The sequence below is a fragment of the Pygocentrus nattereri genome, chromosome 16 (genome assembly GCF_015220715.1).
Source record: "Pygocentrus nattereri isolate fPygNat1 chromosome 16, fPygNat1.pri, whole genome shotgun sequence".
NCBI lineage: Eukaryota > Metazoa > Chordata > Actinopteri > Characiformes > Serrasalmidae > Pygocentrus > Pygocentrus nattereri.
Genome location: NC_051226.1, coordinates 27,068,204 through 27,356,561, shown reverse-complemented (window position 1 = coordinate 27,356,561; position 288,358 = coordinate 27,068,204). Strand labels below are relative to the sequence as shown.

The window sequence follows — 288,358 nt, the reverse complement described above, 5'->3', positions numbered from 1 at the left end:
CAAAGGCCTAACAGCAATTTGCCAATCCCAAGGTCAGGCTACATAAAGAACCATATTGAAATAATATTTCATAAGAGGCTTAGTTATGTATGACACATAAGTGCAGTTTGATGTAATACTAACTTCACTTGTGTTTTGGAGAACACAGGAATGCTTTCTCTAGGTATTTTCTGAGTATCATTTGAAGAGAGAAATATTTAAACTGCAGCAGAAGGAAGAGAGTGACTAAGTAGATGCGACTGCAGTGGGAGATTCATTCCACTATGAAAAAAACAGACTGCCTAAGCAGAGGTCCCTCTGGCCATGCTGTCTTCAATGGATCAGGCAGCCGGATGTCCTGAAGAAAAAGGTTGCATTCTCAGGGAGGAGAGATCTGCGCAACATATATGGAATTTCAGAAAATTGTGTAACTTGCGTAAGGAGAAACGCTGTTAGGACTGAGAAAGAAATATTTTTGTTGGCTTGTTTAAACAAAAATTGGTAATAAGCATTACAATTGTGTACAACTGCTTGGGTACTCTGGTTTGTAACTGTGTGACAGTGAGATTGATTAGGAGTCACTTCATAAAATGTGTCATATTATCACACATGCAGTGACACAATAATCATGGCATAAATTATCATAAGCACCTCTTAACATTTTTTGAAGTACTCATTCTTTTACCTTGCTATCCTTACACATTCAGGCCTTCCAAAACCAGGCCTTTCTCAAAAAGCCTTCTTTAACTCATCACCATCATGTTGCCTGCCTGTAGGTTACAGCAAAGTAAAGATAATGCAATGATTATTTTAGGATTTGTCATAAGTCTGCAAAAAAGTAGTGCATGCCCCCTTTTTATTCCTTCTCCTGCCAACCTGGAAGTAAATTGGCAAACTGCTAGTGAGGGGGTGTGTGGGGATATGTACTGCTCCATGGTGCTTGACTGGATAACGTGCCATGACAGTGCCTTAGATAAACTTTGATGTTCTGCATTATTTAATGAGTGGCCCTCTGTCTCACATGGCTGCTCTGCTCCGTGATCCAGCTAGGCCTCGCTGACCAGAAAGACCGAGGAAGCATCCCCTGGGAGTAAAAAAAATAGTGTCATAGAAAGAATGTTGCTTGGGTGTAGAGATCTCTCATGTGGACATGCTGAGTTTTCACATGTCCACAAATACAGATGCAATAAGGACACAATTGCACAGTGCATCACATTTGCAGGGCATCACCACAAATAGTCACATAAGTTGTTTTAAACAGGGTCAGAATAAAGGGGTGACCAGTGGTGGCAAGTGCCAGTGGCCACCATTCCAGCTATTGAAGTGGAACATCATCATTGGTGCAGTTGTCCTACTCCGTGTGAATTAATACCTTGTGTAAATTGTGGAAAAAGAATAGTAGAGGCCTGAGAATTGATCCCTGGGGAACACCACCGTCATATTTGCAAATGCACAGTCAAATAAGCTGTGTTCAAAGTTTCTACACCAGGAAATGCAAGTTAAAGCACCTAACAATTCTCTACTTTAATATAACACTTTTTTGTCATTGTCTATGAAAAGAGTTCTGTTTTCTTAAGGATTTTAATCTCAATGTTGAAATGTCAATAACAGAATCAATGTTGTATGATTCATTGTATACATTGAAGTGCCAAAAGTCATGGGATAGGAACTAGTATCGCACAGGATGTCTGGAAGGATGTTGAGCCATGCCATCTGGATAGCCACCCACAGTTCCATGGTATTTGAAGGTGCGAATGTACGTTCAAATACCTCATCCCGTTAATGCTCCATCAGGCTCATCCCTACCATCAGTCTGAAACATATCGGACCGCGCCACATGTTGCCAATCCTCAAGGGTCCAGTCAGCAACCTCACAAGCTTAGGTGAGGTGCTGTGTTCAATGTCATGGTGTTAACAGAGGCACTCTCATGGGTCTTCTGCTCCCATATCCCATGGAGCTAAAGAATGCTGCACTGACCTGTGGGATATGCATGTGGGGCCTCCTGCATTGAATGTGGATATGATGTCTGCCAGAGTTGCTTGTCTGTTCACACGGGCAATCAGAAAAAGACACTGACAGTCATGATCATTAAGCACCTATGGGCAGTCGCTGCACTGTTCACTGTGGGTGGAAATGCCTTCTCTGGCGTATTCCCAGCACACACGTGACACTCTGGATCGAGGAGTGTTAAATGCCAGCATAACTTTGGACATGGAATGTCCCATTCATCTGGCATCCACTATCAGGCCTCAGAGTCTAATAAGTCACGTCACCTTGCCATGAGCAAGCTGGCCAGTGTTCAACCTCACTCATAAGATAACACCTCACAACTTATACAGGTGCCTGCGCTCCCAAGCCATCCCCTGAGGTAACACCACTTCATAATCAATTTACATACTGCTGTCCCATGATTTTGACATGTCAGTGTGTTTCATTAGTTCATTTTGCCATCCCAGTAAGATCACTTACCTAGTCAGTCTAATACACTGTAAGTTCTGCTACTCCCTGCTTTATAAGAAAACATCAGGGAACATATAAAGAACACAAAAGAGCCATTGCTCATACAAATGCATACATACAGTTAGGCCCAGAAATATTTGGACAATGACACAATCTTCATTATTTGGGCTCTGCATACCACCACATTGGATTTGAAATGAAACAACTGAGATGCAATTAAAGTGTAGACTTTTAGGTTTAATTCAAGAGGTTGCACAAAAATATCCTATGATGTTTAGGAATTGCAACCATTTTTCTACAAAGCCTCCTCATTTCAGGGGCTCAAAGGTAATTGAACATAAATTACCATAAATAAAGTGTTCATTTTTAATACTTTGTTGAGAATCCTTTGCAGGCAATGACTGGCTGAAGTCTGGAACTCATGGACATCACCAAACGCTGGGTTTCCTTCTTTGTGATGCTTTGCCAGGCCTTTACTGCAGCTGTTTTCAGTTGTTGCTTGTTTGTGGGTCTTTCTGTATTAAGTTTTGTCTTAAGCAAGTGAAATACATGGTCGAACGGGTTAAGATCTGGTGATTGACTCAGCCATTGCAAAATATTCCACTTCTTTGCCTTAAAAAACTCCTGGGTTGCTTTTGCAGGAAGTTTTGGGTCATTGTCCATCTGCACTGTGAAGCGACGTCCAATCAACCTTGCTGCATTTGGTTGAATCTGAGCAGAAAGTACATCCCTGTACACGTCAGAATTCATCTGGCTGCTTCTGTCTTCTGTCACATCATCAGTAAACACTAGTGACCCAGTGCCATTGGAAGCCGTGCATGCCCATGCCATCACACTGCCTCCACCATGTTTTACAGACGATGTGGTGTGCTTTAGATCATGAGCCGTTCCAAGCCTTCTCCATACTATCTTCTTCCCATCATTCTGGTACAGGTTGATCTTAGTTTCATCTGTCCAAAGAATGCTATTTCAGAGCTTCCAGTTCCAGGCTTCTTTATATGTTTTTTGGCAGAGTCTAATCTGGTCTTTCTATTTTTGAGGCTGATTAGTGGTTTGCACCTTGTGGTGAACCCTCTGTATTTGCTCTTGTGAAGTCTTCTCTTTTTAGTAGACTTAGATACTGATACACCTACTGCCTGGAGAGTTTTCTTAGCTTGGCTGGATGTTGTGAAAGCTTTTTAATTCACTATGGAAAGGATTCTGCAATCATCCACCACTGTTGTCTTCCGTGGACGTCCATGTCTTTTTAAGTTCCCGAGCACACCAGTGCGCTCTTTTTCCCCCAGAATGTACCAAACGGTTGATTTGGCCACTCCTAACATTTCTGCTGTCTCTCTGATGGATTTCTCCTTTTTTTCAGCCTAATGATGGTCTGCTTCACTTCCATTGAGAGCTCCTTTGACCACATGTTGTAGATTCACAGCAACAGCTTCCAAATGCAAATGCCACACCTGGAATCAACTCCAGACCTTTTACTTGTCTAATTGATTATGGATTAGCGAGGGAATTGCCCCTGCAGCCCATGAAATAGCTTTTGAGATAATTGTCCAATTACCTTTGGACCCTGAAAAAGAGGAAGCTACATATTAAAGAGCCGCAATTCCTAAACCCTTCCTCCAAATGGGATGTGAATACCCTCAATTTAAAGCAGAGAGTCTGCACTTTAAGCACACAGCTGTATCTTTAATATGTTTTGGTAAACAGCTAAAATACCAAAACATGTGTCACTGTCCAAATATTTCTGGGCACAAATCTGCCTTCATCAGTATCAACTAATTCTGCATGTCAGCTACAATCAGGACCTGTGCAGACTTGTTCATTCATTCATTTGACATCACATATGCTTTTTTCCTGAATAATAGTCTTCCGTCTGTTGAGCCAATAGTTTTGAGTGGAATTGATATTGCACATTTCAGGAGGTCATGGCTATCCTTTCCTGCTGATGACATCATGTGCAGAGAGTGCCCTTTTTGAGAGGCCTGCATTGAGAGGTGTCAACAAGGGCTATTTTTAATACAAAAAAGGGGCAAAAGAGGGAAGAAAGGAGTGGGAGGAAGAATCTGAATCCAAACGACGTAGATAAGAGTAGACATGCACTTTTCCCAGTCTTGCTGCATTACTCTTTAAATTTCTTTATGGAAATTGCATATATTGCATATATTGCCATGTGGCTGTGACTGATAGATGACACATCACAGTGAGCTAACCAGATCAAAACAAAGCAAATAGCACACATCTCCTTCTCTTTGGCCAGCTGTGTTGCTTGTGGCTAAATACATACCTGTGGGCCTGCAATGAGTGCATGCCAGCTGAAGTTCCAAGAAGGTGAAGATGTAGCAACTGCGAAATCAACACAAAACCTTCAGAGCAGGAGTGTTGCACTAGTGGAATATTCCAGCATTTTAAAATTGTGTGAGGAAAAGTTTAGTAATTCTATAAAAAAAACTTGAGTAATTGTTCTCGTCTGTGTTCAGTTCACACAGATTCTAAGGGCACATCCTTTTTTGAACGAAAGAAAGAAAAAACATTGATGAAAATACTTCTAATCAGTAGTTTAGAAGAAATGTCATGTCATATGTTAGTGCAGTCTTGAGGACAGACAATAATAATTTGGGAAAATGAGCATTGGGAAAGTATGTTTTTTTTGGGTGGTGGGGTTGTTAGTTGCAGGGAGACTTGCTCTGCCTCTCTTCTTAAAGATGCAAACACCCACTCCATAGCAAGGTGGAAGCCAATGATGTGGCAGAATTTTTGGTGTGGCCAATTGGATTTTGGAGCCTCGTTAAAATAATGCATAGCTGGAGCTCAAAGTAGTGGGCGATGGTGTGTTTGTCAACATAAATAACCCGCCTGTTGTGTTGTTAGCCCAGAGATGTAAGTTAGCATGGCTGAAAAATCCTCCCAAAGCCTACAATTGAGTAGGTATTATCTCCTGCAAGGGAACAAAAATCCATTAGCCACTGATAGCAATTCACTAGCTAGTTTGTTTTGTTACTGATTGTACTCCAGCATGGCCTATAGAGGAATTTAGGGGGGCAGGTTTTACGAGGAGTCTACCCTCATTAGTGGTGGATTTCACTGCAACCTGAAATACTGTGATGGTGTGTTGAGCTGCTACTGAGCAATGAGGAGTGATAACCACCTGCTGTGAGAACTAGGGATGCATTGATACTAATACTGATATTGGGTTTCAGACTGTGCTCATACTGACGTAAGCCAAGTGTAGCTGCCACACTACTGAGTAAACCCAGTGAAGGAGGCTCTGCTCACACAGAGAAGAATTACTGAGCCCATGGCAGTTGGACACAAAGTTATCAATAACTTTAAACATTCCCCCTTGGCACATTCCCGCCAGACTTACACTGTGATTTAAGCCCATTTTTAAACACAAGCACAAACACAATCACAGCTGCTTTCCGAATCTGGGTGGAGACACACAAGTCAATTAAACAGAGAAAAAAAGCAGACATTTGCTCCCAAAGTCTGTCTATGCCAACTTTACTCTGACTGAAATAGCAAAGTATAAACATTAATATGCTGCTTCTTTTGTGAAATATTTTGTAGAGAGACCGTATATCACAACATGGCTTTTTTTTGAATGAAGCAGATTTATTTGAAACTATCCTTAGCCAGAGGTGTCCATGAGGCTGCGTTTCACATGCCTGCACATGATGCTCTGTTCAAATGTACAGTGAGAGTCACTTGTCTTTAGAGGGCATTCAGCTAAAGCTCAATCAGTCAAATAAAATACCCTCAACAAGACGTAAAACTAACAATCTCACTGGATGTGTTAGCTTCACATGTGATTCCTGCTGTCACTGAGCTCCGGAGACTGTTGAAAGAGAGAGACAAGGAGCAAAACTATCACTTGTACTTTGCTTACAACTGTGCAGAGTTGCTTTTCTGCCCATTATTCTCTGTGCCAAGAAAAAATGGAATACACAACTGGAGCTTTCTTGCCATCAACAAAATTGTGTACAATCGTGTGCAATCAGTGTAACCTCACGGTAAAGACTTTGATCAACCTTGGCTCTTAAGCTGATTTGGAAGGCTAGATTTGAGGGAAAACGCTGTAATGCTTTCTGAATGTTCAGCCTCTTATGCCCGTGCACCCCCTTCCACCCCCAGTGGCAGGGCCCCTGAAAGCTTTCACCTATAACCCAGAACATGAGGTCCCCCGGACTAGTAATGGGACCACCCAACCTCTGATTGCCCTCTGTGAGGACTGTCTGTACAAAGGAGTGTAACCACATTCTATTTAAAGCTAGCTTTGGTCTCCATCCCTTTTTCCCTCTCTCTTTCTGTCTGTCTGTCTGTCTCCCTCTACCTTCTCTGTCCCTCCACCTTTATTGCTTTTGCTTTATCTCCAAGAACCCTCTGTCCAAGACACTCTCAAGCACAGGCGACTAGTCACGCATGCGTGATATGGTTTTTCATAGATGAGATCACTGTGGTCAGTTTAGTAGGGCAGCTCAACCTTCAGGCAAAGACAACGGAAAGTGCTGTGTTTAAAATGAACCGGCCAAACAGATGGAAAATAGGGAAGATTTGAGAACATCTAGCCAGGGCTGCAGATCGAGTCCAGATAGGGTTTATTCTGGAGCTTTGTGGTGGAATTACAGGAAGGAAAATCAATGTTGTGAAAATCCAGGGCATGCTATATTATAGTAGGTTCATAGTGCATAAACCCCTACTACAAAGACAAAATGCATCCTTGGAAAAAACATTGGTCTGTAGAGATATGGGAAAAAGTGATTTGGTCAGGTGAGACATCATTCACCATGTTTGCCAAAAAGTGCATACACCAAGAGGTTGTAACAGGCCTTAATACTTAACCCCTAGAGTGAGGGGGCTCTCTGGATCTGTTATACTGTGGGGGAGGTCACTGAATGGTTTGGATCCACTCATCTCCTCAGACGATCACTCCAAATCAATGCAAATTTATTCTAACTGATCACCTTTATCCTAAGATGAAGCAATTCTGTCTTGATGAGCCTGGTTCCAGGTTGACAATGCTCCTATGCACAGGGGTCACTGAACAGTTTGATGAGGATGAAAATGCTATAAATCATATGCTATGGCCTGCACTGTCATGAGATCTTAACTTCATGGAACATCTATAGGAGAGTTTAGACCAACATGTTAGACAAAGCTCTCAAACACCTCCTTGAAAACACCAATTGAGGGAATATGATGTAGAAGAATGGTCTTCCACCCTTGTAGCTGTTTGTGGTGGCCAAACATCTTACTAAGACATTTTAAGTTGTTTTTTTTTTCCATTTTATAAACCATTTATATGTGTTATAATGTTGGCTGTGTTATCCCACATGGGGCACCCATGTGAGATAACGCAGCCAACATCCTAACACCATGTGAGAGCTGAGCCTTAATTAAAGTTACAAATCTGTGGTTCAAGTCATTTTAAAGGATTGATATTTGAAACTGATCTATAAATCTTGACATGCACAATTTGGGTTTGCTGCCCTCTTCCGTATTTATTGTGGCCAGTTTCAGACCACAGGACCGCTGTTGAGCATAAGTTATTTGGATGGTTGAGCCAGAGAGCTAGTCAGCCCCATTTGCTTACTACAGGCATTGCGTGATGTCCCGCAAATTATGCAAGGGCCCCACTTCCCCTCAGGTCAAGGATGAGAAGATGAAGTGAAACTACCCATCTAGTTATAAAAAAAGACAAGACACCATGAGAGTGAACTGCGAGAACAGCATCAGGTGAACTTGTGTTCTCTCCTCTCTGAGTTTAATGTCAGCAAGTAACAAAAAAAATAAGAGTGAAATATAACTACTTATTACTTTTGGCATGGCATCAACAGGCGATGGTGTTTACAAGCTGCAGCCCTGAAAAGATAACAATGTTGCATGTGAACATCATTTTGAAACATGCCAGTGATTATCTAGTCTGTGGACTAACTCTGGTCTGATGCAAAATGGACAACAATGGATTGACATTGAGTATTTATTAGGCATACTGGCCAATAAGGATGCAGTCAAGCCATAGTATAAATAGAATTATACATATGAGGCTCATTTGAATGGGCCTGATGCAGCTGATAAAATTGATAATAGTTACTGTCAGTGGTGAAAAGTAACTTAAGTGTACTTAAGTAGTTTTTCGTGTATCTGTACTGAAGTGTTTCCATTTCGGGCGACTTTTTTACTTTTGCTCCACTACATTTCAAAGTCAAATATTTTACTTTTTACTAAACTACATTTTGCAAAGTCTGTTGTTCCTTTTGGTTTAGGTCTGCATAAAAATGTAACACATCAAAACGAAAGAAGGGTGAACCAAGAACACCAATCAGGGCACAGCACACACTTTGTTTTGAGCTTCTTTTGACCTGTTGGACATACTGACCCAGTGCAAGCCCACGGTTCAGTGTCAGTGCAGCAGCGTAAAAATTTTTGGGACTTTCAATTCAACATAAATGATGGAAGAAGCTCCTGACGCTAACCTAACTTTGTGTAAATAGACCACAATATAGAAATATGTACACATATGCAGTGTGACTGACGTGTGTCAAACACTACAAACACTTTCATTTTATAGTAAATTTGTTTTTGCTAGCTTATGCTTATGAACAGAGACCTACAGATGCAGTTTAGTAAGGGAAAACTCATTTGTGAACCTTGAAGTTTTATTAAACTTGTAACTAAGTTGCAAATGAATCTTAAATGAAACTTTGCTTGTTTGCAGAAAGCTATTTGAGAGCCACCCGGTTCTACCTAATGGAAATTGTTCGCCTTCAGTGTTTTGTGCTTATGATTATTTTAATAGACGTCAACGTCACTAATTAATGACATTCTGTTAAAAGACTGGTTTACCAAGAGAGACACTGGAGGATTTTCAATTAAAATGAGTTCATGAAGCCAGTCTTGTGACAAAAATGGTAATAAGACATTAGAGCCATAATCAATGTTTTAGTACTTTTATTTTAAATACATAAGCACATTTCAAGGTAAATACTTTTGTACTTTTACTCAAGTGGAGGTCTAAAGGGAGGAACTTCTGCTTTTACTGGAGTAATATTTGACCTTGGGTATTTTTACTTTAACTCTTGTAGATGGTTTGTGTACTTCGTCCACTACAGAGTATTATCTATCATTTAAAATATTTTATGTACCTCAGTCTGTTCTGTATAGGTCTACTTATTCCTAGACTGTCAGATGGAGCTTTTCTAAAGGAGGGAGATTGTAATGGGAGCACTGGGGTGTCAGGTGTGGCTGCGTGGCATTTGCAAATGTTTTACATAGCTCACTTTGCAGAATTATGCTTAGGGCCCCAGGGAGGTCAGGCCCGGCTCTGAGTGGATCATTTTCAACACAGCAGCACACTGACATGGTTGTGGCATTAAGGTGTGTATGGTTCAGTTATGATTGTAGCTATGATTTTCATGCATCACTATCACTGGTGGAGAGTGGTCCTCCGACCATTAATATCTAGCCAAGAATAAATGTGTTATAGTGTTTCAAGGACTTTTATGAAATATATAATAATAGTTTAACACTGATCTATAAATAAGGCCCAGTACTCACGTTACCGACGAAGAATACAGCTTAACCTTACAGTACCTTCACCAGCCAGCAGCAAGGACCTATGAATTATGGAATGCCGTGGCATGTGCATCTGAGTTCTCTCTGGTCAAGGTGTTGGTTGTTTGTCATAAAATGAATGTGTGCTGAACCAGAGAAGATGTAAATTTTCTTTATAAATTCTTTTCTATATGCACATGCAGTATATTCGTACCATGATAGTGCTGTAGGAAGACTGAGACCTGAAGTTGAAGACCTCTTTGCAGTTTCATTCACTGTAGTACAGATTACTGGGCAGCTGATCTAGTTACTTCAATGTATCACATGACACTGCAGATCTATGCATTGCCCCCCCCACACTGAGCCTGGCGACCCACTACAGGAGACAGAAAGACTCTGTCCTCATGTCTATGCCTTTGTATGTGTACAGTGAGTTTACTGTGGGTACCCCTGAACAGTCGCTCAGGGGTGACAGGATCAGACATAGTTACATAATTAATTGTGTGCAGCTAATTAATGAGAATGTGTGTACCATGCAGATTAGATTAATTATAACCAGCACTGTTGTTACTGGAAATATTGATTTATGCCTTCACATGAATGCAATTAACTGTTCCACCTCTCTCTTACCCTCGTTTCCCGTTTCTCTTTTCTTGCTACATCTAGCAAAACCTTCTTCTGCACTTTTGAAATTTATGAAGACGCATTGCTTTTTTTCTTGAATTCACTAAAAAAGACAATGTAATTCTCCCTTTAAACTAAGTGTAGATGGTCAGCCAAGATGTGTGTTTTCTTACCGTTGCAGTGGAGCTATAAGGCTAATGTAGTTAGCTAATGTAAGTCAAAGAAGCTTATGTATGCTGATCAGCATTATGTACTTTGTTTTTTTATTTGTTTATTTTGTTTATGTATTTATTTTATTTTTCATTAATGTTGTGCTAAAACTCGAACTGGCCATTGTTTATCCAAAATATGCAAAAATTTCAACAGTATAGTATAGACTCGCGTAGTAGACCTTCCAAATATGACATGGATGCTTGAACTATTCAAAATGTAAATTTCCCCAGGTGCTCGGTCTTTTAAAGCAACCTATTCGTTTAAACTAGACGACTAGCATGCTTTCTTTGCTGCAAGTTCATTAAGACTCGGGCTTAAGCTCTGAGCTGCTGAGTGTTTCTGTTGGTTGAACTGCATGTGAAACACAACTAGTGTGTTTGGTGACATGATTGGTGTGAAAATGTGAATAGAGTTGTGTAGAATTGAGGTGTAACCCCTGTTCCATAGATTATTGTTGGGTTAGGAGAGTCAGAGCACATTGTGTTGCAGTGCAGGCTGGGGACTGTAGTGCAGCACATTGTGAAACAGGCTAATGATAATAGAAAAATCAAATACGTTTGCGGACCAGATAGGATTGCCTGGTGGGACTGATCTGGCCCATGGGCCATGGGTTTGACACATGGGCTCTGTGACATGGAAGCACAGTTTGGAGGTTTGCACAGCTGCTCTGTGACAACCTATAAAATGGACAGACAAAACTCAGGTTTCAAGATGTGCTGTTTCTAGCTAAGTGACAACTTTTGTCCATTTCTATAGAGCAGGCACGTCAAACTGGGGACCTTCTGGGCCAAAGTGCTGCGGAGATTAGCGTTTATCTTATATAATGCTCTGAATTCAGCTCACGAAGGCCTTGCTAATTAGCTGACGAGCTGAATCAGGTGTGTTGAATGAGGCAGTGTGCCAAAGTCAGTGTTTGGGCCTACAAGGACTAGAGCCTGACACATTACCACGTAACTATTCAAACAAATCTGACTATTCCTTTGACAAGTAGTTTGCCTTATTATACCTTCTTCATTGCCGTCAAGGTCTTTCTTCACCTGTTTGGAGAACATTGGGGAGACGCTGTCTTAGCCCTTTGCGCCTGACTATGCACAGTAAAATGTGGAGGGGGAGGGTGTCTCTATCTAATTATCCCTCAGCCTAATTCCTGGAGAAAGTTCCCTCCCACGCACTTATTGGTTTCCCTAATGAAGACTTAATGCAGTCTCTCACCCCCAGTCTGTTTCCACCTTTGCTAATATTTGGTCTGATCCATGGCACCGGTCTCTCCCTGCTGAAGCGCACGTTAGCGACTCAGCTTAAATGAGCGAAATTTGTTGATTTGAACATGGCTTTCAGAGCAGCTGGGTCCATTGGAGAGTGGGCAAGAGAACAGGGGCCAAGTTGCATTCTAATACTTGATTAACACAGCCCGTTCTTAATGAACGCTAATAAAGACATTAAATTGCCTCGACAAATAAACACAGATTCTATTAGGAGGCCAAGTACAAAGGTAATGAAATGGCTGTTTTGGAGGGAAAAAAATGTTATGCATATGGAAAAAATCTATTGTGTAACATAGCAGGGTAATCTTTATCCTGCAAACCTTAATGAAGTATAAATGCTGTACACTAACTGGTCTTTTTGGGTTGTAACCAGACACAGACCTCTGAAGTTGTGCGTCTGTAGTCAGCATCATACCCATATTAGCAACTCTGGGAAGACTGGTTTCTCAAAAATCAACACTGTTCAATACAAAAAGGTTTAAAACCCTGATACATTTTGTCCTGCGTACACTTTTCACTGTGAATGTTGCTGAATCCTCTGAATTACAAGGTCATTAAGGAGTCAAACTATGAACATCTATGCTACATCCATGCTAACAGCGAGCTAACACTCTAGTGCACTGAAATGATGGTGCATGCTCCTCTCAATGCAAACCAGGCAGTCCGTATCTTGGTTAATGCTTTCAGAAGCATTCTCCCTAGCAATCACAAGGCTGACGTCTCTTGCCCACTCACACGACAGCTTCACAACTTTTGTATGAGTGGCACAGTAGTCTAGGAGTGTTGGACAGAGAGCTGCCAATCAAACTGCTCATTAGCCACAGCCACACTGTTCTCAGATAGGTCTGATCGGTGTTTTATAAGCCGTGTTTAATTGTATTTATAGATTAGATTTTTCCAGTAACATTCAGATGAAAAATGTCACTTATCAATGTCAAAATTTGGGTCAATGACATTAAATAATTTACATTTCTTGTTGAAAAAAACAGTGCAGACCAGTATGCATTCCATTCCATCTAAGCTGGGCTGTGCTGGTTTATGCTGGTCTAGTGCTGATCTGGTGTGGTTTAGCTGATCACCCAGCAACGTCACACCGGCTGACTTGCATTCCAGCATTCAAAACACAAAATAAACTGGTTTTGCTTTTGATCACCCTAAAAACTCCCATTGATCTGACCAGCATGCGAGCATCCAAAAGACATCATATGCTGGTTTTGCTGCCTCCAATATCGTCATACTTTGTTGACATAATGAGATACTATAATGAGACATTATGAAAACTGGTTAACTCATTATATTGACATGTCGGAATTTTGTCTAAACGACACAAGATTTCTACAAAATATGTACATTTTAAGATGCTAAGTCAAAATTTTAACATACTGGTAGGATCAGAGATGGAGGAAAATGAAATAACAGCAATTTGTTCTCTTCTATCTGGCAAGAATAGCAAGTTTACCCATAAGGGTCAAATGCTACTATTACTGATTTTTTACTATTAGCTTATTTTTTTTATTGCTGTCAGCAGGGGCCTTTTTATTTAAGTATGTAAAATCACCAAAACCTTCCATCAACTTGTTTTTTTCCTTAACAAAACTATTAAAATTTAAGAAAGCAACAGTGGCCCAATACCCCCCAGTGCTTTAAACAATATGTGCTTGTCACCTTGTTGGAAATCCCTACCATGTATCTCCACCTTGCCGGTGTATAGTTAAATACTGTGGCCCATCTGATGTCATGCACAATCAATGCCTTCGATCAACGCTCCACACCGTGTCTGACCACACCCTGTCTGACCACAGAGCTATTTTTGCAGTGGTGGACCACTTTCAACCAATTATTGACTTTGACATATGTAAAAACCACACCGTACCAGCATCGTACATACTACTAGGCCAGTGTCACTGCTGTACTGAGAATGACCCACCAACCAACAGCAGTCCTGGGGTCAGAAACTGAACAGTAATAGAAGAGGCAGAAGACGCTTACTCGTTCTGCTTGACAACAGATGCACTACGTATTTGTGTTTATAATGTAGGTGGAGCTTTTAAAGGTGGCCAGTGTGTGGAAGCACAAAGTAGGTGTTCCACTTAAATTAGATAGTAAGTGTATATGTGGTCATTTTGGAACATGTCGGACTCTTAATGTTACGAATATTGGAATATGGATGCTCAGACAGAGCAAGCTTTGCCCAGTCTACCAGTTCTTTTGTTTTTTTGTCTTCATTTGCAATATTTTACAGGTTCAGTCCTCTATTTGTTTGACGAAATCAACCTTTCAGTGCTCTGATCTGCACTTCAGCCACAACAGCCCAGCCCTCTCCTAGCAGCAGTCTTCCCCGCTGAGTAATGAGTGCATCCCTCACTATATGCTATATGCTATGTCCTCAGGGTGCACTTACTAAATTACCCTGAATGCCCACCATTTGGCTGATCCATGACACATGCACATCTCAGAGTGGATAAGGAGGTCATTTTTAACTTATAGTCATGACTCACCATTCACTCACAGCACTGCTGAGCTCTTGTTTCACCCTGCACTGACTTTGTGCTCCACTCCTTTATCTGATGGTGAAGGAACAATCCCTCATTAAAAACAGTCGTCCTGGCCTCTGTAGCTCAGTGAATGGGGTTGTTCTGTTAGAATCACTCCCATTGTGAATCCATTGTAGCACTGTTGGGTAAAAATGCTTAGATTTCATTATCCGCTTGTTAATTTGGAACATTTTATAGAAAAAAATGTTTGGTCTGACTTGTAGAGTCTTATGTTGTTTTTGCGTTTTTGCTTGTGTGTTTGCGTGTTTGTAGCTCCACCTTGCTGGTGAACAGCTAGAGACTGTAGTCCATCTGTTGATCCACAGTTTGTGTTATTCATCCACTAGCCATTCACCAGTTTCATCCTCTAGCCATTCATCATCGTTTTTTGACTACAGAGCTTGTACAGGGTAACTAATAACTAATAACTAATAAGTTACAATCAGGCAATACGGCTTTTGCTAAACTCACTGGAGAAAAAAGTAAAACATTTAAAAAATGTGCCATAACTTCTGCACAGGCCACATTTTATGTTTTAAGTTGGTATGCAAAGTTTGATCCCTGTAGAGGACGTGTTAACTTATTTTCAGTTAGAAAATCAAGGAAGCATGTCATTTGACTTTTGAGTGGCTAAAGAGTACATGGCACCGTTAATTGTAGCAGGATTCTTTTCAATTCATTTCAGTTTTTTTATCTATAATTAGTTTCAGTCATGTTTTAATCATTTCTTTTATCTAAGTTTTAGTCAGTGAAGCTTGGTCAGAAGGCTTTGTTTGTTTAATTAAGGGGAATTAAAGGGAATTCCATACGTTTTCAAAAATGTACGCATTATCCAATCATTATGATGTGAAGAAAGTCATTCAGAGAGGTTACCAACTTTTTGCAGTGATTTACAATGGTTGGGACCAATTTTGTCTGGAAGAAAGGTCACTGTAGGCCAGCAGTGCCCAGTCCTGGTCCTGGAGATCTACTACCTTGGAAAGTCCAGATCCAACACACCTGGCTGTAATATTAGATGCCCTGGAAGACCTTTGTTACTTGGATTAGGTGTGCTAGATTTGGACTGGAGCTAATCTCTGAAGGGTGGTAGGTCTCCAAGAGCAAGATTGAGCACCCCTGCTCTAAGCCTTCTGGAAACTGTAGATATGTCAATAACTGTGAGCACAAGTCGTAGCCTGACCAGTGCTTTTTTCACCAGAGAGAAAACAGCGTCAGCTGTATGTCAGAGCTCTTAAAGAATCATAGTGAAACTGCTACAAGGTAAATTATGTGTTAATGTGTCTGTTACAAGCTTCAAATGTCTGTGTTTAATCTAGAATGGCCAAAAACTGTTCCAGTGAATCGCCCTTAGCTTAGCTCTAACATACTACTAGACTTCCATAAGAACGCTAGCAGAAATTAGCATGGTCAGAGGGGTGTTTTTGACCAGGTTTTAACATTTATGGCCTGTATTGAGGACCTAGCTCTAATAGTCGTGGTTCCCATTTGCTAATAAAGTGGACAATGAGTGTTTCTTGCAAAGACAAAAGGTCTGTGGATTTTATGAGTATGACCTTAAACAACCCTTCTGGAAAAATGAAATGTGAATGAAGCTCTTGAAAGGGGGCGTTCATAATTTACAGCAAACACTGAGAGCTAAATAATAATGCAGAAGTAAACAGCCTCTATCCCATGAGAAATGTACGCCCATGTGAAGAATCCAGCTCAGACCATCTTTTCTACCATTTATGACAGCAGGAAAGAAACCAAAATGTGCCATTGTTTTCTGAAAAATATAAAGAAATGTTTTGCTGAAAATGTTTGAGTAAACTAATACATAATTGCTGGAAACAGAGGCTTATAAGTGTGTGGTAGGTTCCACAAAGCTCTGATAGAAATAGAGCTTGATGGATACATAACCTTGTAATATAAATAAAATAAACTGTTCAGTTCTGAGTCAGGCTTACAAAAGCAACTTTCACTTTGAACCACCCAAAGAGCAATAAAACATATGTAACAAACAAATAATGCTAGTGCAATAAAAGTCCATCACACCTAGATGAATTAGTTGGACATTGTATTCAAATACCACAGGCCTTAACAGAATAATAGACTTAAAAGGCTTTCCACAACATTTTGGAGTGTGTATGTAGAAATTTGTGTCCATTCAGTCAAAAGAGCATCTGTGAGGTCAGACACTGATGTTGGATGAGAAGATCTGGTTCACAATCGATGTTCCAATTCATCCCAAAGGTATTCAGTAGGGATTAAGTTATGGCTCTGTGCAGCCTATTGGATTTCCTTCACACCAAACGTGTCAAATCATGTCTTTATGAACCTCGCTTTGTGTACAGGGTGCTGTGTACAGGTCATGCTGGAACAGGAAAGGGCCTTCCTCAAACTGTTGCCACAAAACATACAATTGTTTAAAATATAGCCTTAACATTAGTCTTTACTGGAACTAAGAGGCTAAGTCTAAAGCCTGAAAAACAACCCCAGACCATTATCCTTCCTCAACCAAACTTTACTGCTGGCTGCTAGGTAGTGTTCTACTGGCAAACTGTTGTTGTTCCTAGATGCTTCCATTTCACAATACTAGTACTTGCAGTTGATTTGGGCAGATCTAGCAGAGCAGAAATTTCGAGGAGCGTCTGGCTGCAGACCAGTCTGATGCACTTTCAGCCTGATGTGCACCACCAGCCTATTGATGATGTCAGTGCACGCTCTGCCTCGACAGAGGCAACTGTTTTTGTCAGTTTTATGAGGGAAAACTGTGAACCATGTACTGCTGGGCAACAAGAGCTACACTGAACATATATTAATGTTGCCATACTGATAAGGTAATTTAATAAGGTAATTAAATATGGAAACTTTCAAAATAAATCCTACCACAACGATAATACATGAATGTCGGGTTTTTCACAGAAAAAAACAAAAAGGCTGCTGCAGAAACCCATGAAAGCCATGCTGAAGACGACTAGAACCAGTTATCAAAAAACTGCAATATTGACTAAAATAGAACTTATTAAGGATTCTAGGAGGTTGGGACAACGTTGTCATAACTTTCTGAGGAATTACATTTCCACATTGTGACAATGTAGAGAGCACCAAACAGACAGTGTTGTGGGCACCAAAACAGTATGTTGTCACAATGTAACTGTGTTTTAGAAATAAAACCTAATGGTTTTGATTCCTAACGGGAATTGATGGCTAGATGGTTGCCGTTGGAAGCCATTAGGAGATTATTAAAATGATCGAACCATCAGAATCCTTTACACGGTCATATCAACCCATCAGGAAAACACAGAATACCATTAGAAACTTCTGAAAAACCACCAGAACACTATTATTTTTTTGAGCAGCGAGGCACGTTCAATGTAATTCTCCAGCTGTGTTGTGGCCGAAAAATGGATTAAGTGACGACATCTCTAAGCAGAAACCGCCAGAAAGTTAACGGACCGTCGGGCTGCTCCTGCCATTGTGGCAGAGAGTGCATGTGCCCATGACATCTCTGGGGCTGAGAGTGCATATTTCTGAGAGTGCATGTCTGCAGCCAGACTCTATTGAGGAAATTTCACAAGCTGACTTGTGAAATGGTTGGCATCCCATGACAGTACCATATTTTGAAGTCACTGAGCGCAATACGACTCATTCTACTGCCATTGTTTCTGTATGGAGATGGCATGGCTTTGTGAACTCAATAATTAGGAGGGGTGTCAACATAGTCTGATCCATAGAGTCTAACTTGTTTTCTGTTAATATTTCTGCAGATTTACACCTGTTTTCTTTCAATTCTGTGACTCTGTGCTTCCTTTCACTTGTCCTAGAAAGACTTGTTCCACTCCAGAAAGGTGTCTTTGTACAAGATCACCTGAAATGCAGAGCAAAGCATAACTTAATCACTCTTGTTTTCTCTTATAATAATTATTTTTTGCACCAATACTAGCGACTAGAGCGCTGGCGTGTGCATGCACAGGTAAGCAGCTTCTGAGCATGAATGTGACTGTGTGGCAGGGAGAAAGACAGAGGTATAGGAATAAACAAAGAGCGGAAGCGTGACTAACAGGAGGCTGCTGATAAACACATTAAACCAGATGAGGCTGAGACAGAAAGGGATAGAGCTCGAGAGAGAGACACTGTATGAACATGCTCGCTTATGCTGGGGTTCAGTGGAAAAAGCATGGTGTTGTCATGGAAACGGCTGGGGAAGAGGCCAATCGCCGTTCAGGGACTAAATAGGCTCTAAAGAAGTCGAACTTGTCCTCCGACCTCACCTGTGTTACTTAATGAGATCCTGCCTGTGTGTGTGTGTGTGTGTGTATGCGTGTGTGTGTGTGCATGTGTGTGTGTATGTGTGTGTGTGTGTGTGTGTATACAGTACTGTGCGAAAGTAAGAGACCATTCTTCCTTTATTTAAAACTCCTGTTTTTTCACTTATTTTCCTTTGACTTTCCTCTATGTAAGTGAATTATCTTACATCCAGTGTCCTCAGAAATATCTCCTGAAAGAATGACTAGCTTGTACACAATGGTCATTTTGAATGGAAATTAAATCAATGAAGACTTCTTCACAGGTCTGTGTGTGTGTGTGTGTGTGTGTGTGTGTGTGTGTGTGTGTGTGTGTGTGTGCGCGTGTGTGCGCGTGTGTGTGTGTGTGCGCCTTCCTGCCGCCCCCCGCCCCCCCACCCCCCATTGAAATCAGTTCCCTCAGGAATCATGTAGGTCTTTCACACTGAGCGGTGTGTTTAGTGTATAGCCTGAGAGGATGTGTGTTTAATGCCGCCAGATGTCATCTCTCTCGGGAATCCGCATCATGGTCATTCAAGCCGTGTAATCCCGGCTGGAATTTAGTTTGGAAACAAACAATGTCACATCCGTGGAGGTCGGATCGCAGCGCAGTCTGCATGTTTAATCACAACAGAGGACAAAATAAAGCTGAAGTACATGAACAGATGAGCATTACAGAAAACATTCATACCAGTGGTCTAGCCCAAATTTCAAATGGGGAGGCACTGGTTACAGATTGGAGCGGCCAACTAGTAAGCATTAAAGGGGAACTTTAAATTTCAATTTTCTACAATTTCCACATGATCAAATGGTTGAGATATAAACAAAGTCATTCAGAGTGGCATGGCGTGAAATGATTGTAGAGAAACGAACCAACTCAGATTTCTGGACAGTGGTGGTGATAGGAACCAGATGTCAAAATATCTACAAAACAAATATAGCCATTTTATTTACTATGCAAAACCCCTTACACATGTCATGTTATACATAAAGTATATTATGGTAAAATATGAAAAGATGCATTTTCTTAGTGTACTATTTGCCTCATAATGCCCTGCACATACATCTCCACCCTGAATGGAATTTAAAAATACACATTAAAACCAAAACCTTATCTTAGCACTACTGTAAAACATTGTCTCTGACATCAGGCATTGTTTCAATAAGGATTTCATGTATTGCAGTCTATGAGGTAGCTTTAAGAGGCAGATGCCTGTTTCTTATCACAGCCACTATGAACTGTGCTGGCTCAGTCAATTTCTCTAGAATGGAGTATTTCACTCTGACTGTCTTTGCTCACATCTCTTGAAGACATTTTGCTGAGTCAGTGGAATGCTCTTTAAGGACATTGCTACAGTGAGGATGACAACTGCCTACTAGTCAACCTCATTATAGCTAAATCTGAAATTGCCCACCTAATTAATATATTCAGAGGAGAAAAAAAACATTTTTGCATATTAAGCACAACACATGATATATGATATATAACATATGCTTACTCCATATTTACCTGGCTGACATTAGTTACTGTGACAACTAACAGCATGGCAATGTCAAGTAAAGGCTAATTAAAAGTCCTAGGTTACTAGGACTAGACATCTGGGATGAATAGATAAGGACAGCAAAATGTTCCTATCACTTTTTCACTGTACTAAACTCTCTTTACCCTGGTCAAGTACTTAGTAACTAAATAATCTATGTGAAATAGTACAGCTCAGCTAAGTTCTTACCATCAGGAGAAACAGTAGAACAAGCTAATGCTGTGTTTACAAGCTGGCACTGAATAAAAGTGTGCCTTTTTTCTGCAACTGATAGAGATATGCAGCCATGTAAACACTGCCATGGTGAAAGCATCTGCTGATGATTTGTGACGATCCTTTTGAGTCTTTATTGATTGAGATGGAAAAAAAGTCATAAGGATGCAAGCACTCTGTGCTTTTGCCCATGACAGCTGTATATTTAGTGATATTTTCAGTTGCATCGCAGAACTTTTTTTTTATCAGTCATCCAAGGTGTGTACAAAAAAGTCACGTTTCACATTTTGAAGAAAAAAAAAACCAAACACGGTTTTCGCACATTTCACAGGTTAACAATGTGGTAGCGCTTATAAAAAATCTATGTTTGCATCTGAAAAAAATTACATGTGAAGGCATGTTCACCTGTGAAGAAAGATGTGATTATTTGTAAACATGTGGTTTTTGCATGCTTAATATGAAAAATATATCCTTTGTTGTAGAGGTGCCATAAAGGGACATTATCCACAACCTGCAGCAATGAGGCACAGCTGTTTAAAACTTAACAAAGAGATCTGTACATTTCCCATGTGGAATTTTTCTACTGTTTTTCTTTCTTTCATTTTATACACTCCTCCTATGTTTTTCAGGTTTCAAAACAAAACCATTGTGGAAACATTTTACTTTACCACCCACACCACTCTGTTTCAAAGGGGGCTGTCATGGGCTGGAGGTTAGAGATCCAGCCTTGTGACCAGAAGATCTCTGGTTTGATCCCCTGAGCTGATAGTACAAGACAGAGGTGCCCTTGAGCAAGGCACCTAACCTCCAACTGCTCTCCAGGTGCCGTGCCTAGGGCTGCACACCGGGCAAGTGTGCTCAATGCCCCCTAGGCTGTGTGCTCCCTAGTTTGGATGTGGTGTTTCACTGCATGCATGGGTAAAATGCGGTGAAATTTGCCCGTTGTGGGACTAATAAGGGTCACTTAAAACTGTTGCGATGTGTTCAAAAGTGACAGAAAGGAGCAGCTACTGCTTGCATGGTAGAGTGATATGAAATCACAATGTACTCACAACTGTATTCCACATAAGGAGTCCACAAAAAATATCAGTTCAGAATGTACATCACTGTGTAGTTAATCTTAAACCAACTATAAGAAAACCGTCAAAAAGTGGCAGATTAGAATATCTTACCTCAACTATGTAGCTATAGTATTTATAAAAATACAAAGATACAAAAATACTTTACACAAAAAACGTTTAAAGGCATTATATTGATTAAAAATATCAGTCAACTGGCAGAATGCCCACTAGAGGGTGTTCAGAAGGAGGTTATAGTTTGGATTTAAAGCAAAGCAGGTAGACACAGAGAGCAGACAAGGATCTATGAAACACAACAGAGAGAATGAAGCAAAACACATGACAGGGAACAAATTGAAAGATTAAGTGGGCAAAACTTGGGAAACAAAGAGATACAAGAGGAACACAAAGAGTATAAGCATACAATCAAGAACAATGGACAGTAAGGAACATAAGTAAACAAAGGGAAATAAGCATACAGAAGACTGATGAGACACAGCTGGGGACGATAATTGCGAGGCAGGGTTAGAGAGTGCACACAGGTTACGCTGATGACAAAGGGTAGTTAGTTTAACAAGGAGACAAGAATGCGTAGAAGACAGAAAGGGGTGGAAGCTGGTCAGAGAAATCATGACAGTCAGAAATGTGGAGGAATCAGTCGTTTTATTCAGTAATTCATGTAGTGTGAAGTTATATAAAGCTGCACTAAAATAAAGGTGGTATTAATTGTAATATAGCACTGATACTTCTTGTATATGTAAAGGCCTTCATGTGCAGTATGTACATATGTGTCATGTTCCTCAAACCATTCCTTAACAATGTGTGCAGGGTGTCAAGGAACATCATCCTGCTGAAAGAGTCCACTGCCATTGAGGAATTGCATTGTCATGAAGGGGTGTACCTGGTCTACAATGATGTTTAAGTAGGTGCCACTTATCAAATTCCCAGGTAAATGGTGCAAACATACCCAGCTGTCCACATAATGTTAAAGGAAATTTGCATCATTGGACCAGTTGCCCTTCTTTCATTTCAGTTCTGATCCTCCCATGCTCATTTTAGGTGCTTTCGATGGCGGACAGCAGTATGCTTGGGCACTCAGACCAGTCTGTGGCCACATAAACAGTAGGGTGCGATGTACTGGGTGTTGTTGGGAGCATTTCTTTCAGATAACCTTTGTTGCTCTTGCACACTGATGAGTCCTGGGTGCCCAACAACCTGTTGCCAGTTCATGGTTTGTCCCTAGTTGGACCATGGTAGACACCACTGCTGACCAGGAGCACCCCACAAACCTTGCCAATTTGGAGATGCTCTAAGCCAATTGCCTGGCAATAACAATCTAGTCCTTGTCAAAGTTTTTGTACTTGCCTGTTTCTCCTGCATCCAACACATCGACTACAAGAACCAACTGTTTGCTTACTGATACATATTTATATATAACAGACTGTGACATGCAAGCTGTGGTTTGAGGCCGTTTTTGATGTGAGATCACTTTTTGTTGTATTTAGTTTCTGAGTGTCTGATGTAAAATGCATGCTGACATCAGCGCAAAGGTCAGAATCTCACCTTTTAGTGAGAACTTAAACTGGCTCTGGTTATCTGCACACCCACCACTATTCTGGTATGAAACTAACAAGTGTTTATCAAGCTAAATGCCTCTCTATGCAACAATAAGACATGGTCCTAGTTGTTGAACCAAAAAACATTTACGCTATCCTGTTTAAAGAAGTCATTCCAATACTCAACAAACTGTTTTTGTAATTGGCACATCAAGCATTCTGTGACTGGTAAATTTGTATGTCAGTACAAGAGGATTTGGAATTGGTTGCACCTTGTGTAGAATCTGCACACTAATAAAGTATATAGATAAGTAGCCACATCTTCTCAGTTAATATATTTCTGAACCTGAATATTCTCAGACTTATTGGCACAGACGCCTCATGTAATCTCTCACCTTATATCCAGGCTCAAGTAGTTAGGTGTAAAATTGGTCAGTGTTGCATGAAGAAGAGGAATAATTCCATCTGAACCTCTAGTTCCTCTTTCTTAAAAAGCTACCCTGAGCTGTGACCCAACTGTCTTGCTGTGAACACTGATTGCCTAATGCTCGTTTTAGAGTGCTGAAGTCTGTTTTTTTCCTGGCTTCTACAAGAATGATAATAATGTGTTATTCACTGATGAACTACTTGCAAATGAGAATGAACTAAACTGAGACAGACTGATCACCTGTCTGATTTGAAGATGTGCTGCACAGAAAATAAACAGAGCATAGTTGTTATGCACTTTGGACAGAGTTTGTGTCTTATTACATCCTAGAGTTCATTATTCAGTAACCACATGGAGTACAAAGCAAACTGGCTGGTTATAGATGTGTGTAATAAAAGCTTGGACCTGCTGGCCATCAAAGGATGGGGTTTTAAGGATGATTTTTGTAAGCAGTGCTGTCCTGTTCATCTTCCTTTATTATTATTTTGGCATTTTAGGCTGGACTATTAAAGAAGAATTCATTTCAGTGCTTATATTACACTTTTTGGTTAGCATAACATTAACTGTAGATACAAAATTCAATTAAATATGAACTGATGGGCTCTCATAAAGCAGTTTTTATGAAATTTTTTAAGAGGATAGAGTATACGTCATCATCACCATGTAAATGCAATAAGCCAAAGTTTGGCTGTTTCCTATAAAGAAATGTCTGCACTTCATATTTTGTTTTAGTGTCCAGGTACATACACAGATACAGTGGGTGGGGTGGTGGAGCTTGAGCCCCTGCCCTTTTGCCCTCCATCAGTGCCCTCCAGGCCTGCGTTTATAATAATTGTGTTTCATATGGCCTCACTGTTGTTTAAGATCCATTTCAGCAAGGCGAGGCTCAGCCTCAGGTCAAGAATAAGGCTTGAGCGTGGGACAGCTTGGGTTCCTAACTCAATCGTTCTGGAGTACTCCTTATGGTGCAGTACCACTGCCTGTGGACATTTCACACTCAACACTCCAAACTGTCATGGAGGCACATATCACCACCCACTGATAAAGCACCAATAACAATAGAGGGTATATCGGTTTCAGTATCTGGTGGGACCTGGCAACCTGTTACCTGCTATAGAGAATGCTAAACTACCAGAAGATCTGTGGACACTTCAAAAAGAACAACAGGCATGATGACCAGCATTAACAGTAACTGATGTCTGAAGGTAAAAAAACAAAAACTTGATTTTATAATATTCAGGGATGATCCTAATAATTAGGTAAATGATAAGTAAGAATAACATAAAAAGAAAGCACTGCATGCTGAATCTCCAGAATAAGAACTGCTGCAGTGTTGCTAATGTTACAGTGATAGATAGATAGATAGATAGATAGATAGATAGATAGATAGATAGATAGATAGATAGATAGATAGATAGATAGATAGATAGATAGATAGATAGATAGACTTGACAATTATCAAGGCTATATATACAAAACTACATTCCTACAGAACTTACAAGCACTTACATACTTACTGTCAAGGATAAAAGCTCAAAAAAGCCCATAGGCCAGGGATTGGCAACATGTGGCTCTGGAGCTGCATGTGGCTCTTTTACTGATCCGTTGCAGCTCCCCAGCTAACTTCAGTCTCGTAAAAATTCAACCACTGAGCAACGTTTTACAATAAACTTTTCTACTTTTGTGGAAAAGTATCCTGTCATGTGAGAAAAGCATCTATACCTGAACTAAAGCCTAAAGCAAGTCAGTTTTTTCATTCAAAAACTATGCCAGGACATCAGCACATACAGAGACATTTTTACAGCCAAGATGGTAAAATGGACATAAAATATTATGGTTCCAAAACTGGTTTGATTTTTGTTGAGAGGCCAAAATGGCTATTCTTTACATTTGGGTTGCTGACCCCTGCCATAGACTTATTTCTATTGTGGTCCTCTGAAAGATGTCAAGATGATAAATTGTAGTAGTCAGGCAAATAATAATTTTAGTACATCTTGTTTAAGGATATCTGAGTTCTATTATTAATGAATTGAGAAGAACTGCTGTACAAGACATTGCCTCCCCAAATAAGTTGATTATCTGAAACACAACCTAAATCATTTACTGTTGATTTGGTAGAAACTGGGCCTTGAACTACCTTCACTGTAAAACGTCCTAAAGAATCAAACAGCATGGCCTTCATTTCATGAAACAAATTTTTTCAACCTCAGTTTTATCTTTTTGAGATATCATACACACCATCCTCAGTGTAAAGAAAAAGGTCACATGAGCGAGCTACTTTAAAATATTTAATATACAACAAAAACAATAATGGCCCAAGAATACTTCCCTGAGGGATTCCACATGTGATCTCCTTGGAAAATGCTCCATTTATATCTACTCTTTGAGATTGTTCTGTGAGACAAGATTTAACCCACTTGGCTGTCTCTCTGAAACCTATGGCTTTTAATTTAACCCTTTAAAGTCCTATGCCTATTAAATACTAAGACTTATTGTTAAGTAATTACAGGGACTTTAATGCAAACTGGCTAAACTGTTCTTATGTTATAAAACTGTGTAATAAAACATTGGGCCTGCCTGTGGGGGGGTCATTTAAGGGGTTAAATAGCAAAATGCAGTGATCTACAGTGTCTAATATCTTTTTGAGATCCATTATGAACATTTCACAGAAATGCCCTACATGGACAGGGCCTGTCAACAGTTTTATTACACACTTCTATAACCTAAGAATAGCTCGACCAGTTTGCACTGAAGTCCCTGTAGTTAGTCTTAGCATGTAAACAGCCTGGGATTTTAAGGGGTTAATGAGATTAAACGGTAACACACAGCGCAATCACTTTAGTAGCGTGTCTAAGAAACCTGGCAGGAGTATACTCTAAAACCGTGGCTTTACTGGATCTAAGTTTACTTAATATCTTGCAGACTTTGTCCTCTTTGGCCTTATTGACAGAAAAGTCACCAGACTGGATACCAGATTGAAGATAACAAGTTTGCACATGCTGCTCATTATAATTACCTGAATGTCTAGGAAGTTGTTCAACTACCTCAGTAGCAGCTCTTGTAAAAGAAATATTTAAATATTTAGCCACTTCCTTCTTATCAGAAGTAATTTTATCACAAATATCTAAGCTAACCTTTGTAGAGTTAGCTGTTCAATGCTTCCTACCCATTCCTGTGACTGTCATCCATAGCTTCTGAGAATCTTCTGATAATGTTCCATTACATTTAGGTTTTTTTTTGGCTTCCTTAATCATCCATTTTCACATTATTCCACAATTTGTAACCTGTCATGGGCTGGAAGTTAGGGAACAAGCCTTGTGACCGGAAGGTCACTGGTTCAATCCTCTGAGCCAACAGGCTATGACTGAGGTGCCCTTGAGCAAGGTACCTAACCCCCAACTGCTCTCTGGGTGCTGCGGATAGGGCTGCTCACTGCCCCCTATTGTGCGTCTTCACAAGTATGTATCTCGGTGTTTCACTGAACGGATGGGTTAGAATGTGGAGGTGAAATTTCTCCACTGTGGGACTAATAAGGGTCTCTTAATTTCTTAATTTGTGCATGACTGGAATCGTCCCTATTATTCTTAAACTTTAACAAAGCAGAATTCCTCACCATAATTCACTGTAAAATATCCTCCCTCATCCCTGGTTCTGTTTTCTGTTTAATTTGAATGGTTATCAATGGTGTTAATTTACCATCAATGTTAACATCTGCACACTTCATCACATCTGACCATTTGACTCTACTATGGCTATCACTGATGGCAGAAATACTGACCTCATTCTGATGGTATTATGGCACTTAAATACTTCAGTTTTTTGGCTAACGTGAATTAGAAAACAGTCACTGAGGCTATCACACTCCTCAGCCTCCCTGGTAAGGTCTATGCAGGGGTACTGGAGAAGCGAGTCCGGCTTATAGTCGAACCTCGGATTCAGGAGGAGCAGTGCGGGTTCCGCCCTGGTCGTGAAACACTGGACCAGCTCTTCACCCTCTCCAGGATTCTGGAGGGTGCATTGGAGTTTGCCCAACCAGTCCACATGTGCTTTGTGGATTTGGAGAAGGCATTTGACTGTGCTACCTGGGGTATCCTGTGGGAGGTGCTTCAGGAGTACAGGGTACATGGCTCTTTGCTACGAGCCATTCAGGCCCTGTACAAACAAAGCAGCAGTTTGGTTCGCATGGCTGGCAGTAAGTCAGACTCGTTCCCAGTGAGAGTTGGACTTTGTCAGGGCTGCCCTTTATCACCGATTCTATTCATAATTTTTATGGATAGAATTTCTAGGCGCAATCAGGGGATGGAGGGTGTCCGGTTTGGTGACCTCAAGGTCACATCGCTGCTTTTTGCAGATGATGTGTTCCTGTTGGGGACATCAGGCTGTGAACTTCAGCTTTCGCTGGATCGGTTTGCAGCCGAGTGTGAAGTGGCCAGGATGAGAATCAGTACCTCCAAATCCGAGACCATGGTTCTCAGGCGGAAAAGGGTGGAGAGCTCTCTCTGGGTCGGGGATAAGCTCTTACCTCAAGTGGAGGAGTTTAAGTATCTCGGGGTCTTGTTCACGAGGCAGATTGGTGCTGGGTCAGCAGTGATACGGGCTCTTTACTGGGCTGTTGTGGTGAAGAAAGAGCTGAGCCATAAGGCAAGGCTCTCGATTTCCTCCGTAGGGTGTCTGGACACTCCCTTAGAGATAGGGTGAGAAGTTCGGTCATCCAGGAGGCACTCAGAGTAGAGCTGCTGCTTCTCCACATCGAGAGGAGTCAGAAGGAGAGGAGGTGGTTCGGGCATCTGGTTAGGATGCCTTCTGGACGCCTCCTTCGTTAGGTGTCACAGGCAAGTCCACTCAGGAGGAAACCCCGGGAAAGACCCAGGACACGCTGGCGTGATTATATTGCCCAGCTGGCCTGGGACCGCCTCGGAATCCCTCCCGGAGAGCTAGTGGAAGTGGCTGGGGAAAGGGAGGTCTGGGCCTCATTGCTTAGGATGCTGCCCCCATGACCCGAACCCCGGAAAAGCGGAAGATAATGGATGGATGGATCGATGGATGGATCACTGAGGCTACACTGAATTATACCACCTTCCCAAATAATCCTCTATGACAATATGACATCAATGACAACTGAGATGTGCATGTTGTCCAAGCAAGTTCTGTTATTAACTGACTTAAACCTAATAGATGACAGGAAGTGCTGTAAGGCATATAAATACCTATAAATAAATAGCTTTTTTTGAGCATATCTGTGATCAAATCCCCAATGATCACTGTTCAAATGATGATCTCTACATTTGGCATGTCTCCTCAAGTGGTTCCTAAAAGTTTTTTGCTCAGGCGCACGATAACAAACCCTGATTAAAATAGGTTTAGATTTAGGAAGCAAAAGGTCCAACCAAACAGCCTCAATCTGATCTTTATTTACATCACTTCTAACATTAAAAGTCAGGTCCCATCTAATATGAACACATATACTGTACCTTGTCCATTCTCTAAGTTGTACTGACTCCGCACACCCCGTCTTCAGGCTTTTTATTTTATTATTCTGTTTTAAAACATTAATTTATAAAAAGATACAAATATCTAATTTTCCACTTGGAAAAACTTATTTAGGGTACACAATTGAACCTTAAAACCACTGTTGCACCTTTGAGGGTACACTTACATTGTTTGTACCTTGATGAACAAATCATGTACCTGCATATGGTACCTTTATTTCTAACAGTTTATGTGAAGTCAACATCATGCCTGATACTCTAAATGTTGATGATAATAGCTGTGGAGAGTTTTGTTAGGGGGAATGAAATGCTGGTTATATGTTGAGAGGAACCAATAAATCTAGCATTCCATACAGTCTGCAGTACTGAGTAGCTCATGCTTCACAGTTTTCTTGCCAGTAAGTATAAAATAGCTATTTTAGACTAAAATAGTCTAAAAGGAGATGCTAAGCCTGATGCTCACTGATGACAAAAAATGGTCTGAATCGAAATTTGAGGTTGAAACATTTTGTGTGTATCCTCAAACACACACACACACACACACACACACACACACACTTTCTAAGTCACTAATCCTCCTGGATCATGGGATTGCTGGAGCCTATACTCAATTGGGTCGGCTGCACAGGTCCTCAGCCTACCACCAGGTAGACACACAGACATACACAGTCACTCACGCACACCTAGGGCCAATTTGGTATCTCCAATTGGCCTGAATGCATGTCTTTGGACTGAGGAAGTAAACCGGAGCACCCAGAGGAAATCCCATACAGACACAGGGAAAACTGGCAAACTCCACACAGAGGGGATGCTGGTTGCCCTGCCGGGGAATCAAACCCAGGCCCTTCTTGCTGTGAGGCAACAGCGCTACAGCCAAATGACAGGATAATTGCCAAATACGATGACATACCTGAACCCCCAGCATGCTTCACCATCATCAACCACTGGATTCTATTGTACATTATAAGGCCAAAGGTATGTGAGCATACCTGCTACATACCATATCTGACTATCATATCTATATGAGCATGTTGGACAGCACATATCATTTCAGTGGATTATGGTACAGTTATGTTCCTTGACTAAAGGTACTGAGATGTACCCCTGAGGGTACCACCACAGAGAAGACCACTTGACACAATGGGTCCACAAGGATGCAGAGCTGCTAAGAAGCTGTAACTGAGAACAGACAAAAATAGAGAAAATTCACTGAATGTGTTTGAGATTAGTTGGATTGTAAAAAATAGAAAATTCAACCAACTTCTAAGATTGAACGTTGGAGTTCCTTGGTAAGATCTTCCTGCAGGTTTACTTGAAAAACAGAAAGCAAGTCTCCTCACAATACAGAAGCTGTAATAAAGGCAAAGAGTAGACACACTAAATACTGACAATTTTGAAGTATATGTAGTTGTTGAAGCCTCTGTGTAATATTTTCAGTGTTTTTCCTGATGCTGAATAATGAATAACTTGTACTTGATTGCCATTTAAAAGTCTCTGACTTTTCCATAGTACTGTATGTTACATTATTGCTGTCAGTGGCATTTTTCAAAGTGCTTTCGTTCACACACAACCTCAGTCAGAACTTCCTCAAATGCAGTATGTGCCAGAGGCGACTGTGGTGGGGAAATTCTTGCCCGTGCTGTCACCTCACCTCATGGTTCTCATAACTGCAGTGTCAGCAGAGACAAACACATTCAGCTTTTTCACGATTATCTCTTAGAATCGTGCTACACAATGAATCGGAGAACCTCTCATCGCTTTGATCTGTCATTGGGAACTAACACTCACAGATGCCATGAAATGCGACAAAAATCACACAATCAGGTGCCTCTGCCAGGTTCTATAGCTTGGGGGGTTAGTTTTATCACTTTCACTTATCAGCTTAATATATGTATCCTTTAGCTACCATTGTGGAAGTTGTGGAAAGAAACTATGAGTATGAGTCATCGCAATGCTAATGTATTATTGACAACTGCACAGTGAAGCAAACGAGACTAAAGGCTACTACACATTCTCACAAGGTCTATGAGATACTCTCATTATACTCATAGAAACTGCTGAATAGTCAAGATAAGTCAGATAAGTCAGGGCGAAAACTGCGTTTCTGTTGGGGTGGACTCCGGTGACCTTCATTTCCTCTGCTTTTCTAGCTGCTTGTACGATAAATTGACCTTTGCCTTTTTGCTCTTCCAGCTGTCAAGTCTCATTGAACGTCAGCCAGCCCTCAGATTTTGTTTGTGAGTTACATTCTACTTTATACATACACTATATGGCCAAAAGTATATGGACAACTTTAATCTTTTTGCAGATGCTTGGCCATGGAAACCCATTCTTTGAAGCAGCCGATGCACACTTCTTGTAATGATGTTGTTTCCAGAGGCAGACTGGGAGTGATACAACACCCTATGCTCTTCAGCACTTTGTTGTCCCATCCTAAAGGGTGTTTGGTGCTAAAAACACTATACTATGGCACCAACAGGTCTATGGTGCAAAAGGGTCTACAGGACTAACAAGGCCATCACACTAATATGGCTATGGCACTAACAGATGTAGTGTTAAAGGATCTATAGTGCTAAAGCATCTACGGTACTAACAGGTCTATGACACTAAGTGGTCTTTGGCAGTAACTGGTCTGTGGTGGTAAAGGGTCTATTGTACAAATGTCATTAACATAGCTATGGTCTATGGTGTTAACATAGATATAACACTAACAGGTCTATAATGCTAAAGGGTCCATGGCACTAACAAAGCTATGGCACTAACATGGCTATGGTATGGACAAGCATTTTGATATTAATGGTTCTATGGCAGAACTATGGCACTGACCGATCTGTGTCACTAAAGGATCTATGGTGTTAACAGGGATATGATGTTAAAGGGTCTATGGTGCTAACAGAGATATGTTGCTAAAGGGTCTATAGGGATATGACACTATATGTGTCATAGACATGTATAGTATCATATACTCTCAGATCTTTGACAGGTCTATGGCACTCAGAAGGATATGGCACCGACAAGAATATGGTCTGTGCTGCTAAAGGGTCATTTTTGCTGATGGGTCTATGAGACCAAAAGGTCTGTGGTGGTAACAAGGCTATGGTGTTAAAAAATTATGAAAAATGAAACCAAAAAATGCTGTGTGTCAATTAAGTTTGAGACCACTTCAGGGAGTTTGTCGTAATTTAAAAATGCAAAAACAGAACTATGTATAGATTTTTTCCAAGATCATTAAATGCAAATGTGTTTCAAATACATCAGATACAGCATTCAAATGTATCATTAGTATCAGAACCCCCAACCCCCCTCCACTAATCACACTCATAAGACAAGCTGGTGACTGTCTTTTATCCAAGGGCCATATGCAGGTGATGTGAGGACACAGCGGAGGAAGAGGTGGGATCAACATTGGCTATGCAAAGCAAGCTTATGATCATGCTCTGTGCCACACCCCATCATCAGATACAGATCAGTGTTAGGGCTGGCATTTAACTTTAATTGTTTCCCCGCAAACTGGAGTTTAAACAGGTTAGTTAACATTGATATCCAAAAACGCCCCTCTGCTGTCTTCTGGTGGCTCAGATTTCCATGGGTGCATTCTGCTACACTGGTCTCCACCAGGGAGACCAGATCAATAGCTTTAGTGTCCTATCACAATAGAAAGTAAATTCTATTATTGCATTGAATAATTAATTCCAAAGTAGAGAAGGCCTTTTGAAATATCTTTGCAATCACTGTGTATTCCTGCTTAAAAGTATAACCCTTAATATTCACTTGGAAATTCTGACTGGGTTTTATGCCTTGCTCTTCTGCACCCCTGCTCCCCATCTTTCTCATTGCCATTATAACCGAAAGAGGCCTCTCCCTGTTTTCTGTATTTTACAGATGGTATTTGCTGAAGGCCTGTCTAAGACCATGTGTTGGAACATAAACAGACAGGTATTCTGTGAGGTATACAGGTGCTTTAAGGCCATTTAGAGGGAAAGAACTTTAAAATATGTCCTAAAAGATGGAAGTAACCAGTGCAAAACAACAATCTTTTGGAATGTTCAACAGATGAATGAATTTGTTAAAGGTTAGTTATGGATGCACAGATGAAAGCTTTCATTGTTGCTATGAGCTACCATGTAATGGGGAGTAAATTCAGTCTCCTGTTGTTGGTCAGAATAGCCTAGGGTTATGTTTGGCATCAAAATTTCAGGCCCAATAAAAACTCTACTCCAATCCTGAGAGTTTAAGAGGTGTGTTTATTTCTATGGTTTGGTTCTCCTGGTGTGGAAAATGACTCATTGCATTTTAATCCTGGTTCAGTTATCATTCACATTGACATATTGGGCATGAAGCAGAAGTCAAGTCACAAAAGACTGATAAGATTTTGGAATGAATATATGGTGAGATTTTAGCCATGCTGTATTCTGACCTACCTGTGTTTGTAGATTTTATGTATGTTCTTAGATGAACACCAACCTTGGCTCTGGTGGTACAGTTTGTTAGAACAGGTGTGAACACTACCGCTTGAAGTCACCAAAAGAATCAGCAAATAAGCAGACCAATACCCCCTGAGAAGGTTCTTCTGGGTCCTCATCCAAATGAACTCTTGTGTCATTCATTTAAAATATGAACACGCCACATAGACCAAACACGTCTAAACAAATCATACATAGAATAAACCAGAAGTCTTCAAATTGGAACCTTCAGTTCACACAGCAGAGTGACCAGGATTTTCCTTTACATATGATACAGATTTGCCTGTTGTGTGACAGTGTGAGCAGCTAAAAAACATTTGATTTCAATTTTGGACGCTTTCGTATGTGTTACCAAATGTATGTATCCAATCCAGGTGATAATCAGTCAGATCGGAATTCATGCCACTTTTACGTCAATTCAACTCCAAGCAATGTCTACACTTCAATGGTTACGCTTCACATCTTTTATTTTGGAGGAGCAAGACAAGTGTAGGTGGTGTAAACAAATAAGCACAATGCTTTCTAAAGAGAGAAAACTAAAAAGCAGCTATTCAAAACCAACTTTACTTCAAGGATAGTTTTAAAAATAGATAAGCAAAGGAACTTCACACAAATCACTTGCTTTTACCCAGTATACACTCACCAGCCACTTTATTAGGTACACCAATAAAGCAAAAGCAAATTATTAGCAAAAGGTTGGACCCACTTTTGCCTTCAGAACTGCCTTAATTCTTCGTGGCATTCTTTCAACAAGGTGTTGGAAACATTCCTCAGAGATTTTGGTTGGTTATTTGAGTTACTGTTGCCTTTCTATCATCTGGAACCAGTCTGCCCATTCTCCTCTGACCTCTCACATCAACAAAGCATTTTCGTCCACACAACTGACCACTCACTGGATACTTTCTCTTTTTGGACAGTTCTCTATAAACCCTGGAGATGGCTGTGCGTGAAAATCCCAGTAGATCAGCAGTTTCTGAAATACTCAGACCAGCCCGTCTGGCACCAACAACCATGTCACGTTCAAAGTCACTTAAATCACCTTTCTTCCCCTTTCTGATGCTCGGTCTGCACTTCAGCTTGACCACCTCTACATGCCTAAATGCATTGAGTTGCAGCCATGTGATTGGCTGATTAGCTATTTGTATTAACAAGCAATTGAAAGTAAAGTACTAAAAGTACTAAAAGATTAATTATGGCTCTAATGTCCTATTATCATTATTATAAGAAGACTCACTACATGAACTCATTTTAGGTGAAAATACTCCAGCATATCTCTTGGTAAACCAGTCTTTTAAAAGAATGTCATTAATTAGTGACGCTGACACCTATTAAAATGATCATAAGCACAAAACACTGAAGGCAAACAGGTTCCATAAGGTAGAACTGAGTGGCTCTGAAATCACTTTTACAAACAAGCAAAGTTTCAGTTTAAGATTACTTTGTAACTTAGTTACAAGTTGAATAAAAACTGGCTTTAACCTCAGGATCACAAAGAAGTTTTCCTTTACTGTATTGATCTGTAAGTCTCTATTCATAAACATAAACTAACCCAAACTAATTTACTACAAAATGAAAGTGTTTGTATGAATTCAGAAAAAAAGAAACATGCCAGTCAGAACTGCATATGTGTACAGATTTCTATATTGTGGTCTATTTACCGGTTAAGTTAGTTCCGTCATTGGTGTTCTTGCTTTGCACTTCTTTTGTTTTGACATGTTATGTTTTTATACACACAAAAACCAAAAGGAACGACAGATTTCTCAAAATGTGGTGGAGTAAAAAAGTAAGATATTTGATGAAATGTAGTGGAGTGAAAGTAAAAAGTCGCCCAAAAATGGAAATACTTAAGTAAAGTACAGATACACGAAAAAACTACTTAAGTACAGCAACGAATTACATTTACTTAGTTACTGTCCACCACTGGCAGGAACAGTCTTTGTACCAGGCAAAAGTAGGCAGCCATCCAGAGGCCCCATGAGCCAACCGCCCCATCAGAATACAAATTAGATATGTAGTACAGCTTAATGTTAAGTAGCCTATTCAAAAATATCAATACATTTTAAAATCAGCTGTTCTTTGCGATTGTAGGCATTATTTACAGTAATTGCAATGCAGTCCCCCACCCCCAACCTCATGGTTATAATGGATTATTCCATTTTGGTGATGACTCAGCTGCATGAACACAGACCGGTATGAATCAAACAATTAAGTCATAATCTATATAATGGGGGGGGGGGGGGGGGGGGGGGAGAAAATCAAACTTATCTAAGTGCAGCACAGAAACACCAAAAGTGGTAGGAAACAAAATCTTTCTCAAAGCTAACATTTCAGTTTCAGCCAGAACAGAGTGCTGCACAGCTACTGTACATAATGCTAGTGTTAACGTTAGTACAGATACCTCCACTGTTGGGGTAATTCTCCCAAAATGTAATAGGATTATGTTACTTATTATTTTCTGGGAAAAAAGCAATCCCATCACTCATTGGCCACTTTTCTGCTATGGAGCCAAATGGTTCTCAGGGCTGTACTGGGCCGTTCTGTGCTGGTCCAGACTCATGAGACTGTTTACGGTTTCTTTCTCCACCCGCTGTGCAGCTGAACCAGAACCAGGAATCACCCAAGAAAAATACACAAATGAATGGCTAACTGCTAACAAACTAATAGCCATGCTCACACCCCACCCACCACAAAACACATTTGATTCCATCTACCACTCCAACTCCAGTCTTTCAGTGGGCTCTCATCTTCTCTATCCTCTAAACGGATGTTATTTGAGCTCTACAGAACAGCTTTGATTTCGGCTTTCACTCCACCATCAATCAGTCGACGTTGCTCTTGCTGTTCTAATTTTATATCATCTACACTTGTGATAGCAGAGCACTAGTTAGTTGAATCTAACCATTTGTTAGCGTTCTGTGTCAAACTGAATGACTCTGTGTCAATTTCTTTAGAAAATGTCTCCCATCTTTTGCCTAGGGCCACACAACCACAAAACCACAGAATCTTTCATGGCAGTTTGCATAGCTCATTTTAATGTCATGTGAAACTTTAACATTATTCTTAAATGAATATAGAATATATTTGTTGGCTGGTTCAGTATTCCTTTGCTCATACCCTGTCAATTCAGGGACGTGATTTGTTCAGACTGATGTCAGGTACAGGTAACTTTAAAACGATAATGTGAATGACCGAATCAGATTTAGGCAGTAAATCAGATCTGGGTGTAATCCGACAGAGTGAGACAGATGCTCGCAGTTAAAAGGAACAAAAGAGGCTTTACAGTTGGTATCGCAATCCAGGTTCATAGTCACAAAACAAGCGTGGGTCAAATCCAAGAGATACAGCCAAAGCAAATACACAAAAATAACAATAGGCAAACAATCCAAAAGGCTAAGCAAACCAGCAAAATCCAGAAAACAGGCAAAATGGTCAAAAAACAGTGAGATCACAAAAGGCAAACAATCCTAGGGTTATGCAAAAGGACAGACTCAGAGAAACGGGCAAAAACCAGTCGTCAAATAAACAATGGTACGCTCAGCAGACCGGTAACGATACAATACTTCACAAACCCCCTATACTAAAGCCTGGGCTTTTAAACTAAACTAAGAGGATCACATGACATATGAAACAGGTGAAGAGAATTAGTATTCAGGTGAGTGAGAGTGCTGACTGGAGCGTAAAGGCAAGTCATTCTGGGAGATGGAGTCTGAGTGTGTGTCAGAGCCTGAGGGATGTGTAACACTGGACCACTGTAACAACAGTCTGAGCAACCAGAATTAAAGACCGAGGGAACAAACACACCCTAACAGAACAGCTGCACCAGGGCTTGTTTTACCTGAAACAAACCTGGCAAATGTGAACACACCACCAAAGCAATCAATGAGATTCTACACCACTCCCAATGTGGGACTCATGATGAATGGATACTGGTGCTACTAAGCATGAGACCTGTTAGGTAATAAGAGAAGAAGAATTGTGAAACCCTCCTGGAGTTTCCTAGAATTCCCCTAAGATCTTATTAACAATAAAAGGCTGTTTTTTATGCATTTTAGGGCTAGCATTCACAAAGCGAAGCAGAACGGGACCTCCTTCACACCAGTTTTCTTCTGGTTTGATGACGTGAATGACGTGTAAACTCTCTCTGTCTCTCAGTTTCAAGATGAGCAGAGGCACTGAAGGCGGAGGGCATTAAATGGCCCTGAGCTTCAATGATTTATACAGGGTTCTGGTGGAGGCGGTGAGAAGTGACGAAGCTGCACATCTCACAGTGACTTGATAGAGAAGGTTTGCAATTCTAGGAATAAAGCAAGTGAGGGGAAAAACAAATCTCTATAGAAGGGTAGAGGTGTAGAAGTTGTTTGGCACGTATTGGGAAATGCGCAGTTGCCTTGGGGCGGATTTTGCATGTGTTCGGTGGCTTGTGTGGGCTGATATTTGTGTGCCTGGGCCTTTTATCACAACCATGCCTCATGGTACACAACTTCCATCCCCCACTGGCTCTGCGCTTGACTCATACACTCCATAGACTTTGTATCGTCGCAGAATCCCTGTCTGTCTCCCACGCCCATTCAGATGCGCTCACAACTGGCCGGAACTCGCTGAGCTCCTCAACTTGTACTGCCTCAATTCAGATGAAAAATGTCAACCTGACTGTGCCCTGCATAAGGGAGAAACATACTGGTAGGGTACATCTCAACCTTGATTCTTGAGTCTGCTGTCATACTGCATCAATATCAGTTTGCAACAGCCACCCTGCGTAAACACTTTAAAGCTTTGCAAGGGATTGTCAAACTGATCTGTGGAGTAAAGGCTGTAATGAGGATCAGATTGACCTTAAACTTGACATTAAAGCACACTCTAATCTTCAGCAAAACTTGATTTGAACATATAAATGGCCATAAAGTCTATGAGCAGAAATTGGTACGGACTCGCAATTTTTATAGTTTTTCAAATTTCTGCATAATTAAATCAGAAAGATGTAAACAAAGTCATTCACTGACAGGACATATTCCATTATAGAGAAATGTACTGATCTGAATTGTTCATAGAGGTGGTGATAGAAACCAGATGTCCAAAGCCTTCAATGACTCAAACTTCTCCCTCAAGGAAAATTATCACATGAAATGACAAATATGCTGCCTAATGCCTCAGACATTGTTTTCCAATAGCTTTGACATAGAGTTTTGGCCTAAAACACATTTTTTAACCCCATTCATGGCAGAGAGGGACACGGAGGGCTATCAACCCATTATCAACATTAAGTTGACCAGACTTCTGTCACCATATATGTCATATATGGATGGCTGAAAAAATTATGCACTATTAGTAGATCACATTGTAACCTACATTCAAGCAGATTGTATGACTATACAAATCAACTTACCTCTCACCTCATAGTATGAATTCATACCTGGGTTACCTTGTGTCTTGAAAAAAATTTGTGGTGATATGGATTTCTAGCTACTGGTAGAGTTTTCCACAGCAGTATTCTCTAAAACTACACGAGCAAGAGGAAAAAGTGGTCAGTAGGTCGCAGCAGCCGGCCCACTCTTTGGCCAAAAGGAAGCATATCAATGAGAGACGTCTGCTGTGTTGTCAGGTCTTTCTTAAGACTTCCTGGTGTGTTTTAATTTTAATTTAATTTAATGATTTTAAGTCAGGGACATTTCCAGGGACAGCTCCAGCTGGGGACAGGCCACCAAAAACAGGGACTGTCCTCAGAAAAATATGGGATGACTGGACACCCTAACCAACATTACACACAAAAAGTTCAGAAAGTGGTTATGGATAGTAAATAAAATTTGCACTGTAGACATTGCGATGCCTGATTCCTATCACCATCACTGTAAATCCAACAGTCAGCAACTTTATCTACAATTAACCATTTCACATCAAACCCCTCTGAATGACTTTGTTAACATGTCACTGATTGAATTATGCAGAAATTTTGAAAAATCACTGGAGAAATTGGTGAAATTAGGACTGCCAACCTTACTGCGGTAAGTTACACGAACCCTTTGTTTCAATTTTACCTGCGTGACTTTGTCAGTTTGGCTACAATCATGGTCAGCCATACTGAAAGCCGTCCTCCCACAGCTCACAACAGCATCAGTTTCAATACAGCTTCAAATAACTAGTCTTACATTACAGAAAAACTTCAAGTCCAATGGAAAGAACAAAGCACTACATGCAGTGAAGGTGATGTCTGAAGGTGAGACACAAAGCACCTTGACGTTTTGCTAGCATGTAGTTTGGAAAGCAAGCACAATAACTATTTTAGCTTAGCATAAGGTTTTGTAGCTTCCCGGCTGCACAAGGAGTGCTACGAATTGCTAAGCAAATGAAGGAGAGATCTTCAGTAGCAAGAATAAAATGAAAAACCTCCAGTCATTTCCCCATACCAAAGTCTGCTCTCTTCAGCCTGTCACAGGAGAAGGTGAAGACTGATTCAGGTAGTGTTGAGAATGGTTCACTACTGACAACTGACACTGATTGTTGACTGACTTACCCAGTCTAACTGTTTATGTCTAGATCTCTTATGCTTTAGCTAGCCAGATAACACTTTACTGTAGGGCACTATTTAGAAGGTTACATGACACCTACATAAGCGCTTCATGACAACTGACACAAACATACACAAACATTTATAAACACTTAGAGCAAAAGGCGTCAGCTGGCATAAAGACTGCTTTTGTCAACTTTGATGGCAACTTGACATAACATCTATGTCCAGAGACATAGATTTTGGGTGACATTAGGCTCTTTCATGACATTTTCTGAGGCGAAATGACATTGCATGTTAAGACAATTGACTTTGTAGCTCTTTTTCTTTCTTCTTTTTTTTTGGTATGTCAGTGTGATACAGTGCTGACCATGTGAAACAGCTTGACACAATGAAGCAGATGGTAACACTGAACTAACGTGAGCTCACCCTGATATTACAGAGTGAGACATGGCCCTGGGTCAACAGGGAAGGTGCTTAAACTGAATTTGTTCAACCAATCACAAAGTTCATGCTATGACATCACCACATGCGACCGGCTCCTTATATATACCTGTCCTTATAGTTATACACGGGACTGTTTTTCTCAGGGGCGGCACGGTGGCATGGTGGGTAGCAAGAAGGGCCTGGGTTCGATTCCCCGGCCGGGCGACCAGGGTCCTTTCTGTGTGGAATTTGTGTGTTCTTCTCGTGTCTGCATGGGCTTCCGGGTTCTCTGGTTTCCTCCCACAGTCCAAAGACATGCAGTTAGGCCAATTGGACATGCTACATTGCCTCTAGGTATGTGTGATTGTGTATGTCTGTCTGTCTGCCCTGCGATGGACTGGCGACCTGTCCAGGGTGTATCCTGACTTCTGCCTGATGTCTGCTGGGATAGGCTCCAGCAATCCCCCCCCCCCCTCCCCCCCGCGACCCTGAGGGAGAAGTGGCTTAGAAAGTGTGTGTGTGTGTTTTAGGTCGGAATCTTTTGTCCTGTTCCTGTCTGCAGTCAAAACGTTTTGGCCAGCTACTGCCTGTGCAGTTCCATCAAGGGGAACTGACATCTTATATCTGATGTAATCTATTCACACATACTCTGCTGAACTAGCACAGCATTCATGGCCATCAGGCTCATTGTGAAGTAACTTCACCCAATGTCATTCATTCCCAGCAAACACAAAGCAGGAATCAAACTGCAAAGCTTTATTTTTGGTGTTTTGCTGGGTTCGGCAGCTGTGGCCTTTGGACTGAAAGCTCTACTGTCTCTGTAAGTTACAAGAATTTGTGTGTTGTTCATGTGATCGGCCGCTTTGCAACTCTTAAAAATGACTTTATTCATTTGAACTGTTTTACTATTATCATTTTAAACTGTTCCTATATATAATTTAGTGATCGTCCTATTTTATTTAGGCTATTCATTAATTTTCATCAGCCCACTCCCACCTGTTTATCCACCCGCTCCCGTGCACAACACTGAAAATCACAAGATTCCATGGTGGTGCAACTGTCTACAGTCCACCCTGGCTACCACGTTAAAATCATATATGGCTGGCTTTGATTGCTCATACACATGAGCACAGGAGCTTAATTCAAACCACTAGAATCATCTAGTCTGTGAAAGGGTGAGAGTTTATCTTTCTTTATCATCAATTATACCATCAAACCTCATCATGATCACACAAGCTCGCACACATAGCTGCATGTCTGATGGGGTTAGTCAATGGTATTTGATGCAATAACACTATCGCACTGCCTCCATTCATTGTCTGGCTAAATCAAGCACAATTCTCAACATTTGAAAATGATCAAGAGCAAAACTAGAGAATTCATGCTTAAATATCTGGAATATCTGGAAAAGGTCACATATTCAAGAGGAAGTTGAAAAAGTTGGTCTTGAGAACAGAAAAAGTTTATCATTTATATCATATCATTTATAGTGATATTGACTGACAAGGTTACTTTGAAAGTACAACCCAGTTACACAAATTATTGATGGAAAGTAAATTCTTCTTTTAAAAAAATCTGTAAATCATAGAATATGCTTAATTAGCATGGATGAAAGTCCTGTTCAACCCTGTTAGTTTCCGTTCTGATTCATATTTGTCATTGACAGCAAAGAAATCTTAAAAAATCCTAAAAAATGAGATATTGCTCATGGGGTGGGTTTTTTTAGTGGTTAAAAACATATTATCTGAAATACATTTTTTAAAAAAGGTTAATATATGTAAGGGTTTCAAGTGCTAAATGGCACTACGGTCATGTACTCCATGTAGGGCTGTGGAGCAGTGGAACTGTGTTCTCTGGAGAGATGAAGCACCACTGAATACCTTTGGGATGAGTTGATGAGCTGTGTTTATGATCCAGAACTAAGCATCCCACATCAGCACCTAACCTCGCTAATGCTCTCATGGCTGAAAGGTGTTAAAATGTGAGTTAAAAATGTCATATTTTGTAGCAACAACTTTTACAGTCAGATCAATCAACACTTACCAGTTGATGCGTTTTGCTACAACTAGCAAGTCAAAACCAAGCTGTTCCTCTCAGGATATAATTGAGAGGAAGTCAAGGCCAATGCAAAACCATGATGTTTGATCAAAACTCCTTTCATCATAACAAGCCTGGAGTGGGTTAGCACATTTTTTCAGTGGTTAAATGCATATTATCTTAAATACAATATTAATGGTTAATAGTTTCAAGTGCTAAATGGCACTACAGTCATGGAATTGGCCCCAAATACCAAATTTAAACATTTTTGTGCTTCACTAAAGAAATCATAAAGGTTCATTGGTTTTAAGGTCAAGACATTCTGCAAGCTACATTTAGTGATGAGATAATGGAATATTACATTAACTCGCTCTAAATATAGAGCACATTGTGCCCCTTGTGAGAAAAACCTCACTTACTCTGAATGCTTCTTCGAGCCTGATTTAACCACACGATAACTAGTTCCATTTCAAACTGAGTCATTGTCAGCTGAACCGAAATCAGTCCCATTTCTCAACTTGTGCAGTCTGATACCTTCTTGCTATCGATTCAGATATATGTCCAGCCCAGGTGGTCAAATCCAGTCGGGAGAAGTTAACAATAACCTGATTGTGTAGGCTTGATATGCAGGGGATAGTAGGTGGCTAGTTTCACTGTGATTACCACACTTGTGTAAGTCAGGTAAGTAACTCTTAAAGGATTATTTATGGTGGAATGAAGAAGGACAACAATGCAGGTGCATAATTTGGAACATTAAACCTTCGTCTCTCCAAGAGAACATTCCTGACTCCCACACACTTAAGCTAATCTCAACCAGATACTAGCCATCCTGTGCAGTGGTGTCCTGTTATTCGTGGCTCATTGCGCCTCTTTTTGATCTTGCAGATGAAATAGCTTTACTGATACGTTAGCACAGCTGCCGTTTCTGTCAAACCAAATCAGCTCATACAATGTGTGTGTGTTTAACCCACAAAGGCCACTTCCTTAATCTGAATCCGACAAAAAGCAATCCTACCCTAAATGGATGAAATGCTTGACCTACCTGAAAATGTATGAGCAGGTAGGCCACAGCAGTTCATTCATTCTTCACAGGTGAATGTATTTATGTTGTCTAAAACTGCAGTAATAAGATTTTTCAGCTCCTTCGTTATAAGACTGACCAACAGTTTCTATTCACAGGCCATCAGGCTGGTGAATACCTCACTACCTCTTCTCCCCTCCCATTCAGAACTGGTTTACCCTTGCAGTCAATAACTGCGCCTTACCTACACTGTACTGCTGCTGTTAGAACAATACTGTTTACATCTATTACTTGCACTGTTACTATGTACATCTGTTAGTTGATGCACTTTATGAACAGTGTCACGATTGGCCCCTCCCAATCCTGTCCATGTGCTCATGTTGTGTTTACTTCCCAGTCCTGTCCATGCGCTTTGTTTTGTTTTTCAGTCCTGCCCTCTTGTTTTGTGACTCCACCCCTGATTGTCTCCACCTGTGTTTCCACCTGTCCCTCGTTTACCCTCATGTATTTAAGCCCTGCGTTTTCCCCTGTCTGGTTGCAGGTCTTTGTTTGAATTGTTGTCTGGATGTGTGTTTGATGTAAGGATTGTGTTCGAAGTGTATGTTTTGTTTGAAGAAGATTTGTTTATTTCTGGCCTGTTTGGAGTTCTGTATTCTTTTTTTTGTCATGTCTGTCCCTTCTGCTCTACGAATTGGCTCTCTGGCCTTGGACTGTTCTGACCCTGATTTTGGATTTGCATTTAATAAATCTCGCTTGTCTCCACACATGCGTCCGCCTCAACGCTCCCAGCCTTTATAAACAGCTGCTCTACAGATTTGTATGTGTATACACGCACGTGTAACTTTAATTTTATTTCAACTTTACACATACTGTACATTTTTACTTTTTACTGTTTTTAGAGTTATTCTTATATTTTCTTATATTCTCTTAAGATTATATATGGTGAATGGAGGAACAGAAAAATGAGAATTTCACTGTACAGTGTAACTGGCTGTTCTGCCGTGCATATGACAATAAAACTCTTGAATCTTGAATCACTATGCTAGTGGTGCACTGTTTTCAGAAAACATTTGCATGTTCAAAAGGAGTGGCTCCATGGCTGCCTGAGATTCTAAGCTTGCCAGGTTGTAGCAGACAGTAAGCAAGATCAGCAAGGTCACACAAAAACAAGCTAGCATCATGCTTCCTTGGTCATGTGTACATAAACTATTTAACAAAGCTTTCTTTTTCCATTTTACCCAAAACCACAATAAACAAGAGAAAATGTAGCTCAGAAAAGATACATTCTCTTCTCCTTGACCTTGGGTAAAATTATTGGTGCTCGAAAATGCCATCTAGATAGTTAGCATGTGTGAAAAACAAATGACATCACCTTAGTTTCATGTATTACAAGGTCATAAATTGAAATATGAGCAAACTGGCTCAACTTCAATCCAACCCTATTTGGAAATTCCAGCTGAATGCAGGCATACAAATGAAGATAAAAAAGTAACACAGCAGTTTTTGGCAACTTAACCATGACGGAAACAGCAAAAAAACAACCATTTGTTATTTGTTTCTGAAGCTGGGTTTGATTCATGGACATTTCTCTGCAAATGCTTGAACACAGGGCAGACAAAACTCTTAATCGAGATAGAAGTTGTTATATTATCCTAGCATATCGTGACCCAGGAGGAGATCATCTCGGCCACAGTTTGTAACAGTTCATTCAATTCTTTGAAAAGAGCTTCAATGTGGCAGATGTGTTGTAGAGACTGCAAAGATCTTGAACACGTTCTTTCGTTTTCTTTCATCACTAAATCAATGGTTCCAGGCCATGGTTTCTGGAGAACCCCTAGTGTTTTCCCTGCTCCCAACACACTTTATCCAACTAAGCAGTTCATTAGCAAGCCCATCCTGAACTGAAGTGCATGAAAGCAGGAAAACACAAAAATGTGCAGGACCAAGCCTGGGAAACCATAATCTAGACAACTGTGATAGCTTTAAAATGATTCCTGATCCTGCTATATGAATTGGATTCATCTGAACAATTTTCTCAGCAAGAATGTGTTTCTCATGCTGCAATTATAGTTCCTTCCCTCTTGCACTGACCTGCAACATTATGTGTGCTGTTGCACCACCGCCGATGAGGCTTTGCCAACGTCGAGATATTAGAGTCAAAATAATTCACTTACGTAAAGGCATAGACTCTGCCCTGCAGACACTAAATCATCCAGCAGTGAGAAAAGACCCATCCATTATCTGAACTGCCGTGTGTATTTATGTTTGGTGCTAATTGTGCTTGGTGGGGACTAAAAAAACCTTGGTCCTCTTTATCTTTGGTCCTCTCCGGCACGTGCTTAAAGCACAGGCCTCAAAAGGAGAAGTACATTTTCACATCACAGATCATGACTAGTCATTTATTTAATTTCCAGTCAGAAAAGTTTTCTTCATTTCTACACTTTAGAAAGAAAGAAAACAGAAGGAAGATGAAAAAAGGCATACATTTGACAGGAAATAAAGATACATTAATACAACTATTAGAACTAAATACAATATCTGATGTGTTAGTGTTTAGAGTATCTGCTCTTTGCTCTTATCCCAGTATTCCTTTCTTTTTGGGAGACTTTTTTAAGGACTTTTTTTCCACATCTCCAAAGCTCAGTCTTAGAAGTTGGTTGCATTTTCTGCTTTTCACAATCCAAGTGATACCAGTTCAGTTCATAAAACGTTGGTCCATATGTCAGCTTTTGAGTTTCCGGTGCAATTTTTCTATTTTTTTGTGTATTTTCTTTTCTCAGTAGAGGCTTCTTGACAGCTACACATCCTTTCAGAGCCATAGCGTTGAGCTGTCATGTCACAGTGGAACAGTGCACAAAAACGCCAAACGCCTTTGGATTTTTTCATAGTACTCGATAGATAGATAGATAGATAGATAGATAGATAGATAGATAGATAGATAGATAGATAGATAGATAGATAGATAGATAGATAGATAAACAGACAGACAGACAGACAGATTGATATGTGCTTTCCCAGGTTGTATAATCTTTGCAGAATACAGTACAATGGGGTCATACATGAGCCCAGGGTTGCCATGCCCATTGCCGTTGATTACATAAAGCACCCCACTGGGCTGTGGAGCAGTGGAACTGTGTTGTCTGGAGAGATGAAGCACCACTAAATACCTTTGGGATGAGTTGTGCTTGTGCTCCAGCCAACATCAGTACCTAACCTCACTAATGCTCTCATGGCTGAATGCTGTTAAAATTTCAGTTAAAAATTTCCCATATTTTGTAGCAACAACTTTTACAGTCAGATCAATCAACACTTACCAGATGATGCATTTTGCTACAGCTAGCAAGTCAAAACCAAGCTGTTTCTCTCAGGATATGACTGAGACAGTCAATGCCCATGTAAAACCATGATGTTTAATCAAAACTCCTTTCATCATAATTGGCATTTAATTACATTTAAAGAAAATAGCTCTGGCTTTTAGGCCTAACAGTGTAACAGTGGGACTGACAGGCTGCATAAGGATGCAGTACAGGAAACTGTGGCTCACTGCTAAAATAAACAAGGACCTAGTTGCAAGAAAGAAGCCTGTGAGAGTCATGTATGTCATGCATTCCTCATATGTTCACTGAAGAGCAATATGAACTGAAAGCATGAACATAGTGTCACCCCTCATTTGGAGTCTTCAAATGTCTCAGGTATCACAAGATAGCATGATGAAAACTAAATAGTGCACAGATGTTACGTCCTTGTTCCCAGGGTGCTTATTGCTTACCTTATATCCCAGACTGTGCCAAAGATAAATGTATTACCAGACTCGACTACCATCAGATTTCCCTAAGTCTTTGAGTGCTGTTGAACTGGGTACATGAATGAATCACAGAAGTCTTACTGTTGTCGGTTTGATGATTACATAAGTAATTACATAGTTAGTTGTGTAATGATTCATGTTTTTCTTCAATTTACAAATGTGTTTTGATACATTCACTTTGTACTTTGGACATTTTTGCATTTGTTTTAGTCTAAAAATAATGGGGGGAGAACAACTTAAACGTTAAATGTAGAAAGAGTTATTTCAAGGCATATATGCATTGAAAGTGTATTAAAGATATATATTTAAAATATATATTTTCACCCTAGATCTAGTTGACTAGTCAATAAATGATTGCTCAAATTTGCTTCTTTAGTTCGCCACTGGAGCTGCAAGGCTAATGGAGCTAGCAAGTACTGGAAGCTTATGCTCCACCAGTTAGCACTGTGCAAACTGCATGCCTCATTGAGATAAAACTGAGTTGTTAAGTAATCTCAGACTTTCTTAAGTGAGCTATACTGTTATGTATAAAAACAGACAAGCTATCATTTTAAAGGGGTACACATTCCATATCTCCCACCATTTCCCGCAGGCTCTGGTAGTTTTTACGCAAAGCTCTGTTCCATGCTGGCTGTTTTGCCAGCCTAGAGAACAGTGTGATTCCTTCAGGCCGGCCCGTAGAGACCGCTCAGACTCTTTCTTGCTGTGATCCTCTGGCTTAATTAGCCATGCACATGCCCACTCCACACTCGCTGCACGATAATGAGCTTGTTGGCATGGGAGGGTGTATCCACCTCGTCCCCTCACTCCCTAACTCTCCAGACCCCATCTTCTCAACAGACAACAGCTCCTCTTCTAGCCGTGGGTGACAATGCAGTCCATATCTTTCCCCTTTGAAAATGCAAACTTGATTGAGTGAATCAGTCTATACATGATTACGATTGTTGAGTATTTTGGAGGTGTGGAGTATGCAGAGCTGGGTAGATTCTCAGATGTTCCTTTTAGTCATTTTAACAAATGGAGGTGCCTTCCTAGAAAACTGTAGCATCACTGCTCTTTAGAAAACAGCTATGTGGTTCTGCCCAAGGTTCTGCACAATGCTAGCCCAATGTGGGCATCTGTTAACTAATGAAACAGAGTTGGTAGTTAGCATTCTCTTTCAAGCGTGTTGAGCTGTTCAATGACATTATTTTAGCAGCAGTTTGAAAAGATGTGGCAAAATTCACACATCATGTGCTTCAGCTTCCCAGCATGGTAGCATTGTATAAAGGGCAGTTGTACCAGGCATTTGTGTGAATTAATGATTATCCCTCACTTTATTTACAGGGCCTCATAATTTTGTCCAATCAAATTATGGCTGCACTAAATATGTATATTGTATGTATATATTGTTCTTGCTGTGTACTGGAAAGCTGAGGATAATGCAAAGAGATGACCATGTCTTCCAACGAATATTTCAGGTATTTCACAATACATGATGCATATCATGATACTTTTACACAGACACAATGTTCTAGCAGCGACATATTTACAAACAGATCACACACATCTTCTAAGCCGCTTCTCCTTCTGGGTTGTTGGGCTGGGGGGGCTGAAGCCTATCCCAGCTGTCATCCAGCGGAAGGCAGGATACACCGTGGACAGGTTGCCAGTCAATCACAGGGCAGACAGACAGACATACACATTCACTCACACCCAGGGGCAATTTAGCATGTCCAATTGACCTGACCACAAGTCTTTAGACTGTGGGAGGAAACCGGAGTACCTGGAGGAAACCCACGCAGACACGGGGAGAACATGCAAACTCCACACAGAGAGGACCCTGCTCACCTGGCCAGGGAAACAAACCCAGGCCCTTCATGCTGTGAGGCAACAGCGCTACCCACTGTGCCACCCATAAACAGATCAGTACATTCATTTGTATTCAACATTTCACATATTGTACTGCACTAAATTAAACAGTTAACGTTATGCTCTCATTTTTAAACAATATGCAGTTGGTAAAGGTTATTTAAGTACTGACAATATTCACAATCACAAATTTTCACAATAATGCTAAAATATTGTCAAATTGTCTACTATAGTTGTAATTTTTTTTACTGTTCGTGTTAAAATAATGGACTATTACAAGGCATTTATAATGTAGGGAAAACTTTGATTTAATATAGTAATGGCAAAATGCTGTGTGGCCTGCTGTGACGCAATGAAGATGTTGAGTTGTGCCATGTGTACCTCCATTAAAAACAATGGTTCCAAATTTTTGGATGCTGTGCGACGTGATGCGACATGTCGATGAGTGATGTGTCTTTGGTGATACCATTTGACGCAGTCAGATTTGAATCTTCTAAGAAGTTTGAATAACACTATTCACTTCCAAAGGAATAAAAATGTGTTAGAATGAATGCTGTATGACAACTGTACAAGCAATTGATCCCAAAATACACAAGGATTCTATTTATCCCTCAAAAGCGTCAAGTAATGCTGAGATTGATAACTGGTTCACCACATTGGTTTATCAGTCTACTCAGGCTTTAGCATAAACTTAAGTGTTCGTAAAGAACCCATTAACTGAGGTCCTCTTTAGTTCATCTAAAGAGCATGCACTGATTCTAAAATAGAGAATAAACAAGAATTGATGTTTTTTTCTTTGAAAAAATAATGTGAAGAATAATGAAGATTTTTTTAATTATTATTATTTGGTGGGTAAGTATTCTAAAAATACTCTCCTAAAATGTAAAAGTAACTGTATTTTGAATTTTCAAAATGTCACCTGGACTGAATAAAGATTCTTCATTTCTGTATTCTTAATACGTTTTCATAATAATTGCATGCAGTCAAATCCCACCCAGTTCTCTACCATTTGGCCTTGGTCTACTGATTGATTCATGAGCTCAGAGAAATTTACCTATAGCCACACATATATATTCGGTTATTTGCAAACACTGATAGTGTAAACATGCTGGTGTATACTGTTCTATAAAGCTGAAATTCATACTGTAGCAAATGAATTGGCAAGGCCACATAGATCTAAAATCACAGTAAAGCATGTGTGTGTACGTATAGCTCTTTGTGCAGGCCAAATATCTCCAGGCTGGTGGGAAACTTGTTAATGTTGTAGGGAGATTTGTTTATATGATTGAAAGAGTAAAGGCAAAAAGGTTTCATTTTGCTTCCTGATGTTTAGGGTTGTGTTTGCAAACAGTAATGGAGAAACTCCACAAAGATAGGAATATTAACTTGTGTGTGGGTGGGTGTTTAGGTAGGAGAGAGAGAGAGAGAGAGAGAGAGAGAGAGAGAGAATTCATTTTATTAGTATGATATATGGTGTTAGGTGCCTTATTTGCAATTGTTTGCTTGTTTTAAAGGAGAATTTTACTGATTAAAACAAAAAAAATCAGATTAATTCAAATGTTAAGATTAAAAATGAAAAAAATCTGTATTCTTTATAGTGGTGGTAATAGGAACCAAGGATTGTGATGTTTACAACACATATATAGCTGTCCAATTTACTGTCATAAACGAGTTAATCTGCATGTGTCTTAGTTTTGGGCCAAAACGTATTTTTAAAACTATGGTGTTTTCACAGTGTGAAGCATATTTTTTAAACATTTCATGTAATAGCTTTCTGAGAGAGGCTTCAGATGTCTGGTTCCCATCACTGCCACTGTGAAAAATTCTGACTTGGCAAGTTTCTCTAAAAGGGAGCATATCACGTCAAACCGCTCAAATGACTTTATTTACATCTTAATGATTTAACTATGAAGAATTTTTGAAAAAGGGGTGGAATGTCCCTTTAATCACCATAGCTTAAAGCCCACTGAAGATGTACAACAAATCTGCATAGACTAATGTGGCGTTACATTTTCCTTGAATCAGGATGTTTATATGCTTTATTTCGTCTCGCTTAAGTCATGAAATTAACACAACTCCGAAAGCAGCAGCGGCATCAAAAACAAGAAAAGTTATTCATTCATTTGAAATCGTTAAAGAAGCGCTTAAAACATTCAAAATGACCGTAACTGTGCCTAATTCAAGCATCCACACCACCTAATGAAACAGATATGACTCTCAGCGCGCGGGTATAAACCTGCCAGGCTCGGTCTGCGCATGTCTGCCCTTTTTTGGTAAATTAGTCAACGTCTTTCGTGTTAGCAGTTCAAAGTCTCTTGCATTGCTTCTATTTTTAATTCATTTTGTTGAGCATATGAACGTTATTCAGCGGACAATACGCTCGGCTACACCACGCTAGAAGTCATTCGAGCTGCCTGATTTAACTAAAAAAGAATTTGGGGGAAGAGTTTTTGGTTTTTTTTTTATCTCCTGTCTGTCGGTGTGAACGTGCCCTTCGCCCCTTGCTTTATCTCCGGACTGTAACGTTAGTGCGCCATTTAAGCCGCAGGCTAGCTGCTTTTTTCCAGAATACACGTCCTTTTAACAACTTTTTAGTGCCCGAAAAACGAAATTGGGATGTTTTAGTCCTTTGCTACCCGCGTTTTGCTGTCTTGAACGCTCTCTTGTGAACCAGAGGAGGGGGAAAGTTGGGCTCCCTGTCAGCGGCAGCTTTTAGCTTTCGTTTAGACCGCTAACACGGCTGTCTAGCTAAGTTAGCTTCTCTGACTTTACTCTGACTGCCCGTCGATACCGACAGTAAGCGGAAAAACGAAAGTCGTGAGCTGAAATGTGGATTCATTTGTCTGTTTATATGTAAGCTGTACCATAGTTGGTGCGAAGTGACACGCCAGAAAGATGACAAGTGTCTGACACGGGGTATGTCCGTCCTGTCTGACAAGCCAGTAGCTGCTGTCATCCGAGCGCGTTTGGACGCCGTGCTTTCACTGCTTAACGGACACGGAGCTGAACAGTTTGTTAACAAGTAATAAGGCTGGAGTTTTCTCTGTGCTTCGCTCAGTTAGCTGGAGCTCTGTAGTTTTAGAGGGCGTTCACCAGGGTCCAATGGCAGACGCTAACACTAGTTAACTAACTAGAGTTAACTAACTAGCTAGCTGCAGTCGAGCTTAGCTTGCGTCGTAATTACCACACGCAGGTCGTTGCGTGCAGCTGCCCGTCCGTCCAGCTATCAAAGCCGCTTATGTAACGTTGGCGATTCCGCATTCGACACCACTGCGAGCCGGCGGTTAGTCTGGATAGTGCAACAGCTCTGCCACTGGGGTCTGTTTTCCGTTTAAGTGGACCAAAGCGGCCGAATTAGCGGCTCTGTAAGTGCTTTTCTTATTGACACGTCACTTTGAAACAGTCTCGGTTTAGGGTTAATACAGCACTCGGGCTAAAATCTCCCGGTTGTTCGGGAATAACGTTACGCCATCCGAGCCTTTCGCAGCGCTGCTAGCCAAGTGACAAACATGCGAGGGAAGTAGAGGCAGAAGAAACTGGTCGGCTTTCAGGTGGAGGAGAAAAAAACCTTGGATTAAAATCCTGGAAATGAACTTGTGTACTTCGTAATTGTCAAACAGGTAAGCAGAGCTTCGTTCCTAGTCTCCCTCGTTGGGTGTATAAAAGGCAGCTATTGACATTCGGACGCGGGTTCATATATCCTGACTATAACTGCGCTTTATAGTTAGCTTTTAATAGCTTTAAATGCTCAGTGTCTGTAATGGCACCCATACCAGTATTGTGGCTAGCTATGTGAATAACGTTATAAGGGTAGGCTATTGCTGGATCCCATGCCCTTTGGTCTTCTGCTTCAGTCTGCATTTAATATACTACACTCCCTCAATACAGTGACCTGTACCTTATATGGTTAACCTATAGAAACGGCGGGTGACACTGACTTTGTAGGGGGGTAATTTCTCTTGCCCCCAAACGTTATCATAAATTAAGTTGTGCTGACTTCATAGCTTTGGTTTGGATGCAGTGGCCATTCGCGACCAACAGGTTGCACTACTGTGGAGGGCTAGTTGGAGGACTGTCTGGGTTTTTTTATTGTAAGATTTTTCCTTCCTTCAGCCTTTTCTGCACATCAACAGACGCTACAGTCCGTCCCCGGTTCGTGCGGATGAATGGACTGCAGTTAATGAGCCTTATGGGGCAGGACAGCATTTATCACGAGTTTATATGACGAAGGACATGGGGAGCAAAGTTGAAAAGTGAGGTAGATATAATTTTTTAAGCTAAGTCTAGCTGTGAGGAGTCATTTTATCTCTATGTTGTTATATTTGTGTAACATTCAGTCTGGCAAATGTGAATTTCAGATCTATCTGTCTATCAAAGAAATATTTTATATCCTCTCACTAAAATATTTATATTTATTTACAAGGTAGGAAATAAATCTGTAAGAGTGTTTTGTTTGGTTTTACTAGGAGACTTTTTTTTGCTCATTCTCAATATTTTACAGCTTCAGGAGATGGATCGTGGGCTGAAACACAGCAATAATCCAGACGAAAATCTGACTTTAGGGGAGCGTACCATGAGAGGCCAGTTGACAGACTTAACTGCCACCATGTTGACCACCTCAGCCTCTGGCAACATCTCAAACAGACTGAACGGCAGTAATGTTCAGAGGGAGCTCTCTATAGCAGGACCAGTCTCAATGGGACACAGCACTCAGGAGCCAGATGCTAAAGTGTATGGTAAAAACTTCACGATGCAGCACCAGCAAAAGCAGAAGGAACCACCAGAACTTAACCTTGGGGATAACTTTGCTCTCTTGGATGAGAGCATTGCGGACTTAAATCGCACCTCTACCTCAGCGAACTCCAGCGTTCAGGCCCCTGAGCCGTTCTCTTTTAAAATGGAGGAGTTTTCCCCTCTGGATAAGATCGGCTATGACTTTGGGCCCTATGGCCAGCCAGAAAAGGATGTGGATGGAAAGGAGAAACTGTTGGAAGAAAACACTCTGGACATCCTACAGGGTCTGGACCTGCCCAGCTCACCTCCGGAACTTAATGATTTCTATACGACAGAGGACACTGCCTTTCTTTCCTCCCTGGCAGTGGAGGACGCCTTGCTTGGAGACAGCAGCAACATGTTGAAGGATATTAAGCCCGTTGTCACTGGCAACAGCGGAACCTGTAAAAATGTGAACAGCAATGGGAAAGAACATCCACAGCAGATGCTGGAACCTGGTGTCAACATGCCAGTCATAAAGACGGAGAAGGACACTGACTTCATTCAGCTTTGCACGCCTGGGGTCATTAAACAAGAGAATGAGAGAAGGAGCTACTGCCAGATGTCTGGAATGCCAGGGCCCCATGGAGGGCCACTAATGCTGGGAGGTGTTGGTGGCATGGACAGGCAGTCGTACCACTATGGAGCCAGCACCTCCTCAGCCACGAGCTTACCTGACCAGAAGCCTGTTTTAGGCTTATATCCCCTACTGCCGACTGTTGATGGCTGGATTCGGGGCAATGGATATGGGGATGCAGGAATGCAGAGGCCCACCGAGGCGATGCCCCGGGCTTGTCCGCCCACCTACACTTACAGCAGGTAGGATGTGCAATCACTTTCTATTAATTTGAATTTGCACGCCTTGCTAAGAGGCTGCAGAGGCTTACACGTTTAAATCAAAGGGTTCAGAATAAACAGCTTTGGAAAATTTGCTTAGGCAAGAAAGTTAATGCAGTTTCTGTTTCTTGTCTAAACATTTTATAAAGCGTTTTGGATTAAAATTCCGCTCATGGCAATTAACATACATTTTTAGTGTTAGCAGATTCCCTGATGACATGATATAAACATTTATATGTTTTTTAGTGGTAATCTTTGACCCACAATGACTGTAGTCTCAGGTTTTATGTGATATTACCTCGCCAAAATTACCCAAAAGACTGTAATTTATTAAATTTGTTATAGCTGTTAAATTACAATAAGTTTTGTTCTCTTTACATTAAGCTTTGATCAGTGAATTGTCAGTTCAACTTAAACTCAAGCAGTGTTGTTGGAGCCAGTCCACACAGCTGTCACACGAGGAGTCTTCAAACAATGGATATTTGTCCCTATTTGCAGTCTTCATTTGTCAGTTTCTGTTAGTGTGTAGGGTGGGCGGTTTCTTGGCCTGGGAGGCCACGTGTGCAGCTCTGCTTCACTGCTGTGCCTGCCCAGCTCTTAAGCACAGACACATGAACCCCATGCATTTCTCCTCACGCCAGAATGGATCACACCATGAACTCATATACCCTTTTCTGAGGTGTTACAAAGATCACCAAGGCTTTTATTTTTTCAGAAATTTCCAAGGAACAGTACTGATCTCGGGTTAGCTCTGACTGGTCACATGCTATTAAATAGTTACATGTAGACTTATAGTAGCTGAGCTGAATGGTAAAATTTTGTTTCTACCACAATAGGGTATTGCAAACCTTTGCTGCAGCTAGCACAGGGTGCATAATACTGTTGTGTGTGTTCTGCGAAGCCAGAGAGGATGAAATGAGTTAATGTCACGAATACTTTGAGAATGGGACAATAAACTAGCATGCCTGCTTCTCTAATATTGTCCTGTCTCATGAGGTTGGGACCTCAGGCAAAAAAGAATAATGCTACAGCTTGGATTTAATTACAACAGAACAGACGCTGAATCAACAGCGCCATTTTTGCGTGGACAAGATGGGATATGTTAGAAACGCCATGTCATGAAGTTTATTATTATGGTCTCCTAGTTTTAGATCAAGCTAATAAAAAAAAAAAAAAGAAAATATTGTATTACAAATCATCTAAACATATAATGGGGTAGCCTGTTCATTGTTACTGTAAGGTTTGTATATTTTTATTTTTTCAGTCTTTTGCTAGAAAGCAAGTGTTTTGCACAGAAAGAGCTGACCGACCTTCCTTTGCTATTCCATCAAAGGAATAGCAGTGTTGAATGTTAACAGTGTTGCAGGGTAGTAGGAAAGCCAAGTCAGAGTTATGTGGGTCAGCATACTTTTCTGACTAAATCAACTTGGACTTGTCTTTGGACCGTTGCTGTGCTGCGTAAATCGAATAAGTTGTGGTTAAAGCCAATTGACTGTAGCTTTCCTTACATGTTATTGTAACATGTTCCTGATCCAGTATCACATTTTCACTGTTGACCTTGCTAATTTTATTTGGCAAAGTCAGAGCTTTTTGGCAAGACTGCGTGCCTGTGAGTGCATTTTCCTCCTGATCCCACATCGCTGATTTTCGACATGAGATGAGAAAAACTTTTTTTTTTTGATTGATTTGATTGATTAAATAGGTAAACATGCTCAGTAATTGAGGTGTATACTATTTCCTGTAATTACCATTCGGAAGTGGTTTATTTGAGTAACATGTGGACTTTGACAGATCAGAATCATATTTTATATGAGGATATATATGAGCATATTTGAAGAGAGCTAGGTTCTTCGTGGATGTCTTTATATGCTTGCTGTTCTCTCTTTATGCACAGTTGACATGTAGGGCTGGTTATTGTTAAAATGTTTTGGTATCTAAACCTTTTCCTGAACGATAATTATTTTGATAACTTTTTTAAAAAGTACAAACTAGAGGTGGGTGTGGCCTAAAGAAGAAGAAGTGTCAGTGTGTCTGTGGGTCTGTGAGGTATTGTAACTGGGTGTATTTACAGAGATTAATAAAGAAGTGCTAGTATTAATGCCATGCATGTTGAATGTAGACAGTCACTCTGCAGGCTAGATTTTGGAACAAGCCTGCTTACTGGCTCACAGGTGCTGATAAGACCTAGATTTTTAACCTCTTATTCTCCAGGGTATATTTTGGTTGTTCCATCTGAATTTATGTCTGATTGGTCGTCGTGGGCCAGTTGAACGGCCCCCAAGGTCACCCGATCTGACCCCCTTAGACTTTTATCTTAGGGGTCATCTGATGACGGCAATTGTCTATGCAGTGAAGATACGAGATGTTCAGCGCCTGAAACTACGGGTACTGGAAGCCTGTGCAAGCATTTCTTCTGCAGTGTTGCTATCAGTGTGTGAAGAGTGGGAGGAGAGGGTTGCGCTGACAATCCAACACAATGGGCAGCACTTTGAACACATTTTATAAGGGGTCAGAAACTTGTAAATAACTCATGAAAGAATGAAGCTACGTTAAAACCAAGCACATTGGTTTTCTTGTGAAATTCTCAGTAAGTTTGATGTCACATGACCCTCTTCCCATTGAAAAAAAATAAAGTTGGATCCAAAATGCCCATCATGGTCACCACCCATCTTGAAAAGTTTTCCCCCTCACATAAATGTGCCTAATGTGCCACAAACAGGAATTTAATATCACCAACCATTCCCATTTTATTTGGGTGTATCCATATAAATGGCCCACCCTGTACACATATTGCTATATGCTTACAATTTACTGCTGAAAGCCAAAAATCTTAGACACTTTTTGTATTATTTTATAAAAATAATTTTTACAGAGCAGATCACTGAAGAGACGCCATCTGTTTATAGTTTATAGCCTGGATTTGCGGAAAAATGGGTCGACTTTCAGTTCACAAAAAATTGTGAGTTCAGGTTCTATAAGGGTTTAAAATTACATCACTCATCTGTTTGACTGGAAAGAAGACCGTTGCAGCTTTCATATAAAATTTGAAAGTTATATGACAAAGTGTGTTTTGGAACCACTGGTGGTCTCAATGAGTTTAAGAGGTTAAATAAGGTATTTTTGATGCTGTGGAGTAGGAGTAGGTGGTAGGACAAAAATATATCATGATACTTCAAGATATTTTCATGATACATGATATACATCACAATATTTGGTTTTCCTGAAGTTTGATATACAATATGAATATACAAAAATGAACAAAAGGCTATAAAAAACAGTGATCACTATTCAGTAGTTAACATATTTTAAGCAATTAAACTGAACAAATGATGCACTCTTTATGTGGTGAATAACTTTGTCATTTGAAACTTTGATGTTAGAAACACTTGAATAGTTTTTGAGATATTTAGATTATCTGTAAGTTTGCAGCTGTAGTAAAATTTGCTAGACTTAGCTGCCCCTGATTGAGTCCTGTGATTAATTTACACATTTGCACTGTTACTTGTAATGAGGAAATTTAATTCAAATCTGTGTCCATCAAGCGGATAGACGCAATTGAATTTCAGGAGTCAGACATAGTGGACAGCTCTTCATAAGCAGAGTTGATCTGATTAGCTGACCGGTCTCAGTGTTACAGTTCTTCAGAATGATGTAGGGCAGTTTTCTAAACATAGGTTAAACCCAGCCTTATGCTGTAGGGGTCAATCCATAAGGGAATCCCTTTGTTTCTCATATGCTGATTGAGCTTGTTAGTGTCCTATGTTTAGCCATGCTTACACAGATAACTTTGCCCAATGCTGATGGTTATAAACTGAGACTCAAACACAGATGGTGCAGTGCTTCAATAGGTTATACCACACTCTGCAGCATATCAAGTTAACAACCCCTCCTTTAGAATAGTTGTGTTTGTTTCAACTTGTTCTTCCATCTGCGAATCAAAGTAATGGAATTTCCTGCAACAGGACCGAATTCTAGGAGCTCTAAGATGCAAGAATATTTTTTTTTTTAACCCACGTCATTTCGGGTTTATATGTCAGTATGCTGTTTTTTTTCTTTAATGTACTGTTGGATGTAGGACAGGAATGCATAATGTTATCCTTGACTAGCTCTAATTTATATGTTGATTCCTCACATTAGGCTTCTGCAGTAGGCCTGTACTGAGATCAGGAGTCAGTTTCTCAGTAGACTTCAGCATTGATAACTACTGGATTTGTCCATTGTATCCACTTCGCTCTTTGCATGTGCAGCCAGTGCAGAACAGATTATGGTAAGGATGAGGTTTTCATAGACCTAAAAGACACTTGATCTTCCTTCTGTTTTGTTTTGCAAGATTTGCAAATTGCAGGATTGTATAGATAGCAGAATATTCAGTCCTGAAAACAAGTATCAGGCGAAAACAAGTATAGGACACCGTTGTGCCCTAGTATCGATTTTAGTCACCATGAGTTCCGCTAGTGACGTATAGAACCTATGCATTCTGCTTGGAATTAGTTGGAGTGCAGTTACTGCTCTCACATGTGGGTTTAACCTACTTGGTGGTACAGTTACTTGAGGTTGAAGTATAAACCCTTGGTGGTTTTTCTCCAATGAGAAATGCGAAGTTATCATCGAAATTTTATAAATGGTAGCATGTAGCCTCTGGGTTACTTTAACTGCTAAAACCACATCTGTCATGACACCTCAGACTTCTCTTAAGAGCATCTAGTAATACAAATTACTTCTGAATGTATTATATGTTCCTATGCCCTTGAAATTGGACAGTAGTTAGCCTGTAATTAGTTTTCTGTTTTACTGTTTGTGATTACTAAAGACTGATAACTTTAGGATAACACAGGCAGGCCTGCTTTCTATAGTGGTAACATTTAAAATTGAGAGTTTTAGATCAACTGAGGAAAAATAAGTTTGCGACGGGAAGTAATATGAATTTTGAGTTTCAAGATTAGGATTATAGAGACTTCAAATATATTGGATATAGATGTATGCAAAATTATCCTTAAATGTAAATTTTACTTCCACTGTAAGTGTTGTGAATGCTTTTATAACGCTTGTTACATGGCGTTAACAATACATTGCAGAAATTGGCAATATATGTTGATAACATAGGACATTGTATGCCCATCAAGTAATTAAAAGAGAAACTAAGCATGGCTGTCTACAATGTGACAGGACTTTTTTAGACTTTTTTCAATTATAATTTAATTAGTAATTGGTCAACTGAAAAGTCAGCTTGGAGCCCTGTTACTGTCATATGTACTGTGTGAACGAATGTTCCTTTTTTTCCAGGGCACTGCTTTTTAACTGAAATAAGTGCATCACGTAATGCTAAATTGCAGCGTTTGTTTCTGTTAAGACCCATGTGTAGAACTGCAGTCAATTAGCACTACTAAACACTAGCCTGCTGTTTAATGTTTAGGATCAGTCAGTGTGATTTTAGCCTCAGTGTTGTATGATAATGTGTCAGTGATCCAAATAAGGTCTAAATCAGGGTATTGTAGTAACAGAATTACAGACACTGTTTGAAGTTCTTAAAGACGGTTTTAGAGTGTATCCTGTTTCAATGACTGGTTTTTAACGGTTTAAGATGATCATTCAGAGTGTTATTTAAATGCATTGTGGTGCGCTGTGTGTATATGTAGTGTTTGAACAGGGTTTAGTTTCAGCTTAAAGAAAAACCCAAAATAAATAGAGAATGCGGGTTTCATAACATTCAATTTTAGTCCATTGTGGTCTGGTTTTAACATGTTTATCTACAGTGCCCTGCTGTCTTATTTCACCTCTGTTTACCCAGATCTGGTCACGCATAATTTACTGTGGATCTTGGTTTCGATGTTCTGCGGTTGCTGCAGTTTTCCTCATTTAAAGAACAGATGTGTCGACCTGATTATATTTGTTTTGTACTGTGCCTTTAGTTGACTTGTTTCATGTTACTATTGAACTGCTTTTGGCACTCAGTACTCCAAAGTTGTTCCCTTCGATTTTCAGTTTTTAAGCTACTTTCACTTTTTCAGTGCTATACAAATTTTGACTCATCGGATTACATGGACTGAATGGCAGAATCTCAACCGCAGTGCACAAATTGTATATTTACAGGCATGCCTCTGTTTAAAGAAGGTTAAAGTGCAACAGATGAGCCCTCTGTAACTCCTCCATCTTCCTTCAGCCTTTTCCTGGCATACTGCGGTTCTGGTCTCTGCCAGCCTCAGCCAAGCACCAAATTTATGCAAACAAGCATAACTGTTTCTTCAACCCTGCTTTGCAAGTATTTTTCTGTATTTCAGTGAGACACGTAAGTTGCTTATTGCAACAGACTGTCTGATTACAGGATGGTTTGGCTTTGAACTCTCAAAGCAATCTTCCAATCAGATGTAGGTAAGGAACTTTTTGTACCCTTCGTTTCCTTCCTATAGCCTGCCCTGAAAAAATCTTCTCAGAAGTCAGTGGGTGACCCCTTTTTTCTAAAAGAGCATTTGTGTAGGGATTGCTATCACGATCGACTGTTGTTGAGTAATTAAGTTATCGACAGATATTTTTTATACTTAGACTGAGTTTCAGATAGGAGAATTAAAAGGGCACATTATAATCAATATAATCATCAGAACAAATTCGAATCAGTGTTTTTCTTTTTGTAATCAATTTTAATATAATTATCATGACAGCCGTAGTATAAAGAAAGGCATAGTCACCCAATGCAGAGCGTTCTTTAAAATGGTGGAATGTAACCCACCCTGGAGATGCTGGCAGGCATCAAATAGTTTAGCCTAATTATGATTGTCTCTCTATAAGGAGCTGTGCCAACCAGATTTCTGCTTGGACATGTTTGTGATGTTCAAGTTTTTGGTCCGTTTTTTGGTGGAGGAGGAGCGATACTGTAAATGGGATCAGAGCCAGTTGGGCTAAAAGTTGCAGTTTTACCCCCAGGCTGTTGCTTTTCTGCCTTTTTATGGTTCCCTTTGGTCACAGATTTTTCAGTGGCTTTTGGTATGGGAGCATTATTTCCTTTGAAATTTGGCATATGCATCCCAAGGAAATCTTATCTGCACGTTAGCATATTTGTGTCGCAGTCAAAATGTTTATTTTTTCAGCTGAACACACAGTGAACTTGCAGATGTGTTGCATATACAGTGGATCTTGTTGAAAGCACAGTCTTAGACCATGCTTTTACAGATGGCCTCCGGTTTCAAAGAAGAGGTGAAATCTGGAGATATAAGGCAGGGAGTGGAACCCCACTGAAAATACACTGTTAGACATTTTAAGCAACAGATTTCATTATCAGTTTCAACATAGACCAGTGTTTTCTGGTACATCTCTCTCCATCACCATATTGTCATCATTTTACTCAACTTTTAAGATAAGTTTGATGTAGTATTTAAACACTGTTACAGAAATGTGTTTACATTGGCATAGTTGAATAAGGAGAGTTCAGTACATGAAACTGACATACCACCTCAACCAGTGTTGTCCCCTCCCTCAAATGCAAATCCCACATATGCAAAAGAGGGCAGTAAAATGTGCCTAAAGATGTTAAATTATTGTCGTCTCATTCATTTTATGCCATGCCCCCAAAATTTACACATGTCTGTTCATGTTCTTGGCCAGCAGGTGCTGTGAAGAAAAAATAGCTAACAAAGCAACAGCAATGAAAATGGCAGACTATGCATAGAAATGGACAGTTCCAGTCTAAGGCGTTCCAGTTCTGTGGCACACTTCATACCTCTTCCAAGGCATCAAACTGTCAGCAGGCATGGTTGATGTTCCTGTTCGGCAGCTTCTCAATCAAGTGTTGCATTCCATCTTAAATGCTACAGCTTGTACAATGCAACTGCTGCACCATTTAAGGTGGAACAAAAAATTTACAACACAAGCTTTAACAGGATCCTGGACAACTTTAATATAGTCATTAGTTTGCTCTGTCCATTTAACTCCCAACAGTTTCTTGAACCTTGCACGACATCAAGCAGGCTTTGACAGTGAAGAGAGGGGCAGCTCCAACTTTATTACAACCCCAACCGCAACCAGTAAGTAGCTAGCCATGCAGTGTGAAGGGTACAGAAATCTTGGGAAGGGTATGAAAATCCCGCCTGGAATGCCAGATTACATCATTCATATCAGTGGTTCACTTTCCAGCTGTTTATCATTTACATCAGCAGTATTTTCTCCATCAAATGTCGTGCACTGATACCTTTCAGATGATATGACAAGGTGGCTGTAAATTTTTTTGTTTTGCTGTATGTAGTACAAATGAGGAGCATTCACCTTTTTTGGCTGTGGCCTAGCTTTTGAAATGCTGTCATGTCAGTGAATCCTTTGGGAAGAGCTTTTGTGGAGGGGATGCAGCTGTAACTCGTTGGTTTGAAGATTGGAAGGATGGAAGAGTTAAAGTGGCAGTAGGGTGCACAGTTTTTCCTGTGTCAGCAACAGTGGTGACAATATTTAGCATTTGATACTTCTTTTTTCATACATTTCTTTTTTACACTGTATAAATTTTTGAAAGTGCATAACATTTTGTACCCAGGGTGAAGGTTTTGTTTTGTAATGATTAACATAATCTGCGCAAAAGCCTATTTTATAACTTTTCTGCCAGCCTGGCATGACAATGCAATTTGAGTGCCCATTAGCAGATGACCAAACCTACCAGTCCAGATTGTATACAGTAACCCTACTGGCACTAAAACATAGCCCAGATTATCACATAATTCATTGTTTACTTTGAGGGTCCTGCATGTTTGAATTGGTGAGAAATGTTCCTCACTCACACTTGCATATTATGTACTCTCTTTCTCTCTTTGTTTTGTCTCTCTGACCATTTGCTGTTCTTTTTCGTTCATGATTACTGTCAGGACTACTGACCATCCCTCCCTTTGCAACACAGCATTAAAAGAAATTAACTCTTGCTGTGACACACTGCTGGAGATTTTCCTCTAATGTCTACCATCTTCTATGTAAAACCTTTTCCTCGCCTGGGAAAGGAGCTTTTCATCCACTAATTACATTCCACTCAGCTTTGTTTTTCTCCCTGCCAAATGGCTTTTTTTTTCCAGACCAAAATTAGTTCTCCACTGTTTGCAGCAGAAGTAGGAAGTAGGTACTAAATTGCTTGTGCTGTGGGAAAGCAGTCTTTAAATTAAGTCTAAAAAGAAAAGGTGAAAATGGTTCCATCAAAACTGCTTGTTAGTAAGAATGGTCTGTAGGAACACTGACATTTCTTACTGATGTATGACTGTATGTTGGTTATTATCTTGGAAGTCAAAAGAAATTACTGCATCCGTAAATCAAAATGGAATACTTTTGTACTTTTGATATGAACAAATTGTTTTAAACTATATTGAGATTTAATCTACAAATGTGCAATACTCTGTACAACAGGACAAATTACAGATTTTTTTTTAAGACAGGTCTCCATAGCATAGGTTGCTAAGGAGAGCCACTGAGGTCTTGTGAGCACTTGTGATTACCACTTAGGACTTCCTCTCAGAAAGTCACTACTTTTCGTGATATCTGCTTAGTCTATATGATATGCTCTATACTGTTACATTAGCAGAAGATCCACCATGTCTTACAAAGCATTAAACATTAACCAGCCTATGATGTGTCTGCGTCATGTGCTAAATTACCCAACTCTGTGATCTGTGTTCAGAACATAACAGATGAGCTTAATATCCGTTGGTCATAAATGAAATGATGTTAAAGGATGCAGTGAATTGCTGAAATCCTATTCTGGATGCATCCAGTGTTTTTGGCATTGTACATGACAGTTATTTTCTATGCTTATTTGTTAATGTTTGAGAGTTCCTACCTCTGAATAGCCAGAATCATTGGAGGGTAATCTGAGAGAAATGAAATGTATTGTGTTTACTTAGTGGTCTACATGTCTTTTTTTTCCGTTTATTAGAGGTTGTATGGTGTTGCTTCCCTGAGGATCAATGCTGTGTTGTCCTACTACTGTAATTAAGAAAGAGCAAGAATTTCCATACTAGCTTTGAAAATATGGCAGATCAGTACATGTGCTTTTGCAAATACAGATTTGTATGTACAGTACTGTGCAAATGCTTTAGAAAATTATATGTAAACATCAAATTAACTGAGCAGTGTTTATTTGCTTAGGAATACTAATATTACAATAAATTCAAAATAACATTAATACAGTAAGTTAACCATTTCCAAACCTCTCCTTTTGTTAGCCCAGTATTGTTTGTAGTTGCCATCTAAGACCTGGTTTGACTAATCAGCCCTCTATTAAATTAAATCACTTGTGCTGGTTGTAGATTTGAATAAATTAATGAAATAGCTTAGGGCATCGAGAAAAAATCTGGAACCAACCCTGTGTTTTTCAAACAAGCTTACAAGATACACTATACAGCCAAAATTAGGTGGACACCCCTCCTGTTTTCTGAGGTCAGGTGTTTCAGCCACATCCATTGCTAACAGGTGTACAAAATCGAGCGTATAGCCATGTAATCTACATAGACAAACATTGGCACTACAGCTTTCATACTGAAAAGCCTAGAAACTTCAAATGTGGCACTGTCATAGAATGCCAACTTTCCCACAGGTCAGTTTGTGAAATTTTCTCCCCTGCCAGGTTTGCCGCGGTCAGTAACGGTAAGTGCTGTTATTGTGAAAAGTATGGAGTCTAGGAGCAATAACAGTTAATCCACAAAGTGCTAGACTATGCAAACTCACAGAGTGGGGTTGGCAAGCGTGGAAGCTCATAGTGCATAAAAATCGCCTATCCTCTGTTGCACCACTCACTACAGAGTTCCAGACTGTCGCTGGAAACAACGTTAGCACAAGAGCTGTGTGTTGGGAGCGTCATTAAATGGATTTCACTGGTCAAACAGCTGCACACAAGCCTAAAATCACTATGCACAGTGCCATGTGTTGGCTGGAGTGGTATAAAACACACCACCACTGGACTCTGGAGGAGTGGAAATGTGTACTGGAGTGATGAATCAAACTTCAGTATATGGCAGTCTGATAGACGAATCTAGATTAGATGGATACTAGGAGAACACTGGCTACCGGAATGCATAGTAACAGTGGTATGGTGGAGAAGGGATAATGGCGTGGGGTTGTTTTTCAGGGTTTTGGCTAGGCCCATTAGTTCCAGTGAAGCTTAAAGTTAGTTCTGCAGCATACTTTATATTAATGCCCATGCTTTGGGAAGAGGATGTCCAGCATGCTCATTAGGTGTGATGTTCAGGTGTCCACATAGTTTTGACTGTAGAGTGAATAAACTGAGATGTTCATGCAGTACTTTATGTAATTTAGGGCTGTGTGGTATAAAAATAAAACAGTTGGTTATAGTAGCAAAAATTACAAAATTCACTCCTGTGCAAAGTGCAAAATAAAAAAAATACTGATGGCTATTTACAGCAGAACTGCAGGCATATAAAAAAACAGAAAGCATGTCCTGAACAGTTATTTTTCAGTAGGCACAAAAATGACAAAACCAGTGAACATATTTTTAATATCTTAAAAGTTCCAAATGGTGATACAGTCTTGTTGTTCGAAACTGCTGTATTACTGTGTGACACCACTATAATAAATATAAATAATTTATTTTTGAGGTGTGTTTTGTAATTGACTGTATAGCAGAGCACACATGGGAGCAGGAGAGAGCACACCATGCAATAATATTAGACACAGCTCCTAATGCTACAATAGCAATACAGTAATTACATCATTTGTGCAGTGTGCATGTAAGGTAATTTGATCTGTTCTGTTATCACAGTGATGCATTTATGGAAAGAGATCATCAAGATAATGAAAGTATTATAGTTTTTATATTTTTTATATTGAAAGTGCATGATGCTCATCAGTGACTGCAGTCCAAGTGCTAGACATTAAAAATTTCTGGTACCTCCAGCTTTTTCGTGTTGTTGTCAGCTAAGAAGTTTGCATCCTGTCCCTGGGAGCTGAGTTTGATTTGCACTGATGTCACAAGCATGGGTAGCCAGGATGTCCATGCTGGAAAGCATTGCTCAATCTGTTGCTCCCTGTTGATTCAGAATGATGCTATCCAATCAGTTAGGTATACAACTGTCCTACAATATGTCGAAGGCAGAGGACTCCAAAGCAATCATGTTATATTGACTGTTTAAAAGAATGATCGTTTGCAGTATAAAAAAGATTCTTGTTTGTTATAAAACCTGTAGAGAACTTGATTAACTTACAGATTTATATATGATTTATGGAAAAAAGGTAGTTATTTCTGTTTTATATTAACTAGACTGATCTAAGCGAGATACACCTGAAATAATTTCAATTGCCAAGCACTTTTCAGTTGTCATTCAAAATGTTTATAACACAGTATTATATCATGTATGGGGAAAAATACCTGAGTGTATGTACATGAAGTCTTTGGCTCTGGGATGTTCTGTTTTTTCTGACTCCTGACAGCAAATACTACAAGCATAGATATTATAATGGAGCCTCTGTCATTTTGGGCACTTCCCGCACATAGCAGATCACCTGTTCTTTCATTTCGCACAGCCTGCACGTACACTTCGTCTTCCCCGTCATGCCTTTGAACGTGGCTGGTGGGTGGATGTAAAGCAAGTACTGTATATGTGAAGGATGGTGCAGGTTGCAGCTCTGCCATTTTCAGCTGACCTCTTTTCTACTTCCTGTTCTAACTTCTCACCTGACCCTTCTATGACACACAGAACTTTTTTTTAAGATATGGGGGGTAATGCACAGAAGGTGTGGGTGTTGTTATTGTTCAGTGCCTTGTGTTAAACTCATTAATAATGTGCATGCCTAAGTTACCATTGTACCTCCTGCAAGTAGTGTTGATTAAAAAGGCCTAGTTAGCACTGCTAGACCATTCAGTCCTTTTAACCACAACTTTGATAAACCATAGCTTTAATTGTGTGGACGGTACCCTGACTGGCCACTTCAGTAGGTCCCCATGTCTTGCATCTGCTCTCATTGTTCACTTAATCATGTTCACTCACCATGTGCGTTCTTTCTTCACCATCGATGTCCATCGATGAAAAATGTAATTGTGACTGCATTAATAAGTCTACCGAGACCTCCTCTTTGAATTGGTCCTTGTAGGTATATTTTTTTATTGTGTTGTTTTTTTGATTTCTCAATTTCTGAACTGTTTAAGACTGTTCAGTACTATTAAATGTACTAAACAAACAACTTTCAATGCTGAAATAATTACCCTGGTTGCTAGTTAATAGAATGTTGTGGTGGTGGGAGTAGATTACAATCTATCTTAATGCTGTTTTTGTTAAATGATAGATTACCTGAGAGTATTTGCATGTCACACTCTGCGTAGATGTGTAAAAAATTTTCTGAAGCTTATTGTTTTCCCTATTTTACCACATTTTGTCCTAGTATCTTAAGACCCATAGATTTTATTAAAAGAATAGAAGAACATTAGCAACATGTATGTTGCCTCAACCTCATTTGTTGTCTTTATAAGCTCATGTTGATTACAGGTGTGTAACTGCTTCCAGTCTCTCTGCCTTTAACAGGCAGGGCAGCTAAGGACATAGGCTTCCTGCAATTTTCTGCACTTCCTGAGGGCACGCCAGGTGGCTATGTGGCAGCTCGCCTGCTCTTCACATGTGCTCTTTTTACTAATGAAAATGCTCTCACATAGGTGAATCCAACATTTACTGTTTTTTTTTTTTGGCTAGCTTATAACCAGATGTTAAAGCTGTTATTTTATCAAACGTTTCCAAAAAGACTTGTGTTTGTCATGTGCAACATTTTAAAACCACCGGACGTCTATATAAGACCAATTTTAACAAGGTCCCATACTGCATCTTCTTAACAGCATGTCCACGTGAGGGAACATTTACTACTGTCGCAAATTCTGGCCAGATGTGGGACATTGCATAGGAAGTGGGGGTGTGTATTTGTTACTAACCTGCCACTCCTCATTGGGCGTGCTTTATTTAACTATGGCAGATATCCAAGAATTTGAAAATTGCATCCTTTTCCGTTGAGGCATGTAAGTATAGCAAGGGAGTCTTCAGTCTCCATGGTTTTCAAAACTACACAGACATATTTTGACTTTTTTTTGCATGTTATGTTTACATTTTTGCCAGAAAGTCTGCGTAATTTTTCTTTTTGTAGTGTTAATTTTGTGTTTACAGGGGAAGACTGTCCTAAACTACTTTAATCTGTTGCCACATACAATAAACAGTGTGTTTTCGTCAGCTTTTCTACAGCTATAATGTGTTAAATAAAGGGTAATCACATAAAAGAAAGAGGGAAATGGCACAATGTTCGCCGGTTCCCTCACCATTTGTCTGCTTTAGCGCTGAGGACATGTCAGATAGTAATTGAATTGGGTTCGCTCTGAACAAGCCATGAAATCTTTTATTGGTGCCCTGTGGCAGAGAAAAGGAACACCATTTACTTTTAGTCAAGTTACTTCTTTGCAAGCTGCAATGACTCAGCATGTCAGAAATGGCTTGTAAATGTCACTTATTGACATACATTGTGGACATCTGTGATGGCATACTGCTTTGATCATGCCAGGCCCCTCTCTCATCTCCTTGTTGCATTCACATGAAGCTTTGAGGTACCGGTAGGGACTACTGTTTAGATGCCTCAGTCACTCTTGGTCATGCCTTACTGTTCATCCACTATCAGTTTTCTAAAATGTAGGCTCAGGCTATTTTCCTGAGAGGGCTGCGCTGGTTGCAATGCTATACTCCAGTGCCACAGCGTTTGTCTTGCAGTGTGTTCCCCCTTCTGTTTTGTATTTAATGACAGGCCAACATCCATAATTAGCTCTGAACTTTGTAACATATGTACACTATTTCATAATTTGCAACAATGATGTAGATCACAGATCTATGATGCTTCAATTAGGTAGTAATATGGACCTTTTGACATTTTTGCACTAGTTTATTAATAGTTCTCTTTTCTTTTGAACATGTTATAAATCAGCTGTCATTCCAAAAATGTCAGATCTATTTAATTGGTTTTAATACACAAATTTTCCAAAGAACAATCTTTCATTGAACAATTTATGGAACTAAATTTATGCTGTTTTTATGATATATATATATATATTTTTTTTTTACATAAAATATTATTTTAACACATTCAGTTAATATTTAAATAAAACCAAAATACCAGGGTTTATATGGATCATGGAAATCCTGGAAAAGTCATGGAAAATAATGCTGTAAAAATTAAGGAATTTCCTGGACAAATTTCCACCATGTGGTTCATCATTTCATGACATTTGCAGCACTAAAGAGACTAGATCACAAAAAGCACTTAGATGCAAAAAAGACTGATGCATCTGCATGTGGACCAGCTGTACTGACATGTTGTTAATATGAATCTTAGCTAGGATGTGTGTGTTGTTTGAGATGTTTTGACATACAAACAGTGCAGAAGATGAGTTAGCAGGCCAAATGTGAGAGGAAGAACACACCTCTGCTGTTTCTCACACAGTGCTTCTATACTGTGAGTCAAGCTAGCGACAGAAGCAATAGCGACAGAAGCACTGCTGTAAATGCTAACATGTTCGCTTCAGGTCCACAGCGCTTTGTCTGCATAGTGGCGGCTAAATAAACATCACATGCTGCAGTTACATTAAGAAATGACAAGCTAACTGCTGAGGTACTCTCATTATTTGTTGTTGACTATTATTTGTTGTGCTCTGGGGGCTCAAAGATGTGAACTGACTCTTGTTACATCCCTCTTATAAATACTGTAAAAATGCCTTATAAAGTCACTGACATTGCAGATTTGGACAGGACTAAAATGACTCAGTAACACATACATTACCTCCCTAAATGTATTAACTCTCCACAACATTTAAAACTAATCCCTCCCGAACAACACTAAACCAGTTCACTGGCTAAAATATATATATCTTTGTTATTGGTAATTAATTTTGAGCTAAATGTAATGAAATTGAGAATGATGTCCACCTAATCATGATGTGTGTGCATAACGTGTCTGTGTTATGTGATGTCATTACGTTATGACAAGACACTAAACCACTCTTGATAAATGAAACCAATGGACGTGTTTGCAGTGGGATGACTGAGGAGTCAAATGAATTAACGCGCACGCTCTGTAATTCTGGAACATGAATGTGTAGAGCAGAGTGACGGATCTGTTCTCTGTTGGTGCCGAGATCCGTACATTGGTCAGATTTCAATTTCACTGGCATTCAGTCCAGTTAAACTGTATTTTGACTTACTTGCTAATATGTAATTATTAAAGTAATATTTAGAAATGCATGTCTTTTTCCTCTGAACAGTTGTCTGCTAAATCACTGCTAGGCGGTTACTGATAGAATTCAGTATCATGGGATGTCACAGCATCATGCTGTCAGGTGCTAATAAACTTTAATGTTAATTTAAACATTAATTATGTATGATACCATGAGTGAAGTGGACAAAATTAAATGTTCCTTATCTATCAAAAATGGCTAAATTTATCACAAAAGCAGGAAATGGTATGTTAGCATCATGGTATACCAGTATAGTTCAGTCACCCAGCACTATGCTAAATATTTGCCGTAGATATTTTATTTTATGCCATGGAAAAGTCACGAGAAGTCATGGAATTCCATTGTTGAAAAGGTGTACAAACCCATAACCAGTGTTTGATTGTGCCAAGTGGGGCTGTGTGATACTGACGTAAAATGCAAAGTCAGATTAATCTGTTGGATATCGCGATGACGACATGAGAAGCAGTGGGTCTGGCGGGTTGTGACACAAGTACAGACCTTCTTTGTGAACACAGATATAACTTAGCTCTCCATTAAGCAATTAGCAAAATGTAAAATTACAAAAGCACCATTGCCCCATGAATACTATTGTGCAAAATAAAAAGAAAATACGCTCTCACAGCTGCTTATATCAGAACTGCACATTTTTTGGTCCTGAAAGGCTGAGAGACGGTCAGCATTACCTTGACAGCTTTTTTATAAAGGCTGTAAAAACAAATGAATGTATTTATTTTTTACAAGAATGAATAAATATTTTTTATTTATTTCTCTTTATCAAATACATGGTGACAGTAGTATTATTATTATTATTATTATTATTATTATTATTATTATTATTATTATTATTGCCTCATTCACACATAAAACACAGTGATAGTTGTGAGAGAAATGCTAATGTTTGGAGCTCTAATGTTTTACAGGCTTGTAGTTTAGGATGTCACAGTTGTCAACCACATGGGAGCAGGATTCAGTCCCAGCCCAGAGAAGCACTTATTAGGCTTCTAACAGTTTGTGCCAGCAATATAATGATGTATCTTTCATGCGGCATGCGTGAGGTTTGCTCTGTTCTGTCGTCACTGCTCTTAACAATGGTTTTATTGTGGAAACTTGTGTCACAATAACTATAAAAATACAATTTATCCAGCAGCGCTAATGTTCAATAAAAGTAACATGATATTGAGCCAGGGGCTGATGTCATTTTTTGGGAGGTTCGCTAGGAAGTGTCATGTCCCAGAGACATTGATATTGTGAGAATGATGACCCCCACCTACTCTTTTTCATTGTAGACAAACCATTAGAAAATTACCCCATGGCCACAATCAGAAGGAAATCACCCACAAAACACCGTTTTCTAACTAAATGATGTAAGCAATAACGTTAGTTATAGCAATGGACAACATACCTTGGGCAAAAGTAAAGCTGGCTTATTCGCCAGTGCTGCATTATTTAAGAGAAAGTTCTAAGAAGAAGCTGACGAATACGAAGCCACAGTGAGTAAAAGCTAATTTACCAGAAACTTACTAACTGCTAGACTTCGGTGAATGAATGATTGAATATTATGTTTTTCATAATTCTTCATAACACTTGTATGCATTTATTTAACTATGGTCTACTAGTTGCTAGTTGGGTGGGAGTAGCTCCGCTTCTCACCATCAGAAACAGTGGAGCAAGCTAAGACTGTATACATAAATGGGATGCTGAAGCATATTCGCAACTGGTGAAGTCATGTGTTATGATGCAATTTAATGGTTCTTCACCCTTCTCAGTGAGCCTTAGTTTCCAATGAAACTAAACTTTAGTCCTGCAGCTCTTTGAAGTGTCACTTGAATAAAATATGCCATGTCTCTTGGTAATACGCACCCTGATTTTAAAAGGCAGTCTCCTGAAACTTATCACATATAAATGTCTGTGGTTTCTGGTTATTCAAGGGTTATTCAACATTTACTTTCTGAACTTTTAATTGTGTACCAGAACGTTTCTTATTCTAAGAGGTCCTTACTAGAATTGGAAGCGAGAAGTGTGAAACGCATTGTGTTCAATCATTACCTCACCTTTTATTAGAGTCTACGATATTATTATAATATTGTGTTAATAAAATGTTTAAAGATAAATTTAAAGGCACTGATTGTCATTTTAATAGTAATAATGTTTGTTGGTTTTGGTTATACGTTTTGTGAATTTCTATTTTTTGGAAAATGGCACAGCAGTCTTTTCTGGAAGCTTGGCTTAATGGACATCAGTGTCTTACTTTGGCTTGCCTTTGACTATTCAGGGTGACATTTGAAGCTTGTAACAGACATTCAGCTTGCATATTTTTACTTTGTATGCTTTATATGTTTTTTCCTTCAGTAAATAGTTCGGGCTACTTCTGATTATTACTGAATATGTATGGCTTTAAGGCATTTATTTCATATACACAATTTGTGACTGCAAACAGACATGATTCTGTGGCTGTATTTCTTCCAATAATTCAGCCTGAACATTGTAACACTGCTGTAAATTGAGGTTTGAATCAAGATCCCAAGGCTAAGATTTCAGACTTGCTTTAACATGCAGCTGTTTAATTTGTATGTTTTGTACTCCAGCATACCTTGAATTTGAGATGGAACAATAACAGAGTGTTAGGGTGCATAATTTTAACTTTAATTCAAGAAATGTAACTAAATTGGGTGAACAGAAAATTTGACTTGGTAACCATTAGAATTTTTGAAAAGAAAAAAAATGATAAAAACATGCCTCCATGCAGATCATTCAAGGTAAGATTCAACATTGTGTTCCACACCAGTTTAAAAAAATGCTACTCAGTCATATTTCGGCCAAACGCAAGAGTGCTGTTTCTTTCTTCTCAGTGAACATTCAGTGTTTCATTGGCAGCCTTAGTGGAAAGTGGCGGTAATGAAAAATGGGCTGGGGGGTGGGTTTGCTAATGACCCTTTATTGGTCAAAGAGAATGAACATAAACACAACCGTTAGCATAGGAGGAAGTGGACATGCCATGTCTTTGGATTTGCTGTTAGTTACTCTCCACACACCCCAGCCCCCCAAACCCCAAACTTGGATAATAATAGCGAACTTATAAATGTGATAGTAGTAATACATATCGTTATTACTTTTTTATCTGTCCCTAAGCAGCACTTACATTTGTAAAAATCACATGATTAGGAAAACAAGGCCTGCTTTTAAAATGCAACAGTTTCTCTCCGGCGACTGAAAAGTCCCCCTCAGACTGCCGTAGCTTTGCTTAGAGGAAGGGGTGGGGGGGTAGAATATCTTGCATGTGTGTGTCTGGCTGTCTCTGGGTAGATGAATCGGATAATCCCATGATCTGCATGACCTCCTTTATTCTGCATGCGTGTAGCGGGACGCCATTGGTTGAGGCCAGGAGTTTGTGAGCACAGCCCCAGCCACAATGTGAATATTATATAACCACCTCCGCTCTGTGCAGAGAGTGGGCAGAGCAAAATGGAGTAAGGGAATGACAGAAGGACGGGAAGGGGGGGTGTGGGGGCAGGGCTTGGCAGCTAAAGGGAAGAGCAGCCCTGATGTGCTCTCACAGTAAGAAGACCCATGAGAACACATTTCAGGCAAACACTGAGCTGAATAACCTAAGCTCTGCCTTCAGGGGATGTTGCAGGCCCATTCTTTATCCAAAAGCATCAGCAGATGAGAGGTGACTGCAAATTACAGGGAAGTTTTTGGTTGCATTTTCTTGGTTTGTAGTGTCTGTCCAAACCCCAAGCACTTGTTACAGCTGTGTAGGGTTGAGCAATGAATTGTTCTTAAATTGAAATTGAGTGTAATTTTTAAATCACAAAATAATTTGAAATGTATCCTACGTTATTCAACAGAGAGAAAATGAGTAATCTAATAATACACAGCTTATAAATGGGCTGTCTTTTACACTACATTGTGCGTTCAGGCTTCAAGAATGAAAAAAATGTGTTAGTCTTTGTGAGTAAAAAAAACAGGCCTGCAGTGTAATGTATATCACATTTGATGGACAATTGCAATTTTGGTCAGAAAAAAACACAATTAGGTATTTTCTGCACATTATTCAGCTCTGCAGCTGTGGTTCCCAGTCATTTCTTTCTTTCAACTCAGGAGAGTCTTGTTAATCAGCTGACAAGTTAAACCAGGCCTGTTGTGTTGAAAATCTGATACTTTGGATTTATTGATTTAGATCTAGACCAAAAGAATCCATATACATATAGTGTCCATATACTATATTTAAAAGGGCCCATAATTATACATTTCTCTTGTATTTTATTTTTTGTGTTTTTATGTAGCAAAATATATAAAATTAATTTTTGACCATTTTCTGTCTCTTTATCTCATAGAGATAAAGAAGTGATTTTTGTTACACTATAGAAAAAATGCTGTTTTCTACCTTAAAATTCTGGGTTAACTGAACTTCTTAATTTCTGTTGACTTCCATTTGGAAGTGCAAGACGTTAAAGAAACCTGGCCACTTTTTGAAGCACCATTTTTTAAACAGTGTAATGTGTCTTTTTAAGACTGTACATGACCTCATTTCTGTTCTGACACAGGGTGTCATTGATGTGAAGCACCAAGTATGTTTTTTGCCAGTGGACATTACCATGATGAAGTAGACTTGTGTAGGTTGGGTTAGAACAATGTGAGAAACTAAAACTCTGCCTAAGCCAAATTCTTTCTAACATCAGATGATATTTGTTATATTTAAAAAGTGTTTTAAAATATAAAAACACGGCTGGCTGAGTGGCAAAATGGAGCTAGGCCACAGACTGCGGGAACAAAACTGTCTTTCATGTCATGCTAACAATATAAGTCTGAAAATCTATTCATGTGTCAGTAGCGTTCCAAAGCCTGGGCTGCAGCGGAGGTCAGGCGGGACCTCGGTAAGACTGTTCTATGAACACTCCTCCTTAGCAGCCTATTGGTCATACATTAGCAGCCTGTTGGTCATACATTAGTAGCCTATTGGTCATACAAATGGTACAGTCCTAAAGACGCTACGTGGTGAGGTCACCAGAAAGGTCCCATCTCTTGCAATTGTGGCGAGGAGGGATTGGTGAGAAAACGTTGCATTTTGTTTGTTGCTTTGGTAGCTTATACAGCAACGGGCTTAGTACAATAAAGTACATATGTACAAATACACTTGATTAAAGTATACATGTCCAATTGGCCAGCACCCCCCCCGCGACCCTGACAGAGAAGCGGCTTGGAAAATGAACGTATGGATGGATGAAGTATACATGGGTAAAAGCTTCGTTTAAGGTCATAAAGATGAATTCAAGGGCAAGAACAACTTAGATTTTAAAACAAGCTTAAAACAAGCTTCTTTTTCCACCATTTTCGTGATGCTGTCTTTTTTTTTTTTTTCCTTCATCTTGTTCGTGCACACAGAGCTGTGGGTGACTGAAGGGCTGGGAGGATACAACAGTTGCGTCCTCGAAATCACTCTGAACATAGGCTGTATGCGAAGGGTTCTTCACTTTGGAACATGCTTCTATGATGTAGCAGCTGAGAAATGCAGCCTGCCCCGGCTGTAGCCTAAGCTTTGGAAAGCAGTGACTGTTTTGATCCTGTTTCGACTCGTGTGCACTGAGAAAAGCATACTCTTGGGTTGAATTCGCTTGTTTGGTGTGGACCATCACAAAAACCCATTCCCAGCAGCAAACGTAAGCAGAGGTTCCTTTTTTGAAGGGCCACGTATTGTGCCGAATTTCAACTTCACATGCACACGCATCATGCAGGCATATGGACACCACAGATTACACATGTGATTTCGTTTGTTTCTGTGTGTAAATAAGGACTTATCTTTGTTTCCTTTACAGCAAACATTATGATGTTATGTTAATGTTATGAACTAAAGACTTTGGCTGCTGGTGCAGCACTCAGTATTACGAATTCAAAAAGGGCTTATATTTATTTTCATTGTTCCTAATTTTATTTTTGGCTGTATTTATAACATTTTCTTATTTAGATACATTTTCTCATACTGTACATCTCACCCTCTGTCTCATACTGGAAAAGGGAAAAACCAGAAAAGCATAATAGGTCCACTTTAAACACAGTTTTAACTCTCAAATCTGGAGCAACATACTTGTTATAACCAATTTCACCTCTGACAACCTGATGTTGTAGTATTACAGGAAGGGGCAAGGCTAGCACAAACTTCCTCTGAGACATTTGAAGCTCCACTGCATCTTTTCAGAATGTTGATAATGCAACATGATTATACATCTTAACACACTGGGAGGAGAAAGCTAACTGCCATTTTTGTACTGTCAGCCAGGAGACTCCTGAATTGGCTATTGTATTGCTGAATCATACAGAAACAGAGACTTCCTTCCTGTTGAACATAGAGATGTATGCTTTCTGTGATGTAACCTACAGACTATAATTAGTTACCAGAACAAATCCCAGAGATAAGAGGGGAGGGGTTGTTCTACTCTCCCTGATAAAATCCTCCATACTGAACTTGGAGACATATGCTTTCTATACTGTAACTTACACACTATTGTGTGTCACTAGAATATGTTTGATTTGAATGCCGCAGAGATGTAGGGGGAGTATAATTTTGGCAGGCTTAAAATACTCCACTATGTAAAATCTGCTGACTTTTCAACTTAATGACTGCTGTTTTTAATTACAATAGCCAATGTCCGTTTATGCAGTATGTGTTTATAACCTAGTTCATTAAGTGCTCTAGATTTGTTCTGTGTTACATTATGTTACACAGGACAAATCTAGAGCACTTAACGTTCCCTGTTACATTACGTTTCTTGTTACATTTACGTTGAACTATCACTGAGCCTAATCGGTTGGCCTGTTGTGTTGTTTGCTGTGAAAGAAAATTAAATATAAACCGTTATTTACACATAAAAATAACCAACATTGCGAGTGTAAATGGCAGTGTCCATATGCCTGCGTCACACATGTGCATGCGAAAGGAAGTTGAATCCATCATAACCACCCACCTGGGTCCTCCCCCACCTGGGGGTAAGTCTGCTTTCATAGTTTTAGTGAGAGGACACATGTTTTTGAACAACAGTAAACATGTTCTTTTTATTTAAATGTGCGTGAACATGTCAAATATTTCTTCTGTAGCATTAGTGTACAAGCAGACTCAATGAACCAGCTAACTGATCCATTCTGCAGTTTGGCCATTCGGTTCCTCACTCTGATATCCAAACATATCTTGCACTTTCATGTCTTCATTTCTGCTGCAAAAATTATGATGGTTGGGACATCATAGTGACAAGTCGGACAGGAATGCAGCAGCCAGGTGTGGAATCTTCACATGCAGCAACGCTGCTGCGTGACCTAAACCTAATGACTATTAATATTTTTCATTGAAGAGGAGTTGGGCACAGAGTTCATTGCAATGACTCAGTTGAGCCATCATCATGAATATGAAACAAAATCATTAATGGAGATGGACTTACTGCACAAGCTTTTTAAGATAGTCACGGTATGTGTTTGTGTTTTTATGTGGTTAAAGTATGAAATGGAATAAAATGGACGTATTTTCATACCAGTATATAGATTGATCACTATTGATTATATGTGTGTATGGAGAGGAATTCATGGTAATTTGAAATGGAGTGGAGTCAAAAAACATGAAATATAGTGCACCCATGACATAACTTTTCCATTTGCAGAATATGTGCCTAAATGCTGCAAAAGCAGACCACCTTTATAATAAACAAATTACTAAGCAGATTCTTTGAGAGAGATTATTTTTGAATCAAGTAAATTAATTTAACTGAGTAATATTGAGCTTGATTACATATATTAAAATTATACACTGGTTGTGTGTGCACTGTTCTCCTGGTAGATTGCTAGATGTATTGTGTCTTCACAAAGAGGTATGAGGTTTTTTTTGTTTTCAGTTCCAGGCCAACAAAAATTGGAGGTTAGCTGAGAGGAGCTCACCTCATATAAGAGCCTGTGGCTTCAACTGCTTAGCTGTGATGACTGAGACGTATAATATATGCTTCTCAAACACCCTTGATTCCACAGTTAAGCTCCCACTATTGTGGTCTGGAGGCCTCTGATGAGTCTATACTGATGAGACAAACTAATTATATACAGTCATAGCAGGCAGTTGTTTATGAAAGTGCTTGATGAACAACAGTATTAACATAAAGATGAAGAGGCATCACGGTGGGGGTGGGGGGGTTCACAATCTCCATATAGATACTAGATACTATAAAACATTGATATTCTCACTTTTTTGACTATTTTGTTTTTAGCAGTGGAACCTGCTGTTTCATGCACTTGTCGTGTGTGTGTGTGTGTGTGTGTGTGTGTGTGTGTGTGTGTGTGTGTGTGTGTGTGTGTTGGTGGTGTGAAGTTACCTCCCCAACTAAAATTTTCACTATTAGATTCACTTGCTCATGCATGCTGTGGGTGATGTGTAGGTGAGTTGTACACAGCATGATAGCTTTTTACATGTAGGTGGGAAAATGGAAACTGATTACAAAGGTCACTGAACCACATTGTGTGAGTGTGTGAGTGTGTGTATGTTTATGTAGATCTAGTCATGCATGTTGGTGAGTGAAACAGTGTGTGGTTACTCAGTGCATGAAAGACACTCCAAGCATTCTTTTCAGGCATTTTCCACACCACCTACTGGACAGAGCCGGCGCAAGAATGGCAGAAAATAAACAAATACTGAAATTTAAACTAACTGCCAGCTTATGCCACATTACCTGTGGACTTTTAAATGTTTCTCCCAGTGCAACACCTTATTTTCATAACCACACCATGCCAGTTTAGAAGACATGCATATTTTAATTAAAGTTAATGGGTTGATGCTTGATGCATTGTAGTGCTGGGCAGTGTATCATCTTTGCCAGATAGATAAAAAAAACACACACACACACACCTAAACTTTATCCTTCTGGGTCACGAGGTTTTGCTGGAGCAGCTGTCATTTGGAGGAAGGCAGGATACACCCTGGACAGGTCTCCAGTCCATTGGAGGGGAGACAGACAAATACATCCACACACAATCACACTATACAGTATGAACTAATCATCTCCTAGTCCTTCATTGGTGGGCAGAGGATGCTGCCCACAGGACGCTGTTGACTGGATATGTTTGGTTAATAGACTATTTTTAGTCCAGCAGTGACACTGAGGTGTTAGCAGGTGTTATGAGTGGCCCGCAGGTAGTGCACAAAAGAAATTCGTTTTTTGCGGCTTGCCACAAGTTACATGCTACTACAGCCATGTATTAAATACTTCCACGGTGTTTGTTTACTGATCTAAAAAGTGTTGCAGAAACACTTTGCTACAACTGTCGCTTCAGAAATAAAGCAAGCTTACATTATGTTAATGTGTGCTTTTATATTTTGTGTTAAGTTATACCAGTGCTCTCCCACCCTGGTCCTGGCGAGCTAACTTTTTGTAGAGTTTGGTTCCTGAGTCATGCACTATGTGTCCTAGGCTAACAAAAGTTAAACTAAGGTAGCCTAAGACAAAGATACAGGCCTATTCACTACCCTCCTCAACCCCCAACCCCCAATGCATTGGGCACTGGTATCTTGTATCATGGTAGTAAGGCACCCAAACACTGAGGTTTTGAAAATTTTCCACCAGAACAGTCCCACAAGTGTCTTAACTACACATCCATTCATGCTTTCATTCTTGATCCACATGATCTATTGCTGAAGTATGACGGATTAAACAATTAATGGCATTGCTCAAAGGATCTATTGCTATGCTTGGATCATGCAATACATGAGTGCAGATCTAGCACAAACATGCAGTTGCATGGCTCACAGGGAGTTGAATGGGAAAATGCTGGCGCGGTGTATTGATTTGCAGCTGGCCATGAACAAGTGGAGTCAGAATATGTGGTTATGTAATTGTTTGAGGCTGTAAACTGTTCACTGTCCAATACAGTAGATGTCTTTAGATAAACATTTACTTTTGGCCTAAATGGCATAAGTTAACATGACTTCTCCACTGTGTCACTTTGCTTTCTTTCAGTGATATGAGAGCAATTCAGATTGAAAGCAGCAGCATTTGTTTTAACATTTACTTAGGAAATGCAGTGCTTAATATAATAACTCAAACTTTGTCCTAATATTATATTTACCATGAAAGACATACTGTACATGAATTAGCAACATCCAAATTATTTGTATGTTTCTACTTCCATGCTCACCGTAGTATAATTAGAAAAATGTATGTGTGGCATTGAAAGACATTTGAAAGTCAGAGAGGGAGCAGAGGAAGGTGCAATGATTTGCAGTGCCGTGAGGTTGGACCGAATTCCAGGCGTAGTTACAAAAGCAAACCAGTTTGGTTGCCTGCCAGCATTGAGCTTGACGTCCCCCTTCATAAATAGTGTCATCTTTCCTCTCACCATTCCAGACTGCCTGTGACCTGAATTTAGGTCAGACTTGTTCAGCCCACCTCATCACTTATGTCAAACAGGAATATTGTATTCGAACAAGAGCCAAAATTGAGCTTGAGTGTTAGAATATCCTTAACCTGAAACTATTATATCCTTTTGTTGTGATATTCCAATCAGTCAGTGCGAGGATTACTGCTGTGATGTGGTGAAAGTCTTTATCTTTCTCTGCCCTAAACATCCTGTCAGCTAGCTGATAGATGGCTTAATGTGTGCCTTCAGATGGAGCTAAATATGGGTGTCAATGTAAGGCACTTGGGGTCAACGATGCCGCAAGGTTGACAGTACACATGACTGTGTGTCTGGAACTGTATTTGTCACAAAGCAACATCAAAGTAGTTGTCTGGCACAGATTGAATTACATATTGAGTGCACAATGGGCTGCGTAGCTGTTGATCATGCTATGCATTAAGTACCTTTGTTAGATCATGCTGTCAAGCATGTGTAGTAGTGTAGTAGTAGTAGTAAAGCTGTCTAAAGTTTAGGCGGGCAACCTTTTTGCATCAAATAATACTGGACCAATTAAAAATATGCCAATGTATTATGTAGTTTTTCGTACCCATGGACTCTCACAAAAGCTGTAGGTCTGCTTTAACCAAGAATATCTGTCTGCTGAGTATTAGGCTTCCAATCAAATTTGTGATAAATTTACATTGGGCTAACATTATATTCTAAGCAAATGAGATTCAAAAGGTAAATATTACACAAATTACAGCTTAGTATTAAGATATAAGTATTAAGAGACGTTCAATTGGCCACTGGATGAAATATGAATGGGCCATTGGGACTTAATGTTCTTAATGGGACTTAATGTTCAACTTATCAGCCCAGACTTCTTATGTACGTGTAACCCTTGTTTGAATGGTAGTTATCAAGTTGTTTGAAATGCTTTCAATTGAAAGACGTTCTAATCCTCAGTACACAGGTTGAGTTTTAACAACAGATAAGCTTTAGTTCAATTTGATATTGAAATTCAAATTGTTTGGGGGTTTTTGTTTGCATTGCAGCTCTGATCAAAGGCCGGACACCAGCAGTTCTAGCTCCTCTGGCCCGGCCCGACCTGGCGGCCCAACCCACAAAATCTGCCTGGTGTGTTCAGATGAGGCATCAGGATGCCACTATGGGGTCCTTACCTGCGGCAGCTGCAAGGTCTTCTTCAAAAGAGCTGTGGAGGGTGAGCATGCAGGAATCCCACATAAAACCCACACTGTGTGAAAACTCCTCCTCTGACTAAAGGCTTAAACTCACTGAATTCTGGGGTATGAGGCAATATTTTTGAAAATATAGGTACTTTTTGATCTTAAGGAAATGAATTAACGCGCATTTGTTGGGCTAAGCCACTCAATCCCCTCCACCTGCCTGCATGCACTGAGTTTTGGCTACAAGTCAAGCAAGGCATCAGCTTGTGCATGACATTTTATCGCTTCTCATCTTTCGACAAAATAAAAACAGTTTAATGCCATGGTTTCTGCTTTGCAGAGGTATGGAATGGGTCTTCAGAGGACAGCTGTAAAGACTCTTTTTTTAATATTGCCTCAAATAATTTTTTTTCATTTTCTCCTCTCTGCTTTCATGAGATATCTCTGAAAAAAAAATCAAATTGATCCATTGCGGTTGTGCTTTAGAGCTTCTTCCCCATCAGTCACTTTCTCCCTCACCTGGCAGTATTTACAGATAGATGGCCTTGTTTGTGTTGGCCACTTGCCCAATAAAGAGCAGCCATTGCTTTCTGTCAGAGTGCAGCTCCCTGCGAGGAAGTTAACCTTGAGATGAAGGATTTCTAAACTGCTGGACTGTTGAGTGTAACTGGGCACAGCGGCAACCACTCATAAGCCAGGGGTTGAAGTGATGCCACTCTGGCACTGAGATTTGTCGTAAGATTTGTACTGAAGCTGAATGGAAGCTGCATTATATCAGTCTGCTTCTGAGCAACTTTGGTTTAAGTGGGATTCTGTGAGCTAAGTTGACTTGCCATACCGTTTGCTTGGCTAAATTTGATATCAATTCAGCGAGGTAAAGAAATACATCAGCATTTTTCAGTTTAATCTCATTCTGCTATATTTAGCTTACTGTCAGTTCACTTGGACAGCAGCATCTTTCCATAATCATTTATGTGAAACAGTGTTGCAGAATACTGTCATGAATTCTACAGTCCATGGTGTTTTATTAATTAACTTGCTGAGTTGCTAAAGTGTTCAGAAGTTGGGCTTTATTAAAAAGCTTTCATAAAACATTCTCTTGTGTCTATCACATTCTAAGACCTGCATTGTTAGAGCTTAAATGTTCATATTTCAGCACGTTTGGTTTGAAGTTTCAAGTATTTTTTTTAATAATGGGAAGCACATTTAAATGAGTTTTGAAACTTTAAGTCTAGATAAAAAGGTCTATGCACATCTGTAATTAACATGTTTATTTTCCTCCAATATTTCCCCCAGTTTAGTTGTGGACATTTACCACTCGCTAGTCAAGTCTCCCACTATCACATGATGCTACCAAGCTAGGAGGGATAGGAGTAGCATGCGCTTCCTTCAAGACATATGAAACAAGCCATCACATCTTTTTAGTATCTTCTTGAATGATAGGGGGTGGGGAAGGACCATCGTACCCTCCCAGAACAAGGATAGTTGCGCTGTCTTGGACTAATGGGCAGGAATCGAACTCACAACGTCTGATATCAGGGGCCAATGCTTAGATGGTTGAGCCCAGTCTTGTTTGTTTTTGTAAACATACCCCAAAACGTACCTGTTGCTTCATCTGGTGTTATTTTGTCAATGATGATATGTGAAGAACTGTTAAACATGCAAGCAGACCTGAATTTGCATTGCTGTAAATGAAATGTAAATGAAAGGCTGTCACAAATCAGAAATTGAGCGTCCAGTTTATGAAGTAAAAGCCCAGTGTTAAAGACAAAAATAACAGATATGAATGAAAGAAGTACATGTGAACACAACTGTTGTAACAAATTCATGATGAGGTATGCAGAGTGGAATTGATATGCCACTTCTAGCTCTCTGCTCTCTGTTGTTGATGTGTGCTACATGCCTCAAGCTGTGTTGCACTGAGACATTTATATCTGTTATTTTTGTTTCTCTCTCCCATTTCTACGGTTGTTCTGGCAATGGTGAAGGATGGAGAGCACGACAAAACACAGATGGTAAATAAACTTACCTTTAATAATGTTTCTGCTTCCAGTTATGCCCTGCCCTCAATCATCCCCTTTTGAAATCACCCCAAATTGTATATCTACTGTGCTGCTTCAGTATGCATGTATTTCGAGGTGTGTTCTATTGATGATTCATGTAGTACTTTTGTATTGAGCAGAGGAGTTATCCTCCATCACTGTATCATTGTAATGAACCTGTGAATCAATAGAAGGAAGTGGGTGTAAACATCCAAGGGTTTATTAACCCTACTAATGGTTTCTCGCAAGCTTACATTTATGAGAAACTCTGAAATAATAATCTCCAATGGTATCTGGGGCCTTCTGTCTACCCGTGCAACTGTTGTGGCTTGTATGTTTGAAAACAGCCAAGTTAAAATGTTTTTCAGTTGTGCAAGGGTGAGTCAAACCTGACAGAACAGGTTTAAGCAAGGCAATAGCTTAATTGGTACGTGGAGTTAAAGGAGTGGGGGGGGGGGGGGTGAAGCTGAACAATGGTCTGCAACAGCAAGATAAGACTAAACCGTCTTGTTTTTATTTTGACCTGCTCAGTTGGGTTTAGCTCATCTAGTTTTGCTTCATGTGGATGTTCTAGAAAATCTATTTGTGTCTTTATGATTCTGAGACTGAATATGATAATTATGAATTACAAACATACCTGACATCAAACTTAAGCTCTTTAATTACATAAGAAAGCAGTCCTGCTTTACTCAAATCTGATTTACCCAGTTCTTCACTTAGCCCAAATAGACATGTGCCAGTATTTGGCAATATTGTGATATACCACAAAATTAAACATGCACAGTGTTGTATCATGGACATGTTAAAATATTGCATTTTAGTCAATTAAGTTGGAGTTTCACCAGAAATGTTTAGATACTCAGATCATCTCTTCTTTTGAGTTTTGGGTTTTCAACTCAAGTTTTAACTGCAGATAGTCCTGTTATTTACACATAGTGAGCATCACTATGTGGAAGTTTTTTCTTAATGTTTTTTATTGTTTTAGTTTACATATTGTACATGTATAATGACCAAAACGGTACTGATAGTTAAAAAAATGACACTGTAAATCACAATAAATCTGAAATTGAATACAAACAAAATCAAAATATGGTCAATCAAAATATGTTTGACGTTTGTATTGTTAGTTTTGCACTTCAACTAAGAGGCTAATGAAGCAACTATGGCTGTATGATATGACCTAAAACATGATGTTCGATAAAGCTGTTGGTTAAGAAACAGCTCAAAAAGAAACAGCTGCTTACGTTAGAACTGCAAGCACATTTTTTGTGCATTAAAAGACTGAGAAACAGCATATCAGCTGTAAAGGCTACAAAAAAAATATACATAATTCTTAGAGGCACAAAAGAATGATTAAGTATTTTTGTTTATGTTGTTACTTATTGGGAAAGCAGGATTTAATCCCAGCGCAGGCAACCACTTTCTAACAGTTTGTGCCTATAATGTAATGACATCTATGTCATTGTATGTATGAGGTAATTTAAACAATCTTTTTTTTCCTTTTTTCATTACTTCCATTTCTTCAGTCCCTACTTTCTGTATAGGTTTGCCTACATTATAAATGAGTCACCCTCAATGGGCAAAAGGTTGGTTGGTTGGTTGGTTGGTTGGTTGGTTGGTTGGTTGGTTGGTTGGTTGGTTGGTTGGTTGGTTGGTTGGTTGGTTGGTTGGTTGGTTGGTTGGTTGGTTGGTTGGTTGGTTGGTTGGTTGGTTGGTTGGTTGGTAGGTTGATTGAGAACCATAAAAATATTTTTTTTTTACTAGCAGGTAATAAAAGTTTGCACTCCACAATTTAGCATTTAGCAAAATACATGTACATCTAAACCAAATAATTTCCATCATTAAAGCATATAACTTACACTTAGCTATAAAATATAAAATGTGATCAGTGCTATTTAGTGAGGCTGTAAGCTTTCATTACTTGTTATCTGCATGACCTTGTAGCTTTAGTAGCAAACTAAAGAAGCAAACTTCAGACACCTTGTCCAAAGTACATTTGGGGTAAAAGGGAAATTGTGTAAAATTGCGTTTGAGCACAAAAAAACATTTTCATAGTGCATACTGACTATAATAGTTCAACTTCGGGTGGAAAGTAAAGGTGAAGTGATCATTCCAGACCCTCATGGAGCAAAAGAAGTCACTCAGTCTCACAGCATAATTTCCAAGCTTAGAGGGACTGTAATGCTCCAGAAGGCACAAGAGAGCTACAGATTGTGCATGTGTTCCATTTGTACTGTGTATTCCCCTTGCCAATGGGAGAAACCCTCACAAGCTACATAAAACAGAGAAGACTGTCAGCAATCAGCTGTTTTGGCTCATCATTTTCATTGGCTTTGCACATGCATTTGAATTCAGCGCAGTGCATGTTTTTTATTTGGATTATGTTTTGGATTCATTATGTTGAAGATTCATAGCTCTGGTGACATTATGGGTTCAAAAAACTGCTTTGCAATGTTTTGGACCTGATTTTTTGGTTCACATTGGTCTGTTACCCAGAAGAGCTTCTCTTTTCCTGTGCCACCTCTGTATTTTAACTGCTTTGATGCAGTCATAGATGTTTTTTTTTTTTTTTTTTTCTCTCTAATTTTATTCCCAATTTAAGAATATCTAATTCCACCCACTAGACTCTCCCAATCGTACCACCTGTGCAGAGAAGGTGAAGGCTAACACAAGCTTCCTCTAGTTCCACCGCATCTTTTCAGACTGCTGCTAAAGCAACATCACTGTATTTTGCTGAAGGCACTCGGGGTAAAGCACCAACTGCCAATTCTGTTCAAACTCATGATCTGATGATAGGGCCAACACTTGTGCCACAGATGTGCCACTCAGGAGCTGCAGTCTCAGCTTTAACTTGTTACCAAAACCTATGTGAGGTGAGCTAAGGTGTGTTAGAGCAGGGAAAAGCTAGATCCCGCCAGACGCAATATGCTCTGGAAATGACCTTAGCTAAATTCCATACAAAATATATGTTCCAAACAGAATCTTGTGGTGATGCGTTCACCTGCTGTTCTTTATAGAGAGAAATTACTGTCAGAGGATGCAGCTACAGTCAAGTTTAAGCTGTGTCTATTTGTCATTTACTGCCAACATTTTCACAACTAACTTGTCCTCTGAAACTACCATCTCAAGCCGGTGTTTATTCTAGCACTTCACTTGCCCACCTTATTACCCAACTTATCTGACTGGTACGTCACTTCTCCCTTTCTTTGCCACTATACACCCTTTAACTGCCATGAACTCTCAGAACTTTAATATAAGACACATACTTTGCACATTGTAAGGTGTACAAGTGTGACTGTTCATGTGTGCGTGTGCGTGTGTGTGTGTGTGTGTGTGTGTTTAGGAGTGATGCTAGTGCTTGTTTTGTTTTGCTTTATTTTATTTTAAATGTACGTGTTTGTCTGGTGCTGTGCACTGTGAGCGCCTGTAACCAAAACCAAATTCCTTGTATGTGTAAGCATACCTGGCCAATAAAGCTGGATTCTGATTTCGATTATGATTCAAAATGCATGTCTTTTGTTGTGAGTACAGGAGTTGTCATTGAAAAGGAGTTGCTCCTAGTTGCTAAGAGCTTGGTTAGGCAAGTAAGGTCCGCTCATATTCCCATCAAACTGTTTATAGGGCTGGTCTAATGTTGTCAAACTTTATCTAATCATGTTAATACTGATTGTGTGATCCTTAAGACCACAGACTTGGGGATGAGGTAGGCTCAGAGGGGAGGTGGACTGAGAGATTAGATTTACAGCCAGATGCTGTTGGTCATCAAAGACATTTGGTATTACTTTCAATAAAACAGAAATATAGACAAAAACCCAACCGCATTTCAGACTTTTTTTACTCATAAATATTTGTCAGGGATTTGATTGTGACCTCACCACTGTCTTCCTTAATACTTATTTCTCTGTTATCTTCTTCTCTAGAATTACAATTAACAACCATTTGTCACTGTGTTTGTACACTGTGAAATTAGACCTCTGCATTTAACCCATCCATGCAGTGAAACACCCACATACATGCACACTAGTGTACACACACACTAGGGGGCAGTAAGCACACTTGCCCGGAGCAGTGGGCAGCCCTATCCACTGTATGTATGAATGCTATGGGGAGTAATCTGAGGGTAAAACATAATGTTGAGATTGAGATGTCATTGGGCTGGCAGCTGCGACACCAGTGTCAAGCTGGGTTCAGTCCAAGGTGTGTTTACTGTGTGTGTACAGTGCTCTAATCCTCTTACAGTCGTGTCAGCCTACCAGTAATTACCCCCTTTCTCTCTCAGGCCAACACAACTATCTATGCGCGGGGAGGAATGATTGCATCATCGACAAAATCCGCAGGAAAAACTGCCCAGCCTGCCGCTTCCGCAAGTGTCTCCAAGCTGGCATGAACCTGGAAGGTAACTGATGCTGAGTGATTTCCAATATACATCAGTCAGCCACACAATAGTCCACTGTGTAGCAGACATGCCCTGCATTAGCATGTTTCCCTCACTCACTACATTCAGTCTTTGTCAAATTCAGTCCTGACCCTAGTGCCCACCTGACCTTTTCAAACATGTATATATTTGAGTCCACGGTCATAGCAGTGCTCCTTCTCCTCTCCAGTGGCTTCTCTAGGAGGTGTCCTTGAGCAGGTGATGGAAGTTTTTTGAACCACTGCGGTGCTGCTTTTAAGAAAATGGCAGTATACCATAAAATAATAGCCTTTCCAGCCCCTTTGATGCACTTCGTGGAATCTGAATGGCGTCATCTACTTATGTGCACGGGTATAAAATCATGTATTATCTATTTGCTTGAGGCATGGGGTGGGGGTGGGGAGTAAAATGATGTCTATGTAGCGACGAGTCCAGTAAATATGGGCTTCAATCATTGAGGCTCTTAGTTGCCATAGAAACATTTATGGTGGAAAATTAAAAAAAGTGGGACTAAATGAGAATGAATTTGTTGGTAATCTCACAAGTGCACATGATGGATTTTGAACAGCAGTTAAAAGCAAAATATGCAACCATATTTTTCTGTTACCGTGTTAAACTATGCATTCTGTGAAGTGGCTAAATGTGTTTAAGCAGGGTTTGTGTACATACATGCAAACATACATACATGTGTACAGGCCTATATAAAACACAATACCGTATTTATAACTTGGAAATGTAGGTTTATTTCTTTTTGAAAAACCTTAGGGGAAGTGATAGAAATAAATTGTGAAAGGCAGGATTTAACATTTTTTTGTGAAAAAAAAAAAAAAAAAAATCACAGCTTAATTCACTCGATCATATCAAATTCAGAGAAACTGGCCTCACTTGCACACAATTTCTTGTTTAAACCAACTAATGCTTTTTTTTTTTTTTAAACAAAGATTTTTGCATTGGTCAATGTTTTTATTTCTTTAATTATAATTTATATAATCTATGCAAACTCCAGAGCACAAAGGCTGTGGTTTCGTCATGAATCTGACAGACTTTCTTAGGATTTTCTCAAGAGCAAATTTAAGAAAGAAACTCAGGAAGATATTTGGTAAATGAGGCCCAATGTTTGCGTGTACTTGCTTTTCAACTGGTAAATAATTTGAGAAAAACAGGTTATCGAAAAGTTCAGCAAGGAAGTCTTTTCTTCTCCTGCACCTTTTGCCTAACATGTTTGCAGCTTGTAAAGATCACTTCATATGAGTATAGGATCTTCTCTAATTGATCGATTTCTTCCTGTGTTCCAGCACGCAAAAATAAAAAGCTGATCCGGCTAAAGGGCCAGCAGGCCATGGCCGATGCAGCTCACCCCATGCCCAACGAACGGGCATGTTCACTGGTGCCCAAGTCCATGCCTCAGCTGGTGCCCACCATGCTGTCCCTACTCAAGGCCATCGAGCCTGAGATTGTGTACGCCGGCTATGACAGCACCATCCCGGACACATCCACTCGCCTCATGACCACCCTCAACAGGCTGGGCGGTCGCCAGGTCATCTCTGCCGTCAAGTGGGCCAAGGCCCTACCAGGTAAGAGAGATTGTTTTGTTGTTATTCTAGAAGCAAGTTTCACACAATTCTAATTTAGACAATTCACAATGAACAAACTAGCTGATTTACACAAAATTAATAAAATTACATCAAATTCTGATTCAGGATCGCTAGTATAAATGTTTTTATCTATGCAATGTTCCTTTGTCCTTTTTTATAGATAGCAGTGTGTCACAGAGTATCAGAAACCACATAAAAAGTCTATTAAAAAAAGTATTTGAAAAAAAAAGTATTTGTGATTATGTAATCATTTTAAATATATAACTTTAAATAATAACACAGTTGAAGGAAAGTGTGATTTAAGCTGTCAGTTTACAGTGTTAAATAGAGGGTATGCACTCATGACGTGATAACTAGATTAGCTTTGTCACTTCAGTGTAAAACTGAGGATGCAAATGTACATCAGCTGTATTCAGGGTAAGCGGAACATTATATGATTTAAATTATTTTTTTGCTGGACTAACCATGTTAAAGGGCCATTTCAGGTTAAGAATATGGTTAAAGATATTAGCAGTTAGCATTAAGCTGTTGATACCTGTGATTACTGTATTACCAGATTGCCACTGTAACCTGAGAAGCAAGTTGTAGATTGTTGAAGAAGGTTGATTGCTAGCAGCAGCAGCAGCTTCAGCATGCCAGGCAGTACAGCCACAGTGGAAGCTTGCACATGATTTGCACATGAGTGAGGAAGCTTGCACATGATTTGTTAATTGTTGGAAGCATTTGCTCCGTCCCATTGCTTCTCTTGAGTCGAATGGCAGGCCTGAGAAAAGACTCAGAGTCAGATTATATAAGAGCTGCACGCTCGAGCAAACACTACAACGGTGGACGTTAAGCATGTCACCTTTGAAGTGGAAAGAAGTAAAAGGCATTCTAATACCACATATTATGCATAGCCATTTCTAATGCATTGTATTTTATATACTAGTTATTGAACATCGTTAGAGACTGTTATTTTCATGTTTTTGTGTCCTGTTGGGAGAAGGATGCAACTCAGTGGATCATTTATTAAAACTTAATTCAGTTTCCTGCTGTGCAGTAAGCCTTGCTTATGTGCCCCGCTCACACTGCCGATGACACTCCCGCCTTCTGTACACTCAAACTAGAACTGTTTATCGTAGATATTGTTTCACCTGCCCCACACTATACATATATTCTTAACTTCATTCATACGTACTGTCATGATAGGCTTCTAATAGTAGTCATTGATATTTATGGGTTTAACTGTCATTTTCACTGACAGTCATTGGTTTTCATAGATCAGTCATTTGTTGCTTTGATAGGCCAGTAGTCATTTGTTATGATTGGTTAATCTAAATACTTTTGACCAATGACAGACTGGTTGCTTGAGTTACAATGGGTGTAACAGTAACACTAACATTGCTACTAGTCAGAAACTGGTTTTCATAGATCAATTTCTCATTTGTTACTCTGATAGGCCAGTAGTCTTTGGTTATCACTGATTAATTACTTTTGATCAATGACAAGCTGGTTTCTTTTCTTTTTTTTCTTGTGTTCAGTATTGTATGATAATAGTCAGTTATTCTATACTGCTTCTTGCAATCTGGTGTCGATCACACAATTGTTTTGCTATCTGGTGTCGACCACAGGAGGATGAGTTCCCCTTTTGAGTCTTGGTTCTTTACAAGGTTTTGTCCTCTTGCTCTTAGGAAGTGTTTACTTTCCTCTGTCATCCCTCTGTCATACTTTCTCGCTGGGACTTGGACGTAGATGTTCTGTAAAGCTGCTTTGTGGCAACGCCCATTCTAAATAAATATATAAAGAAAGCTAGAGTTGAATTGACTTAATTGATGAAGTCTATAGTTCTTTTTGTTACCAGTGCCAAGTAATTGTGTTCTCGCACTGCATGTACGCAAGGCGAATTAAATAGTGATGGACAATAATTAATATTCGAGACAGTAAATTATGTTTGAAAAACATGCATTGTGAGTTAATGAGATGCTCAGGTGTGCAGCTATATCAGTTGAAAAGCTGTCAGCATGGAATTGTTACTCCCTGTGGGGGAAAAAAGAAAAATTAAGTTTGACCATAATGTGGTACTGCTTTTAGTCTTTAATAGTCAGCTTGTAATCACATAAAGTATGTGAAATTCAATGTGACTGTTGCAGTTTATCATCTGAGTGTTCTGGCTGTTTGCCACTGTTCTGGCATGTGTTTCAAGCAGTGATTTTCAAACTAAGGGGTGTATAAAGAAGGCTAGATCGAGTGAGATGATGCCTTGAAATCTTGAAATGCTGCATGTTTAAACAGTTAAACCATTCACAAAACTACCAGTGTGTGTGCTCCAAAAAATATACCTGTTACAAGTACATAATAAAAATGTTGGCAGATTCTTTCAAATGGTAATAATTTTACTACTACTCAATGGTATTGAAAAGAAATCTACTTATATTTTACACTTCAGTCCTTAACACTCCTTTTTAATTTCATTATGTAACGTGGTTGTCAGCATCTGTACAACACCACTTAAAAAAACCACCTTTAAAACCTTTGCATTTTATTTAGGCCATGAGTGCATCAGAAGTAGAACAATAGAGCCTAACAAATTTCAGTTCCTTTGCTGACGGATGCCGGAAATGCTATGTTCTTAAAACATAAGTTTTATTCAGAACATTGGTAATTTTTTACCTGCTTTTTAAACATACTTTCACTTATACTGTCACGATTGGTCCCTCCCAGTCCTGTCCATGTGTGTTTGTTTTGGTATCTGTAGTCCTGCCCCTCGTTTCGTGATTCCGCCCCGATTTTCACCTGTCCCTTGTTTTCCCTTTGTTACTTAAGCCCTGTGTTTGCACTTTGTCTTTGCTGGTCTTTGTTTGATGTATTGGTCTATGTTTGCTTTGTTTGAATCTGTGTTGTTGGTTGTATTCTGGTTTATGTCATGTCTGCCCCACGATCTCTCCCTATTGGCTCATTCACCCTGGACGGTTATGACCCTGATTTTGGATTTGCCCTCAATAAAAGTCGCTTACCTCCGCACATGCATCCGCTACCTCGCTCCGCGTTACATAAAGACCAGCCACCACAGGATGCAGCAGGAAAGCGACTTTTATTGAGGGAAAACGAGGGACAGGTGAAAATCAGGGGCGGAGTCACGAAACGAGGGGCAGGACTACAGATACCAAAACAAACGCACATGGACAGGACTGGGAGGGGCCAATCGTGACATATACATTAATGCACAGAACTAACAAGACATTTACTTGGGTATGGATTTAGGCTAATCTAATCCCCAAACCCCCACTGACTGGCAGGTTAAATCCACCTGTCAGGTTCTTTGGCATGAAAAAAAGTGTATGCTGCTGCTCTCTCATCTCAAAAAGCATTTCTCACATAAACAGGTCATGACTTGCAGTGGAGCATGCAGCAGTCTTTTCTTGATAACGGCTGAATCATTCAGCCACATATTTTCATACTTTATAAAATAATAACAAAATTTTAAAATAAATAAGTGAGAGGTTATGAAGTGAATTGTTATCATTTTATGTGCTGCAGGAGTGAACATTAAAGGAGCAGAATGATATTTCCTATGCATTGTAGAGATGTGTAACAAATTAAAAGAATACACAACACTTCTTGGCCACCATAAAGCACCTGAATAGCTTCAGTGCACCTTGACATAGATTCTGCAACTGCACTGAGGGGATGGACTACCATTCTTTATGGTAATATATTCCCATAGTTGATGTTTTGATGACGGTGGTGGAGGTTTCATGTAGGTATTCAACTGGGTTGAGATCTGGTAACTGCAAAGGCCATAGCGTAATGTTTACACCATTTTCAAATTTGTGAAATCATGCTGTCACCCTTCATGCCCTGTGTATCCTGGAAGAGACCACTACTATCAGGGCAGCCCCTCACAGCCCCACTTGTTGAGATAATCATTCAGTGATTCACTTGCTATTTTTGTTTATTTCCTCATCTCTATGGATCATGTTTTTTTGCTGAACTCTCAAATGTTGCTGCTGTTCTGTTTTCCCTTAAAAGGAATATGCACGTTCAACCACAATTTCTTACCCTATTTACTGATGTCTTTTCCATAAATCCAAATGCAGATGTCATTTTAGTCACTATTCCTATGAAAACACTAGCCAGTTGAGCAGTCTTTTTGACTGAAGCTCTTACCATTTGTGCTCTCATTCAAAGTCACTTAGATCTATACCTCTTGCCATCATAATGTCTGAAAGCATCTGCACTGTTATGTTTTTCTGTTCATTTGTTCATGTTTTTCCTTTCTTGGTCACCTGTCTGTGTATCACTAATGCTAACTGGTTACTTTTAGCTGCTATTGCATTTGTATTAATATCTGTTTATGGTTTTCCTGACCAAGGTTTCCGAAACCTGCACCTGGATGACCAGATGACCCTGCTGCAGTGTTCCTGGCTATTCCTCATGTCCTTCAGCCTTGGCTGGAGGTCCTACCAACAGTGCAATGGAGGCATGCTCTGCTTTGCCCCAGACCTCGTCATCAATGAGTGAGTGCAATCATTTATTTATTGATTGATTGATTGATTTATTGATTTATTTATTCATTTGTTCATTTATTCATTCATGGTCTGCGGAAGTCCAAGAGGTTTGGTGTCTGAATCAATAAGTCACAAGCTGAGTGTGTTGTACTTGGGAATGTCTGAAAATGTGATTTCTGGGTTGTCTTGCTGTCTAATGTTGGAATTTTCATTATCTACTGTATTGATAAATCATTTAATATATCTATATAGTTTATTGCAAGATTAGGAATTGTGAAAAAAGAACAATGAACTGCCTTAGATTTTCCTGTTTGTCTCTGAACGAGACTGAATATAAAGCTTCTCTTGTTGGCTGATCAGAATGAGCTAAACTGGCTGTTTTTTAGGGAGAGGATGAAGCTGCCCTACATGGGTGAACAGTGCGAGCAGATGCTAAAGATTGCCACTGAACTGGTGAGACTCCAAGTGTCCTATGAAGAGTATCTCTGCATGAAAGTCCTTCTGCTGCTCAGCACAGGTTTGTGAATTAATCTTTTTTCTTTAGTATGAAGATCGGCTCTCATTTTAAAGGCATGGCATACAGCAGTACATAGCTTAACACAGTTTTACAGCTTTTGTAGGTCCTAAGTGTGCTGTTCTCTTAGCAGCTGACCTGGTGCTGTTACTTTAGGAGGAATCAATATGGTGCACGGCCACTAATTGATGAAAAATAATGATCACTGTCAGTTACGTTGTATTGCAGTTACTACTGAGTGACACTTAACATTAAACTGGTTTCATCATTATTGTCATGTATTACCCTGCATGCACATTGCTGGCAACAATAACTGTAAGGTAGCCTGCACAATATCAGTGAGAGCCAGCACGCTAAGCAGCAAGCACCCTAGCGATTACTGATGGCACGATGCAAGTAATCTGAGCAGAGAGATGAAGCAGAGATCATTTCAGCTTTATGCAAATGACCATAGTGCAATGATAAGTATTGTTAGAGAATCTTTATTACTCTCTAACATTTGTTATGTTTATACAAAAACAGAGAAGTTTGTAGAAACATGGACAGATACTTACAGAATGAAAATATATTTCTTTCAAATTCTTTTCAAACAACATAGTTTTTACAGTCTCTTCCTTGAACATAACAATGGAATTTTAACCATGCTTGTGAACTGATTAGGCTTAACTTAGCCTAACTAAATATAGCTGCAGGCTGTAGTTACATTTTTTTAGATGATTGATTATGGAATATATGTAACATATGCTATCTTGAAACAGATAATGATCTGTTTAGATAGTGATAAGATTTTGTTTAGCCTGCTAGTGATTTCTTGTGAAATTGGAGCATGCATTGGAAAAAAACATTATGTATATGGTTATTCTGTTCTACATTGCCTGTGAGTTTATATCTATTCTGTTCCTTTAAAATTTTACTTTAGTCAAACTTGCTGCCTGCTGATGCATGGTTTGGAATGCCCACCGGTGACCAGTTGATACTGAGCAAAAGAACATCCAGAGCCACATACACTCACCAAGCACTTTATTAAGAACTTTGCACTAATCCTGGGTAGGGCCTCCCATTGCTCTCAAAACAACCTTAATTCTTCTTGGCCTGGATTCCACAAGATGTTAGAAGCATTCCTTTGAGATTCTAGTCCATGCTGACATGATTCCATCATGCAGTTCCTGCAGTTTTTTAGATGCCGTTTCATGCTGGGAATGTCCCATTCTACCACACCCCAAGGTGTTCAGCTCTGGTAAACAGGAATGCCACTGAACTTATTGTTCATGTTCATGAAACGAGTTTGACACTTTTGATTTGTGACAGTGCGTTATCATGCTGGAATTAGAAGATGGGTAAATTGTGAATATGAAGTATGCACATGGTCAGCAACAATACTTAAATAGGCTGTGGCGTTCAAGCAATGATTCATTGGTATTAACAGATCCAGAGTGTGCCAAGAAAACATTCCCCACACCACCTCCACTAGCCTGGACTGTTGTTTTTCCAGTCGTCAGCTGTGTAGTTTTGGTGAGCCTATGCCCACTGCAGCCTTAGCTTTCTGTTCTTGCTTGACAGAGGTGGAACCTGACATGGTATTTTGCTGTTGTAGCCCATCTGCCTCGGCATGTTGTGCGGTCTGAGATCTGCCTCGGCATGTTGTGCGGTCTGAGATCTTTTCTGCTCACCACCACTGTACAGAGTGGTCATGTGATTTATGGTCTTTTGATGGTCTTTCTGTGAACTTGAACCACCCTGACCATTCCCTGTTGACCTCTGTAATCAACAAGGTGTTTCCATCCATAGACCTGCCACTCATGGGATGGGTTTTTTTTTTTTTTTTTTTTTTTAATCATCACACTATTCTGAGTTGAATTTAGAGAGTATGCACAAAAACCCCAGGAGATAAACAGTTACAGAAATACTCAAGCTAGTCTGTCTGGCACCAATGAACAGCCACAGTCCAAATCACTTGGATCATATTTTGTCCTCATGCTGATGGTTGACGTGAACATTAACTGAAGCTGTTGGCCTGTATCTGCATGATCTTTCACACTGCACTGCTGCCACGTGAATGGCTGATTGTGTCATTAGAAAACTGTGTAAATGAGTAGGCGTATACTTGTTCCTAATGTACATCATAGGTTTTTGGTCTAATACATAATGGTGTTCATGAGATAAATCTGACATAAATTATCTTAAGAATATTTGGATGGCTTCTCACAATGGACTGTGTAGTTTCATTTATAACTTGAGATTTATTAATGAATTTCTTATTTGTACAGAAACACACAAGCTCTCCAACAGTCCTAACATTAATCTTTCTTGTCATATCAATTTTATATTGATACATTGAAAGCACTGATTTGCTTCTAAGTCATCCCATTGCAAAGATGGTATTTATAAACTGTGTGTGTGTCATAAATGTAATATAAAGTTCATGTAGCATTCTCAAAGTCTCTGTTTTCTGCTAATACTGGGCAGCAAAGAGTCTCTATTGCTGTGCTGACACTACTTTCCTGGTAACACCATGATTCTAAATGTTCTGGGTCTATTTTGAGGATAGTCAAAGACAAACTACTGTTGGTGATATAGCAGCAATTCAGCACTGCACAACCTGTTTTTATAGAACAAGCATTTCACAACAGTCTGACTGCCCTGGTATGAATCATTTATTTCAACATAAGCAAACCAGGATAAATCTATTGACCAAGATTTTTCTTTTTTAAATTAAAGTACCATAAAATGTCATTAATAGCTGTTTGTTTTGCCGCAGTACTTATGCATATTAACCAGCAGCTCCCTGTATTATGTGTTGTTTCTTCTAAATCTAAGAAGAATAAGAATCCAGAATATTTTGTAGGCAGACACTGCAGTCGTGTTTTGTAGTTAATGTATAACAACCATATCCAAGCCTTGGTAAGCCATTTGCTGCTCAGTATGCTAGCTAGAGATACCATTTGTGGTAAAATGGCCGTCTCTGATTGTCATTTAAAGAATCATTTTATGCCTTTCAAATTGCACAAAAAAGAAGTAAACAGGACGCACTTAGGTGTGCTTTGATTGCTTCTTGCAGAAGTGGAAATTACATGTCTGTTTCCCAAAAAAACAGCCAGCTTTTCTTTCTTTCTGTTATTAACTTCACTGTGAAAGAGAGGGCTCTCTAAGGCTTCTGCTTCTGTTCTGCCTGCAGTACATCATCCTGTGAATTCATTGCCCTTTTGGTTCAAGGAACAGGAGTGCTGAAGTCTGAGGGAATGAAGAATCATTTGGGTTTTATTGACCATCTGAGAGTCAGACTTTACACAAACAAAGTTCCACTGTTTTAGTGACTAACAGAAGATAACAGGACACAATTTCTTGCACTGTACTGGATTCTGCAGCGCTTTGCATAGGCTCTGGGTTTGCCTGGGCTGAAGTCCAGCATCCCAGAACCTCAAATCCAATAACTGGTATAGCATTATATCTCTCCATCCACAGGGACGAGTGCAGGGACATGAAAATGGTTGATACTTCCTCTGGTTTACATACTTTCCTATGATTAACTGAGGTTGGGAAATGGATTTATGTGATTGACTGGGCAAGACAGAATGAGGTTTTCTGTTTTTTTTTCTGAGTGCTGTCATACGACTTATTATTTGTAAATTTCAGTGTGCCGTTTTGTTATGCTGATTGACATTATGACCATAACCCTGATTTGGTCTTTGCAGTACCAAAGGATGGACTCAAGAGCCAGGCAGTGTTTGACGAAATTCGTATGTCCTACATTAAAGAGTTGGGCAAGGCTATTGTCAAACGGGATGAAAACTCCAGCCAGAACTGGCAGAGGTTCTATCAGATCACCAAGCTTTTGGATTCCATGCAAGAGGTGAGGGCTTCCTCAGAGCTTTTTGATCAACAAATGTGCAAAGTAAATCCAATAGAAGAGCACATCCTAACCTAATGGCAATGGTAATGGTAAAAAGCACGCATAAAAACAGATAATTTCAAGAATTTTCTCATTTTCTGTGTTGCGAGATGTTTTTCCTTTGTGTAAACACAGCTTTTACCCTAATTAAATCACAGTATTAGATAGTGAGGCCAGTATTCAACACTGCTGTTGCTATTCTTACTTCACACAACACCTAACAGTGGCCCAGTGTTTTGGATCTATGTTTACGCCTTTGTGACCCAAGGCCCTGTTGACTACTGAAATGCTGCCTTTGTTCACAGATGGTGGAGGGGTTGCTTAACTTCTGTTTCTACACATTCGTGAACAAGTCTCTGAGTGTGGAATTCCCAGAGATGCTGGCCGAAATCATCAGCAACCAGCTTCCAAAAATTAAAGACGGGAGCGTCAAGCCACTTCTGTTTCATCAGAAATGACTGCCTTATACAAAACAGACAACAACAATGCCTTAACGCCACCCTAAATCTCCACCGCTGGCCTAGCGGCCCCGATTACTGCCCTGGGTAGGCCATCAGCTATCGCGGCTCAACTGAGCGAGATTGTGATATACATTCTTTTGTTTGGGGTCATTCCTAGAGAATGGGTAAAGCTTGCTTTAGAGAGCAAGAAAGAGCAGAAAAGAAATATAAAGAATGTCTGTGGCACAATTAAGGACAGAATTAACTAATTTTTCAACCTTTTATTTTCCTAAATTAAAGTATAACACTTTCTGCATAAAAGGTAGACTGGAGCAGGCTAATTTTACAGATTTTAACAGGAAAGGAATATTTTCTATTGATTTTTAAAGGTTTTTTTTTTTTGCATGTACACTGCTGCAATGTTTACAAAGGTATATCAAAAAAGGGAAAATGTGCCTTTTTAGAGAGAAAAAAAAAACTCAGCTATTTCTCTGTCCAGTGGCATACATGCTGTTCTGTTTGTCTTGTGTCTTGTACCTGTCACCGCTTTTTTTGCTGCTCCTCTTTGAAGCGGCCATGTTCATTTTCTAAAGCTGGCAGCTTGGCGGTCCTGAAGAGTAGGGTGTAAAACCCTGTAACCGGCCATGAAAACGTCATGCTTTGTGCCGTTTTAGACCTCGACATTGCACTTGAAAACTGCATTTTGTACAAGTGCACTCTACATTGCACTTGGAAATGCTTTTTTTATCAATGAAAAATGTTTTTTCTTTCATCACAAACTGTGTGCTGTTTATGCTGTTATGCAATTCTCACACCTCTGACACCAAGCACTAAATTACATAGCTAACATGGCCAATATGTCCGCTTCAACTGCAGTCTGTTGTGTAAAATTGGACACACTACCCCTTGTGTGCAGTGCCCTATAAATGAATCATTCTGTGCTCTCTGGTGGCCTCTAAAGTATCTGAAAAGTGTCAAATGAGTTTTAAGAAGTCATTTTAATGGCCTGCAGCCGGCCGCTTTTATCAAGCAGACAGATGATAAGTAAGGTCACTTAGAATTCAGCTTAAGGTTAATTACAGGTTTTGCTTGACCTGCCAGTTAAGCACAGCTTTCTGTAAAAGTAAAATTTCATGTTTTGAAGAATCCTAGGCCCGCTGCCCTTTTACTGCTACCATTCACAGTGATCAAGTCAACTTGAGCTTAAAGGGAAACTCCAAAGACCACCAAAAATGATTGAATCTTAGGGAACACATTTTGAACTACATGCTCTTCCAGGAACAAAAGTCTTACTCTTCAAAAGACAAAGCTGGCCAGCAGTGCTGTTGTAAAAACAGTAAGGCCCAATCCCATTTCTTATTTCTACCTTTACCCCTTGTTTTTGAATGTCACCTTGTCCCTTGGACAAGGGTTACAAGGGTTAGTGGTTGAAATTTTGCCAAACAAAATAGGACAACCCTCAAATAAAAAATAACATCATTACTTCATGAACAGGCTACTAGCACTGCTCTGTAGGCGACCCTGTCAGTCTGCAGTGATAGCAGAAGAGGGTAATGTTCAGCAACCTCGCTGCTGGGCTTTAGTTAAACTTGGGCATCAAAGAGGGGGATGTGACAATTATTTATAGCCCACCCCTAATTCTTTGGTGATATGACTATTCACCAGCTTCTTGTTCTAATTTTTCCGTTGTAAGTCCCATTTTAGTTGGAATGGGAAATTTAGCTATCTTGCTACAGAGACATCAGCATACTACTAGTGATTTTAATGCTTGTTATGAAGAAAAGGACCATAGTGCATTGAAACAACATAAAACTATGATAATACATACAATGGTTATTGTATATTTTTAACAGAAAAAAAATACATTTGTGAATCTTGTTCATTTTTGTTTATTTCTTCTAACACTCTTGTTTGGAGGGCCATGTAGCCCAAACACTTCACCCTACCTCTCTATCTCAACAAACATCAGAACACCCTACCCTTAGGTGTGAGAGTGCAAAATGGAGGGGCAAAGGGTAAAATAGGAATGGGCCTAAGGCTAGTAAGCATATTCTTGCAAAGCATGTAGCAGTTCAGTTTTTTTTGTGACACAATTGCAGCAACTATGAGCAAATGTGACTGGAGTTCTCCTTTAAGTCAGCATATACTTGGTATTGCGTAACCTTAAACTAATTATTCTGTCCTGTTTCACCTCTTGGGAGCAGCAATGCAGCTGTATTCCTGTTTCACTGTGCTTTTGTTTGAATCTTCCTGCTGCAGGCTGTTTTGTGGTGTGTACACATCCCTTTGTTTTTTGTGCTAGAGTCGTTCTTCGGGGCTCGTCTTTTTTGGAAGTCCTTTCTTTATGATTGAAAGGGCGCAGGGTGGTTGGGATGTCTTTTGGGTTTTTTTCTTTTACTCCCATCTTATGCCCTTCTGTGTGCTTCTGAGTGCCAATCTGGTAAAGTACCATTTTATGGTGGTATTGTAAACAGGGACGAAACTTACATTTGCTTTCCTTTCCGCTCAGGCCTGCGTTCGTTTTCCTTGCTGTGTGAAAATCTCCAGTTTTCACAAGCTGCTGTCTTTTTTAACGAAACTGCACCAGCGAAGGCGTTACATCACAACCTAAAGCCCACTCTAACACGCCTATTAATAACAGCCTTGCCATGATTTCAGCGTGCACATTCATTCATAACACGTTAAAGTATTGTAGAATGGTTTTTTCATTGTGTGACAAGCGCATTTCTGTGTGTAAAGAAATATTCCCTGTCTCCAAGAGTACTAACCACCTAAGCCAAAAGAACATCTGCCTTGTGATTCAGGACTAACAAATCTTATATGCGCACTTCTAAAACAGAAAAAAAAATTAATGAATTCTGTCCAACATGGCGCACTTCATTATATGTACATCTAAAATGTTTTAGGTTTAAAATCCTTTTAAAAGTTCACTGAAGTCCATTTGCTTATGTTCATGTTTAGAGTCAATGTTATGACCCATTTCGGCCAAAAACAGTATTAACACGCATGTTTTGTCAGTTTTGTCTGCAGGGCACCCAGAGTCCACCCTTCATTTATTTCATTTCTAGTACAGTCAAAACAGCCTTTAAGTACAAGGTATTTGTTTTTCATAGCAGAAAACATATGTAACAGAAAATTACCCAGATGTTTCAACAACTGAGTATAGTTGAGTATTTGGTGTTCACACAGTTTGCTTTCACTTCTTGCTTAGGGATATTTCTCCACACCTTTCAAGTTCAGTTTTAGAGGCTGGTTCCATTTTCTGCTTCTCACAAGCCAACATATTCAGCTTATTGACAGCTACATATCCTTTCAGACCCTTAGTACTGAGTTGTCCTCTCATAGTCCTCTTCTGAGTAATGAATGGCCAGGAATTAATGGATTTGACTGAAAATGAAATAACCGAAAGGTGGCCTCTGACCTTTGCACAGTACTGTAGATGTAACCGGGTTCATGGTGTTAAACTTTTTTTTAAAGCCGAGCTTAAAAAATATCTCACACATTGCTGAGAAGGTTAAAGTCTTTTGGCTTACTTTCACATACAGTACAGTGTTAGCAGGACTCATGCTCATTAAACATCATCTGTACGAAATGGACATTTGGTGTACTGCAAACAGTGAAGTCCATAACCTGTAGCATCCCAGCACAGAGATAAAATATAGAGTTTATTGTGACAGTTTATTTTCCGCAGCAAATTCCACAGCAGGCCTGTGTTTTATTTTGCTTAGCTGTTTCACAGTAGGCCTTGCTAAAGGGAGACTGAGAGCCATAAAAAGTTTTGAATTCAGGAGAACTCATCCAGTAACAATCATAGAAAATCTAATCCTCCACAATCTTTCACTAATTTGAAATTTGAAGAATATTAGATAAAGTCTGTTTCTGTATTCAAATCCTTTTAGTACAGATAAGAATTTTATTGCATAAGACGCTTGTATAATTTGTTTTGTAAAAAAAAAAATGGATGTATTGCAAATTTACTTTAAGAAGAAGTGTTATAATGTTTGACATGTAAGTAAATGTAAATTCTATAAATCAATAGGAAAGATTTAAGAGAGATCACTGTGTTTTTAAAAAAAAAAAAAACACGACTGGGATTATAAGTAGATAGAGGGGCGAGGGACTGGAGCATATTTTATATCATGCAACAGAGCGACCAAAGCAAAGTAGGTTATTATAAAAATAAAAAAAATAAAAAAAAAGGAAAGAAACTGAAGTGTTTAAAGCAGTTACATTTTACAGTAGCACTTATTATCCAACTCTAGAATGTATTGTTTTATCTACTTTTTTCTATTTCTTTTGTAAAAGTCTAGGCTTTGGTTTCATGTATATTGCTGTGAAAAACAAAAAAAAAGAAAAACAAACAAAAAATAACTGTGTGTGAAAGTAATGTACCAGAGCCTAAGAATTTGCACTACCCTAATACTGGTCTAAAAAAAGTCTATTTTGTACAAAATCCATGCAAATATTATCTTTAAAATTAAGGGCAGATCATACTTCACTTGCGTATGGCTTACATTAAAGTCTGTTCTGTTTGTATTTCAGTTATGTAAATGTAATCCAATGTAAAGAATAATGTCTATTTGTTTAAAAATAGTTTTGTATTACACTTAAGTAGTCAATGTCAATCTTTACACATATTTGATTAAATGTTGAACAAAAGTCATTTTGTGTGAGGAAGGTAGTTTTTTTCTGTTTTGTTTTTCTTTGAACGTTGACGTTTTCTCATGACTACACAGATAGATCTCCACAAAGGTGTAGATGATTACAGCGTATCCTAGCCTGGCCAGTTTTGAAAGGACAAGGTCAAAGGTCAAAAATGACCGACATATGACTCTTAACTTGTAGAGATTATTGCATAAATATTTGTTAGGCAGCATTTACACAGTGAAACCTATTGTTGCTTGAAATCTACATGAAACTAAACTGTATGAGGCAAAGCCAGCCTTAATAAGTGATCTATGTGAAACTGTGGTCATATGAGCAAAAACAAGGGCAAAATCTGAAAAGAACTGTGCAGATGTGATGTGAATAATAATGTTTCTAAATGTAAGTGAGTGCAGGGTAAAATTCAATGTTTGTTTGTTTTTTTTTTATGTAAACAAGTTTCAGTAGAACTAGACTAGAAAGTTTCTCAAGATTCACCCTGAAAACTGTACCATGAAATATTCTTTCATCATAAAGATTTTCAGTTACTGAATTGTATACAAATCCACATCTGTACCTTATTTTAAACACCCTCTATGTGCCTGTAATAGTTAAAGCAAGTCAGTTGCTCACAGTGAGCTCTAGCCAGGCTTAAAGCACAGCCTCCGCATTGGCTTGGTTTTAATGCAGCTAGGCCTCCAACAGTGAGGGAGCTCTATATTCCTTTGAAAATAAATTCAAAAATTATTTGTGCAGATTTTTTAAAAACACTACAGATTTAATGAAGTGAATGTTATAACTTTGTAGCATTACTTACTGTAGCATAGTTGCTGCTTTCGACTAAATTGTTTATGAACGATTGGAGCTGGAAACTAATTATACGTTTTTATTTGTAGCACAGAGAAGCAACTAATTATTAATCTTGTCTTTTTTAAAGCACAAACTAGAGTGTGTTGTGTCCAGCTCTCCCAAGAAACTCACTAAGAATTGCAAGTATGCAAGTACGTTCAGGCATTTTAATGTTTTGAAAGTTACAGTGCCTAAAAGTAGCTCAGGCTTATCAACAATATATTTATAAAAAGGAAATGAAAGTTTGATTTTTCTAATGATGCATTTCCAGGAGAAGATAAAAGCAAGGATGGTGACAAGGTAAGCTACTCATTTTATGAGATGAAATAACGTCATCAGTGTCTGTTACTATGGTTACGCCTATTTCATTTTGCAGGACAAGGACAAGTGAGGCAAGTGTAGAAATTCATAGAGCTATTTAAAATCAGCTTGTGTATTAAGATATTTTGGAAAGCAAAAATTAGTCAAAACAGGTGGTCAGAAAAAGAATTGGGTCAGGACAAAACCTTTTATCCCTAAAATCACAGCTTAGTAGAAGGAGAAAAAAAACATTGAAGGTAAGTAAAGGTAACAAGATTTTTCCAAGTAATTTTGTACAATTTCTGTTAGTCCATTCCCATTTCATTTGAACACAATTTAACATTTAACATGTTTTAAATTCATGCTCCAGATTTTTCATTACCTGTTTTTAACCTATAACTGAAAAGACTACCTGAACAGATTACAACCTGAAAGTAAGGAATTCTCTCTCATACTTTAAGGTTAGCAATTCCAGTAAGACATTTTACTTTATTTATGCTTTTTTTTTTTTTAGGAAATAATACGAAGTATAAAGTCTACTTGTAAAGTATAACACTGTATAAAGTACTCCCACATCAAACAACTTTGTTACCACATACTATGTGGTGAGCACAAGATACTTTCAGGTGTTCACCAGATTACTATTAGAAGTGCAGCTAAAATTATCAAGTGAGTATTAGATAGTATTAGGTGCGCACTGAATACTATTAGGTGTGCACCAATATTATCAGGTGAGCAGTAGATACTGTCAGGTGTGCACTAGATAAATATAGTATCTCTATATTATTGGGTGCTCACGTAATAGTGTCTAGGGCACACCACGTAGTATCTGTTGCTCGCCTGATGGCATTGGGCGCTCACCACATAGTATCAGGTGCTTACCTGATAGTATCTGATGCTCACTTGATAGCATGTGGGGCACACCTAATAGTATCTGGTGTGCACCTGAAGGTATTTGGTGTTTGATATCTTGTGCACACCAAATTTTTACTTAAAAATATACCATGTCCCTTCAGGGGCTCCATACAAACCTGAGGCATATATCAGATCATATTATTACTGTCTTTTTATTCTGGAACTAACAAAACACTGTTCTGTTAAAGGTTTCCAGAGATCGTTAATTACGTGTTTTGTTTGCTTTTGTGAGAAATTCTGCAAACTTGTGCTGCAGTCCTGAAGAGCATGACGGCAGACAGGGTCATGAGACTTCAGGTGGCCAGACTAGAGCATCAACATCTACATCTACATTTACGGCATTTTGCTGACGCTCTTATCCAGAGCGACTTACAATTTGATCATTTTACACAGGTAGGCCAAGGTGGTGTTAGGAGTCTTGCCCAAGGACCCTTATTGGTATAGTGTAGGGTGCTTGCCCTGGTGGGGGATTGAACCCCACATCAATGGGAACTGTGCTTTAGCTTGGTATCTGCTTGAGTTCTATCCGACCCATGGCACCAATTTTTGAATCCAAACCTGATGAAATTCCAGGGTACTAGACTTCAACTGTTTAAGAAGGGAGGAATAATAAAGTAAGGAAGAAAACTAAGGCAGGGATATAAGGAGGTGAAAAAGGATCAAAGGTGGAAAACCCCTATACAAGTATAAATGGTGAAATTTGAACCCTATCTGAGCTCTACAAATGTTGTGGAGATGATGACCAAAGATTGTGTTAACCCAACCACACCTAACAAGAATGTGTTCCGTCAAGTTCATGCCAATAATTCAAGCTCTTGGCTGGACTGAAGGATCAATCGTGTGGCTGAAAGCACAAACTTCTGGGCCACATTTCTCTAACTAGTATGTTTTAGTATCCATTGCACCCAGGATCTTCAGTGAGAGCAAGTCATGGTTATACTCAGTCTCACTCCGTCTTCAGACTGAGCAAATGAGAGCCAACCTTCCAAGAAGCGAACGTTCTGTTCCAACCAAGTTTCAGACGGACAAATCAACACCTCACTTGCACTTGACAAAGATTTGAGCAAACTGGTCATTTGACTCACATTTAGGAGCATGTTAAATGAGACTCGTGCCCCAAATACATGTCTGAGTGCCTGTTCTTGACCAGAACACACCATGCATGTCCAAAGTGGAATGTGTCTTAACTGCTGTCTTACAATCTTCATGACAAACTCCCAAAAAAGGTTGTCTGAGACTTTTTGAGAAATGCCTTGCCACCAGAAGAACAGTGATACCTTAGACATAATATTATACATACTTGAATTATTTGTCAGCACCCTTAATTCAAGCTCCATAACCCCTACTTGTCATCTCTCCGGGGGCTTAGAGGAGGGAAGCCCAGGTTATGCGCATCCCTTCCAACTACCCCCCCCAGGTATTGCTCTCTAGCTTCCTTCACCTTATGTCCTCCAACCTTCTTCATACACCTCACATCTCTAGTGTCACAAAGCCCTTGAATGGGGCTAAATCAAAACAAAAGAAAAAAAATCAGGAAAAACAGCATAAGGTATTTGCCAAATGAGGAAAAGAAGCGTGAGTGCAAGTTTTTAGCCTGGATTATTTAGAAAAGAAGTCAGCTTCTTTTTGGCTCTATGTCCTTTGTGGTATCTCTGCAGGGGCCCAGCAGGGAAGCCCTGATTACTTCTCCTCTCAAGTTGGGCATCACCCCACAGCGCTGCTCAAACCACATGCAATTTACGCTTCCATTACTGTCCACAAACACGAGCTGGAATTTCTGCTCACAGTTTGATCTGATAACCTCCTGACCACACAGCTTTCACCAGTAATCTAGTTTGTGCTTTTTTTTGAACATTTGACCTCCAGACTGCCAGCTTCGGATTCCCGGTGCAGACATGCAAGAAACAAACCCAAAAGGATTTGACCCGGTAATCCTCTGATCATAAAGGGGATTCCAGTGAGTCACAGGGCCTCATAGCAAGCTGATTCCCACAGTGGTGATACAAAAAGAGCATTCCTGCTTTAAATTTGCATTTAAAGAGGAATTCTACCAGTTTTACAAAAAATGTCTACATAATTCAGTGGTTAAGATGTAAACAAACTCATTCAGAGTAGATTAGTGTGAATTGCTCTGTTGTAGAGAAATTTACAGAGTGGTGGTGATAGAAACCAGGCGTCTGAAGAGTTTAAGGTCTCTAAAAGTTCCCTTACAGAGCGTTACTACATGAAATTGTTATGAATACGCTGCCTGATGTCTGAGAAATTATTTTACGAGGTTTGTGAACTTGAGGTTTGTGAGCCGTAAACTTATTATTAATTCGTTTATTTAAATCCATTCATGGTGGAGGGATACATGCAGGGTGTTGTAAGGCAAAATAGTCCCCAAAGAAAAAATATTTTCTCAGATTTGCCACTATTTTCATTTTATTTACTATTTTATTTGTGTAGGTTCACTGGTGATTTTGGATAGTAAACAATATGTTTATATCCTATATAATTATGGAATTGTAGACATGGCAACACCTGAAGAAAATCTGAGTCTGTAACTTTCTCTACAACTAATTTCAGTTTTACAGTAAAGACTTTGAATGACTTTGTTTACATGCCACCAATGGAATTATACATTTTTGAATTGTCTTTTAATATAATGTTTGTCATGTTATGCAGTTATCAATTATCAACTTCATTAGTTTGACAGGCTATACCATTTTCTTTCATTATAACAATTTTAAATTCTGATTATTAGCCTATCCACTGAGCTATAGGCTACTAAATACAACCAAGCTAGCATTAGTGTAACTTTTATCTCTCACTGAGCAAGATGCAGTAAAGCTGGATGTGGAATCTAAAGTCAGTAAGAACAATTGGCTGATGCACTGAGTTCACCCACTCTGAACATGGGAGTCTGGAGACAAAGTCTGTAGGCAACATGGATTCCTCTTATCTCTCTGAATAGAAGTATGTCCCAAATATGGTAAAGCTTTTTGCACCAAAACTGTATTGAATCTTAGTAGTTAGTAGTTTTTAGAAAGACGTGACACAGAAAGTGATGTATGTTTATCGCTTGTATATGCAACAAAAGATATTGTAAACAAAACAATAATTTTATCTGATTTCAGGACACAGACGATATCTTGATAGCCAAGCAGCAACCCTCCTAACCTCCTTCCTGATGTTTGAGTTACACGTTCTGTTCTTTGCAATGATGATTGCCAGTTATACAACTACAACAGCGTCTTCAAAGCAGTAATGCTAGCTGGCTGCCTTTCTTCTGTACTTGATAAATAGCCATCAATCAATCGATCAATGAGTCAGTCCACCCCCAAAAATCCAGTTGTAGTTTCTCTTAAGTTCTTTGACCTTCAAGACGTGCCATCATAAGTGGGTTTTCCTAGTCTTTATAAAATGGAAATGTGTTCTACACTCTCAAACATAAAGATATGAAACTGTCACTGGAGCTGTACCCCCTCTTGTGACTGGGGTGGTACCCTCAAGAGTACATCTTGGTCAGGAAACATAATTACACCATAATAGTCCACTGACTCCATGCACCCCGTCTCATCTCCAGTCTTAGTTTATTGTTCTGTGTTATACTTTAGGTTATGAAAGGGTCTAAGTGAGTGCCTGGTAGCCTTGTGGCAGGCGAAATAAGCCATCAGCTGAAAGGTTGTGGGTTCAAATCCCACGCCTGACTAGGTATACCTGGTTACCCTTAACCACCCTGCTGCCTCAGGTTATGCTGCTGTGTTGGTGGCACTGTGTTGCTCCCAGATTTGACATAGTTTGGCATCAAAATTCAACAAAATACATACATGTTGTTTAAGGTGCCAAATTGGACCTTATAATCACTGTTGTACCTTTGAACATTTACATTCTTTGTACCTTGATGAACAAAAGTACCTGCCCAGAAACTTCACTTCTAACAGTATAGAGACGGCTGTAGGAGTCACATAGCCATGTTTACTATAGATGTAGCAATGGTTAAAATTTTCCAAACTGGCTGGATCAAAAGAACGAGCTGTTCTGTACTCAGCTGCTTTTATTTATTTATTTCCTGATCCTGCAGGAACCTCTGCGTACTGGAGCAGTTCACCACTCAGCCACTCAGGGGTTAAAGACTTTAACTAGGACCAAGAAGACACTGATGGACTTAATTTCCACTTTAATTAGACACCTAGGCTATGAGTATGGCAGCCCACTGTATCAGTCATATAAGCATACTTTTGAGGGGATTAAAACCGCTGCGTTATAGTAGTCTGGTGGATGTTGATTCTGGCTAAAAAAACCACCAGGGATTAAAAACCTTTTAAACCTTTTGCATTGTTGGAGCTCAGTCGTTTTCCTGACACACAGGAACTAACATTAATTTCTAACATTAATTTCACTGTGTCATCACTTGGTTGTCAAGCAAGCTGAGAAAGCAATAAGATGTGTTTAATTCTGCAAAGCAAACAATCACATTATCACTACAAGTGAAACGCAGAAACCCTTTACTGCTCATCAAGGGCAGCTAACAAAGCTTCCTTAAATGGTCTGAAGCACCAGGACTCTAGTTGAGACCCCCTGAGCTAGAGTGCTTAGCTGCTTCCATTAGAGAAATTGTTTTGCAGGTGTTTATTTAGCTTTTTGCTATTTTTGACTGTTTGGTTGCTTAACCTTAAAATGCTTTATGTACTTTGGCGTCACACTTTGTCACTCTCCACACAGAGCTCACTGCAATGAGTGTTAATACCAGCCTTTTATCTAGTACACTGTTGTAGAGCGCTGTGTCATCAGACTCTGGGGGGTAGCCAGAAGGGTGGCCTTGCATCACTGTTAGGGTGGCATTGACCAGCCTTTAGCCCTGACATTCTTTGCTAAAACTGAGTGTAACATATTATTCTGACTGTACTACGTCAGCTAATATTACCTCAATTACAGTTCAGAACTAAAGACTTTATATTATGTATTCCCACTACTGTAATAGGTATTAGTAACCAAAAGGCGTCCCCTCTATGCTAACCCTGACCGCGTGTGTAACCATTGTATGCTAGATCAGACTACCAGACCTCCAACAAGCCTCCAGAAGCACTGGGAGGACTGAGGAAGGAGACAGGGAAGTGGTGGGGTGTCAAAACTTCATAACAGGAAACAAAACATAGAGACAGAAATGTACAGAAAGTTAGACTGAAGCCTAAACGTCAGTTATTTTATTACTTCAAAACTCTTTTGTGTGTTCAGTCAGTACCTTCACTATACAGGTGAAGTATGTGAAGAGCCTGTACGATTGTAGGAGAGAACTCTGGCAAACTGAGCTGGATTATGCTTTATGTTGGAAGGTCAGACCCTCGACTAATGTAAAGTTCTGAGGTCTGGATGTAGGTGTTAACAGAGTGAGTTAACAGAGGTGATCCACAAGTCCTCAGGGCCGGCATCGTCCAGTGAAGAGGCTGGAGGTGGGAACCTTCTTTGGCAATATGGAAGTAGTGTGGTTGAGGTGGTCCAGGGGAGAAGGAGCTGAATTGAACAAAATTGAAATTAAACAACGCAGCGGTGAGACAGTTGATTGGCCTGTGGAAGAGATTGTGAGATCAGCATCGACTAAACATTCTCCTCTTCCAGAATGCAATAAATAATCAAATATCAATTTAAAATATCAAATTTAAAGACCTGTTTGATTTTTTTTTTCTGTTAATACCAACATGAACCCAAACTCATCATGTAAATATGGTACAACCGCATTTCCAAATTGGATGCTGTGCAAAAAAGGATGCAATTATGTGCAAATGATTGAAATCAGATATTCAATTAAAAACAGTAAAAATAGAAAATATCAAATGTTGAAACTGAGAAATTGTATTGTTTTATTAAATATATATGTCCATTTGAAATTTGATATGCAATACACTTAAAAAAACACTTGAGACAGAAGCATGTTTACCACTGTGTTGCATCACGTGTTCTTTTAACAACACTTCAGTTTGGAAACTGAGGAGACAAATTGCTGTAGTCTTGAAAGTAAAATGTTTTCCTGTTCTTGCTTGATAGAGTATTTCAGCTGCTCAACAGTTCCGATTCTCCTTATATTTCAAATTTCATAGTGTGCAAAATGTTTTCAATCAGTGACAGATCTGAACTGCAGGCAGGCCAGTATATCTTTACTATGGAGCCATGCTGTTGTACTATTGTCAGAATGTGACACTCTTGCTGAAATAAGCAAGGCCTTCCCTGAAAAAGATGTATATATAATTTAGCATTAACGGTGCAAGTCACCCATGTGCACTAGTTCACCCCTATACCACCATGCATGCTGGCTTTTGAACTGTGTGCTGATAACAAGCTCGTGGTCCCCCTCCTTTTCAGCCCAGAGGACACAGTGTCCATCACTGCCTAAAGGAATTTCAAACTGTGATTCATCGGACCACAGTACACTTTTCCACTTCGCCTCAGTCCATCTAAAATGAGCTCAGACCCAGAGAAAGCGGCAGTGTTTCTGGATCCTGTTTATATAAGGTTTCTTTTTTGCATGGTAGAGTTTTAACTGGCATTTGTGGAGGCAGCGAAAAAGTTCACAGACAGTGGTTTCCAGAAGTGTTTCTGATCCCCTGCAGAATTGTGACTGTTTTTAATACAGTGTCACATGAGGGCCAGAAGATCTTGGCCAGCCATTAGCGATTTCTGGCCTTGTTCCTTGCGTACGGAGATTTCTCCAGATTCTCTGAAACTTTTAGTGATGTTATGCACTGTAGATGGCGAAATCCCTTTCATTCTTCATTCTTTCATATTTTATGCTGAGAAACATAATTCTTTTACAGAGTGGTGAACCCCTCATCATCTTTACTTCCAAAGATACTTCCTTACCTTGGGATGCTCTTTTTATATCCAGTCATGTTACTGACCTATTGCTAGTTAACCACCTGGTGTTTTTTTTTGTATTACACAACTTGATTAGTCATGCATTCCAACTTCAGGATAAAAGCAGGAAAAAAGACCTGGGAGAACCTGAATGGAATAGAAGGCTTGGGTAAAAATGAAAGATGAATAAATAAAAGGGCCTATAATGATCTTCTACTGATCGGATTGCATTTCCCAGGGCAATATTCAAACTTTCAAATCAGGCGTGCCGCTGGTTCAGAGTAGAAAGAGCCTATTATGGCTTAGGAAGGTTTAATGCTTTAGAAAACGTTCTGCAGAGCAGTGCAGAGCATTCCAGGCTTTTAAGTCACACAGAACGAAAAGACTGACTTACGCAAGTTTGCTTATCAGCTACAACTTAAGCACAGTCAGAAGAAAAAGATGGTAAAATGGTGGGCAGCTGTGAAAGGAGGTGACACAGGTGTTTTCAACTTTTGTGTCAGTGAGCCTGCGTGCATGCAGACACCTAAAAATAACTTAACAAGAGAGGCAGGAACGATACTAAAAGTTTTGGGAGACGTCGTTAGACTTAATGCAGCACAGCTGCGCGTATTGTGTTTATTCGCACATCTGATTAAAAGGCGCTTGCAACTGCAATGTGATGAGGACAGATCCGAACACATTCTGATCACAAATGCGATTACAGACAGACGTGGGTGCAGTTTAATGGCAAGTCTAAACAGAGTCATTGACTCTAATTAAACTGGTGTGGATCGTAGTTTTTGGAGCACAGCTTTTGAGACTCTTTGCTCTCTTGTTCAACTAGCACTAATACGTTAGCTTATTCCAATAAAGAAACAAGTAAATACTACGAGGAGTTTGGACATCCATATACTCAGATAACCACCCCCACCCGCCTATGATGCTTTCCTCTAGGTTCAAAGCATTCGTTATAGAAAATCTTCAGTCTGAAGGACAGAACGAAGTGTTACCTGTAGTAAATGCAGTGTTTAAAAGGATGAGTTAAATAAATTGAAACTGTTGGCTAGCATGTGGATAGAAAGTAAGCTAAATTAGATGATGTCAGATAAACTAGCTAAAGTTTTAGCAAATTACAGATCACATTCCTTTAAAAACTACTAAAACTTCAAAAAGATTAGCTATTCTGCATACTAGCATACCCGATACACAAATTACAGACATTGTTTTGCTTATTTCCTTTAAACACTGTATTTACTGCGAGTAGCACATTGTTTGTGTCCTTCTATCTTAAATAATAAAAGACCCAAGTCGTGTTGACTAATACATTAGATTCACTAAAGACAACGTGCACTCACACCCTATCTTTGGCTTTAGGAAAGGTAACCAAACTGGCCAATTTATGAAACTATATCAAAAAAGAAAAGGCCTTTTTTTTTTCTTCACAATAGATAATGTACAAGCGTTACTACCTACCCCAGCGACTAACACGGTTATTATTATTATTCACTTGCTTTCTAATAAGGACTTGTTGTTCAATATGCTTTCTCAAAAGAGGGCTTGATTTGGGTGGATAGGCTCAAATGACTGTGAATGGTGCTTGTAGATGTTAAAGTGTCCTGGAGAAAATACCACCGAATGCCTCCCATGAAGCCCACATGCGTTAGCAAAAATGTCAGTATTCAAATTTTAGAGACACCCCTTGTTCTGTTCCTAGCAACAGCCCTGATTAATGGTGGCTATCAGCATGTTCTCCGACATCTGAACAGCTCTGAAGCTTCTTAACTGGTATGCAAATTCTTGAGCCAAATAAAAATGATAACCGGCTCAAAAATTCATCATCTCCTGGAATTTCATTGTTGGACTCGAGTAAAGAAAACCTGAACACCGTGATCTCGCTTCATCTTCTGATTTAATATTCTAAAGAACATTAAGGCTCCAAAATTAAATTGTATTTTTTAAAAAATGTAAAAAGGGAAACTGTGATGCCAAAAAACAAAATTAAGTTAGTAAGCTAGAGTACAAAATATAATTTTTTTTACATAAAAATTATACCTTATCAACTCAATTATTTACAATGTTAATAAAATTCAGGAGAACACAAATCTCAACTGAGGAAATGCATCATAAATAAGAGCGGTTTACATATGACCATAGAGATTCACATTGAAAATTATTTTACATTTTACCCTTTTACATACCTGCTGAGAGAAGGAGAGGAAGAGGAACTCTGAAATAACTTCCTTAAATACAAAAGAGTGCAAGTTCAGACAATCGAAAATCAGTCTTTGTTTCCATGATTAACAACTTTCTCATAGTAGTTCTAAACATATCACATGGGAAGGTGTGACGGATGGAAGATGGAGACATTCCCAAAGCCTCAGACTGCATGGAAGCAGTGTGAATTTTCTGTCGTGTCCTAGAACCAGGCTGACAAGGGCAAACAGCAAGTGCTCACATTTAGAATGTTCATGAGGGGAAAATCATCTCCACTGTTTGTGATGAAGCAGCCCCTGGAAAAAGCTCAGGTCCTTGATTGTGGGAGAAGCAGCAACGACTTGGTCCCAATTTTTTACTCGCTCTCCTTTGAGTCAGCTTTAGAGGATGCTTCACACAGTGGCAGTGCATTTTAGGAGGCAAAGTATTCTTACCATCAATCTCACACACACACACACACACACACACACACACACACACACACAAAAACACATCTTTCCTCTGGATTTGGGATTCATGGCCTATAAAACTTTATAAAACTTATGGTTCTTCCTTGTCTTTGCTTCAGTCTTTGCAGTAGCTTGTCATCTTCCAGTCTGCAGCTACATAAATTCCACATAGTTCTCAGGTATTAACCCAGTTCGTCCATCCAAGGTGCCCTCTAGCCAGCCTGGTTCCCTTGATGGATGAACTTCAGCAGGGGAGAAACAAGAAAACACAGTCAGATGCATACACACACACACACACACACACACACACACACACACACACACACACACACACACACAAGAGAGGCAGTATGTACACAGTAGTGTGTAGTGTACCATTTGCATTTATTATAGCATCTATTCTTTTGAGGAGACTTGCTTTCACAGCTACACATGCTTTCAGACTCACAGGGTTGAATTGTTTTCTCTCAGCGGAAAGATGGACAAAAACATTTGTGTGTTGTTTCAGATCTGAAGCAAGACTGGAGCTTGGTTTTCTCCTTTCTCTGAATGGTGAAAGCATTAAGTACTGTTTATGTGATGGTGACAGTTTTGATGGTATACCAACCCTTGCACAGTTTCAATGTTTTCTTTAAGTAGTTAAGTACTTTTGCAAACTCCTGTTTTTAATGTATTGTTGACTTTCTCCTTCCTCATGCGAGTGGATTATTTTATTTAATCTAAATGTAAAATATAAACCCTGTGTGTTTTCATGTTTCTAATAGTCCCATCTACATCGTTGTGTGCCTCTTGGCCATGCTGTCACTGGGGATGATCGTCAGTCCTCAGTTGACCTACATGGTTAAATATAGAGTGAATATACAGCGACGTAGCTGAGGGGAGCTGTGCCGGACTAAAGGATTGCTCATTCCACATAGTGTGAATGGAATGAACACCAGACCACCTCTGGCACTCAGACAGACAACAACAATCTTCTGAGTCAGCAATTAAAGAGCACTTTATTTAGCTAACCTCTATGTCCACGTGAACTCCATCACTGTGAGGGGATAACAAACAATGTAGTGTTGGCCCCACGTGCCTCAAGTTCTGCATTAAAGCTCCTGGAATTCAAGACTATATACATTGCAGTGAACGTAGTGAAGTGTGTTACCACAATGCACTGGAAATTTGAACTGTCCCAATTCATGCACTGTATTCTTATACTGAGCACTTTATATTGTAATAGTCTAGTGTTGTCTCAAATCAAACACTAATGTATAGCACTAAATGGAAATGATATACTGTACATACATCGTCCACTTTACTAAAAGAAGTGCTAGTTATTCACTAACTTTCAAGAAAATGACACAAGGTGCAACCTCCTAGTTAACATGTGACCACAGCAGTATAAACCGTTTTTTCTCATGTACCTTATGTATGGAAGCTTTAGTTATTTCCCTGTCTGTTTTCAGCAGGTGTACATCCACGTGTTGACTGATTGAGATTTCATGTCAAAATGGTGATGTTTTTTCAATATTTTGACTTGGTAAGTCATTTTCTCAAGAAGGAGAAATGCTAAGTTGAAAGAATGAAGTATTACACTTAAAAAAAGTCAAATTATTTATTATTGTGACTAAACAGTGACTTATTGTCCCAAAATAATGATGTACTATGTGATAACTGAACTCACTTTTTAGACACAATAAATCTGGCATACTGCTGTCAGAAACGGGGTGACAAACTAACAGTAAACTCATTTGACCTGGTGAAAAAGGGCAGCAATTTTGCAGAACAAGCCTCTCTGAGCAACAGCAATAGCAGCTACATTAGTGATAATAATGGGCAGTAAATCAGCAAGACAGTATTTGCTATCAGCCTTGGTAAATGGGCATAAAAACTAAAAACAAGTCCCCTTAAGTTCCCTATGTGATCACATTACCAGCAGTAAATGTGGCTAGTGCACTACATAAGTACCCCATTTCAGTTACAGCTTTACTGTCATGTTTGTTTGGTACCCCAAGCTTCTGAACTGCAAGAGCTGCCAAATTGTTTCAAAGTCCCACCCTCTTAATAAGCAAATGGCCTTAAATGCAGCAACAGAGGGCTTTACGAGGACACTAATCTTGCCCACTGCTCTTCCAGCGTCCAACTAAATTAAAGCCGAGAAGTTCGAGACCGCGTCCTACTTCCTCCAGCTGAAGCTGGTGCAAGGACATATGGACGACGTATTGGTGAGTGTTTTTATTAAACATTTATAGGCTATGAGTAAAATGAATCAAGTCTGGAGTCTGGAGTTCAGATGAAAGGTGGACTGACAGGCAGTCTTGCATGGGCACTCACCGTTCTCAAATATAGTGCCTGCGATGAAAGACAACTCTGAGTCATGTTCAGCTTTGCAAGCGTACAGAGCTCGGGCTTTCCGCGGAGGGGGGCTGGGTACATGGAGAAAAAGAGAGATCATGTGCAGTCAGGTCTCAAAGCCGCAGTGCTTGACAAAAGCACACGCTGTCCTCTGGCATGGATGCCTCTAAATAGTTTGTGGAAACTATCATGACTTAATTTTCCACAATAGCAGCTCTGCGACGCACAAGAGCTTATGCAAACCACTGAGTCTGCGAAAAAGTAGATAAAACACTACAAACTACTTAAAGGATACAGAAGCTAGAGCATCACTAATCAAGGCAATATGAGTAAGTAATATTTATGTTTTGTAATCATTTTTTTTCAATTGGTTTAATAATTTCTCATTCTTAGCTGAGAAAAATGGAGATTTTATTTTATACCACATTCTGTTCCTAAGTAAAAAAGGAGATATTTGAGTATCAAGTGAATTTGATGAAAAGATGACATTGTGCACAGCTTTGTTCTGTGGGAAGAAAAAACAGCCCTCACATTCTGTTATTTCTCACTATAGAATGTAAATTAATTCTGTTGATTCTGTTGTAATTAATTCTGTTGATTACCTCTCATTATTCTTCATACAAAATAAGTGTAGGTCCAAATTAGTAAGTTTAGAGAAGATGCTAAACACTTTACAAGTGTTGTAAGTTTATGTAAAGAGGTTTCTTCTAACTGATTTTGGAGCATTTCTATTGGTCTGTCTATCACGAAAACAGCTACTGTGTTCATATGATGTGTGTAAAATCTTTTTTTTAATTTAGTAAAAAAGGTGTAAAAAATGGAGATACATGTTTGTTTGGATAGTAATACATTTTACATGTTTTTGTTATTTCGTGATAATATTTTGTGCTCAATGTCAGCAGTTCAGGTTTTACTGCTGTCAAGTAGCTTAACAGAGGTAAACCTACCCTATCAGCAGGAGACTTAGTCTGAGCTGACTGTTGTTCATTCAACAATCAACCATGTTCGCTCTGTAATACTGCTAAAACTACAGTAGGTCAGTATCTGCTAATATTATCACCTAATTAATATACATCTTATGCTAATTACTTATGTGATAACATAAATGCATGTAAATAATACATCACAATGACAGTAATAACTCCTGCTCTCTAGAGGTTAATACAAACAGGTAGGTCTGGGCAGATGGTGTGAGAGGGGTTAAGCTGCCAATACAAAGCACTAGCTGAAAAAAAACAACAAAACGATAGGGGTCCCAGCTAGAACACACACCTGAGCGGGGAAGATTCACTGGAGGTACAGGAGGCCGGCTGAGGGCTGGATGGGGCAGAGAACATCGGCCAGGAGGGGGAGCGTGGCGAGGTGGGACTGGGAGAAGCTGGGCTGTGATCCATACACACACGCATACACATATACAACACGACACTAAGTGATGAGTGCACCAAAATACAGGTTAATAGAAGCTGCTGAGTCAAAGAGGTTTTACTGAGCTTTGTTAGAACCCTGTATTATGGATGTATACTCACTAGCCACTTAAGTATCAAACATCTACAGGTCCCTACAAAACTCAGAGACCACCCTTCGTTCACTTAATTTCCAGTCAAAACTGTGTGTGGGTTTCATAACATGACCACCTCCTTGTTTTTACAGTCATTGTCCATTTTGTCAGCTCCACTTACTATACACTCTACAATTACAGACTGCAGTCTGTCTGTTTATATAAGGATATTTAAGAAACCTGCAGGGATATTTTTCCACACCTCCAAAGTTCAGTCTTAGAAGTTGGCTACATTTTCTGCTTCTCACCATTTAAGTAATCTCAAGCACATTCAGTGATGTTGGGTTCTAGACTCTGGGCTGGTCAGTCCATTGTTCAGAGAACACGAGCTGATTCTTTCTTTGATTTGCAAAACTTTTCTCATTACCGCTTTCTGACAGCTACACATCCTTTCAGACTCATAGTGTTGAGCTGTCCTCTCATGGTGAAAGAATGGACAGAAACACCTAAGTGTTTTTTTTTTTCAGATCTGAGGCAAGAATGGAGCTTGATTTTCTTCTCTTTCAAAGATGAAAGCTTTAAAAACAGTTTATCTTATTGTGACAGGTCTGGTGGTCCATCAGATTGTGGTTATCATGGTTATGGTTAAGAGTTGCATTTTCTCTGTTTCTTTCATTTGTTCTCCAGTTTTGGAAACTCCTGTTTTTTTTTTACTTATTTCCCTTCCATAGGAGCAGATTATCACCTAAAATATACTTAATGGATGTTTTGACTAGAAATAAAATAAATGAAGGGTGGTCTCTGACCTTTGCAAAGTGCTGCACACTTGTGACCTAGCAGTGACACTGATGTGTGTAAAAACCCAGCATCACTGCTGTGCATGAATCACTCTTACTAACATCACACACACTACCATTCCATTATTACAGCGGTGTATCTGGTCAACATTGGCCTTGTGATCAGAAACTGACCAGTGATGAAGGGGTAGATTAATTAGGAATGACGACAGTCTGTAACTGTACTTGTCGCTGCTGTCAGAACAAAACCTCATATCTCTGAGAAGGAAAAAAAATATATTACTCTCAAAGAAAGTCAATGGAACCAGAGTTTTTTCCAAGTCATTTTTGGCCATTTGTTTTAGTCAATCCTTCATGAAATTTACAAACAAAATAAAGACCCACATGCATTTTTAAATGATGTCAAAAACTGAAAATCAACAAAAAAGGAGATATGAGGTTTTGTTCCGACAACAGCGAGATATATATATAGTGCATAGAAACGCACATGCATTCTCAAAGGAAAGCTGTGAAAATGCTTTAGGACACTAGTTTTAAGGTTAGTAAGTGTGAATAGTGGCAATCCATGCATGTAGGTTTGTTGTTTAAGACATTCCAGTAGTAGAATGTGAAATGTTAAGAAAAGCATTCTCAGCCAGAGAAATGTGTGATGAGAAGGAAGAAAAAACGTGTAGTACAAATAACTTGATTATATATTATTAACTTATCTTAAGCGGGGCTAAAAACTAGTTTATAAACTGGTTTGAGTGACAACCTATTAAAGAGTAAAATGACTTCAATACTAAATCAAATTACCAGTTCAGTGTAACTCCCATTCATTCTGTCTAAAGACACTGGTGTTATGATGTTGAACTGCAGGCACAAAGCTGTGAAAACCTTGACCATACATTTGTTTTGACATGTGGCAATATCTAAAAATAAATAATGGCAAAATGTTATCTGTTTGATAAGCAGTCTAAAAGCTTGATAGACCGTAACAGTCAGGAAATTGAACATTCTACCCTCAGGTGGTCTAACAGGAATGCTACTGTTTGGTTGGTCTAGCACTCAATCTTACCTTGTTGAAATACTGCCACGGCCCTTGGGATTTTGCCTGTAATAGAAAAGAATGGGTTTGTTAAATATTCAGAGTGTGCAGATGTTTATAAATGCAATGCACAGCTGTCTTCTGACAAAATGCAAAGACATTTATCTGGGCAGCTTAAGCCTTTATCTTTATTTTGTCTATGAGTGTGTTAGCTAACCCATTTCCAAATCTCTCCTTGAGGAGGTCCAATTATTTACAGTTCCCATGTAAAACCTGATTAAGCTAATCAATCCTTCATTCAATTAAATCAGGTGCTGCTAATAGAATTGAACAAATCCATGCAATGATTGGAGAACCAGCAAGAAGTCAGCAATCAAACCTGTGGTCTTCTAACCAAGATAGTAATAAAGATATCAAGAAATCATTTGAAATTTTCATGAAATTCTTAAAAAGTAATGTTTGACTGTATTTATGTTCATTTGTAGTCATTCCAATATTTTACAGTGCTTTTACTGGCAAAAATTTTTTTTAGACTATTTTCATTGGTTTTGTGCAGTATAATATATATAATTAATACAAGAATGAAAATAGAATACCGTGTGTTTTCCAGCGTCTCAAAACAAATAACATGACAGATGAATACAGACGACTTAAAGCAACCCTAAATGTGTCATTTAAACTGGTACAAATGATGTGTTAATGAATCACTCAGTGATTCAGTTTATTATTTAACACATCACTTGTAATGGTAAAAAAATGAACATGACTGTGCAAACACATTGTCCCAAGTTTATACATACCACATTATTATTGTTATTGTTGCTTGTAGCATTTAAGTGCACTGGGCCATTGTAGGTTCAAGCCTAATTTCTGATATTCATGTATGATAATATTTCAATGCACGGTTGCTGTTTACTTGTGAATTGAACATGTTGGAAAATAACAAAACATGCAATGAAAAAATTATGACACATTTTATATTCTGTTGTATTTTTTCCAACATTTTAAACTCAGCAATAAATCGAAATTGTGCTCAAAAATTCACAGCCCTATTTGTTTTTTAGCTGTTAGCTCAAACTCTTGGCAATTACAATTCATAGAAAACCTTCCAGAACTATTAACCCCAGTCTTAAAACAAACAGTTCAGAAACTACAGCGGAAGTGGCAACAAACCAAGCAGGAAGTGTTCCACTCTGCCTGGAAGGACAGCCTTATAGAGTATAGAAATGCTCTCACTAAAGCTCAGCATATCTGGCCTCGCTCATCAAGAATAATAAATACAATCCTAGAGTTCTGTTTAGTGTGATTTCCAGAATCACAAACAATCAGGCAGGTACTGAACCATAAATTCCGGCAACTCTCACCAGTGAAGTTTTTAATGGACTTCTTTAATAATAAAATTGAAAATATTAGACAACAAATTCAACTCACAGTATTAAATCCAACTTGGCTGTCATCTGACTTGGCTGATATTAAACAAAACACAGTTGTAGAAGAAAGGCTGGAAACTTTTTACCCACTCCTACAGCTAGAACTAGAGAAGATTATCTCCTCTGCAAATTGCACAACCTGCACACTAGATGCAATTCACTCAAAATTACTCAAAGAAGTATTACCAGTTATTATAAACCCTCTTTTAACTACAATAAACTCGTCCCTGGTCTATGTACCTATGTAAAGCTTTTAAACTAACAGTTATCAAACCCCTGATCAAGAAACCAGATCTTGATGTGAGCATATTGTCTAATTACAGGCCTGTTTCTAACTTACCATTTATATCGATGATCTTAGAAAAAGCTGTGGCCCAACAATTTAGTTCATATCTACATAAGAACCATATATATGAAAAATTCCAATCTGGATTCAGGCCACACCACAGCACTGAGACAGCTCTAGTTAAGATAACTAATGATCTTCTTGCTTCTGATCAAGGCTACGTATCCCTGTTAGCACTACTTGACCTCAGCGCAGCTTTCGATACAATAGACCACAATATTCTCCTAGAAAGGTTAGAAAACATGGATGGAATCACAGGGACAGCCCTATCATGGTTCAAATCTTACCTAACAGAACGTTATCAGTTCGTCAGTGTAAACAATTTATCTTCCAATTATTCAAAAGTGAGATTTGGAATTCTGCAAGGCTCTATTTTAGGACCATTATTATTTACACTATACATGTTACCGTTAGGCACAGTTATAAGTAACCATGACATTAACTGTAATCGTTACACAGACGATCCTCAACTGTACATATCAGCCAAGCCTGATACAAATACAGATTAAAGAAAACAGACGACTGTGTAAAAGATGTGAAATGCTGCATGTTACAGAACTTCCTCCTACTGAACAGTAACAAAACAGAGGTTCTCCTTCTGGGTTCAAAATTGGTAAGACACAAATGATCAGATTTAATTTTAAATCTTGCTGACCTTCCGGTTACACCTGGCTCAGCAGCAAAAAATCTTGGTGTCATAATTGATTCAGATTTATCATTTGATCAACACACAGGCAGCATCACTAGGACAGCTTTTCTACATCTTCACAACATTGCCAAGATAAGAAATGCCTTATCACTGCATGACACAGAGACATTAGAACATGCCTTTATTACTTCTAGGCTAGACTACTGTAATGCACTACTGTCAGGATGTACGAGCAGGAATCTAAGCAAACTTCAACTGGTCCAAAACGCTGCACGCCCCAGCTACCACCACCTACCTTGGACTAGCTGCCCGGAAAACTACACTGAAGTTCTCATAGACTCCTAGCTATTACTACTACTAATACTGCTGCTATTAATATTAGTAGTATAATCATTTGTAGGTAGTTTGATCAGAGGAGGATGGGTCCCCCCTTGTGAGCCTTGGTTCCTCCCAAGGTTTCTTCCTCAGCTCTGAGGAAGTTTTTCCTTGCCACCTTGCTCACCGTTGGTTTTTACACTCATGTTAAAACTTTGTCTTCTCTGGAATTCTGTGAAGCTGCTTTGTGACAACATCCGTTGTAAAAAGCGCTATACAAATAAATTTGATTTGATGATTTGGCCAGGAGCCATAGCATAACTGGGCTTGCTATCTTTGCGTGGCCAGGATGGCTCTCCCTCTCCCCCAGTCACTCAGCATAGTGCCGGCTAAGGCAAGCATCCGTTAGTATAGGGTAGAAGAACAGGGTAAAACAAAAAAGTACATCTATACAATAATATAGAAAGTCTCTGTTTAAAATGAAAACATATTTAACTGGAAACAAATCTATACCATAAAAAATCATCCAAACGGAGTTCCATTTTTGAGCATAGGCAGTCTGCTACACTGAGGCTTTAAAGGCTCTACTGTCACGCAGTAATCAGTTAACACAGTGACACTCCAAAGGTTGTGGACTCAACATAAACAGACAGAAATGACAATCATTGTTAAATCCAGTTGTCTGTTCTGCAGTAGCAAAGAAATAACATGAACAAAGAGCCTTTTCCAGCTCTGTAATTATCTCTATTCACTTACTAAGAAGCTCCAGCGCTACTGTTTGACGCCATAGAAGACTGGAGCGGTTGCTGAATTCTTAGGTGACATCAAGATTCTGTTTAACATGCAAATAGCCTCTGAAATAGATGCTATAGCAGCCATTTCACATATTATTCTTGCATGCTCAAATCAAACACGTGAAGAGATGACTTGCCAATTAATTATGCCACTTAGAGACAATAACATCAACAGGCGGCTACCTCATTTCTGCACAAGATCTAATGAAGTCCTTGTGTATACTATGGTACTCTGTGGAATTTGTACTCATGTAGTCGTCACATCCACCATGGGAGGCGATGATCCTCCGCCGTGAAGTTGTCATGGGAAGGACCCAACCTCATGTGCCGAGCTAAAGGAACATTTAATTCATGGCTCTGCTTGGCCAGCTTAATAATAGAGGTTGCATTATCATTATTACTTAACATTTTAGATTCCTAGCAATTTGATGCGGAGATGAATTCATAAATAGGCGTGCTTGTTCCAGACTTAGCCTGTATTAGTCCGTAATTGTTATTCATTGTATATTACAAGTGAAAAAGAATTTAAACAATGCTTAAATGGTCACTTAATGTTCTCTAAATCAAACCTCTCAGCTGCCCCTTCCACCACGACTTTGACCTAACAAGTTTGTTACTGCTAACCGTTACTCTTTGCCCCCTAGCACTTTCCTTGGCAACAGACTCTCGCTTTTGACTGCATCTGAAAGCTGCCTTGGCTGCAGTACTTGAATTGATCATATGTTTTCTTAGGTGATTAATCAGTTGCATGGCTGAATTACAGCCTGCTGGACCAGAGCAGGCTTTTTGGAGATGGCTGTATCAGACCTGCCAAGGTTAATATGTACAACCTCATTAATCTTGCTTCTCTGGCTGCTCTGTGGCTCATCTCCACTCTGCAAAACTGAGGCTAGCGCTAGGTGCTAAACTGTATTATGCTGCTCAACAGTGAGCGCAGTCTCTGGAACAAAGCTTGAGTCAAGCTACCAATATGGACTCTTCTTAAACTGAGACAAAACCTGCTTTCAAAGCACAAATTCTCAAACACATTTGAGAATTTCTTTGTTGTCTTGCTGTTTCTGTTAGAGGCAACCAGCTAATTCCTAACAAACAGTCAATAAATCAGGTACTAGTGTGCTTAGGAGTCATAAAAACTGATCTTATTTTACATAAGTGCTAACTAACATTTAGGGATGGGAATTGTGGGCCAATGCCACTTTATGATGTTTTTATGTATGCATCAGCGATTTTGTACACATAAACATTCATAAAATGAATGAAAATCTAAATATTTGTCCAATGCAGATACTTTTTAAGCCAATATCTGCCAATATTGACATGATTCTGATATCTGATATTTTGATATGCCAACTAAAATGAAAGCTATGTAAGATTTGGGGAGTTAAAGGCCTCTCTGGTGACAACGTGTAATTGCATGCAGTGTGAAAAGGAACATTTTGTAACATCAGTTGTGCCCCTTCCCCAGATGGATGAATCATATAATTACGAGCGCACTGAAGAGAGAACTCTGCCAAAATGTGGAGAAGGACGTATTCAGGAAGCGATGTTTTTTGTTGTTGTTAATGTTACCTTCTTAATATGAACTATATCTGACTCACATTCACAGAAAAACAACAATCCAACCTGAACACTCATCCAGCCATTTCACATGACCTCATTAACAGCTGTGTGAACCCACATTTGATGGAGAAATGGTAGAGACCAAATCAGTTTTTTCATAGAATTTTTTAACTGTGTAAAAGTACACTGAACACAAAGAAAGTTCAGTTTCTTTTGTTTACTATTGCTTTCAGTTTTCTTTTACCATTTGCCATGAAGAACAACAACACTAGTGAAGGGTAGCAAATTCAGTGCAAATTCTTTGATTCCTTGATTTTTCCTGTCCGACAGTATAACTGTTTATTTGGCCTGCACTTGTCTTGCTCAACCTCCATAACAGAAAATGCATTTCAACAGGCTTTTTGCTGACATTGCTGTAAGGGGTCTCTCACACTAGCACAAAATTATGAGGAAGACTCAGTTTGACTGATGTAAAACTGCATGAGTTCAGATCTGACTGTTCACATTGAGGTTGCATTTCCATATATCAAATATATACTGGTTAACTGGTACCACATATGAACGTTCTGAAACAAAACTGAAACAGTCACATTAGAAAGATAATATGAACAGCAAAAACAAAAAATTGGAGTTGGTCCACTTTGGACCACTTTTCCCTGTAGTGTAAACATATCCTTAGATGTCCTGAACAAAGACATAGTTTATTGTATAAACTGGCTTCATCTACATGAAATCATCTATATAATATCCATATTTTAAAGTACAACTTCTGACTCAAAACATCAGTTGAAATCGGTTCAGTGTTCTTGATACCAATTTTTTTTCTACAAAACAGTTCCATATTTTGGCTTGAGCTTATTATCATTTACATAACCTTGGCCTTTAGTATCCTGTTGAACTTGGTGTAGAAGCTACCTTTATTTGTGAGGCCTGTATAAAGGAAAGGAGAATGGTGTGGATTGAGAGATAGACAGGGAAGGAGGGAACATGCTTCAGTTTGCCCTGGAGCCTGATTAATAGCTCTGTGTATGACGAGAAGGGAAGGAAATGTTTCAGTGATAGTTTTTCAAGAAAATGTCCGAGTCATCCAACACTCTCTTTATGCCCTGCTTTTCATGTGTTTTTTCAGTAATTACAGCTTTTGATCATTACCTGGTGCCCTTTATCTCATTGTACGCTTTTTTAATAATGTGAAATATGAGTGTGCCCAAGCCCATAGTGGAAACAAAAAAAGAAAAAGGACCTAGTATTGCCCCCCGGGGCATGCCAGCAAGCAGGCTGAAAGCATTGTGATTCCAGAATCAACAATAGAAACGCTCACAGGAAATTGAGAATGCATTGGGTGCTATAATTTCCGCTCCACTGATAGTACTTCAAAGCAAAGAGAGGGCCATAACTAATATAAGACACTGAAATAAAATCTCCATTACTGCGTGTTTGATGACACACCCTGTTCCTTTACATGTGGTGTTGGAATGGATATTGTGTAAAATCTGATGACTAAAATCAATAAAAATGACTAAAAATGACAAAAGTGGCCAAAATGTGTTTCAGCATTTTTGTCTTTTACAAAACAAGTAAGAACCCACATTATTCAGATGCATTAAACAGATTTTTTAACTTAGTTTCAGTCTTTCCCAATGCAAAAAAATAAACTGACCTGAAAACTGCTTCTAAGGCCAATGTGTTTGTGCTGTTATTCTCACAAAAATATGCAAAAGAATTAAGGTAATTTTGTTTTTCAAAATGGGATACTGCAAGGTTGTAGCTATATCAGCAAAACATTACAAGCTTGCAAGATCACAACAACCCCACTGTACAAAAACCACCCTGCTACATCCCATGGCCATGTCCTTCTCTTGTACTAATGGCTGAGAATTGAGAGTGCTCACAATAGCGGGCACATATTAGTTAAAAAATCCATTACCAATCCCATCTGTGCCCAACGTAGAGAGAGAGACTCGACTAATAGCAGCAAATAGAGCAGCATTTCTCTCTCATTCCTCTTACAAGGGAAGAGAATTAAGAGAGAAAAGGGTTAAGGAAAATATGACTGAGAGGGCATGTGTGTACTTACAGCGCATTGGGGCGGCTCTGCCTTGCCACAAGAAGCCCATCTTGGTCTCCGTCTGTACTGGTCAGGTTATTGAGCTTGTTCCAGTTGTGAGTGCTATTGCAGTTGAGTGATGTTGCTTGTGATTCTGAACTGGAGTTCAGGACCACGCTGTTCCACTTCTCCACTGCCGCTGTTGGGAAATAAACTATAAGTAAAACCTCTGTTGACTAATGAGTGCAGGTCTGATATGACTAGCCACAGCTAAAATGGGCAAAAGTTCTGGAGGCTTCCGAATATCCAAAGCTGTCTAGATTAAATAGCTTCCAAGTTTTTCAAGAATAAACTGAAATAACTTACAGTAACAAATCCTTCTCATGATGAACAGTAAGAAAACAGTACTGCACCAAACAAATATTTTTATCAAAAAAATGATAAAGCATTGGAGATAATAATCACTAATAAACACTAAAAATGAAGGAAATAGACAAATAAAAGTGTTTATTGGTGTGTGTGTATATATATATATATATATATATATATAAAACCTATCCTGTAGCCCAGCCAATATGACCACTTCAGACCATTTCATCATACAGCATCATAAGGCATGCTAAGGAAAAGCTTCCCATGCATTCTTCACTACTGTCATCTTTGTTGTTGGACCCATCAGCGGAAAGGGACCACCATATGGCAACTGCTAAGCAGATACTATGAACTTTTAGCATCTGCGGCTGGAGGGAAGGTTATGGCAACCTGAAATATATCTATGTTATCACCACAGCCATGGAAACAAAAGTATCTAAGCAAACTGCTTTAACACACCAGTGGAGTTATGTTCTCAGAAAATTGGAAAAATTTCAAAAAAGTTATCAAGTGTCTCAAGCATTTTGAGTTAAACTCACAGAAGAAAGTGCATTCAGTATAATTCAAATTCTAAAGTAACACACACACACACACACACACACACACACACATCATCATCATCATCTAAACTGCTTATCCTTCTGGGTTGCAGGGGTACTGGAGGCTATCTCAGCTGTCATTGGGTGGAAGGCTAATTTAACACACAATATATAGAATAAGAAACATCTAATTAAATTACTTATACATCACGTTTTAGAGACTGCAGCAAACTGCTATTTCTGCCATAACATAACGGCAGTGAGTCAAATTCATGCATGCGCAGAACAGTACTCGTTTTAGAGATGCCGGAGCTGCCCCTGATGCTGTCACTGCTTGAAGATGGACCATTCCCAGCACAGTAGTGACACTGACATGGTAGTAGCATGGTTGTGTGTGTGGTATAACAGTATAGTATAACAGTATAAAAAGTATAACAGGCTCTGTGGCATTTCTGGGCGGATTATACACATCAGTGTAGGTTGAGCCCAACAAAAGAGTTTCAGCCAAAAGCAGCTCTGTGATCAGAAACCAACCACTGATAAAGGGCTAGAGGATGACTAAGCCAAACTGTGCATCAACAGATGGGCTACAGCAGGCCACCAGCAGGGTGGAGCTACAAGGGAAGGGTTGTTGTGCCTGATATCATGACCATAGCATCGCTGCTGTGCTGAAAATATAATGATAAAAATGATCACCTGAAAAAGATCTGGTCCTGTAGTCAGAAACTGACCAATGGAGTATAGAATGGAAAATAACTAGCTACACTCAGTAATTATACACCTAGTGGGCCTATATAAGTTAGGTGGACCTAAGACTAGAATAATAATCTAGATGATTGTTTTTGGGAGCAGTAAGATTTTTATATTATTATCACTCATTACAACATGTCAAAAAAGAATGTCATCTCTAAGACACAAGGACTGTTCATCATCATTGTCATATTGAAACCTTGTTATCAAAATCAAAGCCAGTTGCCCTTTAAACTGTTGCACATTTCATAATGAATGGTACAAAATTCCTTGTCATAAAATGTCAGTTAGAAGTGACAATGTTACAATGAAATCTCAAAGTACTTTACACAGGAATAAAAGTCAAACATTACAGTCTAAACAAAAAACAACAGCACAATTACAGACTACAGGCAGAGAGGAGAAGATCTGTAAGAGATCCTAAGAGTTTGCAGTAAGCCTGCCTCAGCTGAGTGAAATGGATGAGCTAATCAACAACAGATCGGGCAGATATGCCAGAACTAGACCATTCAGAGCTGTACATGTCCTAAGCCAGACCTTATAGTCAATGCAAAACTTAACAGCATGCCAGCGTAGACTGAATAACACCAGAGTAACATGCTCAGTTACAGAGATTTCAGAGGAACCAGCCTGTAGTAGTCTAATCAAGTAGTTATGAAAGCATGAACAAATTTCTCAGCATCTTATAGTAGCTGCATGTGTCTTATTTTGGCTTCTCAAGTAATAAAAGGCAGTCAATATTACAGATATTGGAACATGGTACATTAAAAATGTTTCCACTTTGGAGATGTGAGGCTTTGTTTTGAGAATGAAATGTTTTCTCCCCACCTTTGTCCTTCTCTGAGTGTGTAGGGGTGCGGAAGAGGGTAAGAGGTCTCTCGCTGCAGGATGGAGCCTTGCTCTCTGTGCTCTTTCTCCTGGGCAGGTTGAGCTGGCCAGGCTGTCCAACTCCAGGAGTCGGCGTGTCTTTGAAGATCTAGGGAAAGGGAAATAAAGGCGGAGCTTCCAATGTGGCCGGCAAGACTTAAGTAAATATTTTCACAGTAGCACAGTAGCACGGTTGCTGTGGTGGAAGGGGGGCAATGGAAGCATTCCCTTTTGTACGTGCTCATCTGCGCTCGTAATTAGACAAAGCATTTTGCATTTGACTAGAGATGATATGATGATACATTGTCAATAACATCTAGCAAGCAGAAGACTGTTTTTGATGATTTCATGGACTTGTCATTGAGATCTTTACTTTGTCAGTGTCCTCTTTAAAAGCAATTACAATTCCTGAATGATTTTTCAGGGGCTTTAACAGTGGTTACTTCTGAGATACCAGTAAGTGCAAATACAGTCAGTGGCCCATATCTGAGATCTCTTCAGGTACTGTTGTAAGGCATTCCAGATCAGCTTTCTTACTCTCAGATGTTTGTTAAATATGGGCCAGTGTTACTAAAGTTACTCAAAAAATTTAATCGCCTAAACTGCCAGCTGTTCTCCAACTGAAGTAGGTAGGCTACAACCAAGCTGACAAAGCTCGTGAAGACAGACATAAACTTTAAAAAAACAGATAACTACAGTAGATGTCCACATTTGGACACACTTCCCTGAAGATACAGGACTGTGCAGAAATCAGAGACTTCATTTATTTAATATTCAGTCAAAATAGCCATTAAGTAAAAAGGTTTAATTAAAGACAGGAGATTAGATGTAAGATATAAGGAATAGGATTATCAAAAGAAAAATAGGTGAAAAAAAGATTTTGCAAAACTGGGGTTAAAAAAGTACTAAAAGATACAGAGAAATTGGGAATCTTAACAACTGCGCAATGTCTGGTAGACCATCACAATCGTCTCGATCGGAAAAAACACAGTATTTGTACCTTTCATCTTTTGAGTGATTCAAGCTGCTGGTGCTCTCAGAGAAATGGACTGGCCTGTCTAGAGCCCAGAACTGAGCATCATTTAATGTGTTTATGAGAAACAGAATGCAACTTGAACTGAATTTTGGACGTGTGGAAAAAAGTCTGTGAAAAACTGAAAGTAAGTCTTATTAAATGCTGCAAAATGTGACATATTTAATTGTTGAGGCATCTGTTCAGTTTTCTGTTAAATATGTTTTCTGTTTTAGTAAAAAGACCCTTAACTTGGATGGATGTTAAGAATATGTATGGAATATAAAGCTTGGGAGTCTAATAATGTGCAACAGCAAGAATAAACAACAGAGGTGGCATTTTTAAATGCCACTTCGTTTGGACTTTACAAGCAATGGGTCTATTTTTAACCAGAGAGTGCTGAACCAGGACCAAGTAAATGGTAGTTACTGAAGAATTTCACCTTTTTTCAGAGTGGTTTTAGGTGACAGGCATGATTGTGGAGAAATGTACAGGGTTGTTTACTGTGGTGGTGATGGGAACCATATGTCCCAAGTGTTTAATCCCTCTAAAACCCACATCACTACAAGTTATTACAGGAAAAGTTTATTGCCTGATTCCCGAGACACTGTTTTACTACAGTTGTGAGAGAGGATTTAGGCCTAATGTTTTTTTTTTTTTTTAATCAATTATAAATGTGTGCGAGGCACTTTAAGGAAAAGTAGTATCCTTAGGACATTTTTTCAGATTTAACAGTATTTTACCAATATCAATATTATATAAGAATAATACAATGGCTATGAGTTCAAACCACTCAGAATGCCTTTCTCTGCATTTTAATTCCATAATTCAGTTGTGCAGAAATAATCTGTAATTCCTCTTTAAGGTGTAACCCGTGAAAGGTGATCCTTTTCAGTCAGATCCTTTTCAGCATTCCTCCATTGAGAAAAGACAAGAGTATGAAGGTTTAAAGTATGATAATTATGAGCACTGGAGACATATGACACACCCTAATCCTTTTACAGAAAAAATAATACAGTTTCTAAGCATCAGTTTTCAGCTAGTCTTTTTATCTGGTTTATTTTTGTTTGACTGTTTCTCTTCTTTTCTTTTTCTTCTTAGATGCTGATTTGCCAGTAGGCCAGTGATGCTGGCCCAGTGCCTCTGGGGAATTTTTCTTTGCAACCACAACATAACATCAACCATCTGATGCCGAATGCTGAAGACTTTTTCATTATCTCAAGAGACAAATCACCAGATAGCTGCTCTCGTGGCTTTTCCGTGGTGTCTTGCAGAAGCTCAGCAAGGTCGTGCATCAGCAAAGAAAGGTTTGCAGAATAGTGCTGCATTTCCTGTTGCCATAATGGCTGGCAAAGTGCTGTATTTATATGGCACCTACATTTGATCCTGGATCTGAAAGTCTAGCAAACCAGCAAAGCAAAGTTTTTTTTCTCCTCATACAAACCTTCTGCGAAGAGCGACCACTGGTCTACAGTCCACATTGTATGGAACAAGGCAATATAGTCAGCTTAATGCACTCTGATTCTATTAATAAGACATCAAGCCTCATCGTCCTCACACAGTTATAATCTCTCTCAAGCATTAAAAACCACATCTCTCTCTTTCAGCCCTACTTCTCAAATGCTGTCTCTTTCACTTTGCTTCAGCCACTCATGAAAATGAAGCTTGGCTTATCAGAATGCTCCAATGAGTTCACTACATCTACAACTTGCATGAATATTCAGTGTCAATATATTTGAAGGCTACCTACATAGGGACAGAACACAAATATAAAGGTTGAATATTCATTAAGCAATACATGAGATTTTATGAACATCTTATGCCAGTATGAATGATGTTTTATGAAGTAGATACATTGTACTGAAAAAAGGGGCCATAACTGTATAACACTTGAAAGGGGACATTCATAACAGTACATGATACGCACATAACCATCCCCTCATAACAAGTGACATAATAAAATCTGGTTGGTATGCTATGCCATAGACTGGGCTTCAATCACTTGCTCCGTACACTATACCAATTAGAGTCCTTGGGCAAAACTACCTTTGCCTACCTGTGTAAAATTATCAAACTGTATGTTGCTCTGGATAAGAGGTTCTACCAAATGCCATAAATGTAAATATAAAGATACACTCTGTGGTCATAAGTACGTGGACACCTGACCATCAGACCTATATGAGCTAGTTGGACATTCCATTCACTTCAGCATTGTGTGGCCCTGTATTAGTGTGTATTAGCACTTACAGTTGACTGGGGCAGATCTATCAGGGCAGAAATTTTAATGAACTGATATGTGGCAAAGGTGCCATCCTATGACAGTGTCACATTTAAAGTCACTGAGCTCTGAACCCAATAATTAGGATGGGGTGTCCACATACTTTTGGCCGCATAATGCGTTTATAAAGGCTTATTGCAACAAGCGTCAGTTGTCATAACACATGATGAGGTGAAATGACATCAAAACTGACAAAAGAATAAGTCTTCACAAATGTTCTAGTAGACTTATGTACAGCCTATGTAGGTGTCTTGTCGTCTTACGATTAGTACCTTTCACTAAAGTGACACACATTTGTTCCATGTATAACACAGTAATTAAGCAATTTCCAAGTAATGGAGCTTTCATGGCAGATCTGTTATTAAGTCAAATAAGTATTACCATATAGCTATAGTGTCATCTGCAGTCAGGTGAGGTAAAAATCAATCCCCCCTTTATTCCACAACGACCTTTCCCCAAAGGCTTAGGTTGCTGAGACGGCCCTTGGCCAGTTTGCTGGTTGCCGTGACAACCAAATGCAAGCAGCCTGCCCTTTAAGATGGAGCTGTGGACGCTCCTCTCCCCTCCCCCTGGCTTTGAAGTTACCTGCTACGACTAATGTGAGTCTCTTTAAATAGAGCTGGATGCTAGACATGCACACTGGCTTGTTCTCAACCCCTTCAGGAGAGGCTTTATCCACTCTATTCGCACGCCTGTGTCAATGGAGCGACGTGGCATTCAGCTTGTAAGCACTCGCAGGCTGAGTGTATTTGCAGTTGAACGAGAAGCCTGCAAAGCTCATACTGCTCTTCAAAAATGTATAAGCTTTCCTAACCAAAACAACACGCAGAATTTCATTATTTAAAGTAATAGCTTCATGAAAATCTAATTCAGGCTGTTTTCACACCTATATCTTTTTGATTTGGTTTCAAACTGCAATGGCTAAAGGGCACCAATTTAGGAACATAGGTGCTTGTTGTCTGATCAGTAATATGACAGGTACTTTAACCTTTTTTTAAACTTTCACTCTGTGACATTTCTCCAATCAACCTGCTTAGGTGGTTTCTAGCACTGCATGACATACTACTATCTATAAAAATGGATAGAAATATGGACAAATTCATACTACTGTTTACAGTTGTGAATTATACTTTTGCTCCATTTCTCTCTCTCTCTCTCTCTCTCTCTCTCTCTCTCTCTCTCTCTCTCTCTCTATGTATATATATCAGTATGTGTCAAAAGACTGCCAACATTCTTTTTCCCCCATCTCCTGTTTTGCCAAAGGGTTGGAAACTCACCATGTCATGGTTCTCAATCAAGATCTCCACCACGATATTTTGGAACTTGATGTCCATGATAGCAGCCACTGTCTCCTCCTGCGGCCGAAGCAGGGTGGGGCCAAACACCACGCCCAGGTTGGCCACTGTCATCAGGTTCTGCTGGTGGTGGCTGGCCACACTGCAGGAAAGGCCAGTATTACTTTAGGTTACATAGTGACTCATAGTTGTGCAGTTGCTTCCGATTGCAGCACATCATGCAGGCTAATTTTAGTTGCAGAGTTGTTTCATGGCTTCCTATTTGCTGTATTTTTACCATGATGTGTTTCGCTACAGGGGGAAAACCGAAAGTAGGATGAGCTATACTTCAAAGGAATAGTTTGGCACAAAATCAGTTTTATCCAATTTTCCACTTACCCGAGAAGTACTTAATCGGCCAAGACATGTTTGGAGTCCAAAATTTGTATCTGTGGTTTAGAACTGGAGCTTTGAAGCTAACGTTGCTAATAAGCACTACAACTCAATAATCACCCAAAAATGTGGTTTATGTGGGATACAAACCATGTTGTCTAAATCCTCTGACTGTTTATTTGGTGATTATTATAGTTCACAGCAAGTCATAGTCTAATCTAAACTATATCAAGTCTGCAGGACCTTAATGGAGACCTGGACGCTGTGTGAGAGACATTTTGGGCATATTTTATTACAAAAATAATTTGGGCTACTAAGTTCTGGTGCTTGTTAGCACGGTTAAATTCTAAACTAAAGAAGCAAAATTTGGACAACAAACATGGCATGGTTGATTTAGGGTAAGTGGAAAATTGTATAAATGAGATTTTTCACTGAACCGTTCCTTTAACATCATGAATTGCGGGGTTGTTATTTAGATATAAAAATAAATGTGAGTTTTTTTTTTTATTAAATTTGCAGTTTTCCCTTAATCTGAAAAGGGGTTGTCTTGAACGTTTCAAGTGACTGAAGTTTGCTTCATTAGTTTTGCACTGGAGCTACTAATATAGCTAACAAGTAATGGAAGCTTATTCCTTAGCAATTATCACTGTGCAAAATGCATGCCTAAACCAGGTTGAGCTGCTCAGTAATCAAAAATAGACATGCTTATGTAGACAAAAGCTGTGCAACATTAACATGAGAGTTCAGGTAAATTTTTACTGAATAATTCTTGCAGTTAAAAGTCTTACCACAGACTTCAGAAGTAAACATCAGACAACAAATGTCCTTGCTGAATTATTACATACAGGAAAAGGGATGATTGTGTAAATGTGCGGTGTGGGCCAACATACAGACCTTTTAGGAGTTTAAGTAACATACAAGATTTTTAGCAAATAGCCATTTGAAACATCTGGACCATGTTGAGGATTTAGGCGCTGAGGAACAAGTAAAGTGGCTCAAATAGATAAAATTGCAGGTTTTCTGAATTAACCCAAAAGACAGAAACTAGTTCTTTCATATCGCTGTACAAAATCTGTCAACTCTGTGGCTAATGTCAAACCACAACACCGTATCTGACTCTGAGAAACAGGAGTGGCCTGTGAGTGAACTTATGACTGTTTGCCACCCTCCAAGCCACTGTGTTGTTCTGCTACTTTCAACTACACCAGTAACACAGTAAAAGCCCAGGTTAATGGGAGTGAAGAGTGAAAAAAACTCTAGTAATATAACCGCCAGAGCTGTCCTAGAACTACTGACTTTGGTGGAATCAAAAATGTTGCGTGACTTCAGATTTTTTGGCAAAGAGTCTCTAAAAATTTCCACCTCAAACTGGAAAGTCCCTCACGATGGTTGGTCTGTGCTGGGGCTTGAACAGGAGAGCATTTACACAGAGAAGGTGGCAAAGTGAAAATGGATTACAGCGCCATTCTGCTGCTCTAATCTGCTTTGTGCTTAACTCCAGCAGAATTCTACAGCAGTATTAATGGATTCCTGAAAATATTCAGTTATAGGTTTATTGATAACTACTTTAAACCAAAATAACAGGCAATGAGGGGCTAAGCATTACCGTGATTTCACAAGGGCTAAGCTCTGTTCATCAAATCACGAATACCTGGAATTCTTAGTTTGTTAATAAAGACTATGGCTGCAAAGCAACATAGTTACTTGGTGGAGTAGCCTCTTTCTGTAGGCCACCTAGTGGCCATTCCACTCCACTGGATAGTTTAAAACAAAAAGAAATGGATATTGGACATTTTAAAACAAAAAGAAACGGACATTGATTAGTTTTAAACAGAAAGAAATGGGTATTGGATAGTTTTAAACAGAAAGAAATGGTATTGGGTAGTTTTTAACAGAAAGAAATGGGTATTGGATAGTTTTAAACAGAAAGAAATGGGTATTGGGTAGTTTTAAACAGAAAGAAATGGGTATTAGGTAGTTTTTAACAGAAAGAAATGGGTATTGGGTAGTTTTTAACAGAAAGAAATGGGTATTGGATAGTTTTAAACAGAAAGAAATGGGTATTGGGTAGTTTTAAACAGAAAGAAATGGGTATTGGGTAGTTTTAAACAGAAAGAAATGGGTATTGGATAGTTTTAAACAGAAAGAAATGGGTATTGGGTAGTTTTAAACAGAAAGAAATGGGTATTGGGTAGTTTTAAACAGAAAGAAATGGGTATTGGATAGTTTTAAACAGAAAGAAATGGGTATTGGGTAGTTTTAAACAGAAAGAAATGGGTATTGGGTAGTTTTAAACAGAAAGAAATGGGTATTGGGTAGTTTTTAACAGAAAGAAATGGGTATTGGGTAGTTTTTAACAGAAAGAAATGGGTATTGGATAGTTTTTAACAGAAAGAAATGGGTATTGGGTAGTTTTAAACAGAAAGAAATGGGTATTGGGTAGTTTTTAACAGAAAGAAATGGGTATTGGATAGTTTTAAACAGAAAGAAATGGGTATTGGGTAGTTTTAAACAGAAAGAAATGGGTATTGGGTAGTTTTAAACAGAAAGAAATGGGTATTGGATAGTTTTAAACAGAAAGAAATGTTATTCCTTCGTGTTAAGCTGTTAGCGAGCAATAATGGGAGAAATGGGAGGGGTGAGACACTCTTGCTGTGAAAACACTTTAGTCCTTCTCCACAAAGACAGTCGTGCTGGGATAAAACTTCAGCCTTTTCGATACCAAAATCTCTTGTTTCTGTCTAGCATATTTTTATTCTGTGTTGAGGTTTAAATGCTGAAACTAGTGTGCCAGTCAGTTAGTTGCAGTGGTGGACGAAGTACACAAATCATGTACTTGAGCTAAAGTAGAGATACCCAAGGTAAAATATTACTCCAGTAAAAGTAGAAGTTCCTTCCTTTAGACCTCCACTTGAGTAAACGTACAAAAGTATTTGCCTTCAAATGTACTTAAGTATCAAAAATGAAAGCAATAAAAGATGAATTATGGCCCTAATGTCCTATTACCATTCTTTGTAACAAGACTCTCGCTTCATTAACTCATATTAGGTGAAATACTCCAGTGTCTGGAGTATTAGAGTATTGGAGTATTATCCTCAGTGTCTGGAGTATTAGTCTGTCACTTATGTCATTAAAATGATCATAAGCACAAAACACGGCAAACCATTTCCATTCCACTTCCATTGTTTGCAAAGCAAAGTTTCAATTTAAGGTTTATTTTTAATTTACTAACAAGTTTAAGTTTAATAAAAACTTGCTTTAATCACAGGTTCACAAATGAGTTTTCCTTTACTGTACTGCATCTGTAAGTCTCTGTTCATAAACATAAACTAGCCAAAACAAATTTACTATAAAATGAAAGTGTTTGTATAACTGCAGAAAAAAGACACGTCAGTCACGACTGCATATGTGGACATATTTCAAATTGTGCTCTATTTACACAAAGTTAGGTTAGTTCATCACTTGTTAAATAGACACTCCCAAAACTATCTGGTTTATAGAATACATTTTATCGTTCTTGTTAAGCCTACAGCGACTACAATTACAAGCAAAAAACCTTTTAATTGTGGTTGCCAGTTGATGACAAAATACACTTCATTAAGGGCAGGAACAAATCAGACTGAACATCTGAACTGCTTGTTTTTTTGTGGCATGTGCTGGTGTGTTTAGGTCAAGTTTGTTAAGATTAAGATAAAGTGATCCTTATTAGTCCCACAACAGGGAGCAGTTGGAGGTTAGGTGTCTTGCTCAAGGACAACTCAGTCATGTTCTGTCGGATCTGGGGATCAAACCGGAGACCTTCCGATCATGAGGCTGGTTCCCTAACCTCCAGCCCATGACTGCCCCATTTTTGTTATTGCAATTGTTATTACTGTTGACAGCTTTGAGCCCATTAAAGTGACAATCCTCTTATGATCAGGGCATTGTGGGATTTATAAGGTAATGAAAGGGAAGGGGGTATGTCTTACTTGGCCAGGTGTTTCATCAGCAGCTCCAACATCTGCCTATTCTTCTCAGGGAGACGATGGACAATGCTGTGGATCTCAGCCACACGAGCCTCTGGATTATCTAACTCTGAGAGAGATAAACAGAGAGGAGTCAGTCAGTTTTATGCATTCCGGTATCCTACCATCTGCAAATGTACTGCTTTTTGTTGCAGTAGCTGTAATGTGTGGTATGCGAGTGTTGATGTTGAGGGAAAGCTGGAAGCTCATTCTCACTTAGTCAGAGTGACTGTTCAACCCTATTCATCACCACATCCTGCCAATACACCACCTCCACCAATACACCCATTCACATCACAGCCCAGAAAGACACAGAAACTACTGCTCCCACTAGGGATGTGCACAAGGACTGAGCATTCATTGTGAGGTGTCGGTATTTGAATACTGAAGACAGAGAAAATATACAGGCTTAGGAATCAATTAAACAAAAGTTTAGGACGCGTTGAGGATGCGTTATTAAGGATGTGATTGATTAGTCACTTACCTATTGAAAAGTCACTAACTAGGCTAAATACTCTCGCTGGTGTCAGCTGGGTCTACAAACAGTAAAACATATATCTGTGACAAAACAACACGTTGGTACATAAGAATTCTCGAAGAGAATGAGTTCTCATCAGCCAAAGAACAGCTCTCTGTATTAGACTATGGGGAGCTATCGAGTTAAACTGAATTGTTGGTCACATCCGATAGAATTACAGTGGATTCATTTGCCTCAAACTTATTCATTACTCACTACTTTAATCATCAAGTTAAACCGCAAAGCAGTGGGGAAATATGGCTCCCCTCTTTGACGTGGCTATGGGAATGAGTCACAGAGAAATCTAATTCACACAATTTTTCTCATACCACTAATCAAGACATGGCTGGAATCCATAATTTGCTTCTTTATTTTTAACTGCAGCTTCAAAGCTAATGTAGCTAACTAGAAATAGTAACATAATATTGACACTCAAAATCTTTTCTATTACATTAACCTCGCAGCACCACTGCAAAACAATTAAATATTTAAATTTCGGGTCTGTATCCACTTAGTGGTCTCTGCATTTCTATTGTCTTGGAGCTACAGCAATGAAACTTCAAATGCATTTTTTGGCACAGTATGTGAAATGCAAATAAAAGCAGAAATCAGTGACATATAAATCCACTTTGACTTGTATTTACAGTACAAGGACAAGAAATGAAATTTTTACCTTACCGACTATACACTCATTCTGAAACTGATACCTGCAACATGTTCCTACTAAGTTGGGACAGGAGCAACTTAAGACTGCTCTGTTCCAAAAAAAAAATCTTCTTAAAACCCACTTATCTTCATGAAGATTCTGACAATCACCAATGTTTTCTTATTTAGGATTTGTTCCTAGATAAGAACAGAGTCTGCATGCACTCAAGATCACAAAGTTGCAAATAATTCTGTGGTTTCTGTGGTCACATGTCATGAATCTGATGTCTCAAGAACTAATTCAAGGAAAAAAACTACTGGTGAATATTTCTTAAAAAGCAGTGGCGAGTTTAGGTATTTCAGCCGCTATGTTGCATATCATTAAAAGATTTGGGAAATCCAGTCTGTGAGTGAATCTGTTAGTGTAAAGGGCAAGAATGAAAACGAACTAAATGCCTGTGACCTTCAACCCTTCAGATGGCACTGCATTAAAAAACTGGCAACCTTTTATCATAAATATCATAGCATGGGCTCGAGAATACTTTGACAAACCCTTGTCAATAAACACTGTCACTGCATCCACAAAATGCAAGTTTAAACTAGACAATGCAGAGTGGAAGCCATGTGTAAATAATGTCCAGAAATGCTGTCAACTAGTCTGGACTCATCTGAAATGGACTAATGCTTAGTGGAAATGTGTTTTGTGGTCTGACAAGTCAACCTTTCAGCTTGATTAGAGAAATGGATGTCATGTTTTCTAGGTCAAAGAAGAAAAGGACCACCCATATTATTATCAGTGTGTTGATTATTATCAATGTGGGAAGTTCAAAAGCCAGGGTCTGTCATATTATGGGGGTGTATTAGTGGTCAACTTGCACATCTGTAAAGGCACCACTAAGGTACATACACAATATGGAGCAAGATATACTGCCTTCTAGAAGATGTCTTCTTCAGGAATATCCCTCCTTATTTTAACACTTGGAAGTGAGATTTGAGATGTTTGGAAGTGAGATACTTTGCAAATTACATGCTTAAAAAATCTATAAATGTCCGCAACTTTAGTATTTTTCCCCAAAAAGTAATCAAACAATCCAGTATTAGCATTATATTAGCCTAGTCCCTTCAAACCCCATTTTGGTTACACCATATACATATTCATATACACATACATGTCCCATCCTAGAACTAGACAGTTTTCTGTGTTCCTCTCTCTAACTCCAAGTCTGTTAGCTCAGTCTCCATCACGGTCCACACCCTGAAAAAAAACGTTACTGTTCCCGTGTGTGTGCACACATGCGTGCATTCGTCCACACATATCTCTCCCTGCAGGCCATTTTCTCAGCTCTCTCCTGGCTCACATGCTTTCTCCTTGTCCAAACCCAGGAGACAGTGACTCCTACTGGTCTAAAGCAAAATGGCACCACTCACTGACAGTGACGATAAGCCACAGAGCTGTTCTCTCCCAAAGGTCATTGACCGAGTAATCTATCCAGCGGCCATGATACACTAATAATCCCCAATCCTCTCCCACAGTACAGGAGGAAATGAGGGAGGGCTGAAAGTCCTCCACTGTGGACTGTCAGCACTGCCTCTCTGCTGCACAGCGTCATGAAACTGAAACTTAGTTGCTACATTGATGCATTTAGTTAGTTATTCCATATTTACTCTACAACACTAGCATTTTATCTTACCATATCTAAAAGCATGTCTGCCAACATTTTCTACTATTTATTCGCATTCATTTGCACTGTGCAGAAACCAAGCGCCACTTTTGCTTCAGATCTGAAAATATCCACGGTTTCTGTGCACCCTTCAAATGTGAGAAATCGCTATGGGTCTGAAATGATGTGTAGCTGTAAGGAAGCCATTACTAACAAAACAAAATAGACAAAAAAGCAGAACATTTTCAAATAAAAAAGAAGTTGCTGGTGTTCCAAGAACAGCAATCTGTCCACCTTAGAGTCTAGATCTCAACATCACTGAATGTGAGATTACTTGCATCATGAGAAGCAGAAAATGCAACCAACTTCTAAGACTGAACATTGGAGATGTGGAAAAATGGCCCTGCAGATTTCTTTGAAAAGCTGAAAACTAGTCTCCTGAAAAGAATGGAAGCAAAATGTGGACCCAATGAATACTGAAAAAAATCATATATTAGTTGGTGACGCTGTATTTTTCTGCTTTTACCCTAACACTGAAAAAAAAGTGCTTGCACTTTGTTTTGTCTGTAAATTAAAGATATTTCAGGTGGTCTCTGACTTTTGCCCAGTACAGTCTTTACTTCAATATCACCAATGTGTTTCTTTAAATAAATGGGAAAAAGCCTTTAAAAAGGGGAAAGGCCTTAAAATCACTTCAATAACCAAAAAGAGTAGATTAAAATGCAGAATAGGCATGTTTTTGTGTTGAACTTAAGGTGCTTAAGTCACTATAAACTGGCCAAAAAGTAGGCAACAAAACAGTGTCAGATTGTGCACATACTTAAAATAGTTATTTTACTATAGCACTTAAAAGTAAATGACAGCATAGCACATCTAACCTAAAACAGATTGCTGTCATTAACTTTCATGTACTTGAAGTGTGCACTGCACAGCTGTACTACAAATATCAGATCAGACTCCCTTTTGGCTGATACTCAACGTTGAAATACCAATCAACTTGGTTAGGACATCCCTATTGAGTGTTTATGGAGGGAGAGAAGTGTTGGAACAGAAGAAATGAGGCAAGTGCAGGACTGGCATAGACCTGACACACTCAGACAGCCCACGTGTGAAATGCAGGTTGGATAAGAGCTGTGGGGTAAATATAGAGCAGATATTTGGCAGCAGTGTAATGGGTGGGGCAGTGCTGCAGCAAGTGAAGCTCAAACTGGCCGGACAAGCTCAAGGACAAGAGAGGTGGTCTCTATTACACACACACATGGGATGTAGGATCATTACGTATTTTGTTTACACAGAGAGGTATTTTATACAGGGTCTTGAAGGTATGCCTGTCATGGACTGGTGACCTGTCCAGGGTGTGTCCTGCCTTTCGCCCAATGACAGCTGGGATATGCTCCAGCACCCCCCGCGACCCAGAAGGAGAAGTGGCTTAGAAGATGTGTGTGTGTCTTGAAGGTATTTCAAAAAAGTCTTAATAATTTCCTTAACTGTATTTAAATTTTCAAGGATTTTTAGACAGATATAGCCAAGTAAGCTCTCTTATTGGTTAGGACTTCAGGATCTGGACTGAAGGCCTTACACATTAGATTACCTATCAAGATAATTAAGAAGTGACAGTGAAATCAACCAATCTTGTTTTGATTTCCAGTAGATGGGATAGATATTGTGATGAACAATGTCACGCTAGGCCTTCTGGATGTTCTAGATTCGTCACTGCCTGTGAATACAAGCAGTAGCTTAACCAGGTTTAAGGGAGCAGTTATAAAAGAAAAAGAGCAGCAGCGGTATTCCCAGAGACATTTACTCAAAGAATCATTATAAAACTGCTACATACAGGGTCAAATACATGCTACTGTCTATTACAATATGCAATGTCTTTCACAAGCTTCAAATATCCTAGGAAGTTCTATTTTCATCTGCACCACTGTTTGCTCAGCTAATCTACTATTAGAAATCCACAGCAGAAATGGGGATTCTAATAGAGTTAGGCTTTTTAAAGCTGCACTATATGAGATGTTTTTGTTAAAAAGCATTAATCAGCTTTACTGGGTGTGCACGTGCTGCTGCCAGTCACCTTGTAAAGCCTGAAATAATAACTTAAAAGTTGAAAGTCTCGGAATTTTGGGACTTTTTGACCATGTAACACGTCTATAAGTATTGATGTCACATGCACAAGCTCAAAAGAAGGTTTGCTCAATGTTTAGGTCTCAAATGCAAAATTATCATTATCAGGGATGGGGGACTAGCAAAGTAGCGCGCTACTATTTGTAGTTAGCTATAATTATTTGGAGCTAATAGTTGTAGCCGATAAAGATCTATGAAATGTAGCTAGTAGCTGTAGCGCCTGCAAATTTTTCTGTATAACTACAGAAAAATTTGTAGGAAAACTTTTACTACAACTTCGCTACAGGCTTCAGTGAACCAGTTAACTGGGCTGGTGGCAACTGTGCAGTAATGACTGAGGACAGTTCAAGCAAACGGGCACGCGCTGATCACCCCTTACTATAGTCAGCTTAGCTTAGGGGTCGCAACTGAAATGTTAAGAAGAGCCATTTTGTCTTTTCAACAAACATGAAACCACCTTGAGAGCCACAGCATTTTATGTATTGGCTGTGAGTATATCTCAGCATGTGCTGATAGTTCAGGCTAACAATATAAACACAAACTCAGACTTACTCTTCTCTGCTTTAACCTTTAGCTCAGCTGTAGCCGCTTTTCTCGCATCTCAGGAAACTTCTCCTCAAGTTTCTTGTAAAATGTCTCTCAATGTTTGACTTTTTTACAAGGCTGAAGTCGTTTGTCCTGTTCCATCTTAAATGGTACCTGAGGCTCAGATTGTACAGCTGCGCCATCTAAGGTGGAACGAGAAAATCTGAACGAGAAGCGACTCCAGCTTCAGCAGTTGAGTACTTATAACTGCAAATAGGTCCATCAATCTCCAAATTTTTGATGTTCGTCTTAAATCTCTCTCTTTGCCATTTTGTCTGCGCATCAGTCTTCAGCTTAAAGGTTGGTGAATTAGCAGTTCTGCATTAACTCCAGCGTTTAAGACCATTTATTGTGAAAACTGTGTTAGAACTGTGTGTTATAATGATTTTATGGTAAAGGAGGATTATTATGTTAATTTACCTAAAAACTAGTTCTGCTGTGGAGCTGCAGGAGTGGAGAGATTATTCAGGCCTGATTCTCACCCCAAACAGAGTCAGACACAACAAAATTTAACAATTCTGAATGTCATGTCTGTTCATATCTTGCTGAAATTTATAAATTGAAGAAGTTTTATTTCACATTACAGTTGACAATGCTTCAAAGTAAGTACCTATAAGTAATACTATTAGTATAAGAATCAGAACCTTAGCAACCAAAAAGATATTGTTCTTTCAGTTTAAAAAAATAAAACATTTAGCCTTTTCAAGACAATTTTGAAGATCTTGACCATAGTCCCTTGTAGATTAGACCTGTTCTTCTCCATTTTGCCTGCAAATTTAGGATATAGTCAGCTTTTTTGTCTTGATTGTGCACCAAAACAAGCACACATACACTGACATGTAGTAGCATATATGCACAGGATTTCATACTTCTATCATCTCTTCTGCAGCTTAGTCTTTCTCTGGGTTTTTTCCTCCAAGCAGCGGCACACACAAACACTCCACTCTCGCTCGCATACACATTCCAATCCCCTGACTTTCTCTCTCTCTCTCTCTCTCAGACTTCAGGCGGGCTCCAGGTGGCACCGTGCCCTTTTTTAGCATACCGTGACTGGGAGACCAGAAGGGAGAAGGAGAGGGTAGGAGAGAAAGGGAGGAGCGATGCCTCGTAAAAATAAAAAAAAAAGAGAAAAATGAAGGTTCACAAGAGGACACGATCCTTACTTCACCCCACTGTATGACTTCACGAAACAAACAGTTGCTGAGGAAAACAGACGAGTAGACAGAGGTGTGTGTACAGAGGAATGGAGGAGACGATGGCGAGAACCTCTTGAAATCCTGTCTTATTTTTGTTGACTGTTTCTCTTTTTATTCCGTTGAAAGCGCAGCTTTTAAAATTTCAATCCATATGAAGTTTGTAAGTAGAATAAGCGATTTTTATTATGATCTGAAAACAATGAAAAGTTAAAAAACACATGGAAATTGTCTAAAGTTTTGCCTTGAACATGTCAAGACAGAAAGCAAACCTCACGTAAATAACCAAGTAATTATGTGATTGTATCTGAATAGTCTAACAAAAATGACCGTAACAACTTTCCATTAAATTAGAGGACAAGAAGTTACAGAGTGATAGATTAAAGCTAAACAGTGTGAAAAAAGGAAAGAGAGAACAGTCACTGACAACAGCGGATATACTAGACAGGACGCTGGAGGCTGCAGTGTAAAAATTTGTTTCCCCTTTTCCATCTGACTGACACGCCCTGACTTCCTGCTGCTGACCATTACGGGGTCAGCCTTATGAGCGGTTTAGAAGGCTGTGCTATCAGGGGCTATCAAAGCTGTCAAAATAAATCAGAAGAAATGGAGCCTGTGCATTCTCGGCAGAGACAGAAAGAGGGCGAGACTGGTCGCACCAGTCATCATAACAAGAGGAAGAAAGTAGAAAAAACAGAAGTGAGAAAGAAAGCTCTTGAACTTACTGGCAGCTTTTATGAAGCTCCTCTGGTACTGGTAGGTCATCAGAGGTGCAGGTAGCATCCTGTAAACAAAGCGAAGATGCAATAAGGTTAAAGAGTGAACTGATACAGCAACAGACAAACAGATGAACAAGGAGACCAAGAGTGTCAGGCCTGTAGACAGATACAGTAGATGGAGATCGAAATTAGCGGGTGTTCTCGAGGTCAAAGTGTTAAAGCAGAACTCTTTAACTGAAAATTTAGAACCTTAAACGTTTCTGAAATAAAAAAACGACTTAAAAGACATTCAGTCTTTTAAAATTTAAACCTAAATGTGGCTGCCTGGACATATCTGTATTTTTGACTGGACCTTTGTGATACATGACACAATCATCAAGTGATGTACACTACATGACTAAAAGCATGTCAACACCTGATCATCACACCTATATGAGCTTGCAGGCATTGCATTCCAAACCTCTGGTCCCTCTTTGCAGCCTCCATTCTTCTATGAAGGATATCCTTAAGATTTTGGAGTGTGTCTGTGGAAATCTGCGCCTATTCGGTCAAAGGAGCATTTGGAAAGTCAGGCACTGGTGTTGGATGAGAAGGTCCTCTACACCAGACTTGTCAAACCACATCTGTGTGCAGAGGGCCACTGTATTGTTGGAACAGGAAAAGACCTTCCCCAAATAGCACATAATTGTCTAAAATGTCTTTGTGTACTGTAGCATTAACATTACCCCTTACTGGAACTAAGGGGTCTAGCACAAACCCTGAAAAACAGCCCCAGACCATCATCCCTCCTCCACCAAACTTTGCTACTGGCACTCTGTAGCATTCTCCTGACATCCATCAAACCCAGCTTTGTCCATCAGACTGCCAGATAGTGAAGCATGATTCATCACTCCAGAGAACACACTTCTACTGCTCCACTGCTCCTAGAGGCGCTATGCTTTATACCATTCCAGGCAACACTCCAGGCAACACAAAAAATATTTAAGCCCAAAATTTAAAACGTATGTATTTTAATTACATGTCAATTTTCCATTAAATTTAAATACATAAATTTAATGTAAAAAATGGTATTATAACTTATGTTTCTCCATCATGTTAAATTAGCTCCAATAATTCTATTCAATAATGGAATACATCTTTATATAATATGCTTCACAATGAATCATTCCCATTGTTTATTTAATCTAGCTTTTGTAGCTATTAACATGAGACCTAGCAGGAATGCTAGCTAGCTAATTTGCTGGTGATGTCTACAGTAATACAGGAAAATAAAACATCAATATATGGTCAAAAACGTTAAAAACATAAATTAAGTTAACGCGCATCACTATTTCTTTCTTCGCAGTTGTACTGAATAACAAAGGATGGCAAGAGATTGTAAAAATAAATAGAGCCATTTTATGTCCACCATATTAGCTGAATCAATTTCCTGGTTGATAATAAGTTTCATGTTACTATTGCACGTACGTACCGCCTCCTAATAAGATTCAGTGGAAAAATCTAACACACACACACACACACACACACACACACACACACACACACACACTTTTCACACACACACACACACTTTTCACACACACACACACACACACACACACACACATTTTCAAAGCCAGCCCATCGCAGGGCAGACAGACAGACATACACATTCACACCTAGGGGCAATTTACCATGTCCAGTTGGCCTGACTGCATGTTTGGACTGTGGGAGTAAGCCGGAGTACCTGGAGGAAACCCATGCAGACACGGGGAGAACTCCACACAGAACGCACAGGTCAGGGACTTGAACGAAGGCCCTTCTTGCTGCGAGGCAACAGCGCTACCCACTACGCCACTGTGCTGCCCCATGTCTTACACAATTCAATTAAATCAGTTTTGCTTCTAATGAATAGAAATAAGTAAATATATATATTTTTTAAAAATTTTATTTAAAATATTTGCTTAATGTTTATGATGGCCATAATTATTTTTTGAGTGAATGCTGGGCATTGTGCTTGTAAGGCTTGCCTGTAAGTGATCTTGGGTTTGTATGCAGTTGCGCAGCCATGGAAACCCATTTCATGAAGCTGACCTGTAGTTCATGTGCTGATGCTGCTTCCAGAGGCTGTCTGGAGCACTATAGTGAGCTCTTCAGTAAAACCCATTCTACTGTCAGTGTTTGCCTAGGGTGCTGTTAGCCACGAGTGTGGCTGAACCACAAAACTCAATCATTACTAGGGGTGTCCAAAACTGGCTACAAATTGATATATAGCATTTTGCAATGAAACTCAATAACTCCACCTTATAGACTTTGAATGCAATTAAAGTTCATGTGTTTGGGTTAGAGGTACAGTAGGCTAACAGAGAGGAAGATTAAACACATCCAGCAGCTGCCTTCAAACCAGTCAGCCCTACGTGACACTCGCTGTGTCTCGCATACAGATAGAAAGCTAAGCAGGACACACACACAGGCTGGACTCAGCAGGGGGTGTGTGTGAGCATGACAGAGGGGGTGTGTACCTGAGGTAGTGTTTGATAGCACTGGTGATGGTCTTGATCTCCCACTCGGAGCTATCCAGTTCTACATCGGCAAACGTTTTGGGGTCTGAGGGGGAAGAAGTGATATATTAAGTAACATAGTTTGGATAAATACACACAATTGAGGCTTTGTGTTCACATTAATAATGAAAGGATATAAGAAAAATGTTTTTCGGTAACCTTCTCTGTGCTACTATCATTAGATCTGTATGATTTTACACTGCCCACTTAGGTACAAGTTATTCATTTTTGTGTCAGGCAAAAAAAGAGAAAACATATTTAACAGAAAATTACACATAATCCTCCAACACTAAGTATACCAGTAGATCTATCAGTATTTAACTGATAAACTCTTAACTTTTGGGCACCTCCTGCCACTTTATCTCTTACATCCTCATAATCTTAAAACCAATGAGTTACAGCTCCCAACAAAAGGTGTTTCAAGGTGTCGCTGACATGTTTACCTTTAAACAGACACTAACATGCACACATGAAGCCATCTAAACACACATTAACTGCCTTAAAATCATTTCATTTACTACTGAACTGCTCCTGGTTGGACACTTGAGTGGTGGATCACTCTCAAAAACTGATCATTGATGAATGCGATAGAGGGAGGCTGATAACTGTTCAGCAGCAGATGTGCTAACGTCTGTAACTGTACATGTAGAGTATCTCACAAAAGTGAGTACACCCCTCACATTTCTGCAAATATTTTATTATATCTCTTCATGGGACAACACTATAGAAATGAAACGGATATAACTTAGTGTACAGCTTATATACAGTATAGATTTACTGTCCTCTGAATATAACACACAGTCATTAATGTCTCAATAGCTGGCAACACCTCACAGTGAACATGTCCAAATTATGCTCTGTCAATATTTCGTGTGACCACCATTATTATCTAGCACTGCCTTAACTCTCTTGGGCACGGAATTCACCAGAGCTGCACAAGTTGCTACTGGAATCCTCCAGAGCTGGTGGATGTTAGACACCTTGCACTCCTCCTTTTTCCACCTGAGGATGCCCCACAGGTGCTCAATTGGGTTTAGGTCTGGAGACATACTTGGCGGGTCCATCAGCTTTACCTTCAGCATGGCGGTTGTCATCTTGGAGGTGTGTTCAAGGTTGTTATTGTGTTGCAAAACTGCCATGTGGCACAGGGAGGGGATCATGCTCTGCTTCAGAATGTCACAGTACATGTTGGAATTCATGTTTCACTCAACGAACTCAGCTCCAGACCATGATGCTATCACCACCATGCTTGACTCTAGGCTTGACAGTTGTCTTGGTACTCCTCACCAGGGCGCCACCACACATGCTGGACACCATCTGAGCCAAAAAAGTTAAACAGGACATGGTTCCAGTAATCCATGTTCTTGGACTACTTGTCTTCAGCAAACCATTTCTGGGCTTTCTTGTGCGTCAGCTTCAGAAGAGGCTCTTTCCTGGGATGACGACCATGCAGACAGAGTTGATACAATGTGCGCCATATGGTCTTAGCACTGACGAGCTGACCTCCCTCTTCTTCTGGATATGATGCTGAACACGTGGACTCAACTTGTTCAACCCTAGCGAGGCTGAGTGGAACCTGTCCTGGAAAACCGCTGTATGACCTTGGTCTGGAGCTATAGCTCAGTTTCAGGGCGTTAGCAATCTTCTTATAGCCAAGGCCATGTTTGTGGAGAGCAACAATTCTATTTCTCACATCCTCAGAGAGTTTTTTGCCATGAAGTGCCATGTTGAATATCCAGTGGCCAGTATGAGTGAATTGTTCCCAAAACACCAAATGTAACAGCCCTACTCCCCATTTCACACCTGGAACTTCTGACGAGTCACATGACACCACGGAGGGACAATAACACAATTGGGCACAATTTGGATGTGTTCGCTGTGAGTGTACTCGCTTGTGTTGCCAGCTATTTAGACATTAACGGCTGTGTGTTGAGTTATTTTCAGAGGTCAGTAAATCTAGACTGCTATACAAGCTGTACAGTGACTAAGTTATATCAAAGTTTCATTTCTATAGTGTTGTCCCATGAAAAGATATAATAAAATATTTGCTAAAATGTGAACGGTGTACTCACTTTTGTGAGATACTGTATATAGAGAACCTATAATGAGCTTAGAAAGTTGCCTGTGAGTAAAACTACAAGGCAGAGTGAACCTACTGCAAAGCATTTTCCATGCATGTCATTTTTACCAGTTCTTTTCCAGTGCTAGTCAAATCAGTATCACACAGACTGCATAGCTTTTGTCTCTTCTCACAGCATCATTAAAAGACAGGGATGCATGCAGATACTTTGTTTATTCTGAGTCAACACAGATAGGCGAATGTGTTCACCATGACCAATGCTTATGACTCACAGGTGAATGGGTTCATATCAATCAGTCTTCACTAGTATGAGGCAGTGTTTCTGGGCCTTTTGTAAGACAGCAAACTAAAGAGGGAATTCCAACTATTGTGATAAGCAAAACTCTCTTAAGAGTTACAAAGCATACAAAGCAAAAAAATTGGTCGCAAGTGAAGCCAATGAATCTTATCAAGTGCAGTGAGTTCAAAGTCACTTACGAGACTCTGTGGGCGTTTTCACATAATTCTTTTTCAAATTAACTGAACTTATTTCTGTTCAAGTCAACCTGAAAGGCAACCAGATACAAATGACCTCAGCACTTTTTGTGTTCACTTTCTGTTCTTCTGTAGTGCTGATGGGATCTCAGATTACTTCTTGTCCTCACCACAACTCCTTTAGAACTTAAACTCATCTGAGGTAATTCTGAATTATAGGTAGTGCTGATCAAGTCCATAATACTGTAGCTGTGCACAGTTTTAGGGGCTTAAAAGTAAGTGGATAAACTAACATAATCATGAATAAAATGCTTTGTCCATAGACATCACCAGATGTGGAGTTTCTTCCCTGGTGAAGATCTTAACTAAAGATGTCTTCGGTTCCTGCTTGTTCTTAGGGTGTTTTACCTTCAGTTCTGCCTTCAGTAAGAGAAATGCATGCTCAAATGGCCTGACATTAGGTGACTGACACTGCAGAACATTCCACTTCTTTATATATAAAGTCTTGGGCTGTTTTTGTAGTATGCTACAAAAACAAGGTCACTGTCCACCTGCAGCGTCTAGTTAGTTTTGCAGTTTGGCTGAATCAGACAACATAGCCCTAGACTTCAGGAATCATCTGGCTGCTATTGTCAGCAGTTACATCATCAATAAATACAAGGAGACCAGTTCTATTGGCAGCTATACTTGCCAATGCTAGAATACTACCTCCACCATGCTTCACAGAGGAAGCTGTATGTGTGTCATAAGCTGTTCTTTCCATTCCCGATACTCTTCTCATCATTCTGGTACAAGTGGATTATTTGGGTCATCCATTAATAAGGTGTTGCTCTATACAAGCATTTTTTTTAGATGTTTACTATTCTTTTCTTGATTCTCTTCTCTTGATTGTTGACTTTGACACAGAAATGTGTACCTCTTGGAGGGTGTTGTTGATCTTGCCAACTATCGAAGTGAAGGGAAAATTCTTCTGCTATCCGCCACAGTTCTTTGGCCCTCAATGCCTTTTGGTGTTTCTAAGCTCACCCGTGTGTTCTCTCTTATAAGAATGTACCAAATAGTTGTTAAGGCTTTGAAAAAAAGGTTGTAATTCTACACAGTTTACTTAATTATTAGTTACTATGTATTCCATCTAAAGATCATTTCAGGCAGCAGCTGCTTTTTCATCATAAACAGATGAGAACTCATTGCCAGCCTTAAGTGCATTAGCACTGACAGATAATCACAGAGCTCCAGGGTTAAAATTATCCACATCAGAGTTGTGCCTTAGCCCATAAGATATGCACTGATACTGTACACTGTGTCTCGCATTAGTGATTACACTGAAATCATAAACCTGATCTGATAAGCATGTACTGTGCTATTCTATAAACAAACATTCTTGAAAGCTTGTAAGGAGAATTCAAATAACAGAATGAACCAAAAAGGTCACAGTAACTCAGTATCAAGGTGTATTTTAATGAATCAGGTACGGACTACAGTGCTGTGAAAAAAAAATTGCCCCTCGCCCAATTTTTCTAATTTTGCTAATTTGTCACATTTAAATGTTTCAGGTCATCCCACTAATACTAATATAAAAACAACATGAGTAAACACAAAATGCAGCTTTTAAATGAACATTCCATCTATTGACGATAAAGAATTATTCCAAAAAAGTAATTGCCCCCCTAAACCTAGAAACTGGTTGTTCCACACTTGGCAGTACTAACTGCAATCAAACATTTGCAATAATTTGTAATGAGTCTTTTACATCTCTGTGGAGGAATTTTGCCCCACTTTTCTTTGCAGAATTGTTGTAATTCAGTTACACTTGAAGGTTTTTGAACATGAACTACCTGTTGACACAGCATCTCAATGAGATTGAAGTCAGGACTGACTCATAATTTTGTTTCTTTTGTGCCATTCAATGGGGGACTTTTTTGTTTTTAATTATTGTCCTGCTGGACCCAACTGGGCTTGAGCTTTTGGTCACAAACTGAAAGGCAGATATTCCCCTTCAGGATTTTCTGATAGATAGCAGAATTCATGGTTCCATCAGTTATGACAAGATGTCCAGGTCCTGCAGAAGCAAAGCAGAACCACACCATCACACTATCACCACCATGTTTGACTGTAAGTATAATGTTCTTATGGTGAAATTAAGTGTTAGTTTTATGCCAGATGTAAAGGAACCGATGTCTTCCAAAAAGTTCTACTTTTGACCCATCAGTCCACAGAATATTATCCCAAAAGTCTTGGGGAAGCATCTAGATGTTTTCGGCAAATGCGAGATGAGCTTTTGTGTTCTTTTTGGTCAGCAGCGGTTTGCACCTTTCAACTCTCCCATTGATGCCACTTTTTGTCAAGTGTCTTTCTTATTAAGAAATCATGTACAATGACCTTAACTGAGTCTAGCGCAGTTCTTTAGATGTTCACCTCCTGGATAAGTTGTTCACCAATTGCGAAGGTTCACCACTGTTCCAAGTTTTCTCCATTTGTGGATAATGGCTCTCACTGTAGTTTCGCAGAGCCCCAGATCCATCACAAAGGATTTTAAACATTTTCCAGACTTTGTGTTTCGCCTGTATTTGAATCTCATTAGAACATGGCATCATGTGCTGATTTTTGAGACCTTCAAGCTGTCACGATTAGTCCTGTCAGTCCTGTCCATGTGCTCCAGTTGTGTTTACTTCCCAGTCCTGTCCATGTGCTTCTTTGTTTTGGTTTTCAGTCCTGCCCTCTTGTTTCGTGACTCCACCCTTGATTGTCTCCACCTGTGTTTCCGCCTGTCCCTCGTTTACCCTCATGTTTTTAAGCCCTGTGTTTCCCCCTGTATGGTTGCAGGTCTTTGTTTGGAATGTTTGTTTGATGTGCTGTTTGAATTGTTGGAATTTTTTTGAATTGCTGTTTGCTGGATGTTTTGTTTGAGTTGTACTTTCGCTATTAGTTCTCTGTGTTTAGCCTGTGTTCTGTTAGTCATGTCTGTCTTGCGATCTCTTCGTATTGGCCATTTGAACCTGGACTGTCATGACCATGACCCTGGATTTGCCCTCAATAGAAGTCGCTTATCTCAGTGTATGCGTCCGCTTCCTCGCTCCACATTACACAAGCCTGATTTACATTGCCAGACAGATTCTACTGAAGTGATGCTTAGATTCAGTTGGTCAGGCAATAATCATGCCTGGGTGTGGCTAATAAAACTGAAACCAAAACCTGTGGTTTAATGATCTAAAATATTCAAGTGTGACAAATATGCAAAAAACAGAAGACACTGGGAAGGGGCAAATATTATTTCACAAACTGTATATTAATCCTGATCCCATCCCAAAGTGTGAACATTCATTATTTATAACTCAACAATATTCAGTGTGGGGGAAGCACCAATTCTCTCACACGAAACATGCTGACTTCACACATGAAAGACCATAAACCAACAAGAACGAAGCTGAATGAAGAGTCTAGCAGAATGGAAGGATAAAAATATCTGCAATGTCAAAAAAAAAATAAATAAATAAAATGAAATAAAATATACTGAGCCAGATTCACCGACCTCAGCTGTGACAGCACTATGCCATGCAAAATGTGCTGCCAGTAAATAAGAGCTATTCGTCAATCAATGGCTGGCTGCCAAAATGGACATGATGAAAGAAAACGAAAACAAAGAAACAAAGAAAATCAGAATACTTAGAAACAGAGCCATGACCTATTTTTAGGGAAGAAGTGCTGGCAATAATAGTAAATTGCTTGGAAAAGATGCTTTTTATTCTGTATGAATTATTCTGTATGTATTCTATTCATACATGTTATAATTCAAATTTCACAACTAAATATTACATTTCAACTAGTAAAAACTGTAACTGGCCATAACTTGTAACTTCTTTTGTTAAATCCATCATAATTTGAAAACTAGGATTTAAAGCTCCAACCTCCGCCTCACCATCATCAACCCGCTCTCCTGTTCATTTGTGCCAACTGCAACACCCTCGATTACATCACTGTGCCATCCAGATGTACCAGCATTGAGATAGGATGGGACTGTTTCAGCTCACTCCTACTTTTCATAAAGACTCAGTCAGAGACTGCCTCAGTCAGAGACTGCCTCTACCAGTGCAGTTTCTAAAGCGTTACCATCCAGACTTCAAACAGAGATCCTCTTAGCTTCTATTTGGTATTTAGCTTATTAAACTGTAAATACTGTTTGACCAGAGGAGGACGGGTCTCGCCTTGTGAGTCTTGTTCCTCCCAAGGTTTCTTCCTCCAGACTGAGGGAGTTTTTCCTTGCTCAATGGGGGAAATAACTGTATATTTTCAAACTGCTGTAAAGCTGCTTTGTGACAACATTGTTGTAAAAAGCGCTATATAAATAAACTTGAATTGAACTGAATAAAGCTAAAACTGCTTGCAGCAATAAAAAAAATGTAATAATCTACAACGTCAAACTCTTCTTTACTTATTTGAATTATTCTGGCATCTTTTCGCCAGAGTGGTTCAGGCACAATTTTGGTAAGATTGTGTCATAAAATTAAGAAAACATGCCCCAGACTTCACATGCACACTTAGTCAAACATGCCAGTAATACTCATTTATGAACGAGCAAACATGTTAACACCACACTATTTGCTGTTAACATCATGAATCTGACAGTTCTATTAATCTGGCCAGTTTTCCTTCACTTTTATGCTGCTAAATGCACACATAACTAGCACTGTAATTTGTGCACTGCTGTTGTTTGAAATGTCTGTTTTGATCTAAAATCACGCTTGTCCACAAGAAATTCTTCAAGATCTCGGGTTCTGAGAAACATGACTATTAAAACGGACACTAATTCAGCAGCGTGTGCTGTTTTCTTCTTGGAATATCATGTAGTGCAACTTAAGCTGCACCTAAAACCACATTCTACTACATTACACATGCAACACCAAAGCATGGACTTCTAATAGTGGTCTACTATTTTTGGCCTACTGCTTAGTGTGGTAGTATGTGGTTTGGAACACAGCCTGAGTGATTCAGACAAGTGAATCCCATCAAGAGAGATGGGATTGTTCGTAATACAGGCTCTATATAAATTTGCTTTTTGTTAACGATGTCTTACCCATTGTGAGGCTCAACAGCTTCTGCACTCTGGAGTTGACGCCAACAATTCTGTACAATCCCTGCTCATCGATGCCTGGATAGGAATATTTAGACATAACATCAGACACAAATACCCACCCTCCTGTAGTGATGTCTCACATAGTGGCTAGCTATTGTGCATTACCATGAGCTGGAGGTTAGGGAACCAGCCTTGTGACTGTAAGGTCACTGGTTCGATCCCCAGAGCCGACAGCACATGACTGAGGTGTCCTTGAGCAAGGCACCTAACCCCCAACTGCTCCCCGGGTGCTGTGGATTGGGCTGCCCACCTCCCCGGGCAAGTGTGCTCACTGCCCCTAGTGTGTGTGTGCTCACTAGAGAGTATGTGGTGTTTCACTTCACAGATGGGTTAAATGCGGAGGTGAAATTTCCCTGTTGTGGGACTAATAAGGGTCACTTAATCTTAATTACACACAAATAAAAGCATACCTCTAGTCTCTACAGCGTAGATGAACTTCTTGATCACATTGAAGCCAATCACGTCCAACTGGGCCACTGAACAGAGGTAAGAAAGGATGCAGAGATTACTAACATTTCCCATTAGAAAGTAATTCGTTCTTAATTGCAATGCTGGTCTGTTTTGATCAGATGCTATGCTTGTTTTTATGTATGTGTATGGCGCATTCATGTAAGCTGACTAACAGCAGGTCATAACAGATGGTGAATTAGGATCTGTCCAATGTAGCACTTACTGGCTTCATTCTGGCTGTCTTGATTCAAACTGTACACCTATGATGAAAAAGACATTTGCTTTTAATGATGGATATGTTACCGGAAACATCAGCAAGCAATGGCAAACAACATCTGCGGCTGGGTACAATGCTTATAAATGAGATGCAGTACTACACAGGATTACCTATCCATTTGCATGCATTTTGTACACACTGTACATGTGTAATCCCCCTCCAAATACCTGCTTGAGTGCATAATCAGGATATTTAGTATATTAGCATATGAACAGCAGGTTTGTGGCGCATTAAATGTAGCTGTACCACTACAGTTGACATTCAGTCATATCTGAACACTGACATGCTGCACAAACAATGCAACTGAAACTGAACGAGATTTGTCTGTTGACTAGAAACTGATTTCACTAAAATAGGACTATATTTCACACTTCTTCTTTTATCAGTTTTCTGATGAAATGCAGCAATTATAAACCGTCAGTGATCTGAATTCTGTTTTGACCGCCTCATAGTGTGTGAAACAATTCAGGCAGGTGCTTCTTTTACATAGTGATAGAAAACTAGAAAACAGCAGCACACAGAAAGGATCAAAACCACATGCCCATAAATTCTACTGCTCAACTTGAACATGCACGTATTGTAACTGATCTGGTGGCAAATTTAAAAGAAATAAATAGCCCAAGTCTCTGAAAGTAACAGCAGTGAAACTTCAGGTAATATAGGGTTAAACTGTGTCTTATACTTGCTTTATAATTATACTTGCTCTACCACAAAGCTATGTTGTTCTACAAAGCATTCTGGAAAACAAAACCCTGCGTTATGTTAAACTTGGCGCCTCCACCCGCAAGCATGACTCATCAAAAGTATTGGTGCTATTTTCTCACTGAGGGAAATGCCTCTGGTCATTGAGTGAATGCTCTCCCACTCTACATCCTTTGAAGCCTAAAACAAGAAGACTAAACTCGACTGTAGCCTGGAGTCAACTTTAGCTACCTGAACTGCTGGCACAAGTGAATCTAATGATAGTGCTCTGCCAGAGTTAAAAGACCATATATCTACTCGTTAAATTAAGAGGGGTAGCCCATAATCTTGATCACTCATCTATAATCCCACCAATAATTCTTCATCTTTTCCTGAGAAACCAAAGAATAATGCTACAACCGCAACAGTAAGACAGATTAATCGTGTCTGACTATTTACTTCCTATGGGCATTACTATGAAGTTGGCCCCCCTGTAACAGGCTCCACTATTCTGGGAAGGTTTTCTACTAGATTGTGAAGACTGCCTTGGGAATATGTACTTATTCATTGAAAAGAGCATTTGTGAGGTCAGGCTCTGATGCAGAACAAGCAGGCCTGATTCACAATTCCAGTGCATCCCAAAAGTGTTCAGTGGGATTGGGATCAGAACTCTGTGCAAGCCACTGGAGTTCCTCCACACCAAATTCATTAAACCAAGTCTTTTGGGGGCGGCACGGTGGCGTGGTGGGTAGCGCTGTTGCCTCACAGCGAGGAGGGCCTGGGTTCGATTCCCCGGCTGGGTGATCAGGGTCCTCTCTGTGTGGAGTTTGCATGTTCTCCCCGTGTCTGCGTGGGTTTCCTCCAGGTTCTCCGGTTTCCTCCCACAGTCCAAAGACATGCAGTCAGGCCAATTGGACGTGCTAAATTGCCCCTGTGAGTGACTGTCTGTGTCTGTCTGCCCTGCGATGGACTGGCAACCTGTCCAGGGTGTATCCTGCCTTCCGCCCGAAGACTGCTGGGATAGGCTCCAGCACCCCCCCGCGACCCTAACAGAGAAGCGGCTTAGAAGATGGATGGATGGATGGATGAGTGGATGAATGAAGTCTTTAGGGAGCTCGCTTTGTGTACACAGGCACAGTCAGGATGGAACAGCTATGGGCCTTCTCCAAACTGTTGTCATGAAGTTGGAAGCATATCACTGATTATATAAATGGCTGTAATTCCTTAATGGTAAATGGAGTATTTTTGTAAAACCCTTTGATTAAAGCTGAAAGTCTACTCTTCACTCACATCTTGACTGCTTCATGTTCAAGTCTACTGTGGTGGTTGTAGTACAGAGGCAAGAAAGAAAAAAATTGTGTCACTGATCAAAAATGATGGAGCTGACAGTAAATAAGAGACATCAACATACTGGCTCTCTTCCATCCATAGCTTCCATCCACAGCCTGCGGTCTTCTTCTGATAGGGCCTGCATGGTTATCATCACACCAGGCCTGCAACACAAACAGAGGTATTTCACTGAACTGTATTACTGCAGCAACATCAGCACCTAATACCAACTCTACACCTCCACCATTTAACAATGTGCAAACTACATGCATAAATAATCCAGTGCAGAATATATATGTGTGTGTGTGTGTGTATATACAGTGAGGAAAATTATTTGCAGCAGTAACACACAAATAAATTATTAAAAAAATCATACATTGTGATTTCCGGATTTTTTTTTTAGATTATGTCTCTCACAGTGGACATGCACCTAAGATGAAAATTTCAGACCCATCTCTATATATATATATATATATATATATATATATATACACACACACACACACACACACACACATAGGCACGCACACACACCAATGTTGTGATGTCAGTAGTGGCATGCCCACACTTGGAAACCAATCCATTCACGTGAAAAGTAACCAACTGTAGAGACTCCACTTTTCTTCTACTTTGGGTGTTTTTAAGTCATAAAGCTCAAGTCAAAGACGATGTCTGAGTAATTAGAGTGTCTTTTTCGATTTGTGACTCAAATCTGACTTCAGTACAAGTCATATAACTTGAGTCCACACCTTTGACATTCGGTCCCCACTAAGGCAGCAAAACAGCACACACACACACACACACACCCTTACACACAAACGGCTCGCACACAAATCACTGCGCATATTTCTCCCATCTCTCCCTCGCTTCCTCACCTCCGATAATACCCCATCCACTATGTTAGCATATCATCAATCAGATGTGGCCTCCGTCCTGAAGATTCAATTCCCCCCCGCTGCTACCATTACCATAACTCTGCCTGCATCTGCCACTATCTCTAACCTTCAGATGACATCGATTTATGTGTGACTGCATGTATGAGAATGAGTGCACTCATGATGCTGAGTACATATTTCTGATACCTGTGCATATGTACACACATGACAATGCTCTGTGTTTCTTACAGACAGAGCTGTGCCATATTGATGTGCACAGTAATTCAACACATTGAGAGGAATCTAAACGTAAGTAACTATTTCATACAGCGCAAATGAGAACGCACTTCAAATGATACATTTCTCTTACAAATTAATCTCTCTCTCTCTATTTGTATTAATAAATAAAGAGAACTGCATGGAGACCTAAATATCAGAGGGTTGACTCCGTTCCAGGCCGGTGAAGATGTCAAAATGATGTAACGTCTCATAATGTCATCCCTCTTTCAAATATCAAACACACACACACACACACACACACACATATACCACCATAACCACACACACATACTCAAATACATATTGCCACCCACATTACAGCTGTAATAAGACATGATCTGAACCCAAAACACTAGAATTATTGGCACCCACCATAAAAATGCGCTAAAATGAGCATATTAAACAAACCACATATGAAATGAGTGATATTTTGGGCTTAAACAAATGAGTAAGTGACACATTTTATCTTTACACTGTCTTTTGGAACAAAAAAACACATTCTTTTGTAAAAACGCATGTTTCAAAAATATTGCCATGCCTAATATTAGTATTTGGTGAAGGCTTCCCTGGTGCACATAACAGTACTGGGCTGCTTTGTGTAATGCTTAACAAGCTTGGAAAGCACTTGTTGAGGGATCTCGGACCACTCCTCTATGCACAACAGTTCCAGTTCCTTGATATTACTGGGTCTTTGCTCTTTGGCAAGTTTGTTGAAGGGTTCTAAAACATACTTATATTAATTCGGTGCGAATTAACCCAAGTGCAAGAAATTTCTGACCTGAACCGTGGAATAAAACCTGACAGGACGGCATCGGTTACCATGTAGTGAAAATAATAGCAGTCAGCGGACAACAAACGATAAAATATAAAACAATACAAAATAATATGTTGAGATGTGTTGACCTCTCACCTTTAATGCTCTATAGCTTTATTGTAAGTGGGCAATTGGACAATATTTAATCGTTATTGTGATAAACGCTAGCAGGATAAACAACACGCTTTGCTGAGCAGCTTGTGGATATCGTAATGTAACTGCATGTTTTACTGAAAAAAAGCACATTTTTTTATAATTTTATTTTATAATAATATTTAGTGTAGTGTAGTATGTGAAATAATGACATTTAAATGTGGCACTGCTAGTGCACGGGCTCTGTGTGTCGAAATATTGTCATATGTATTATGTATTGCGAAAATGTCTTCAAGTATCATGATATTATATTTTTGCCATATTGAGTACCCACGCTTTACAGAGAATGTTGCATATTATACTTCTTTTCTTCTTCTTCTGTCGGCTGCTCCCTTTAGGGGTCGCCACAGTGGATCATCTGCCTCCATCTTGCCCTATCCACTGCCTCCTTTACTTTTACACCAACCATCTCCATGTCCACCTTCACTACATCCATAAACCTTCTCAGAGGTCTACCTCTTCTTCTACCCGGCAGCTCCATCTCCAACATTCTTTGCCCAATATATCCACTATTCCTCCTCAACACATGTCCAAACCATCTCAACCTGGCCTCTCTGGCTTTATCTCCAAACTGCTCCACCTTCACTGTCCCTCTGATCTGCTCATTTCTAATCTTGTCCAGCCTTGTCACTCCCAACAAAAATCTCAGCATCTTCATCTCCGCCACCTCCAGCTCAGCCTCTTGTCTTTTAGACAGAGCCACAGTCTCCAAACCATCCATCATAGCAGGACGCACTGCTGTCTTGTAAACCTTCCCTTTCACTCTTGCTGCTATCCTTCTGTCACAAATATTGCATATTATACAATGAACAATTAAAAGTACTTCTGGGGAGACAAACTGAACGTCCCTTTGATTCCTGAATCAATTCACTGTTAATTTCCCGCATCTCCATTTTCTGATGAATGTGGGCTTTGTTGCAAAGTTCTGTCACCAAAACAAGTGTGTGATTCCAGCACACCATGTTATAACTATAGGTACCTCATTACTTGAGGTAATGAAAGAAGAAGGGAAGAATAAAATAAGGAGTAAAACTGAAGAAGGGGAAAATGTAGGGTAAAACCTGATGAAAATGGGAGGCAGGCTATGAAAGCAGAACGTCTGAACCAGAACAAAGTTTGTCAGGTTTGGAGAAATATTTCAAGCTCTAATGCGTGCACACACCCCACTCCCACACCCCACTGCATAATGCATACTGCATGCAGTATTGATGCCTTCATACACACAGCCACGCGAACTGCCAAACATCGCTCCACCCAGCATCCGTTTGTGTGCAGTCTTAGTACTGAGTTATTAATCATTTAAATAAATATAAAATACAAAAATATGATGTTATGTTGCCAAAAAGTGAATTAAACAAACAGCTACCGAACAGCATCACGCAAATGACACCATGCTGACTGATAGTTCCTAGCTTCTACTCATAGTTAGTGAAACTATCATGTTGGTGAAATAATCCTTTAAGCCTTACAAATGATTCATTAACTGCTGAAACTAGTATTAAACTAGTATGCTACAATGTTGCTTTTTCATGATAATCTTATAGATTTGTTCAAAATCAACAGCAGAAGTTTTGATTAATCAAACAGATTATGCCAGTAACTTAAAATTAGCATAAGATATTCATAAATATTCATGTTTCGTTTTATATATATAATGATTCAGTGTTAAATCATGCGATATGTAGGTAGTTTTCAAATAAAGTATCACCCAGTGGGTAGTTATGAGACTGAGGAAAGTCCTCAGAGATTAAAAGGGTTAACGCATCACCTCCGCAATTTAAACTCTTCGCTTCTGCCACCATAAGCAGTGAAATGTGCAGCACAGAGCCGCTCTTTCTGCTCTTCTCCACCCACTGTAGAGCAGCTTCCCACTTAAAGCCGTGTGACAAGCCAAAGCAATTAGCTGCACATTTGGGCTGAGCCTGCCAGTTCTGCTTCAAACTCCTGCCAAGTCTGATCTGCCCTCAGCCATCAGCCGCTCTCCCAAACCATCGGCCTGCAGTTCCACCTGCTGGAGGCTGAGCGGAACTGCCACTCACCGGTCTATGGCCTCCACATCAAAGCAGAACCTCTTCTCTATGGAATCCGTTTTCCTCCTGGTGCAGGATTTAAGGATGAAGCTCTCCTCCTCTCCCTGAAAAATAACAGCTTTGTTAAGGCTTAAAATGTTTTAAATAACTGATATGAATTACTTAGTATGTAGTTACCGGCATATGGCAAAGTTGCATAACAACACCCATGGTCAAATTACATGGTCAAATTGGTCAAAGTTTTGTCGGTCTATGGGGAACAAACTGTTTCTGCAAATTCTTTGGCACAAGTCCAAAAAAACCCTGATTATACCCCTCATAAAATATTTATGCCATAATGTTTGAACAGGCCACATTTTATTATTTATTTTTGCCCCCAATATGTTCAATCTGGTACTTGTGCATTAGAATGAGCAGGAATGTGCTCTCAGTAAAGGATGTGTACTTATTTTCACTTTGAAAATCAACAAACACATGTTATCTGACCAGTCCATAGAGTCCATAGTCCACAGAGTTTAAAGATTTTAACACATCAACTCTACTCTCCTTACCCAGCTGCCAGAAGCTAAATGAGCAGCAAATCAGAGACTTACAATCATGGTAATTATGTACTATATAATAAAGTGATCCAAACTCAAATCCTAATAAAATATCCCCTCTTTTACAGTTACATCCATAAATATTTGGAGGATGACAAAGTTATTGTCATTGTAACTGTCCACCACAGAATACTGTAGTTACATATTAAAAAAAAAAAAAAATCAGCTTTAACTGGAGGCTATTTACATCCAAATAGAGTGAACAGTGTAGCAATTGCCACCATTTTCAAACAGCCCAAAAGTAATTGAACAAACTAGCGTAATCATAAATTGGTCTAGGTCGCAAATCTTTTGATTTGTTAAACTGAAAAACACAGATATCAGCAGATGCAGGGTTTCTTCCCTTATTATCCCCTGCCAGGCCTTTACTGCAGCTGTTTTCAGTTACTGGGGGTGTTGCAACTTCAGTTTTGCCTTCAAAAAATGAAATGCATGCTTGACTAAACTGAGATCAGGTGACTGGCTCGGTCATTCCACTTCTTTGCCTTCAAAAAGTCTTGGGTTACTTTTGCAGTATGCTTTGGGTTACTGTCCATCTGTACTGTGAAACGCTGTCCACTGATTTCAGGCATTTGTTTAAATCTGAGCAGATAATAAATACAGCCCTAAATACTTCAGAATTCATTCTGCTGCTTTTGTAAGCAGTCTCAATCAAAAAATACAAGGTAACCAGTTCCACTGGCTTCAATAGCCTTACATAACACTACATCCACCATGCTTGATAGATGAGGTGGTATGCTTTGGATCATGAGCTATTCCTTACCTTCTTCATACTCTCCTCATCATTCTGGTACAAGCTGATATTTATCTGTCTATAAGATGATGCCCCATAACTTTGCTGTTTTTATAAGGTGTTTTTGACCAACTTTAATCAGGTTTTCCTGTTTTATGGCTTACCAGTGGTTCATATGTTGAAGTAAACCCTGTGTTTTAATTCTGGTGAAGTCTTCTTTAGATTACTGAATCGAACACATACCTCCTGGCCAGTGTTCTTGAACTGGCCAGCTGTTGTGAAGGGATTTTTCTTTACATTTATGGCATTTGGCTGATGCTCTTATCCAAAACGACTTAAAATTTTATCAATTTACACATCTAGGCAAAGGTGGTGTTAGGAGTCTTGCCCAAGGACTCTTATTAGGGTGCTGACCCAGGTGGGGATTGAACCCCAGTCTACAGTGTAGAAGGCAGAGATGTTAGGCACTACACTACACCAACCACAGTCTTTGCCAGGGACAGAATTATTCATGCACCGCAGTGGTACCCGAAGAGTTAAAACATGCTTGAAGTGAAACTTCAAACAGCTGTAGTTCTCTTCAAACCAACATGGCTACCATTCAGTTTATACTTTTCCTTTGCAGTAATCCTAGGATGAGCGCAGCTCCTCAATGAAGCTGATTAAGGATGAAGTGGAGGAAATTAAATAATCACTAGCTGCATTAACCATACATTAATAACACAGCTAAAACATAAATGGAGTGTTTTAATTAGGATATGATTGCTTGGAAAACTGAAGTGGACATTAGAGTGGAAATAAAAATGAGGTGGGCTATTTCAGTACTGGCACTTTACCACTCTCAGCTGCCACGTGCCACCATATCCACGCAGACACACACATAGGCTGAAGTCCATTAGCACATAATGCTGGCAAGCCCCATCGCTGCTGCACTCTGAAAGTGTCTGGACGCTACTCCTCTCCTCTTCACAGCTCACTTCACCTCTCACTCTCCTCCTCTTTAGACCTGGCCTGCTCAAGAGGCACACTCCCAATCCACACTCTTTAGCTCAGTGTGCAAGCAGGAGGGTTGGGTGCCTTTTTTGCCATCTTATCCTGTGTTATTTCTAAATCATTTCAAGTTCAGTTCACTTACATGTTTACTAAATAGGTGAATTCAGTGCTCAGTTTTTAAAGCATCATTCGATAGATGCAAAGCACCTAAATGTTGTGCTGACTAGGAGAGGTTCCGTTTTAACTTGGTAACAGCTCCAGTCACCACAGAGCATGTTCAGTTCTGGCACTGTAAACAGTTTAGATGCTAATGATTAAAATGTAAGGGAGTGACGTCAAGCAACTGGCGCTAAGGAGACAGAAAAGTGAAGTTAAACCAGTTCTGTGGGTGAGGGGCGAAAACTCCCTGCTGCAAAAACAAGTCAATCTCTCCACAAATACTGCAAATAAACTATACAGAGCACTGCAATGCCGCAACTGCAACTGCCCTGTTCAAACAAAAAATTGTACAACAATCACAATAAAAAGGTATTTAAACACAAAAAAGAATGCTAACTTCATTCTTACCTACAAAGACAAACACCCAGTTTTGCATATTTCCAGTGAAATATGTTCCATCAACAATATCGAAAAAAAAAAAACATATATATAAAATTTCAACTGAGGGACTTGTAAAACAGACTATTGTGAAAATGGGTTAACCCTTAGAAGTCTAGACTGATTACTGTACTTTTTAATATATTACTGTTTTTCTACATGTACAGTTTTGCTATGCTATTTAGATTATAGATAATTAGGTAACTGCATATGTAATGACATGTAAATACATGTACATTAATTTCACATTATGACAGCTTGAAGTCTGCACATCTGACTTTAATATCAAGAAATGACAAAAACATGACAAAAAAATCTAATTACATTTTCCTTTCTGAGATTTCTTAGCAAATTAAAGTCACAATAAAATATTTCTTCTTCTGCTTACAAACAAAAATGTGGTAAATGAGAAATTATAGTGTGGGCACAGTTTTTTTTTTTGACTGACTACAGTATACTACAGAGTTTTGTAAATCTATGTGTAAAATTTGATATTTGATGTTAGATTTTTGAGGTTATACTTCTTTTTTAAACACATCACACGGCGAAGCTGGGCTTCTGAAAGCGTGGATCTATAATGAATATTTAAACACACCAACATTAAGAAAAAAAGAATCTGAAGGAACACACAATGGCACTGGCTGCACTACAAAGGTGTGGCTTAAGTCTGTTTCTTGGTGTGCAGTGGTGCAGGAAGGCAGTCAGATTGGGTACTGTGTGAGGCGTTAATAACCCCTCATAGCAGCTCTGGGGAATGGAGAGAGGGCACAGTGCCAGACATCCATGCCAACAACCAACTTTGCATGCCAGGACAAGAGCTGTGCTACCGCCAGCTGGAGAGAACAAGCACAACAGCCTGTGCCAGCATGTTCACTCTCACCTGCACTTACAGCAAGGTCACGGTACAGTATTGGGGAGGAGAGAGAGAGATAGAGAGATGAGGGAGGGAGAGAGGGTGGAGGAAATGAGAGAGGAAGAGGGTGGAGGAGATGAGAGAGCAAGAGAGTGTGGAGATGAGAGATTGAGAGAGGGTGGAGGAGATGAGAGCAAGAGAGAGTGGAGGAGATGAGAGAAAGAGGGTGGAGGAGATGAGAGAGGAAGAGAGCAGAGGAGATGAGAGAGCGAGAGAGGGTGGAAGGGTTGAGAGAAGGAGAGAGGGTGAAGGAGATCAGAGAGTGAGAAAGTGTGGAGTGAGAAAGTGAGAGAGGGTGGAGGAGATGAGAGAGTGAGAGAGGGTGGAGGAGATGAGAGAGGGAGAGAGGGTGGAGGAGATGAGAGAGCAAGAGAGGAACTGGTGAACACCAGTTCTTGAACAGTCTCTGAATAGAATGGTAAAGGAGCATGAAGCCATTTGAGTCCTTAGCAATGAGTGAATGAATCTTGTCTTATTCATTACTGTATCAAAAAATCTATTTCAAACAATGCAGTTGCTTCAGCTGATACTACTATACTGCACAGTGATGAGTATTCACAAGAAATGACATAGTTTATTTATTTGAAACATTATGTGACTGTTACTTATGTTTGAACCAGGAAGATCCTTTATTAAAGCTTCCTCACACCTGCAAAGGCAGTGCAGGGGAGAGAGGGCACACCCAAAAAGCGAATAACCTGGTGCCATTAGCCAGTGATAATGAATTCTACAATATACAACCCCAATTCCAATGAAGTTGGGACGTTGTGTAAAACATAAATAAACAGAATACGATGATTTGCAAATCCTTTTCAACCTATATTCAATTGAATACACTACAAAGACAAGATATTTAATGTTCAAACAGATAAACTTTATTGTTTTTTGCAAATATTCACTCATTTTGAATTTGATGCCTGAAACACGTTCCAAAGAAGTTGGGACAAGGGCAAGAAAAGACTGGGAAAGTTGAGGAATGCTCAAAAAACACCTGTTTGGAACATTCCACAGGTGAACATGTTAATTGGAAATGTTAATTGGTGAATGTCATGATTGGGTATAAAGGGAGCATCCCTGAAAGACTCACGCTCACAAGCAAGGATGGGGCGAGGTTCACCACTTTGTGAACAACTGTGTGAGCAAATAGTCCAACAGCTTAAGAACAATGTTTCTCAACGTGCAATTGCAAGGGATTTATGGATTTCATCATCTACAGTCCATAATATCATCAAAAGATTCAGAGAATCTGGAGAAATCTCTGCAAGTAAGCAGCAAGGCAGAAAACCAACATTGAACACCTGTGACCTTCGATTCCCTCAGGCAGTACTGCATTAAAAACTGACATTCTGTAACAGATATTACCACATGGGCTCAGGGGGTGTGTTAGTGCCCATGGCATGGGTAACTTACACATCTGTGAAGGCACCATTAATGCTGAAAGGTACATACAGGTTTTGGAGCAACGTATGCTGCCATCCAAGCAACGTCTTTTTCAGGGACATCCTGCTTATTTCAGCAAGACAATGCCAAGCCACATTCTGCACATGTTACAACAGCGTGGCTTCATGGTAAAAGGGTGCAGGTACTAGACTGGCCTGCCTGCAGTCCAGACCTGTGTCCCATTGAAAATGTGTGGTGCATTATGAAGCGCAAAATATGACAACGGAGACCCCGGACTGCTGAGCAACTGAAGTTGTACATCAAGCAAGAATGGGAAAGAATTCCACCTACAAAGCTTCAACAATTAGTGTCCTCAGTTCCCAAACGTTTATTGAGTGTTGTTAAAAGGAAAGGTGATGTAACACAGTGGTAAACATGCCCCTGTCCCAACTTCTTTGGAACATGTTGCGGGCATCAAATTCAAAATGAGTGAATATTTGCAAAAAAATCAAGTTTATCCATTTGAACATTAAATATCTTATCTTTGTAGTGTATTCAATTGAATATAGGTTGAAAAGGATTTGCAAATCATCGTATTCTGTTTTTATTTATGTTTTACACAACGTCCCAGCATCATTGGAATTGGGGTTGTAATAGAAAGAAAGAAAGTTTACAGAACTCAGAAGTATTTGGTGTCTCAAACTATTGGTGTAATACCTATTTTTAATAAACATGAAGCTGAGTATGTATATATATATATATATGAATGAATATATCCAAATAATGAATAATAAATAGTAATTAATAAATAGCTGATTTATGTTTACAAAACACTTGCATGCATTTTGTCTTATTTAACTCAGAAGTAACAGTGAGTAAATTCATTTTTCAGAGAAAAGCAAGGTTTCACTTTATTTGTAAAGTCAGTTGACTATCTACAGATGTTCAAATGGTTAAAATCTCTAATGAAACTCAGTTGATTTTCAACAATGTTACAGTTTGGATTCATTTTATAACTAGTGTTAGGGTGAGGACCAAGGTTAGGGTTAGCATTAGATTTTGGGTTGATGTTGAGGTTAGGGACAGGTTTAGGGTTAATGAAAATGAAGGCAAATGTAATAGATAATAGATTTAGTATAGGTTGGATGCATGATAAGCATCAACAAAAAGTTTATAGTGGGCTATCCAAATCAAGTGTTACTGAAAGCAAGGTGTCCCGCAAACATTTGACAGGCAGTGTGTATGGATGGAAGGCAAAGGCGAGAGGGGAAAGAACACACAAGAGAAAGGACAGGAAAGAATACTGAGAAAGTAGAAAGGAAAAGACACAGTTTGACTCACAATTTTGCCTCCGGATTTCTGGTCAAACAGAACCATGGTGAGCCGCTTAGGCTCCCGTTGGTAAGTGCAGTAGTACTTCACCCATGTAGACACAAAAGAACCTGAAAGACATGAATACATGCATATTTACTGACTTAGTAGTAAATTGAAAATTATGCAGCTTCTTGAAAACTAAGCCAACAGTCTGCATTAAAAATTCTAGTCACTAGCAACGAGCTGTTAGCTTCCCTGACTGCAAAGAGTGAAAACAGAGAGTCTTTCACAGCAAGATACAGTCAGTTCACTGAAAAAAGTGAAGTTATCACCATTCTGTCTTTAAAAGCTTTCACATTTTTCTTTGAAGCTGACATAGTACTTTCTGGCAGGTGCAAGTGATCATACACCCATGGCTGCCCATGGCTACGTATGTTCTGTATAAATGTCTTGATAACAGCCTGCCCTGAACATCAAAGGTTTGTGGTTGGTTGTTTTGCATGTCAGTCAAAAAGGCTCCTTCTAGTTAAACTGGATATCTATTGGCAATGTACAGAGGGAGACTCTACTGTACTTTCTGATGATATATGATACATATTGAGATTTTTTTCAGTTCAGCCTCAAGCAATACAAAATCAATTGGCAAATTTCTATTATGTTCCCAGTCAGCTAGGTGGTTTAGGTAACAAGCACTTGGTTACACAATGACTCACGTTTCTCCAAGATGAACAGGTACCCCTCCATAGTGTGAGGACTGATGCTCTTGTGCTCATGCGGATTCTCCTTCATCTTCTTCATCAGGCTCTCCACCTCCGAACGTGTGCTCTCAAATCGGTTCCGCGTCTGGTGAAACACACAGAAACATGCTTTAAGTCTGTTGAAATGAAAGGTCCTGGAATCAACTGCGTCTAAGCTGTACTGCAAGGTGCTCAGAGACATGTTCTAGCTGACGCTCTAGAAATGCTTGCGGTTACTGCCAAGAGAAAGCTTGTGATGCAGCATGCACAGTGAAATCTGATCTCTGCACTACTGTAGCAAAAAATATAGGAAGAGAAAGGATAAAGGAAGAGAAAGAACAGAAAACACAATAGAAAGCAGAGTAGAGCTAGATCTTCTTCTTCTTCTTCTGTCGGCTGCTCCCTTTAGGGGTCGCCACAGTGGATCATCTGCCTCCATCTTGCCCTATCCACCGCCTCCTCTACTTTTACACCAACCATCTCCATGTCTACTCCATGAGTAGAGCTAGATATAGAGGCATATTCATACACTCTCAGAAAAAAAGGTACAACACTGTCACTGGGGCAGTACCCCTCCTGTGACTGTGGTGGTACCCTCAGGGGTACATCTCAGTACCTTTAGTCAGGGAACATAACTGTACCAGAATCCACTGAAATGATATTTTCTAAGTTGGCTCCACACACCCAGTCTCCAGGCTTTTTATTTTATTGTTCTGTTTTAAAATATTAGTTTATAAAAAGACACACGTCTACTTTTCCACTAGGAAAAACTTACTAAAAGTACAAAATTGGACCTTAAAACTATTGTTGCACCTTTGAGGGAACGTTTACACTGTTTGTACCTTGAAGAATGAATCATGTACCTGCATGGTACCTTTATTTTTAACAGTGTATGTATGGTAAAATACTTTGCCTTATATACTAATACTTGTAGACCTTTGCTACTAATTTGTTTGCTTTTAGTTATAGGCTCATGTGTGAATGAACTATTGAACTATGAACTGTCAAATAAAGAAAACTACTGGTCATCTCACTGGACTTCCTGACATTTTCGGGCAGACATTTTAATGAATGAATGAACTTTATTGTCATTGCACATTGTACTCGTACACTTGTACAACGAAATTAAGGTACAAACCTTTTTATATTAGCTGCCCTAATTGCAGTAAAAGCAAAATAACAACAAAAAGCAGGCAAAAACATCCTAAATATTTCTAATATTTCCCATTTTGCTGTGAGAACATTATCTAATATATTTCTAGATGTTCTTAACTTGCTTTAGGTATTTCTTGCAAAATCGTCTTTAATTATGCTTGTTTCAAAAAGTTATCTGCCAATAGAGAAACTTCACTAGATAAATTTACTTAAAATAGAAATTTAATTTTTCATTTAGTTAAAAATTTAACTACCAAAAAATGTAAGATAATTTCTCTTTAAAATATACATTTTTTGCAGTGCTGCTACAACTCAGCTTCACAGAAACCAAAGTCTTCTAGTCTTTTTAGTGCCAACAATCCTGGAATTTAACCTCCTACATATCATGCAGATTCCAACTAAGGAAAAAAGCCTGCTGTCGGGTTATTTATGTTGTCAAAGCTACAGCACTATCAATCACTGTGCCGTCTAAAGCAGTTTGAGTTATGGTTGTCGAATCTAACTTTCATGTTTCTTTAATATCTGAAAGCTGATCATCCCTTTAAATGTACTTTTTGCATTTTTAGCACAGTGTCTTTAGTTTATGTGCAATGTATTCTAAATCAAAGTTTCATATTGCATGTTAAAGCCATAGATCAGCAAAATTAATTTACAAAAGCATGCTGCATTGATCAGGGTATTTTATGTTTTTTCCGTCTGAATCCACATGACCAAATCGTAAGGCAATTTATTCAATAACTGCATGAAATAAATGTACATTTTTCTTTTATTTCTTTTATTTATTTTTTAAAAGCTTTCCATCCAATTAACAGAAAATGTGTTTTATGATCACACACATTGCTATATGCTTACAATTTACTGCTGAAACTCAAACATCTTGGACACTCTTTGTATTATTTTATTAAAATCATTTTTACAGAGTGTATTGGTGAAGAGACACCATCTAGTTTATAGTTTATAGCCAAGATTTGTGGAAAAATGGGTCGACTTTCAGCAGAAAAAAATAGAGAGTTCAGCTTCTTTTATTATAAAGGTTTAAAATGACATCACCCATCTATTTGACTGGAAAGAAGACAGTTACAGCTCTCATACGACACCCACTTTAAATGCAGCTTATGAAATATGAAAGTTAAAACAGCAGTAGCAGTCATATTGCAGTCTAAAGTTTATTTGTGCTTATGCCCATTTTAATAGCTTACAGTGTGTCATACAGTTTCAAAAAGTAAGCAAGTATATTTGACAACTATATGACAATTTGATCTAGGCATGCAGCTAGCACAGTTCACATTGGTGGGGTATAAGTATGTATTAGCTACTTATGGCTGATTAACTACACTTAGGCCAGGGCAAAACTGTATAAAATGAGATTTTTCGGCAAGCTGTCACTCTAAACTCTGATGTATTAACAGAATCAATCTTACATTCTGGATGCTGATGGTGAGATCAGTCTTGAAGTGGTTAAAGTCTTTGGCCAGCTCATACCCATGGTGATAATATGTGAACAGTCCCTGCAGAAAAGCCAACAGCTGCAACCAAAAACAGAGTAATATCAGTCAGTGTGTGAAAGACTTCCCGTTAAGATGAGAACATGCGATGCTGATATTTTTATATTTATTAATATTTCACAGAATAATGTCTGTTAATCACAGTGAAATACATTTTTCACGACGTATTGAATACTGTATTACCGGCTCCACAAACTCAAACATCTTCCTCTCCTGGACCTCCTGTACTTTAAACACGTATTCCAGTGACACCTCGTAGAAATGCTGCCTCACGATATCCACCTGACTGTCTGCCTGGAGAAGGATACAGACATTTTTTCATCCAAAACTCTACAAATGATCATTCAATAGATTCATGCAAACAAAGTCAAGTCAGATGTTGGCTAACAGCAACATTCTAGAGCTTGTAACCTGACTGGACGTGTCTGTTTGTGCCACATTAGGACACCATTTCCATCATTTATTTCTTGTGCTCGTATTGGGATCAAATATTTACCCTGCATTTTCTCGTGCTGCACTTTTCCTCTCTTCTATATCCCTAATTTTAGTACATTCAAATACACAATAATCACAGTCATCTACTCATGCTCATGTTGAATGAAGCACTGAGGTCCACAAGGCCCACACTTGAAAACAGATAAGGCCTTTGTGTCTGTAAAAACACCTCCTGCCATTGGTTTCAGTGAGAATGATGCGTTGACCAACATCAACTATGTTGACCAAGTCCTGATGAAGCGTTTTAGGTTGGTCTGGGCTCAGACAGAAAATTACCAGGTTCCCAGCTCACAAAATTTTGGGCTTGATTAAAGCTCTATATTGATCGTTAGCCACATCAGTAAGTCTGGTCAGGTTATTCCTTCAACTTAGACACATTCACACACATAGAGAGAGAAAAGCACAAATAAAGGCCGAAAGTCTAGTTGTAATGCACAAATAATGAAAGCTGAAACAGCAATGCATTACTTCATGAAGGTGCGACTCCTTCTTCTTCGCTGACAGGCTGAGGTGCTTCTCCAGTACACCACAGTATTTTTCAGTCTCCTTGTCGTACTTCTTCTTCGCCTCCTTTAACACACATAACACATGCAAACCATGAGAAAACAGGCTCAAGTAAATCCAGTCGTACTGTAATATGGGTGGGATATGTTAGTAAATAGTCCAGAGACACTGGCACGACAGACAAGATAAAAGTTTCCTTTTAAAGAGTCATTTTTAACATTTCTACATAATTCAGTCTTTGAGATGCAAACAAAGCCATCCAGAGTGATCTGATGTGAAATGATGCATTATAGAGAAAAGAGTCAGATTTCTTTACAGCGGTGGTGATAGGAACCAGGGGTCAATATTTTTACAACACAAATGTTTCCAAAAAAGGTTGGGATGCTGTGCAAAATCTAAATAAAAGCAGTGATGTGCAAATCACTAACCCTATATTAAACTAAACATTTAAATGTTTCAGTTGTTCACTTTTACTTCACTACATTTTGAAAAGCAAACATACTTTTTCTGCGCACAGCAGAAAACAACACAAACATTGTCCAGTTATCAGCTAAGTGACCACAGTTTTGACCAGCTAACCAGAAGTGCCTGGATATGAGATTTTTTTTAACCAATTGTAAGAAAGTTTTAACACATTTTTAAAAACATTTATTTCCATACGCAACTGACCAATTTATCATTAAGTAACTGATTTAAAAATGTAAAATTTTACATACCAGTTTGGCCCATTAAAAGAGCAAATACTGTTGTTTATATTGCAAATCTAGATGATAAAATAATTCTGGATATCGGCTAGTGTGTTTCATACTAATTGGCTGATAAAAAAAATCATCCATCACTTAATTTGGCTGTAAAGAAACTGGAATCAGAACAGGTGCTAAACATTCCTGATAGCTGCATCACTACAATTCACTTTTAATTTAGTCAGTTGCTTTAAAATTCAGTATCGGTTACTTGAGTCACTTTCCATTAAGGGATCTTTACATTTACTCAAATATGACTCAAGTATCTTCTTCACAGTAACCTTCACTTATGTAATGAAACATACTTCACCCTCCTTGTCATCTTCAGAGGACTAATACAGACTTAGAACAACACTAATTGTTTTCCTTTGGTTGTTTCCTATTCTCTCATTGATCTTTAGAGCATTAGCCTTTTGACTTCAGCCACCTGCAAGTCTCCAGCAAGCAGAGGCCTGTCCACTCTAAGAGCTCTAAACTGACCTGAGGGAGTAAGGGTGTGTTTGAGAAACAGACTGAATAACTGAGAGCAGTGGAGCCAAGGGATTTAACACACGCTAAAGCAATGATGTCATTTCACCCTCCTCACATTTCCAAGAGCGTCTCTGGACAAATATGTACTAATTTCCATTCATAATTCTCTCAGACTTAACATGAGGCTTTAGAACTTTAGAACCGGGTTTGCTGTGTCTACTGAACAGTACGGCAAACCTGTAGGATCGAAGCCAAACTGCCTAATGCCAAAAGCACATTCAAACCTTATGTACCACAGAAAGTATTGCACCAACAGATGGCAGTGTTGTTTAACAAGAAATGAAGAGAGCAGCGATGACCTGCTCTGAGCCTTCAGTGACGTAAACCCAGAATTGATCAATATCATATTAATGACAATTTCTGCTAATTCTGCATGTAGACATAACTGATTACAATAATACTTGGGTGAAAAATCTGACTGGTCTGGTCACCTTGCTTTCAGATGGAAACTGAGCTGAAACCGAAGCTTTGGTTTCTACAGGATTCAGTCAGTTTAAAGGTCTTTATCCAAACACCTATGACACTATATTGGGTAGAACTTCATAGCAACTGATACAGACTACAAAACACTTATAAAGGCTTACTTTAATAGGCTTTGAGGTCAGGTTTACATAACACCTATGGCAAGTGACACTTTCTAGGGTGAAATGGCATCCCAGACTTAAGTACATTAGTATTCTACTTGATGTAAAAACCCTATTCCAAAACACGTGGGATAGCATGTGAAATGCAGATAAAAATAGAAAGCAGTGATTTATAAATCTACTTCAATAAAAACAGACCAAAGACAAGATATGTCACTTCATAGTTTTTCATAAATATATGCTCATTCTGTAACTGATGTCTGCAACAAGTTCCAAACCATGTTGGGACAGGAGCAGAAACACTGTGATAAACATCCATTATTTCCATATGGAATCTGAACGGTTGACTCATCAGAACGCAGGCTGATATGACACTATTAGCATGTTTTGTTTGTATGTGAATATATCATGATTTGTATGGGCTCCCAAGCAGTGCAACCGTCTAAGCATTGGCCCTGGAGATAATAGCTTTAATCCCAAGTGATGCTACCATCATGGACCATCACTGTGAAAAATGTTTGCATTTTACAGCAGTTTTTCATGCAAATGTTACCAAAAACATGCTAAGTAAGTCAGATATGGCTCCAGAGTTTCACAACTGTCTAAGCATTGGCCTTCATCAAGAGATCACAATCAGTACTCCCTTTCTCCCCCTCATCATTCTAGCCAGTGTGGAAGTCTGTTAGCTGATGTAAAACAATTGGTAGTAAGCGTTCTCCTTCAAGCGCCCAATGGTGCTGCTTTAACAGCCATTCAAATAAGATACTGCGTCAGAGGAAGAATTTACTAGCCCTCATTTCCAGATTGGTAGCATCATGTGATCATGTCACTAAGACACTACGAGGTATAAAGTCAGCATAAAGTCATAACATTACATTCCAGCCAACAAAATGTCGTAACAACCGAAAGTCAGTAAAAAAAGCAGTCACCTGAGAGTGGTTGTGTCAACTGGACATCAAAACTTTATGACAAATGGTGTCTACCGAAATTAGTGTGTTTATGAAACTCTGTGTCATAAGGGATTATGAAGGTGCCATGCAGTCTTATGAACAGTGCCCTTCAGTAAAGTGTTAACTAGTTTTCTCCTTATTCCAAATTTAGATCAGCAAAGACATATTTGGTGTCTATAGTTTGCTTCTTTAGTTTTGTATTACAAGGTTAATGTAGCTAATAAGTAGAAATTACAAACAAAAACTTAGACTTGCCAGTATGTTTTCTGACATTGTATAATACTGTTATTTAACCGTTGAAACCCTTTGGTTATGCTGGCAACCTCACTGCATACTTTTTCTTAAAATGACTGCCATAAGTTCAAATGTTTGTAATAAAAACAAAAAGATTTGGTAAAAAGGAGTCAGATTCTTGAGACGTCAGCAGAAAAGATGAGTGCTGAAGACTTCTCTATAAATTTGTGGCTAATTTTCAATGGTCTAAGCAAAGCCAGGCCGCATAGACATGTTAAAATCTAATTTTCATTCTGTTTTGATTTGAGACTTAATTGTACGAGCTTACGTTTCACTTCATCCGTGTCATCGCTTTGGTTGTAGAATGGCTGCAGCAGCAGAACATCCTGCAGACTGCAGTGAGACGAATTTCTAGTTTCAGGCTTCATAACATGCTGCAATTCATAAATGTTATGTTACAAGAGATTTCACTCTTTGTAGAGTTTATAATTAAAGAAAAAGTTTCCATTTTTGTGTTTGTTTCATTTAGGTCATTACAAAGTGTGTTGTACATCGGAGAGTTGTGTAAAGGGTCCCTACATCTTTTTACCCAATTTTTCTCCCCAACTTAATTGTTGTATTCCACCCACTAGTTAGGACTCCCCGAATCACACAATGCTATCAACATTAGGAGGGTGAGAGAGAGCTAGCACAGACCTGCGAAACCAGCCACCGCTTCTTTTCGAACTGCCGCTCACACAACGTCATTGGACAGCTGAACGCGCTTGGAGGAAAGCGCCAACCGCCATATCTGTTACGTTAACAGATGCCTGTGCTGACTAGCATCATGTTGAGTGATGGAGGAGAAGGAGGGCCATCCTACCCACCCAGAGAGAGTGAGGCCAATTGTGCTCTCTTGGACTCCCGGCTACGGATGGCTATAGCATCACAAGGAAGTGAAGTCGCGATCTCCTGATGACAGGGCCAACGCTTAGACTATTGTGCCACTCAGGAGCCTTGGTACATCTAGTTTATATTCTGCAGATTCCATAGATGTGCATACATTACATACTACAGCCAGAAATGGATCCACTGTGAGCTTAAATATAAAGGTGATATAAAAATGCCCAGAAATGATTTGGAGCATATCGAGATTAAACAATAACACAGACATATAGATTGTACACTACATTCCTACAATGAATAATATCAGCATCTGAAGCCTGAACTGCTCATATTTTTGTACTTGATGTGGGTGGAGGCTAGTGCTTGACGATTCAAGGCATGCAGTCTGTACTACGCTAATTAGTGGGGTACAATCATTCATTGTTAGCTGAAAAGCAAAACAGTAAGGACACTAAACATGTCTAGCTGACTGACCACATGTTGGCTAAGGAGAAACTGTTACCTTAATCAAGTTTCAGGCATGAAAAGGCTTGATCTTATATATATATATATATATATATATATATATATATATATATATATATATATATATATATATATATATATATATAAATAAAAAATGGGGGCAGTCGTGGGCTGGAGGTTAGGGAGCTGGCCCTGTGACCGGAAGATCACCAATTCGATCCCCAGCACCGACAGTCCATGACTGAGGTGTCCTTGAGCAAGACACCTAACCCCCAATTGCTCCCCGGGCACCATGGATAGGGCTGCCCACCGCTCCGGGGAAGTGTGCTCACTGCACCCTAGTGTGTGTGTATTCACTAGTGTGTATGTGGTGTTTCACTTCACGGATGGGTTAAATGCTGAGGTGGAATTTCCCCGGTTGTGGGATTAAAAAAGATGCTTGACCTTTAAGCTATACGCAAAAAACAAGATCAAGGGACTTTTTTTTTTTTACTGTTTCTTTACTGTACAGCCGAGAGCAGTTTAAACGAAGAGGAAGATTCTGCCAGCACTGCACTCTTTCTCACCTTGGCGGCTCCGATCTGCTCCTTCCTAAACCGCTCCAGCGGTGTGATCAGAACGTCGTTTGCATTCTCAATCTGGAGAAACAGAAGATACAGCTGCTTTCAGTTTTCATGGACTATCAGGGCAGAGGCTGACGTAGATGAAGGGTTGTATTTTTACTCACCATCCGTGTCCTCTCGTCCTCGAGGTTCTGGAGGACGCCAGCAAACTCCTGCAGTGACTTGGCTGTTGAACAGGAGAAGCAGAAATCAGAAGTGAGATGATCAAAAAGCATGCTAGTTATCTTCTGATGCAGATTTTCACCTGAAGGTTTTTAATTCAAATATCTGTATTATTTTGAAAGAACAGTATCTCAATATCCCAGCTACAAACAGTTTAAACTGTCGTGAGAAGAACAAGAACAACATTAACATTTGTTTAGTCATTCATTCATTTGCTATCAAAGGTAGTATAACAGGTGATCTGTCTGTAATCATTTGGGTTGAATTAATGATTATATATCACTGCTGTTGGAACAAAACCTCGTATCTCCATTTTTGTCATTTTTCAGTTTTTGACATATTTTGAAAATGCCTATGGTGCTATGCATTGTGTGTAAATTTCATGATGAAAGGACCAACAGAAATGACCCAAATGTGCTTGGAAACAAAGTCTGGTTCCATTGACTTACATTACAAGTACAGTATGTTTTTTCCGTCTCCTGTAAAGTTACCATTTTGGAGATACAAGGTTTTGATCCGACAACAGCAATGTGTTTTTGGTCAATGTTATGTAATCAACTACACTCTTATAAAAGACGGTTCTTCAAGGGTTCTTTAGCAAAGACAGTGGTTCTTTGCACTGTCCACTGTTACACTTCACTGAAGATAATGATTCTGAAAAGCAGATCATCAGTGAAGTAATAACTAAGGAACTGTCTAAAAAGTGCACAAGTTTTATTTTCCATATGTTAATTAATTAAAAGAAGGCAAAATCACATCAAATCATTTGTAGTAAAGAGAGTGGTTTCCTTTATGCCTACTACAAATCCTAGTTAAAGGAAGCCTCTCTCTGTCGCATTCTTTATTACATTCTACATACTTTTCTGCATTTTAAATACATGGGAAATATGTTATGCACCTTCTAGATCGTCCCCAACAACCAAAGTGTCTGTGGCCTGCATTTCTGAAACATCATGTTCAGCAAAACCTAACGCTGGAAATCTTTGAAATATATGTGTTTGTGTCCTTTTCTCCTTTCAGGAGCGAGAAAATGTAGGTCTGATCATTTTCGGATGTTTATTTCATGAGAAATCGAAGAGAGAAAGTCAAATATGGAGCTAATCTATAATACAGAACCAACATTTCTGTGGTAGCCACAGCAAAAAGGAATGCTACTTTTATGGCAGAAGGATTTGCCAATACTAAAGCACATTTTATACAATATTCAGGACTTCTTTGCTTTACTTTTTCATTTATTTATTTTCCAGAACTGTTGTTCTCTAAATTTAGACCAGCAAAGACATATTTGGTGTCTATAGTTTGCTTCTTTATTTTTGCACTACAAGGTTAATGTAGCTAATAAGTAGAAAGAAGAAAAACTTAAACAGACTTGTCTGTGTGGTTTCTGGCATTGTATGAGACATGTATGACACTGTTATTTAACCCTTTGGCAATATCGGCAGCCTCATTGCATACTTCTCCTTAGAATGATTGCCATAAGTTTGAATGCTTGTAATAACAGCAACAAAAAGATTTGGGAAATTGGGGCAAGTTTCTTGAGATGTCAGTGGAATAGATGAGTGCTGAATGACTGTGTGGCTAACTTTCAATGGTCTAAGCAGAGCTAGGCCGCATAGACTTAGACAGCACAAACATTTTCATTGGGTTATGTGTTCTGTTACCCATAACAAAAAAGGATGCTACTTTTATGGCAGAAGGATCTAACAATAGTAAAGCACATTTTAAACAAGTTTCTACTTTTTCATTTATTTATTTTCCAGAACTGTTGTATAACAGCAACAGAACAATTGTGTTGTGACTGTGACCAAATTACAGCTACCTGATGTTATTCGTGATAACACAAAGAGCACTTAGGCCTAAAAAAGAGGACATGGTTTGTGGTGTGGTGTATTGCTAATACTTCCTCAAAATAATAGGGAATCATTAGAAAATCTAACAAGTAAAACAATCTTAAACTTCTTCATGTTGCCAAATGGTTGCTTAAGAAGTCTCAGCTTAACTTACATGTGAAAAGAAGTTCTGCAGTAGCAGCTTTATATCACACACTTCGGTTCTGGCTCTCACTTCCATAACATTGTTGTATTTGGTCACATAACATGACGGCAACTTATACTGTAACACACTGTCATCAGCAATTTTGAATTAAACACACAGAGTTGCTCATGTATTGGGTACACATATGTTGTATGTACTCACATTGGCCATTTTATCAGGCACACCTTGGGCAGTCATAGGCTGGAGGTTAGGGAAGCAGCCCTGTGACCAGAAGGTCGCCGGTTTGATCCCCAGAACCCACAGCACCTGACTGAGGTGCCCTTGAGCAAGGCACCTAAGCCCCAACTGCTCCCAGGGCGCTGAAGATAGGGCTGCCCACTGCTCCAGGCAAGTGTGCTCACTACCCACTAGTGTGTATGTAGTGTTTCACTGCATGGATGGGTTAAATACAGAGGTGAATTTTCCCCATTGTGGGACTAATAAGGGTCTTTTAATGTATTATAAACAGTGCTGTTAACTAGTATTTCAGATTTTTTCCATTGTTACATACACTATATTGCCAAAAGTATTCACATGGTTGGATGCAACCTGTGCAACAAGTCCAGTCGTAAAATTTCCTCGCTACTAAATATTCCACAGTCAACTGTCAGTGGTATTATAACAAAGTGAAAGCAACTGGGAATGACAGCAACTTAAAATGACAAATAAAATGAAACATAAAATGACAGAGCAGGGTCATGGTGTCAGGTTCAGGATGCTGAGACGCATAGTGTGCAGAGGTCATGAACTTTCTGCAGAGTCACTTGCTACAGACCTCCAAACCTCATGCGGCCTTCAGATTAGCTCAAGAACAGCATAGAAAGCTTCATGGAATGGGTTTCAGAGCCAGGCTTGAAAGCCCCATTGAATATAAACCTCATTCATATTGAAGCTTACCATTAGAATTGTGTAGTCGCCACAAAGTTCTTATAGTCACGGTACGCCATGACCAAAAGATAATAAAATATGTCAGTCTGGAAAGGGTGACAAAGCCATTTTAAGGTTCTAGTACATACCCAAACCACAATGAGAGCCATTATCTACAAACTGAAAATCCTAGGAATATTAGTGAATCTTCCTATAAGTCTGCCACATCTTGACCAGGGGCACAGAGACTAATCATCCAGGAAGTCACCAAAGATTTAACGAAAACATCCAAACAAATGTACATCTATACAGCTACAGCTATGGTCAGACAACACAGGTCCCCTTATGTAAGCTGTAATAAAACAAGGTTTACACTTAACAGAACTTCATACCAACACTGAAACATGGTGGTGGCAGCGGGGAAAGTGTGCTGATGTTCTGCTTCCTTGGGACCTGGACAACTTGCTATTATTTAAGGAACCATAAATTCTTTTCTGTTTCTTTGAGCTCTTAAGGAAAGTATCTGTTCATCTGTCCATGAGCTGAAGCTGAAACATAATTGGGTTGTGCAGCATGACAATGATCCAAACCACAAAAGCAAATTCATGTTTGAGCAGCTGAAAAGAAACTAAATGAATGTTTTTGAGTGACAGTTCATGCTTGAAAACCTACCAATATATTTGAATAAAGCAGTTCTGCAAAAAAGAGTGGGCTCAAATTTCTCCACAAAATTGTAAAAGACTAATATGTTCATTCATTTATTAATGTTTAAAGAAATAAAGGGTGAATTTAACTACTTTTCCACACATTGGATTTCTTTGCTAATTAAATACAATGAAATAATGTTTTTGAGGGTGGCAGGGTGGCAGGGTGGTGCGGTGGGTGGCACTGTCGCCTCACAGCAAGGGGGTGCCTGGGTTCAATTCCCCGGCCAGGCGACTGGGGTCCTCCCTGTGTGGAGTTTGTATGTTCTCCCCGTGTCTGGATGGGTTTCCTCCAGGTTCTCTGGTTTCCTCCCACAGTCCAAAGACATGCAGTTAGGGCCAATTGGACATGCTACACTGCCCCTAGGTGTGTGTGTGTGTGTGTGTTGTGTGTCTGCCCTGCAATGGACTGGCAACCTGTCCAGGGTGTATCCTGCCATCCGCCCAATGACCGCTGGGATAGGCTTCAGCACCCCCCCGTGACCCTGAGGGAGAAGCAGCTTGGAAAATGTCTGTGGAAATGTTTTTGCCAAGGTTCTCTTAATCTAATTTTACTTTGTATTTTAAGATCTCAAAGCATGTACTGTGAGAAACATGTTCTAACCAAAAAATTAAGTTTTGTAGGTGCACTTTGTACCCCTACCAGCTGACTGTATACCCAGTGCATCTATATAGTAGGTGTTTCAGATAATATGGCCAGTAAATGGAGATGCAAGCCAGGTGGCAACTGCATGTGGCAGCTATAATACATTTGACATTGGGACTTAGTAACCATGCTACAGCCTGCAACAGAGACAATACCCATTCAACAGCCTACAGCTGGTGTAGGTCATTTTCCTCCTTCAGTGCCACTGGTTATGCAGGTTTTTGAGCCAATCCAACCCAGAAACACCTACCTCAGCTCATTAAAACCCTGAGCAGAGCTTTTTTATATATTACTCCCATGTGTATTAGATCAAGGTTAGAACCAAATCCAACAATACTGCACTTCTAATCTATGGTTTAAACTCATAAATAAGAGGTGCCATTTAAAAGCTCATGTAATATGATAAGTTTACAAATGCTTTCAGCTACAGGCTGGTTGCTAGGTAGACACCAATGTGGCCTATCACTGTGAACTTCGCTTTAAATTTAGATTTCACAACCACAGATTGCACCCAATCGAAAAATGCAGCCTTCCAAACAGGGTCTCAAATCATGTCACTGCACACAGTCTCTCAACCTCAGTCAGAGTTTTAGAGAGTTACCATGAGAGCAATCATAAGAGAAAACCACGAAAATCCCCTTGCTTATGGGCACCTAAGCATTTTGATGCACCATCACAAAAGTTAAATCACGCAAATATGTGGGCAACTCCAACTGTGTCATCATTTTGGCAAAATGGAAGGGGTACACTGGTAGGAATCAGAGCTTAGGTTTAAGCATAATTTCCAGTATGCAAGTCTACAGTACAGAGGGGCTGACAGAGGCTCAGCCGAAATGCTTGCCAATACAGATTAATGCACACAAGGCCCTCAAACAGAGCTCAGACTCTTTGGGCTCTGTTATCTATTGCCAGTGAAAAGCCTGCATTTCACTTGGCCATTTTATCAGATTTACAGTTGCATGCAAGGTTTGAGCAGTCCTGGTCAAATGAGATGTTCTGTTGATTTTCTAAGTGAAAAGAAGTTTCAATACACAATGATGGTTCATTCACTGCGGGGGAAAAATATATATCATAAAAAGTGACCTGTGCAAACATTATGGCATGTTTTATCTTGAGTTTTATTTTTTTCCAGTATGTTAAAATGAGCAAACAAATAGAAATTCTGCACTATTGGCAGAAAAATGCCATATTTTGTGTGTTCCCATGGATGTGTTAACTTATTTTCACTTACAAAATAAACAGAACGTACACCAACCAGTGGTGCTACAGACAACAGTAGACGCACTTGGTAGACTTAATATTGTATGCACTGTGGACTTTTTTAGGTTGGACAGCTTGTCTGGTTGAAACAGCACATAATTATATTAAAATAACATAAGTAAAAAGCAAATAACATTTTAGTGACTGTTACAATTGGCAACTCCATCTGCTGCAAAGGACCATCGCTGAGCAGATATTATTTGGCAGGTGGACCATTCTCACCGACACCTCAGTGTCAGCCCTGTGTTGATAATAATCCTGGACAACAGTGGTGCTGTGCTCTGAAACTGACCACTGATGAGGATCTGTAAGATGGCTGACTTAAATATTGCATGGAAAATTATAAAGTCTAAAGTCTCGAACTGTACACCTATACAATGTACCATATGTAGTAGGTGAATGTAATAAATTAAGTGAACACAATGTTTAAATATCTCCTCGAACACAGCTGAGATCAGTCCATTTCAACTGATGACCAGAGTAGTGGGAGGCTGAGAAATAGGCCAGTACAGATACAGTACCAAGTGCAGCTATATTGTAGGTGTATCTGATAAAATGGGGAATAATGAATATAAACTAGGTGTATTTAAAAAAAATAAAAAAGTATGTAGTACTGAACAAAGTCGCCACCAATGACCACCATTCATTTATTTATTTCAGTTTTAAAAAGTATAAAAAAGGGCCTCTTTTCCAATGTCAAAATGTTTCTCAGGACTGTACTGTGCTGTTCCATGCTGGTCTGAATCAATCACTCAATCAACCTTTATTTAACCTTGGAGAACACAATACATACTAAAAAGTAATGTTTAGTTGTCAAGGCTTCTGTGTAATGTTCTGTTACGTTTATTTTTATATATCTCGCACTGAATGGCTGTTTTGACTAGAAATTTGTGGAGGGCAGTCTCTGACTTTGGCACAGTAATGTTGACTAAGAACTAAACAAACTTTTTAAACAGAAATTTGACCCGTGTCTGTGTTGCTTTGTGATATAACAGGAAGGTAACATAACATATAACATATTTCTTTGTCTTTCTGATATAAAACAGTTTGATATAGTATGTAAACTTCAAACTTTCCAAACACAACGTTCACTCCAACTCCATATAGTTGCTTATATGGAAACTAACCAGCAAAAACTTTTTTTTTTCGGAATTTCGGCTGCAGTTTTTCAGCCTGTAGTATTTCTAGCCTGCACTATTTTTTGAAGGAGGCACAATCCAGGGCTAATCAAAAACAGAGGTCATTTTCATACATAAGTCTTAAAGGCACATTAATAAGAACAACCTGTTTAATACTGAGGGACATGAAGAAGATGGTCACGTAAAAACGGTGAAGTAAAAATTATTTAGGTTTAAATGTAAAATTATTTTGGTACACAAACAGCACAACCTTCACAAATGGACCTCGGTGTAGGATATAGGCCCATCCTTGAAGCAAAAGTCAAAGGGGACTTCTAACATGTTTAATGAGCAGTATTGTTGTATCTCACCAATGCACATTTCATCATCTGTCTCAGCATCTCCTATGCACTGGAACTTGAATTCGTTCAGCGATTCAGCAAACTTCCTTTGTGCTGTGGAGAGATCTGCAAAATAGGAGAAGAGAAGTGTTAAAGCAGAGAACCACTCAGCTGTGAATAACACAGAAGCACGCACACTTGTGTTGGTGTTAAACCCACATAAGTTTCAGTTCATGTCCACTTATCACACTTAAACTAAAATGGGGGTCTACTAAACTCTAAAAGTGTTTACCAAAAGAGACTATCCTAACTAACTGCTAGGCAGAAGACAGCTAGAAAAACAGAGTGAGTAATAACACAAAAGCACACCAAAAGTAGCCTGTTATTTGATTTGTGGTGCCAAGGGGGTTATACTTTGGCCTGAAGGCTGACCAATAAAATGCCAATCTGTCAGGTCTCGCATTTTCACAACGCTGCCTTGCTGATTCTGAAAAATCCTCATTCATGCATGATGAATTGGATGCAGTTCTAAAACCATCAACTGATTTCATTGGCAGGGAGTAAATATCATGCCACAATGAGGAAATTGCTTTAGTTTTAAGGAAGAGGATGAGATTTCAGAACTTCTGTTTTAGCTATAGCAAAGCTATAGCAATGCAATTTTCCCCTCACCCCAAATGTGAGGAGCATAGCTAAATTCCCTTCAGATTAGTTTTGCACAAAAAGGGAAGCTTATACTTCACCAATTAGCACTGTCCTAACAATGCCTAAATCATCCGACATGTTCTTCAGGCCATGTCACTTTGTTAAAGGGGAAACCCACCTATTTTTGAAGATTTCTGTATAAATAAATCAAAAGATGCAAACATTCAGAGCGGTCTGTTATGCCATGCTCATTCAGTCAGAACTGGTTGCAGTGGTGGTGAAGGGAACCAGACGTCTGAACAGTTTAATGTCTCTAAAAGCTCCCTCAAACAAAATAGTTAGGAATACACCGCCTGATGTCATTGATTACATTGTTTTATTACAGTTTTGAGGTTTTGGCCCAAAACATATATTAATAAATCCATTCATGGTGGATATGAACAAAACAATTTTTAATAGTTTTCAGATTTACCACAATTTCATGATTATTAACACAGTAAAATCATGAAGGTTCACTGGCTGTTAGTTAGTAAATAAAATGTGTGTCTTAGACATCACAATCCCTGGTTCCACTGCAAATGCCTCTACAATAAACCTTTTCACTTTAATAAGCTTAGAGCATGTTTCTCATATAAATGCAGCTCAAAGTGCTTCACAAAGGGTTAAAAGACAAAAGAGGAAAAAAAGATACATTTACATAAGATCACCTGAACATAAAAACAGGGGGAAAAAATAAAAAGTAAAAAAAATGAATGACCCTTAATGCCTTTGTGTACATCTCAATGATCGAATCAGGCAGAAATGGCAAAAAGTACGTGGCATTCCACTTGAAGTAATCTCTACCAGACTTGCTTATGTGGTTTCTGACATTGTGTGACAGCACTATCTATAAAAATTGACAAAAATACATTGCACACTTATAATAATATTATCCTTCATGAAGCCTGAATTTTAACTTTTATACGTAACAGGTGTCCAAATAACCACATAAGCAAAGCTAGTCGACAACAACTGGAGCTGTCCAACAAAAAATCTAACAAATAATCATAGACTATTTTATATAGTTAATCATAATTAAATGCTTTCGTCTCATTTGCTTCGATTTGACCCTAAAGAAAAATTGTATTCATTTAAAAAGTTATAAGCGTGAACAAGATAAACTCCATTAGAATGTATTTTTTACTTTCCATAATTTAATTGAACATTATTTATCCTGTTTATATGAGCCTGGGTGAACATGAAAACAGAGTGAACTCTAAGTTTAAGCCTAATTATCATCGCCGTCCACCGAGAGCAGTATGGCTGCAAGCTCATGCTCCTGCATGACTGTAAGCCTTACATTCTCATACCACTACGGAAGATCTTGTTTGGAGGGAAACTGGAGCTTTCTACTCTGCTTTTGCTTTTGTTAGTTTGCTGCTTATTGATTCAGCCATAGTTCCTTCCATGTCCATCATCCACTAAATTACTGATATGGTTGGCATCAGCAGTGAATTTTGCTTGTAAATGATACGTGAGACTTGACACACTTAAGTAATAAAGAAAATTCACAATGGCAGTAGTAGGACATAACACTGGTTTTGTCAAGAGAGTCATTAAGGAAACTTGTCATTTAAAAGCTGTATTTGAATAAAACAGCTAAGTCACAATGTGTCAGTGGCGTTATAAAATATTACTGGCATAAATCACTAATCGCATTACTGTGTTATCTTTGACACCATTATTAATTACTCAATGAAGGCTGAGGCATGTTTAATGATTTAGGCATGCACAGTGCTAATTTGCTATCATATGCTTCCATTACTTCTTAGCTACATTAGCACCATAGCTCCAGTGCAAAGCTGAAGAACCACCGAACATGTCTTAGCTGACTGACCACAGAAAACACTTTACAGAAAGCTGACCGGTTGAATATGACACTTGGCTGATCCGCAGTAGCACCCAACCCACGGCTAGAAAGTGGCTTCCGAGAATCAACTGTTTAGCATGGTGTTTAGAGGAAGCGCTCCATCACAGTTAACTACTCCTCCTTATGGAGCTGACCATGCTCCCGGAAGCATGTGCCCTCTGACCGCGACCCAGGACCAGTTCAACCTCCCACAGTTCTAGCCATTAGCATTCAGAGTGCTGAAGTCCATCTGGCCACAGATCAGTGAATCCGGGGGTGGTTTTGTTAATGTTCGTTTCTTGCTGCCCTCTTTCCTCATGCTGCCAGCAGCTGCAGTGTGCTGGCGTCACTGAGGCCTAGTGATTTCCTGAACCCATACAAAACAAGTTCTTTTCCCATGTTTTCCTCCATTTGTCGACATTCATGAACATCTCTACCTCATCAGCCCTTTTGTGCTGATTGATGCAAATGCCCGTTTCAGTATAACGCAAGCCAGCTGTCACAAATCATAAGAAAAGGATGCATGGATATGGGAATTGTGAGCCAATGCCTATTCACAAAGGCAACAATGATACATAAACATTTATAAAATGTAGAAATTTGATTCCAATATAATTGCGCATCCCTGAGTATATGCAATGAAATGGAACAAAATGTTAGTATTTTACTCAAAACTATTGGAAGTGAATACAAAAACAACATGTGCTCTCAGGGGATGTTTGAATTTTGAAGCCAATAAGCCTCAACAAACACAGTTAAGCCATCATGGAAATAATCAATTAGCTCCTCAACTGGCAGCAAGCTGACTTTACTTAACCATATAGTGAAAAGACTGTTTTATTCTGTTAGAAGGTTTTGTCGATATTCAAAAACAACAGGAAAATAAGTTTCTAGTTTACTCAGATGGGCACACTGCACTTGAGACCGCCTTACCTTGAGACCGAGACAGACCATTCACTTACGATCTCAAGACGAAGACGGGACTCAAGTACTACAACACTACAAACTGTTCTATTTTTTCTGCATCGTATTAATTGGCAAGGACAAGAACAACGGTTTGAAGCGAAACAACTTCTTTGGTTTGAGCTTGTTAATGCAGTGTGCGTGACCACCACTCCTCTTATTCTGAGACCCCCGCCTGACAGTGATTGGTCCTACTCACTTCGCTGTTCACTGTGAGACGTCCTCCTGAGGGTGACTGTCACCGCACCATTCGGGCTTCTAGTTGTGCTGAGATACGCTGAGTTCTCTTTAGGTATAATTATAGCACTGTGCTCAACAGAAGTTTATATTTTTATTTAGTTCTTTATTGGAAGTACACTATCAGCTTCATAAAGCCCCTGTTCTCCAGGTTTCCAATGCCCAGCATGTCTCCAAAACTGCATACTGGCAGAAGTACTGCGGCTTGAAATTTGGACTGGATGCCACAGCTCATATGAGCATGAATGCTTCAGCCTTCATTAAAGCCTTACAACAGGCTTTCCAGCATCTCCCTAAAAAAAAAAAAACCCTTAATCCATCTTGAGTTCTTTGGCTTGGGCCGAGGAAAGAGAGCAGCAGCAGGCGTTTGTAGTTTTAATGGATTTCAGTGAACACAGAGACTGATGGACTTTGAGATGTGGTAAATTCTTGCCTTAAGCTGCTGTCATGGACGAGGCAAATTTGGTTGTCTGCTGCTTGAACCTGGAGGTGCAGGAAATGCTGGTGACTGCACAGTGTGTGCCTGAATCTCTATGCAATCTCTATGCAATCCCACTGATTGCTAAGAAACAATGCTAAAGCTGGAAATACACATAACATCCTGCTTTATTTCCAGCATTAGCGCCTTTCAAGGTCATGGATGGAGGTCAGAAACTGCTAGCTATCTTTGGGTTCTAAGTAAGTTGAGGCATCATCAGTTGCCACAACTACTAATACTTTTAAAGCAGGAAGGACACAGAATTGCCAATTTATTCGGTATACCTACCTTGTACCTACACTCAATGGTCATTTCAGTAAATGCAGACCTGTCCAACATGCAGGTACACTTTGTAGGTTTATAATTACCATCAATGGTGGGGTCAGGGTTCTACAGTCCAAGTAAAATGTGTCTAATGGTTTAGTTAAGAACTGCTGTTTCACCGTAAACCTCATGGCTTTTGTCTGTGCTGCTGTCTCACAGCAGTACATGTAAATCCTAGGGGTTAAAAAGTTCATTTTACTGTGCACTCCAAAGCGGTATACGCCATTAAGGCCCCATCAAATGCTGGCATTTAATGTTGGAACAGGATAAAACTGTATTGTTTGTAGGCGTGCTGTAAAGACTACAGCAAAAGGTCTGTTTGAAATTAAAAGTCAGTGGAAAGTAGTCTCACATGCACACTCGCACAACTAGAGAAGGCCATTCTTACTCTTTTCAGTGAGTCAGATCAATAGGCACAGATTACAAAAAGAAGTGATGCTTTCAGCTTTAAAATGATGATTCAGCACAAATGACATTTTTTTAAATTACAAAATTAAGAAGCAATATTATCTATGAAGTCTATAATTTAAAAAATGTATTATAAAAATTCTGTAAATATGAAACTATCAAGACATTAAAAGAAAAGCAAACAGGCCTGCAGACCAAACTTATAAGAACTGGTGGCACTAAGACAGACTTTGACTCAAATCAGGAGCTTATAAATTGTGCACAAAAAATGGGCTTTGTACAACTATAAAGAGCACCTATATGGTGGGTGTACCTAATAAGTTGTCAAGCTGCTCAGTTTCTCGTATTTAAAACTATGAAAGCTGCCAAGACACATCCCAAACAAATACAAGCAAAGTTGTAAAGAGGAAATCTGGGGGAGGAAAAGGCCAATGAGCTGCACAATAAAGAGTTCAAAACAACACAGAAAGAGTAAAGACCATCAGGGCCTCCATGCAACAGTGCCACCATGACGTAACGCAAAACTGTTCAAAAGCCTTTGTTGGTGATCTAGAACAAACACTGCAGCTGCAGCAGCTCCTGTTCAGAGATCATCTAAATGACTCGTCATCTTAAAACAGCATAAACAGGGGAGCATCAAGGCGTTTCTGGATTTTGGATCTTACCTCTGAAACAGATCCTTGCGTATTACTGAAATCCAACACTCTAACCATATAATAATGCACAGGCTTAATTTCTAAAAGACCCTTGATGCAAGTCCCAGGTCTCCAATATTGGGCTTTGGCATTGCTGCGCTTCTCACCAGAGGGATCACTCAGAGAAACATGGGCCAAAATGCAATGCGTGACTCACAATGCGCCAGAATCAAAAGCACATTTTGGGCATGCTCAATTCCCAGAGTGTAAATTCTTTCCAATACAAATCAAACAAATATGAATCAACACGGCAACGAACTGGTCGACGTAAAGGATCATTTTTTTCCCCTCTTCTGTCTTTTTTTGCCACTCATGAACTTGTCAGAGGACACAGAAAGCAGGGTTATATTTTGTGGCTTGCAGAGCCAAAACAATACGTAATCCCATTACAGCACTCATGCTGCTTCCCTAGTGTGTTAATACATAATTACAGATACATAAATTTCCTGGTCGTCGAGAACGAATGATCCATTACTCATAGACTATTCTAGAATGACTCCACAATAACATTCAAAGACATGCACAAGACTGCATATGCCAAAATGCACACATGCTTTAAAGCTGTGTGCCACAGTGGATCAGAATGAGGACATGCTCATATTTATTCAACTAAGGAGTCTGACTACATTTCCCACAAATCCTACTATTAATTTCAACTACAACTACATTTAATTACATGTAATATTTTTCATTGGACCCTATCTAGATTAAGCAGTCAACGATGATGATGATGATGATTTTTCATTGGGTACGTTTAGTAACTAAGGCACTAAAGATATACAAATATCTTGAGGCAATATGTACTGCAGTCGTCTAAACCACTCATCCTTCTGGGTCGCAGGGGGACCTGGAGCCTATCTCAGCAGTCATTGGGTGGAAGGCAGGATACACCCTGGATAGGTCACCAGTCCATCGCAGGGCAGACCAGAGAACCCGCAAGAAACCCACACAGACACAGGGAGAACATTAACACTAAAAACTATTTTCTACTGTAAAGTAGAAACAGCACCAATATGATACCAGGGATCATTATTGGGCCGATATTAGCCAAAAATGCTATAGCACAACTGCTTAGACTCATTTTGATGGACCAATTCGTGGAGCTTGGGAGATGGTGTGTGGTCAGGGAGTGATACTGCGATGAACATGATTAGCCAATGTTTTTCCATGTTGTCTCCAAAGTGCAGAGTTATAATACAGTAACATAATAGTGGATTTCAACAGTTGGGTTACACCGTCTTGTTATTGCAGCCCAGTATCAAATGATTCACGGTCCCATGGTTGGGAACCTCTGCCTCAGACAAGAACGCTACATCACAAAAGTCAGTAGAACCGTGTTCTTAACAGAACACTTGAAAACTTTTCAGTTTGTATCAGTATGTCTGGTATCATAATTGTGTTTATAGCATCTCACACTATTCCAGTCATAGTGCATGTGGTCTCACAACTCCTATATTCAAAAACAAAGATATGAATATATTAATAAGCAATAACACAAAGCCAGAAAATTTGGGAGAGATACCTCCTTTACTGTGATACCCTTGGTTCTTAACAAGGGAAGGAAGGAGGAAGGAGTGTTATTGGAGTAAGACTGCCTCATGGTCTACAATAACCTACATAAATAGGCTGTCAGTCAACCAAACACAGGTGAAAACTGCTGACCAAGAAAAAAGTCAAGGGTAATCAAGTGTTTTTAAGCATGTGTTTCAATACAAGGGGTTTATTCTCAAGTGTCCAGCAACAGTGGCAAGCAAACGCTGTTGTTTTGGCACTTGAGAATCCTGAGAGGCCGGAGGAAGGATAGCAAAGAAGTGACAGGAGCTAAAAATAAGCCGTCAGTATTGGCTGGCCTAGGATTTTCCCTGCTCTTGTGCTCTCTGAATGCAGAATTCCCCGTCATTCTTCCCCTCTACTGTCCCTGCTTCCTGCTCTCCGCCTGCCGACACAATGGTGCCGTCCTAGGCCCCGGAATACACATACTTAGACACACAGGCCAACATGACAGGAAATCAAATAAAGCAGTAAGCCTGCATCATGGGAGATTTCTTCTCACAGTGGGATGTTAAAACTTTAGAGCTGACAGTGATAACATAGTGATAGTGACAACACTGCCAAAGACCAAATTTGATGATAACATTACTAGACATCTTAATGCAAACAAGATAAAGGTGCTTAAAAGGACAGCTGAATCAAAGCATCAACTAACCAAGACCCCAAACTAACCAGCAACATTGGCCTCCTTTCCGTGCTAATTACTTTAGCATTGTTTGTTTGAACTTGCCCTGTAATGCTAAATCCTGGTCGAAGCCTCCGCGCATACCAAGCTCGGCCCTGAGGGACAGTGAGAGAAGGAAGTGCTGCGAGTGCTGATGTGAGAGATGGTGGAAACACTTTAAAGAATGTTATCTCAGCTCTTCTCCTGCGGGCCCTGGTTTTGGATGAAATATTGTGCTGGTGGTGATGACCAGACGCCAGCTGCTGTCTGCAGAAAAATCGTATTAAGGAGTGTAAAAAATAAACAGTCCAACAAAAGTGTGAGACGTCTCCATTCTCTAGGAAAATGTCCAACAAGCCAACCATTTCCAATACATCCAAATCCAATTTAACAATATTCAATTCCAAACAGCTTGATTCAATTTTGGCTCGGTAAAATTCAGACCCAACTCAGATCATGCTGATTACAATGGTGGGTTGATTCTATTGTGTCCTCTTTTTAAAATGAGAGCTTTTTATTCCTCTAAGGCACGTTTTTGGAAAAACCAGGCTGATCTTGGAAAGGGTAACCAGGAATGTTCATGGAGGGCCGGTTACTGCGGGCCCTCATACAGCGCCCTTCACAATTATTGGAACCCCTCGTTAAGATGTGTTAAAAGCCTTAAAATAATATTTCAGAAGACTGAAATTGTAGAAAAATGTAACCTTTAACGCAAGTGAATTAAAAAAAAAAAAAAAAAACATCCCTGACTAGGAATTCATTATTTTTCATAAAACCACCTGTTCCACAACCATTGGCACCCCTAACAATTCCTAGAAAATAAATGTAATTGAAGCATTTCTGTCATTTCTTCTGTAGTTTATAAAGTTGATCAGAGCATCTAGGAACCTTTAATTAGTAATTAATCACTTCCTGTTTTCCTGGGGTATAAATATGATGTGACACAGAGGCCTATTTCTCTTATACACTCTTCAGCATGGGAAAGACAAGAGAACACACCGTTCAAGTAAGGCAGATGTGTCGACCTTCATAAGTCAGGCAATGGCCACAAGAAAATAGCCACTCGCCTACACCGGCCCATATCTACAGTCAGAGGAATCATCAAGAAGTTTAAAATAACTGGAACAGTGGCAAACAAGCCTGGATGAGGACACAAGTTTATGTTGCCACCACACACAGTGAGGAGGTAAAAGAAGTAAAAAGTTCTCCAAAGATCACTGTCAGAGAATTGCATCAAAGTGTAGCATCTTGGGGTCACAAAGTCTCCATAACAACCATTAGGCGCTATCTACATGCCAACAAGCTGTTTGGGAGGCAGGCACGGAAAAAGCCTTTTCTCACTTACAAGCATAAACGTAAACGTCTGGAGTTCGTTAAGCGGTACTGGGACTTCAAGTGGGACCATGTGCTTTGGTCAGATGAGACCAAGATAGAGCTTTTTGGCAACAAACACTCTAAATGGGTCTGGCATAACACAAAAGATGAGTATGTGGAAAAGCACCTCATGCCCATTGTGAAGAATGGGGGAGTATCGGTGAAGCTGTGGGCCTGTTTCTCTTCCAAAGTCCCCGGGAACCTTGTTAGGGTGCAGGGCATCATGAACTCTTTGAAATACCAGGGCATTTTAAATCAAAATCTGGTGACCTCTGCCCGAAAGCTGAAGATGGGTCATCACTGGGTCTTTCAGCAAGATAATGACCCTAAACATGTGGCCAAATCTACACAAAAATGGTTCACCAGACACAAAATCAAGCTCCTCCCATGACCATCTCAGTCCCCAGACTCGAGGTGAGTTGAAGAGGAGAGTGCATAGGAGCGGACCCAGGACTCTGGATGATTTAGAGAGATTGTGCAGAGAGGAATGGTCGAAGATCCCTCTCTCTGTATTCTCCCATCTTGTGAAATGTTATAGGAGAAGATTAAGTGCTGTCAAAAGCACTATAGTTGGCAAAAGGGGGTTTTACAAAGTATTAACATCAAGGGTGCCAATAATTGTGGCACAGATGATTTCATGTAAAAGAATGATTTCTTAATGTGGGATATTTTCCCCACTGAATAAATGCACTTGAATTAAAGGTTGGATTTTTCTCTTTTTTTGCATTGTCCTATTGTAACGCGGAGTGAGGAGGTGGACGCATATGCTGAGATAAGCGAGATTTATTAAGGGCAAATCCAGAGTTACAAAACGAGCGGCAGGAGTATAGATACCAAAACAAACGCACATGGAAGACCAAAACAAAAGAGCACATGGAGTAGTGGGAGGAGCCAACCATGACACCTATATTATTATTTTTTTTTAATTATTAGAAGCCTAAGAACACATCTTAATGAGGGGTGCCAGGAATTGTGGAGGGCACTGTATATAAACCCATGCACATACACAAGGAATGGGTTTGGAATGGGTGGTCTCAGATACAGTGCGGCAGTATGGTTCTGGGGCTGGTGCTTGACACAACAGACAGCGTTCTATGAATGCATTATATTTTGCAATATTTACCAATACAGCAACGGCCATATGAAGATCAACAGCAGAGGAAAAAAAGAAAAGAAAAAAGAACCAAGGCGGCATGAAGAAGACAAGAAAAAGCACTTGCGGAGAAGCCATGAAACAATTCTCCCAAATTTTTAATATATCCAAGCAGGTGGGCCCTGAGAAATGCTGACAGACTGTAACTGAACTATGACAGACTTTAAACGTTACACACTAAGCTAGCATTAGTAATAAGTTAGCTGTTAGCTAATAGCAGCTCTCAGAAATGAAAGAAAGTGATTAAAGCAGAAAAAACAGTAAGACTTTGGACTGAAAAGATGTTCCACTCCAGCCTAGCTAGGGATTAGCTATTGGCTCTCAGCTACCTTTTCTTTTTTTGCACACTGCTTACTCCACCTCACTGTCGCACTGCCATAAATGAACATTAACCATTTATACAGTATCACGGTGCAACTACAAAACTGGTATTTAACACAAGTATTCTACATAAGAAAAAGGTGTAAGTTCAGAGTATATACAATATAAATATGGTCATTAAAAACAAAGCATGCCAAACAACAAGTGCAGAATGTACATAGTAACAAAAACAAAGTAATTTTACTGTAGTATCAATCAGCAGCCTAGAATATCTCACCTTTATTGCGTTAAATAATGGAGTAAAGTATTATCTTCGAGCTACGACTAAATATCTATTTCTACATATCCGTGCAGGATTGTGACTGCAGTTGGAATTGCAGTATGTAAGTTAACGTGTAGGCCTGGTTTTCTGGCCAAAAAAATAAGTACCAGCTTGTGGCTTAAATGCTGCGCCAGACTGCCAGGCAGTTCACAAGTTGTCTTCATATTATTTGCTGTAATTAAAACTGCAGCTTCTGCAATTTGAAAATTGCACTTCTTCAAATTGCGGTTTTTATATGAAAATGAGTCAGCTTTCAGTATTACTGTCTGCCAATATTCAGCATTAATGTACCTGGATTGAAGCAGAGAGCAAAAGCACTGGACTGGCTGAATCCTCCTAATGAGTAGGTCTAGCACTATATTTACTGGAAAGGCACTGAGATGAACACTGTTCTGTTGGTGCTCTGGCCTGCACACAGACAGGTTCACAGAATATTCACAGAACAGATCTGCAAAACATGGCTAAAGCCCAGGCCTCACATAACTCAGCATCAGCTGAGTGAGAGAGACGCTAACGCGTCTCCAGTGACCAGCATGGAAAATGTTTTACAGTTGCTTCGCATAACCCATCTGTTCAATAAAACGGACGAACCGTATGCAAGTTGTATGCGAGCTATCGAAACATCAGCCAGCTGGGCTCTTCAACAAATCATGGTCACTAAAGGAACAGTTGTCGAAACTGCTCAGTAATACTGCCTGAAATCTCAAACTGCAGCAGCATGAATATTTTATCATCAAGCGGAAACACTGGTAAGTTACTCTGAACTCAGAATCGGTAAAGGTTTGGATCAAATAGTCTATTTTTTATTCAAACTCATTCCTTCCTGCAAGTGCAACAGAACGAAAGAGCCATCACTTCAAGGCAAGACAGAAGGTACACATTTTGTGACAGAAGCCAAATAGGAATGGAAGCTTTAAGCTTCCCAGATGGTTTTCAAGGCAGAACTTTTCATAAAGAACAAAAGCCACAATAGCAGACATCCTAGGCCACACAAAGAGAAAGACAGAGCAGGAGGGAGAGAGAGAGAGAGAGAGAGAGAGAGAGAGAGAGAGAGAGAGAGAGAGAGAGAGAGAGAGGACAAAGCCTGGTCAGCAGCTTCACCATCCAAACACAACCAATGTCCCCGCAACCACATCAACAATTGGCTACTTTCAGACAACGCTGCCAGGCTCAACTAGACCAGCACTGCTTGTTAAAAGGGAAAAAACGCTAATGAAAAATGTGACAGATTGTTTCCTCATGTTCCTCATAACATGCCCCAGAAGCAAATGTAGCTGTTTACAGTTCATAACGGGGCTGTGTCGAATTCCAAAGTTGTCACACATACTAGCGCCAAATGCTGAGTCGCACTATTGAAGATGAAAAGAACTTGAACACAGATTAACATACATAAAGCTGTAGCATAGCGATGTGACTGAATAAGAAACCAATTGTTTGACCAGTGCTGCTGGATGAAAAAATGTTACTTGAATTTGAATTCAATTCCTACTTCAATAGACTGTTTAATCATTCATGTTGAGGAATGCTTTGAACAGTATGTACAAGGGCACTACAGGCTACTAAAAATCAAAGCGTGCAGGTAAAAATAGCACTGTTTCAAACCATTTCTTGAGAGGACGAAAGCAAACACCCGCAAGCGATGACAGACAACTACTTCATCCATGTTTGCAGAGAGGAGGATGTGGTACATGGAAACGGCTTTCCAGAGCTGCTGAGGTACACGGAGCCAAAGCTACGCCCAGACATGCCAGTTATGTTTGTTTTCACTTGGGCTGGAAATAGGGGTGTGGGAAAACGTCGATTCTTAGATGCATCGCGAAACAGACGTGAACGATTCTTAATCGATTCATAAATGTCAAAAATCTGTTTTCTAAATATTTCATTTATAACGTAATGTTGACGGAACGGAAAAGGCGGAAGTTGGAAGTGGACAGGTGCGGCGCCCAAAGTCATAACGTCATTAAAGAAAACGAGCAGGATTACAAGAACAAAGCCAGGCATTCTGATGTATTGTCAGTTTGGGATTACACATATTGATGCTGATAAATTCCTTTGATTAAGTGAGACAAGTGCCCTTGAAGGAATACTTGATCCAGAAATGATAACATTTTTAATGAAAAAAGCAAAGCTAACAGGGTAGGTAGCAATGCACAGTTCAAATAAAGCCAAAAAAGTGTTTCAAGACCAATTCCAAAGAACTCAGCTGATTCCCTAAGAACCTTTCAAGACATGGTTCTTTAGAGAACTGTTTTTGCAAAATAGATGAGCATTAAAAATCCTTTTACACTTTAAAGAACCTGCACTCTCTGAAAGGCCGCATGGCTAGCAGCTTAAACTTTTACATGCTGTCAGACTAGACAGCCTTAAGACAAGGCTAAACATACCAGTCAATGGAAGTTATTATAATGTCTTACAATAACTTCCATTGTATAATAACTTATTGAATGTATTAAGAAAAAACCCAAATGACAAGTTGGCCTGTAGAAATAGAGTGGATAGCAGTTGGCTGCGTCTCAACAAGCCAGTGAAGCTGCAATCTCCTATACACTCTCCTCTGGAGTAAACTCCACATAATTGGCCACAGTGGACCTGGCCCTTGTTGTTTTTGGGTCAATTTCACAGCACTGCAATTTCAGCTCCCCTAGTGTGAAGTCATTAAGATAAGGTTAGGTTATGGCTCTGTATTGGGCAACAGAGCAGAGCATTTTAGTTAAGGAACGAATGAAGTCGAGACAGACAACTCATGTGGTGTTTAAAAGGAGGTCGGATAAACTAGAATCGGAAAAAGCGATCCATACGATCCAGGATGCCATCTCCTCTGTGGTCCACACTGCCCTCACCCACCTGGAGAGTAAGGATTCTTACATCCGTATGCTCTTTGTGGATTTCACATCTGCCTTTAACAGCATGATTCCCCAGACCCTGGCTTACAAACTCCATACACTTTGACTGAGCACCTCTCTCTGTAATTGGGTCCTGGACTTCCTGACTAACAGGCTGCAGTCTGTGAGGATCCAGAACATCTCCTCCTCCACCATCATCCTCAGCACCGGCTCCCCTCAGGGCTGTGTGCTGAGCCCCCTCCTGTTTACACTGCTCACATATGACTGCTAAGCCGTCCATCCAGGTCGTCATATTGTAAAGTTTGCGGATGACACGGCAGTGGTTGGATGCATCACAAATAGTGATGAGTCTGGCCACAGGCAGGAGGTGGGACACCTGGAGAGTTGGTGCAGTGAGAATAATCTCTGCATCAATGTGAAGAAAACAAAGGAGATGATTGTGGATTTCAGAAGGGGCAACACCATCCCTCCCCTCCCCCTACACATCGGAGGATCTGCAGTGGAAGTGGTCTTCAGATATAGGTACTTAGGCGTACACCTAAGTAACAATCTTACCTGGCACATCAAGGCACATCAGCACCTCTACTTCCTCAGAAGGTTGAGGCGTGCTGGACTCGGGAGCTCAGTCCTCACCTCATTTTACAGATGTGTGGTGGAGAGCATTCTGTGCTCCAGCATCACCGTGTGGCATGGAAGCTGCTCTGGAGCAGAAAGGAAAGCTCTGCAGAGGGAGGTGAAGGCTGCACAGAGGACTGCTGGGGTCAGCCTTCCCACCACCATGTACATTTACACCTCCAGATGCAGGAAAAGGGCCACTGGAATCATGAAGGACCCCACTCATCCAGCACTCACACTTTTTGTTCTGCTCCCCTCAGGTAGGAAGTTGCGGAGCATTAAGAGTAAAATACCCGGACTGAGAAACAGCTTCTTCCCTGAAGCAGTAAGACTCTTAAACTCCAGTTAGACATCACTGCAATGGCGCTTCATGTCCACTTATTTATCTCTGCTGCTGTAGTGAATCAGTGCCTCCACTATATCACCCCTACACGTCACTTTACACGTTATCAGTATTAAGATGTACTCTTTCTACCTTGTACTCATGCTGCTGTGTTTCATGCTGCTGTTACTTGCACCTTGCTATTTATTGTTTATTGTTACTTTTGGGAGTTAACTGGGACCTTGAGTACACCATTTCGTTCCACCTCATGTACCACCTGTGATGCAATTGACAATAAAGCCTTATCTTACCTTACCTTATCTTATCTTATCTTATGACCTTTTAAACGTTCACAGCATTGACTGCATTTTGATTGTTTTACAATATGTTCTGAAGATGCAAGAAGGAAACTTTTCTTTCATCGTCTTCCACCAGTGACGCTTCCATATCCTTATAGAAAAGGAAGACAATGACCATGAATCAGGTAATCCTCTGAGGACAGGAAGTGGGCAATAAAAGGGTAAGCTTCCTCTCTGCATTGTCAGCATCTCCAACAGCGTAAACAGCTAATAGCTACCAGCTATAACAGGACAGCATGACAAGCTGTTGGAGCAGGATATGACCATTTAGCTTCCCAACCAGAAAATCCCACTTCCACTGATGCTAGTCTGTGAGGTAATACTGAGCTTGTTTCCTGAAATATTAGCTTTAAGTTCTTCAGAAAACCCTCAAGTTGTAATAACCAGTTTTCCGCTCAAACAGAGCAGGGTCATCTAGTGTTGCAATATCAGTGGTCAATGTGGTAATACTGAACAAGTCAGGTCCCTTTAAGTTATAATACTGGAATACATCCGTTGCAGCAATACTGTGTGTTCCTATTTTATTTGTTTAGCTGCTAATGTCTGACTTTGCTCAGTCTTCATATTTAGGTCTTTTTACAGTACATCTGGTTTAATGTTAGACTAAAGTGGCTTTATTATATTACAACATTATTATTGTGGATATAAGAAATAGGTGTTTTGCACTCAGAATTAGGTTTAATCTGTGTTTAGCAAAGTGCGTGAGCTTGCTGCATGGCAACAGAACTGTTACAATCCACAATCAGTGTTAAAAAGCTTTACAAAGTACATAGAAACGAAAGAAAAAAATACTCAGTGTATTAGTAAGGTGTTGGTCTACCACATGCCACCAGTAGAGCTTCAGTGTAGCCTGGAACAGAATTTACAATTCTTTGTAATTTTACTGGAAGGATAGAACACCACTGTTCTAAAAGATAAACTACATGGCCAAAAGTATGTGGACATTCTTATTCAGTTCAGGTGTTTCAGCCACACCCGTTGCTAACAGGTGTATAAAATCAAGCACATAGCCTTGCAATGTACACAGACAAACATTGTCAGTGAAATCCACTATAGAGAAGAGTAGAGACATGACACTGAATGCCAGCACAGCACCACTGGACCGCGAATCTGGATTTGGCAGATGCCAGAAGAATTCTACTTACCAAATGCATAGTGCCAACAATAAAGTTTGGTGGAATTTGGTAAATATTTTCTACATGACATTGAACACTGTAGGATGTTGCTTAATGGTATGACAGTACATCTGTCTGGAAGCATCTGCACTCATTTCATCCAGGCATTTCCTTTGTCACCCATGTGCACATTTTTTATTTATTCTGGCTCTGGTAGGTTGTTTTTGGACTAACATCTCTTATTAGAGTCTACAGGAGTGTTTACTGAGAGACATCTCATTATCTGAGATGAATACTATTGAACTACAATACAATTTATTATACTGACAAAAAAGACCACAAAGCACCAACATCCCCTGAAATAACACTTATAACATGCACTGAAACACATGGCTTGTCTGCTTCAAGCCATCTGATACTTTGTTAACATGTATAAACAAAAACAAAGCAGGGACGCAATAGCATAGTTCCTCCCTGCTGGTAAAGATTGATATCATCATAAGCACTAAATGAAGGTCTAATGGGCTCAGAACACTTTAGGTCAGGATTATATGCATTCTGATTCAAATAATCCCAACCACAAGGCTTAACGTATCAGCTGCCATTAGAGTGTAATTTAGGGCATATTATGGTACATTCAAACATGCAGACAAACACATGCAGACAAAATACGCAAGAAAAATCAGAACAAGGTGTAATATAGAGGAAAATATATCCAATAGTTTATACACCCAGTAGAGTGACTAATCATTCCTCTGTTATTTCAAGCGTAGGTTTTGTTCCCTGAGAAACTGCATTAAGAAGAGCTGCCGAATGACTAGCCCCAAGTGCTTATTCCCTACAGGGCTGACGCTTCAGCATTTGGGCACTAGGCTCATCATGACTGAGTGCTGAGTGGGATCTCACTGTTTTTCACACTCTTTCAGAGGACACTGAGTACTCTTCATGGACAAGAGGGACCTCTCTCATCTGATGGAGAGTTTTGGTTCATATGGTCAAAATGTCTACTCTCTACCAGGATTCAAATCTTTGCTGAAGACTCATTTGTTTTTCCTGTTTCCACTCTTCCTCTTGTCTTTAAATGCACTATTTGGTGTTGTCTCATATCCATGATGTTACTATTCCGTAACATAGCGTTGTATCCGTCAGCCACATCAGTTAAAAAATTCACCATTTTATTGTAGTTTTCCTGTTTTCATTCCTGTTCTGAAAGCTAATTTCCTGTTCTGAAATTCTGAAAGCTAGTGTAGCACCTGATGTAGAGGCTAATAAATACACATGATATATTCGCTCTCCTTGTAGTAACATAAGCTAATTGGCTTCCTTCTGCATTAGCCAGCTAGTGGGGGGAAAAAATACACCTCAGAACAGACTGCACCTAAAAATCCACCCCAAAGCAATTGTAGTTTCTCAAATGTTCCTGTGACCTTCAAGACACATGATCAGAAGGGAGGTTTCTTAAAGTTTCCTCTCTTTCCAAACTGAGAAATCTAACCACTGCTTCATCTGTGATAACATGCCTACTTGCCTCCGACAGGGTGCCACAGTAGTCTCTAGAGCGCCTTTTTTGGTGTTGCTGTGCTTTAGACTATCTAGCCTTTTTTTTGTGTCTAATGTGTTGTATGATCTGTAAGTGTGATGAACCTTCGAGCATGAGAAAGGCACTCCATAAATAAAAATGATGACAATGATGATGCAGGAGGAACTGTTATCAGCATGGTTAGAGACCTGGAACCTTGGCCACTCATATTTTTCATGGTCATGGACACAGAGTTGCCATATTAGGTTGGAGGACACATGTCTAAGTAGGTCTTTCCTGTTGGCATTATGGTAAACCAAAGTCTCCCTACACAGGCGAAGGCCACAGCACGAAAGCCAAAATACAATTATTATTATAATAATAATACTACTAATATAATAATAATACTTATTATAATAATTAAAGTAAATGTCTTTCTGAGTGTACTGTTAGTATTGTCAATACTTCTGGAACACTGAACAACTAACAACTGCATGCACTGTAAAGCCGCACTATGTGAGATCTTTTTGTTAAAACTGAAATTAGTAGAAAAAAACCTGAAAAGCCTGAAATAACGTGTAAAAGCCTGAGGCATTGGGACCACATCAGACCACATCATACGTCTTTACATATTAATGTCACACGAACTGACTCAAAAAGAAGGTCCAGCTCAATATTTTGGTCTCAAATGGAAAATCAACACTGTACTGATGAAGATATAATAATGATAGTAGATAATTCAGCTACAAGTATCGACGGAGTCGTCTTTGAGTTCTCTTTCAACGCGTTCACAAAAATGTCAAGATTCATCCAAAGCACTGTCCGATGCAAAACCAACATTCCAACGTGTTCTCTCACACTTTGTGTGCAATTACACACTTACAACAGAGAGGTCGCCAAACTCCCAAATCTCACATAGTGCAGCTTTAAAAAACAGATTAGGCAAGGACATTTTTGCCTACTCACGTAAAGTTTTATATACACACACACTTTACAGGAGAAGGCAAAAACATTCCTCACTTTCAATGTAAATTAATGTAACAGGATTTTATACTTAGTACATTTCTTTGACTGCCCATCATTCTGTAAAAGGCCCTACCCATCTGCTATTGCCCAGGTTACTTATTCAAACAGTTAATATGGCCGCCAGGTGCTTCCCTGTAAACTGAGAAGTAACGAGAGGGAGAAAATAAGTAGGATAAGAGACCAGAAGTTTAGATTTACTGTGGAAGAAGACAGAAGACAGGCATAGACAGAAAGCTGTGTGTTTCTGGTTATAGGCTGTAGAAACGGTTAACATGGGGGAAACTCGTGATCAGCTTCTGTTGCTGCTACATAAAAGAGAAGCGTGCTCCATGTGCTGGAAACACACCCTTTGTCCCTGCTAGCAGCTGGCTTTCATCACATTAGCATGTGTCAGCAGAAGGATGTGTGTGTGCGTGTGTGTGATGGCGGGGGGGTGGTGGTGATGGAATGTCTGTATGGGGTTAAATCTGCAAAATTGATCTTCATACTCTTTTTGCCAAGCACACACACACATACACAAACAGGTTTGTTTTAAAACTCTGTCAGGTCATGTGTCCCATAGACAGGTAAGTATCTACATGTCATAACAATATGCCCAATATATATTACATACATAACTATCTATACGATTACAAAATCCAAGTATCTATACAGCACTGTGCAAAAGTCAGAAACCACCATTAATTTAAAAGGCCTCTGTGTCATTTTCTGTCCAATATATATTTTCTGATTCTTTTCTGACTAACTCGTTTAACTTGTTCCTCTCAAGGTTTCTTCCTCTTTAGGGAGTTTTTCCTTGCCACCGTTGCTGCTGGCTTGCTCATGGGGGCTTGGACCTTTTTCTTTTCTTTTCTTTATGTAATACTGATTGCTCTGTAAAGCTGCTTTGTGACAACATCTGTTGTAAAAAGTGCTATATAAATAAATTTTGCTTGCTTGCTTGCTTGTATTTATTAGACATTTTGACAGGTAATTAAATAAGTAACATGGTTTTACTCTGTTTTTCCAACAAAGTCAGTACATATTTATCCTGACAACATTGAGTTGCACCTACAGCGCTAAAGAAACAGCAGGCCTAAATGTCACAGGGAGAATAAAAAGGTGAAAAGAAAATGCTTGTTAGCTGTTTCACAAACCTGAAGCCTCTTAAAGCTCAAGCCTCTTAAGAGCCACAAAGTTCAGGGGAGGAAAATAAGCTCTTTTACAGCAGCACACTAAAACTGAAAATGGACAAAAAGCACAAAGGCCCAGGATGCAAAGTTCAGCCAGTGTCCATTCTGCAGCGCCATCTATCTAAAAGCTGGACTGTCCACAGTATCAAGACATGGAGACAAATAAATAGAGACTGTAAAGTCCCTCCTGACTTCTCATCTTTCAACCCCACCCCTCTTTCTCTCTTTTCTTTCAGTGTGTCCCCTCTATTTATTCCCTATTCCTGCCACCCCAAACTGGCCACAGTGCTTGGCCGCATAGCTCTCGTTCCCTAGCAACCAGGACAAAGACGTTAGCAAGAGGAGCAAGGAGATTTCTCTCTCTCTCTCTCTCTCTCTCTCTCTCTCTCTCTCTCTCTATCTCTCTCTCTCTCTTTCTCTCTCTCTTTCTCTCTCTATCTCTCTCTTTCTTTCCCCCCCCCCCCCAAAAAAGCTGACGGAATTCCTCCTCAGCGTTCCCGGTTTGGCCATGCCTGATGCTGACACAGCACCCCAAAAAAAAAACAGAAATACGCAGAGGCTCCTTTAAAAACGTCAAAATTAACTCAGCAGCAGCATCAAGCCCGACTGTTCTCTGTCAACAGGAATGAGTGGCCTTTGGGTGACACTGAGAATCTTTTCGTGTTTGTTTGTTTGCTTATTTCTAACCCCACTGTAAAGAGAAACTGAGCATGCATGGCCCTGCAACAAAAAGACCATAAAGCATTCAGAAATATTCCGAGAACAAGAGCAACAAAAATAGATACGGCATACAGAAGCCACACGGGTGTAAAAATAAGTGATAGAAGGTTTATCAGAGCAGAACTGAAAGCTGATGCAATCTGTTCCCTTAAAACCACTTCTGTCATTGCATCTTTACAGTTATCACTAAAATATCCTCTAAAGAGAAGAAACGTCTCTGTGACTGTGCCGGGCTCTGCGATCCACTGCTTAGTGCTTAGTGTTTGAAAACTATCACCATGCTAGCTTTGCTTCAGCTTGATAGGTCATTTTACTTAGTAGGTTCTGGTGTATTTTGCTATCCTGCAACAGTAGCTAGCCACACAGTAAGCATATGACAATAATGACCTAACCTGTTATCATAGATATTATCATGATATTGCAGGATGCAATTTATAATTTTAATGGTAAATAACATGTTAAATAACACAAAGTAGTAAGTGCATTCACATTGTATTTGAATGCTGCTCCTCTCCACCCGCATGGTTCATAACACTGAATAGCCAGGTGCCTCAAATTTCACTTGATTCCCATAATTCAAATACTTCCTTTAAGAGCTTAAAATGTCCGTTTGTAAAAGAGCAAATAAAGTTATTTATGTTGCAACTCTTGCAAACAGAAAGACATGGTCCTAGTATGAGCACTAAAATGGGATGGCAATTTTAATTGTATATAAAAAACATTAGCACTATATGTTTAAGTTCAGTAAATAGACAGTGGGATCCCAAAAATTGAAAAATCAGGGATTTACCACCAAAAAAGGTCCTGCTATAGTCACCATGTTAAGCTTCTCTCAATAGAAGAATCATTTTTGGTGATTTTTGGTGAACCCTTTTCAAAAAGGTGCTCTATAGAACTATCCACACACATTCTCCATCAGTCGAAGTAACCCTTTCACGATGCAAAGAACCATTTAATCATGCAAAGGGTTCTTTTACGGTTCATGGTTCTATATAGAAGCATTTTCTTTACTAAAGAACCCCTGAAGAACCATCTTTTTAAAGATTAACTTTTCACTCAAACTGCTGATATAATCTGTAATGATAATTTTGCATTAAATTAGAAAATAATGCAAAATAGAAGTATTTCCATTAGTAGTATCAGACTTTTGGATCCTGCTGTACATGTACTCAAGATCCTGTATTTCCCTCTTCCAAGCTTTTTTGCAATGTTGGGACCTCTCCACCTTCTGCCGTGCTGCAGCTGTGTTCACAGCCAGCTCTTAAGACGTAACTGTAAACAGAAGATGAGAATGGGCCACAGATATAAGTTTGAACAACAAATTACAAATGTTTTGTTCATTTTTTAAAGTTAAAATAAGTTAACATATCCTCTACAAATAAATCACATTTTTCTGCAAAATTTTGTTCATAAAATATAAAATGCCATAACTTTGCACAGGACATTTTTCACCCAACATATTAAACTCAGCAAATTCACAGTAACTGTACATTAAGGTGTGCACAAGTATGTTCTGAGTAAAGGTGTTAACAAACATTGCATAGCTAATGGGTACATCTCTGTTAAGCTCTGAGTGTCTTTTGCTTGGATGGAGCTTAAATAAGTGCCTTGTAGGTGTACATTTTTGATCCAACCCACCAAATGACATTGCTATAAATTCCATCAGTGCAGCCACTGCTCAGTTTCTTAGTCCGGAATGAGGTGTGTACCTGCTTGTGTTGACCCAAATGCACCATGACACATTTTCTGGCTCACCTGACGTTCTATCACTGTGTGTACACATCTTTGGAGGAAGGTTTGGATGGAGGGTGTGCAACTGAAAGGTAGTAGTTGCAGTCTAGTGGCAGATAAGACACCTTATCATATTCCAACTTTTTATCTACAGTATGCTTTTCTTTCACACTGTGTCTACAAGAGTTGTACATATGTACACATCAACAAGACGGTCACAGCTAACAATAAACCAGTGGCTGATAATGACTAACATATTCATTCTCACTCATTCTCTGAGTCACATCGCCTTGTATATCTAACAAATGCACAATCAACAGCACCCCAGCTTAGGAACCTCTAATTAGCCAGTGCATGTTAGAACTGTCTGGGAGGAGAAAACATTCCTTCTCATGTTAAGTGCTACATAGCTGTGCTATTTTACAGAAGAGCTATGACTGTCAATCATAAGTGCCAAGTTTGCTAGGAAAAGCCTGTCCTGTGAATTTACACTATATGGCCAATATGTGGCCCTCCTAATTACAGTCACACCCATTGCTGACAGGTTTATAAAAATCAACGACATAGCCATGAAATCTCCAAAGACAAACATGGGGATGGATGAGCCCTGACCTCAACCAAACTGAACACCTTGAGAAAGAATTACAATATGAATTACAAGCCAGGCCCTCTTGTCCAACATCAGTGCTTGGCCTCACAAATGCTCTTTTGCACTAAATAGGAGGCAACTACATATTAATGCCTGTGGTTTTGGAATGGGATGTCCATCAAGTTGATACAGGCATAATGGTCAGGTGTCCACATACCTTTGGCCAATATAGAATGTGAATATGTGTATGAGTATGTGAATGCAAAGAAAGCTAATGGTAAATTGACCCCAAAATAATGACTGGCATGCCTTTCAGCCAATCACAACCACCTCTAATTACTACTTCCTCCATCAAGCGAAGGAAAAACTTGAAACAAATCCACAGTGAGAATGGCAGTGGCAGTAAATTAGTCACAATTAATGGTTAAATGGTCTTAATAAGTAACATATAATTCAGACACATGCTAACCTAATCATCTGGAGCTGTTTTTACTTCCTTCCTGAAACAGGAAAAGGTTTTGCTTAATTTAACTCCTGAACGTTTAATGCAGTAGTCAGACTAAACTCACACTACAGTCTTTCTCAGCATATAACACTGCTCCTGTGTTAGATGAGCTTTAATCCAATACACTCATCACAAACAAATGGTAACTGGTGATTTCATGTAGCTGCTGTTTTTACAATCGAGCAATAAACTCACGACAAGCTGTCAAAAGTTTCCTGTTGCTTTGGTGACTTGAAACGTGAACGTTAATTCATTTGTCATGGGATGCACTGCTATGTGGTGCGAGATCTGAAAAAAAATCAAGATTTCAAGGGACCATCTCTTCATGTTCCTCACCATGTACAAAATAAAACAATAGCAAAGCAGGTACTTTAATAAAATACACACCCCTGCCTATGTATATACCTGGTATTGATGCAGAAGTGTAGAGTGTGAAAAGACGAAGAATTACAGCTGACAGCAAAACAAAGCCTCAACAAAGTGTGATAGGTGATTTCACATGACAGAGAACGGAAGTTGCAGTTACCAAAAAAAAAAAAAAATGCAGGTTTGGGTCTATGCAGCATTTCGGCATGCCTCCTCAGCTTCCTGCGTGACACTTGACCTGAAAAGAGCACATCCGTTTTCCAGGCTGACGGCTTGCCAGAGAGCTCCACTGACCTCATTCCGTCAGCTCTCATTCTAGCCTGGGTCACTGTGACGGATCCCCTGGAAGGGCCGCGGGAGAGCGAGAGGAAGAGGTGTGGAAAGGAAGTGAAAAGGACAGCGCAACCAGAAAAGGTGAACGTGATGACGCTGCTTATCAGAATACATGTTGCACTGACAGTTATGGCCTGTTTATGTTAACAATGTCCATCTGCCTACTGTAAAAATCAGGTGTTTCACATAATCTCATCCTATAAACTAGAAAACGGCATGCTGTATGACATACAGTTATCTATAAAACTGACTAAAGTACGAACAAAAATCTGACTTCAACATGGCAGCAGCCCACCTTTCCATTTTTATAGACAATAGAAAGTCATACAGTGTCAGGAACCACATAAGCAAGTCTTCTTGATGTTGCTTAACAACTGGACACCTGACAAATGTGTGATTTAGGCCAGCACAATGTTAATGGGTTGGTTATAGGGATGGATGATATGGCACAAATATAATGTCATGATACTTACGGGAGGGCAATATGGCAAAAGCATGATATTATGATATACCAGTAAATGATCACAATACATATATCACTGCTAGGGCTGAACAATTTGGGAAAATATTTAATTGTGGTTTTCCTAACTCATTTTGAGATTTAAATTGTGATTATTTTCTATAATCTAAGGTCTGTTACTTTGGCCACAAAGGCCAGCAAATCCACTGTTTTAGGCTTGAGACTGCTGAACCTAGTACTTCTGAATGGTCTAACTCACCTGCAGACAACTCTGTGTTAACAAGTAAATTTTCCTTACTTAAAACTTAAGAGAACATTTTTGATATAGGATATAATTACATTTACAGCACTCACAATTTTAAAATTCCACTCCTTCAAAATGCAGTTGCAATATAAAACGGATTCCTCTTTCAGCCCTATTCACAATATTTATTTTTTCTGATATCTGTTAAGTTGGTACACACATAAACAACCAGTGAGTCTAAAAAGATTTATCAAGAAAATTGAGTACAATTGATGTTTTATGTAACGTTTCACGTGCCAGCCCTAACAATACTTCAAGACACATCACGATATATAGCAGGGCTGCATGACCAATTTTATTTTACACTGTGCAAACTTAACCATTGGGCTATACAGTCAATTACAAAACACATGTAAGTACACAACAAAAACGACCCCATCCTGAACTACAGGCCTAAAAACACATTGAACATTGCGATTGTTCTCACACCTAGCACTGTGTTTTAAATGCGTGTAAAGGCAAAAAAATACTACTGTTTCATTAGTTAATACAACATATTTCTTAACTAATGAAAAATAAATAAATAAATAAATAATATTTGCTCTAGTCTGCATGCACATATATACTTTCATTTCTTTTTACTCTGCACTATAGTTTTACTCTTGAAATTTCTGTCTTTTGGTATTTGCTTAAAGGAGACTTTAGCCAGCTGTCTGTATGTACATTCAAAGCAAAAGTCTGTATTTGCAAATCCAGTCAGAGGCACACTATTTTAATACTAATTTAGCGCTTCTCACATTGTCATCATGATGACCAACAGCTTTACTGAACATCACAATTAATGTCCATATTGTACAGCATATTTAGCTTTCACAAGACCTAATGCATTAAATAAAATACTATCAAAAATACAGCGGTCATGACCGCTGGGATAGGCTCCAGCACCCCCCGCTACCCTGACGGAGAAGCGGCTTAGAAAATGGATGGATGGATGGATGGACTATCAAAAATACAGTACAAATGACTTTTATTCAATTTTTGAATATTTCACTTCAATTAAGCAGGATGATAAGGATAAGTATGGCCTCTTTGTAGTAAACTGTGTGCTCTAGAAGTACTGACAGAATTCACATTAAGCTCAGAAAACCATCTTTTGACATAATTTATTACAATAATGATGTATTTCATCAAATTTGCCAGCTCCTGTTGGTTACAAGCTTTGGTGTTAGCTACATTAGCCTCACAGTTCCAGCACAAAACTAAAGAAGCAGACATGTCTTGGCTGCCTACATTTGGAGTAATATATTAGATTTTTTACCACAGTATTTCTTGTGTAGTAGGACGTATTATTTGAAAACGGAGGACATTTTACCAGCTACAGGACCTTTAAACACATGCTTGCCAAATGGCATGCAAAACCACCTTAAAAAAGACAAAAATGAAGTCATTATTTGACTCTTTCTCAGCAGTCACAGTTACAAAGACTTGCTCCACCGATTATTTTCAACTGCGCTGGTGGCAAATTAGCCGCTAAGAAGATAATCAAATCCTGCTTCAAAGAGATCTTGAGTGAGTAAATCAAAATGCACTTTGATCCGATGGGAGCCCTTGGGAGCATCATTGGCTCTCGCTGCGCCTCCATTATCCATTCAAATTATTCATGGCATTACCGGGCCGAGACGTGTTGAAAGTGTGCTGGGGAAGGGGCAAGGGGGGGTGGGCAAAGACCACATATCCCAGAATCCCAGTGGTAAAGCGCTCTAGGATCCCCGCAGCGTCTGGGGATTGGCATCCCTGCTTCTGCCTGCCAGGAAGGGATTCTGGGTCATCGGGGCAATCCCATTACAACACCCAGCCATGACAGTTGATGTTAAGAGAGCGAATGTGCATGTACTTACATGCAATTGTGGCTGCTTGCTTTTGTGCAGCTGGAGCCCAGAGATGCATTTTGTGTTTGTGCTGAACGCTGTCTGGGCATGCAAACACCTGCCCCCTCTCTGCAAAGGCTGCAAGGAAGCTCTGAATGTGCCTGAGCCTTGTTATCTAACCACTGCAGAAGGCTCTGGTTGCACCAGCCTTGATAAGGTTAAAGTTGCGTGAAACTTCTTCAACAAATTCTCCACCTCGCACTGTCCATATTTACCACTCAGGACTGTGCACTACACCGCGAGAATATTCTATTATTATGCTGCTATATGTGAAAGAACATCATCTGCACTAAAAAGTTCTGCTATTACAATTTATATTGAATTTTTATTTATTGTATTGTAACTATGCTTTGAGCATAGTTTTGGGCTGTAGTGTGGTACAGGGCAATATATCATACCATACACTAGTACTGACGTGACATTATCAATATATTTTTAGTTTTAGTTTTACATTTTAGTTTGCAGCATTAATAGATCATGACAGCAAAGTGTGTCATTTGTGAGTGTTTCAAATGAAAATATGAAATGAAAAAGGAAAAGATCCCCAGGGTAAAATCCCCCTGCCACCCTTCCCCCTCTTATTTTCTCTCCTAATCAAATGATGAAGCCAAAACTAATCTCAACACATTTACTGAAAGGTTATGGTCTAATTAATTCTGAAATTCTTTATGGATCACTGCCTTTCTGAAATTTATTCCAACAGAAACTTTCAGAGGTCAGCTGATGTAATTTCTGAGGGTTTTTTTTTCCATGTGTATTGGGGTCGTGGGATGGGTGGTGCGTGAGTGTAAAGAGAATAAGCAGTGCAATTATCCAAGCCTTAGTCCTGTCATTAAAATCGACAGTTCAATCCCCGACGATGCTGCAGCCATCCACGTCTTGCAGTCCAAGACAACATAACTGGCTTCCACCTGGCAAAACCAACCCCTCCTGCCATCACCACCACCAAACCAACACCCCACATCACCTCTCTTCAAAGCATAGCCAAATTCTCACCTAGCTTACTATTTAAAATAACACAGTTAGTGTGGTGCCTAGACACACTAGAATACAGAAGGTAAGAAATGGCTTGATATGTAAGTAATACATTCTGTACAAATCAATTACAACTGACCACAAATATACTTTCTCACACCGGATAGGTGGCCGTCTTGCACCGCTAGTGAGCTAGTAAATGGACATTGTTCTCAAACGGGACGACTTCTGACCTTTTCACTTACATCTCTTTTCTGAAAATCTGGTTTCTGTTGAGTTACTATTCACAAAAAAAAGTTTTCCCTGCAGTGACACGACTGAACGCAGACTAAAACCAGTCAAAACGAGCCATGTCTGGTTTGTAAGACATTCGTTTAGCACAGAGTAGAAATACTCAGAAAGCTTGGGCTCATTAACTGTATTAATTAAAATGTTAAATATCATCAAATACCAAAATACATTCACATATTTGGAAAATATAGCGAGTTACACTGGTTGTATATTTAGTGTATTGTATTGCATTACTTTGTATATATTTTGTACATATTAAGTATATTGCTTTACATTATTTTACTGAACTGCTCTGCGTGTAGTCTATGTCTTGGTTACTTATATGCCAAACATTATGTTGTTCCACTGTATGGGCCCTCGGAAGAGTTGACTAAGTTACTTTAAGTGACTTTTGCATGGGCAAGTGACTGTAGTGAGGAACAAAGTTGGTTTGAGGTTATTATATATTTGTTGTTCCCCTTTTTGGAGACTGAAATATCTCTGGGAACTGAGTGATAGCTTTTGTTTCTGTGAATATCCTTTCTGCTCACTGCTCTAAACCTTGAACAGAAAGCACTGAAAGCTGCAGCTGGTGCAGTCAGTGTGTCATATCAGTGCTGTGTGTCCTATCAGTGTGGGGTCTGGTCAGAGGAGTGGTGGGTGGAATAATGCAGGCCACATTAAATTTGGTTTAATCCAAGCCTTTGGCAGTGGTTTGTCATAGCATGCAAAGACCAGTCATTCTGCTTATTTTTAATGGGATCTTAAAATGTCCCTGTGCTACCAGACTGACTTCCACTTTCCTTCACAAAACTTCCTCTATCCACACTGAGATTCCACCCTGACAAAGTCAGATACATTTTAAAATCCAGCTGCTTTGCAGACAAATGCAAGTCATCATTGCTCTACAAATAAATTTGACACATGACCCTGCAAAGCGTCTGTGCAAAAGGAGAGCATGACATTTGTGAAATCAAAGGTGAAAATGGACAGTCGAGGACTTTGAGATATGAAACCAAGTAATGGTAGATAACTGCTATCCAGGACACACATCTGCGAGCATATACACCAGGTACAAATGCAGTCTAATAATAGCAAGAAATAAAGTCCCAACAGACTGTGGGAGATGTTTTTAATGCTATCACAATGTTTGAACCAGGCCTATTGTAATCTTACAGTATGAGCTCTAACTTTGAAATAGCAAAGTGCTCTTTAGGGTTCTTACCTGGTGACTGCTGTCCTTGAAGAGAAGTAGGGTTGAGTGGCATAGCAGTAAAGTGATGATAGTATTTCAAAGTTACAGGTGCCAAATTTTTGCTCTACGTCTATCTAAGAAAGAATATCCACAACACTCTTAAATACGACGCTCAATTTTCTAAACATGTGGAATTAGGAGCTGAAACTAGGCCTGTACTGTGGTGGGCGGCACTTCTGGCCTTGGGATAGTGTAGTGGTTAACACCTCTGCCTTCTACACTGTAGACTGGGGTTCAATCCCCACCTGGGCAAACACCCTAGACTATACCAATAAGAGTCCTTGGGCAAGACTCCTAACACCGCCTTGGCCTACCTATGTAAAATGATCAAATTGTAAGTCGCTCTGGATAAGAGCATCAGCCAAATGCCATAAATGTAAATGTACTACATAGGCTACTGCTAGCTAAGCTAACATGATACAGCTCCAAATACCACAGAGCATGTTTGATTTCGGCTTTCTGTCACTCCAATACTAGTCAATCAACATTTTTTTGTCTCCATATGTCCAGCAGAGCACCTGTTATTCGAAATCGAATCTGTACTGTGGACTGTTTGGGGGTGTAGCCTGCACCCTAAGCTAACGTCAGGTTAACTAGTAGGCTACAGACCGAAACACCACAGAATAGGCTTAATTTTGGTTTTTCGTCCTGCAAACTCCCTCAGATTTGAATCATTATCAAATGAACCTGTGTCTGTGACTTAGTTAGCCAGAACTAAACATGTTTTGTGATAAGCAGAGCTGTTATCATGCTAGCTAAGCTCATCAGCTCTTCTCTAATAGTTAGAGGTGCCATATAATATTTAGCAATTGTAAGATTGCATTTATTAGTTGGAAGATTAGACTTTATTTGATTAAAAACAGATTAAAAACTGATTACAATAATATAGGATAAGATGTCAAAAAGGTGACATGCATGCTTTTATGCATTTTTACATGCCCCCACCTCCGTATTCCCCCAATAGCATACGGTGTGGTAATATTTAGAGATGATTTGAAAGTATGCAAAAAGAGCAACCCTAGAGAGAATCACCAGAAACACATTTTTAAATGTAAATACATTTGAATACATACTGGTCAACTAAGGGCATCTCAAGATCGTGAAGACTGAAAAGAAATGAAGGAATGCAAATAGCAATTCTGATCTATTGTAATCATGAAAGAGCAGAAAGGTGCTCAGAGTTCCACACAATAGTATAATCATGCTATTTTTGTGTTACACAGCACTCTGCAATAAAATGATTTCATGTGACTTGTGTATGATTACATTTACAATCCATTTTCAGCTTCGTTTTAACACCTACACAAAATTATTACCGCAACGTTTCCAAGAAGTAATCATAATTCTCAGTTGCCATTTCTATGTGCTGATGGCAGATGCTATATAATAACCAAATGATATGTATAATAGTGTCTACTGATACCATAATAAGGGGTAACATGGCATGCACTCCACAAGCCTCGTCAGAAGAAAATTACACCTTGCAGGTGATGAGAAAGAGGAAGGAACCTGTGCGTACTCTGGGTTTCATCAAGATATCAGGTTCTAACTTTGAAAATCATCCTAGCAGAAGTAATCGCCGCCTCGCCTTGTGATCGTCTTCAAATCCTGCAAGGATTTCACCCCAGATTAACTATTAAGCCTGAATTTTGACAATGTCTCAGTCTAACACAGCCCTCCTACTGCTCCCCCGGGGCCTGGAGGGGAGGTTGTGTAGAACAAAAAGCGAAGGGGTTATTTTTGGAGCTGGTGGAGGGGAAACGGCTCGGGAGCTCGCTGGCGTTCGCCCTCGGAGCCAGCGTGTTGCGGTTTGTTTGAGTTGGCCGGAGGAGTGCCAGCAACGGCCTGGGGCCTCCCGCACTGAATCCAGAGTTATTAGCTCCAGCATAATGCACAACTGGGGCTGGGAGGAGAGCTGGGCCGGGCTGGGCTGAGCAAGTCTGCTAGCCTCCTCCGCAATACAGCACTAATCTGGACCTCATCAAGGGCAGCGAAGAGAGGGAGAGAATAGGGCCTAATTCATCAAAGCAGAGAGGACGGGGGTGGCAGCCATCTGTCATTTCCATTCTTCAAACAAGAGCTGAAGTTACTTTTTTCTAGGAGAGGAAAGGCTAGACAGAGGTGCATTCTCATTATGGACAAATAGTTAATTAATGGCTAAAACCTGACTAACTGCCACACACACTACACCAAAGGCTTGGGAACAACCACTTATTTCAAAATGCGTTTTATTTGTTATTGTGTGTATTTCTGCATTTTTCATTTCAACAGCAAGCACAGAGTTCCCCAAACTTTTGATGGCCAGTGTACATTCCATGGTTACTCGGAGGGAATCTGCAGAAGAAGCAGTACACGCCACAGTTGTGGGAGAAGTGCAAAGAGATTGAGTGAAAAAACGGAAAGAGTGAATAAGGGAAAAGACACGTGGATCAATAAACCACCCATTCTGTGGTTATCAACAGACGTCTTATTCTTCTTATGCAGTTTTCCATCAAGTGCTAAAATGCAGGTGTAGTATGTGTTCATTTGCCACTGCAAACACCATATAATATACACTGTATAACTTCTGCTAATGTCTCAGATGATTAAAACAGGCTCATCAAGCTTTAGTAACACTACATTCTGAACAGCTTTCTTTTCCAATTAGCCTCAAGTCTGTGTTTAATCAAAATAGTTTAATCCCATAGCGCATTCCATTAGTCAGTACAAAACTGACAGCTGTGTTTCTGCCCAGAAGGGTCAGGTGTTGGCCTGCCGCTCCATGTGACTGCCTGCTGATGCAGCACTAATGTTCAAACAGAGGACACGGCACGAAAAAGGCTGAAAGGAGAGCCGGCAGTGGGCCCTGTATTGCCCAGTCAATGGCGCTGGTTAATAATTCATCATGGTCCTGTCACAGGGTCATCTGCAGCATGGAATCTTTATGGGTATTACCACACTCAAACAATGCTGCCATCTCAAAGGACAGTTTTGGAGTAGAAGGCCCAAAACAGTCCCAGCCTACCTGTATTACATGAACCTAAAGCTTTAGTCATCAGTAGTTGACAAAATAAGCAAAAAGAAGAGGTGGGCATTTTAGCAAAAAATAATATAAGAAATTTGAAGAAATTTTTGTTATGCATAATTCTTTTGGTTTTCAGTGGGTTCATACAAAGGAAATATGCTATTAAAAACTATGGTTAGCATTATTTTTTCATTCAATGTGTCATGTCCTATGCATCATTCATCTAGTTAAGTAATGCTAATGATTATGTCATGGATATCAGTAAGGATTCAAAATCCTTACAACAGTCATGTGTAACCACTCTTTTCAAACTGCTGCTAACACAACATCACTGGACAGCTCAACACACTTGGAGGAGAACACTAACTACCCATTCTGTTAGCTTTGCACTGCATGATGGGCTGAGAGGACAATGGACTCCTGGCAACAGATGGCTGTGGCATCTCCAGAGGTTAAAACTTTTTGTAATGAAACATGCAGTTGGTCAGTGTTTTGTACTCAAAAAAGCTTATTGTGGTGTCAAATATTGTAAATACAATATTACATCATCCAGTGGCATAGGTTTCATTTCACCTCTGGGGTGACACAGTACAGCAATCACAACACACTGTTAAAAAGTGAAATCCAAACGTGTTGAGAGAGAGTTATTGGGGGGATAATTCATTCTCTTCCAAACATTATACAGGCTACGTCACCAAGTGGGACCAGGAATCCTTTAGCTCTCTGTTATGGTATAATTTACTGAGTGATAAAAATAACAAGAACTCCATTCAAAACCAATAAGGGAATAAATTCAAGGCTGCCAAAGGTGCACAGCCGCAATTCTTAAATGTCTTAAAATGAAACAATTTGGTTTGTCTTTAGGTGATGATTTCCAGTAAAAACATCTCAGTCCATTGCCAATGCTTTGGTTATGAAACGCTTGATTAAAATATAGTGAAAAAAAAACTTCTTTCAAAAGTGCAAGCTTTTCAAAAACACAGAGCTTTCCTCCTTCCCTCTCCACATCCTTCATTAATGATCTTGTGTAATAAAATAAATCCCTTTCTAACCCTTTGCTCTGAGTTTTGCTTGAACTAGCTCTGTGCTTAATGATGTGCTTTCCACAGAAAAAAATCCGTTTTTGAGGAATCAATTCTTTACAATGTGTGAAGTTTTCATGATGAATGAATGAACAGAACTTGTTACATGAACTTAAATTAAAAGTTAGGAAGGTTCTTTGTTTCTCCTTTAGGTTTTGTTTCAGACATGAAGGATATGCTTAGTTTTGCATGAATTCATTTTTAATTAGTTTTTGGTAGTAAACTACCAAAGCATATGGCAGGACCTGCAGGACATGCTGCACTCTTAAGAAATGCCATTTAAAGCAGACTGCAAATGGCAGGACACCAGCTTGTCCCCAGCCTCCAAGGGGCACGCAGTGGTCCCTCCCCGTCCATTCTCTCAGAGCCAGCTAGGGTCCTGGAAACACTGCCCTATTGTCCGGGCCCTGACCAGGCTCCTTGTGAAGACTCACTGCTTCTCCACACAGAAAGCTGGGACATGGAAGAGCAGCTTTTGGGCACAATGGTCAGTATTCAGTGAACGAGAGAAAGAGAGAGAAAAGCACTGGTGTCAGTGGTGACGATAATGACGATGGCGATGAGCGAAGATCAAAAAAAAACCTTGTCTGTTCCAAAGTCACGATGCACAAAATAATTACTGTCACTAAAATCCAAAGGACATTTCCAAAAGGACAAGCATTTAGAAACCTTTTATTTCTGCCCACTCACTTTAACTCAATGACTTATGGAACAAATTCCAAAACAAGGCCTAAACCGATATTTCTTGTCAATATTTTCGGATACCACACATTTATCAGTATCAACAAAATCCACTCATTACGTTTCTGCTGTGGAAGAACAGTAACACCTGAGAACTGACAATCACACTCACAGCTCACGTTTGATAACTCACAATTAAATCAGCCAGTAAAGCACTGCTTAACTAAAACTGTGAGTGTGTTTAATATTTTTACATTAAAATGTTTTCATGAACTGAAAACTGCAACTGGAATTTTTGGTTCCTTAAATAAAAGAGCAGTTAGTGTTAGGGTAAGTGTTACCTTACCTAATTGTTCCCTAATTAGTAGCTGTTTTATTGACCAGGGCTTGGTATTGAACATATTTGATTCACTATTGGCCATCTCACCAAATAACAGGCCAAACTACTTAAGCACTGGAATTTGGTATTGAACAACATGGATACTCAATAGTATTGAAGTAAACTGGTTTGTACTGTACATGTAATTGGTTAACTAATTAATCATTAGATAAAAAATTGTTTGAGCGATGTTGCTTGTTGAAAAAATTAGAATAAGCAGGTAAATCACAGCTACAGTTATGTACCACACTGAAAGCAAACACTCACAAGTGGTAAGACAGACAATATTTTGCAGATGTTAGGCAATTTCAAGGCTTTTGATGCCCCTAAGAGAAAACCAAAGCTAGCCCCACTAATGACATTTATATTTGTTTTTTGTTGCATTTTAAACAAACCCAAACATTTATGCAGGGAATATTCAATATAATTTGACCTGTTTACTTCATATGCCAGCGCTCAAGTATTAGTATTACATTCTACTGTCCATACAAGGTACACATTAATACAGAATTCAGTTGATGTATGCATTCATAAGTGCATATATCAAGTATTTTATCAGGGCAAGTTTCTGTTTTTATATTTGATATTTTTAATGGACAGTTACTGATTAATTGCAGACTAATAGAAGCTGGGGGTGGCATGGTGGCATGGTGGGTAGTGCTGTCGCCTCACAGCAAGAAGTTCTCCCCGTGTCTGTGTGGATTTCCTCTGGGTTCTCTGGTTTCCCCCCACAGTCCAAAGGCATGCAGTCAGGCCAATTGGACATGCTAAATTGCCCCTAGGTGTGAGTGATTGTGCCTCTCTGTCTTGCAATGGACTATCGACCGGTCCAGGGTGTAACCCGCCCGATGACCGCTGTAATAGGCTCCAACACCCCCTGCGACCCAGAAGGAGAAGTGGCTTAGAAGATGGGTGTGTGTAATAGAAGTTGGCAATCAGTCATACGAATTGGCCAAAATTTGCATCCCTTGTCCCATAAAAGTATTGGATTTTGATACCCAGGCACTATTATGACAGTACAACCACACTCACTTTGGATAAGAAACAAATAGACTGTCAGGAGAACATTATCTGTCTACAACTAAATGAGGCAATTTGATTAGTCAAACAAAAGTCACTTAGTGTTTCTAGTCTTTTTCGTGGGACAATGCTGATGAAAGAAATGTTGATAAACAGCATCTACCAGACCCACCCACTTTTCAAACATCATCTCTGCTTCCTCAGGAGAATGTGAGGTCTGGAAAAAAATGCTTAACTTGACACCTGTAGCAAGTCTCAGCAACACACCCTTTCGGTGCAGCAAACTGTTCCAACATACACCAGACGAGCTTTAGTGGGTGGGCAGCATAAACTGACAACAAATGTTTGGCAAAGGTGTGTGACGAAAGCATGATTGCTAAAGACTGGAATGTTTTTGGAGATATCTAGGTTAACATCATTGAAATATGGCTGTATTCATCCAATTGTATTCTTGTATATTTTTTTAACGGCCTGTATACACGCATATAAAAACATAACGTGTCGAGGCATCGATTCTGGGTACAGCTGAGGTGAGAACTGCTTTGGCAGGCAGAGCATGTCCCATCAAACAAATTCCCTTTCTGATTGGATGGGATTGCAGACCTTTTGTATGAGGCCATGAATTAGCAGTCATCTGAACAAATATTGAATCCAGTTGTCTTTGGTCGGTTTAGATCCAAGTCTGGTGTTTACCAAGGAACATTTGTTCATGGCAGGGCCTTTAGCTGCTTATTGTAAAACGTAACAGCCGCTATCCTGCTCCCAAAGCAGTGCTCAATATCATACGCTGATTGCTGTCACGCAATTGGCCACTAACATAAAACAATTTCAAAACACTGCAATCATTACCTTCCATTAAGCAGCACACATGATACAAATTAGTGCTCAGCAAATGACTTTTAACAGTTCAGACGACTCATCTTATTCATCAGACTGTACAAATGTCCAGTCATTTCTGTAAACATGATGCAGTCATAATTCAAACAAACCACATCACAACCATCTCAAACATTCAGTCTAAAACCAAGCATGCGACTGAGAAAAGTTGCACCTAATGGCTATTACATTTGTTTCGTAGGATCCACCGAATGCAGCCAAGATACACACCCTTCATTTCTGAGAAATTCAAGGACTCAACTAGTGTATATGCTTCCAGTCCTTCATTGACCCACAATCCTTGTGCAGAGCTTGTCCTTTTAAAAAAAAATTATGTTGTGTTACTTATGAGGTCACAACCTGCTCAGACCATCTTAAGTGAACAATGAAGAAGAGTCTTCGCATATCAGAAGGACCTCCAGGCTTTCTTTCTCTATAATGTAGCTGTAACTTGCAACAAGAACCGGAACAAACTATCGGATTTGTAGAACCTTCAGATGACCCGAATGCCTCACTGGAAGAGGAGGAACGCACTCTGCACAGCTGTTGCCTGGAAGAAAACTAGTTTGGCACTCTTGAGATAGGTTTAGGTTTAAGGTTAGTGAGGAGTAAGGAGGTACTTAATAGATATTCACTTGAGTATCAGTTCATCACAAGGTGAAAATCCACTAAGCATCAACAGTGGACTGTCAACCGTACTGTCTTACCACAGTAGGCAAGCTAGCACGCTGTGTGGCTCTCTGGTTTTGTTCCGGCTAGATCAATGTGGCCTCTGAAGGCCAAGCCCTAACAAATCTAATAACGCCGCACCTTGATCTCTCAAATCTGCAAGGACAACACACAGTGGCTTCCATTATAGCCTCAGACTAAGAAACACACACACACACACACACACACACACACACACACACACACACATCCTCACCACTTCACCCACACCCAGTGCACCCAGGCATCTGTGTGTCATTCAAAATGAAAAGCTGCAATTCCAATCCAAATCATGTCCAAGCCAAGCCCGTTTGCCAGAAGTGTTGTAATGCAAAGTTATAAGTAAAGCATTGTTATAAATTTGAAGTGTGACTTAACGCCTTAAACCCTAAGAGACGGTTTATGGGCTGAAACTTCCATTCTTCACTCATAAGTCCACAGCATATTTCCTTAACAACAGCCACTGAATAAGTATATAACGAATAATTTAAAAAAATAAACAGCAACCATCTGACGCATTTTTCAAACACTGAAGAGCAAACAAAAGAGATTGCAGGGGCTGAAAAAACCTGATCCTGCATCCTAGATACATACCAAAAGTATGCAGACAATTCAACTACTTTAAAGAAATAGTATGACAAAAAATCTAATTTACACTGTTGTTAGAATGTGTTTTTTTAAGAACTGGAGCTGCTAGGCTAACAGTGCTAACAAACACTGGAAATCAACTGTCACTCAAAAATGGTTTGTGTGAGTACTGGCTTCCAGAGTTTGTTAGCAACATTAGCCTGCCAGCTCCAATTCTAAACAAAAGTGGAAAATCATGTACATTTGTTTCTTTTCACAATCCCACTGCTGACCCAAGCATTCCCAGAACAGCAGTGCTAAGAGAATAGCAGCTACACAAGAGCCTAAGGTCATCATGACCAATGCCAAGTGTCGACTAGAGAGGTGTAAAGCCCCCAAGAATTGGGCTGTGAAGCAGTGGAACTGCATTCTCTGAAGTGATGGAGCTACACCCATTTACCTTTGAGAAGAGCTGGGGCAGTGTTTATGATCCAGAACTAATCATCCAACATCTGAGGGCATTTTCCTGCTGGGATACTGTTGTGTTGTTTTTGTTTGTTTGTTTTCTTATTCTATCTGCATAATAATCAGCAACTTAACCCGCATGGTATTGCATTCAGCTAACATTGCATTCAGCTAACATTGCATTCAGCTAACATCATGGCCTTACACTCTGTGGAAACTGCAGGAATACTGATTTGGTTCGAATGGCACGCCTCTCATACTGGGACTCCAAAAGCATCATGATGTTTTATGCCTTTAAACCCCTTGAACCTCCTGGAACAATTTCCTGTTCAGGTAGTGGCATTTACTTTTCTGGATCGACTTCTTCGAAGTGGATTCAAATGAGGACGCAGAGAACAGAGTCGCGCCAGAATCCAAGAAAACGTCTCAGTTAACTTTACATTCTCTCCTTTGGTTGGGTCATAATTTTTATGACATGGCAAATCATGCTAAAATAAAGGAATGAAGTTCATGTGGAACTGAGAACAAGCAACAGCTCCTTCACACAGAGATTCATGAAAGCAGGATTAGTTTCACTGCTGGATTCAAAACTGCAATTGCCCCTGCCTGACCCTTGACCACCGCAGCTCCTGCCGTAATTAAAACCTACTGTCAGGCACTACCAGCCAAATCTGCAGGAATCCATAAGTCAACACCATTCACGCTCCAACCTCGATGCAACCAAGCCTGCAGAGTCTTTGCACAGACAGTGCAGCACCTTTATTGTCAGTAGAGGAGGATAAACCTAAGGGACAGGGAGCAGCAGCTGCAGTCTGGCTTTGGAAGCAGGCGTCATACCGTTTTTTCCTCTTTTTTTCTTCAAATATTTTTATAGATATTGAAACCTTGAGCTACTAAGTCAGTACTAATGCAACTGCATTTTCTTTAAAACTTACTAAGCTTCAAAATGCTTTACTTAACAGCACATAAAAGCCTGTTATCATCCTCAAACTGACCAAACACTCTGCTACCCCACAGAAAAACATCTACAGCTAACGTCACATTACAGAACGTGCGCTATTTCAGGATAGATTTGTTACAGGGTCAACTTTTTTTTCCACTTCCGGCATCTGATTGAATAACCAGATATTGGCCTGATACCTGATATCAGAACAGTATAAGCTCTACTTAGAAGTCAATGTACCACCAGAAATAACAAATACATGGTACAATTAGATTTGGATCATTTTTCCGTTGTAGCTCATTGAAACAAGAAAGAAAATTCCGTCAGGAGTTCATATTCTAAACTATCAACTGATAGTAGATTTGTTTTTGTACGAATAAGAGAGATATTACTATGATCTGAATTTCATAACAGCTTATTGGTGAGTGTACAAGGTTGTTCTTTGGAACCATGCCAGTGTGTTAAGAGTATACAAATAGAACCTGTTGAAATGTATGGAAGTGAATTATCTTACTGTCATCATATCTTCTGATTTTGAGTTTTTGCTCAAAACTCTATCATAAGGTCTACACAGCTCGATTAGTGTGCATTTAATAGGACGCAATAATCACATCGTAATGCTCCCGCAGTGCACATGTGTCACACTCAATAGGACAAAAAGTTCCTCTTCAGCAATAGTAAGTAATGTGTTGCACATAAACTAGGCCAAGGCTGTCCCATCATATCCGTAAAGGGATGGTGTGGCTGCAGGTTTGATTCCAACAAAGCAGGAGCAAATCTGATTCCACTTGCAGATACCACTGTAGTAGACTATGCTAAACAGAGAGCATGTGCAGAAGAGGAAACGTATATATACCCACACAAGACCGAACCCCGTCAGGCTCCGGTCAAGTAGCAGATCTCTCATACAAACCTACCGGAATGCTAAATCAAAATCACATCTCATAAACAACAGAATCACTAAATAATTAATACTTATGTAATAACATTAACATAGCATAGAAATCAAACAGTGGTAACTCTCGACTCTTGTGGATTAATCTTCAAGCCTAGATGAGGGGTCTGCTCAAAATAATCCTGGGAAAGGCCAGTCTCTAACAGCTCACTCAGAGTGTTTTTCTAACAGTGGCCACCCAATTGGAGAGCCATGAAATAAAACAGGAAGTCCTGACCAGGTCAAGGAAGACAGCAAAAGAGAGATTGAGGAAGCATGTTTGTATGGACGCTATAGCAAGCATGTGTGTGGGACAGGCCCTTGCATTTGAGCATTCCTTTCCCAATAGCCTCCTAGCTAAGGATTTCACATTTCATGACATGAAAACTCAAGAATGTAGCACAGTTCCAAAGAACGCTGCCCAGAGCCAAACAGCAGTCAGTGTCAGACTTGGTGAAAATGAAGTTGTCTTCTCTTCTCAGTTTTATGGCATTGGACATTCTTTAGAAGCCTAGAGAGGCGCTCCTCAGGCATTTTTTTCACTAACCGGCAGAAAATTCCCACTTTGGGCTCTTCTCGCTACCACAAATGTAGCCAAGTTCAGAAGTCAGCCCCCCAAAATAATGCCTTCGTGCTGAGCAAGTGAACTCCGCTCCCTTTTTCCTGGTTTTGCAGAGGACAGCACAGGCCTGGTTTTGAAAACCATGAACTCGGCTGCATACTTTTTCCAGATGGAGACTACTGGCAAAACGGCGCGAGAAGCAGCAAACAGGGTCATACCGATTTTCTTTCCCCCTCTGTCCTCTTCCTCTTTTAATCCCATGCTGTCTTCATTATCTTATTAAGATCAAGTGCATGCCTATGGCTGGGGAGTAATGTGGAAGTGTATAATATAGCTTGAAATGTTCCATTAATAACATTCAGGCGAAGCTATGCATAGCCTGCTTGGAGGAATTCCACCGCTTTGAAACTATGCGGATTCATATTAGGCCAGTGTGCTTGAATTAATGGCTTTGAATTTCAATGAGAAGGCCAGGGGGCAACTAGATTTCAGAGTAGGGGCATGATGAACATATTAATGGACCTGGAACACAGGCACCAAAGGACAAAGGAGACAGTGGTATGAGCTAACGAAACTGCATCTGCAATGTTACAATGACTGAATGAACTCATGCACAATTGCTGAGCAAATGCAGGCACAGCTGGACAGCACAACCACACTAATATGATTTTGCCCATTTCAAAGCGGAATCGCATCGATTTTGCTCATTTTCTGCTTAATTCAGTCGTTGAGATGAAAACATTATGCCATTCAGAGTGGTTTCATGGGAAATGGTTCAAGGGAGAGAAGCTTACTCAGATTTACAGTGGTACAGTGGTGGTGATGAGAACCAGGAGTTGTGATGTCTAAAACACAAATACAGACATTTGATTTATTATCCAAAATGACCAGTGAACCTACATGTGTCTACCAGGTTTTAGTATGTAATGCTGATGATAGTAAAATATTGTTAAAAATCTGATACCAGATACATGTGATATATATATATATATATATATATATATATACACCATGACGTTAAAAAAGTTCGTAATTATCAGTACATTTTTGTTAATACCAATAAAATCAATGGTGATCCATATCAAACCAGTACACTGGTCAGTTGTATTTCTAACCCTTTAATGCAACTCCATTTACCCTCAAAATATTCTCCTTACATTGGCAATAGCACAAAATAGCTAAAATTCCCATTTCAAATAAAGAATAACAATAAATCACATATCAGAAATTGACAGAGGGCCTATATCTTTGGAAAAAAGAGTTCTTTTTAAAACATATCACCCACTATCCATTCCACATTTTCCATTCCACAGTTCATATATGTAAACTAAGCAGCCAAAACAGCCCAAGGCATAATATAGGGCAGCCAATCAGGATAGAAATCGTTTGCATATATCAGCCTTTAAGGCACTGTAACAAAAACTGCCTGTTTAATTCAAGAGGTTGGAAAAATGAAATATAACTGAATTAAAACTAAAACTAAAAATGATTCATGAGTGTTTTTGGTACCTAAACATACACAAATCTCATAAGTGGACTTTGGGGGGCAAAATAAATTGGAAAATGTAGTATATGGGTCCCCATTGAAATATCCAGTGTCCCAGATTTCAACATTCCTCAGACAGATTTTACTGAGTCTTTTTAAGGGTGTAGGGGTACATCTAAAGCAGCTATAATCTCATAGGACGTTTGAAATTTATCATTAGAGGGGATATGGAGTAATCCTACAGCAGATAATCTCCATATGATGTGTCTGCCGCCTGCTTACAGAAAACAGCATGTCTGTCATCACAAATCACCTTCACAATCAGAGAGCTAAGATTATAGAGCTACAACAATGATCAAGCTCAAGGCTGCCCTAATTTCCATTCAGCCTCGCTCCTTAAAGCACTAATGCAGCATACCCGCACATGCATGCTCTTGTGTAAAATGGTTCTCTCTTTGTTCACTGATCTCCCCGGGAGGCTGGAGAAGCTCAGTGCTCCCCAAAGCTACATGTGTCTCCTTTAAGGATGCAACATAAAATTAGCTTCACCCACCACAGCTTCTCCTTTGGCCTTACAATATAACCTGATACAGCAATACACACGACACTCATTTGACAGCTTTATGCAATCAAAACGTGGAAAGTATAAATCTCAACTGACATGGCAGTTTTAACAGTGGTTATTCTACAGAACATACAGTCAATTTAAGGAAACTAAACTAACAGTCTTGAAACTGTGGAAACTAATAGCCTATCTGGAATTCATTGTTTGTGTATTGTCACAAAAACCGACATATCACTGTTGTCGGAAGAAAATCTTGTATCCCTAAAATGCTAATTTTACAGGAGAAGGAACAACCCTACTTTACTTTTAATGTAGGTCAATGGAACCAGAACCTTTCCCAAGACATTTTTGGCTCTTTCTTTTAGTCCATTCATCATGAAATTTACACACAACATAAGGAGTATCACATATTTCCAAATTATGTCAAAAACTTTAAAACTTCAAAAATGGAGATTTGGAGCAGTGAAATGTTGAAGTTATACAGTGGTGTTTCAGCCAGGACTTCTTTTTGAATGAGGCCCAATACAGAGCAGCCAATCAGAAGAGAGCTCATTTGCATGTATCAGTCTTAAAGGCAAAGTCACAAAAAACTGTGAAGGACAAAGTGAAGTTGGAAGACAGTCGTGTAAAAATGAATCTATTTCAGGCATTTTTCATACTTAAAACCACACTTACCACTATAAGTGGATCGTGAGGGAAAATATATGCAAGAAAAATATAGGATATGTGCCCTCTGAGAACTCAGTCAAGACCAAACTGAACCAAGCACCAACACGGTAACCCTCTATTGTTATCATTTTTTTTTTTTTTCGTTCACATTGTGTGAACGTTTCATGACAAATGGACTAAGAGAAACAGTTCAACAATACGTGTAATACATTTTTTTACATAACACACATTAAAGTTAAGGAAGTTAATATCTTGGGTTTTTACAATAGTGAGGACACATTTTCTAACACTGCAATATAAAATGATGGAATTGTAATACCCAAATGGAATGAAATGCTGAATATAACCAGCGTTTCATGTATCATAATGTACATTGAGAGAGATCTGCCTAAGTGTCCCCCACCTTAGAATACTAGCATGAGAAAAACAGGAAAACACTGGACCCATATTTCTTTGCCTGTTTTTGTTTGGTCCTACTGCATGTTCTGTTTCTATTTGCAAATCTCATAGTAAGTAGAGAAGGAGAGATGGTCCATACCCCCATAAACAATGAGCCTATAGCCAACTCCGTCCTCATGGAGTCCCTGCAAGTAACAGCATCCAGCACAGGTGTAAGAGATACCCTAGCCCCAGTCATACAATGTACAGCATATACCGCTTTCACTGGAAGTCCTCTAAAGGATGTGAATTGATTTCCACACATTCATTTTTTCACATATCCCCTTCATATCATGTATGGATCTCTCTTGGACAAAGCCAGATACATTACCTCAGAGCTTCTGCTTCAGAAAGTATGTCTATTTCACTATTACACTGTTACTACATTGTAATTACAATGTCACTTTAGTAAACCCTAAAAAGTGTGTATTTAAAGATGGCCTGCATTAATTGTGACGAAAAAGATCTAAGTTTAGTGGATCATTCATTTTCATGCTTTCATCCATCCAACCACCCAAAGAATCTCATCTGGAGCATCTGTGACTGGTTAAGGTGCTCACAGTACAGCCTGTTCAGTTCACACGGCAGCGGCTTGCTGTTAAATCGTATGGATAGTTACCTTGTAATGGACAGAAAATTAGCCTACTGACCTCAAGCTCACTTTTCCCCAGCCACGAACAGCTCCAAACTCTTGTTTTTTGCATTTTTAGGGGCATTTTTTGCCTTTGCTTTTTTGATTGCATGATCCCAATTTCAGATCAAAGCCCAACGTATTTTCTGCATTGTTTTTTAATCTGACTGTCAATATACATCAACAGAGCTTCGATGACATAGCAAAATGATAGAATTGTGCAACAAACAAAGGTTCTGACATCGGAAGCAACGCTACCTTTTCCATTGATAGTGATAGCAAAGAAGTGGTGGACAGCTTTTAGCCATTTGGATAGGATATTAACAACAAAGGATCTGGCAGTGAAGAAATCTAACACAGAAAAAATGGATCCTTGATCAAATCAAGCCTCACCTCTCGCTCGAAGCTCAGATGACCAAACTAAAGCTCTCTTATTTTGGACATATTATGAGAAGAATCAGTTCAATGCAAAAGACCATTATTCTTGGAATAGTTAAAGGTAAAAGAGGAAGAGGACAGCCAGCAACAAGACGGAAAAGGACGCAATCATATATATATATATATATATATATATGTATGTATGTGTGTGTGTAAATAATGATCATGTTATGCTAAGGTATGCAATAATAGTGACAGAAAATGGTCAGAAAACTATTAAGTTTAACGCTACAATCTGCAAGGTCCATTGTTGTTACGGCAGCTCTGTGAAATCTAATGTTTGAATAGATAACTGGCCATAAACAATGCTGCTCTCAGAATCAGAATTAGTCACGCTCCTATATCTTGGCCAGCTGAGGGCCAATCCATCAAGACAAAGGACAGGAGAGGTGGACTGAATTGGTCCAGCCATTCATGACAAACATAGCTTGGGAAAAAAACTAAATCTCCACTGGCATTCCCCATGAGTCAACCTGCTTCAAGCAGTGAAAGTGAAAAGAAAGCAGAAGTGAGTCACTGAAAGAAAGATAGGATGAGAATGTCTCTAAGACAAGAGAGGTTATGTCTATGTAATAGCATGTTCCACCATGTTTTCTGCTTAATTTTAGACTGCAGTTGAGATATATGGGACAAACAGATTGTGGCTATAATCCTAATTCTAAAAAAAGGGGTAAAAAGTCACGATCTGTAATCATGACCAGCTTCAGTAGTATTTTATTTAGTTAAAGTGCATCATGCCATTGTAATTAACATCTTACATTACCCCCTGAGTCAAGGTTACATATTGTAATGTCACAAGCCTACAGCAAGAATAAGTAATAACAGACGCATTGAAATGTGATCGGTCACCAAACGAGTTATGCCCTGTCCTTTGTATGTGGTTACCGAAACCTGTCAAACCAAAGTCCAAATTCATCAAAAAGAAGTGAAATTACATTAAATTACATATAAGACATACAGTGATGCACAGGAGACAGAACCACCCTTCATATATTTCACTTCTGGTCAGAATAGCCAAGCACAAGATGAGATATAAGATAATCCACCTGCAGGAGAAAGTCAAGTTAAAAAACAGGCGTTTCCAAAAATGATTAGAAGATCTAGAGAAAATGTGACCCCTAACATCTGTGCAAGACCTGGTAGACCCCCAACACCGTCACCATCAGATAAACAGCACTTAAAGCTTTCATTCAAAGAGAGTGGAAAAATAAAGCTCTGCTCTTGCTTCAAATATGACCAAAAACAGATGTTTCTGTCCATCCTTCCACTGTGAGAAGACAACACTGTGGGTCTGAAAGGCTGTCAAGAAGCTGTTACTAAGAAAAGGAAACAGACCAAAAAAGAAGACATTTTGCAAATGAACGAAGCTGCTGATGCTCTCAGAACAAAAAGACTGACCACCCCAGAGTCCAGATCTCAACATCATTGAACATTTGAGATTACTTGGATTGTGAGAAGCAGAAAAGTCAACCAACTACTTAGACTGAACTTTGCAGGTGTGGAAAAGTATCCCTGCAGATTTCTTTGTAAAACTGAAAGAAAGTCTTCCAAAAAGACTGGATGCTGGAAAAAAGGGAGTGATCACACTAAATGACGCTGGGTATTATTATGATTAATTGCTGAAGCTTTTCTGCTAAATATATATATATATATTCTGTTTTTTGAATGGCAAAAATGAATAACTTTGGCTTCTGCATAACACTGTATTTGGACTTTTGACTGATATGGTTCTTATTACTTGCTAACAACTAGTCTATTAGCTCACCATATCACAGCTACTTCAATTCAAGTTAAAGTCACTTTAGCCAGTCTAATAAACGGACAGCATGTGTCAGAATTAAAGCATAAAATATGATCCGATTTAAGAACAAAATGACACCGTTGGCATGGAAAGCTGATCCTCTGGTTAAAACTTGGGTGTTGCCACATCACGAGTCAAGCCCAACTCCACCTCCACAGCTACTGAATAGCCAATCTAATCTCGCCAACATTTCAAGTCAAGTGAAATATCATCCAAAAGACCACAACCCATCTGGATAAAATTACAGGATCCACGATTTGAATCTGTGAGCATAATTAACATGTTTCAGGACGGAAGCCTTTTATCGTGAGGTGAAATGACAGGCCCCTCCGTGTGTTTACAAGCCGTAAATGCCTGTTGGTGTTTACGTTCTGTAAAGTTAGGCCACTCACTGTCCAACGTTTGAGCTACTGCTTAGCTGACAGAATGAATGCTGTTGCCTGAATGACAGAGATAGCTCAGTCAAACAGGGCCTCCACCTTGTATAATTGGTGGTAGTCTTCCACTGAATCCTGTGGCCTCATATGGCCTGTGAAGCATTAACGTGGTTTTCAACGCTGTTGCAACAAAACTTCTCGTGAAGTCAGCAGGCCAGGGACTTGCCCAAACAGCAGCTTTCATTGCAGCAATCCCTGCCAGCACCACACTGCCCAACCTCAGCGATGAGGCCTGTTACACCTCTTTACTCACAGGCAATCAAAGCAAAGCTTTAATACAGTGTGACTAACACCAAGAGTCTGACAGTGCCTGTCAACGTCCAGTAACAGTCTGACTGAGAACCTCGATTTAAAGGAGAATTTTTATGCAAATTTCAAACACTGAGATGTAAACTATGTTATTCAGAGTGCTTTGATGTGAAACGGTGCATTGTGGAGAAACTTACTGACTCTGACTTCTTTACGGTGGTGGTGATAGGAACTACAGGTTGCCATGTTTACAGCGCAAACTCAAAATGAACAGTAGGCCTTCACAGGTCTTCAGAGTTTCATATGCAACTTAATGCTGACATTAGTAAAACAGTGGTAGAAATAAATCAAAGTCTCATGCATCAGGCAACAAATTCATAAGCATTTCGTGCGATTTCCTCCTGTCATGTGGGTTTCAGAGGCATTAAACGCCTCAAACGTCTCTCACCACTGCTGCCACTTTCTTCACATCTTATTCGTTGTGCAGAAATGTAGACATTTCAGTGGAAACCATACACGTTTTCAGTCAATTCAGTTCTAATGGGTCCTTGTATTTGGGTCAGTGTGTTTGTTTTGAGAAGGTAATGGGGAGTGGAGTGGAAATTTCAGGCAATGATGGTCACGGTTGAAGGGTGTGAGAGCACTTGTCTGTATGGGAGCCCAATCTCACCACTTAAAACAACAAAATCCAGCCACGAATCACTATGTTTTCATTATTTCCTGAACTGCTATGTTGCTATGCCATTATTTTAGACTCCATTTCATTATTTTGAGAAGTTTCACATTTTTTAGATGTGATATATATGTGTGTGTGTGTGTGTGTGTGTGTGTGTGTGTGTACATATATGTATATATGTAAGTATATATGTCACCTCTCTTTCATTTTAAGTGGTGAGAATGAACTTCCATAGTTATGACATTCTTGTGTCAAAGGTAATGACACTGCAACCACGTTTATTTACACAGAAAAGCCAACTTTGTAAGTTATCTTAGCTGAATCTGCACAGTGAGGGGACATGGCAGCAGAAGAATGAGGGAAAGGCAGGAGACCAACCTCTGGTATAAATGGACTTGGATGGCTTAACCGTGGTGAGCAGCTGTAACGGACTGTAAAGCTCGAGCGCACCGTGTGCTGTAAGGTAAAGCCGGTTAGGTCATGTGTGAAGCCCCCCGCACGCTGCCTACAACACCAGGAAGATGCTCTTACTTTTCAGGGCTTGAATGAGCGCCTTGCCGTCCTTGATGAGCTCCTTGATGAACTTGTTGGTTTTGTCCAGCTCCAGCTCGTGAGACTTGAGCCTCTCTCGGAACTGCGGGCTGTCCAGATAGCAGTCGCTGAACTCCAGAGCGGGCAGTCCCATGTTTCCTCCTCCACGTCCAAATCCACAGCGCAAAAACTAGCAAAAAAAAGAGACGTTCGGCGGAGCGGATGGTGATGTCGAGGCGAGGAGGCTAGAGTCAGACGCGCCGTAATCGCCCGTGTTAATCACATATCGATACGGCTGCCTTTTTTGCAGAAACGCGGGCTAACGGACGCTGCCTTCAGCTAACAACAAAAACAACAGCAGCGGTGACTCGACTGCATCCCAGAAATGCCACTTCACTACAGCGCTCCGCGGGACGGAGAGGGAAAATGTGTGAAAATATCTAATGCGAGCCGAAACCTGTGCACCTCTCACGGCAACGTCACGCTGCTTCAGGGGGGAGGAGAGGAGGGAGGAGGCCGAAGACAAAACGCTATAACGGAGGAATCCTCGCCTGGGCGTTTTAAACAGATCAACCCTCGGGCCGAATCCCAAACTGTTCCCTTACAGACTTTAAGTGCACAGTTTGGGTGTGGAAGCCGTTATTTTGTGATAAACGCAGTACACTACAAAGGGAGCAGAGGAGCCGTTTGAGACGCGTCCGCCTTCTCCTTTCGTGCCAACCTACCACGAAGCGGATAATCCGATGATTGACGTCGCTCTCAGCCAATAGCCTTGCGGAATTGCGAAACGACCCGAGTGATGGGCGGGTCGACGAGAGCCAAACAAACGGTTTGATTGGTCAAGAGTGATGGCGTCACATCGAAGCGGGGATTTCGTCTCTTTTTGCAGGAGGAAAACCGAGGCCGCTGATAAACGTCCAAAAATCAGCTTTGTTTGTATTATCATGTTCATAACTTCATTTTGCGAATGTTTTTTTAGGCTTTTAGGGTAATAACCACAAACTGAAGTGTTAGCCTATCGTCACACCTAACTACACCTAACTTAACACATTGTTTTAAGTGCAAAATGATGTCAACATGCAGCTAATGTAACATAGGCTAGGCTAGTGTAACATAGGCAACACACTTAACATGAATACGCTTTTAGGAACACTTTACTCCATTTTAGTCTCAGTAATACACCTTTGCATGTTTTGACATGTTAACAAGTAAGTTATACATTTGTTCTAATCAGTTTTATAAATGTAGCTGAACCAGAATTTCACAGATGTGCTAGTCCTGAAAGGGCACATAGCTTACACTTTTCATGTGAGGTCAAGTTATGACATTGGAGTTATTTTATGTATCAAAAAATCATTCTGTATGACTATTTTCCCCACCTCTCTTGATCCCTCAGAACCAAACAGGATGTTTTCTTTTAGAAACTGAACCTTTAAGGCTGATAAATGTGTAAATGGCATCTTGTTCTGATGGGCTGTCCTGTATTGTGCCTCATTTGAACAACAGCCCAGGCTGAAATGCTCCTTATAACTTCAGCGTGAATAGGCAGGGCTAAATTATGATAGGCTGGATAGATAGCTGTATGTAAATGCACTGATTTTTGTGGCAACACAAAAACTATGAACACAAAATGGTTTTTTTAGATGCCATTTACAGACTGTATTGACAGAGTCACTGAAACAATGTTTACGAACTTTGTCAAACTCTTATTTCAAAAAGTGATTTTTATTTCAAAAGTGAATCTGTGTTTGGCTGATTCTGTTGGGTGGGTGTAAAGATGCAGTTTAATAGCACAACAAAGATCCATGGATTAATTAAAGAGGCAGATGGAATGCTGCCAAATGACTTGTGGCCCATTTCTCTAAATGAATAATACTCACACAGCAACTTCTTCTTTGCGATCTGAAAGCAGAATAGAGAGTTAATGAGCTTCTCTTCATACAGATGTGAAAGCACTTGGATTTATAGTTCTACACCTGGAGCAGTCCAGAGAGCTGACCGGATGGCCATTCAGACAAATGCTAAAATTTCAATGAATGCATTATGAGAGCACGGAGGTGAAAAAGACCTTTTCCCTCATTTAAGACACATTACTCACTAAGAGGTCTCTGTGGAGCATTTCTGAACATTACACGATGCAATTATATCTGCAGAAAGTGCAACTGCAGCAGTTTGATGAGTAAGCCCCAGTCATGCAGCACAACTCCTCTGGAAAGTGACACGGAAACTGAAATTTCAAAATATTTGCTATTGTTTCCATGCAAACTACACAAATGACACCCATTGTAAATGGCCCGTTCGTAACGATCCCTTAGAAACATTCATAATTACCCTCGAAGAATGTTTAAACACAGCATGTCGGGGAGGAACAGAATATGGCCAAGTCCAGTGAGTCACGTTCAGAGAATGTATTACCGCAGCTCTGCAGCCAGAGCCAGAATAGCTTTCTCTCCAGCATCATCTTTGACCAGATTGTCTCAGGCAGTTTGACCCAGCTCCAGCAAAGAGAGGGATGACCACACGGAGGACTCGTGTGCCTCAGGCCTCTGAAGGCGGTGGACCTGTGGAGAAAAGAGGGCAAGAGAGCAAAGAGGACATGCTGGTGGATTTTCCTCTGACAGTGATGTTAAACTGTATCAAGAGAGAAATTTTTAAGCTTAGAGTCTCAGGGACCCGAATGTGGGCTCCACTTCACTTACTGCTTAACTTATACATCACTGATATATCAAAACCTCATCATTCCAGCTTTTTTTGTTTTTAAATACAACACCACCCACTGCATATTGTGAAAACTTCATGATAAATGGACCAATAAAAGTGGAATAAAATCGTGTTACAATATTGTAAGAATGTGCTTTGCTTTGGAGATATTTTGGTGTGTCATCTGTTAGACGAAGGCTTACTTGACCAGGTACTACCAGCATTAATGATGCAGATGTAATTATTAGTAATGTGTAATGCAGAGTAAATTGCTGCTTTATAAAAGTGTATTTAAAAAAGGTTATTTACTGAAATTACTGAGGGAGAAAGAGAAAAATAGAAAGAGAAAAAGAGAGATCGCCAGAGAAACAGAGCGGAAGAAAGAAACCAAGATAGAGGGAGGATTGGAGGCTAGAGAGAGAGAGAAACAGTAAAACTCGATCTGTCTGAATGAATGACTTTAGTTACAGCCTGTGGGCAGTTACTGACACAGTGATGAATGCACTGAATTCCCCTGGTGTAGATTTCATTGATAACTGAAACACCTGCCCCTGCACATGAGTCCAGACTGTCTGAAGGAACCTGTCTGAATGGAAGCATTTCCTCCTTTCTCCTTACAGGAGACAGGCTGGTCTGCAGTGGGAACCAGCACTGCATCTGGAGATCCTTCCTGAAGTGTCTCCCTCCAGTCATAGCCTACCACAGCTGCTCCAGCATTAGCACTGGTGATGTTGGTAGAGAAAGTGGTGGTGGTGATGGTGATGTGGTGATGGCCCAGTATGTCAGATGTGGTTTGAGACTAAGTTTTGAGTTTCTTCCCACAAGATTTAATCTGCTCAATAACAGACCGCATTCTTTTAGCACATTAATACTGAAGTTAATACAGCAATAAACAGAATCTGCAAAGTATCTATTACTCAGTTCAAATTCTTACAGACTTTCAGTGCAGTGTAATCTGTATACATTCAAGGTTTCTGTACTAAAACACCTCCCCTTTAGATTCCCTATATTAGTGTACAATTGTGACTGTAGCTCAGTGGTCACCAACCCTGGAGACCTACCCTCCTGTGAAATCTAGTTGCAACCACAATGAGCCACACCTGCTCCAGCTAATGAACTTTTTCAGAAGTTCCTGATTGTTTGGGTCAGATGCATTAGTGTTAGCGTGTCACATGCAGGTTGGATCTAAACTCTTCGGGAAAGAGGGTTGGTGACTGCTACTGTAGCCCATCTGGCGCTGCACAGTTTATCAGCTAATTTCTAACCCATTCATCATTGGTCAGCTATTATTTCTGTGGTGGACCATGTGTGGTGCTAATATGAGGGTGTCAGAGGTGTTGCTGTCACTGCCAAGTTGAAAGTGGTCCACCATTAAAAAATGTCCATCTAAGAGCAGCTCTGTGGTCAGAAACTGATTATTGATGAAAAACTAGAGGATGACTTAACACAAACTGTGCAGGTGGCCTAGAGACCCTAATTGTACATCAGAAACACAGATCTGGGTGGTGTTCCTAATAAAGTGGCCAAAGAATGTATATTATGTAGAAATAATTGTTGTAATTTCTCAGCAGAAACGCTGCAGTAGCCTAATTCCTTAAATTGTGCAATTGTCAATCAATTTGATGTCAGCAAAGTCATTTAGAGAGGTTCAATGTGAAATGCTCCATTCTAGAAAAACTTACTGAGCCAGAATTGTTGAAAATTGTGGTGATAGGAACCAGACGTTTGAAGTGTTCCGTGCTTCTAAAAGCTACCCGACAAAATGTTACATGAAACAGTTATAAAACACTTCCTGATGACGTAAATACTTTGGTTTTACGATAGTTTTGGGATCGAATGATCTTTTTAACACATTAATCATGGCGATGTACCTGCATTATATAGAAAAATAGTCTCCAAAAATTCTGGCCTTCATAAACATTACACATAAAAACTCAGAAGACATGTATAGGTTCACTGGTCCTTTGGGACACTAAATAAAATGACAATATTTATGTTAAGTCTTAGCCAAGACATTGCGACCCCTGGTTCCTATCACCACCACTGTAAAGAAATCCAGTCTGTAAGTTTTTCTAAAATGTTTTTCCCCTCCAAGTACAGAAGACTGCTGTGTGCATTTTGGGTGATACAGGACAAGCTGCTTGTTTTTCTTGTCTTTTGCTTTTTCCCTATGAGGTTCACTCAAAACATTCGAGTGTATCCCTCAGAATTAAACAGACTACTGTAGTCCATAAGACTAATATATGTAAATGTGCTGTTGTTCTGATTTGCTGCCCTTCCTTGGCTGAAAGATTCCTTATAATGTCAGTATGAATTGGTGGAGCTAAACTACAGTAGCCTGAGTAGGTGGTGATATGTAAATCAGTTGGTTCTTGTGACATGACATCATCAGTGAACACAAAATTTTGCAGTTTAGTTTCCATATAAGGAGTGTGTAGGCTGGAGAGTATGATACATTTTGAAACTTTAATCATGTTTAAACTCTTTTATTTAAAACAAATGAGGAAAATATTCAGTTTTGCATGATGTGGGCTCCTGGAGATGAGATACAGCCAAGACAAATCGTATGATAAAACCAATAAAATCAATTCTGAATCTGATATGATTAGATCAGGGCTGGTGAGCCCTTACTGACCTGCTTAATCTCTAAGCATGACTCTGACGCCACCCAGTGGTCAAACTCAAAACTCTGTTTTACATTTTTTTCAGGCGTAGTAGGACTTTACCAGCCTCTGGATCTTGTCTCTGCGTATGCTCTGCACCAAAGAGAAGTTAATGAGGAAACCAGTGTTATCTACAGTAAACAATCTGAAATGCAGATGTACTTCATAAATTATGAATGCAACGCTTTGGCAAGGTTATTGACCAAATTCCTCCAGATATTCCGCTGCAGATTAAAGAGCAGACGGCTGCTAAAATATGTGCATATTCTTGCCAGTGTGTCAATTTTTGGTCTAAGGCTATTGACCGCTTAGACCAGAAGTTGACACACTGGCGGGAATATATACATATTTTAGAAACCTCCTCTTTAATCTGCAGCAGAGCACCTGGAAGAATGCCTGTGGGCCCAAATTCAAGGGCAAAAAAACCAAGAAATGTACCAATACAATGAATTCGCTGAGATGGAGGAAAGCTCAATAAACCTTACATGGTCTTCTAGGCTTTCAGAGGAGGGCTAATGATTTGGCAGCTAAAAAATTAAGCTTGCATTTATTATTAAACTCTGCAAGTATTATAGCACTACTAGTGTCATTTTTAAGTTCTGGAAGGAAACAAAGTTCAAATGTTGAGTGGAAAATTGACCAATCAGAAGACCAATCTCTGTGGTATCTAGCTAGATATACTTAAGTTCTGTTTGGAATGGTTAGAACTTCAAGAGCTAAAGAGAAAGCCCAAAGAGGTGCATTAGCCATCAGCATTTCACTGTTGTCGGAAGAAAACTTTGTATATCCATATTTGAAAGGGCTAAGTTCACAAAAAATGTCACACTAAGTCTTCTGGAAGTCCCAGATATGTCACAGTCTGTTTACATGCAAAGATTTTTGACAATTGGATTAAATTAATTCCGATTATAGATTGAGACTTAGGTGTTTATATGTACTCTACTCAACAATCTGAGTTTACAAGCATGCTACAGTTACAGACACTACAGTAATCAGATCCAAACTTACATGCATGCATAGAGCACCCCTTAGTGTAGACGTTACCATGACAACGAGCATCACGGATCCAGGAGCGAGATGAGCGGCAATATGCTGTGGAATTAATTTGGTGCCAAATGTTCTGAAATAAAATAATGAAATCCACAAGCAAAACACTGAGTATCAAAATGTCCAAAAATATGTTGCAAATACAAATAATGACAGTTAAATCAAGTTTAACTATACAAAAATATTTCTAATCGTTTTCTCTCATTCTGATATTAATTTATTCCTCATTTTGTCAGTTTTTGCCTTCATTTTTTCCCATTTTCTGATTTTGCTGATCTTTTTGCTGATTTTTCTATTTTTTGCTTCTGTAATCGCTCTTTTGACGGCTCCGTGAGCCGTAATCTGCCTCAAACATGGCATAGTGCATGTCACTGAGTGAGGTTGTGCAATGTCCAACATTATGAGGAATGTTTGTCATATTTATTTATCTAAAACACTCAGAGTCTTGTGTCGAACTGTGCAAAGGTCAGGTAAACTTAGCTGCTGAATGAAGCTGTACCACTGCTCGCAGATGCTAGCACTAACTAGCCTAGCAGTGTCCGCTAAAGGGTGAACTATGTGAGCTCGGCAGCTGTTTATTAACCCTGCTTTTGATGACCTGCAGCTCTACACGGTTTCAAATATACCTTCGCTTAAAACCCCATCATCCAGTCCATCAACTAATTACTGAGACCTTCATGAGCTGATCAGGTGTGTGAGGAAATCTGCAGTGCCATGTGTAGAGGGAAATAATGGAGCATTGGCCAAACACAATAAAGAGTGGACAACACCACTTCCAGCTACAAGTTACTGCTGCTGTGAAATAGTTAATAGGCGATAATATTTCATCTCTACAAAGAGTCGACATGCCATGGTTTGCCATAAGCTCTGGGGGTTATAAAGGCTGACATGTCCGTCTTTGTCTCTACTCACTGAACAGGCTGTCTATTTCAGCACACTAGTTTACAGTATGTGATGCACCAATCACTGTCCTCATATTAATGCAGTAAACTAAGTTGCACTAAACGTACTAGATATTTAACCAGTTTAGCTTTATTACCAGCATGGCTCTCCTAGTTATCCCTAGAGGACACTGCTAGGCTAATTAGTGCTAGCATATGCAAAACTCAAAAGGTGGTACAACTTTGCTAATTCATAAACAACTAAGCTTGTGTTTGTCAATGTCAATTAATAATAAGTTAAAAGTGTCAAAATCAGAAGCAATAGAATAAATTCAGAAGCAAAAGAGCAAAATCAGCAAATAGAAAAAAAAGCAAAAACAGGCAAAGTGAGTAATACATTTATATCTGAATAAGAGAAAATGAGTAGTAATCCTTTTGAAAAAAAAGGTTGATTCAACTCTCACTATTTGTATTTGCAACATATTCTGGACATTTTGATACCCAATTTGTTGCTTGTGAATTTTAGCATTTTATTTGCTTGGCACAAATTGCACAGGTGCAGAACATACTGAAACTTTCCCAGTGGGAATGTAATCAGACACATGCATTTCCATGGCTCTTATTCTTCTTATTTAACAGAATATTTACAGGATTACCCACCTCGTTCAATCACATAGAAATTGTATTTAGAATTCAGAATGTCTTCAGAATTCCGACTGAGGCGTATACATGGATGTGTTCTACTCTGTTTGAGCTATTAGTCAGATTATTGATGGATTATCAGGCTGCTTGTAAAGGTGGCTACAGTCTGTGAATACGAGCTGCAGCCTAACCAATTGGTTGTTAGAAATGGTAAACAGCGGCAGCAGCTCTACAGCAGAGCTCTCCACCCAAAGAGTCACTGTGACACTGCTACAAGGTCAAATATATGCTAATATGTCAATCACAAGCTTAAATAAAACATGAAATGTCTTCTTTTATAAGCTTTAAATGTCGTTAAATGTTTAATTCAGAATGGCCAAGAGTCCCATAAATACAGAAATTAGCATTATCTTTGTTTTGACAGTCTTGGCTCTGCCTAAAGGCCTAGCACTAAAACGTTCACCACTGCCTCCAAACACATAGGGATTAACAATCCTTTCTGTCAACATAGATCATTGGCATTGTTATAGGCAGAGGTGGGGGAAAAATCCCTTTTTTTACCTTGTTAGTACATTTTCCTCATACATCTTACCATTATACATATCATTTAATAGCTAAATGTCTTGTTTTCCCCTCATCTTCCATCAAAATGGTTTGGCTGCCGCCCACTCCTAAAGCATCTTATGAGTTTTTATTACGTCCAGTACACATTACTGTTATAGATTGTAACCTATAATTGATGTGGAGGGAATCTTTTCCGCTGCTACACGTACGTTCCTGAGAATGAAAAATCAGGACAGAATGCATCTTAAAAGTTAAGAATAGGTGTATTGTAAGAAATAAATCACAGCAAACCATGAGTATTCATCTCAGAGAGGAAAATAATGTTGCCTCTTCGTGTCAGGCTAAAATGCCCATATATAAAAAGCTTAGTAGTCAAGGAATGATAAAATATATGACTGGCTTGTTCAAATTCTCTCTTCCTCACTGGTTGACTTCATTATGCTTTGCCCTTTCTTATTATCTTTATTGCCTCCAGGTGTCATCCCCTCCCTATAACTACTTAAGTCAGATATATAAAACATTAGCTTGAAGAATTGATAAGCTCCTCTGAGAAGTCTCTGTTGACGTAAACAGCTCAAACATTATCAGTCTAGCACTAAGCAGAACGCTCTCTCTGGAATTTTGTTTATGTCTCTTGATAGAAGGACACAGTCTTCTATGAATCAGTAGGCCTTCTACTGCTTTCTCTGTGAGAAGAAAGAAATGAATGTACTTTCACATCATATTCACTCAAATACAAAATCATATATTTTCTGATTATTCCACATAATTATTTGCAAAGAGTAAAGCAGAGAAGTGGTAATGTAACTTCTTCATTAAGAGAAGTGATTAAGAAACTTCTTTGTTTAAAGGAAATTACAGAAGTGATTAGGGAACCTCTTTGTAGAAAGTAAAGTAAAGAAGCAATTAGGGAACTTTGTTTATAGTAAAGTAAAGAAGTGATTAGGGAACTTTGTTTATAGTAAAGAAGTGATTAGGGAACTTCTTTTTTTATAGTAAAGTAAAGAAGTGATTAGGGAACTTTGTTTATAGTAAAGAAGTGATTAGGGAACTTCTTTTTTTATAGTAAAGTACAGAAGTGATTAGGGAACTTTGTTTATAGTAAAGAAGTGATTAGGGAACTTATTTTTTTATAGTAAAGTACAGAAGTGATTAGGGAACTTCTCTGTGTATAGTAAAGTACAGAAGTGATTAGGGATCCTCTTTGTTTAAGTAAAGTAAAGAAGTGATTAGGGAACTTTGTTTATAGTAAAGTAAAGAAGTGATTAGAGAACCTCTTTATTTATAGTAAAGTACAGAAGTGATTAGGGAACTTTGTTTATAGTAAAGAAGTGATTAGGGAACCTCTTTGTTTATAGTAAAGTAAAGAAGTGATTAGGGAACTTCTTTTTTTATAGTAAAGTAAAGAAGTGATTAGGGAACTTCTTTTTTTATAGTAAAGTAAAGAAGTGATTAGGGAACTTTGTTTATAATAAAGTAAAGAAGTGATTAGAGAACCTCTTTATTTATAGTAAAGTACAGAAGTGATTAGGGAACTTCTCTGTTTATAGTAAAGTACAGAAGTGATTAGGGAACTTCTCTGTTTATAGTAAAGTACAGAAGTGATTAGGGAACCTCTTTGTTTATAGTAATGTAAAGAAGTGATTAGGGAACATCTTTGTTTAAAGTAAAGTAAAGAAGTGATTAGGGAACTTCTTTGTTTATAGTAAAGAAGTAATTAGGGAACTTCTTTGTTTATAATAAAGTAAAGAAGTGATTAGAGAACTTTTTTGTTTAAAGTAAACTAAACAAATTATTAGAAAACCTTTTTGTTTATAGTAAAGAAGTAATTAGGGAACTTCTTTGTTTATTGTAAAGTAAAGAAGTGATTAGGGAACTTCTTTGTTTATAGTAACGAAGTAATTAGGGAACTTCTTTGTTTATAGTATGGAAAAGGGCCCAGTACAGAATACTGGCACCTTAAATGGCTCTTCTCTAGTACCCTTGCGCATCCCTAGAGTTAATGGGTTTCCTGTCCTTTTGTAAGCGCATGGAACATGTCTAAATTTTTGTCCATGGTAATTGATCATTTGCTGCAGGTGTGGCTTTTGTAACCATATCATTCATTTGGGTTAAGATTGTAAGACACAGGAAGGACTGAGACGCCAACAGAGGTTTGGAACCCCAACAATAGAGGATTAATATGGAAGTAAAGGACAATAATCAGCCGCTGCTGACATTTTACACAGACTGTGGAGATGCCTCAAATAGATGTGAATACTAGAGTTGGTGAAGTGAAGGGGCTTCATTGTGCATTCATTTTGACTGCCAGACCTATTTGTACCAGCTTGGAACTGTTTTCATAGCCAGAATGTGGTAAATCTGTGGCACTATTTCCTGGATATTTGTAACTATGTATCTCAATGACCTAATCTGATTTTGCTGAGTCCATTTGACCTCAGGACAGTCTGAAATGAATTGCTTTCACACTCCCCCATCCAGAAGAAAAACAGAAAACAGGTGTTTTCATTCATCTGCGGAAAACAGCTCACTTCAGTCTGGCAACATACGCCCTCTTCTTTAAATACACTGTTGATGTCTGCAAATGTAACATAACTGCCTGTAAATTACCTAGAGGCTAATCTATAAGGGGCACTTGTGTTAGTCCAGTCACATGCAAAGGTTTGAACACCCCTAGTGTTTTTGTTGATTTTCTAAGTGAAAATGAGTAAACACATGGAAAAACAAAATGTGGCATATTTTCTACAAAATATTTGCTGTAAATGTAAAATGTGTCATAATGTTTGCACAGGCCAAAACCAATTTTTCCCAATATGTTAAATTCAGCAAATAATCAGGAAATGTGCATTAAAATGTGGAGAAGTGTGTTCTCTGTAGAGGATGTGTTAACTTATTAACTTATAACTTCAAATCAATCTGCCCTGCGATGGACTGGTGACCTATCCGGGGTGTATCCCGCTGGGATAGGCTCCAGCACCCCCCCCACACATACATGGGAGTTATAAGAGGAAAAAAGAAAAACACAAGAACATAGCTACTACATAGGACACAGAAGAATTACATCATTCCCAACTTAAACACAGCATACAATTAAGCAAGCACAAGAGTCCTGGCTTTAGAAATTCCGTGAATCCATGTATTAAGGGTTCCAGTGCCAGTGACTTTTTTTTGCTTCTGTTAAGCCATCCAGCCATATTTTCTGGGAAGCTTCTCTATCACTTTAAATGAGACAGGCAGTTATTGGTCCTTATTCAGCAAAGTGAACTGTCAAATCTGTGAGATGCTTTGTTCTTACAGAGTGAGAATTTGTTCAAAATTGACGGGAAAATTGATGGTGAATGGGAACCAGACATCTGAGAGATTTACTGCTCCCTCACAGAAAGATTTTACATGAAATAGACAAATATTAAACGAATATGTTGCCTTGTGCCCAAGACATCGACCCTGAGTTTTGTAGTTCATCAATTTCGTCTTTGAATGATTGTTTGTCGTTGTTGAATGATGTTTATGACTTGGAAAATGCTTAATCAAATTAAACTAACAATGATCATTTTAATACCTGTGCAGATAGCAGTGCTTTAACTAAAATTGGTGTAGGGGAAAGTGGGGATGGTTGGCCAAAGGGAAGGAGTGAACAGTGAGGAGCGGATCATTGAAATGGAAGACACTTCCCCTTGCCAGTTTAGCCTCAGTGAGCTAATCAGTTAGCCATGCAAACTTGGCAATGCAAAGAAAAGCACAACATAAAAACTTGGTGTGGAGCCATGTTATAGTGCCTTTCTACAGTCCGGACTTAGCCATTCAGGCATTCAGCTGTAAGTCCACTCCAGACTCCAGACAGCTCGACAGCCTGTTGTGCTTCTGGGCAGACAGAGACGCTAAGCTGTGCAGTAAGACTCAAGGTCGGGGACTGTGTGTTTACATCAATATTGAATGGTATAAAAACATGGCGCTAATCTCTACTCACTGCTCACCACTGGTGGAGTTTGCGATTGTCAGAGCCAGGCCTTTTTATTTGCCAAGAGAGCTAACTACACTGTACATAGTAGCGGTGTATATAGCTCCCAGTGCTAATGCTAAAGCCACATTGAATGAGCTGTACAGTGCTATCAGCAATCTCCAAAACACGCACCCAGGCGGACTGTTTATTGTTGCTGAAGATTTCAACCATGTCAATCTGAAGTCAGTGCTCCCTAAATTCCACCAGTGTATGGACTTTGCAACCCAGGGGCTAATATGCTGGATCTTGTTTACACAAACATCCCGGGTGCATACAGGGCTGAGCCCTGCCCCCACTACAGTTACTCAGACCACATCTCTGTAATGCTCACGCCAGCTTACAGACCACTCATCAGACATGCCAAACCAGACGAGAAGCAAGTGAGAACCTGGCCGCCACTCTCTGCTCTTCAAGACTGTTTTGAGCACACTGACTGGGAGATGTTCAGAGAAGCATCAACTTCCAGTGACTCCATCAGCCTGGAGGAGTACACAGAATCAGTGACTGGCTACATCAGCAAGTGCATTGATGATGTTGTCTCCAAACTTATCATTACACACCACAACAAGAATCCATGGATGACTGCAGAGGTGCGCATGCTGCTGAGATCACACGACAAGGCTTTCAAGTCAAGGGACAAAGCAAGTCTCTGGATAGCAATCATCTATCATCAAAGAGGCTAAGCACGCCTACTCAAAACTCTACACAGAGTCAACCTAAGAAAAGCACCAGGATCCGACAGCATACCAGGCAGAGTGCTCAGAGAATGTGTCGAACAGCTGGCTGATGTTCTCATGGACATATTCAACATCTCTCTGAGCACTGAGGTCGTTCCAACTTGCTTCAAGTCCACCATCATCATCCCTGTGCCAAAGAAGTCTCCAGTGTCCTGCCTCAATGACTACCGGCCCGTTGCACTCACTCCCATCATCATGAAGTGCTTCGAGAGGCTTGCCATGAGGCACATCAAAGACCAGCTTCCTCCTTCACTGGACCCACTGCAATTTGCATATCGCCCCAACCGCTCAACAGACGACACCATCTCCACCACACTCCATGTGGCTCTCATTCACCTGGATAATAAAGACACCTCTGTCAGAATGCTGTTCATAGACTTCAGTTCAGTATTCAACACCATCATCTCTCAGCAGCTGATTGGAAAACTGAGCCTGCTGGGCCTGAATGCCTCCCTCTATAACTGGGTCCTGGATTTCCTGACTGAGAGACCTCAAGTAGTCTGGATATGTAATAACATCTCCAGCATAATCATACTGAGCACCGATGCCCCTTAGGGCTGTGTGCTTAGTCCACTGCTGTTTACTCTGCTGACTCATGACTGGACTGCAAAGTACAGCTCAAACCACATCATCAAGTTCGCTGATGACACAACTGTGGTTAGGGTTTGATCAGCAAGAATGATGAGTCATACAGAGAGGAGCTAACAGCAGCTAATGGACTGGTGCAGAATCAAGAACCTGTCTCTGAATGTAGACAAAACTGAGGAGATGGTTGTTGACTTCCGAAGTGTGCAAGGTGACCACCCCCCACTGAACATCACTGGCTCTGCTGTGGAAATCAAGAGCACCAAGTTCCTCGGTGTCCACATCACAGAGAACCTCACCTGGTCCCTCAACACCAACTCCATAGCCAAGAGAGCCCAGCAGTGCCTCTACTTCCTTTGGAGACTGAAGAAGGCTCATCTCCCCCCTCCCATTTTCACCATGTTCTACAAAGGGGACAGTGGAGATCGCCTGGTTTAGAAATTGCACCGCCTCAGACTGCAAGACCCTACAGCGTATAGTGAGGACAGTTGAGAAGATAATTGGGGTCTCTCGCCCCTCCATCAAGGACATCTACACCACATGCTGCAGACGCAAAGCCACCAGCATTGTGGATGACCCCATCCATCCCTCACTTTTTTCACTGCTGCCGTCTGGCAGAGGTACCAGAGCATCCGTGCCATCACTTCCAGACTCTGCAACAGCTTTATTCTGTAAGTGATCAGGTTTTTAATCTCACAAGGACTGATCTGAAAGCCCCCCTCACATGCATACTCTACACTCACACACACACACACACACACACACACTCCTCTTTTGATGCTTTACTTGCACTATCTGGAATATTGCTGCTAACACTGTTTACTCAAGTTTTTCAACCTCAGTAACTGCTGTGTTTATGTCTGTCATCTGACAGCGTGACTCACAGATCAAAGCATGTTTAAAATCTTTGCACCTTATTCTCACTACCTCATGTCCGGGAATGTGTGCTGTGTTGGTGCTGCACTATCCTGTCTGTTTACTGTGTCTACTGTCTGTTTAATTTATTGTATTTATTTATTGTTTCTAGCTTAACTTTTTGTTTGCACACTACGTCTTCACATTTGCACTTTGTACTTTTTGTTCCTTGTTGCACTGTGTTGTTCCTGAAGGAATGTAATTTCACTCCACTGTGTGCTTCTACATAGATGGAATAACAATAAAAGCCTTTTGACTTGACTTTCTTTTTTGTTGTGGTTAGCTGTGAAGCATTTAACATGCTAACTAGCCAGCTAGTAATGTAAAGTGATGAAGTTGTGTCAGCAGTCATCTCTAACACCCTTAAAAGAACGGTCCTGAAGATGCTTTTGGGGATTCTCCCACTGGGCAATGGCAAGGCCAAGTAGTGGCCAGTGCCAACTGATGGATTTATGGTACTGCAGTCCAAAATTGTGCATGCTCACAAAGGCTATGAGGCCATAGGGTGTCCAATTTTTCTTTCCGGTGATCAAAGAGGTGTCCACTAGCGCCCTCAATGTGCCTCTACTGTGCCCTTCAGCAACTACAACAGTTAGGACTCAGCATTGGCTTCTTACTTAAAATTCCTTGAGACTCAGGAGAGGACCAGTCACAGTGGATTGTTTAATTTACGTTTACATTTACAGCATTTAGCAGATGCTCTTATCCAGAGCGACTTACATTAAGTGCTTTGTCTATCTAGAAAAAGTATCTTTGCTAGTTACCAATAGGTTAGAGAGAAAGACAGTCCTGAGCTCAGATACTGCTAGAAACAAGATGTCACTGTTGATACCCAGAGAAAAAGTAACAGAGTTGAACACAGAACTCTGTGCAATACAATAGAGTAAACTACAATACACAGTGCAATACAATAAAATATAATATCTAAGTTCAGCACAATATATTGCAATCAATACTTAATTCAATGCTCATTTAAGTGCTGTATAAAGCGATGTGTCTTCAGTCTGTGTTTGAAGACAGTGAGAGACTCTGCTGTACAGACAGCCAGTGGGAGTTCATTCCACCACCTGGGTGCCAGTACAGAGAACATTCTTGGCGCTTGTCTTCCACACGCCTTGAAGGATGGCGGGTCAAGCTGAGCTGTACTTGAAGCTCGAAGGGCTCGTTCGAGATTTCACCATTTCCATCAAGTAGGTCGGGGCTGGTCCATTTTTGGCTTTGTAAGCAAGCATTGGGGTTTTAAATCTGATGCGTGCAGCTACAGGAAGCCAGTTAAGGGAGCGCAGCAATGGGGTGACGTGGCTGAACTTGGGGAGATTGAAGACGAGCCATGCTGATGCATTCTGGGTGAGTTGCAGAAGCTTGATGGCCTGCATGGGAAGACCAGCCAAGAGCGAGTTGCAGTAGTCACGCCTTGAGATGACAAGAGACTGCACCAACACCTGGGCGGCCTCTCGGGTGAGGAAGGGGTAGAGTTCACACCTTTGGCTAACTCGAAACCACACCTGAAACTAGTAACTACAGTTAAGCACTAGGTACTACAAGACAGCCTTGTAACTACCAGAGTCTAAGCTAGAGAAAGTCTTTTTTAGTTGCTTTAAGTGATTTGTTTTGTTTCACACATATTTCTCACAACAACGGAAACTGCCAATAAAGTGAGATCATTTGACTCAGGCTTACAACAATGTCAAAAATTTTAGATATATTTTGCTGGATTTAAGATACAGGTTTCAGGTGCCATTTTGGCAGAGTATGCTGCTATTTGGGACTGAGCTAACAAAACATGATTTCCTGACTGACATTCATCAGTTTTGTCTATTTTCCCTGAATGGCCCTGAGTGAATTCCTTATAGAAATGTTTCAAAGAGAGATGCTGAATATATACATCGATCAGGTATAACATTATGACCACCTGCTTGTTTCTACACTCATTGCCCATTTTATCAGCTCCACTTACTATACAGGTGCACTCTGTAGTTCTACAATTACAGTCTGTAGTGTCTGTTTCTCTGCATGCTTTTGTTTGCTCCCATTTACCCTGGTCTTCAGTGGTCAGGACCCCCATGGACCCTCATAGAGCAGGTACTATTTGAGTGGTGGATCATTCCCAGCACTGCAGTAACACTGACGTGATGGTGGTGTGTTAGTGTTTGCTGCTGGAATTTTTAAACACTGTGTCCACTCACTGTCCACTCTATTAGACACTCCTACCTTGTCAGTCCACCTTGCAGATGTAAAGTCAGAGACGATAGCTCCTCTGCTGCAGTTTGTGTTGATGATCTTCTAGTCCTTCATCAGTGCTCGCAGGACGCTGCCCACAGGATGCTGTTGGCTGGATATTTTTGGTTGGTGGACTATTCTCAGTCCAGCAGGGGCAGTCCAACTGAGCAGCACTGCTGTGTCTGATCCACTCCATTCATTTCTACTAGTGCCCTTGTAGGATTCTAAGAGTATATTATTGCTAAGCTAATGCCAATTCACATGGACATGAACTATCCATCCATCCATCCATCCATCCATCCATCCATCCATTTTCCAAGCCGCTTCTCCATCAGGGGGGATGCTGGAGCCTATCCCAGCAGTCCTCGGGCGGAAGGCAGGACACACCCTGGACAGGTCGCCAGTCCATCGCAAGGCAGACAGACAGACACAGACAGTCACTCACACCTAGGGGCAATTTCCACCCATCCATCCATCCATTTTCTAAGCCGCTTCTCCGTCAGGGTCGCGGGGGGAGCTGGAGCCTATCCCAGCAGTCTTCGGGCGGAAGGCAGGATACACCCTGGACAGGTCGCCAGTCCATCGCAGGGCAGACACACAGACACAGACAGTCACTCACACACTCACACCTAGGGGCAATTTAGCATGTCCAACTGGCCTGACTGCATGTCTTTTTCCGGGAGGAAACCGGAGAACCCAGAGGAAACCCACGCAGACACGGGGAGAACATGCAAACTCCACACAGAAAGGACCCCAGGCACCCGGCTGGGGAATCGAACCCAGGCCCTCCTCGCTGTGAGGCGACAGTGCTACCCACCACACCACCGTGCCGCCCTGGACATGAACTATTCTAGATTAAACTGGATATTTTGAAGCTTGTAAAGACATTCCACGTTTGGGAGTGTTATCCATTTCTAAAAACTGACTCAAACCCGGTTAGACTATTTGCAGTCAGTTTTATATTGAGAACTTTGAAAAGGCCTAGAGTGATATTTTTTCTTATAACATTGGTTCCACATGTTGTAATTCAAGCTGTGATTGGTTGATTCAACTGTCTGCTCCTAGTTATTTTAGTGGTTAATCTGAAACATTAGGCCTTCAGTTCAGCTCCTGAAGTCCTAACCAATGGGAGAGCTCACTTGGCTATATCCACCTAGATGCCACAAGGGAAAAAAATAAAAAATAAAAAAATACTTGCCGAGCTGTTTGGACAATTTTCTATCAAATCCAACTTAAGTTAAGTTTCCAACTTAAAACTAACAATGATATAAGAATATAATTACAATATTTATGTGTTAAGTTTTAATATGCAGTGGTGATTATATTAATTATTTTACAAAAATTATGACCTGTCCAGGATGGTTCATGCCTTCTGCCCAATGACAAATGGGATAGGCTCCTGCCCACCCCACTCCGCAACCCAGAAGGATGAATGGTTCAGATAATGTGTGTGTGTCCATGTGTGTGTGTGTGTGTGTGTGTGTGTGTGTGTGTGTGTGTGTGTGTATGTACAAAACTTATTAGGCCTAAAAGTCCCTGAAGGTGGCCTACTTGTTAAACATTGGCTACATTTGGTTTGTAAACAGCATAAACTCTAGTTTCTATCACAATTATTATACAAATAAATCTTACTCTTACATGTATTACAATATTGAAATTATACAGAAATTATAGAAATTATAAGTCTTATAGTCTTATAATCTAATAAATTAAAATGAAACAGTTCTTTTAACTTTCACCTTTTATCGACTTCATTAAGCAAACAAAATCAGGCTTATACAAAAACATGTAATCAGATATGTAACATATTAACGAGAGAGTTATTGCTATCTATTCCCACTGGTTTTCACCCGTCTCTGATGTGAAAGACAATCTGTTACAGAATTACAGAGTTACAGAACATGAGTAAGTAGCTGACTGAAGCCTCTAGGCCTTCATTACAAAAGCAAGTATATAAAACTGAAGAATTTGTGTAGGTCATTTACAGTTATGCCTCTCTTCTAGAGAATCTAAATGAGAGAGTGTTACGCAGGCTCCTTTCCCGAACACACACACGCTGAGCGAGCCAGTGTAAATTTAGAGCTGACGACGCCCCATAGGAACAGATCCAGTGACGCTTCCACTGTCTCAGTGCATACAAAAGCAGAGCCACTGGAGGACTGGAGTCACAACTGCATCCACTTTACCCAAGAGAGACCACCGGCCAGCAGAGCGTCCATCATTCAATCACCAGGGATTAAACAAAGCCTGTTCCAGAGGCGATGCGAGACACACTGGGACTGTTGTCACAGGTAAGTCTCCCAGATCCATTTGCACCCATCCGACAGGCTTCATTTTCACCACTCCATGTTCTCTCAGCTCTGTCTGGCACTAGAGCTCCATTTCCAGTAACTAAGTGTCTCTCTGCTGTGGCTGCATGGAAACTTGCTTCCATGTGGGAAGGCCTCACATTCCTTCTGTGGGATTTTTTTCTCTCCATCTCACTCACTTCCACTTTTCCGAGCCTTGAGGCCAGATGGCTTTCCAAGACATTCCGGATGTGAAGCTGAGGCCGGAGATGTGAATGATAAGAGGGGACCACTTACCACGACTACTGTTCAAACCAAGCAGGACAGTTTTAGTGACAGCAGCCTAAAGAATGAGTTCCAGGAACATGATTATGGTGACTCATTTCCATAGTGAAACTAGATGAGCCTCTTGGTGCAGTCCGTTAGCTCAGAGGCTGCTTATGCACTTGTGGACTCCTATGTTCCAGAAATATTTTATATTTGCATGAATATATATATATATATATATATATATATATATATATACATACCATATTAGATCTAATCATGTTTAAGTTCACTGGCCACATTGTAAGAAACACTGATCTTCACCTTGCTGGTGTTAGCTATTCTCTAGATTCTTATCAGCTTCTGACCACAGACTCACTCTTGGCTGACCACTCTTAATTAACATGTGGAATGTGGAAAACAGCTGTGCTTGATGCACCTAATACACACTTCCATGTCACCATCCCAATATCAGCAAAATCATATCAACAGCATTTCTGTTGTCATAAACTGATCAATGATGAAAGGGAAGGCTGTTTCTGAAGGTTTGGGGGCACATACGTGAATAGGTTGGTTTTTGTGACATCATTTCAAAAGAAACTAATCAATGAATCAAAAGTGATATTTGGTAAAGTGGATCATTTCTATTATTTACTTATTTATTTAGCAAAGCCTATAATGTTGACTTTTTTGTGTCATTGTTTCAGCAGAATACAGTCTGAATTTGTAAACTTAGAGGATCTATGAGAATGCGATTCTAATAAAATGGCCAGTGTTTGGAAGCAGAAGCTGCTTCTGATAAAGTGGCCAGTGAGGGGAGATAGTAGGTAAGTGTTTCTGATAAAGTGGCCAGTGAGGGGAGGTTGTAGGTAAGTGTTTCTGATAAAGTGGCCAGTGAGGGGAGGTTGTAGGTAAGTGTTTCTGATAAAGTGGCCAGTGAGGGGAGGTTGTAGGTAAGTGTTTCTGATAAAGTGGCCAGTGAGGGGAGGTTGTAGGTAAGTGTTTCTGATAAAGTGGGCAGTGAGGGGAGGTTGTAGGTAAGTGTTTCTGATAAAGTGGCCAGTGAGGGGAGGTTGTAGGTAAGTGTTTCTGATAAAGTGGCCAGTGAGGGGAGGTTGTAGGTAAGTGTTTCTGATAAAGTGGCCAGTGAGGGGAGGTTGTAGGTAAGTGTTTCTGATAAAGTGGCCAGTGAGGGGAGGTTGTAGGTAAGTGTTTCTGATAAAGTGGGCAGTGAGGGGAGGTTGTAGGTAAGTGTTTCTGATAAAGTGGCCAGTGAGGGGAGGTTGTAGGTAAGTGTTTCTGATAAAGTGGGCAGTGAGGGGAGGTTGTAGGTAAGTGTTTCTGATAAAGTGGCCAGTGAGGGGAGGTTGTAGGTAAGTGTTTCTGATAAAGTGGCCAGTGAGGGGAGGTTGTAGGTAAGTGTTTCTGATAAAGTGGCCAGTGAGGGGAGGTTGTAGGTAAGTGTTTCTGATAAAGTGGGCAGTGAGGGGAGGTTGTAGGTAAGTGTTTCTGATAAAGTGGCCAGTGAGGGGAGGTTGTAGGTAAGTGTTTCTGATAAAGTGGGCAGCGAGTAAAAGGTGTTTCTAATAAAGTGGCCGGTGCTATAATAGAAGGTAAGTGTTTGTAGTGAAGTGTCTTGAAAACACACAGGAACTACTTTATTGCGCATATTTTCTCATAAGAAAAAAGGCGATTGATTAGGGAAAGATGCCGTTTCCAGACAGTGGGCAGTTTAAAATGAGCTTGTTTTTCTTCTTGCAAGTCCTAAACTGTCTGTATTTGGCCGCGCGCCTGGCTGCTCGGTGACCCCTCACACGAGGTGCACATGTCTGACTGCGTCATTTGGAGTGGGCGGGGCGAGGTACGCGCAGTGGGCGTGGCTATTGGTAAAGCTGCATGGAATGAGCTGAAGCTCAGTCTGACCGCGCTGTTTCACATCCAGGGCGGCTGGACGGGGCCGGACAGAGCTCAGTCCGGACCTGCGGACACAATGTCAGAGGGCCACGTTACCGTGCTGAATGTGGAGCAGAGCCAACCCGCCTCCAGCCCGCTGAAGAGACTCTACTGCAAAAACGAGGGGCATCACCTGAGGGTCCTGCCCAGCGGAGCGGTGGACGGCAGCAGGCACCACAACGACGTGCACAGTAAGAGAACATCACACTCTCTCTACCCACTGCTTTAGTGTTCACACTGTCCTATAGAGAACACCTACAGCTACAGTTTATTATTGCTATTATTAGTCGTAGTAGTATTGTTATTATTATTATATAGTATCAGTAATAGTAATATTTCTATTGTCATCATCTCGATTATTATTACTGTGATTGTCGTTATAATGTTGGTAGTAGTTCTATTATTGTCATCAACATTAGTATTGTTGTTGTTGTTGTTGTTTTTGTTTATGTCTAGTGTTTGGTATGTTCACACATTTACTTACACCAGAAAAAAACACATTAAATACTATTTTGTTAAATAGTAAATACGAGTTTGTATGTCATTAATGTTTTTAATAATAATAATAATAATAATAATAATAATAATTCAGTCTTACCTAAAAGCAGAGACATGCAGACAGGCAGTGAACTGACTGATAGCACTTGGCAGCATTTAACTACCAGCTTTCACCTCTGATCATGATCTCTTTTTGTCTCTTTCTTACTCACTGCAGCTGTTCTAAAGGTGAAATCTGTGAGTGTAGGTGTGGTGGTCATCAAAGGGCATGAGACTGGACGTTACCTGGCCATGGACAAAAGTGGGAAACTTTATGGTGCGGTGAGTGAAATCAGTGTTGTCTTCAACTCCCACAGTATCAGACACGTGGCATATGCGTGATCCCGTCTGGGTGGGTCCTTCACAACCTTAAAATAAAGCTAGCAAGCAAGTTCCAGTAAACATACCAGGCCTGTGAGTGATGCAACCTACAGTGTTCAAACTTTAATGAATTTTTGTTTCATTAGCCCACTGTGTTTCCAAGGTTTCCCAAGTTTTCAATAAAACGTTTCAGTCACAGCTCCTCTTGTGTTGTGTTGCAGTCCACGCTGAACGACGAGTGCTACTTCATCGAGAAGTACGAGGAGAACCACTACAACACCTACAGGTCACACAAGTATCAGCAGCTCGGTGACTGGTACATGGGCATCAAGAAAAGTGGGCAGACAAAAAATGGCTCCAAGACCCACAAAGGCCAGAATGCTGTCTACTTCCTGCCCATCCCAATCCAGTGAACCCCAGTGTCCTTGCCCTGTAGAGATCGGGATCAGCAAGACCAATACAGTATGACATATGACCAAGACTAAGAAACCTACAAACAGCGCAGTATATTTTTTCTATAGACAACATGAAGCTTTCTATTATAATAATTTATTCTGTTTTTCTTCTTGTATATATAAAGTAAAGAGAGGAATCAAAGTGTGTTGTTTAGCAAATGTTGTAAATTCATTGTATATCTTCATATTAAAGTATTTTGATATGAACGAGGCTGCCTTTCTTCAAATATGTGAAAGAAATAACATAAATTATACAAAGTTGAACTGTTTCTTTACTCTCAGCGTCACAACTGTACAGCCTTATGCTTTTGCGAGTCCACTCAGCATCATGAACAGGAATCATATTTAGCATCATATGTAAAGCACATATTAAGATATTAGGTGTGATTTTGTGAAAAGCTGAAAAGTTGTCTAGGCATTTTTTAGGAAACTGTCAAACAAGAAAAAACTACTTTATCTTGTATCTATTGCTCCACTTTTTCTTGAAGATACGTATCAAGCAGAGTGATATTTAGGAACCAAGAAAAACTCTCACTCTGTCTATATTTAGTCAGCAAGGATGTGTATGTTCAAGGGAAAGTGAGAGTAATTCCAAAACAGAAACAAAAAGACACAATAAAGGACTCATTATCCAACACTATTTACATCACCAGATGACCTTGTGTGTGTGCGCATGTGTGTGAATGTGTGTAAGTGTATGATTGTATATATGTATGTGTGTGTGTTTGCATGTAGGTGTGTGTGTGTGTGTGTTTGTGTGTATGTGCTTGTGTTTTTGTGTATGCATTGGTGAGAGTATTGTGAGTGTATGCATGTAGTTGTGTATGTGTATGTGTGTGTATGTCTGTGTATTTATGTATGTGTGTGCGTTTGCATGTAGGGATGTGTGTGTCTGTGTGTGTGTGTTTGTATGTAGGTGTGTGTGTGTGTGTGTCTGTGTGTGTCTGTGTGTGTGTTTGTATGTAGGTGTGTATGTGTGTGTGTTTGTGTCTGCATGTGTGTGTGTATGTGTGTGTTTGCATGTAGGGGTGTGTGTGTGTCTGTGTGTGTGATTGTATGTAGGTGTGTATGTGTGTGTGTTTGTGTCTGCATGTGTGTGTGTTTGTGTGTATTTATGTATGTGTGTGTTTGCATGTAGGGGTGTGTGTGTGTCTGTGTGTGTGTTTGTATGTAGGTGTGTATGTGTGTGTGTTTGTGTCTGCATGTGTGTGTGTTTGTGTGTATTTATGTATGTGTGTGTTTGCATGTAGGGGTGTGTATGTGTGTGTGCGTGTGTGCATATGTGTGTGTGTGTGCCTGTGCCTGTGTGTGTTTGTGTGTGTGTGTGTGTGTGTGTGTGTGTGTGTGTGTGTGTGTGTATGTTTGCATGGAGGGGTGTGTGAGTGTGTTTGTATGTAAGTGTGTATGTATGTGTGTGTGTGTGTGTGTGTGTGTGCGTGTGTGTCTGCGTGTATGTGTGTGTGTGTGTGTGTGTGAAGAAACCAAGCCTGTGTTCTTCTAATTGTATTTTCTAACCATCATTCTCATAACCAATAATAAACCAATAACCAATAATTCTTCTCATGTTTTACTGTATTCATGTATATTTGTATTTATTGTAACATATTTTTTGTATTTTGTATATTTTATATTTGTATTGTTGTATTTTGTTGTACGTATTGTAATGTATTTTGTTGCATTTTGTATTTTATTGTTGTATCAAAAACATCACAACTTGGCTGCTGCTTTAGTCTCTGTGTGTCTAACCTTATTTTAAAAAGTACTAAATAATCTCAGTTTGTCAGAACAGCCACTTATTTGCGAGGTATAAGCTGTATGACTAATATTATGTCCCTGTAGGTTGTAAAATGGTTAGAACAAGCACACAATACTTATACTGTCCACAAGAGGGCAGTGTTGTATCTAATATTTGCATTTTAAATCTAGCAAGGGCAGTGTGTCAATCTCTGAATCTCCTATTTGCTAATCTGTTAAACAGATTTCTTAGACCACTCTTTTTATTGATTTTGGTTCATTCAAATGTTAAAGCAATGCAAGTCAACATGTAGCCTTTCCATCTGATCGCATTACACTGCCTGGACCAAGTTGGTGATCATGAATTCAAATTATTGCAGTTTAATTAACCGTTTAGTGTTTTATGTCATGTCCATTTGGTGAAGTGATTGAATGTTGACATCTGATACTCCACACAGCTTCAGAGATAACCAACCAAAGCTGCTTCATGTTAATAGTGTCCATATATAGGGTAGGGGGTTGTGTTGGGAGGCAGTAGAGCAGCTGAGACAAATGGACAACGGCAGCAGTGGCGGTGGGAAATTAGCCCCCCTACTGCACACCAATCAGAACAGTGTGCTGAATCACGAGTAGAAGTTTATTCGAAGCCCATTATCAGATGTGTGTTGGGTGTTGGGTTATCAGCTTTATAGAGACACAAAAAGCTCACAGACTCAATCAAACAGATGGACAAACTGCATATACACCCACACAGTCACGAGGGAGGACTGAAACACACTCACATACTCGTGTATATATGTGTGTGTGTGTGTGTGTGTGTGTGTGCAGTGCTGACACTGCAGGTTACCTGTAGTTTCTCTGGTTATCCTGAAAAGTGCATGAAAACAAACACATGCACACACAGACGCAGTGCTGAACCCTGGCCTCCAGCCTCCGGGTCCGTAGTTGGAGCAGGAAGGGAGCTATTCACTGTAAACTGAACAAGCAATAGCTTCCTCTGGGAGTCCCCGAGCACAGCTGCAGCCAAGATACCAGCACCATAAAACACTTTGACAGACCCCTGTCAAGGGCGGAAGACAAATCCTCTGTAAATTGCACAAACACTTCTCCGTTACCTCAAAGCATAGACTCACGCACGCATGCCCCTCCACTTAGCGCAGCACAACCCCTATGGCGCCCCATAGGGGACCCCCTGGACGCCCATCTTCAAACGTTCAGTATCAAAGCACAACTCTATCGCTGATTTGCGAGTGCATGAGTTTCTTCATGTGCTCTTATTCATGCTAGCCTACATGCATCTCAGAGCCAAAGAAGGGGGCACACACATTAATCAGCTGATGCCACTGCAATTCAAGAGACAGGTAGGGTAAAAACAACAATTTAATGGTGATCAAGCTAATTGACGACTCTCAGGTCACACTAGCTTCTGAACACTTTCAGGTGAGTGTCATGACTGGGTATAAAGGGAGCATCCCTGAAAGGCTCAGTCGTTCACTAGTAAGGATGGGGCGAGGTTCACCACTTTGTGAACAACTGCATGAGCAAATAGTCCAACAGTTTAAGAACAACGTTTCTCAACGTGTAATTGCAAGGAATTTATGGATTTCATCATCTACAGTCCATAATATCATCAAAAGATTCAGAGAATCTGGAGAAATCTCTGCAAGTAAGCGGCAAGGCAGAAAACCAACATTGAATGCCCGTGATCTTCGATCCCTCAGGCAGCACTGCATTAAAAACCGACATCATTCTGTAACGGATATTAACCACATGGGCTCAGGAACACTTCAGAAAACCATTGTCAGTGAACACAGTTTGTCGCTCCATCTACAAGTGTAAGTTAAAACTCTGCCATGCAAAGTGAAAGCCAGATATCAACAACACCCAGAAACGCTGCCATCTTCTCTGGGCCCGAGCTCATCTGAGAAGGATTGACGCAAAGTGGAAAAGTGTCCTGTGGTCTGACGAGTCCACATTTCAAATTGTTTTTGGAAATCATGGACGTCGTGTCCTCCGGGGCCAAAGAGGAAAACGACTGTGTGGATTTTTATCAGCGCAAAGTTCAAAAGCCAGCATCTCTGATGGTGTGGGGGTGTGTTAGTGCCCATGGCATGGGTAACTTGCACATCACATTGTTCCGCTATGAGGTGCAGAACGGTAGTTTTCAAATGCCAACATCTAAATTCAGCATAACAGTGGCCATTCTAACTGTTCATTTTTAGGTGACCATTGCTTCTGAACTCTGTTAGCAATGCTTGTGTTTTGGGAGCAAACCATCACTTTAAATGAACTCGTGCTAAACATCAATCAGCTGATTCCACTACAATTCAAGTTACCCCAAAAAATTAAAAATGGCAAACAGTGGTTATGCTAATTGACTTCCATTAATTTTTGGTTATTGTTAGCAAGTTTACTTTTCTGGGGCGAAACTAGGCCTTTAAAGGCATGGCTCCATCTGTTCAAGCACTTAGCTAGCTCCCCAGCCACTGCAAAAAGCAAAGGGGGCTGTGGGGAGAGAGGGAGAAAGAGGGAGAGAGTGGGAGAGCAGCCGTCCACTGACAGAATGGAGAATTCCTCCCAAAGCGCCTTGCATGCTTGTGGTGGGCCTTGGAGAACAGACGCAAGCTTTTTTTTAAATCTCCGGTTGGATATATATGCTGCATGGACACATTCTTGAGATCAATATTGCGCACTGGAGGCATCTCTTTCTGAGCCACTCGATGTACTCATACTTTTACAACACAGCCCACTAAATCCTCCGGGGGAGTTTTCCAGTCGTTCACGTATGCCAGTGCAGAAGCCACCAAGCTTCCCATGAAAAACGCAATGCTAAGAGCTCCATTAAGATCTAACTATTAGAGTGATTCTCTCTACCAGATCAAGATGGTCTTTGCAACTTTTGAGGAAAGTAGGCCATCGGTGATAAGCATTAGGAGCATAGGATGAAGACGTAATAGCTGTTTTCATAAGACGTCTTTACTACGAGTCCATTCGTTATTATTTCAAAGCCAAAATTCTTCTTCCCATGACTCAGTGTTGTAATACCAACACTGACTTTGTTAAAGGGCCAAACTGTGGGTTATATGTATGATTTCAATGCATTGCAGGAAATTTGTGTTAAATATATATGGACTCAAATGTCAAGCTTACCTGGTAGCTAAACAGCTTCATAGGTGAACAGGTTAGTGTTTTAAAAGTGTTTTAAATTAGTCTTAGTACTTTTTTCATTTTCAGAATCTATTATAATCATTTCTTGTGAATCTATCAAGCTGTCAAGTTTTGATTCGTCTATTCTGAAAGTTAATGCATAATAATGCATACATTGTTGTTGTTTTGATGTTGTAATTATTATGTTTTATTTTATAGGCTTCTCATCTAAGTAATTATCATGATCAATGCTTGTTATTATTATTAATATTATTATTGTTGTTATCAACCCTTGTTGCTAGTTTATTATTGTTCTTTAATTATCATTTACTTTTTTTTATCATATTATTTAGATTATTATCGTTATTACAACATTATTATTAATGTTATTGTTGGTCTTATCAGGGCAGTTATTAATAAGTTATGGATTATTTACTATCATTCTTCTTATTATTATTATGACTAACATAATAGTAGAAGTAGTGGTAGTATTAGTATAAGTATTAGTATTAGTATTAGTATTAGTATTAGTATTATCTCTGCTATCCTGCTGCTGTAATGATCCGTAGAGAATGTCTTCTGGGAGGTTCTGTGTGAACTGTGTGAGATTTCCTCATCGTCCAGCATTCCAGCAGCTTGACCGCAGTATCATTTGTCTTCCCAGATCCGGCTATCTCACTTCCCTTTTAGTCACACCAGTGGTCACTTCAGTGATGCCGCAGATCAAGAAAAGAACAGAAATTACACAGTGTCCAAAGATAAGCACGTCTGCACAATAACAAGCACACAGCTCCTTCTCCTCTCTGTGTCACGCTCTAACAATATCAGCCCTTCCGGACCCGCCTCCGTACATGAAACAGCAAATTCTATTACCACTCAGGCCTAAAGTCCAGGAAGTTCACCTCACCGTGTTCAGATCTCCTGCTTTTTAAAGCCTCTTTGATGCTGTAATACATCCTTAGGATGCTAAAATTATGTACATGAACCAAAAGTCAGGTCCTGTTTCTTCTAAAGGGGCCTGGGAAAGGGTCAGGAGGTACTTCTGTGATCTACAGGATCAGTCAAAAGGTTGACTGTACTGAGCATGTGTTCTTATAATCATGAAGACATCGGTCCAATTGTCTATTTCTGTATATGTTTCCAGAAAGTAGGACTTTTAGAGGAGAAAATCAGGATCAACACTTGCTTCAGATCTGGTTTTGACTGTTTTTCACAGTCCTTACACTGTGAGTAAACGCCATGGGTCTGAAAGGATGTGTAGCTGTAAAGTAGCCCTTACTGAGAAAAGTCTGAAACATGTTTTCAACTCAGAACTAGTTCAGTAGAATGATCCATATAAGAATATAAGACATAAATTTAGACCTGTTAAACACTTTTTTTGTCACCGTCCAATTCCATATGTATTATCTCAGAGCTTTAATGTTGCTGTTTTCCGTCTATCAGTAGGTGTGGCCAAACATTTGACTGTGATGGGTGGACATGGAAAACGTGCTCGCATATTTTTTCCCACACCCGTCACCTCAGGGCCAAAACAGCCTCCGCCTGTCCTCGATATAACTCTCACCCTTCGTCATTTCCCCTTTCCTGTCATTCCTGCTATTCTCCAGAATCCCTGGCTTTGAAGCCACCCCCTCTAAAACCTCATGACAAACAAGTGGCGTACATTCGGAGGCCCCACTGGTGGAGAATGCTTTGCATTCCAAGTCAGACTGAGGCATCTCTTCTCCTTTACAATGTCACTGTTGCAGGACCCCCCTGACAACCCCCTCCCCCCAAACTTCCTCCTTCTTTCATTCACTCTCTTTTTGGCCACATCCTCTCTCGCGAAAGGGCAGGAGAGGCTCCTGTAATTATCCTCTTATTCACAGGAACGTCCAAACAAATAGGGTTTCTTTTTGAAGTGGGCCATTGTCTCAGTGCGGGGGTGGAGTGGGCCCTGGCCTGCTGAGCCTCTTGTACAGCTTCCTACCAACTCAGTGTTTCGATGAGTCAAAGTCCTCCTCCGAAGACCCCCACCCCCCCACCCCCCAGCTCTTCTGTTTCACTACAAAAGTGTACCTAAAGTGCTTGATAGCCAAAGTCCTAATTTTGGAGTTTGAGACAGATAATCAGATCCTTCCAGGGGAAAAAAGAGAGGCACGGGCTGAATAAGGCGGTAAAGAGGCGGAGAGCCTCCAGGTTTCCACTTCAACACAGGAACGGCGAACAATACGCTGAGCTGAAAACGAAAGGGGAATTTGTTCTTGTGAACTAGTTCTCAAAAAAGTTCGAACGCACTGAAGATAGTTAATAGACATGCTAAGTTTACCCCAAGATAGAAAATGAAGTCAGCTGTGTTCCAGGCATGTGTAACTGTGCCATTACTATCTAAGGCATCATCTGGGTTGGGAGCCATTTAACCCCCTAAGGGGGCACTCCAGCCATAATGAAAAACATAACCATCACTACATTTGTCATAAACATGCCTACACGCCTCCTACAGTGGTGCCACTACAGGTCCAAGAGTAAAATTTTCCGGGTCAAAGACAAGAAAACCCCCTTCAGATGAGAAGTGCTTAGGGGCATCAGCAAGTACAAGGATACCACATTACTGCTAGAAAGCCAAATCTCATGACTATTACAGCCTCTATATGACTGTGTTTCTTTACCACTGTGGGAGGAACTGCTAAGCGTTGAACAACATATTGTATTTATGCATGCTGGGTACTGAAGTAAGAGAAAAATAGGATACAAATGGTGAGTTCTGTCAAACAGATAAGAAGGAGGGATGCAGTCCTGCTTAAGATTAAGTGACCCTTATTAGTCCCACAATGGGGAAATTTCACCTCTGCATTTAACCCATCTGGGCAGTGAAACACCACACACACACTAGGGGGCAGTGAGCACACTTGCCCGGAGCGGTGGGCAGCCCAATCCGCAGTGCCCGGGGAGCAGTTGGGGTTAGGTGTCTTGCTCAAGGACACCTCAGTCATGTGCTGTCGGCTCTGGGGATCGAACCGGCGACCTTCCGGTCACGAGGCTGGATCCCTAACCTCCAGCCCACGACTGCCCCAATAAAGGTTAAAATTAAAGGTTAAATAATGAGCATAGAGCTCAAGTGGTTCATCGTCTGCTCAAGTCACTATAGGAACTATTTCCACCTGGTATCAGTAAGAAAAACAACATGCACATTAGAGAAATGGTCATTTTACAAACCCTGACTTTTGATTAATGCACTTGAAACATGTTAGAAAAGCAACCATGCTGTACAAACTTTGGACTCTTTTTGACTGGTTAAGTCAGCCACACCACCTGAGCACCTTTCATTTGAAATGCACTGTGATGGGCCGCATAGGTGCTTACGTTTTCCATATTATCTGAGCTTTCCTGCCTTGTACAACAGATCCTGGGAAGCTACCATCACTCAGCAGATTAATCCACAACTAAAAGGAATTAAGTCTTTACATTCTCAGGTCTATTACATATTAAGGTTTATTATTCAGTAATTATGTGCAAAACAAAGTAAACTTATGGAGTTATTCTTGAACATGTCACAGATTTTTTACATTCTAGAGAAAGTTTCCAACCTTCTTCACAGTGGTCTTGATAGGTACCAGGGGTTTTGACATCTACAACACAAAATAGCCATTTAATTTACTCTCCAAAACAGCCAGTGAGCCTCTAGGGGTGGTAATCCAGGTTCAAAAAAGTAAAACCCTTCCCCAGGATTTTGTTCCAACTGCTTCTCTAATTTGCTCAAACCAGCAGCAAAGGTGTTTAGGCAGTTGGAACAAAATCATGTGGAGGGTTTTTACTTTTTGGACCTGGATAACCCACCTCTACACATGACTTCTGAGGCTTGCTAATGGTAATTATGGATCAGTGGTAATGGTATAATAGTGTCAAACCTGAAAATAACACTTGCTTTTTGTAATATTTTACCCTATTTTAAAAAGGACTACTTTCCCTGCATGTTCCTTAGCACCATGAATTCATTTTTGAAAATATGAAAAAAGCTATTTATAGCCAAAACTTTGTCTTAGAACCATCATAAACAATGTCCCAGGGGTCAGGCAATGCATGTGTTGCCATTCTGTGCAATAGCTTTCTATGAGAGAGCTTTTAGAGGAATTAAACCCTTCAGACGTCGGGTTCCTATCACCAGTGTTATCAATGTTACCTGAGATGACAACAAAAATGCCAATAGTAATGTTAGTATTATTCACCAGAATTACACACTGACAGGTGCACACTAACCTCTATGTACTGTCTAACAGCATTAACAGCATTATTGTTTCACTAGAACAATCCTTCTTACACTTGTGCGCGAGAATGACGTCTATTCGTGCCCCGTGCCTCCGTGAATGTAAACTGGTTCTTATCCTCAGAAAGTTCAGGGGCCTTGTTTGCAGAGCACAGGAATGGGCTGGTCCAGAAACCTTCAGGCATTGTTGCCGTTACATTCAGAGTTAATCTCTAGTGGGGCGGGACAATAGGAAAGCAATGGAGGTGCGCTGCAGGGCTGGACAAGCGTCTTGAGTGTGGATAGTAGGGATTTCAAAGGCTTACAGACCGTCTGCCAGTGCACGGCTCTTTAAAGTATATTGTTCAGTAAATAATTTATAAAAGTTTCCCCCCCGACACCAAATGAAGTGAATCAGCCAAGATTTGGTGGCTGAAGTTTTTTTTTTAGTTTTGCAGTGAAGATACAAGGCTAGCTAATAAGTAATGGAGGCCTATGTACAATAAATGGCATTTATATTGATAAATGTATGTCAGTATTGTCAGAAACTCAAACAAGTGTATTTGGCAGGTAGAAGTTCCTTTTTCTTCCTAGGTGACACTCAACTGGGCCTCTGTGAGTTCACATTACTAAGTCTCATTGCTAATTATCAAGTCTCATTGCTCAATTCAGATTTTTTGCTCAGAACTTGATGGTTCACATTCCTGTAGGTGATCTGTCATTAATGTGAATGAACCCATGTCCTGAAATGACCAACATGTATACATCCTAATCCAGTGGATCTCAAACTGTGGTACGGGGGTATGTCGAATGACAAAAAATTATGACAGTGATCAGAAATTAAAATTAAAATTAATTTCATTTCATTCCATTAACTGGCCACACAGTTACTTTCCCAAAGCGAGCAACACAAAGCAACTTTGTGTTGATGTGATCAACGCTTAGCCCTTAGCATTTTGTTTATGTGTTTGGAGCTCTGTTAAATGCTGAGCAGATGATGTTACTGTAATATATGCAATCCCTGGCTTCCGGTTAGGCCTTGCCACCACATTAAAACTGAATAATAGTGCATGTGCAGTGAAAAAAAAATTACATGGATTCCGATCTGAGCTGATTCTGATCCGATCTGATCATGCTCATTAAGGTCACAAGACCACAAATCAGATCTCTATCTGATCTTGAACCACATATGAAAGTAGCTGCAAAAACTAAGAGCTGTTCAGAGCAAATTATCTTGTTCTGTTGGTAAGTTTGTTTGCTGTTCATGATGCATGGGGTTAATTTATGTGACATCATTGATTAGGACAGTGGTTCCCAAACTTTTTACAGGACCATACACCCTCAGACCTTCCTGCCACTTCCCCTCTCGCACTCCTTACTTACACATACAGGTATATAATGCCATAATGCGTATGTAAGAAAGTATGACTTATATATCAAATCCTGCTGCGTTGCTTGAGCCTATCCCAGTGCTCACTGGACAGAAGGCAGGGAACACCCTGGTTGGGGTAGGCACAGGGCAGACACGCGGATATAAATATTTACACCTCTTTAGCATCTCCAATTTGCCTGGCATCATGTCGTTGGGCTATGGAAGTAATCCCACGCAGACATGGGGAGAACATGCAGACTCCACACAGAAAGGACCCTGGTTGACCGGCTGGGGAATGGAACCCAGGCCCTTCTTCCTGTGAGGCAACAGTGCTATCCACTTTTTGTTTTTAAACGTTTATAAAAAGTTGCCCATTTGCCCCTTTCCCTGGAAAAGGGAATGTAGTGCACCTTTAAAACTTATTAAAGATACACAATTGAGCTTTAAGGCCACTATTGTATTTTGGGGGCATATTTACATTGTTTATACCTTAGTGAACAAAATTCCACTTATACAGTACCTTTTCCTGACAGTGTAAAGCAGATATATTTGTTCATGTTTACCTTAAAATGAATAAAACTAAATAAATAAATAGTGAGGGATGCTTCTGTATTACTGTCAATCTGGTGTTCCTGTTGGAGGACTGAACTTTCACTAGTCATAAAGGCTGCAGTATCAATATGAGGGCACCTATGTCTGGGAGAGAGGCTCTGTGGCTGTAAAATGAACAGCGAGTAACTAAATGTTCCCTAACCGGAAGGTTAGTGCCAGTAAACACTACATTGCTTACATGGTTGAGATCACAATGTAAAGGAATCCGAACAGTTTAACAGGTGACCAGTAGCTGATTTGACCGGCATTTAAGGGTCATTTTTCGGCAGGGAGATTTAAATCACACAAATGTAAACCATTAGCTCAGAAAGATCGGGTCTGAGCAAAAAACCTGAATTGACCAACAAGGCTTTTAAAGTGAGTGTAGGCTTTTTATTAATGTGAATGTAGCCACTGAGATTGTCTAACAGCTGGCAGTTTGAGGCAAGGCCTGATGTTTGCACAATGCTAATCATCCTTTTAGCTTTTAATTAAAGAACTCCAGAAGTGAACTTTAACACCAAACATGTCTTACTTGACCACATTTGAGGTAGATGGGAAAGTTGTTAACTACTGCCATTGAACTATTGCTTTAAGGAGCCGTCCGGGGAAGATGCAAAGCTTCCGGACAGGAAGTGGCCAGAGTGCTCTGGGCATGGAGGCAGGAGGAAGATCTGCGTGCGAGATGAGCTGGCCCTATATCCTGAGAGCTTGATCTTTCGTTCCCTCTTTGTCCCGCTATCTCCTTTGCTCTTTGTCTAGTCTAGACTTCCCTTGAGCGACTTCGCTCCTTCAGTTCCCACTCTTCTAGGGCTATCACGCTCTCTCTCCTCTCTGGTTTCCTGCCCGGCGAGGAACAGATGCAGACAGAGGCCAAGTTATCCGAAAAAGCGTGATGAAAGGAAATGTTTGCTTTTGTCTCTGTGTTCAGTCCTTTCTGTTTTTTTCCACTGCGCTCCTCAGTCAGAGCGGGGAGGGTTGGATTCAGTGGCAGAGCAGCAGAGCGGGATTTCTAATCAGGGGACACTTCGCAGACAGTGAAAGGAGCAGCGCCACGGTAGACTAGAGCAGAACAGCAGCCGTTTGGGGCCCAGCCGACGGAGACAGGCTCACACATCACTGCTTGCTGCTCGTATTTGTATGCATGGGCAGTTGGAAAAGATGTGGGTGAAAGTTTGTGAGCACCAGAGTCAAAGAGGTTCTCTTTCAATTGCTATTTAAATCATATTTGCTGGCCTCTTCAGAGCCCAAGAAAAGACTGGTTTGGCCAAAGATAAAGGGGCCCAGTTTGTTAACAATATGTAAAACTAACCCAGCATTTAGTTAGCACTTAGTTCACTAGCTAAAGTAAATTTACATTCAAATGCGAGCTCAGCAATTGGAAATGACCTGGCAGACCAGACATTATGACGAAAAAATACCAAGAACACTTTCCAGAATCTTTATGGATCCATCAAAGGTTATCATAAAGGGTGGAATGCATTGACCTCAGACGATTCAGCACGCAAACCACTGGGAAGCCTCCAGATAAGAAATGTCAAGGTAGAGTTTGATGATAAGTGCATTAGAATGTCTGTACAGATGTGGGACAAAGTCTTAAGAACAGACCAAATGAACCAGAATGATGAAAAAATGGAACAAAAAGGAACTTCTTGTGATCCAAAGCATACCGTATCATGGTGTCGCTAGAATGTTTGGCTGACCACAAAACCTCATTGTCTTGATTGATGATGTGACAAAGTCTTCCAATCAAATGAATCAGAGCGCAGTACAGAACTCATCTTCAGGAGGATTATGCCTCATAACACACTACTTAAGCAATCATGATTGGTCACTGAGCATGCATTTCACTGAAGACTTATCTTTACTTTCTGCTGTACTAACTTATAAAAAGTGATATCTACATATCAGCACGCAATAACACTAAAGCAAACAGCACACTGGAAACCAGATTAACTCTACTCTGCCTCATTGTTCAATTTACCACAGAGATTGAATCTGTCATTTAAAAGCTCAGCAACAGAGAACACCCTCAGTGATTTTCTTTAGTTTGATCATTTCCTTCTTCTTTTGTCTATTTTGTTTCATGTTACAGCTACACATCCTTTCAGACCCATAGCATTGAGTTGTCTTCTCACAGTGGAAGGAGGGAGAGAAACACCTGAGGTTTCTTTCAGATCTGAAGAAGCTTGATTTTCTTTTATCTCTCAAAGATAAAAGCTTTGAGTGCTGTTTATCTGATGCTGAGAGTTCTGCTAGTCTTACAGGTCTTGCATGATTGTTAGGAGTCTAGACCTTTTAGCTCTTCTAGATCTTAGTTTTTAAACTCCAGTTCTGGAAACTCCAGCTTTTTCACTTATTTACCTTTGACATTCCCCTTCCTTACACAAGTGGATCATCTTATGTCTAACCTCCTCAGGAATATTGCCTGACAAATGAATAACTTGCATTTAATGTCTGTTTTGACTGGAAGTTAAATAACTGAAAGGACGCCTCTGCCTCTGACTTTTGCACAGCACTGTACAGGTTATCATCTCTAACAGAGCTGAATGAGTGAAAATGAAAGCATCACTACGTTTCTAAGCACAATATAAGTACATGACACTGTAGGTATCTGATCAGCTGTGGTCCTTTATAGAAAAAAGACTGAAAAAGACATGAAGGAGTCTGCTTAGGATATTCCCTCATTCACCGGGAAAACAAAGGGTTGAGCACCTTAAGTACGACCGATGCACAGATATGCTACAGTGAATTAACGTGGGAGATACAATCATCAGATATTAAGTCATTGCTAGACTCTGTGTTTATTTCTTAGGAAAAACACAGTGTGCAGACTGGAAATTATGTCTATCAGAGTGTGTGACAAAGAGAGAAAGAGAAAGAGAGAGAATCACTGACTGTTTTTGGAAATGTTCAGTGACGTTGTGTACTATAATCTCCGGAGGTGGATGTGTTTGCAGTGCTCTGGTGTGTGTGTGTGAGTGTGTGTGTGTGTGTGTGTGTGTGTGTGTGTGTGTGTGTGTGTGTGAGTGAGTGTGTGTGTGTGTGTGCGTGTGTGAGTGTGTGTGTGTGTGTGTGTGTGTGTGTGTGTGTGAGTGTATGTGTGTGTGTGTGTGTGTGTGAGTGTGTGCAGAAAGCACACTACACTTTTTATAGAGGCTCCCCTACTGTGCCCCTGAGCACAGCGTGTACAGTTACTCACATCCACAGGAAGTTTAGGCATGACATCACCCTTATCAGCCCCTAACGCACCACTCCCCCTGGACCCTCAATCAGCAGCCGTGGAGGGGGTGGGGGGGTGGGGGCTGAAGCACACATGTGGGATGGAAAAAAAGGAGGAATGTTGTTTTGTGTTAGGCAACACATTAAAAGTAAAAAAAGAGAAAAAAGTTAAATAACCCAAATATCTATCTATCTATCTATCTATCTATCTATCTATCTATCTATCTATCTATCTATCTATCTATCTATCTATCTATCTATCTATCTGTCTATCTGTCTGTCTGTCTGTCTATCTATCTATCTGAATGTCTATCTGTCTGTCTGAATGTCTATCTGTCTGTCTATCTATCTATCGATAGACAGACAGACAGACAGCAGTTTTTCTTCTTTTTGGCTTATTTCTTGACAGTTCCACATCATTTAGACCCATTGCAGTGAGTTGTCTTCTCACAGTGGAAGGACGGACAGAAACACCTGTGGATTTTTCCAGATACAAAGCAAGAGTGTAGCTTGATTTGCTCCTCTGTCTTAAACACAGTTTCATAACTTCAGCTGGGCTCTGACATTGTAAGTATTCCATTATGAATGGACGTAAAGAAACAGCCATAAAGCTGCCCTTTTAAGAGATGCAAGGTTTTCTCATGACGGTGGTGAAATGTGACATGCATTACTACACACACAACACACAAAAGCTGTTTAAAAGCTGTGCTTAGCAGGACAAATACATTCAAAACACTATAATACCAACTCACCACAAATCACCCCGGGTCCCTGTCCTCTTATAGGAATAACCATGATCTTACAAGCGTGTAGCCTTCAATTATTTGTCAAAAATGTGTTGCAGGTAAATCGCAAAAAGCTCACCAGCATATACAACTGACATCATCATGTGGATGATATCTCTACTCGAGTCACACAGTGCAGATGCCTATGTGTGGCCTAGAGTGCAGAGAGAGAAGGAGAGACAGAAAGGGGATCTGGTTCACACATGTGGATGTATTAGCTCTTGTGTCCAGCTGACGTGTGCTATTATCTGTTTTACAGCATTGCATCCCAGCTGGACCCAGTGCTCAGCCAGATAGACCTACAGCTCCATTCAGCCTCCGTCTGCTGACATCAGCCACAGTAACTTTCTGCAAATGGGAGAGAGAGAGAGAGAGAGAGAGAGAAAGAGAGAGAGAGAGAGAGAGATGGAGGGTTAAAGAGGAGTTTGTGAAAGAGACAAGAAAAAAGAGAAGCCTGAACTTAATCCATTAATCCTAGGAATAGCATTCAGCCTTAAAAAAGGGGAAAGAAGAAGAAGAGGATGAAGAACAGGAGAAGAAGAAGAAGAAGAAGAAGAGAGATGAGAAGAGGATGAAGAAAAAATAAGAAGAAAAGAAGAAGAAGAGGGAAAAGGAGGAGATAAAGAAGAGAATGAGAAGGAAAGAAGACGAAGAAGAAGGTGGAGGAGGAAGAGAGGGGGATAATTAGAAGGAAAAGATAAGAAAAACAAGAAGAGAAGAGAAAAGACGAGAGGAGAAAGATGAGAGGAAGAAGAAGAAAACAAAGAGAAAAGGAACAAGAAGAAGGAGAAAGAGGAAGAGGAGTGAAAGGAAAAGCAGAAGAAAATGATAATAAGAGAAGAGTGCAGAAGGGATGAGAAGAGAAGAGTAGAGAAGAGATGAAAAGAGAAGAGACGAGTAGAGCAGAGAAGAGAAGAGAATGGAAGAGAAAAGTAGAAAAGAGAAGAGAAGAGAAAAGTAGAAAAGAGAAGAGTAGAGAAGAAAAGAGAAGAGTAGAGTAGAGAAAAGAAGAGTAGAGAAGAGTAGAGAAGAGAACGGAAGAGAAGGGTAGAGAAGAGATGAGTAGAGAAGAGAAGAGTACAGTGGAGAAGAGAAGACAAGAGTAGAGAAGAGAAGAGTAGAGAAGAGAAGAAAAGAGAAGAGTAGAGTAGAGAAAAGAAGAGTAGAAAAGAGAAGAGAAGAGAACGGAAGAGAAGGGTAGAGAAGAGACGAGTAGAGAAGAGAAGAGTACAGTGGAGAAGAGAAGACAAGAGTAGAGAAGAGAAGAGTAGAGAAGAGAAGAGAAGAAAAGAGAAGAGTAGAGAAGAGAAGAGAAGAGTAGAGAAGAGAAGAGAAGAGAAGAGAAAAGAAGAGTAGAGAAGAGTAGAGAAAAGAAGAGTAGATAACAGAAGAAAATAAAAGAGAAGAGAAGAGTAGAAAAGAGAAGAGAAGAGAAAAGTAGAAAAGAGAAGAGAAGATAACAGAAGAGAAGAAAAGAGAAAAGAAGAGTAGAGAAGAGAAAAGAAGAGTAGAGAAGAGTATAGAAAAGAAGAGTAGATAACAGAAGAAAATAAAAGAGAAGAGTAGAGAAGAGAAGAGAAAATTAGAAAAGAGAAGAGAAGATAACAGAAGAGAAGAAAAGAGAAAAGAAGAGTAGAAAAGAGAAAAGAAGAGAAGAGAAGAAAAAAGAAGAGAAGAAAAGAGAAGAGAAGAGAAGTTAATGGTCTTTGGTAGAAGAGGAATCTCTGAACACACCTGCACTGGGTAAACAAAAGCTGCAAGAATAGCTTTTGGTGACTCACTGATAAAAGCATAACTTGCGAGTTCAGTGGGGAAACTTGCTGCGTCTGTCCACATGAGACAATGTGAGGAAACTGAAATCTGCCCTGACAGGAAGCTGTAGAGTTGCTAAAACAGGCACCTGTTCCACCTAAATAAAGCCGTGTCCATAGAGGACTATTACATCACATACAGCTCTATTACGTCAAATATTTGAAGTGTACAGTGTATCAGCAGGACTGAGTCAGATTTACTGTAAAGAGAGGACGGACAGAACAGAGTGTTCTGAATCACAACACAAGAGAGGCTTCATGACAGCAGAACAAAGAGGATGCTAGAACGTTCTCTTAGAAGAACTTAATGTTCTTTGAACAGGTCTGAAAGTTGAAGGAAACAATTGTTTGTTTTCAGGCTCTTCATGTAAACAAACGAAGAATGATGCTGTAATTAAACAAAGCATATTTCAAACCAATATTTTGAATTAATAGTCATGTTCAAAAGTCAAAGTCCCCCATCATTTCTTCAATTTCTAGTCAAAAACAGCCATTAAGATTTTTCTGAAGAGATAGAAGATCTACACCTAAAAGATCTAGAGAAATGGGTGGTAGACCACCATCTACCAGGTCTAGCACAACACTTTCAGCAACAGATAAACAGTACTTAAAGCTTTCCATCTTTTCATACTTGGAAAATACTTGGAGTGTGACAAACAGAAAATGCAACCAGCTTCTATGACTGAACTTTGGAGGTATGGAAAAATATCCTGGCATATTTCATTGAAAAACTGAAAGCAAGGCTCCTCAAAAGCGTGGAAGCTGTAATAAATGCACACTGGGGAGAAAAATATGTTTAGGTTTTGAGGCTTGTGTGCAATGTTCTGTTAAATGGATATGTTTTCTGCTTTTTCCTGATGTTGAAAAGCAAATAATGTGCACTTTATTGCCATTTTGACTAAAAATGAAAGACATGAAAGGTGATCTCTGACTCTGCACTGAGATCAGTCCTAGAACTCAGGACTGCTTTGTGAATTCCAGCCCCAAAGTCGGCTACAGCACAGCTGAAAGGCTGAAGATGTTCTTGTCGCTTTTTCACAGCAGATGATCCACTGTGGCGACCCCTAAAGGGAGCAGCCTAAAGAAGAAGAAGAAGAAGAAGGTATATATATATATATATATATATATATATATATATATATGATATAAATAACTCAAGATCTTGAGAAAACAACATTAATTTTGCCGTGTTAGTAACATAAATTTGATGATACCTCAAGAAAACTAATGAAAATAATCGATCATGGAGAAACGGAGAAAAACAAAAACCATGCTAATCCATAGGCCTTTAGGGCTTCCGTAGCATTAAGATTTTGGTCTATAGTCATGTTTACTGGTTTACTTATTTATTTAACAGTTTTCTACTGGCAACTTTGCCCACAGACTCTTGACTGTTTTGAAACTATGGCATTTGTCACTCTTTTCAAACTATGGTCTGTCTTGTTCTCCCAGACGTGTGACCATTTTTTTCAGTTTTGGTACATTGAATATTTCACAACAACCTTGAACATGGCTCAGCAATCAGAATTTAGACCTATCTGTTTTAGAATATTATGTAACCACTATGAAGCTAATGCATGTTATGTAGCTATGAGTGAAGAGCATATAACCCACATATGAGCTCTTTCAGCTTAAAAACGTAATGGGTAGTATATGACCTCAGATGCTACAGCTTACACCACTCTGAAAAAAAAGTCTTTGAGTTGATTGCCCCCTAAGGTCTGGCCTACATTTGAATGAGCAGACCTCGCACCCACGTTCCGCCTTTCAGCCTTCGCTTCCTGATGGTCAGCAACACAGACTGTGGAAGGCAGGAAGTCAGCTCGCTGTTCGCCGCCGCTACATAACAACAAGCCCAGGATGGGGGCACGCATTCCAGCCTGCCACCAAAAGTGCCTCGTGATCATCCAAACACAGGCCCCAATGGGGTTGTGGTGGGGGGGTCAGGGTCAGTAGGGAGGATAGGGAGGAGCAGATCCATTATTTGAACTCAGCCCTGCTTCTTTTGTGAGCAGCTCACGGCATGAATGGGAGCGATCAGCCAACCATAACAGTCCATAATGCATTTTCTGCCTCATCCACAAGTCTAGAAGCGTGCCTCCGGTCCCTGCCCGACCAGGCCCCCCTACCGTCCCAACAAGCCACTGGTCAGCACAGATCGGGATCCAGTGCCACTTATCAGAGATGGAGGCCTCTTGTTTCGCTGCTTTATCGGCCCGATCACAGTCCAAGGAAGTGTATAAACTGGGCTTCAGCTTCTTTGGGGTAAATATTTCATTGATGTTTAGACTCCTGCCACCAGTTTTGCTGATATCACTTATAATCTGAAACAACACTGCACATCAAATATGTGACTAATTCAGAAATGTGATATTTCTGTTATTTCCTAATTAAATAAGAAATACATGAAAACGTTTTGGCTGTACTACTGTAACATTTTCTATTTGTTAAAACTGAAAGAAGTATCGTCTCTGAGTCAGGACAAAAAAACGCTAAACTACGACATGCGCGTGCTTCTGCAAGACACCTTGTAAAGCCAGAAATGATTATTTAAAATGAAAAATTCAGATGTGTCAGATTGGATTTCATGGGAGGTTTTCCAACGTCTTCAAGTAATAATATCACACGCACAAACTCAAAAGGAAGATCTGACTCTATGTTTAGCTCTCAAATGCAAAATCAACATCATACTGATGAAGATACGTTGACAATAGTAGATAATTGACTTATATCCTCGAAAGACACGTCCTTCACCAGTTTTGAATGAGTTCTCTTTTAACGCTCTTCCAACACACTCACAATCACTATGTTCATCCACTCGGGGAAGGGGTCTGAAGCACAGCCAGTGCTAAAAAATGTTCTTCCACATGTTTCATGCAATTACACATTACACATTACAAAACTTAGATAGTGCAGCTTAAACATAAAAAAATAACTTTTAACTAATACTACATTGTTTTCATCATTATAAATGCTTTGCTTTCTACAAATTAACATGGCAGTGTTTCTATTTCCTTCTTTCAAAAGTAAAAGCCACCCAAATCCTCTTCATATTTCCCTTGATTGGCTGTTTGTCGTAAATGTCACACATTCACGTGCACGTGCACAAGCCTTAATCACAGCCCGAGTATTTAACCTGTCTAAGCTGAACATGAAGACTTACATTCATGTCACAACTTCTGAACTACTTTTGGCAGCATCTGGAAACATCAGGTGCCACTGACATTGTGTAAACACTTCATGATGAATGGACCAACAGACATGCTCCATTCATCATGACTGGATGGTCCAAAAGGAATTAGAACAAAGTCTCATTACAAACATATAGTACTGTGTTAGAGTCAGAGAGAGACCACCATTCATATATTTAATTTCCAGTTAAAATGACTGTGAAGAGCACGTTGTTCATTTTTAGCATGAGGAACAAAGCAGAAAACATAACAGAAAACATATTTAACAGAGAATTACACAGAAAGCTCAATAACCAAATACAATAAAAAAAAAAATCAGTATTTATTGTGTCCACTCTGCCTTTATGACAGCTTCCATTCTTTTCAGGAGACTTGCTTTTGGTGGTCTAGCAGGTCTTGCATGGATGCTGTCGTCCTATTTCCTCTGCGTCTATTACTACATTTTTGACCTCTGAAAAAATGTTAAAATTGCACCTAATGGATGTTTTGACTAGAAAGGGAATGAATGAAGGGTGGTCTCTGACTTTTGCACAACACCATATGTAATGTACATTACAGATAACAATGTCTTTCTTAAGGCTTTGATACTATAATGTCTTTTCTATGAGGCTTCGTTTCTACGATGATGACTGCTAAGTTATTGCAATGAGACAGAGAACATGTTCATTTGTATCATTCGTCAGCCACTCTAAGTAAACATAAAAGTCAACTACTGTAGATGAGGCTCGAGTGCCATTCAATCTGCTTGCTATGACTTCTGTATGTAGTTTATGTGTGTGTGTGTGTGTGTGTGTGTGTGTGTGTGTGTGTGTGTGTGTGTGTGTGTGTGTGTGTGTGTGTCAGTGCATTTGTAAAGGCCCCTTCCCCACAAACAGACAGTCTTCCATGTTTAGGTTTTGAGATTCAGCTTTAAGTGCCTCCAGCCTTTCCCTCTGTCGCCCCACAGGATTAGCATGCACCTTTCGGGAAGAGGGGGTGGTGGTTGGGTTGGGGCAAATTAAGTAGCTGGATCATTTTACAGGCCAAAGGGAAGGAGGAAAGGAGCCAGACAAATTATTAAATGAGCCAGGCAAAGTAGGGGAGCGCCCAATCCCAATTAGCTCAGATGCTGCCATTCAGCCCAGGTAAGAGGAGAGAGAGCCAGGCCAGCTCCCTGGCACAGTGGAGGAGAGGAGAGCCGGCACCAAGAGGCCCCAACAGGAGGCCCTGCCTCCTATTTAAATGTAATTGTGTAATAACAGAATTTATTACATATTTTCTTTCTGCAGAACGAGACTGTACACACTAAAATGCTTTTTATCAAACAACAACCGTTTTTACACTTTCCTCACAAAAACAAACTTTTATTCACTGAGGGTTTCGATTCTGCAGTGTGAACATAACTTCTGCATGTGTCTCCATGTACTATGAGTGAAAAATGGTTCATATTGAATAACAGCATGTTTTCGTTACTGTCAGTGATCACTGGGACTTAAGGGTAACGGTTTGTCTCTCCAGCCATATAGTTGATCTAATCAATCCAATTGTTTTCTTGTCCAAATACATCAAGAAAGAAATGATATATAAATACATCAAAAAAAGAAAGAATATGTTCATATCTGAATAAAAATATTGGCCCCAAAACCCCCTTAAAACCTCCTCCAAAATTCAGGCTTCATTCCTCACTCTCATAAATACATCACATATATTGGTTTCATAGATTCTACTGAATAATTCATAACAAATACTTTCAAAAACATAATAGTTACTGAATAACTCATAGTAGTTACTGTATAATTCATAGTATTTGCTGAATTATTTATTATGGTTACAGAATGAATCACATTAGCTACTGAATAAGTCGTAATAGTTGTTACTGAATAATTTATAAAAGTGGCAGAAAAATTCTGTATTCACTGAACAATTTATAATAGTTATTAATTAATACATAGTCATTACAGGAAAAATTCATAGTAATTACTGAATAATTGATTAAGATTACTGGTCCATAGTATTTAATGAATTAAATGTAATTGTTACTGAAAATTCATAGTAGTAATTTAAATTCATAGCGGTCACTGAATAACTTATAACCATTATTTTAAAAAATATAGTGGCTACTGAATAATCTATAACCTTTATTTAAAAAAAACACATAGTAGCTACTGTAAAATGCATAACTGCTATTCGAAAATTAATAGCAGCTACAAAATCATTTATAACTATTATTGAAAAATTCATAGTAGCCACTAAATCATTTAAAACAGTTCCTGAAAAATTCTGATGTTACTGATTAATAGATCATTATTACTGTAAATTTTATAGGAGAAATTAAATTCATAGTATTCACTGAAAAATTCATAGTAGCTATTGAATAATTTAGAACCATTACTGAAAAATAGTAGTTACTAAATCATTCATAACCGTTTTTGAACAACTCACAGTAGATGCTGAATAAATCATAGTAGTTGCTGAATAATCAGCCCACAATGCCTGAGGTAATAAGTCCGGGGTTTAAGGGCTCAGGCTGTAATCCTTCACTCGAAGCTGACAAAATGCAACTCGGTATTGATTTCATTTGGAGCTGATGTGCTCCACATAACGTTCGTGATCTCTCTTCCCACACCTCCCAAAGAGACCGTGGCCCTCTTTAATAAGAGTTTTTGTGCCAGATCTAAAGGACTCTTTTTCATTCGTCTTCTCTCTGCAATTAATTTGCAGTTAAGAAAATCATTTTGGCCAGGTCTGCTGGAAGGGCCCCGGCATCCTGAGCAAGGAATGCTCGCTGCTCTTGAAAAGTAGTTACGACTTAATGAGAATTCCACTTGCAGCAGGAAGGAAGGGCTTAGAATGCGTGTCCCTCAGCGAATTGGGCAAATGTTAATCATGATCCTTTTTGCACACACGGAAGGGTCCGGCCTAGACTGGAGGCAGAAAGAGAAGAACAGAGTGAAAGAGAGAGAGAGAGAGAGAGAGAGAGAGAGAGAGAGAGCGCAAAAGGGGACGGCACATTTATTCAGACTTTTCTGCCAGAGCTGGTAGACACTCTAGCCCAAAACTATGCTCACTGTCATCTTAACATCCGAATTGTTTAAGACTTAGATTTCTGTATTCACTAGCTGTCATTTCCTGATTGTTTCAGCCCAGCGTATGAACTCTAAACAAACAGATGGGCTTAGTTTTGTGGGTCTGTTTTTATTAAAGACTACATGAGTTCTCCAGACTTGTATGTCACCATTTACTTGCAGGCTGTCTCCCCCCAACCCACCCACCCCCCCTTCTCTCTCTCTCGGATGTGAAGGACAGCAGGCCTCCGGAGATGCCGTCCCAGTGGAAGCATGGCTTTCTGCTCCTTTTTTTCATAACATATTATTTATGTCTGACAGAGCTCCTTAAGACAAATGGCTGCCATATGGAGAAAGGAAAAACTCATGGTGCTTTTCCACCGCAAGGCCTGGCCACTCCTGAGCTACCCCGGGGACTTACCCAGGAGATAACACCAGGGAAAAGCCGCAAATCTCTGTTTCCACTGTCACTGTTGAGTCGTAGAGATGAGGAGAAAAATGACTGATTGCTTTCAGGAAGCTGTGTAAGATTAAGGCAAACAAAAGTGTGTATTACAGTTGGTGCTACATTGTTTAAGTGTAGGTTAATTCCATCTCTATTGCAATTATGTAGTTAAGTACATAGTTAGTAATGTTGACTGTGAGAAAAAGAACGTGCAACCAATTTCTAAGACTGAACTTTGCATCTACATTTTTAAACTTTTTTTAAACATTTAACATTTTTAAAGGCGAATTAATACTGACTGTCAATTTACAGCACTGTACAAAAGTCAAACACCGGTTTTTATTTATTTCATGCACACTCAAAGTGAGCATTAAGCAGAATGTATTCATTTTTCAGGAGATATTTTTTGAGGAGATTAGATATAAAATGGTCTGCTTGCATAAGAAAGTAAAGGAAACCCAAGTTCCAAAACTGGAGCTTAAAAAATGAGCCCCACTCTTGCGTCAGATCTGAAAAAATCGGGGATTTCTGTCCATCTTTCCACTGTGAGAAGACATTGCAACACTATGAGTCTGAATGTGTAGCTGCCAGGAAGTCATTTCAGCAAATCACTCAAAGAAGCTAGTGGTGTTCTTAGAATTATAAAGTGACCATTCCAGACTCCGGACCTCTGCATCACTAAACGTGCTTGGAATTATTTGGATTGTGAGCAGCAGAAAATTCAACCAACTTGGAAGACTGAACTCTGGAGGTGTGGAAAAACATCCCTGCAGATTTCTTTGAAAAACTGAAAATGAACCTTCTGAAAAGAATGAAAGCTGTAATAAAGGCAAAGAGTCACACGTTTCTTTATATATGTTATTTTAAATATGTTCTTTTGGCTTTTTTCCTGATACCAAAAAAAAAGAGCAACTTGTACTTAATGGCCATTTTGACTGGAAGAGAAACTAAAGAAGGGTGGTCTCTGACTTTTGCATTGTGCAAAGGTTTTATCTGTTGTATGGCTTGGATCAGAAACAATGTGATCATCAAATATCTTCTAAAATTTATTACCAAACTATGCACACTATTGGGAACTCATATGTCGTCATATCTTGACTGAACAGTTACCAGTATAAAAGCATATCTCTATGGAATAAAATGTTGCACAAAAGCTTTGTGACTAAAATGTAGCTAAAAGACTCAAAGCTTCACTGCTCATAGTAGCGCTTAATACTTACTGATACTGTCCTTCTCTAATACTTGGTGGGGGGGTGGACTACGTCGTTATTATTATGTTGTTATTTAAACGATTAATTAAACAATGAAATCTGACTGTCACCAAAATTGCACTGTTTGCAGTTTAGCTGTGGAGGATTTGATGCTTTGCTGAAGCTGTCCCACTCTCTATCTAACCCCCCTCCCCAATCTCACACACTTCCTCTCTGTATCTCCTGATGAATGCTATCACTTGTGTGCGACACAGGATGGGCAAACTAGCTCCAACAGATGCACTGTGTCCGTCGCCTCAGGCTTTATTGATTGGCTCCGTCATATCTTCAGGAAACAATTCAAACTTCCAACCTCCCAGGAAAAAGTATAAACAATAACACCTCATTTGCATCGGCAGGGTGACCAGCCTGATGTGTTGCAGCTAAATTCATAGACCACTCTCTCTGACACCTCCCACACCTCTGCAATCAAATGTATCCTAAGTGTCCTTTACTGCGATTTCTCCTGATATAAAAATGCCTCTCATGTCTTGCCCCAAAGGGAGCAGCTGCACTAGCTAATCCCCCCTGGGGCACCCAAATGCCCCCCCACCCCAGCCCTCCTCCTCTTCCCTCTCTGAATCTCTCCTTCCTTCCTTCCTCCATCTCTCCCTCTAATAGCCCCCTTGTTCCTGCTGGACAAAACTGGCCCTTTGTGGCTGCTCTCGGAGCAACATTAAAAACAGGAATAGGGAAATTGTAAACAGGAGGCTGTTGGCCTACAGGCCAAGGCATACACTAGGCCTCAGAGGCCTACTTCAATCTAAGCAGAGAAACAGACCCTTGTTGCTAAGGGGATTAAGGGAGTTGAGGGATTTTCAGGAGGCACTGCAGAAGGCACGCAGCCACCCGGAGGGAGGGCTTTTGGTAAGGAGATACCTGCATAATATATATCGGCGGGCGGAAATCGGACCTTCCTATTTATATAATGGCATGGGCGACCCGATATGGTTTCAGCAGGCCAGGGCAACACCCGAGCCAAGCTTCAGGGCGGCCGTTCCGTCAGCTGGTTAGTGGATCAGGCTGCGGCTACTGCAGCCCGTGCGACCAACACAAACCTGGAGCGCTTTGAAATCAGCGCGGACACGTACTCATCCGCAGTGATTCAATCTGATGCTCTTTTTCCCTCCCTCTTAACCATATTTTCTGAGTGACATATTCATTGTTTTAATGAATGTTCAGTCCTGGCACTGGTGGAGACTTTAGTTGTTTTTGTTGTCCTTTTGAGGCTACAAAACAGCAAATATGTTTTAAAATAAATATAAATAAAAAGCAAAGCTCCTGGTTTTGTCTGTATAAGCAAAACAATGCTTACCAAACCCTTTTGTTTGCCATTATCTATTCCACTGTTTTAAGCATAAGCCAATGAACCTCACTTCGACAACTCCTGTCAATCATCCCTGTTTAATTCCCATACCCAAATAATAAAGAATATATTGAGTTTTTCATGAAATTTCTAAAGATTATATCTGCAAATATAGATGTGTTGTTGTGTTGTGTTTAATATATAGATCATAGCTCAGCTTTCAGTTTCAATATTGTGTTTTCGACTTACAGACACAGCTTTTGGTTCTGAAAGAACTGATCTCATAATGTCAGCGCTGACAGTTACAAATTAGCCATATGTAACAAACTAACTCATGTGGAAGTCTGCAGATGGCAGCAAGTCATTGTGTTGTGAGTGACAAGTAAGTCTCAAGTCTTGACAATTGAGTCACAAGTCAGTACAAGAAAAGTCTCAAGTTGAGGCCCAAGTCACAGACGTTCAGTGTAACACCTATGCAGCAGGTAGTACTGGTAATACATTATACAGTAGTATCACAAGCATGAAACTCAACCCTGGGCCTTAAGAAGCAGAGGCGATTAAGGGCCCATATCGCTGTTGTCAAAACAAAACCTTGTATCTTCAAAATGGAGGAGAAGGAAAAAACATGCTTTGCTTTTAATGTAAGCCAATGGAACCAGATGTCTTTACAAGTCATTTTGGGTCATTTCGTTTAGTCCATTCATCATGAAATTTACACACAATGTAAAGTACTACAGGTTTTTTCAAACTGTCAAAAACTGAAAACCAACAAAAATGGAGATACGAGGTTTTGTTCCGACAACAGTGATATGCAAGTGCGTACCCTGCATAGCTACATCCAAAATCCACTAGGTAGTATGCTAAAACATTGTACCAATGAAAGTATATAAAATGTACATGAATGCTTTATAAAATGTGCATCGCCTTCCATTTTCCTTCCATTAACTTTCCTGCAACTGTTTCTCTGTTTGTTGGATGGATGAAACATGAATAAACAGAGCTGACTAGCAGCTTAGCTCACCAGCATTACCCAGTGCTATCTATCGCAGCAAGCATTGAAGACCCAACCCTGAAAATAGCGGATGTGTTTTTCATGTATCATACAAAGCAAAGAAACTGTTATTTACTTGTAACAAGTTTTCAATGTCAGTGTGTAAACTGGATACAAATATATCAATAGTGTTAAATCCATTGTGGGAAAGTAAATTAATACCACGGTTAGTTTAACTGGTACTAATGTAACCCTTTAAATCCCATAGAGTCAAAGAAAATAGTGTTATTGCAGTTAGTTAAGGTTACTACATCAAATACTGCTAAATAGCAATGTGCAACTGGCAGACGGTCATGATTCTATGACAGATATAACGCCCACCATTGTCAGGCCCAAGTCCAAGTTTGAGTCATTAATACAGAAGCTTTGGAGCCTTTGGGGTCTTCCGTTTGAGGTTATGTAGTGTGTCTTGGCTTGCCACATGGTGTAAATGACATGCAAAATAAAAAACTCAGTTTTAATCAAAAGTGCTACATAACATGTGAAGTCTTCTGAGAAGTGTTTCAAGCAACAGAAGAGGCTGTTTTAAAAATGAGACAGGTGCACTACTTTTTCTGTTCTAAAAGCAGCTCAATTTTTAATTATAGTCCTGGCTTGATATATTATTACGCTACTATTTGTAATGGCCCAACAATAATACAATGTTGTGTGGCTATTATGGTTCACCCATAATATCTCTGGACTGCAGTTCACATTATAATATGATTTGCAGTCTGTCTCATGCTATCTTATCCTGCATATTTATCCTACTGTGTTGTACAAACCCAATTCCAATGAAGTTGGGACGATGCATAAAACATAAATAAAAACAGAATACGATGATTTGCAAATCCTTTTCAACCTATATTCAATTGAATACACTACAAAGACAAGATATTTAATGTTCAAACGGATAAACTTTATTGTTTTTTGCAAATATTCACTCATTTTGAATTTGATGCCTGCAACACGTTCCAAAGAAGTTGGGACAGGGGCAACAAAAGACTGGGAAAGTTGAGGAATGCTCAAAAAACACCTGTTTAGAACATTCCACAGGTGAACAGGTTAATTGGAAACAGGTGAGTGTCATGATTGGGTATAAAGTGAGCATCCCTGAAAGGCTCAGTCGTTCACAAGTAAGGATGGGGCGAGGTTCATCACTTTGTGAACAACTGTGTGAGTAAATAGTCCAACAGTTTAAGAACAACGTTTCTCAACGTGCAATTGCAAGGAATTTAGGGATTTCATCATCTACAGTCCATAACATCATCAAAAGATTCAGAGAATCTGGAGAAATCTCTGCAAGTAAGCAGCAAGGCAGAAAACCAACATTGAATGCCCGTGATCTTCGATCCCTCAGGCAGCACTGCATTAAAAACCAACATCATTCTGTAACGGATATTAACCACATGGGCTCAGGAACGCTTCAGAAAACCACTGTCAGTGAACACAGTTCGTCGCTCCATCTACAAGTGCAAGTTAAAACTCTGCCATGCAAAGTGAAAGCCATATATCAACAACACCCAGAAACGCCGCCGGCTTCTCTGGGCCCGAGCTCATCTGAGATGAACTGACGCAGAGTGGAAAAGTGTCCTGTGGTCTGACGATTCCACATTTCAAATTGTTTTTGGAAATCATGGACGTCGTGTCCTCCGAGCCGAAGAGAAAAAGGACTCTCCGGATTTTTATCAGTGCAAAGTTCAAAAGCCAGCATCTCTGATGGTGTGGGGGTGTGTTAGTGCTCATAGCATGGGTAACTTGCACATCTGTGAA

The 288,358-nt window shown here is 39.8% G+C and overlaps 3 protein-coding genes and 3 long non-coding RNA genes across 12 annotated transcripts; 4 read left to right on the top strand and 2 right to left on the bottom strand.

Moving 5' to 3' along the window:
* The first annotated feature begins 51,560 nt into the window (after nucleotides 1-51,560).
* Nucleotides 51,561-104,703, top strand: LOC108429407 (glucocorticoid receptor). Of its 5 annotated transcripts, none has more exons than XM_017701114.2 (11): nucleotides 51,561-52,898; nucleotides 53,412-53,536; nucleotides 53,780-54,870; nucleotides 82,528-82,694; nucleotides 84,648-84,674; nucleotides 88,981-89,097; nucleotides 90,411-90,689; nucleotides 95,062-95,206; nucleotides 95,584-95,714; nucleotides 99,404-99,561; nucleotides 99,906-104,703. In XM_017701114.2, the coding sequence occupies exons 3-11, from the start codon at nucleotides 53,789-53,791 to the stop codon at nucleotides 100,056-100,058; spliced, it is 2,259 nt and encodes a 752-aa protein (XP_017556603.1). In that variant the 5' UTR covers nucleotides 51,561-52,898; nucleotides 53,412-53,536; nucleotides 53,780-53,788; the 3' UTR covers nucleotides 100,059-104,703. The 5 variants fall into 5 exon arrangements, with proteins under 5 accessions (XP_017556603.1, XP_017556604.1, XP_017556602.1 ...); XM_017701115.2 differs by having other exon boundaries at nucleotides 53,392-53,531; XM_017701113.2 differs by having other exon boundaries at nucleotides 53,392-53,536.
* Nucleotides 90,560-93,743, bottom strand: LOC108429409. The gene is made up of 3 exons (XR_001858005.2): nucleotides 93,704-93,743; nucleotides 91,246-91,473; nucleotides 90,560-90,682 (listed from the first exon to the last, which is right to left on the bottom strand). It is a non-coding gene; the product is annotated as an uncharacterized LOC108429409 (long non-coding RNA).
* An 8,959-nt stretch (nucleotides 104,704-113,662) lies between the features above and the next one.
* Nucleotides 113,663-236,814, bottom strand: LOC108429410 (rho GTPase-activating protein 26). 2 transcript variants are annotated; one of them, XM_017701119.2, is made up of 24 exons: nucleotides 236,661-236,814; nucleotides 188,179-188,274; nucleotides 181,121-181,182; nucleotides 180,960-181,031; nucleotides 175,966-176,067; nucleotides 175,186-175,296; nucleotides 174,919-175,023; nucleotides 172,319-172,448; nucleotides 171,633-171,733; nucleotides 165,086-165,180; nucleotides 161,008-161,089; nucleotides 158,862-158,898; nucleotides 158,599-158,664; nucleotides 158,129-158,203; nucleotides 150,465-150,549; nucleotides 147,970-148,028; nucleotides 140,484-140,589; nucleotides 136,126-136,285; nucleotides 131,520-131,667; nucleotides 129,061-129,229; nucleotides 121,920-121,955; nucleotides 119,840-119,950; nucleotides 118,547-118,638; nucleotides 113,663-116,469 (listed from the first exon to the last, which is right to left on the bottom strand). In XM_017701119.2, the coding sequence occupies exons 1-24, from the start codon at nucleotides 236,812-236,814 to the stop codon at nucleotides 116,381-116,383; spliced, it is 2,343 nt and encodes a 780-aa protein (XP_017556608.1). In that variant the 3' UTR covers nucleotides 113,663-116,380. The 2 variants fall into 2 exon arrangements, with proteins under 2 accessions (XP_017556608.1, XP_017556609.1); XM_017701120.2 differs by lacking the exon at nucleotides 119,840-119,950.
* LOC108429411 lies at nucleotides 144,540-163,425 on the top strand. 2 transcript variants are annotated; one of them, XR_001858007.2, is made up of 6 exons: nucleotides 144,540-144,797; nucleotides 147,052-147,278; nucleotides 161,028-161,106; nucleotides 162,052-162,109; nucleotides 162,211-162,279; nucleotides 163,385-163,425. It is a non-coding gene; the product is annotated as an uncharacterized LOC108429411 (long non-coding RNA). The 2 variants fall into 2 exon arrangements; XR_001858006.2 differs by lacking the exon at nucleotides 163,385-163,425 and having other exon boundaries at nucleotides 162,211-163,070.
* Nucleotides 212,292-220,512, top strand: LOC119265399. The gene is made up of 3 exons (XR_005131627.1): nucleotides 212,292-212,467; nucleotides 219,790-220,027; nucleotides 220,253-220,512. It is a non-coding gene; the product is annotated as an uncharacterized LOC119265399 (long non-coding RNA).
* An 18,945-nt stretch (nucleotides 236,815-255,759) lies between the features above and the next one.
* On the top strand, nucleotides 255,760-259,583 carry fgf1b (fibroblast growth factor 1b). The gene is made up of 4 exons (XM_017701090.2): nucleotides 255,760-255,905; nucleotides 258,112-258,313; nucleotides 258,838-258,941; nucleotides 259,202-259,583. Exons 1-4 carry the CDS (start codon nucleotides 255,876-255,878, stop codon nucleotides 259,391-259,393), a joined length of 528 nt encoding a protein of 175 aa, XP_017556579.2. The 5' UTR covers nucleotides 255,760-255,875; the 3' UTR covers nucleotides 259,394-259,583.
* The last annotated feature ends 28,775 nt before the right edge of the window (nucleotides 259,584-288,358 follow it).

Excerpts from the sequence above, each read along its gene's own strand:
- LOC108429407 (XM_017701116.2), top strand. The coding sequence starts at position 53,789 with ATGGATCGTGGGCTGAAACACAGCAATAATCCAGACGAAAATCTGACT. Across the intron at positions 54,871-82,527 it reads CCCACCTACACTTACAGCAG|CTCTGATCAAAGGCCGGACA; the intron begins GTAGGATGTGCA and ends TTTGCATTGCAG. Across the intron at positions 90,690-95,061 it reads GTGGGCCAAGGCCCTACCAG|GTTTCCGAAACCTGCACCTG; the intron begins GTAAGAGAGATT and ends TTCCTGACCAAG.
- LOC108429410 (XM_017701119.2), bottom strand. The coding sequence starts at position 236,814 with ATGGGACTGCCCGCTCTGGAGTTCAGCGACTGCTATCTGGACAGCCCG. Across the intron at positions 188,275-236,660 it reads GCTCATTCAAGCCCTGAAAA|ATCTCTCCACAGCACAAAGG; the intron begins GTAAGAGCATCT and ends CCTATTTTGCAG. Across the intron at positions 158,899-161,007 it reads CTATGGATGGAAGAGAGCCA|GTGTACAGTTTGAATCAAGA; the intron begins GTATGTTGATGT and ends TTTTCATCATAG.
- fgf1b (XM_017701090.2), top strand. The coding sequence starts at position 255,876 with ATGCGAGACACACTGGGACTGTTGTCACAG. Across the intron at positions 255,906-258,111 it reads CACTGGGACTGTTGTCACAG|GGCGGCTGGACGGGGCCGGA; the intron begins GTAAGTCTCCCA and ends TTTCACATCCAG. Across the intron at positions 258,314-258,837 it reads GCACCACAACGACGTGCACA|CTGTTCTAAAGGTGAAATCT; the intron begins GTAAGAGAACAT and ends TACTCACTGCAG.